This window comes from Asterias amurensis, chromosome 15, assembly GCF_032118995.1.
Source record: "Asterias amurensis chromosome 15, ASM3211899v1".
NCBI classification, from domain to species: Eukaryota; Metazoa; Echinodermata; class Asteroidea; order Forcipulatida; family Asteriidae; genus Asterias; species Asterias amurensis.
Genome location: NC_092662.1, coordinates 12,102,447 through 12,390,804, shown reverse-complemented (window position 1 = coordinate 12,390,804; position 288,358 = coordinate 12,102,447). Strand labels below are relative to the sequence as shown.

At 38.6% G+C, this 288,358-nt stretch overlaps 13 protein-coding genes across 23 annotated transcripts in view; 8 read left to right on the top strand and 5 right to left on the bottom strand.

Moving 5' to 3' along the window:
* LOC139948405 (uncharacterized) overlaps positions 1–1,858 on the top strand; it is a 2,482-nt gene extending 624 nt beyond the window's left edge. The window contains exons 2-4 of the mRNA XM_071946551.1: positions 1–76; positions 696–857; positions 1,548–1,858. The exon at positions 1–76 is cut by the window's left edge and continues 89 nt beyond it. Of these exons, the coding sequence (XP_071802652.1) occupies positions 1–76; positions 696–857; positions 1,548–1,858 (549 nt within the window). The remainder of the gene's footprint in view (positions 77–695; positions 858–1,547) is intronic.
* Positions 1,859–2,874: 1,016 nt separating this feature from the next.
* On the top strand, positions 2,875–8,484 carry LOC139948349 (uncharacterized). The gene is made up of 5 exons (XM_071946489.1): positions 2,875–3,019; positions 4,056–4,133; positions 4,948–5,028; positions 5,935–6,002; positions 6,322–8,484. The coding sequence occupies exons 2-5, from the start codon at positions 4,065–4,067 to the stop codon at positions 7,847–7,849; spliced, it is 1,746 nt and encodes a 581-aa protein (XP_071802590.1). The 5' UTR covers positions 2,875–3,019; positions 4,056–4,064; the 3' UTR covers positions 7,850–8,484.
* A 3,886-nt stretch (positions 8,485–12,370) lies between these two features.
* LOC139948404 (serine/threonine-protein kinase H1 homolog) lies at positions 12,371–13,057 on the top strand. The gene has a single exon (XM_071946550.1). It carries the CDS (start codon positions 12,371–12,373, stop codon positions 13,055–13,057), a length of 687 nt encoding a protein of 228 aa, XP_071802651.1.
* Positions 13,058–17,197: 4,140 nt separating this feature from the next.
* On the bottom strand, positions 17,198–55,893 carry LOC139948486 (plancitoxin-1-like). Of its 2 annotated transcripts, XM_071946642.1 has the most exons (7): positions 55,602–55,893; positions 47,981–48,164; positions 32,036–32,096; positions 29,897–30,058; positions 27,665–27,862; positions 22,034–22,269; positions 17,198–19,819 (listed from the first exon to the last, which is right to left on the bottom strand). In XM_071946642.1, exons 1-7 carry the CDS (start codon positions 55,706–55,708, stop codon positions 19,697–19,699), a joined length of 1,071 nt encoding a protein of 356 aa, XP_071802743.1. In that variant the 5' UTR covers positions 55,709–55,893; the 3' UTR covers positions 17,198–19,696. The 2 variants fall into 2 exon arrangements, with proteins under 2 accessions (XP_071802743.1, XP_071802744.1); XM_071946643.1 differs by lacking the exon at positions 29,897–30,058.
* A 6,764-nt stretch (positions 55,894–62,657) lies between these two features.
* Positions 62,658–72,133, top strand: LOC139948165 (uncharacterized). Its single transcript, XM_071946224.1, has 4 exons — positions 62,658–62,796; positions 69,445–69,525; positions 70,246–70,313; positions 70,616–72,133. Exons 3-4 carry the CDS (start codon positions 70,304–70,306, stop codon positions 72,109–72,111), a joined length of 1,506 nt encoding a protein of 501 aa, XP_071802325.1. The 5' UTR covers positions 62,658–62,796; positions 69,445–69,525; positions 70,246–70,303; the 3' UTR covers positions 72,112–72,133.
* Positions 72,134–72,314: 181 nt separating this feature from the next.
* On the top strand, positions 72,315–73,401 carry LOC139948166 (serine/threonine-protein kinase/endoribonuclease IRE1-like). The gene has a single exon (XM_071946225.1). It carries the CDS (start codon positions 72,322–72,324, stop codon positions 73,009–73,011), a length of 690 nt encoding a protein of 229 aa, XP_071802326.1. The 5' UTR covers positions 72,315–72,321; the 3' UTR covers positions 73,012–73,401.
* A 1,062-nt stretch (positions 73,402–74,463) lies between these two features.
* Positions 74,464–85,063, top strand: LOC139948066 (dehydrogenase/reductase SDR family member 1-like). Of its 7 annotated transcripts, none has more exons than XM_071946081.1 (9): positions 74,464–74,529; positions 78,120–78,249; positions 79,499–79,572; positions 80,005–80,148; positions 80,655–80,734; positions 81,315–81,447; positions 83,705–83,848; positions 84,203–84,272; positions 84,783–85,063. In XM_071946081.1, exons 2-9 carry the CDS (start codon positions 78,138–78,140, stop codon positions 84,995–84,997), a joined length of 972 nt encoding a protein of 323 aa, XP_071802182.1. In that variant the 5' UTR covers positions 74,464–74,529; positions 78,120–78,137; the 3' UTR covers positions 84,998–85,063. The 7 variants fall into 7 exon arrangements, with proteins under 7 accessions (XP_071802182.1, XP_071802186.1, XP_071802185.1 ...); XM_071946085.1 differs by having other exon boundaries at positions 74,500–74,529; positions 78,132–78,249; XM_071946084.1 differs by lacking the exon at positions 74,464–74,529 and adding an exon at positions 76,165–76,358 and having other exon boundaries at positions 78,132–78,249.
* Positions 85,064–105,266: 20,203 nt separating this feature from the next.
* On the bottom strand, positions 105,267–120,878 carry LOC139948139 (glycosaminoglycan xylosylkinase-like). 2 transcript variants are annotated; one of them, XM_071946182.1, is made up of 8 exons: positions 120,696–120,878; positions 119,102–119,862; positions 117,641–117,727; positions 112,108–112,217; positions 111,198–111,372; positions 109,669–109,860; positions 108,526–108,585; positions 105,267–107,905 (listed from the first exon to the last, which is right to left on the bottom strand). In XM_071946182.1, exons 2-8 carry the CDS (start codon positions 119,701–119,703, stop codon positions 107,698–107,700), a joined length of 1,434 nt encoding a protein of 477 aa, XP_071802283.1. In that variant the 5' UTR covers positions 119,704–119,862; positions 120,696–120,878; the 3' UTR covers positions 105,267–107,697. The 2 variants fall into 2 exon arrangements, with proteins under 2 accessions (XP_071802283.1, XP_071802284.1); XM_071946183.1 differs by having other exon boundaries at positions 119,102–119,857.
* A 1,021-nt stretch (positions 120,879–121,899) lies between these two features.
* On the top strand, positions 121,900–130,849 carry LOC139948134 (TAR DNA-binding protein 43-like). Its single transcript, XM_071946173.1, has 6 exons — positions 121,900–122,268; positions 123,695–123,861; positions 125,174–125,311; positions 126,808–127,005; positions 127,651–127,747; positions 128,588–130,849. The coding sequence occupies exons 1-6, from the start codon at positions 122,028–122,030 to the stop codon at positions 129,247–129,249; spliced, it is 1,503 nt and encodes a 500-aa protein (XP_071802274.1). The 5' UTR covers positions 121,900–122,027; the 3' UTR covers positions 129,250–130,849.
* Positions 130,850–143,307: 12,458 nt separating this feature from the next.
* LOC139948055 (uncharacterized) lies at positions 143,308–193,896 on the bottom strand. Of its 2 annotated transcripts, none has more exons than XM_071946060.1 (3): positions 193,620–193,896; positions 173,444–175,315; positions 143,308–172,777 (listed from the first exon to the last, which is right to left on the bottom strand). In XM_071946060.1, the coding sequence occupies exons 2-3, from the start codon at positions 175,185–175,187 to the stop codon at positions 145,905–145,907; spliced, it is 28,617 nt and encodes a 9,538-aa protein (XP_071802161.1). In that variant the 5' UTR covers positions 175,188–175,315; positions 193,620–193,896; the 3' UTR covers positions 143,308–145,904. The 2 variants fall into 2 exon arrangements, with proteins under 2 accessions (XP_071802161.1, XP_071802160.1); XM_071946059.1 differs by lacking the exon at positions 193,620–193,896 and adding an exon at positions 183,597–183,700.
* Positions 193,897–198,806: 4,910 nt separating this feature from the next.
* LOC139947862 (uncharacterized) lies at positions 198,807–270,068 on the top strand. 2 transcript variants are annotated; one of them, XM_071945682.1, is made up of 43 exons: positions 198,807–198,943; positions 206,786–206,877; positions 208,010–208,077; positions 209,378–209,476; positions 210,453–210,529; positions 211,602–211,725; positions 212,390–212,529; positions 214,226–214,385; positions 215,442–215,504; positions 216,149–216,244; positions 216,941–216,982; positions 218,510–218,629; positions 219,592–219,684; positions 220,638–220,730; positions 222,064–222,180; positions 223,062–223,136; positions 223,772–223,867; positions 226,682–226,723; positions 228,961–229,035; positions 229,298–229,435; positions 229,722–229,805; positions 230,497–230,700; positions 231,869–231,964; positions 232,608–232,703; positions 233,939–234,034; positions 234,848–235,001; positions 236,086–236,185; positions 236,954–237,014; positions 247,549–247,656; positions 249,464–249,535; positions 249,906–250,161; positions 251,306–253,666; positions 254,925–254,988; positions 255,825–255,959; positions 257,198–257,865; positions 258,817–259,168; positions 260,168–260,274; positions 260,749–261,066; positions 262,386–262,502; positions 263,259–263,482; positions 264,482–264,716; positions 265,093–265,139; positions 266,609–270,068. In XM_071945682.1, the coding sequence occupies exons 1-43, from the start codon at positions 198,891–198,893 to the stop codon at positions 266,636–266,638; spliced, it is 7,848 nt and encodes a 2,615-aa protein (XP_071801783.1). In that variant the 5' UTR covers positions 198,807–198,890; the 3' UTR covers positions 266,639–270,068. The 2 variants fall into 2 exon arrangements, with proteins under 2 accessions (XP_071801783.1, XP_071801785.1); XM_071945684.1 differs by lacking the exon at positions 226,682–226,723.
* Positions 270,069–271,890: 1,822 nt separating this feature from the next.
* Positions 271,891–276,021, bottom strand: LOC139947863 (uncharacterized). The gene is made up of 2 exons (XM_071945685.1): positions 275,957–276,021; positions 271,891–274,495 (listed from the first exon to the last, which is right to left on the bottom strand). Exon 2 carries the CDS (start codon positions 274,460–274,462, stop codon positions 273,521–273,523), a length of 942 nt encoding a protein of 313 aa, XP_071801786.1. The 5' UTR covers positions 274,463–274,495; positions 275,957–276,021; the 3' UTR covers positions 271,891–273,520.
* A 6,629-nt stretch (positions 276,022–282,650) lies between these two features.
* LOC139947864 (cholecystokinin receptor type A-like) lies at positions 282,651–283,720 on the bottom strand. The gene has a single exon (XM_071945686.1). The coding sequence runs from the start codon at positions 283,718–283,720 to the stop codon at positions 282,653–282,655; it is 1,068 nt and encodes a 355-aa protein (XP_071801787.1). The 3' UTR covers positions 282,651–282,652.
* Between the last annotated feature and the right edge of the window lie 4,638 nt (positions 283,721–288,358).

The following is a 288,358-nucleotide window of genomic DNA, read 5'->3' as shown; positions in this document are numbered from 1 at the left end:
GGAGAAACTAAGACCATTCTCCAGAAGAAAACAGTCTTGGCCTTCAGATCGAATTGTCGACAACCCGAGAAATACAGTGAGTTATGTGTTGATAAACCTCATGCGTTTATTCACAATTATTTTCTGAAGATTCTAGGCTCATGCCCTGTTGAAAAACTTGCTTTATTTGCTTGGTGTGGTTAACTTAAAAGCTATACAATTGTTTTTTTTAACCGTTCGGTGTATTATTCATAAATGTTGTTGTTAACATTAGAATCAGTCTGTGAAATTTTAATTTCGCGTTAACGCTCCTTAAATTCAAACTTGTGTGGCCTAGAAGTGGTTTTTCCATTACCGTAGTATGGAATGGTTTGCGGTACCACCATGTAATGACTATCTCTAATTGAGTTGGGGTGGCTCTGAAAAGAACCGATGGTTTCAAATCGAAGTTTCGATCAGTGTGCTCTGGGGTGGATTTCACAAAGAGTTAAGACTAGTCTTATCTCGAATTAGGACCAGTTACTCGTCCTAACTTAGGACTATCCATGCAATTGGTATATCTCCTAGGACTAGTTCTAAGTTAGGACTAGGCCCCTAACTCTTTGTGAAATCGACCACCGGACGTCTTAGAGACTATACTTTTACTACCGATCTAGTGCTTTTTCTGCAAAAAATGAAAGGAGCAATTTATTCTTAATACGTGTATTCTCTTGCAGGATGTGAATACCTGACTGAACCATCAATCCCCCAAACCTTCAGATACATCATGGGTCCCTTAAGCATGCCCTTCAAGTTGGACTTCGAAGTGAAAAGTAAGGGAGGCATAATGATAGCTCTCTTTGAGAAAAACACAAACGAGTCCATCTTTGCAGAAATAAGTAAGTAAAAGCCCCCAACTCATTTTTATACCGTAATCGATCCCGTTTTTATCTACACCTATACGGTATGTGATACCACAGCTGTAATTTATTCCTTTCTGATCTGAAATAAAGGCACTGTGGTCACTATTGGTAATTACTCAAAATAATTGTTAGCATAAACAACTTACTTTGTAACGAGCAATGGGGAGCTGTTGGTAGTATAAAACACTGTGACAAACGGCTACCTCTGAGGTATATTATAGTTTTTGAAAAAGAAGTAATTTCTCACTAAAATATTTCAATTGATCTGAGAGCTCAGCTCAGGTCAAGCGTCTGAAAGCACACAACTTGTGCGACAACTTGTGTCAACTTGTGGTCACACGAAGTTGTGTGCTTTCAGATGCTTGATTTTGAGACCTCAAATTCTAAATCTGAGTTCTCGAAATGCAGTGTACTTCGGGTAGACTGAATTCGTGGAAATTACCTCTTTCTCGAAAACGACGTCACTTCAGAGGGAGCTATTTCTCACAATGTCTTATACTGCCAGCCTCTCCCCATTACTCGTAATCAAGAAAGGATTTATGATAATAATTATTTTGAGTAATTACCAATAGTGTACACTGCCTTTAAGTACCTTGTTTGGTAGATACTTGCGCTATATAAGACTTCAATGTTATTAACATAAATTAAACATTGTTGTTTTTGCAGACATTGGCGGATGGGGTGGTGACAAGTCGGTTATCAGAGCCTGTTATTCATATATTTGCAAAGATCTGTTCGGTGAATACAATGAGCCCGCCGGTAGGTCTACCGTCGATGAGTTTGAATTCCGCCCTTTCTGGATCGAGTACACAGAGGGCGTGGTTAGTGTCGGCAAAGGAGGGCAGCAGACGGCTTTCTCTAAGTGGGATGCCGGGGCGTATTATGGGCGTGTCACTTCAGAGGTATATATTGGAATATCGGCTGCGCTTTTTTATGCCGATTCTTGGGTATTTAACACACCGTATATTTGTAAATAGATGCAAAACAACTGATTAAGCCCGGTTAATACTTCTCTGATGGTGCGAGTACGATGCGAGGTTTGACCAAGGTAAAGATGTTGTATTGTATACATTGGGATACACCAAATGTGAGAACACTGGTGGTCTTTGGGGGGTCTTGGACATCTATTACCAAACGTATCAGACCCCTTTATTTTGTCAAATGCGTATACATTCTGATCAGGCCAGTGCATTATTTGTTGTTATTCATAGCTGCCGTTTGTATGGATGTGGTACAGTTAGATAGGCCTACTCTATTTCATGAATTATTACTTTCTAAAACCTAAACAAAAACTCTTTTGTGAATCGTTTAAGTTAGATAGGCCTACTCTATTTCATGAATTATTAATTTCTAAAACCTAAACAAAAACTCTTTTGTGAATCGTTTAAGAAAACAAATAATAATTATAACCAGTTAGTTTCTCCTGGTTTCTAACTTGACGTCGCCCTGGCTGCCGGCGCTTCCCATGTTGTATCAGCAATAAAGGCTGTATGGCTACCCCCAAAAAATATATAGTATACCTTCACTTTAAATATAACAAGACATGTGAAAACAAATCTGTTGTACTCATTTAATGGCAGGAATAAAACTAGGTTGGATACTTTGTTACTTCAAGTAAGTGGATGTTGACTTTAAACCAAATACAACAATACACATTTTGTGAATATGAAGTTAAGCAATGTTAAGCAATGTGTTCATGTTTTATAAAATGAAAATGGGAAACAAAAACTAGTGCGTGAAACAAGAGTGTGCGTCTCATTGTGACGTCAGAACCTCAACTAGCGCCCTCACCGATGTCAGTGGAAGACGTCTCACTGGCTAATAGTTGCACGTGACGCGTGACGCGTGCCGCTCATATCTCAGCTTTACGGCGGGGCTTATCAACATTCCAAATGGTTTGTGACGTCACATTGGCGGGAATGTTGACTTATGTTGCTCTGGTGCACGCGGTCTTAATGTTTACGACCATCCTACAACACAGAAATACAAACACACCACTCACAGGTTTACGTGAAAACACTAGTGCTTTTTGGAGCTTTCCCAGCGATTTGAACTGAGATAAACGATTTGCGAATCAGTCATTGTGAAAATCAAGAAGCGATTTTTGAAGAACCAGACGTTTTTTGGAACATTTCCGAGTGAGTATTTTATCCAATATATCTTAACATGCTTGTTTTTTTTTTTTTTTTTTTTTTTTTTTTTGGCGATATCTTGTTTCCCTTCACGAAATCAGACCTTGTGTGGTTGGATGACTTTAGGATAAACTTTTTATAGTGCATTATTAATTTTATCAACTGTTTGTGTTTCAGTGTATACATACTGTTTCATGACTTGATTTTTGAGAGCCCTATAAGAATGCTATACTCCTTGAATGATTCTCCATGTACATTTAATACATTTGTAAGTCGTGAACATCGGGGTAGCCTACTTGATCACAACTATGAAATAACAAATTGGTATAATAACAATCAATTTCCACGGGGCTGGATAAATAATCACAAAAACAAGACAAGATTTAGGCATAGAGTGAAGCAAGAGCTTTGTTCCCGTACCTTTGGAAAGACACTACAACAAGCAAACAAACAAAAAACAAACACACCAACGGAACAACAACACTGACAACTTAAGAACAAGTAGGAACCAATTTAAGACAAGACATCATCTAGAAATATGTACTAACAGCAATGTTCATATAATATTTGTTCGTTTTAGAAATGTGCAGGCCTAAAATCATAGCATTGGTTGAACTGTTGCATTTTGGTAAAAATCCTTTAGTGTGAACACATTTATAACTAGACCATCTTGTATAAATATTGTTTTACTCTGGAAAAAAAAATTAAAACACTGAATTAAAGCAACCTAGAGAGGCCGAAACACACTCAGATTTACATAAAAATAATATGGTAAAAGGCTACTGTAGGGCCTACATAGTACATACCATAAAAACCATAACATCGAACAAACGTACAATTAAAATATCATCACCAAAAAGGCCAAAAGAAGCCAAATCAAAGAAAAAGCAAAATCGTTTCAAAATTCTGACAAGACTAGTAGTGAATAGCATATCTTCTGGTTTCTTTCTAGATCTTAGTTTGTATCTTAGTTATTCACATTCCAATAGGCCGTATAATAAACACATGTTTTGTTGGTTTCTTTTTATTCTCCTTATTGTAGTATTCGAAGATGAATGTTATGAATGTTCATTTAGACTTCCCTAGGAAAAGGGAAAGTTGTGTGGATTGCGGCGGCCAGGTTAGTTGAGTTTTAATCGATACAACTTCAGAAGCTATTGTGATGACGTTACATAAAAGCAGTGACTTTACCTGAATTTACATATCATATTTTGATTTGGCTCTTTTCAGAGCAATCACTCCATCAAAGTAGAACTATGACATGGTTTATGCGTTTAAAGAATTTTTGGGTTTGTAATTATTGTTTCTCTTAAAGGGAAGGTACACTATTGGTAATTTTCAAAGACCAGTGTTCTCCCCAGGTGCATCTCAACATAACCATAAAATAACAAGCCTGTGGAAATTTTCGCTCAATTGGTCATCGGAGTTGGGAGAAAATGATGAAAGAAAAAACACCCTTGTCGGACGAATTTATGTGCTTTCAGATAGGAAACAAAGAGCTAGAAGTCTTTTATTATTTTAGTGAGAAATTAACTCTATTTCAAAATCTATGCTTCTTCAGAGTGAGTCGTTTCCAACAATGTTTTATACTGTCAACAGCTCTCCAATGCTCATTACCAAGTCAGTGTTTAAGTTAATATTTGTTTTGAGCAACTACCAAACGTGTACCTTCCCTTCAAGATTGGCTTAATCTGACATCCTGGTACTCTCTTTATTTTGGTTTACACGTAATAACTATTTCGCCTCCATTCTCTTTGCTTATTATTTTGCTTATAATATCTTGTATGTTATATCTTTAGAAGGGTAGAGTTTGAAATAAATGTTGAATTGAATTGAATTGAATTGAATTGAAATACGCCCTTGAGACATAAGAGCATTTTGAAAGAGGAACAGACACTGAGGTATTTATAACTATCTGTACAACTTAACAACAGGTATGGAATATACGGAGAGAGATGGGTTTCTTCGGGGAAGAAACGTGCGTTGATTGTCATGAAAAAGCAGGGACATGTCCGGTAAGCTATTGTTGCAACAGTTGCATACTTCGTTGGACAATTTAATAAGGTTGACGTCGCTTTCACTGAGTCTCATTCTCAAAAATATTTAATCACCACTAAGCATTTCAAACGATGCAAGATAATGTTTAGTAAAATATATACACCGACCATTACCCGGATGGGATTTGAACACACGACCTTTGTAATTCAAAAGCAGTGTGTTACCAACTAGACCACCGAGATTGCCCGGTAGCTATAGAGGAAAAATTAAAGGAACGCGTTGCATTGGATCGGACGAGTTGGTCTATAAAAAGCGTTTGAAACCGTTTGTTATGAAATGTATATGGTTAGAAAGATGTTTTAAAAGTAGAATATAATGAGCCACACAAGTATCACTCAAAATTGCACGGTTTTCTTTTTACGTCGCGAACTATCACGGTCGGCCTTTTATGGGAGTCAAAATGTTGACTCCCATAAATGGCCGACCTCGTTAGTCGACGAGGTAAAAAGAAAACCACGCAATTTCGAGGCATATTTGTGTAGATCAAATTGTAATCAACTTTTACATCATCTTTCTAACCATATGAATTTTAACAAACGGTCACAAAACGCTTTTCAAAGACTAACTCGACCGATTCAAGGCAACGTGTTCCTTTAATAATGATTAATCCCCGATGCAAATTACTATCTACTAAAACAAAGTCATTTTGAAGAGACGCAAATCTGCTTCGGTCTTATTGGATGGAATTATTATTGTAGTGCCGTTTTTGAGATAATTTTCTTTCTTGAAAATCGAGGCATTCAAAAAAATATCTTATCTGTAAAATCATTTTAAAATCTCATCGGCTAATTGATATACTGATATATTTTTGGATCGTCATTCTTACGTAAGAACACCTGTTTCTGTCTTGTTTTTCAATACAGCACTGGCTTCATCTGTACACGTACCTCGAGCCTCATACTCCGATGCCCTTATCCAACCATGGAATACAGTAAGTACACAGATTATTAAGACAGTGCACTGTCTTAATAATCACTCGAAATTGATCAAGTACAAATTTATGAATTTCCTCGCCTTTTCTGTTTATTTGTAAATGTTAATTATTGTTGTCTTTAAATTATGCTTATACTTGTATTCTCCATATATACACATGAAGAAAAAAAGTTTCATGCTTGTCATCGTGACGATAAAATATTTTGAGAGAAAAAAAATTCATTTGAGATTTTGGGATTATGGGTGGCTAATTCTTTTTAATCAAATCAGTTGAAAATCCATCAAGAAATAATTTGTTTCTTATTTACTTTTATCAGGAGGACATCTCTCCGTTTTCACCTTAAACATCATTATCCGTCGGAGATACATTCCGACCTTATGGTTGAGACACCATGGTCTGCTGAAACACCTCAATCGCCATCAGCGACCCTGAGAAGCAAGTTTGAATACAGATGCCAATTTGCTCCGGTGTGGAGTTCAACAAGAGCATCGCTTCCTTCGAAGTCCTCTAGACTAGAAGGCAAGATCACCCCTTACCAAATCGTAATTCAACATCAGTTACAGACAACGCCCTCAGTATCCAACCTACAATCGGATAGATGTCAGCAGCAACAATATCCACACCAGCAACTGCAGCAGGAACAACATCGTGAGCAGCAGCAGCCACAACAGCAAAAACACAAACAGCAGAAACCTCAATCTCTGCAAAATAAGCTGCAACAACTTCCCGTCAACAAACCGACAACAGTTTCACTAGAAACACCACAAGAAGCAAAAGCACCCGAAGGGAATAAAACAGAAGCAAAATCTGCACCTGCAACAATAGCGTCAATTGTGCTGGCATCGAGAAGATCAGTCCACGCACAAACGCAGTCTGCTACTGCAATATTGACACAAACCAAAGGAAAGGTATCTCAAACTGGTGATGCAGCAGCAACAGCAGCACCAACATCTATTGTGCCAAAAGCAGTTGCACCAGCAGCAGCAGCAATAGAGACAGGATCAACTGGTGAAGCAGCTGCAACAGTAGCACCAACAGCATCTGCTGTGACAAATGAAGTTGCACCAGCAGCAGAAGAGACAGGATCAACTGGTAAAGCAGCTGCAACAGTAGCACCAACAGCAGCTGCTGTGCCAAAAGTAGCTGTACCAGCAGCAGCAATAGCGACAGGATCAACTGGTAAAGCAGCACCAACAGCAGCTGTCGCTCCGAAAGAAGTAGCACCATCAATCCAACACAAAATCCAGTCTGCTACTACAACATCGACAGCAACCAAAGGAAAAGTATCTCAATCACCACCAACAGCAACAGGATCAGCTGGTGAAGCAGCACCAACAGCAGCACAAGAAGTAGCTTCTGTTCCGAAAGCAGTTGCACCAGCAGCAGTAGAGAAAGCTGGTAAAATAGCAGCAACAGCAGCTTCCGTTCTGAAGGTAGTAGCATCATTAGGCCAACAACAATCGACAACCAAAGGCAAGACACCAAGAGCACAAGCGTCGGCTTTTTCATTAGCACCAACAAGTTGTACGATTGCAACAACAACGTCATTATTTTCAAGACCACCATCTAAAGTGACAAAAACTGCAGCCCCAGAGTCTAAGTCTGCAAATCCGGTACACCAACCAAAAGTAGAGACACCAAAACCACAACCATCTGCAGCAGCATTGCCAGCAGGAGCCCAAGCAGCCTCAACAACATCCTCTCAGGCAAGTTCTGCAAGTCAACAACAATCACCAAAGCAGCCCAAACAACTTCTCAGTCCTGTGACCCAAGCTTTAGATAACTACTTGCAAGGAATAAGTATTCCATCCATTGAGCTGTCTGATCTTAAAGATGGACTATAATGGTACTCCTACATTAAAATCACTATCAGAACTTGTTTATGTTGTGTTCAGCTATCAATTCATTGTTGTGGTCATGTTTTTCTCCAAATAATTTTGCTACAATTTGACCGAAAAAATTTGACCTCGATTCTTCGATTTTGAAATTTCCCGCCCTGTACTGGTTCCCGGCTATTAAACCAACACTGAAATCCAAGCGGATTTGTAAACCAGCGGACGTCATGAACGCGGTCAAAAAATGGTGATGTCATACCCATGAAGCAACGAGAGTAAACAAAGATTACGCCATGTTACTCCGTGTGTTGTGTATGCGTTTTCATCCACACTATAGGCGTGCGTGTGTGCTACGAAGCTTTTTGTTTCTAATGTATCAGCTATAAATACTGCCGACTATTTGGTTGTTTGTGGATGCACTAGAAGTTTCAAAGTTTGTGTAAGAAGCCTGGATCGATTCCGAAATTTAAACCTCTAAGCACTGAGAGAATTCAGGGGGATCTTCTACAACCAGGCCCCAGCCAGTGCTGCTTGTGCATGCTACGACGTCGGCGGGGTCCCTCTGCCGTGGCCCTGGTCGCAAGTGGCCGTGGAACAGCAAAAGAATCAAGTGGCATTACAGAAAAGAGAGGGAGAAAAGCCTGGTAAGTACTTGTTAATAATTTTTACAAATCTACTACTGAGAAACTATCTCCATTATTAATTCAGGCCCAATACATGTACATGTAATTGTAATAAGAAAAATAGTAAACAATCTCTAGTTTCTACCCTTTTCATGCAAGGAACAATCATCTTGTTGTCAAATGACACGATGTCATGCTCTGAATCTGACCCGACTACCATAAAATAGCTACATAGTGTATTGACTCTGTTGAGTGATGAATCCATGTAGCCACCCAAGAGCTTTAGGCATGTTTATGCCCTGGTTTACACTTTCTGGCATGTTCATGCTCAACCATGTGTGAACACTATATTAATCCATTTAAAAAGTTGATTGTTACAGTTAACAGTTTATTGGCCTCTGACATGTATTTTTATTGGTCTATACTGGATTGCTGGACATGTATTTATATTGGTCGATACTGGATTGCTGGACATTGTTTTTGCCAAAGCTGCCTAAGAATGGTTCGCTTTTTTTTTTTAAGGCACAGCTCAAAAATATGTTCAAACTCCCATCCATATAATTGCCCATCCATGGTCATTCAGAATTTTTCCCTCCTAATTCAAGAATTACCAATTCCAGAGAAGTTTAGTCTGAAGTTTTCCTATAGCTGTGTTAATTGGCTTGGCACGGTTAATTATGGAGTGTTTACTATATTTGCATTTGTAAAATAAGGCCAGTTCTTTTTCAGCACTAGTTTTTTTATTTATTTATTTATTTTTTGTTTTTATATTTTTTTGTACAGAAATAACTCGCAGCTCTACACTACAATGAGAATGCAGGACGAAGACAATGCAGTACGGAGACATGCTAGCCAGAACTAGAAATGGAGACCTAAGATTCTTAATAGCACTTTAGGTAAGTAGTAGGCCTATGCATGCAAATTTTCAGAGGATCAGATGATTTCTTCATTTTTAGTTTTTCAGCTGCCCCTTTGAAAACTGTTCACGGTGGAGGGGGGGGGGAGGGGATGGGGTGTTGAATCGCAAGAACAACCCCCCCCCCCCCACCCGATCTGTACCTGAACAGTTTTGTACTAGGTGTAGATCTGGGGGAGGGGGTGGTTGGAGGTCATGTTTTCTATCTGACATAAAGAAAACCTGCCCCCTTGGTTTTGTTGCATGTGGACTCCTTTTGTACTGGTTTTGCGTTAACTCCTGTAAGGTTCTTTTTAAAACTACGCCAACTCAAAGAGAGATTGTCAGTACATGGTGTTACGTCAAACCTTCCGAGATTGTATTTCTGCCTTGTAAATTTTCAAGAAATCCAACATAACGATTATTTGGTTTTGTTTTTTATTTTTCATTAAACAGATACGCATAGAATGCATGCACAATGCACTTGTTCATTGTCAGCAGGGTGACAAGACATGAAAACAACTCCATCCACAGCTGATGTGTAACCCCCGTGTCATTGACATCAACCTTCACCAACCGGAAAAGGATGCAACAGCTTTTTTTTTTTGGGGGGGGGGTGGGGGTTCAAAGGTAGTGGGTTCAACTTTGTTTGAAGAAAGAATGACCTGTGCCCAATTTCATGGATCTGTTCACCACCAAAATGTGCGCTATGATCACGGTTCTCTGCTTACGTCCAAAGGCTAAATTTCTGCGCTTAATACTTTGTAAGCGTAGAATGCCTGGTATAAACCAAGTATGCACCCATGACCCGCAAAAGGCAAAATTTGCTGGTAACCTGTGAAACACGCTTGACGCAAGCACAGAATTTCCTGCTTCCGCAAGTGTCGATTCTTTGTTTACAGTAAGCAGATCCATGAAATTGGGCCCTAGCTTGTACACATTGATGTGGGTTTTTATTTTATTTTTTATATATATATTTTTTTTTGGGGGGGGGTAACCAGGGTAGTACAATCAACTTTGTTTAAAAACAGAATGACATGGTCTGTACACAATGATTTTATTATATTCTTTTAATGTACAACCTAATTTACATATTACAAAGAGAACCACAGCTAACTAGGTACATAACATGGCTTAGGTTTTCTTTTTTTGGGGGGGAGGGGCGTTGACAGGGTTGTATAGTTAACTTTTTTTGATGATGGAATGTTCAGATGATTTCGCTATCACTAGGCAACCTTTTTTCAATTTTGATATTTTAAACTCAAAAATAAACTATTGTCGTTTGCAAATACATACAGTTTTAGTGTTGTCGTTATTATGGAGGTGTACATGGCTTCTGTTTTTTTGTTTTGTTTTTATATTTCTGCTAACCAAGTTGAATGTTGTTACCATGTTAATCATAGTGTATTGTTGACAACAGGGGACAAGTTTATTGCACATAAGTGCTAAATTAATCAATTTGAACCACACACCTAATTTTATAAGTCATAGTAATTTACATTTTGTGTCTTTCAGAGGGGTGGGTGGTTCAAATTAAATTAATCAATTTGAACCACCCACCCATCTGAAAGGAACAAAATGAAATAATATACATGTACATTTATACGTAAATTATTATGGCTTATCAAATTATTTCTCACTCCCTCTGGATCATTATAACTTGGAAAATTGTTACGACTGAAGACAAATAAACCAAAGCAAAGCTGCCTAATCCGTTGGTGGATACGAAAATCCTTCCACTGTACTGTACACGAGGGTTTGGAAACGTCCTTCGTGTTGCTGCCATCAAACATGTCAGTGGGAGCGGTTGAACGGACAAGATAGTCCTAAGCTCACCACTTGCTGATAATCATCATTGCAGTGTTTTCTGTAAAACAAAACAAAGAATTCATACAAAATTATTAACAAAAGAATTCATACAAAATTATTAACAACAGATTTGTGGGTTGCATGGTGAAGTGTTAATATTGCATGTGTGTACCTGAATTGCTTTAAAACTATACCCATGCCAGAAGGCAATCATAATCCAAAGTAGCAGTTACATACATGTACATGAGATATTTGTGTAGATGCACATGTGTCAACCACCACGCAGTTACTTGGTGGAGAAAAACAACAACATAGGTTATCTACAATATCAGTTTAAATTGATAATGTATGAATTTTGCCAACAAAGTATAAAACGCAAGACAAAAATTACCCCTCCCCTCACATTTCTACTGCCTAAGTCAGTGCATGTGTTGTTCACATACATGTATTATAACGTGAATGGAGGTAAACAATAAACCTTGTCCATCATGTTCGTTCATGTTTTAATTTAGTCAAGGATAGCCTTCAACTATTTTTGGGAGCAGAAATAAACTGATCAAACGAAGACATACCAGTCTGTCTTTAGCCGTCGATCATCAGGGTTTGGCTCATCGTCTTCGGCCTGACGATCATCGTCTCCGGGCTGGTTAACTACATGTACTCATAACACGTCTTCGGCTTCTCTCTCGTCCGGTGAGCTCCCCTTATCGCTAGAGCCCTCACTTTCCTCTGAAGTGCCTCCCTGAAATGCCTTTTCCTCATCTATACTGTGGTTTTCCCAAGACCCGCTGCCATCGGACAGTTTCGCTGTTTTTTGTGTCAAAAAAATGCAGCCTATAGTGTCCGATGTTATTCCACATTCAATGTACATGTAAAATGCACGCACACGATCGACCTGACACACTGTGTACAGAGCTTCGGTACGTGGTGTGACGTCACACACTGTGTATGAATGGTTCGTGGGTCACCGGCTTTTGCCGAAACTGAGTTTTCTGGGTCGGAGTACGCCGCGCGAATTTGTGTTTTTTTTGCATGAAGGTAAAGGTTTTATTGAATACTACTAAAATATCAGTCCTTATTTTACATTTCTTGTACAAAAATAGTAATATTGGCTATATCAATAATCTGTTATAGTCCACCTTTAAGACACCTCCGCAGGGTAAGGTTGTACTTGGGCAAGGCGCCTATGGAGGTGTGTTGATGATGTTTTATAACAACGAACCCGTAGCTGTTAAATGTGTACCAACTGGAGATAAAGACACTGTGGATAGAGAAGTTCGGATCCTATCTGTTCTCTCTGAACACGATAGTTTCCCAAACTTGCATGGAACTATAGAAGTTGGTCAGTTTAGGGCAGTAGCCATGCAGTTCATTGGCGATGAAGCATTAGCTAAGTGTCTGACATTAGGTGAGGCTCTTGAGGGGTCTAGAAGTTTGACCTTAGACCCGGCCGATTGGAGATCCATTGCCATGAACGTGGTGGATGGAATCAAACACATGCACTCCGAAGGGCTGCTACACAATGACATCAAGATGGACAATATATTGATGTCATATGACACTCAGACACATCTCTGGCGTGCATATGTTATTGATGTAGGCGTGGCTACAACAACGAATACCCCAAGAAACTATGTTCTAACAAGTGACGAGAAGAAAAAATATCGCAGGTTTCACGGCCATATTGCCCCTGAAATGGTCGATAATGCAAAGCCCCAGTCGACCCAAAGTGATATTTTTCAACTCGGATGGGTTCTCCATTTCATCGGCAAGTTGGGAGCAGTTCCCTTTCTAGAACAACTTGGTGATCAATGCAAATCACCAGATCCTTCGCAGCGACCTGAGATAACTCATATACGGTATTGCATTAAAAACAACATCTTCATTTAGTAAAACTGAAAACCAAATAAGTGTAAATGGGCTACAGTTGTACATAAGAACACTGCATCAATACTATTCTCTCAAATGTATTTTGTAGCAAGAGCTATTTACACTAAAATGGAAGATAAACCGTTCCATGGGGCAGAGAATACCCCATTGAAACACTAAAATGTAAGATAAACCGTTCCATGGGGCAGAGAATACCCCATTGAAACACTAAAATGTAAAGATGAACCGTTCCATGGGGCAGAGAATACCCCATTGAAACACTAAAATGTAAGATAAACCGTTAAATGGGGCAGAGAATACCCCATTGAAACAATAAAATGTAAGATAAACCGTTCCATGGGGCAGAGAATACCCCATTGAAACACTAAAATGTAAGATAAACCGTTCCATGGGGCAGAGAATACCCCATTGAAACAATAAAATGTAAGATAAACCGTTCCATGGGGCAGAGAATACCCCATTGAAACACTAAAATGTAAGATAAACCGTTCCATGGGGCAGAGAATACCCCATTGAAACAATAAAATGTAAGATAAACCGTTCCATGGGGCAGAGAATACCCCATTGAAACAATAAAATGTAAGATAAACCGTTCCATGGGGCAGAGAATACCCCATTGAAACAATAAAATGTAAGATAAACCGTTCCATGGGGCAGAGAATACCCCATTGAAACACTAAAATGTAAGATAAACCGTTCCATGGGGCAGAGAATACCCCATTGAAACAATAAAATGTAAGATAAACCGTTCCATGGGGCAGAGAATACCCCATTGAAACACTAAAATGTAAGATAAACCGTTCCATGGGGCAGAGAATACCCCATTGTTACACTTAAAATAGATGCTGCTTTTGTACTATTGCATTTTGGATATTAATATAAAAGGATTCAATGCAAACAATTGCAATGTTCGATTAAAAGCAAACCTTAGACAGTTCTACCGGCAATCATTTATGTTTTATTTTTCGCAGTTTTGATATCAACCATTAATGTCTCATTTCATCAACAAGTATTTCGGAACCTTCTTTGCCTGTACGGGAAAAAAATAAATAAGACGTTTTGAGAAACTTACAATCTCAAACGAGTTTGATTCATTGATATGGTATACTAAAGTATGGTTTTAATAAAAGAATGATGTTTGTTAAAGTTGTCTTTAAAACAAGGCCGATAAACAATCAAGTTCTGTACTGGTTCTTGGCCATCTTTAAATCAGGTCACGAATAAAGAAAAACAACAAATAGACGAACATGTTCCGGTTAATGTGTGCTGTTTATTTAAAGGCGCTAGGCACCACTGGTAATGACGAGTAATGGGGAGATGTTGCATGAGAAACGGCTCCCTCTGAAGTAACGTAGTTTTTGAGAAAGATATGATTTCTCACACCAGCACCTGAAAGCACACAATGCGCAACAAGGATTTTTTCTCCATTATTCTCTTTCAAATGATCAGTGAGTCCAAGTGTTCACAGATTTTTTTTTAATGCATTTATTGGGATACACCAAGTGGGAACATTGGTCTTTGACAAATACCAAAGAAGTCCAAGGCCTTTAAAGTCACCTGGAAATAGAATTTGTTTTCTTTCAAACATAAGAGTATATGCTTACGAACAATGAAACAATTTTTTTTTTCACGATTTATATGTTTAAAAAATATATAAAGTTATTTGGGGGCTGACTCCGCCTACCCCTTTTGTGACGTCAATCGAGGCAGACTTTGCCTGCAATGCGTATAGTAAACACACGTGCAAAGTACATGTACGTCCAAGTCGTTAGTTGGTACATTTCAAAAAGTGTTTTTCTGCATTCACCTGGTCGGCATTGCCGGAAAAAAACAAAAACATTTTGTTTTGAAACGTACAAACTCACGACTTGGTCCGTACATGTACTTTGCAATTGTGTTTACTCTACGCATTACAGGCAAAGTCTGCCTCGATTGATGTCACGAACAGCGCCCTCTCGGGTCGGGGTCTACTCTTAAATTTGTAAATAACATAAGAACTGATTTTTTAAAACCTTAGTTAACTGTTTATTCACATTCCACTCATCAAAACACATATATTAGTGACAAAAGCTTTATTTAAAAAAAATACCACTTCCAGGTGACTTTAAAATAATAGCTTTACCTTATAGCATCAGCTCTGAGGCTAATTAATTTCGGTGTGTGTGAATACACGACCCACATGCGAAATCAAAGAGAAGAAACCTAGGTAGGAAACAACACGAATCATATGGTTCTACCAGAACCAAAAGTATGGTGTACTTTGACAGTGATTATTGATATTGTTAAATAAATTGCTGTTTGACTCTTTTGAATTTGAATCTTATTACTATTTTTCTCAAAGTTGATAAAAACCCTGATTGATGTAGCAAAACCGAACACAGTATTTTCCCTGTGTACTAGTGTAATTTCACAATTAAAAATTGTAGGCCTACGCTTTGTTTGTTTGTTTTGAAAGTTGTATCTTCCAATCAAAATTACAAAGATCTACTTGGATGTTATATAAAACAAATAATTAATGTTTTTCATTCGTGCAATAGTGCAAATATGTTCATTCGTTGAAAGCTGGAATGTTCCATTCAACTAACTCGGCTCCGCCTCGTTGAATAGAACGATCCATCTTTCACCTCATGAACATATATTCGCACCATTGCACTCATAAACATTCATTATGTGTATAATATTTATCGTCTCCGCTCAGCTGGGAACGATGTTGAACACCTTTCCCGGTTCGATAATAAAACTGTTCTGATATAGCTGATGACAGCAACGAACTTATGAACTAGACAAGATGTGGCATGGTCTACCACTTACCCCGGGCAGCTGTTACACTGATACATTCAAAACAGCACTCAAAACATATCTGTTCAACATGCGCAACTAATCATTATTTTGATATACACATGTGAATTTGACCACAATGCACTTTTTTTAACTATTATTAATGTTGGTATTTGCAACAGGTACAATTGAAACCTTTTGACTTTGCCTGGACGAAGAAAACAGCGAGTCGCTCTGCGACCAGTAGGGAAGACAGGTCACCTGGAACATGGAAACATTCAGACCAAATAAAGAAAACCTCACATTGTATAGAGTTGTAGTAGCCTATGGAACTTCAAACAAAGCTTAAACTAAAGACAATTTGGTCCTACAAAATTGTGTCATGTTTTTTGTTTCTGTCGTCTCGCAAAAAATCTGTGCATTATATTTTCCAGGATTTAGAATTTTAAATCTCTGTAATTTAGAGTGTAGCTGACAGTGGGTACCAACCGCACCTCTGGCTGCAGCATTTGAATCTCCAATAAATTGGCCTTGAGATGAGTTTTGGAGATTCAAATTTGATGACACACTTTTTTTGGTTTCTAATCAACGGGGTTATTTCAGACAAAATAATTTTGCAGGCTGCTTATTACCATAACAATGTGTGTAACAAGGAGAGGGGATTTTGCTATGTCACAAAACCTTTTCTGGGTCCTTACCTAAGTATGACTCTACCGTTTAACCCTAGCAGTGTCCTTGGGCGATTTAATCGCTCCAACTTTCAAATTATTGTTTACAGACCCTATTTATAATAAATTTGCATTGGTGACAACAACTACGTGATATTTAAATAACCTTTGTTAAAGTTCAAAGTGTGACCGAAATGGATTTTGGGAAATCGGCATAGAACTTGTGTCTGCTTTGACTGCAGTAATTGTTTCAAGAATGTCTATTTGCAATGTCTTAAATAAATAGTAATTCACAGCTAAAATACATGGCATTAGGCCTATATGAATTTAATACAAGGCACTGCTAGGGTTAAATCTATGCAAGGCAACAGCAGTAATATGATATGAAAATCTAGTTAAAGCAGCCTCATTCAAGCAGGTTGTTGCAGGCAACATTCAAAAGCAAAAAAAAACAAAACAAACACGATTTGGCCTGTAAGCAAAAGAAGTATTACATTATACTTCACGCCTTGAGTTCGTGTTGTTTTTGTACTCTTCAAAAAAAATTTTTCATTTTCATTTTTTTTGTAGCAACCTCTGCATAATGTTTGCCAGTTATTTGTTTCTCAGTCATTCAACAAAACGAACAAAAATAAATGTAGTATCTTGAGCCTGGATTTCTCCTGGGTCCTTTTTACTGTGCGGAATGGTTATGGATAATAACGGGGGACCACCAATGAAATAACTTGAGGCAACATACAGATGATGATATCTCTACACAAGGCTTTATTAGCTGAGCTCTGCACCTTTCCAGTATCTTTCTCAAACTGACCTCTTCTTTTTACATTTGTTTTTCATCATTTTAATCAAAATATTGTTTATAAAAAGAAACCAAACACACACACGCTTTGCAAATAGCTCTCGCAAGCGATTGATTAACTTACAAATCACTACATCAGCAACCGTTTTATTTTTATTCTTTAGATTGCAAGTGGTAAAAGGCATACAAAAGGAAATAAAAGGTTTACAAAAGCAAGATTGCGATATATGAGTTAAAGCTTACAGAGAAAATAGTAGTATAGAAGACATTTAGGAATATAGTTGTGACAAGATTTTGCTTTTCTACCTTTAGATTAGCAAAGACGTGTATCTTTGGTGACACTATTCAATGTGACTGTACGAGGCTTGTTTTATCAGATATCATTAAAATCTAGACTAACGAATGGCTTAAAATTGAGAAAAATAAAGAGCCACGTTTTTCACTCTTGTTTAATTGATTAATTTCTTTGGATGACAAAAGGTCGACAAATATTCTCTTAAAAAATCATCTGTTGTTGATATTTAAATAAAACCATTCTCAAATAGTACAAAAATATATGTGAATCTTCAAAAATGTTGTCAATAAAAATTGTCAATTAACTTTCAACTTTATAAAGTCCAGCGCCAATATAACATCTGCCTAACTCCTCTTACAGAAACACCAAATAACCTGTCTCTCAGCTTGTCACCTGGGCCTAATTTGATGGCTCTGTTTATAAATAACGGCTGAATTTTGCGCTTACGATCACGATTCCCCGCTTACGTGCAAGCGCTGAATTCCTGCGCTAAACTTGTAAGTGTAGATTGCCTAGTAAGGTGGAGTACGCACGCGCAGAAGCAAAAATTCGCCGCCAACCCGTAACATACGCTTGCCGTAAGCACATAATTCCCTGCTTCGGTAAGCGCCGATTCTGTGCTTACGGTGAGCAGAGCCATGAAATTGGACCCTGGCCGCCAAAACATGAAAGAAGAAACAGGGGAAGACAGAAGCTCAGCTATACAGATGTAGTTTCTAGGGACATGGGGGTGCTTCCAGGTGGGCCCTATTTCATAGCGCTGCTTGGCGGCCGATTTTGTGCTTACTGTGCAATTTCTATTTCATAGCGTTGCTAATCGCAAGCACACGAAAAGGCATGCTAACCTTCCGGTGCTTACCACACGAAAATAAATGACGTCACAATGCAAATCCACGGTAAACACGCAATAAGGCCGCCCAATTTTTCTGCTAACCTGTGAAATACGCTAAGGCTTAAGCAAATTTTTCTGCTACAGTAAGCACGCAAATTTGCTTACCGTTAAGCAGCGCTATGAAATTGGGCCCTGATCTTCCCAACTTTAGATAGACAGAATGGGCAAGCCCCAACATGATTACGACCTCGGTCGACTAGATTCATCGACAGGTTCACAGACAAATTTCCCACTTTTCATTACAATTTCGTCGGCTCAGTGCCTGCAATTTTCACATCCGTAACGATTAAAAGGTCATTCAATTAAAAACACATATAATAAATTTGAAGAAACAAAATACATCAAAATCAACAATTAATTGTTATTTAAAAAGGTAGAAACCGATTCTGTGTTAAGAAAAAAGTTTTACAAATCGTAACATCAGGCCATTCACTATTTGTTTTCGTTTCTACCATAGTTCCTATTGGTTGGTACGCAGTTTGCAACACTAATTCTAAATTCTCAAATAAACTACAAGATATAAAAACATTGTCTGCGTAATAAGTAAAATTCATATTTGCTTGTTAAAATGTGTTGTATATCATTTATAAACCAAAGAACCTCACTGTAACCACAACACACATTTTTGGGAGTACCGACACAATGCAAGAAACAAGTTGATTTTCAGACTTATCCATTGCAGAGTTAAGGGTACTATACAGGATTGGTAAGGATAAGTCTGAAAACATAATTTTAATCAGAGGTTCATACTAGAAGTTCATACTAGAACAATTGTTTAATGTGAAATATATCTCCCTCTGAAATAAAGTCATCTTCGAGTAAACTGTATCTGAAAACCTAAAAAGAATGCAGCGGCTGATTACAGTTGTTAAAACCAAAATTAAGGAAAATGTGTTTACATGCTAAAAATTGTGCGTGGTTTTTCACAATTTTTACCTGACTCACACAACGGATTGAGCACAAATGTTCACAGGTTTGTCATTTAACATGAACACTGTATGTTACTCTTTTGTCATTGGTTTAAACCGACATTTGTGACCTGTCACCACAAAAATGAGCTATAAGTCGGAGAGCTTTCCAATGGTGACACTTGGGGTAACAATAATCTTCCAAGCCGACAGAGCTTGTGAAAACAAGTAAGTTCTCACTTATCTAATGAGAGAGATTTGACTTTGACCGGCTGCAATGGGAAATGGCACAGTGCGACTTATAGCTCATTTCGTCGTGACAGGTTACATTTTTCAATGTCTGTGATTCCGTCCAGGAAGTTCTTGTGGGCAGCTGCATTCTCAAAGCACAATGCGCCTCCACCTCGTTTCTTCTGGCTTTCCTGTCAAATAACAATAAAAGAAACGAAGATGAATTTTTAATCTTGTCTAAAAATGATGAGGTTTTTTCCACTTAGATTGTCTGGACTGGTTAATTACCTTCATACTTTCATGAGAAATAACAGTTGAACTTGTCGTAGATTATTATTCTTGTTATGTTTCGGGTTATGAAACTAAGGATGCCTCATTAGTGAACTTACTCACTGTAGCTTACAAGCCTGAGGAAACCTGTAAACAAGGGTGTTTGCGATGTGAACCAGAAACAACAGGGTTAACCCCTACTCTTCCACAACAAGTGGTCTCGATTCTTTTAGTGCACTCAATCCTAGTGCACGGGACCTAATGTCCCATCCGCAGGACAAAGCATTTGTGGTAAAGTATCTTGCTCAATTGGGATCTGTGCAATAATTGGGATGTCCAAGTGACTGCAAAATGGTACGACCATGTTCCGGAGAAAGTTACAGAGACCGACCAGGTCAAGATCCTCTGGGACTTTAACATTCAGACTGATCATGTTATCGTCCGGATGTTTTAGTCGTATATAAGGCAAAGAAGATGTTTCATCTTGTAGACTGTGCTGGGAGACTTCGAAGGAGATGGACAAGATCCAAAAGTACCAAGACCTGGCTAGGAAACTTCATAAGATTTGGCAGGTGAAAGTGAAACTGGTACATGTGGTGGTCGGGGCGCTCGGCACTATTCCGAAAGCACTGGGGAAACATCTTGACGAAATGGACAAATGTGAGAAGGCGGCGCAATTTGGAACAGCGAGAATCCTAAGAAAGACCCTCTAGATCTAAGGCTACGGGACGTAGCCCGACTCGAGGAGTTACCGGCACAAATGAAAATATGATCTTTCTTTTGCATGCTGTGATTTGATGAAATAAAAATAATAATAATAATAATAACAATAATAACTAGACATGGATTTTTTGTTTATTACAAAAAACACGGTGTTCGGTTGGACGTAACGCGATGACGTAATTGAAAAACATTGAACATACAAAGTAAGGAAAGCCCTTTCATATGATGTTTCATAATTCAGGAATGGATGACGTTATTATGACGTAATTAGGTCTGTGGTGTCTTGATATCAAGTTTCTATCTGTTGAGTTTCAAAATTCAAATCAATCTTAATCTTTAGTTATTCCACAGATAAGCTCGAAAGTTGTTTTTTGATGAAAACAAAACACGAAGGCGAACTTTGACCCAGGGTATATGACCCGGAAATTAAGGTCGTACGATTTTTGCGTTAACTTTTCAAATGTTGCCTAAAGGCCCGGTCACACAGGCCCCGATAACGAGAACGATAACGAGAACGATAAAAATGCACGCCCTCGATTGGTTGAAATGCTCCACGCATAATACGCCCATGCTCATTCAACCAATCGAGGGCGTGCATTTTTATCGTTCTCGTTATCGTTCTCGTTATCGGGGCCTGTGTGACCGGGCCTTAAGTCTTTATAAATATCTGTTCGATGCCCAAGTATGAACATCATATAGCTTATATATTCGTTGAGATACAGCAACAAGCAATTAATGGTAATTTTTTAACATTAAAAACCCTGTCATGACGTCATCAATGACGTCATCATTCCAAAAAAGTGGCGGTTTCATCTACTCACTATTGCCTGCGTACATTAGTAAGTTTTAAGTTCGTACAAGCTTAACTTTTGTTTGCAAGCTCAAACGTTGTTGTTTGATGGAAAAGTGCAAAGCCGAACGTTGACCCATGGTAACGACCCGGAAGTTAATATCATACGATTTTGGCGTTAACTTTTCAAATATAGTCCAAGTCTTTATCTATCGGATGCCCAAGTATGAACATCATAGCTTTAATATTCGTTGAGATACAGCGAAAAGCAAATGTCGTTTTTAAACTTTAAAAACCTTGCCATAACGTCATCAATGACGTCATCAATCCCAAAACAAGACGCAGAGGAAACAAGTGTCATGATCGAGACTCAAACCCACACTCTACTGATCAGAACGAAGAGTTACATGTATATAAGAACTAGAGGGCGCACTGGCCTATAATACGCGACCCGGCATGCGCGCAGGCGGCCATTTTCTAAGTTGACAAAACAGGCATCACACAGCGTTTGTTCGTTTGGCCATTTCGTAAGGTGACAGCATACATATATAACCTCTATGGATTAGAAACACCAAAGCTTGAGTTAGTATTCTTAACCATTTGCCATGACCGTTCTACCTACCATTCGATTAATATCCCCGATACAAATCCACTTTGATCCACTTGGAGCAGTTACAGCCCACTTTGAATGGTCCTTAGTTTGGCGGAAATGTTCTGACCCAAGTTTCATGGCACGAATGTTCTCGACATTATAAGGCCCACCGCAGGATGAGTTCATTTTTTTACCTTGGCCATTTTGCCAAGTCTCGACTAAAAGGTTGCTCTTGAGGAATGGGGCGAGCCAAGCAGAATAAATGTCTGCAAAGATACAAAGAGAGAGCAAGTTTTTTTGTGAGTTATTAAAAAAAAACACGTGTTGCAATAATAATCGCATGCACTAGCCTGTATTTACGGAGCCCGAGAGGGGACAGTGGAAGAAAAAAATATGCAGAGGCTAATTCGTTCGCACGGTTTAGTAATCCGTTCGAACGAATTATAATCCGTTCAAACGGTTTAGTAATCCGTTCACACGGATTAATAATCCGTTCAAACGGTTTAGTAATCCGTTCGAACGAATTAATAACCCGTTCGCACGGTTAAGTAATCCGTTCGAACGAAATAGTAATCCGTTCGCACGGATTACTAATCCGTTCAAACGAATTAGCAATCCGTTCGAACGAATTAGTAATCCGTTCTCACGGTTTAGTAATCCGTTCGAACGAAATAGTAAACCGTTCGCACTGATTAATAATCCGTTCAAACGAATTAGCAATCCGTTCGAACGAATTAGTAATCCATTTGCACGGTTTAGCCAAGGCATGAAATGGCGCTGCACGCATGCGTAAGCGATCCCTCACAACAACACTTTGCTTCAAGATGGCGGAGGGCCGCGACACAAGTTCTGACTCTGATGATGACCGTGTTGGTAAGTTTGTCAATAGATGCATTGCTAATTGAAAAGACAAGGGTGGACACTTAATAGGTCCCGTAGAGATTACATAGAGTTGTCGGTATAGGTGTGTATAATTGTTATAATTCAGGGTAACGTCATAATCACTCTGGTTTACTGGTCTCTGTATCAGACCAGCCATCGATTTCACCAAACTCTTCCTAACTTAGGATTAATCTTAGGACTTAGGACGAGTCCCAGCCTTGCACTGTAACATGTAAACCTTAAGATTAATCTTAAGTTAGGACGAGTCAATCGTCCAAATTCGAGATAGGATTAATCCTATGTTTCGTGAAATCGGCTGCAGGTAAGAATGTTATGTTACATACTGTAAGTAGGCCACTTTGCATTGACTGGCACCGGCCACAGGATAGTTACGATTATAAAAACTATGGGCCTAAAAAGGCTTGTGTGGTGTGAGTGTGTGACGGCAAAAAGGTTATGAGAGTAAGCAGATCACAACATACCCAAAATCCTCCTCAAAACTTTGGTCGGATCTGAAGATTTCTCCTTCACAAAAGTCATTTTCATTTCTGCTAATATACAATTATGTGCATAAATAATTTAGCGTGATGATAAAATAGCTAAATGTCACCCATGTTGAGGTAAACACGTGTAGTCATTGTGTAAAGGTGTTATCAAGCACTCCACAATTTATTTGTTCATATGCATGGGCCGTTCCAGGTAGTGACAAGTCTTCCCCAGTGGCTTTCAGAACATAGCATTACCATAATTATGTATTACCCATGTTGCTATACAAAAATCAGGTGAAATTGTTTCACTGTTGTATGAGGACATTCATAGTAAGGCTAGTTCTAGCCAGAACTCAATGCATTCTTTCCTCAAAAATCCCCAAAAACTTTCGATCCGTTGATTGTGGTTGCTTGAACCGTACATGAAACTCCTTTCTTTTGCAAAGGCATCACCTCCATTACGCCGTAAGAATCTCTGGAATTCCCGTACATAGCAGTTCTCTGTCCCACGGTCTGCTCTTACAATTCTAGGACAGCCTTGAAGACTTTTTACAGTTTCAACGAAGTAACCGCCGATAACTACTGGTCCTGTACGCATTGAGCCAGCATAGTTTTCTTGCAAACCCGTCAATGCATCCATTAATGCACAGACCGAAGGGACGCAACTTGTCATATAGGAGTCCATGTGCCATATATAATTTGGTCCCTTTGAGAAGTAGGATCGTCTTGATAGTCTTCTTGCACGCCGCATTTCCGTTCCAATAGGATCGACCAAAGACAAGATAACCCTGACGTGTTCTTTTCTTTCATTTAGACAATTCAATTTGCATTTTTCAAACATCCATCTGTATCCATGACAAGAACCTGACCCTTGGAGTTCTCGTCTTATGAAAGCAACCACTTCTTGAAGATTGTATAAAAAGCCCTTGTCTCTGTAAGGTCCTCTTCAAAGTTCTTTCACTTAAAATTATTTTGTGTTTTGCAATAAGAATATTTACAATATCTTTATACTCCAGGCCAAGGTGAAAATATATCTCTATCAGTTTGTTTCGGTTGGCCATGTTCGTTCTTGTGGTTGAGAATGGCACAGACTATTTGATGAATTCTGATGCTGGTACACTGTTGAAGCTGTTAGGGGGTGCCGTTAGACTTTGCTCGTAAGACCTAATAGAAACAAATAAATATTAAGATGTAAAGTGCTACTTCTTTGAGAAGGAATGGAGCATAAATCCAACTTTATGGTGGCACATAAATAAAGGGAATTGTATGTACTCTCTTTCTAAATAGCATAATCAAAAGAAGCCTTCCTTGTGAAGGTAGGGATGAGAAGTATAGATGGCTCAGTAAGTTTGGTCATCTAATGAATCTCCATTATGCAGAAAACCCCCGAAAAAACACATAAAAACCAAAAAAAACCAAAACAACAACCCAACAATCTAACAAACAAACAAACAAACAAACAAACAACAAGTAACTCGCGTATTTGGGAATAATTTCTCGTTCGCCCTATTAAGACTAATGGAGTCATTTGTTCTGTAAATCGTTACATAGACATGACACTGTTTTGTAAAACAGCGCATTCTCTCCCGCCATACCCGTCAACTACCGTATTTTCCTGCGGATAAGACGCTCGGCGGACAAGGCGCAGGACGCTAAAATGACCAAAAAAATTTCAAACGTCAGCAGACAAGGCGCACCGCCGCACAAGGCGCACGTTTAACCGCAAACAAAAGAACACCTGGCGCCACCCGGTGTCGGTACATTGACACAAAGACGTAATTTGTTGCCTTTGAGAACCTACGTATACCGACCTTTATCCAATCAGCCAACGCTGTATATTGTAAATAACATAAAGTTCGGCCCAATCAGCGGGCAGAAACCATGGTCCACGCACTGTCTGAAGTTAATTTTATTTGCAACATGAACACAATGCCTCCCTGGACACATCCGACGACCCCACAAACTACGAGGATCCTTGCTGATACAGATACATTGCAACGACAGACGGACGTAGCGTGTGGGTGTAGTAATGTATCCTCCGGCCGGGATGTCGCTGCATGCACATTAATATGCACATGTACACAGTGGATTGCGCTGCTCAATCTCGAGATTGCACAACAGATGTTAGAGACCATGTGGGCACCGTATTGAACGATGTTCGCCGACGGGTTGCGCTAAGCCGTCGCATTTGCGCTGCCTGGAAATGCGCCAAAATTCCCACGTGACTGTGCGGATCCCAAACATGCCCAGACATAGCCTGAACGTATACATACGCAGTCAAATTCCATTGCGGACTTGAGAGCAGTGACTATTGGGCATCTATATCACTGCACGTTCATTGTATCCAAAGGGAATCACTGGATCTAGCGGCAGGGACCTTCCGGATAAAGACAGGGGCGCAGTCTAGCCCAGACACGTCAAGTCTTGTCTCAATGCGTTTATTGCTGGTTCACGTAATTTTTACCAATAGAGGGCGTTTAACCTCACGCTATTACAATGTTCCAAAACGCCCTCTAGCTTTCAATGTTTTTTGTATTTATTGTCACACTCAACGACTATAGGCGTGATATCTGCTTTTGTGTTGCGTGATTAAATTTACAGACCTCGGAACGGTTGCGTTTTGGGGCTAATTTTCTGTGTCGTTTTGAGAGATTTTCGAGTCTTAACTTGGACATCGTTGATTTTACAGGCAAGTTTCATGCAAGGGCAACCATGATTTCAACAACCGTTCCTACCCGAAGTTTTGAAGCAATAAAATAAAATAAACCCTCAAAGTTTACCACACAATAGCGGTTGGGTGAATGACGTTTGTATGAAGTTATTGACTGTCAATCGTTTTCGGAACGAATACCCGGCCACACAGAAAACGTTTGTACACTGCCGACGTCTGTTGGACCGAAAGCTAGACGCATTGCGGCATTAATGGAATGAAAGCACGGTCATGGGGAATAAACACGTTGTAGCATTGTTGGAATAATTGGACCGTCTGGGGGATTGCGGCATTGTTCGAACGAAAATACGGTCACAGTGTCTGAATAGCCTCGTTCGACAGCATTATTGAGTAACGATTCTTCACACAAAGATCGTTGATTTGAACTGGACATGAAGGTATTTTTTATTTCACGTAGTGATCATAAAAAAAAAATAAATCGTCAGCAGACAAGGCGCACCGAAAGATAAGACGCATCGATGTTTTTGGGGTCTAAAAAGTCAGATAAGACGCGTCTTATCCGCAGGAAAATACGGTATGTCACCCTTTTGCCGTCAAAAGAGTCAACCACAACTTTTTTTAGACCCACATTTGTTATAATAATTATGATAGTATGATCTTGTGGCCAGTGCCAGTCAATACTAAAGGGCCTATACGTTCAAAAGTAAGTAACATTAAAATTCGTACGTGTTTTACACAGACCAGAGTGATAATTACATTACCCTGAATCAAAACAATTATACACACTACCGACAACTCTATATAGTCTCTATGTGACCTATTAAGTTTCAATTAACAATGTATCTGTATCCAATCATACTGATCAAGATTGAAAAACTTACCAACACGGTCATCATCAGATACGTCAGGTTTACTTGCGTCGCTGCCCTCCGCCATCTTGAAGCAAAGTGTTGTTGTGAGGGGATCGCTTACGCATGCGTGCAGCGCCATTTCATGCCTAAGTTAAACCGTGCGAACGGAATACTAATTCGTTCGAACGGATTGCTAAATCGTTCGAACGGATTACTAATTCGTTCGAACGGATTATTAAACCGTGCGAACGGATTACTAATTCGTTCAAACGGATTGCTAATTCGTTCGAACGGATAACTAAACCGTGCGAACGGATTATTAATTCGTTTGAACGGATTACTAATTCGTTCGAACGGATTATTAGACCGTGCAAACGGATTATTAATTCGTTCGAACGGATTACTAAACCTTGCGAACAGATTATTAATTCGTTCGAACGGATTACTAAACCGTGCGAACGGATTATTAATTCGTTTGAACGGATTACTAAACCGTGCGAACGGATTATTAATTCGTTCGAACGGATTACTAAACCGTGCGAACAGATTATTAATTCGTTCGAACGGATTACTAAACCGTGCGAACGGATTATTAATTCGTTCGAACGGATTACTAAACCGTGCGAAAGAATTAGCCCCTGCATATTTTTTCTTACCACTGTCCCTTCCCGGGCTTAGTATGTATGTATTAGTTAACCCCACGTGAAAGTGATTCAGTCAACCAGAATACATAACTAGCAAGAGGTGTGTTATAATTTAGTTTACTGACCTTGACCATAATTTGAAAATTTGGCAAAACTGTCGAATGACTGTCCACCACTAGATGTAAGGGGTACACGTCTATTCCAAGGTGCTGAAGTTACATGATTCCCATGTGCAGCCTTAACTAGGCTAGGGACATTCTTAGCAAGTTCAGGTGGAATGTTGAAGTCGTAGATCCAGGGGTAGTTGTACATCAACTGTTGACCTAAACGAGAAGTTTGTGTCAGTTTTTACGCACCAAGAGCAGCTGTCGTCCAATGATCTGCCTCCTTTGTCTAAGTGAGGGTGCTGTTTGAGAGTGTGATGTCATATGCATTGATAAAGATGTTTACTGATCATGTGACCTGTGACGTCACATGTTTACAAAAGAGCCACCCAAGCTTGGACTTCCTACAGGCACGACTTGTAACACAGCTCAATGGAAGAAAACAGAGAATCTTATATTCTATGGAGATTGCACTGTCTAATTTTTATCAACTTGTGATATGATGACACGGGGCAAATCTCTCAAAACTTGTCAAGCTTTTACTTTCATAACTCTTGGATTTATGTGGAAATTATGACACAAAATGTCAACTTTCACAAAATGACCAATGCAGTATCTTGCCTGCCAGAACAGCAAAAAAATGTACAAGGTCACACTTATTGTAAACAAAGGTCACATGGTCTATACCTCACACATATTCATGACCGCGAGAGAACAAACTTATCATGGTGCGTTATATTTCACAGTCTTCATTACCCTTGCTCCAAACAACTGAATATGTATGAAGTAAAGTATACAAATATTGACTGCTTTTACTCGAGCAATGGTTAAAACTATGAATCCCTCGGTGATCCCCGGAGCGTTCTATTTTCCGGGGATCACCTCGGGAGTCATAGTTTTTAACCATTGCACGAGTAAAAGCAGTCAATATTTGTTTTATAACACCCCAAACATTTCTAAATACTGTACTATTATTATTAAGTTACAGACCTGAATGCTTACAATCCACGGACGACGCGAATACAGATTGCAAACATTTTTACGGTGCTGCATGTATTCTGCCTGCTCATTGGTTTAGAGCGCGTCACATGACACGTCTTAGTTTTGCTAGACGACGGCCGTGTGATAGTGCGTCGGTTTGCCATGCGCTAGTCCGAAGACTAGCACATGGCGTGCAGTACCCAGACGTCCGTTGCGTGTACGAGGATGATAAATTAATAGTCTGTAACCATTTCGGATTGCACGGAACTACATGCAGCACAGTAAGTAAAAGTGTTTGCAATCTGTATTCGCGTCGTCCGTGGATTGTAGCATTCAGGTCTGTAACTTAAAGTCACCTGGAAATAGAATTTTTTTTCTTTCAAACATAATAAAACAATATTTTTTGTAATTGTTTGTCACGATTTATATGTTTACAAAATATATAAAGTTGTTTGGGGACTAACTCCGCCTACCCCTTTTGTGACGTCAATCGAGGCAGACTTTGCCTGCAATGCGTATAGTAAACACACGTGCAAAGTACATGTACGTCCAAGTCGTGTGTTGGTACATTTCAAAAAATGTTTTTCTGCATTCAGCAGCAATACACCTGGTCGGCATTGCCGGAAAAAAACAAAAACAAACATTCTGAAACGTACAAACTCACGACTTGGTCCGTACATGTACTTTGTAATTGTGTTTACTCTACGCATTACAGGCAAAGTCTGCCTCGATTGACGTCACGAACAGCGCCCTCTCGGGTCGGGGTCTACTCTTAAATTTGTAAATAACATAAGAACTGATTTTTTTAAAACCTTAGTTAACTGTTTATTCACATTCCACTCATCAAAACACATATATTAGTGACGAAAGCTTTATTTTGAAAAAATACCACTTCCAGGTGACTTTAATAATAATAGTACAGTATTTAGAAATGTTTGGGGTGTTATAAAACAAATATTGACTGCTTTTACTCGAGCAATGGTTAAAAACTATGATTTCCTCGGTGATCCCCGGAGCGTTCTAAAATAGAATGCTCCGGGGATCACCTCGGGAGTCATAGTTTTAACCATAGCACTCGAAGCAGTCAATATTTGTATACTAGTCAACCTCAAACCACGTTATATTATAACGTGCAAAACATATCCTCCAATGGGTGCTCAAAGCGGTCACATAAGGAAAAGAAAGGACTGTTTATTGATCAAGTGAGCAATTTGTTTCCACCACAAGTTTTATAAAAACGATTGACTGCTTGGTGGCGGTGTTTTTGTTTACCAATTTCCTCAAATTGATCGAAGCCGAATGTTACACACAGGAACGACTGTCCATATCTTTTTGCACTGTCTGGCCAGTTGTAACTCTGTGATGATTTTTTAGGGAAATGGGGAGTACTGTGGACGAGCCAGAAACCGCTGCTTTTATCAAATGCCAAATCACCTGATGGAAAGAATGGTAAAATAAACATGAAACATAAACAATCTCATATGAAATGCAGGAAATTAAACTTTGTATTGTTATGCTATACTAGGTTTCGGAAGATGCAAAAAGTCAGCTAATTATAGAAGAAATTAACATAGTTCCACTATGTCTTAAAAATGCAGATCTACACAGCATTTGTCAAACAGAGGATTATGAGCGAGTTTACCAAACTCACAACGGAAGTACCTTGCTCACGTAACACGTCAAACAAGTTCAAGGCAATGAACAATGCACTGTTGATGAATTTTACAAAAAATGATTTAAATGAGACTATTGAACTACAGTGGACTATTCAGGTTTTTGGCCACGTGACATCTGGCATTGTTAGACGGAGCTAAACATAATGCTGCTGATTATTTTTTGTATATGTTGGGTAAGTGTAGAGGCCTCATGCCTAAATCCCTCCCCCATAAATTTTCATTATGCCCTTCCCCTAAATTTTCAACTATTATGCCCCCTCTAATTACTCAACAGCTGCTTGACAGCCCCCCTTTGTTTCAACAGCCATAATTTTAACCAATCAGAAGCCTGGAAATAACCCCAGTGAGTAAGTATTATGGGATCACCATGTGCACACACACACAGCATGCAGCCATGCCATGCCATCCCATGTCATATTGGATGTGATGCTCAGTGAGTGCACTAGACAATTAAAACCGTGAAGCCCTACTTACTGTGTTATCCGTTTACATCCTTTTCAATACTGGTATGTAGATTTTCCTTTTCATAATTTAATAAGTTCATAAAATGTAGATTGCTATGGTAGTATTTTTTATTGTTTTTAACTAAGTGATAGGAAAGATTTATGCCCTCAAACTTTGCCATAACTTTCACTTTCACCATTCATTAATTAGTACATGTGTGTGTGTGGAATTTTACATGTGACCAAAAGTCCAGATTTTAGTCCATTTTCCTCTGTGTGATTTTATAAATTAACTTGAGTTTCTGATAGCTTACATTCCATGGAAATTATTGATACTGAGAAAAGTACAATATGACTGTTCCAAAAATGCTTATTTCTAGAGGAAAAGCAAGGGTATTTTCTAATAATATTTTTATGAGTTCAGTTTAAGCACTGTACAGATTATGATGTATGATACATGGAAATAATGTGTGCACAAGGACCAGAGTATGAGGGAACATTAAAATAACTCTTAACTCTTATTGGAGAATAGAAGATTATAAGGTCGTTAGTTTTAAACTCTTGAGGCCTTGGTCACTGGTAGAGTATTTAGCCAAGATAGTGTGGAAAGCCTTGCTGGTTTGAGACATGCTTAGTTTTACTTAGTAGAGGCAAGTTCCAAAGTTAAAAAGTGACTAATTCTTGCTGGTTTAGATAATTGTTTCGTGTATACATGTACACCAGAGTGAAGACTTTAACATGGTCTAGTAGGGTGTTAGAAGGTGTTTATTGATCCTTTTGAGCTAATGTGTTACTTGGTTTTCATCATTGGGCTAAAATACTGTGATTACTTTACGTATGGAGTAAGTTCAGAAGGGTACAGGTCTAGCCAGTGTTTAAATTATAATCAAGTTTGAGCCTAGTGATATGTGTTTATTGACACAGATGGAGTTTTGCTTAATGCAAAGAACACTAGGGTGGATATTTGAGGCAGAGATTTAGGTTATTATTGACGGAATATTGACATGTTCTATTTTAATGTTCAAGTAATTATTGTGAAGTTTAAAAGATATTGGATGTGATGCTCAGTGAGCTATAAAATTAAAACCGTGAGGCCCTACTTACAGTGTTTTGTTTCCATCCTTTTCAATACAGAATTCTTCAAATTAATGCGTTCCTCAGAGTAAACCTTCTGGCTTACGACGGGTGTAACAACTTGATTAAGCGAGAGACGTGAAAAATGGCAAGGAATTTGAGATAAGTTAATATCATGCACTGTTTACAAACATGGTTTCAAACGGAATCATGTTTACCTTTTGTGTGACCTTTTTTACTGTTTGGCAATCCATCACTGTACATCAAATATCCAACATTCTGCCAAAATAAACCACAAAGAAAATAGTATGTTAACAGGTGTGCTCAGTTGGTATTATCAATTAGGTTTTTAAAGTTTTTAAAGTTTGTCTTTTGAAGTTGTTCAACAATGAATTGCAATGCTTTGTTCTTTAAAACTTGGTCCCAAGTCTTTGATCGTGCTTTTAGTTGTAGTCATCCTGATACCGCTACAAACAACGCCCTCTTGTGATCAACCTCCTTCATTCAGCCTACGATCTAGCCTGAACATCTGACGTCATTCTTCGAGGCTCGTGAATAACGCTAGAGACCGGTGTCGCATGCAATTATGTCCTCTATGCAATACTATCCGGAGGACATTATTGCATATGCCAAACTGTCTGCCGGACGGTTTTGCAAATATGCAATCGTGTCCGCCCGGACGCTGCTGCATAATGCAATATTGTGTCCGCCCGGACACATTTGCATATGCAGTGTTGTGTCCGCCCCGTGCTAAACCGTCCTTGCAGTAAATTAAACGCCCTTGGTTGACGGAACACGTTCGCCATTTTGTTGACAAGCTAAGTGCATGTCATGAATGACATAAGAAATGTTCGGCCATTGGGTATTCGCTGCAATCATGACTTGTGGACAAGTCCATAATGGTCCCACGCGATTACGTAGAAGTAGGGCAGTGATCTCGCGAGAGCACCGCCACAACTCGACTATCTCATCGCGTGTGACCATTAATGACTTGTCCACAAGTCTACATTTATACCGTTAATCCCGAAGGTTCAGTGCGTGCACGCTCGCTTTACGCGCGCACATACATGTACATAGACCTTTTCGCAAATACCGGGGCGCGCGCGTAAAGCTTGGAATTAGGTGCATTGTGGTCTAGCTGGTAGCAAAATTTGATGCGTATCTATCCCACAATGCACCTCATTCAACAGTCTGCGCTTGCGCATTGGTATTTGCGATAAGGTCTATGTTGCGTACCCCGGACACGATTGCATATGCATCTGACACCGGTATAAAAAACTGGCGCGTGGTTTAACCATTGAAAGGCCGGTTTATAGTCGGTCGCGCGATGGTCGTGCGGTGGAAATCTTGCGCGCGATCCTAAGACTGAGGCCTAAAAATTGTGTCTTTTTATGAATGCGCGTCAAGATTTCCATCGCGCGACCATCGCGCGACCGACTATAAACCGGCCTGAACTCATGCATTTCACATAGAAATACGCAGTCAAATTCTATTGCGGACTTGACAGCAGTGACTATTTTGGCATCTTTTAGGCCTACGTCACTGCACGTTGATCATATCAGATCCAATTCAATCACTTGATCTAGCGGCAGGGACCTGTCACAGGAGCCCAGTGTATACCTACGATCAAGATTAGATTGCGAGTTTGCGAGTTATAGGGTGCGTGGTAGCTAATAATGTGGGCGTTTTTCGTGGCTGAGATGAAGAAGAATAACCGCGATCTAAGACTTGAGTCAAGTCTATTTGTTCTTAGGACCAGACGTAGCCTACATCGCATGAGGCAAATTACAGGCAGCCAGGTCCAGACAATCTCCAGGAAGAAAAGGAATTCATAGTTAAATTTTTCCTTCATTTTCTTGAGGACAGTATAGTAAGACCAAAGTGTTCCTGTTACCTGTGGGCATGTATTTCAATATCAAATTTATTAACCACGAGAGAATGTACTTATAAAACAATTATAGTTGTCTTCCTGAATTTTAATCAGTAGTTACTGCTCTTAAGAAAAATGACCTTGTTTTGAAGCCACAGAGAGAGATGTTTAATTTATCATCGCTTTTCTGTTCGTCACCAAAACTTCAACGTGTCACAAACTATTTTAATGTGTTTAATCTCAGCATGCCTGACTTGTTGACAAGCTTGTTTATACCGTTAATCCCTTGATTTTACGCTGCTAAATATTCACATGATTTCAGGACTGAATGCCGATGCATCATCACCATGATTTTTTTTTTTTAATACAGAAAGTCCTGAAAGAAGTGCATTCAAATGCTTTTGTCGACTTAATTTATCTTCTTATTAAAGTTCAATATTTGGAGTTATATACATGAATCACACACATACCATGTAGATCCTTAATTGTCATTTTGTTTGGTGAAATACGTCGTATCATACTTTATTTTGCCTTGTAATTACTGCTGCGACATTGGATGCATCGACATTTAATATAGGACTCCTACATTGTTAATTAATACCTCATATATAGAATCCTCTAATCTGATTGGTTACAAAGGGAGTCATGGAATTAGCTATGCCCGCTTTTTCTTTCAAGATGACGTCATGCCCGCCCTGGAAAATAATGGATCAGTCTCAACTCACTGTATTCCTACATGTAGGTAGACTTGATGACAAGTCGTTAGGCGCTGCCTATTTGTCTGCCGTTTATGCAACAGTCACAGTGCGATTATACACATGCAACAGTCGTAGGTAGCGCGTGGCGACTGACTCACACACACAATACTGGGATCGAGGGTGTGTGTATCGTCCCCGTAGCTACACACCGCGCTGTAACTACACAACGCGCTTAACAATTACCGTCTTGACTTCAAGACTAACATGTAGGTCGCACATGTACGAGAGATAATAGATGCCGCCGACAGCAAAAGCACACTGCAGCTGATAAAATACACCGTAAAAATCTTTGAAGACTATCTGAAGCTCAATAACAGGGATGATTTTGCAAGAGGTTGATGAACTGACCAATTCTGAGCTCGACGAAATCATCGGTAAATTCTATTGCGGAGCACAACAACAAAATGGTGAACTGTACTGCAAAAAAAAGTATGCTGTCGATCCGTTTCGGGCTCCAACGTCATTTCATCAATAAATGTAAATCTGACATCATTGGGCACACGGATTTCGCTAATTCATCAAGAGTCTTCAAACGCTTCTCAGCAACATTAAAGCAGAAGGGGAAGGGATTTGTTACGCACAAGATGGCAATAACAGAGGAAGATATGAGCACTATGCAAGATTCTGTGGACGTGACTGATCCATTGGGCCTTCAAAACAAGGTTTATTTGGATTTTATGTTGTACTTCTGCAACAGAGGAAGAGAGAATCTGCGAGAAATGAAACGTGATAGTTTTGAGATGCACGTTGAGCCAACTGGAAAGCGATACATAACTTTGAAAGATACTCTCACTAAAACCAACCGTGCGGATGACCTGGAAAAGAGCCAAGGTGAGCGATGTCCATGGCTTCTTTCTTGTCATATGTGGAAAAGCAAAACCCAGGGTGTGAATAGTTCTGGCAGAAACCCAAGTCAAAGGTGCCAATATCAGGTCCATGGTACTGTAACTCTTCACTTGGGAAAAACAAGCTAGGTGATAAGATGAAGGAAATTTCCCTGAAAGCAGGAACCCGTGTGTATACAAACCACTGTCTGCGTGCAACGAGCATCACGTATCTGAGGGGTGCAGGCTTCAAAGACAGGGACATAATGTCAGTCCAGTTTGAAGCACTACGCAAGAACCACCGACAAGAAAAAAGAAGAAATGGCCCATGCCATAAGTTCATCAATTAACTCAAACCAACAAATCCAAATCGCACCATCTGTGGGACCTTCCACTGCAAATGACATCCCTTCAACTTCATCTGCTGATAACATTCCGGGCCCTATGGTATACGTGGAACAGGAGATCTCGGATCTTGACCTAGAGGGAGGAATTTTGCGTGATATTGCTAATTCACCATGGGGCACGATGACCATCCCTGTCAATATTACCAACACCAGCAGCCAGGAGAATAAACCTACCAGTTTCAATTTCCATAACTGTGTGGTGAATAGTTACCAGAAGTAACTTCAACCACATGAAATCAACCACATGTAAGTATGTTTATGTTGACGTTGACTGTTGACGTTGACTGTTTAATTTTAACTGTTATCCCAGTTGGATTGGTATTATTATTTTGTACCCGTGTTGGATTTTAACTGTTGGTATCTTCATGCGAAATGAAAGACATGAAAACACGATTTTGGTAAGTTATTACACTTTTATACACTTCAAAATCAAGGCCCAGTTCATGAAATCTTTTAACCATTCAGATTAGAAGAATCTATATTATTTGGTATACAAAAGTAATATTGACTGCTTATTATTCGGGACACAGTTGAAATTATAGACCCTCGGTGATGTCAAAACCATCACTATGCCCTCAGCTTCGCTCCGGGCATAGTCATGGTTTTGACATCACCTTGGGCCTATAATTTCAACTGTGCCCCTCATAGCAGTCAATATTTCTATAATACAGCATGCCTGGGAAACTTTGCAGCGATTCTTCGAGTGTAGTTTACAAGCAATCATTCCCTCCCGTTTGTACGTGTGACACTCATTTAAATAATGGGTCTTGTAATAAACTTCTGAGGAATCGGCTTAGCTCTGTTTTAATAGCAATCTGAAATATGAAGACAATCAAAAATACAGTTACACGGCTGTCTGTCTTCATTGGAATTATGGAATAACTTAAACACTTACAATAAATCTTATCAAAGTTACTCAAAATAAATGACTGTACAAGAGCAAATAAATAATCAAAACTCTTCATATAAAGAAAACGACTTAAACACGTAAGCAGTACCCGCCACGGCTTTCTGAGCCGCGCCATCTTGAAATGCTATTTACATCGGCAATAATTATTTACAAAACGAAAACCAAACTAGAGCATAAATGGCAGATTCTAAATACTTCAAATTTCTTAAACTCATGTCTTATGAAAAACAAGCTTAGATAACAAACTTAAACAGCATTAGAAATATAAATATATTATACAAAAAGGGGAAATTTACCTGAAATATGAAGACAATCAAAAATACAGTTACACGGCTGTCTGTCTTCATTGGAATTATGGGAGCACCCGAATACCTGACGTTGAGGGCGCTCGATTAACAAAAGAATTAGTTAAAGGAACACGTTGCCCTGGGTCGGACGAGTTGGTCTATAAAAAGCGTTTGTAACCGTTTTTTATAAAATGCATATGGTTGGAAAGATGTTTTAAAAGTAGAATACAATGATTCACACACATTTGCCTCGAAATTGCGTGGTTTTCTTTTTACTGTGCGAACTAACACGGTCGGCCATTTATGGGAGTCAACAATTTGACTCTTGACTCCCATAAATGGCCGACCGTGTTAGTCGTTGAGGTAAAAGGAAAACCGTGCAATTTCGAGGCATGTTTGTGTGGATCATTGAATTCTACTTTTACAACATCGTACTAACCATATACATTTTATAACAAACGGTTACAAACGCTTTTCAAAGACCAACTCGACCGATCCAAGGCAACGTGTTCCTTTAAAGGAGAAAACTAAAGTTGATTAAACCAAAAAAATAAGGGGGCATGTTGTATACCTGTCACATTGCTCCCTCTGTTGGAAAAATGTCGTCCTCGACATTTCCCTTTGGCATCTTCAAAAACAAAAAAATTATTTACAACAACAGCTTTAATATAATGAAAATGTTTCTGATGCACCAAACTCTTAATGTATTCAACCAAAATACACTTACTCTTTAAATAAACATACGTGACCGGCGCCTGGCCTCGACATGTAATCAAAGAGTGGAACAGTATTAAAATGCAATGCAATCTCAGAACTGTTTAGCTTTATGCAATACAAAAAAATAAATAGCAATTCTTCTTCTGCAAAATTTCAAACAATTAACGAAAGTTTGCGTCATTGGTACAGTGAAAACAAATAATAACAACAGTCCATTAATTCAATTATTTCATCGGTTCTGTGATGAAAAATTTAAATGTGAAAAAAATAGTCATAAGTGACCTTTTTGGTACATAATTATGAATTAAAACTTAAATTATTATTACTTATAACAATGGAAGATCTTATACGGGAAATTTGAAGTGAGACGGGTTTAATTTGTACAGTTCTCCTGCAAAAGCAATCTTAAGCCAGCTCGTTTTCTTGTTTCTCTCATCTCGGGACGTTTCCATCTTTCCCAGAGTTTCTTTCCTGCTTGGAGTTTCATGGTGTAAAGATCACTTGCTATCTGTTCTCCACTGATTCTATGTAGATGTGCTCGGCCTGGGTAGTTGTAGGTCAATCTGTCTACCGGTTTTCGTAGTCGCTTCGGTCTCGGTTTGTTTGAAGAAGATAGTTCTGACTCTTCAGATGATGTGACTGCACAGATTTTCATCTTGGTTGACGGAGAAATTGTCTTCAACTTCTTTTGATGTGTGTGACACTTCAGTTGTGTCTTTTGACGGAGAACTAGTAGTTGAAAGATAATCGACGAGTGTTGTTGTTTGCTCAGTCTCCATGGTTACAGAATGGATGGAGAATCCGTTGACTTGGGATAATCGGTGACGGTTTTGTCGACTTCTTCGTCCGTAGTTGACTGATCCTGACTATCAATGGTTTCATCGGCTTGTTTAGGTTGGTCATCTTTGACGTGAGACTGTGTTGGTTCTTCTCTGCTCTCTACGATCTCTTCATCGATGGGAGGAACATGCAGGGTGTTATCGAATTGCGATGTACGTGTTCGCTCTCTGTCGTCATCAACACAACAAACTGTATAGACAGGAAGGTCTGGTCTCTTAGCAACGATTGTATACAGTTCTGCCTCCCATCTATCTGCGAGTTTTTGTGTTCCGATTATGTGTTTACGTTGGACTAGAACTCTGTCTCCAGGATGAAGTGGTGCTTCTCGCGTACCTCTATCGTATAGACGTTTCTGTTTCACTTTTGCTTTGTTGAAGTTTTCATTGGCTCGTTTGTATGCGAAGAGTAGTCTTTCACGATGCTTCTCCACAATTAACCCGCTGAGGAGACTTTCAAAATTTCGTCCTTGGTCGGCATGGATGCGCATCGGAAAACTATAGTGATGAAACATGTTCTCCCACAGGATTTTGGCGACTGTCTCTGCTTTTTGATCACGAGTTGGTTCACTGGTTTTGATGTTGACTAGTGGAACTCATGTCTATGTTACAGGGGTTTTGCGAAGGCAGCATCTTCTGCAAGTTGCTTAACCATTGCTTAACGTCGTCGGCCATTTTAGGCCAGAAGAACCGGCTTCGCACCATGTCGATCGTGCGATCGTATCCTAAGTGGCCAATATCGTCATGTAGTCCTGTCATGGCTGTGACACGGTACTGCTTTGGAAGAACAAGCTGGTGCGACTCGGTACCATCAGATGTCTTTCTTCTCCTGTAAATTAGGTCATCTCTCATATGCAACTTATCCCATTGCCTGAAGTATCATGGTAAAAACCCTGGAGGTTCTTCGAGTCTTTCGCTTCTGGTAGGTGGTCTACCCATCCGGAGATATCGCAGCACTCTAGAGATGTCTGGATCATCTAACTGTGACTTGATGAGGTCTACGTGAGATATACTTGGCAGTTCATATGTATCTGTGTCGGTAGTTTGTGGAAGTGTTGCTTGATGCTCGACATTCAGCATTGACGACGTCTGCTGAGATCGTCGTAGCATCTTTCTTGAAGGAGAACGTGGTTTTAGAAACTTCTTCTTGTGTCATTCTGGAAAGAGCAGCAGCTGCTGCATTATTTTTTCCTGGCTTGTATTTGATAGTAAAATCAAACTGGGAAAGTGCTGCAGCCCACCTCTGACCTGTAGCATCAAATTTGGCGGTTGTTGTCACATAGAGCAGAGGATTGTTGTCTGTGAGGACAGTGAACTTGTCGCCGATGAGATATTCTCGTAATTTATCCGTGGCAGCCCATTTGAGTGCTAGAAATTCAAGTATATGGGCTTAGCCTTGCTCAAGGCAGTCGAATTATTCACTCCGAAAAAAGACCGCCGCTGTATAAAATCCCAGCCGTATTCACTGTGCGTAAAACCCACCCGTATTCACTGTGCGTAACATCGCACGACACGATGCCCCCGTACACTATCCGCATGCGGAGGCCGTCAGGCCGACAGCCTTGTAGGATCTGTGTTGAAGCCACTGACCTCATTACTATAATAAGCGAAGAGTTCCCACGGTCAGCTCATTACCATAATGCCCGCGAAAGACGAGACATGTTTACCTCACACACCACCACCACGGACGCATGATAGGGTCCAAAGGTCGTGATAAGGGAAGTGCGTGATTGGACGTCAAAATGAATAATTCATTTGCCTCACATCCTGTGTTGTCTGATAGGTCTGACGAATGATATACATATTCATGAGCTGCATATCCTCGAGCCCCCCCAATTTCGTCCACTATTGGAATTTTTTCAATACAACACATTAAAACGGGAAGATACAGATCCGACAAGGCTGTCGGCCTGACGGCCTCCGCGTGCGGTTTGTGGTGTACGAGTGCGATGACTTGTGTGAACAGTATTCGTGCGATGTGACAGTGTGTATACGGGTTGGTCATTCGGTGTGATCGCACACAACATGCACAGGGTATACGGCGGGTGGGTTTACAGCTGCGTCTTTTCGGAGCGAATAATGCGACTGCCTTGAGCAAGGCTAATATGGGCTGGGAACCTTGACTCGGCTGGATTGAGTCCTCTGCTGACGTATGAGATGATTCTTTCTATGCCATTTTGGATTTGGCTTAAGATTGCTCCTAGGCCGGTACTGGATGCATCTGTTTGAAGTAGAAATGGCTGGGTGTAATCTGCATATGCTAGGATTGGAGGTGACGTCATCAGATGTTTCAAAGTATCGAAGGCTTTCTGGCATTCCTCTGTCCAAATGAATGGCTGAGAAGGAGAACTTCTTTTCTTTCCTCTTTTGCTTCTTTTAGGAGCACAAGACGTGAGTTTTAAGAGAGGGGCAACTTTGTTAGAGTAGCTTTTGATGAACCGCCTGTAGTATCCGGTGAATCCCAGGATACGCTGTAATGCTTTACGGTCGGTTGGTGTAGGCCAGTCTCTTACTTTGGACGTCTTTTCTGGGTCCGTTGAGATACCCTTGTATCCGAGGTATTTCACCTCCTCCTGAAGTAGATTGCACTTTGAGGGCTTCCGCAAACAAGAGAAGACTTTCTCGAGGCGCTCAAGATGTTCGTCAAAGGTAGATGAGAAAATGATGATGTCATCCAAGTACAAGAGACATGAGGAGTAATTCAAGTCTTCAAGGCACGTCATCATCAGGCGCTGAAAGGTAGCTGGTGCATTTTGAAGTCCAAACGGCATTCGGTTGCATTCAAATAAGCCCATAGGTGTTGTAAATGCCGTTTTCTTCTTGTCTGCTTCTTCGACTTCTACCTGCCAGTAGCCTGAAGTGAGATCTAATGTGCTGAATAGGGTGGCTTTACCAAGTGCATCGAGAGCTTTATCGATACGAGGAAGTGGGAAGGCATCTCGAACAGTTTTCTTATTTAGTTGTCTGAAGTCTATGCAGATGCGCAGTGAGCCGTCTTTCTTATGCGCGATGACTATTGGCGAGGCGTATGGACTGCAACTTCGACGAATAGCTCCAGACTCTTACATTTCCTTCAAGTGTTGTTTGACTGCTTGGTATTGAGAGGGTGGTATTCTTCTGTGAGGTAATCGGAAAGGCTGGTTGTCGATGAGTAAAATTTCGTGTTTGACTGTGGACGTACATCCATAATCAAGTGAAGAAGAGGAAAATGCATCCTTGCTTCTTTGAAGAAGATAACTCAATTTCCTTTGTTGCTCGTCGCTTTGTATCTTCGCCTTTGAAAGATCAAGGAGTGGAATGGCTTTGGCATGCAGTTCGAAGATGTTCGAAGATGTTTTTTCGTCTCTTAGGGTATGACTTTCAGATGTGACAGCTGATTCTTCGGTTTTCAGGACGGATGATAGTTGAGCAAGTCGGCAGTTGCGAGTAATTGTCACAGGCTTGGCTGATATGTTGCATAATCTGACTGGAACTCGGCGGTTTGGTCCGAGATCTGCGATGAGATTTCAAACCTACAGACAAGAGAAACTTTTGGGGAAGCTTTCTACAATCACTGTATATGGCTGGTTACCTGGGCTTCTTGGAGCTTGACACAAGACATCGTTTTCTTTTCCTGGCTCGATTGTCCGAGGGAACCTGCCAATGTACTTCGCATAACCAATGTTGCCTTGATTGTCACCCATCTCACAGCTTGGGATGTTTGTATACGCTGTATGCCAGGCGGTATTCTCATCTTGGATTTGCTGCATGAAGTTTTCTCCTTTAGTTAGGTGCTGGTCTCTCTTCAAAGTATGGGTTACATTGGTTCCTATTAGGATGGGTACTCGTTTTCTGTAGCTGTCAGCTCTAACGACGAAGGCTGGTACTTTCCGATACTCGACGCCCAAAATCTTTAAGGAGATGAGGATGACACCAAGGTAGGGTAAGTTTTGTCCACCTGCTCCTTCTATGGTAATGTCTGCAGTTTGAAATGTGGGGTGATTTTTCCAAAGATCCTCTGTATTTGATGTAATTTGTGATCCCGAATCAATCAATGCCTTTTATGTCGACATCATCTTCGTTATTTGGACCGATGAGTTGTTGATGAGCAGGTTGTTGATAGGTACTCTCGGTCACAGTAGAAGACAGAATAGGTTGTTTTCTTGTAGTTTTTTTTTTTTTTTTTTTTTTTTTTTTTAAGGAGTGCCCCCTGAAACGACAAGCATAATATCCCATAGGGATAGCTAAGAGCTTGTTTCAACATACCATTCCACGATCAAAATAAAAAAACAAGAAGAAAAGAAAGGAGATATTGGTTATTGGACTATGCCTCACTCACTAGAAAGTGATGAGAGACACAACAACTACCATCACCGGCAATCATAGTTGCCGTAAAACAGGACGTTACTTAAGGTATTTATTTACTCTACATTTGAATGACTGCATGCCCTGGGTAGTAATGTCTGAGATAACCGATGATGGTAGGCTGTTCCAGATCTTCACAGCTGCAGAAAGAAAAGCCCTGTCGAAACTTCTAAGAGTTCTTGCTGCAGTCATACCCTGAGGGACCGGGGAGTGTAGAGCATATCTGTTGAGTAGCAAAGATTGCCTGGTCAGTCGAGCTGCAGGTTGACTTACAGGTGGGACTAGCGATTTCAGCAAGGTGTGGCACTTGATTCACTGCATCCTATATAAACAGGAGGCTGCTGCAACATTTCTTCGATGGGATAAACTGCTAAGATTATGCCTCAGTTGCTCTTCCGGGCCTAATCCTATCAGGCGACATGCTTTCCTTTGGATTTTATCAAGAGCCGAAAGGTGGACTGTGCTAGCTCCCATCCAGGCTAGAGGTGCGTACTCCATCTTGCTTCTGATGTACGTCTTGTAGATGGTAACAAGACCAGCCTTATCGAAGACTGGACCCAATCTGCGCAGCATTGAAGTACGCTGACCAGCAGTGCGAGTGATGTTCTTCAGATGTGTCTTCCATTCCAGTTTACGAGAGAACGTAACTCCAAGAAGTTTCATCTCCGGCTTGTCACTGACAACCTGGCCTTGGAACATGATAGGTGGATGATTTTGGATGTCCTTCATGTTGGACACAGTGAGACACTGACTCTTGGTCGGCTCAAATTCAACTTTCCAAGTCTGACCCCATATGTTTATTCGTTCCAGGTCTTCTTGTAGTTGATTAGCAGCAGCTACTCTCATGCTTGATCTTGTTTCAGGAGGTGAGTTCTTGATGGATGTGAATATTGTAGTGTCATCAGCATAGGCAAGAAGTTCTGAATGGCGGATCACATCATGTAGATCTTCGATGTAGATCAGGAACAGAGTAGGGCCAAGAATACTGCCCTGGGGAACACCAGCATTGATCTCATAGCAGGCTGACTTCTGCCCTGCAACCACTACCTCAAGATGTCTGTTAGATAAATAACTCTTCATCCAAGTAAGCAGTTGGCCAGTGATTCCAAATGAAGTAAGTTTTTGAAACAGCCCATGATGCCATACTCTGTCAAAGGCTCCTTTTATGTCCAGGGCGACCACTCGAGCTTCACCTCTCTCGTTTAAGGTGCTGGACAATCGATGAGACATAAAGGTGAGGAGATCAGGGGCAGAGTGGAGGCTTCTGAAGGCAAATTGGTTGTCTGATATGAGGTTGTTATGAAAGAGATGTTTCCGTAGTTGATCATTTATTATGGTCTCCATCACCTTGCTAATGATAGGTAGAGAGAAATTGGCCGGTAGTTTGATGGGCAAGATCGACTATTCTTCTTGTGCACAGGAACAACTGATGCAACTTTCCACTGGGAGGGGAAATAGCCTCTGCTGAAACTGAATCGGAAAAGTTTGGCGAGGGGAGCTGCAAATTCTACAGCGCAGTTTTTCAGAACCTTGGCAGAGATACCATCTGGGCCTGATGCTTTGTTCGTGTCCAGCTTGTGCAACTTTCTTTTAATGTCCCGTGGCCTGAAATTCACATGGCTGAAGTGTTTGGCAGTACGGTCCTGGATATTGGGTGATGGATCATCTGCACAGTTGAGATTGCATTTCATCGAAAAAGCTTGAGCTAGTACCTTTGCTTTTTCTTGAGCAGTTGAGAAGGAGATTCCATTTTGTTGCAGGGATGCAATTTCTGTATGACCTCCCGTCCCAGAGAGTTGCCGAACTGTCCACCACCAATCTCTATCTTTTCCGTTTTCCACAAGTTTATCCCTCATCACCTTGAAGTGAGCAGCCTTTGCTCGCCTGATGGTTTGTTGCGCAAGACTCCTGTGATTGATAAAATCAGCATGCTTTGTGACATTGGTGGGATCTTGTCTCCATAGCTTGAATGCATTTTCCTTTTGAGTGTTAAGGGGACCAATTCAGCTACTGGGCTGTGGTGTCTCGGGCCTCTGACGGCTTGCCCTGCGGCCGCGGGCCCTGGGGGTTTGACGGCACATTTCTACATCCTCTAGCTATATGGCCTTCTTGTCCACATTTGTGGCAGATGTAGAGACCATAGGTTGACTTGGGATCTGAACTCTGCTGGTGTGATTGTCTGCGGGGTTTAGCGCACATTTGCTCCACTTTAAGTGTCAACTGCTCTACTTTAAGAAGGAGATCTTGGAGAACATCACGATCATTGTTCTGTTTGGGCTGGCTGATGTCAGGCTGAGTTTTTGGAGTCGCCGACTGATTTAGTGGTCTGGGTGGTTTTGTTGGTAGGGGCGTGGTTGTCTTGACTGTTGGTACTGCATATTAGCTGTAGACTTGAGGGAAGCTGCCATTCGACCTTCTCTCTCGAGTTGTCTTAGCTGAACTTGTAGCTCATGGAATGTCATTTCTCTTGGCTTCATTGGCGCTAGTCGCTGTATCACCCTTTCGTCTCTCACGCCTCTCATAAACTGCTGAATGAGCATTAGATTTCTGTTGTTAAGGGGACCAATTCTTTCCCTCAACAGAACGGAGCGTTGCTTCCAGCTCTACACTGTATATGGCCGGTGACTCGCAAGGCAGTCTCAATCTCTCATAGAATTCGGCTAGGGGGTCTCCCGACAGTAGGATTTCTCCAAACTGAGACTTCAGCTCGATGAAAGAATGTTTGGGAGTTTGCTGATGGAGTGGTAAGTTCAGTATCAGCTTTCGAGCTGCTCCTCCAAGGTAGCGTGCTATTGTTGAGAATTGCATGTGTTTTGGAATGGATGTCGTTCCAAGGAGGTATTTAGTGTCTCTCACCCAGTCCTCGATACAGATGGTCGATCCTTCTCGTCCTGTAAATATCGGAACATTCTTCACTTGATGAGATGGCACGAGGTGTAACTGTGGTGAAGGAGACTTTGCCTGACTTCTCACAGGCTTAAAATCTTCTACTTGAACGCCTGTGAAGCCCGCTGGGGAGTGAATGTTCGGTATTGCTGGACCGGTTGAAGTGAAAGTTGAGTGGGCGATTGATGTTGGGTTGGGTGTTGCATGTGCTGACATGGCATGCTCTGAGAGATTCTTCTTTCAATATCATTTATCTCTGAGAGGAATTGCTCGGCTAATGGCTGGTAGTTATGCATCTCTTTAGGAGCAGAGCTGACTGAGTAGAATCGGCTGTTTGGTTGTCTCTGGGGAGTGAGTACTGGAGGGGTATTCCGTCTGCGGTGAGTTGACCGCAACCGTGAGTGGTCTAGACTTGTCGGTGAATATGTTTCATCAAAGGGACTGCTGCGGTCAGAAGTGTTCATTGTCTGGTACACCTGGACTAATCTCTCTTGTGTGACGAAAGAATTTTTTGAGTTTGCACTGCTTTGTTGCACTTGCTAACAGCTGTCATCGAACAATGGGTCAGTAAGCTGTCTGGTGGGGTTTTAGTTGGGTTCGATGGGGATTAGCAGAACATCTGCTGCACAGTAGCTCTGGATTTAATCGGTCAATTACCTTTTGTGTAGCCGATCACGCACATACTTTTACAGTTCGACTAAGGTAGGTATGCAGGTTGTAGCTGGGATTAATGGAACTTCTGCCGCACAGTAGCTTTAACCGGTGGATTACCTTTTGTGTCGCGGATTAAGCAAATAGTTCAGCAGTTAGACAAAGGTAGGTATGCAGGTTGCAAAAAGCGTACCAACACAGCGAACAAATGATTACATACCAGGGCTTCGTCGTGAAGAAAGAACAACATGGCTGACCAAGGCTGGATGCTTTTCAGCCCCGCTTTTGGTAGATTTAATGCTTGGTCGTACTCATGTAATTGTTGACATTCGAGACCCGAGGGTTGGGAAGAACGCTATTGGAGATTTTTCCGTCGGTTTCCTCAAAATTGGATTATCCACCATTTGTGACATTCATTTAAATAATGGGTCTTATGAGTAATAAACTTATGAGGAATCGGCTTTCATTGGAATTATGGAATAACTTAAACACTTAAAATAAATCTTATCAAAGTTACTCAGGCTTTCTGGGCCGCGCCATCTTGAAATGCTATTTACATCGGCAATAATAATTATTTACAAAACGAAAACCAAACTAGAGCATAAATGGCAGATTCTAAAAACATCAATTTCTCAAACTCATGTCTTATGAACTCAAACTCATGTCTTATGAAAAAAAGCTTAGATAATAAACTTAAACAACTTTAGAAATAGAAATATGTAATACAAAAAGGGGAAATTTACCTTAAGTATAAAGACAATCAAAAATACAGTTACACGGCTGCATGTCTTCATTGGAATTATGGGAGCACCCGAAAACCTGACGTTGAGGGCGCTCGATTAACAAAATAATTAGTTAAAGGAGGAAACTAAAGTTGATTAAACCCCAAAATAAGGGGGCATGTTTTATACCTGTCACATACGAACGAGACAAGGTCGTGCCAAGACGGAAAATTGTTAAGAAGGAGTCAGTCGTCCACTTGTTTAGAAGTTGGATGTGTGAGGTGGATGCATTTTTGTGTCTAATTCGTGTTAATTGAAAAAGAAAATTAAAATGACAAGGATTGGCGTGTGTTGTACATTCCATTGATTTTGGCCTTATCTTTGGTGTTTTGTAAAAAAAAAAACTCATCAAATTTAAAAGACATTTTCCCTGTACATACATTTTATTTGCCATATTATATTCATGTATGTATAGCTGCAGTACAAACATTAAGGTTTCAAGGCAGGGTATATTTTTGGTAATTGACAAAGACCAGTATTCTTATCTGACTTGGTGTATCCCAACATTTGCAGAAAATAACAAACCTGAAAATTTGGGCTCAATTGATAATCGAAGTTTCAAGAAAACAATGAAAGACTGAAGCAGCCATGTTGCATACATTGCGTGTTTTTAGATGTCTGAAAAAGGCTTAATGCCTGAAACTTTTCTCAGACCCTAAAGTTTTTTGCAAAAAAATACCTCTTTCTCTAAAACTACATTCTTCAAAGGATGTTGTTTCTAGCAATGTTTTATAATAACAATTAGCAGCTCTTCAGTGCTGTTTACCAAGTAAGTTTATTGTTTTTAGGAGTAACTACCTAAAGTACACCCTTCCTTTTAGTGTATTTTAAGGTATCTTTACAACAATATGCCGATTTGAACATGAAACTTAAGAAAGATTGAATTCTTACCGAACTGCCATGATTGCTGTATATCTGTTGTAAGGTGTGCGCGATGGCATGATTGGCAGTATTCAACCCAGTTTTGGATAACTTTAGCGCAGTCTGACGGACATCCATGTACATATACCCATAGCCCTGCTGTACTTGCTTTGAGCTACTATTTCTGATGATCGGGAGTTTATACACAATAAACCTAGACAGAAAATATAAACAAAGTATGAGCAATTAATTTGGTATCTTACAGTTACTTTAAAGTACTCATGCAAGGTGGATATAACATGAGAGATGTTCAGTTTCACCCAAACCAGGTCTCGAGTTTCATCTTGGAGATGGCCAAGGCCTTTTCATTTCGCAAAGGGCACTTCCATTAAAAAATCTGGAAGGGGCACCAAGGCCAAGACCAAGGCAATAGAGGCAATGGCCCATTCGACCTTTATTTAATTCCAGGACTGCAAAAGATGGTAAGTTTCCTTGGCTCTGCAAATTACAACAGAAACATATAGCCGTGTCCATTGCTGCTTCAATCTAGTTTATGATTATGAGGTACCAGCAGACATGATCACTGTAGCTAGATTTTCAGATGTTTGTCAAACTAATTTTTTTTTTTTTACATCGACACTGAAACATAAAAACAAATCTTTTTTAGCACGTCAGTTCTTTTGAACCTGTGACTGTGAGTGAATGAGTAACAATAAACACCACTAAAGTCATCAAAGACTAGCCATCACAGTTTGTGTATCTCAACATATGCTTAAAACAACAAACATGTGAAAATTTGAGCTCAGTCGGTCGTCGAAGTTGCGAGATAATAATTAAAGAATAAACACCATTGTCACACGAAGTTGTTTGCTTTCAGATGCTTGATTTCGAGACCTCAAATTCTAAATATGAGGTCTCGAAATCAAATTCGTGGAAAATTACTTTTTTTCTCTAAAACTACGCCACTTCAGAGGGAGCCGTTTCTCACATTGTTTTATACTATCAACCTCTCCCATTACTCGTTACCAAGAAACGTTTTGTGCTAATAACTGTTTTGAGTAAATACCAATAGTGTCCACTGCCTTTAAACTATTTCAGTTTTTGTAACGCCACAAATCAAGACGTTCGTGCTGTTGGTAAATTATGTTGACTATTCTTCATGATTCAAGACTCATGCTTAATTTCAAAATTCGTAATTCTTGGCTGACGTCACAAGATTGCCCCTGCTAGGTATGATGACGTTATAAAATGAATAATTTCAAAACCTTTTGAAAGCCATTTATAATGTCTGTCCTGAATTTAGGGTAGATTTTTGATATTTCAGAGCAGGGTCTGCAAGGCTTTATTCTCGTCGTTGATGTTTTTTTTCCTGTGTCAATTTGTTTGGTAATAAGAAAACCACGATTTGAAATGGCATGCAAATAACCTAGCTTCTGATACTAACCTCCTCCTTCCTCCGCCCCTTAAAGCCATTGGAATCTTTCGGTACAGAAACAAGAAAAGTTCACAGATTTACAAATAACTAAATTACAGAAGGTAGTGGTGAAAGACTTCTCTTGAAATGTATGATTCCATGAAATGCTTTACTTTTTGAGAAAACAGTAAAACAATATCAATTCTCGATATCGAGAATTACAACAACGGATTTATTTTAAACAAATGTCATGACACGGCGAAACGTGCGGAAACAAGGTTGGGTTTTGCCGTTATTTTCTCCCGACTCCGATGACCGACTGAGCCTAAATTTTCACAGGTTTGTTATTTTATATATTAGTTGTGATACACGAAGTATGGGCCTTGAACAATACTGTTTACCGAAAGGGTCCAATGGCTTTCAACATTACACACTCACGCTTATGAATGGTGTAAGTATAATAATTTTCATTGTTTTATCTATAACTACGTTGTTGTCATACACCAACTTTTGAGAGCAAACGTCTTAAGACTGGGTTGCTGTAAAAATCAAAGATATTTTTAAAATGTTGGCAGACTTCAAAAAATGGATTTTGGCAAACTCCATGTATGAGTAGGTATGGGTACACAATACACAAAAATCGAAAAAAAAGTTATATCAGACATCGGTTGCCATGCTTACGGCTAAAATAAGTTTTTCAGCAAATTTTCCAAGTTTTTACCTTTTTTAAGAGTTAAAATATAGGTAAATTGAAAGCACTGGTACGTCTAAAGGGGAAAACGTTGAAGTTTTTCTTTCACACATGTTGAACAACCATGTTCACTCTTTTTAGAAAAGGTTTTTAAAAATTAAGTGTGCGATCAACTTTGGATCAAACCACTATTTCAAATAGGGGTGTTTTTGTCATATTTTCTTATAGCGAAAAATAGGGGTATCGAATGGGGCCATAAGTCCGAAAGTGGCACTTTGTTGATTATGACACTTTTATAGTTGGAAGATAAGGTACCAACCTACATAAAAATGCAATAATTTTTGCAGGAAAGTTAGCACTTTGTCAGGGCAAAAACGCAACAAATGGCAAAAAATTATACATTATTATTGGGTAAAAATATCAGGATTTTTTTAATTTTTTTTTAAACCTTATGGGTGGAAGGGACTTGAGGTGCATTCAAACAAACTAAACTTTTGAAATCACTATATAGCCCGTTGCCATGGTAACAGCTCATTTGTGTTTTAGCTATTTTTTGCCAATTTTGGGGTCTAAAAAACTGTATTTTAGCATACATTTGCAACTCCACCCAGCCAATGTGCATTCTTTTTTTCATAAAACCTTTCACATCAATACATTGAGTCGTCCTATGCTTAACTTGAGACAAAAAATTATTGCTTTAACTTTTACCCTTATGCTATTTTTAGAACATCATTAGCGCATGTTTTTAGAAATTTGCAAAATCACAATTTTTACCCTATTTTTGGCCCTCAAAATTACAATTTGCCAGGGGTCTCAGAATGTTTTCCTTTCGGTTGTATTTCGGGCCAACATCGGTCCTTCCATTTTGAGAAAAACGTTTGAGAAAAACTTGGGCAATTGTATCCTGTTGTAACAGTACTGCCTAAAAAAAAAATGCATTTTTAACGTGTTTTCTTTAGATTGAATAAATAACATTAATAAAATAATACTTTTAAGTCTTCCATCAATCCGGCACCTTTCATGAGCACCCTGTAGCCTTGTGGACTACCCAACATTGATCAAGAATATTTTTAATGACCTAAGTTTTGGATTTTATACTACCCCCCCCCCCTCCCCTGCATGCCCAGCCCCCAAGCATATCAAATTTTGTTGACAATGCATTACAAAGCGCCTCCTTTGTTGAAAATCCCTTTTTAAAATTTCCATTGCACATCATTAATAGTAGGAAAGTTTGTGCTGTCTTCAGTCACCTTTAGGGAATATTTGCCATTTCGGTTGTGATTGGGCGATTATTTGTGTTTTTATGTCTGGGGAGCACAAACAGGCAACTGTATCATGTAGTGACACTGCCTCAACATGGTAAAATTTGAAAAAAAAACCAGAACAAATTAATTATCTTTATTGGCATTTCTTACATGCTGAACAATGATGTCGATTGAAAAAAAGCAAAGCAGCTTACAAGTATAAAAAATATAACTGTATACAATGTATAGTTCGAAGACTCACCCCAAGCTAATTCGGCTGGTATTAGTGTTATCCGGCTATGTTCCATTAGGGAACTTGAAAATTAATTGATTTACGTACCATTAATTGTACACGCAGTCACTGATTATGTGATGCCTCTGTGCAGTGTTAAGGACGTGTTAGACATTTTTGATGTTTAAACGAAGAGCTGTGAACGTCCATTTTGTCAAGAAAATTGAACATTTTGTTTAAGATTGTATTAGCCTTGATCAAGGCGCTACAGCCAGCCGCGACCTGCAAAATCCCAGTCCCCGTCACTGAGTTCCGCCAGCGCACCCCTCACATAACACAGTGCATATAATACGTGTACAGCGTATGTACACACACATACCTACTGTATGTATGTACATTACATGTACCATCTGTATGGTACACGTACGGTACATCATGAGTACTTTCTAAGTAGCTTGAGCCACGTGTGCGAGGTTGAAAGTAGAAAGACACGACCGTACTCACGACTTCGCTATACTGTTCTCACTGTACAATCAACTGTATGTACAATGTACTGTATACATGTACATTGTTCGTGTATGCACAGCATGCAGACTGCCGAATCGCGCCGGGCCGGGGCACACTACGCCAACAGCCTTGAGTCAAGGCTAAGATTGTATAGCTGCTATAGCCAAACGTAAATGACCACAAACATACCACAGAATCTCTTTGTGATGCATGTTTACCACCTGATAAATATACACAGACACAAGGATTTGTTGTTGTAGTGAACTCTGCCAAGAATTAATTTATTCCGTACTCTGAATTCCGTGGTAAAACGCCAATTCATAATAATTTAAGGGATTTCCCTTTATTTAATTCCATCCAGTGATATCCACTCATAAAGAAGTATACCAGTTCCCATTCTAATACACTTCGCGACCAATTCGCAAAGGGTCCCAATTCCTCACTTTGCGAACGGTAAATTTCCAATCCGCAAAGGTTCCCACTTCTCGGCGATTTGCCAAAGAAGGTACCAGACTAATTACAATTATTATAATTATAAATGCACTCATTGACTGGAGAAAACTCCGGGTCAATGAGGTTCCCACTTCCAGCGAGTTGCCAAGAAGGTACCAAATTAATCTGCTTCTTTATATACAATCACATCATTTTATTACCACCATATTTATCCATATCAATTCACATAAATTAATTTACCACTTCCTCACAGGCTACAATGCCTATTAGCTTCTTGTTTATAGGAACAACCTAAACTTACCGCTTTAAGTGTAAGTTGTAAGATTATCAGTCAACTCAATCTGTACCACGTATTCCGTAATACCCTGACCCTTCCATTAACCCCAGGGAGGGAGGGAGGGAATTTTGCGAAACTATACAATCTATCTTAACTCCTAGGTGGCAGAATATTCAATGACGGTTCCCAGAAAAACAAGCACCCTTTCCCCAATTGCATTGCTTTGGTTGGTTGAAAAGAACATTGGAACCACGTCTGAATGCGCCCTGACAATCCCAATCGCTTATAGCCCCGACTGTGCAACCTGACTATAATTATGCATATTTCCTGGTGTTAAATCGGTTTACTGCGTTACGCATTAAACCCTATTATACAATTGAGAGTTATATTTTGATACGTGTAAGTTGCTTTGCTCTATTGTGTGCCTGTTTTTTTTCAATCAACATCATTGTTCAGCGTGTAAAAAGTAACTAGAGAGCATTATTTTTTCATGTGATTATGACATTTGCAAAATACACCCTTTTTTGGTAAAGGCATGAAGTTTCTGGCAACACTGCTCCACAGTTCAAAAAATACAAAAAATTTCTTTTTTAATTATGTGATGCCTGTTTATACAACTGGGAGTTACGTTGTCATTAGATGCTTTATTATATTTTGTCCTGATATTTTGTCAGTCTTCATCATTGTTAAGCATGTAGAAAGTCATAAAAAGAGCATTATTTTATAACTTTAAATCTATACAATCGCCAAAAAGCATGAAGCTTCTGACAACACTGCTCACCAGTTCAACAAATACCAAAACATTTTTTTGAAATTCCTACACACCAGTATCTTATCTTTCAAACCTGGTAGCCCAACTTTCCTAAATATGCTACTTTCGGACTTCTGACAAACTTAGCAACCCCCTCTATTTCCCAAATTGAACTTTGTTCAAAACACCCCTTTTTGGAAATAATGGATTATTCCATTCACAATTGACTGTACCTGTGTCAGGTGCACTTTTGGAAAGACCAAGGGTGTATATTTACCATATTCAGTTGAAAGGCAGGTAATATATTTGGTCTTTAACAGTGAAGCCTTCAATTTTGGGTAATTTTCAGAAAAGAGCTAAATTAGGTGAAATTAGGCTAAATTAACCGTTGTCATGGCAACCAAAGTGCAATGAAAAAACTATGCTTTCTTTTTACACTTTGGTTGAAGGAATTAACATGTGCAAAGAATAAAAAAAATCCATTAAAACAAAAATTCATATTTTTTTGTTATACAATTTGAAAATAAACACATTTTTTTCAAAAAAAGGACGAAGTTTATTGCAGCACTGCTCCCCACCACAACAAATACCAAAACTTTTTTTTTAAATTCTTACAGACCAGTATCTTATCTTTCATGCCTGGAAGCAAAACTTTCCTAAATATGCCACTTTGGGACTTCTGACAATTTTAGCAACCCCCTGTATTTCCCAAATTGACTTTTCCTCAAAACACCCCTTTTTGAAATAATGGAATCTTCCATTCACAATTAACTGTACTTTTGTCAAACGCATTTTTGGAAAGATTAAGGATGCATATTTATCATATCCAGCTGAGAGGTAGGTCCACTATTTGGTTTTTACACAGTGGAGCCCTCAACTTTGGGTAATTTTTACTCATGAAAAGAGCTAAATTATGTGAAATATGGTAATTTTCTACTTTTGACCGTTGCCATGGCAACGAAGGTGTAAATGCAAAACTTATGCTTTATTTTTACATTTTGGTTGATGGCCTTCACTTGTGCAAAGTTTAAACGAAATCCATTTTTGAAAGTCTGCCACCACTTCTTTGATTTTTAGAGCAACCCAGTCTTAACGGTTTCGTACAAATATCCAAACCGAGCACTTCCCATCGGGTGATGAGAACCTTTTAATTCTCATTTGATACAAGAATTCAAATCAAAATCACATCCTAGTTATAAAATGGCCTAGTGACCAGGGGTAATAATAATGGACGCGCTTTTAGAGATGCCCATCGGGTGTGAGAAGCGCTATTTCAACCCTGGTTATTATTATTATTAGTTATGTTGCCGAGAAGAGTTCCACGGAAGAAGATGGAGAGAAAAAAAACCGAAAAAACAACAAAAAAACCCAGAACAAAAGAGGTTTTTGTGCTTGTATTAAATTAGCACTTGATCTATCCCTCTCTTATCAGGGGAGGGGATGAAGAGCTTCAATGATTCTAACTTTCCTCTTGATGGTCATCAATGGGAAGAGCGTTACGAGCATCATAGATGCGTTTCAACAATGGGTAAAGTTGCACAGTTTGTATTTCCTCCTTTCGTGGTTTTATAAATGGGACCATACAAAAATGTTCAATATTTTCTAGGTCCAGTGAGTAACTAGCATTGAAGACCCCCTCCTTCCCCTAAAGTAGTTCTGATCCACATTTTTCTTATTGATGCATATTATTTAGATATCAACATTTTACACTCCGTTAGGAGTCATACAAGGTATCCACCCCCACCCAGTCATACTTTTGTTTGACCTTGAATATGTTGAAATCTGTTGACAGCCCCCAAATAGTTGAGACCAGGGCCCAATTTTACAGAGCTGCTTGTAAGTTGCTCAGCATAACATTATTCTTATCAGTATAAGGTTTAACCAGCCAAAGAACCATGTCACAGGTACCATGTGACTGGTTTTCTGCTGTTTTTTGTTTAGCTTAAAAATGGCAAGCAGTTCTTTCTGCTGAAGTAGATGAAATTTTGCCTTAATGTTACATTAATATAGTCAAAGCTAATACGTACAAAAATAAACCAAGTGTTTTTCCTAAAGTAAAGTTAGATGAAAAGTTGTCCTCACCAGTCGACAGGTTTTCCTCCTTCGTCAAGACATGTGATTGCAGCATCACACTGCATCACAACAGCAGCAGCCAAAACACAAAGTACTGCACCGTGTAGACTATGCATTATTAGTGGAGACTGTAGTCGTCAACGTCAAGCAGCCCAAACACCAATGTCACAATAAAACTGTATGCAAAAAGACACGCAAACTTTTGTTTAATGCCTCAATATGACAAAAAAAATAAACCGTGTGGATTTCAGTGGCACGGTTTCACCCCTTGAAACCGTGTGGATTTCAGTGGCAACTTGTGCCAAGAACTTCCAAACACTATTTCCTGGTTGGCTTTAAAAAATTAATGTGATAGTTTCTATGTATTTAACCCACACCTGTGACGTCATGCTATTGTTAAATCGCTCCATTATTTTGCACGAATGGCGCGATGGTTACATCTATTCACCCATTGTGCATAAAAGAGTTAGGGTTGAAGTCAATGACGTACGCCATGGACCATATATTATTTTGTTTTTAATGGTTTTTAACACAGGTTAATAGAGCTACACATGTATTGCAAAATGATTGTTAACACTTTCCACAAGTGAACAGCTACATTATTAAATTATTATTGAGCTGAGATGTTAAAAAATAATTATAGAACTACAACAGTAATTTAAGCAGATCTTAAAGTCAGATAAATCAATTTCATTTTAACCAGTATTTTTGTTTTTTGTTTTTATTGATTCAAAATGCTTAATTTACCATACACAAACATGGTAAGTGAGTAAAGTACCTCAAATTTAAGATTGCAAAGATACTTTTTTCAATTTCAATAACAGGAATTCAACTGAAATTGTTGATCATAAAGGTAGCTTAAAATTAAAAACAAATCTGAAACTACAGGCTTGTACGCGGGTAGGTCACTTCTGGAAAAGTTTCCGTATGGCGCCACCACTTTTTCATTCGAAATAAAATAATAATAGTATCTAATTTACCTGATTGTTATATCCCTTTTGTAAAAACAAGTGAAAAAGTGGTGGCGCCATACGAAAAGTTATCCTCACTTCTTTTATCTTCACCTTTTGGGTTTTTTGTAGACCGAGAAAGTCGGCTACAACATCATCTGATAATCTGTTTCTATCACTAACTTGTATAAATTTACTTAAAGTCAAGAAACAAAATCACTTATCTGTTGCCACTTTGCCACTTTCGCTCCCGATCTATGATGCCACTATCGAAGGAACGAGCATATTTCCTAAATGTTGGTCTTCGTCCATTGTTCACACACCACCAGTGGTGTTCACTGGAGTGAACAAGCTTACGTAATACATACAAACAATTGACGTAAAAATTAAACAATATCGCGCCATTCGTGCGAAATAATGGAGCGACTGTAACAATAGCATGACGTCACAGGTGTGGGTTAAGTCGCATAATGCCCTTGGTGAACGCGCCATTCGTGGGTACGAATGGCCCTCGGGCTTCGCCCTCGGGCCATTCTTACCCACGAATAACGCGCACCTCGGGCATTATCCTATACTTAAACCTACTTTTTATTTACACACAGATACAATAATGTGTTTGTTTTTACAATCGCGTCAGATTATCATACAAAAGGGGCATGTTGTTTAAGAATAAGAGAACAGAAAATGTGAATGAAATCTTGTTTTACCTGGCCAATATTGTCTTGTTTAGCTGTTGGTCTGTTGGTCTGTTGATCTGTTGGTCTGTCATTCTGTTTGTCTGTTGGTCTGTTGGTCTGTTGGTCAGTTGGTTTGTTGGTCTTTTGGTCTATTGGTATGTTGGTATGTTGGTTTGTTGGTCTGTTGTTCTGTTGGTCTGTTGGTCTATTGGTCTGTTGGTCTGTTGGTCTGTTGGTCTGTTGGTCTGTTGGTTTGTTGGTCTGTTGTTCTGTTGTTCTGTTGGTCTGCTGGTCAATTGGTCAGTTGGTCCGTTTGTCTGTTTGTCCGTTGGTCTGTTGGTCTGTTGTTCTGTTGGTATGTTGGTCTGTTGGTCTGTTGGTCTGTTGGTCTGTTGGTTTGTTGGTCTGTTGTTCTGTTGTTCTGCTGTTCTGTTGGTCTGTTGGTGTGTTGGTGTGTTGGTGTGTTGGTCTGTTGGTCTGTTGGTCCGTTGGTCTGTTTGTCCGTTTGTCTGTTGGTCTGGTTAGTTGGTTGGTTGGTCTGGTTGGTTGGTTGGTTGGTTAGTTGGTTGGTTGGTTGGTTGGTTGGTTGGTTGGTTGGTTGGTTGGTTGGTTGGTTGGTTGGTTGGTTGGTTGGTTGGTTGGTTGGTTGGTTGGTTGGTTGGTTGGTTGGTTGGTTGGTTGGTTGGTTGGTTGGTTGGTTGGTTGGTTGGTTGGTTGGTTGGTTGGTTGGTTGGTTGGTTGGTTGGTTGGTTGGTTGGTTGGTCGGTGGTCGGTCGGTTGGTTGGTTGGTTGGTTGGTTGGTTGTTTGGTTGGTTGGTTGGTTGGTTGGTTGGTTGGTTGGTTGGTTGGTTGGTTGGTTGGTTGGTTGGTTGGTTGTTTGGTTGGTTGGTTGGTTGGTCTGATGGTTGGTTGGTTGGTTGGTTGGTTGGTTGGTTGGTTGGTTGGTTGGTTGTTAGTTGGTTGTTAGTTGTTTTAAACCTACTTTTTATTGACACACAGATACAATAATGTGTTTGTTTTTTACAATCACGTCAGATTATCATACAAAAGGGGCATGTTGTTTAAGAATAAGAGAACAGAAAATGTGAATGGAATCTTGTTTTACCTGGCCATGATTGTTCTGTTGGTCTGTTGGTCTGTTGGTCTGTTGGTCTGTTGATATGTTGGTCTGTCATTCTGTTTGTATGTTGGTCTGTTGGTCTGTCATTCTGTTTGTATGTTGGTCTGTTGGTCTGTTGGTCTGTTGGTCTGTTGGTCTGTTGGTCTGTCATTCTGTTGGTCTGTTGGTCTGTTGGTCTGTTGGTCTGTTGGCCTGTTGGTCTGTTGGTCTGTTGGTCAGTTGGTCTGTTGGTCTTTTGGTCTGTTGGTATGTTGGTCCGTTTGTCTGTTGGTCTGTCATTCTGTTTGTATGTTAGTCTGTCATTCTATTTGTATGTTGGTCTGTTGGTCTGTTGGTCTGTTGCTCTGTCATTCTGTTTGTCTGTTGGTCTGTTGGTCTGTTGGTCAGTTGGTCTTTTGGTCTTTTGGTCTGTTGGTCTTTTGGTTTGTTGGTCTGTTGGTCTGTTGGTCTGTTGGTCTGTTGGTCTGTTGGTCTGTTGGTCTGTTGGTCAGTTGGTCTGTTGGTCTTTTGGTCTGTTGGTCTTTTGGTCTGTTGGTATGTTGGTCCGTTTGTCTGTTGGTCTGTCATTCTGTTTGTATGTTGGTCTGTCATTCTGTTTGTATGTTGGTCTGTTGGTCTGTTGGTCTGTTGGTCTGTCATACTGTTTGTCTGTTGGTCTTTTGGTCTGTTGGTCTGTTGGTCAGTTGGTCTTTTGGTCTTTTGGTCTGTTGGTCTTTTGGTCTGTTGGTCTGTTGGTCTGTTGGTCTGTTGGTCTGTTGGTCTTTTGGTCTGTTGGTCTGTTGGTCTAATGGTAGGTTGGTAGGTTGGTATGTTGGTCTGTTGGTCTGTTGTTCTGTTGTTCTGTTGTTCTGTTGGTCTGCTGGTCTATTGGTCCGGTTGTCTGTTTGTCCGTTGGTCTGATGGTCTGATGGTCTGTTGGTCTGTTGGTCTAATGGTAGGTTGGTCTGTTGGTCTGTTGGTCTAATGGTAGGTTGGTCTGTTGTTCTGTTGGTCTGCTGGTCTATTGGTCCGGTTGTCTGTTTGTCCGTTGGTCTGTTTGTCTGTTGGTCTGTTTGTCTGTTGGTCTGTCATTCTGCTGGTCTGTTGGTTTGTTGGTCTGATGTTCTGTTGTTCTGTTGTTCTGTTGTTCTGTTGGTCTGTTGGTCTGTTGGTATGTTGGTCTGTTGGTCAGTTGGTATGTTAGTCTGCTGGTCTATTGGTCTGTTGGTCCGTTGGTCTGTTGGTCCGTTGGTCTGTTGGTCTGGTTGGTCGGTCGGTCGGTCGGTCGGTCGGTCGGTCGGTCGGTCGGTCGGTCGGTCGGTCGGTCGGTCGGTCGGTCGGTCGGTCGGTCGGAAAACATAATATGTTCCATATGTGGAACTTAATATCGTAATTAAAATACGCTGTTGTTGAAATAGTGATCATTCGTTTTACACGTTCAAAGCACCGTAGCACGTCTAGATCTTGACATTGCCCAATCACCTCGAAACGTTGTCTTTGTTAAACGCTATAAGTATTCATGTTATTCAATAGAGGCAGGAGAGCTGGAGGCATGTGTAAGCCCCAGGAAAATTCTCTTATTGTCTGCTCCTTGTAAAGCATGCAGGTAGCGAACAATCACTCCCAAGGCAGTGTAGTGCTAGCATTCATTATAAAGGAAAGATTTACTAAGAATTGCTGTTGTCAACTAGTGCCCAGCCAAATATAACCAAAGGAAAAGGCGAAAAGGAGCACATTTTAACGGATTTGAATTTTATTTTTTGGAGGCACTAATGGGCCTTCGTAGAAAACAACATACAAATGTTACACACAGTGAAGATGAAGGAATTGTCGGTATAAAATGGCTCAACTTTAACCCCTTATCTACAATTTTGTAAAGGTAAGTTTGTAGACATTTAAAGAAAGGACGAGTTAAATGATTAACAGTATCAGACACTCGCTTTTCAGGTTATTTTGAACAGAAAAAGGGATTTAGATGTACAAAAACTGACGACGAAAAGACGTGTGTGGATGCGATCGAGTGGTGATACGTCGTTTACACACAGACACTCAAGGCGGGGACATGCCGTATTGTTTGTATCAAAACTCATCAGTTTTGAAACCTCGTTTTACTGTGACCTGCGCTGGATGTAACGTGCATAAACATACATATTTCTGGGATTACTGAGTAGAAGAAGTGTACAAAATAGTAACCATGGAGGTAGATGACTAAAACGGGATTCCGAACTAGTACGGTCGTTGTGTCGGTGATGCACACAAACTAGCTCAAAATGGTACATTTTTACAACTTCGGCAGCTTCGTCAACTATCCACGATGATGGTACATTGTGCACAATTTCAACCATGATAGAGGTTTTTTTGTGTGAAGACAAGATGCTATGATACTGAAAATGGGGCTTTATGAAAAAAACTCTTTAAATCCCAAGCTTTATTTGTCGACGATTATTTACTGACATCATAACCTTTTTAAAAACATTTTTTTTTTACTTCTTGTTCTTCTCATTATAGAATCATCAACGACAGGGAGTGGCCCACAAGAAACTTATTACATGTCAACAACAAGACCCAAACGTGAAGAGTGATCATGTCGTGTCTACTGTTCCTCTGTAATGTTTAAACTTAAACAACAGCAAACCCTTTCAACTAAATTAAATTAATATATTTATATATATTTTATTGACCAAACCAACAGCGGACGAGCCGCCAATTACAGGAAAGGATAAAAAACAATTAGAAATATTCATATAGCCTATATAAAAACAATCTGATATGTAAAAAGTTAACAATTAAAATAGAATCATCTTAGGAAAGATGAATTAAAACCATTCTCTCAAAATATTTTGTGCAATTCTTTTGAAATGTTTTGAAGACAAACTGTGTGAATACCATTATTTGTCATCTTCTGACAGCTAAATTTAGTTAATATCTTCATGTAGTTAAAAAAAAACTTGATCAGTTTTATAATACAATTTGTTTGTATTAGTTTTGGTGCGTAGGGTATGGGTCTTGAATTTGTTACAGTGGTTACTGAAAGATAAATAAAATAATAAGCCATGTAGTATTTTGCTGCAATAAATAAAAAATGTTTAAAAATGAAAATAAACTTCATTGAAAAATGCATTATGAACTAATTTGTTTCGACTTGTCTGTCTTGTATGAAAGTATTTGGGAGGATAAAGTTTTTAAATGGAAACAAAATCGTAATTGACAATAAAATTATAATTGACGAAAATGTTTACTGAAATTGTATTTATGGTTGCAATTCCAACCATAAGTCACTGGTTTCAAGGACCCCGAAAATCGTGGCCGATTTTACCGTATTTATTTCCTTAAAAACGTGTTTTTTTTTTTGGTTTTTTTTTCAAAGCAAAACGTACTTGAAACCATTAACTGATTAATGTGTTTTTGTCTTGTTTCTGCTTAAAGAAAGAATGAAATATATTTCGGAAAACACTGAACCGTCGTCGCTGCCCCAGGAAAAGCGCAAAATACGGTGGATGGCAGTTTTTTAACTCGCGCAATAAAATACTGACTTGCGCCATCAAAATCGAGGGCGTAAGTTGCGACATTTTTGTTGCGCAACTTTCAGGCTTGCGCCACTTTTAGACGTGGCGTAACTTTCGTGAAATCGGCAGAACTCGGACATAAATTTGTGGCGCAACTTGCGCCATAAAATGTTGCGCAATATCGGCTACTGTTGTGCCGATGGCAGTTTACTTGCGCAATAAAATACTGACTTGCGCCATCAAAATCGAGTGCGCAAGTTGCGCCATTTTTGTGGCGCAACTTTCAGACTTACGCTACTTAAAGCGTGGCGTAACTTTCGTTAAAATCGGTGGAACTCGACAATAATTTGTGGCGCAACTTACGCCATAAATGTTGCGCAAGTGGACTTACGCAGTTGCGTAAAGTTTCGTGAAATCGGCTGCTGGACGTTTGTATCAGACTGCAATCTTTTTCTTACTATGTTTTCGTTGGTTAAAGAAAGTGGATGTTGACTTCAAATCAAATGCAATAATACAAATTTCTGAATAGGAAGAATATGTTAAGCAATGCAATAGCGAGCTCTGTAAGTAAAAAAATGGAAAATGGAAATAAAAACTAGTGCGTGCAATAAGTGTGCGTCTCATTGTGACGTCAGAACCTCAACAAGCGCCCTCACCGATGTCAGTGGAAGACCTCTCTTTGGCTGATAGTTGCGCGTGACGCGTTCCGCGCACTTCAATATTCCATGTTGTTTGTGACGTCACATTGGCGGGAATGTTGACTACTGTTGCTCTGGTGCACGCGGTCTTAATGTTTACGACCATCCCACAACACAGAAATACAAACACACCACTCACAGGTTTACGTGAAAACACAAGTGCTTTTTTGAGCTTTTCCAGCGATTTGAACTGAGATAAACGATTTGCGAATCAGTTATTGTGAAAATCAAGAAGCGATTTTTGAAGAACCAGACGTTTTTGGATCATTTTCAAGTGAGTATTTTATTCAATGTCTCTTTATCATCATCATTATTATTATTATTATTATTATTATTTATTCGACCTCAACAGGCAGTACAAGTACAGTAAATACAAACAAGGCAACAATGTAAGGGAAAAATCCATAACATAAACGACAACGCTGCAAAACATCAGAGTAAACAAAAAAAAGACAAATAAGTGAAAAATAAATAAATAAGTTAATTAATTAAACAAACAATCAGTCAGTCTATAAATAATTCAAAAAATAACTAGACATTAGGTGTTTGTGATTAAACACAAAGCTGTTCCGTGTTGTTTTGCTTTGATTATGTGCTTCATCGATGACCAAGGATTTATACTCTGAAAAATGTTTTTAAAAATGTTTAGTAGTTCTTGAGATATGGTCCCACTTCCCGTCACGGTTTTTCAAAGTCACTATTATGCCCAAGGAGTCTATAACTGAAAAAAGATTGACATCGGTTGTGTAGTTCTTGAAATATGGTCCCACTTCCGGTTCACCCGGAAGTAGAGGTCAACATGGGGTCACGGGTTTTCACAGTCAATATTAAAGGAACACGTTGCCTTGGATCGGTCGAGTTGGTCTTTGAAAAGCGTTTGTAACCGTTTTTTATAAAATGCATATGGGTAGAAAGATGTTGTAAAAGTAGAATACAATGATCCACACAAACATGCCTCGAAATTGCGTGGTTTTCCTTTTACCTTGTAGACTAACACGTCGGCCATTTATGGGGGTCAAAATTTTGACTCCCATAAATGGCCGACCATGTTAGTTCGCACAGTAGAAGGAAAACCACGCAATTTCGAGGCAAACTTGTGTGGATCATTGTATTCTACTTTTAAAACATCTTTCCAACCATATGCATTTTATAAAAAACGGTTACAAACGCTTTTGTTTTGACCAACTCGTCCGATCCAAGGCAACGTGTTCCTTTAATGTCTTAGGAGTTTGTAACTGAAAAAAAATTGAAAATCTGTTGAGTAGCTCTGGAGATATGGTCCCACTTCCGGTTAACCCGGAAGTAGAGGTCAAATTAAGGTCACGGTTTTTCCAAATTTTTCTCCTATCCCTAAGGAGTCTACAAACAAGTTAAAAATCGGCCCTTTACTTCTTGAGATCTGGTGTTTCAAAGATTTCCCAATTAAATATGCAAATGAGGGTCACGTGGTTGATGAATTAAGAATTTAAAAACAAAATTTCACTAGGAACTAAGCTTAGGTTCAAAGCTTGATAAATGATTTAACTCGTTATGGTTTAGAAAAATAGGCTGAAACAAAAAAACAAATTACTGGTCAATAGAGGGCGGTATAATAATAATAATAATAATAAGACTTGTAATGCGCACATATCCACCCTGCTGGGTGTTCAAGGCGCAGTAAAACCAAAAACAAAACAAAAACAAAACACAACACAAAGAAAAACAGACACAACAAAATTAGTCATTGAAAACCTGTGACATAAGATAAGTTTTGAGAAGAGACTTGAATTTTGCAGTACAAACACAAGATCGAAGATTAAGTTGTAGAGGGTTCCAGATGCGTGGCGCAGCTGAAGAAAAAGACCTGTCACCCCATGAGTGTCGAGACTTGGGTTCAATGAGGAGAAGCATAGAACTTGATCGAAGATTCCTTGATGGAGTGTAAACGTGAAGCAGTTCAGAAATATAGTGGGGAGCTTTGCCATTAAGAGCTTTGTGGACAATGAGCATCAGCTTGAAGATGATTCGTTGAGAGATAGGCAGCCAGTGTAGTTGTTTCAGAATGGGGGTGATAGAACAGGATTTTCTAGACAGTGTCACAATGCGGGCAGCAGTATTTTGGAGCCGTTGAAGTCGGGAAATCTGGTTGTTAGGAAGACTGTAGAGAAGAGCATTGCCGTTGTCAAGACGAGAAGTAACAAATGCGTGAATGACCTTTTCAGTGGCACTTTTGTCCAAGTACTTGCGAATCTTACCTATATTCCTGATGTGATATGATGATAAACGAACAATGTTGTTGATGTGTGGCTGAAGTGTCATCGATTAATCAAAAATAACCCCTAAGTTCTGAGCTTTCAGCGAGGGAGCTATCCGAGCATCACCGATGGAGATGTATGGCACTGAAACCTTAGTTAACTGTTGACGTGACCCAAATAGAAGGAACTCTGTCTTATCATCATTTAACTTCAGGAAGTTTTGTTGTGTCCAACGTCGAATCTCTTGGATGCATTTCTCAAGTCTTGCAATAGATGCATTGGCGTTTTCTTGAGAAGATTTAAACGTGATGTATAGCTGAGTGTCGTCTGCGTACACATGGTAATTCAGATTAAATTTCAGGATGATGTCACGAATCAGTAAAGTGTATAGCGTAAACCACTGCGGGCCGAGTACCGACCCCTGTGGCACAGAGTAGTTCAAAACAACAGGGTCGGATATCACGGTGCCAATACATACATGCTGAGTTCTATTGTAGAGATACGATTTGCACCATGCTAGGGCTGTGTCCTCTATGCCAAGGTGATTCTGGAGCCGAGAGAGAAGGATGTTGTGATCGACAGTGTCAAAAGCAGCACTCAAGTCTAGCAGGACTAGTGCTGTTAGGTTACCATTGTCCATTGCAGAGAGAATATCGTTGCTCACACGGACTAGTGCAGCCTCGGTCCCATGGAAAGGCTTGTATGCTGACTGGAACACGTATGTAAGATGAGTGGTCTTTCTATATCAGTATCTCCTTTTCCTAAATAATTGTTCAGTTGAAATGTTATCTCAAAAGTTTGATTAACAAGATGAATAAATGTAAAGAAAACCTAATATTTGACACAGGATTGTTTGATTTGTTGGTTTCTTGAGTTCAATGCAGTACTTTTAGAGTCCATTGACATGTGACAAACCAATTAAGGATAAAATCCTTGTATTTTGTAGGTGGTTTGATGTTTGATCTAGAACGAGTGGATTTCACTGAACTTTTAACGGCCACCAAACTCTGTGGTTACGTTCACCATTATCTGCTTACTGTGCAAGCGCAGAATATAATGTGCGAGATTGGAAGCACAAACGAAAGAAATCCCTGCTAAGCAGTCTATTTTGCTTGACGTAAGCGCAGAATTCACTGCTTCTTTGCTTCCAGAGCCGAGCATGACATTGGGCCCATTCCCACAGGATTTTTCATTATGCAAGTTCCCATCATGATAGGCCTAGGTGACTAGTAAAATTTACTACTCCACTAGTCGCACCTCAAACCCAACTACGACACTTGTTGAGATAAATTACGGATTCTCAAGATTTGTGCCGCAATGTGCCGCAAGCGAAACATGTTGCGATTAGTAGTAAGCAGGACAACTGTTTCACCAAACAGGTAATCGGGACTTTTTTTGTAGTCAACGTGTAGGCACAATTTTAACGGAGTGGGGAAAAACAGTAGTCGCGACTCTAATACTAATTTGTAGTCGCGACTTAAACACTAAACCACACTAGTCGCCCATGCCTACATTTGCACAAGAAAAGCACGGTTATCCTGCGAAAGCAAACCAAATTTGTAAGTCACTGTTTTTGCAGTGAATGTTACGCAGAAGTTTAGCACAATAGTAATCGCAGCAGATTTTTTTGTTGCGAATTGTCACGCTCATCAAGAACACATTCCCTGTGTGCCCAGATGTTAAATACGCTTAGCGTAAGCACAATTCCCTGATTACATAAGCGCTGCGACTCTTTCCTTTTAAAGCCATTGGCCCAGGACCAGACCAAACTAAACACAAAAAGCAGCTAAACACAGCAAATACCATTCCTCATGTACAAACTGCAAGTTGTGAATCCAGGTATTCTGCTCAATTTCTGCAGTTTTATAAAGCAAAATATTTTGCCTATTTATTATAAGCAGCTCTATAACATTGAGCCACTCAACCACCAGAGCACCAGAGAAACGTCGACCAGCATAATAAAATCTCTGATTTTGTATTTCTGTCAAAGACTTTTTGTTTGTCATGGTCTAATTTCCGAAAGTAAAGCGAAATACTGGAATTAGTTTAGGCAACTGCGAACAAGGTTACTTCACCCGTAAATCATTCCAAATCCCAGGCGTTAAAATTACAAGTATACACTTAACACTACATCTTTATGATTCACCACAAGACACTTACAGTCTTTACATGCATTGATAGTAGGCCAACCATTTCGATGGTCATTTATAAAATGTGTATGCCGTGTAAACGTCCAAATCTCAGGCAGGTGTATTCGTCCATGCACGGTCCACTTTTCCTCGTACATGATGCCTTTGATCGAAGCCAAATAAGTAAAGAAACAGGTTTGTATGTTTCACATAGGTTTGTCTTCAGTGATAAGGTTTAGAAAGAAAAGGCTGGCACTTTGTGTTGATTGACAACATACATAGAGCGAAAAAAATGCAAAAATAGCGCTATTTATTAGCGACAAAGTGGTTGTACGTAAATCGAAGAACCACGTACATGTACGTAGAACTTCCCTCCATAGTGCGTACACCCATTAAAGATCTTGCTGCGCGAGGACAAAATCAGATCGTTTTATTTTCCAGGAAAGAAGCATCTCATGAGCCAAAAATTTGAAAAATAAGAACATGTTGTACTGATTGTTTAAATGTAGGTACATTATTTCTTTTTGTAAAAAAAAAAGTGAAATGTATGCAATATAATATTGATTTCGTCGAAATTCCCGGAGGGATTCGAACTCAGATCACCTGGGTAATAGCACCCGCGGTAAACCGCGGCCCCAATCGATCCATCAACACAAATTGAGTGATTTTATTTATTATATAATAAGTGTATTAATTTATGACAAATAATTTCAAGATGACGTGACATAAAAAATTACTTCATTTGGTACAACTTCAATACCCAGAGAATCAAAATCTGAAAACAATTTGAAAATCGGACGTTTATTTTGGGAGATATGGTGTTAACAAGATTGCCTAATTAAATATTCATGTCATTATAACTCAGCTAATTGATTAAGAAATTAAACAACACGAAGTTTAGTGATTAAGTCACGTACTAAGCTTCGATTCCATATATGACTCAAGTCTGTCATTTCTACCGTTTCTAAGATTACGAATAAACAAAAATCGTGCGTTAAACCTATGGCGTTTTGGCGGAAACCAAGAACAACGTTTCTAAAACATTTTGAAAAACTCGACGAAAACAATAGCTGTTCCGAATGCATCGGAACAGCTAATTAAGTGAATAAATAAACAATTAAACAAGTAAGTTAACAAACGAGCGAGAAATAAAATAAAATGAAATAAGTAAATGAATTAAAATGAATTAAAATGAAATAAATAAATAAATAAATAAATAAATAAATAAATAAACAGAAAAGAAAGTAAATAAATAAGTAGATACACAAGGAAATAAAAAAGATGGGGGTGGTTAAAACAAAATAAAAATCATGCTTGTTTGTTTGATTGTTTGTTTGTTTGTTTGTTTGTTTGTTTGTTTGTTTCTTTCTTTCTTTTCAACGTGATATAAAATTGTACAGACAGTTTCGAAGCTTTCCTGATTATGTGCGGGTCAGAGAGAACTTATAGCTATATTAACATTGGTATTATACACTATAAGAATTCATCTTACACGCTGAGCGGATGTGATGTTATAATGCAGAAGAGAAAAAAACTTGAAACGACTCCCTCTGAGATAACGTAGTTTTTGAGAAAGAAGTCATTTCTCACTAAAATATTTGAATTGAATTCGAGACCTCTAGATCTTAGTTTGTATTAATCCACTTCTTATAGGCCGTATGATTTTATTCTCCTCAATGCAGTATTCAGAGATGAATGTTATGAATGTTCACTTGAACTTCCCTAGGAAGAGGGAAAGTTGTGTCGATTGCGGCGGACATGTTAGTTGAGTAATTTCAAACAACTTGATACAAACTTCAGAAGTTATTGTGATGACTTAAGTATAAAAAGTATGATAAAAGTATATTTTCGGCTCTTTTTAGAGCCAAGTGACTACCTCAAAAGAGAACTATTACATGTTTTTTGTACCCGCAAGTTCACTATAAGTTATAGTTTATTCTTAAAAGTGCCTGTCAAAATGGTCCCTTAAACGTTTCAACAGTTAAAGGCAGTGGACACTATCGGTAATTACTCAAAATAATCATCACCATAAAACCTCACTTGGTAACGAGTAATGGGGAGCTGTTGATGGTATAAAACATTGAGAAACGGCTCCCTCTGAAGTGACGTAGTGTTCGATATAAGTAATTTACCACGAATTTGATTTCGAGACCTCAAGTTTAGACTTTGGCCACCAACGAGCTCAAATTTTCACAGGCTGGTTATTTTACGCATATGTTGAGATACACCAAGTGAGAAGACTGGTCTTTGACAATCACCAATTGTATCAAGTGTCTTTAAAGAAATTTTGGGTTTGTGAATATTGTTCTCTGTAGCTTTGGCTTAATCTGACAGCCTCGTACTCTCTTTATTTCGGTCTACATATTAACTATTTTTCCTCTATCCTCTGTAGTTATTATTTTGCCTATTTATGTAATATTTTGTATAAATTATGTGCTATATCTTGAGAGAAGTATGAAATGACTGTTTACTTGAATTTAATTGAGGGTTAGCCATTTTAGACATGGGAGCATTTTTAAAGAGGAACAAACATTGAAATAACTCTCTGTACACCAACAGGTATGGAGTATACGGAAAGAAATGGGTTTCTAGTGGGAATAAACTTGCGTTGATTGCGATGAAATAGCAGGGGCATGTCAGGTAAGCTAGCTTGTTGCATTATTTCGCTGGAAAATAAATATATAAATAAATAAATAAATAAATAAATTTGATAACGGTATCACTGAGTCTCATTCTCAAAAATATGTAATCACTACTTAACATTTCAAACGAAATAAGGTTATGTTTGGTACAATAAAGATTCAAATTGGTTGAACAAACGATGTTTTGTAATTCAAGAGCAGTGCGTTACCAACTAGACCGTCGAGACTGCCCAGTAACTATGGAGGCAAAATTTATCATCTTGATCCCTGATGCTAATTTCTACCTATTAAAACAAAGTCATTTTAAAGAGACGCAAAACACTTGTTTCGATCTCAATGGATGCAATTATTATAGTGCCGTTTTCGAAAATTTTGCACCAAAGATCATTTTTTTCTAGAAAGATCGGGCAGTTGAAAATATCTTATCTGTTGAATTATTTTGTCCCGAAATCAAGCATCTGAAAGCACACAACTTCGTGTAACAAGGGTTATTTTTCTTCTGTTATTATTTCGCAACTTCGATGAACAACTGAGTTCAAATTTTCACAGGTTGTTATTTTATGCATAATATGTCGATACTACCAAAGGTGTCCAGTGTCTTTAAAATATCTTATCTGTTGAATCATTTTATTCTCAACGGCTAGTTGATTTATTTATACATTTTTGGATCATCAGTCTTACGTAAGAACACCTGTTTCTGTCTTGTTTTTCAATACAGCACTGGCTTCATCTGTACACGTACCTCGAGCCTCATACTCCGATGCCTTTATCCAACCATGGAATACAGTAAGTACATTGTCTTAATAATCACTAAAAATTGATCAAGTAAAAACATTTATGAATTTCCTCACCTTTTTTGTAAATTTGTATTTATTCATTCTTGTTGTTTTTTAGGCTTGGATTCTTCATAAAATTATACACATGGTTAACAAGTTTCATGCTTTTTATCGTTTCGACGAAATATTCTTTGAATTTTGAAGAAAAGAATATCATAAGGGATTTTGGGGGGTATGGGTGATTTTTTTATATTTATAAAATCAGTTGAAAATCCATAAAGAAATATTTTGTTTCTTATTTACTTTTATCAGGAGGACATCTCTCCGTTTCCACCTTGAGCAACATTACCAGTCGGAAATACATTCCGACCCTTTGGTTGAGACACCTTGGTCTGACACCCCCCCTATCACAATCAGCGACTCTAAGAAGCAAGTTTGGATACAGATGCCAATTCGCTCCCGTGTGGAGTTCAACAAGAGCATCACAACCTTCGATGTACTCAAGACTAGAAGGCAAGATCACCTCCTCCCAAAATGTAACTCAAATACATCAGTTACAGACAACGCCTTCAGTATCCAACCTACACCCGGAGATTTGTCAGCAGCAACAATATCCACACCAGCAACTGCAGCAGGAGCAACATCAGGAGCAGCAGCAGCCGCAGCAGCAAAAACACAAACAGCAGAAACCTCAATCTCTGCAAAGGAAGCTGCAACAACTTCCCGCCAACAAACCGACAACAGTTTCCTTAGAAACACCACAAGAAGCAAAAACAGCCGATGAGACTAAAACTGAAGCAAAATCTGCACCTGCAACAATAGCGTCAATTGTGCTGGCATCGACAAGATCAGTCCACGCACAAACGCAGTCTGTTACTGCAATATTGACACCAACCAAAAGAAAGGTATCTCAAACTGGTGATGCAGCAGCAACAGCAGCACCAACATCTATTGTGCCAAAAGCAGTTGCACCAGCAGCAGCAGCAATAGAGACAGGATCAACTGGTAAAGTAACAGCAACAGCAGCAACAACAGCAGTTATCGTTCCGAAGGTAGTAACATCATCAATCCAACAACAAACCCATTCTGCTACAACAACATCAACACCAACCAAAAGAAAGGTAACTCAATCACCACAAGCAGTAAGAAAGACAGGTTCAACTGGTGAAGCAGCACCACCACCAGCTGCTGTGACAAATGAAGTTGCACCACCAGCAGCAGTAGAGACAGGATCAACTGGTAAAGCAGCTGCAACAGTAGCACCAACAGCAGCTGCTGTGCCAAAAGCAGTTGTACCAGCAGCAGACATAGCGACAGGATCAACTGGTAAAGGCGCACCAAAAGCAGTTGTCGCTCCGAAAGAAGTAGCACCATCAATCAAACACAAAATCCAGTCTGCTACTACAACATCGACAGCAACCAAAGGAAAGGTATCTCAATCACCACAAACAGAAACAGAGACAAGATCAACTGGTGAAGCAGCACCAACAGCAGCACAAGAAGTAGCTTCTGTTCCGAAAGCAGTTGCACCAGCAGCAGTAGAGAAAGCTGGTAAAGCATCAGCAACAGCAGCTTCCGTTCTGAAGGTAGTAACACCATGCACAGCAGACCAACAACAATCGACAACCAAAGGCAAGACACCAAGAGCACAAGCGTCGGCTTTTTCATTAGCACCAACAAGTTCTACGATTGCAACAACAACGTCATTATTTTCAAGACCACCATCTAAACTGACAAAAACTGCAGCCCCAGAATCTAAGTCTGCAGTTCCCGTACACCAACCAAAAGTAGAGACACCAAAACCATAACCATCTGCAGCAGTAGCAGCATTTCCAGCAGGAGCCCAAGCAAGTCAACAACAATCACCAAAGCAGCCCAAACATTTGCTCAGTCCTGTTACCCAAGCTTTGGATGATTACCTGCAAGGAATAAGTATTCCATCCATTGAGCTGTCTGATCTTAAGACACCTCCGCAGGGTAAGGTTGTACTTGGGCAAGGCGCCTATGGAGGTGTCTTGATGATGTTTTATAACAATGAACCCGTAGCTGTTAAATGTGTACCAACTGGAGATAAAGACACTGTGGATAGAGAAGTTCGGATCCTATCTGTTCTCTCTGAACACGATAGTTTCCCAAATTTGCATGGAACTATAGAAGTTGGTCAGTTTAGGGCAGTTGCTATGCAGTTCATTGGCGTTGAAGCATTAGCTAAGTGTCTGACATTAGGTGAGGCTCTTGAAGGGTCTAGAAGTTTGACCTTAGACCCGGCCGATTGGAGATCCATTGCCATGAACGTGGTGGATGGAATCAAACACATGCACTCTGAAGGGCTGCTACACAATGACATCAAGATGGACAATATATTGATGTCATATGACACTCAGACACATCGCTGGCGTGCATATGTTATTGATGTAGGCGTGGCTACGACAACGAATACCCCAAGAAACTATGTTCTAACAAGTGACGAGAAGAAAAAATATCGCAGGTTTCACGGCCATATCGCCCCTGAAATGGTCGATAATGCAAAGCCCCAGTCGACCCAAAGTGATATTTTTCAACTCGGCTGGGTTCTCTATTTCATCGGCAAGTTGGGAGCAGTTCCCTTGCTAGAACAACTTGGTGATCAATGCAAATCGCCAGATCCTTCGCAGCGACCTGAGATAACTCATATCCGGTATTGCATTCAAAACAACATCTTCATTTAGTAAAAATTGTTATCAAATAATTGTAAATGGGCTACAACAATTATTATCTCAAATATGTTTTTTAGCAAGAACTATTTAATACACTGAAATTGAAAAAATGGGGCAGAGAATACCCCATTGTAACATTTGTGCCATGGGGCAGAGAATACCCCATTGTAACATTTGTGCCATGGGGCAGAGAATACCCCATTGTAACACTTAAAATATATTCAATATTTTTTTATAAACTATACCATTTTGGATATAAACTACAGAAGGGGTTCAATAACAAACAATTATTGTTCGATTAAAAGCAAAACCTTAGATAGTTCTATACCGGCAATCATTTATGTTTTAATTTTCGCAGTTTGGATATCAGCCATTAATGTCATATTTCATTATCAAGTATTTCGGAACCGGGAAAAATAAATAAATATTACGTTTTTCAGAAACTTGTAGTCTCAAACGAGTTTTATTCATTGATATAATACTAAAGTATAGTTTTTATAAAATAATTATAAATTTGTTGAAGTGGTCTTCAAATTAAGGATGGTACTAAACAATTTTACTGTCTTGGTTTGTGGCCATCTTTATAAACCTGGGGTGGATTTCACAAAGGTAGTCCTAAAACTTAGGACTAGTCCTAGGCAATGCTAAGAGATATGACCAGTCCTAAATTAGGATGAGTTACTGGTCCTAACTTAGGACCAGTCCTATCTCTTAGCATTGCTTAGGACTAGTCCTAAGTTAGGACTACCTTTGTGAAATCGACCCCAGGTCACGAATAAAGAAAACAAAAATAGACGTAACTTTTTCTGGTTTATGGTGGCCGTTTATTTAAAGGCGCTGGACACTACTGGTAATTATTCAAAACAGTTGATAGCAAAACAAAAATTACTTGGTAACGAGCAATGGAGATCAGTTGATAGCATAACACTTTAACGACTTCCACTGTAGGTAACTTCTCACTGCAGGCACCTGAAAGCTCACAATGTGCAACAAGGATGCTTTTCTTCATTATTCTCTTTCAAATTATCAATTGAGTCCAAATGTTCATAGATTTTGTTTATGCATAATGTTAGAATACACCAAGTGAGAAAACTGGTCTTTGACAATACTACAAATGAACTCCAGGGCCTTTAAATAATAGAGTTACCTTTATCAGCTCTACTGCGGCTAAATTGTTTGGTGTGAATAAACATGCGAAATCAACAAGAAGAAAACGAGGTAGGAATCAAAATGAGTCAGAACCCAAAGCATGGTGTACTTTTTACAGCGATTATTAACTGCCAAATAAGTTAGTGTTTGACTCCTCTCGTCCTTTTCAAACAGCCTACAAATTCGAGCTTTCACGAATGACATGGTAAAATGTTGTACAATATTGCATAACTTTGTTTACCTTAGGAAAAAAAACCGTCGTGAACTTTGAGTTATCACGTAGACGCAAGGTCAGGAACCTCAGACGTCTGGATTTGGGTACTTCAAATAAATTATTTCTAAAACTGATACAGCTTGTTCCGCAACTATAGAGCAGAAACTGTAAGTATTGAATGGTCTGTAAGTTGGTTGAATATTGTATGGTCAAATAAATAAATAATCATAGAAAGTATGTCTTTTTCGGAACTGATAATTATGGATTTGCTGTGGTTGTTGGATTTAGAAAATCACACTGTAAAAATTACACCTTTTTTCACACATGCCCTAAAATGCATGTTTAGATTCTTGTGTGTGTTTGAATGCTGACCAGGTTGAGCAGGTGTACAAAATGCAGATGAAGAAATAAGTGATTTTATACTATCCACATCATAGCCAGGCCTATGTTTTCAGCTAGCCGTAGTTTCTATGACAGTCGTGACAATGTTGTTCACACATTATCATTTCACATCTGCTCACGTTTGATCTAACCACTTACAGACAATTACATTTTGAGGTTTTGTAGGCCTACATGTTCTATAGTCTTGTTTTCTTGTTTACGATTAAGTAGCCTGTATGCCTCTGTAGCCCCTCTGAATCTATAACCCGTGGCGTGTCATGGCCTGGCGGTAAAGAACACCAGATTCAAGCTCTGGTGTTTGATCAGCAGAGTGTGGGTTCGAGTCAAGCAACTCAACCATGATTGCTTCGTCAAGTTAGGGAGATATTGCTTTATGCTCTACAGGGTTATAATGGACGATACCCAAGCCTACATCCGTATGGACTGTAAAGGGGGTACTACCCGAAAGGGGTACCTGTTTCGGCCCCAGGAGATAGGTGGCAACGGCCCTGAAAAATAGTTTATTGTTGCTAACACCTTGTGGCATTCATGCCCATGCGTCTATGGCAACTCAAATACAAAATAGATATGTTACCACCCACTTTTTTTTATAGCATTGAATGTTGTCTTTTTCTTGTAGCCCCTTACACACAAGTGGCTTTTAGCCTTGTTCGGGGCAAACTTGATTAAAAAAAATCCCATAACCACCTCTCCCCTCAAACCACGTCAACCCTTTCAATTATGTACCCACCTCAACGGGCTGAGTTGAATGGAAATGGTTGAGGGGGTTACGTGGGTTACGATATGTGACCACCTAACCTTCTAAACATCTCTATGAAACCATCTCAACCATTTCTATATATAACCCCCATCCCTGTCCAAATGTTACCATATCAACTATGGCCCATTTCGAAACAACGGCTTCGGCTTTGGATTTGGCTTCAGGCTCCGTCCTCTCGTCTGAATCCATGAGCGCGTACGCACAGCACGCGCAAATTGTCAAAACAACTGCGGGGTCAAGCTAGCATGAGCCGAATCCAAAGCCAAAGCCGTGGTTTCGAAAAGGGCCTGTATCGTTTGAAGGCACATGCTGCTCATTTTCTTTTATAAGTGAACTTCAGTGCAATGATTTTTTGGTTTATAATCTGGCTATTTCTGCTCGGTGCAAAATTAATCTACCTGAACAAACAAATTTACTTGTTTTCAAAAGTAGACTCAGCTAGTCATACGCAAACCCAGATCTTCATTTTGAGGTCCCAAACATACATTGACAACTATCCTCATTCTTGATCAATCTTATACACATCGACACATTGAGTTATGATGGCGCTTTAACGGAACTGTCAAACAAACTCTTGCGGGCGGTATGACTGCAATACGGTCCGCGTTGCAATAAACTATTGAAGAATCATCATTTGTTACTGTATATTATAACCAGTGTTTCACGCTATATTTGTATAGCCGTTTGTGTAGCGTTTTTAGCAGTTGTATCCGTTGCCTCGGGAATCTGTATTACGGAAGATTTTCTCGCCATTCGAGCTCTAAACGTTCCGTCTACTTACGGAAGAGTTGTTCTCTATCGCTCGATCGTCTAGTTTCGTGGTCGGCAACAGTAGTAGGTATTAATCGCATTGCATAAGAAACGTACTTTAAAACGTAGGCTATGGTAGTATATATAGGTTTTCCCCCACCCCCCTCCTACATACACATATATATACACACAACAATATTATTGTCTTGACCACCACATACCGATCTCACAGGCAATGTTAACCTCAAGTTTTTGGAACTTGAGTCCGTTATAAATGTTCTTGTATACAATAAAATTAACCAGTGAAACATTTATGCCAAAAGGTGGTAGCGTTTTTTTCGTCAAAAATCTGGAGCGAATGTCCACTCGGGAAGAATAACCCCTCTAGCAACACACAATCTGAGAAACGTTACCAACCGTTCTTATATTCAATTGGGGGGATAAAAAGTTATATATTTTCCCTAGTAGTACTCGAAGTGAAATGTTTCTCAAAATGCTTTAAAGATGCTGTATATTTCCACGTGAGTTTTTATTGGCATTATTTCAGAGTCATTACCATCGTAGACAGTCCCTTAATCACACAGACCTATAAGTCCTTAGCATGAGTACTATATACAGCATATTGTTATCGCCATTTTAGAGAAAAACAATAAATTTGTATCTTGCTACTTATGTTGGAGAGTGAATCTAAATGAGACAACTCGATCGTGTTATAGGCCTACCAAATTTCCCTCCATTTTCCAAATAACAGCCTTCTTCTATGGTAGTGAATATCGAGTGAAATAAACATTGAACCTTGAATATAGCTTGTTTACCTTAGAAAATTTAACGTACGTGAACTTTGAGTTGACACGTATGTTGGGTCAGCAAGTTCAGACGTCTAGATTGCTATACAATCCACACTAATACAGTTTGCTCCTCACTAAAGCGGAAACTGTACGCATTGATAATATCAGTTGGTTGATTTAGCTTTTTGTATTGTCAGACAATGAATCACAGAAAAGTCATTTTTAGAATTGGAATCGTTTGGTTGTGGTCAGTTGAGTGTGTAATTAAAAAAAAACAAAAAAAAACGGAAATTTTAAATGAATTTACTGAAATCAAAAAAGCAATCATTATGCTTGTTGTACAGCTATACCATAACTTGTATAGTTTATAGCAGTCGTGACTTTTCACTGATCATTTCACTGCGTAGACATACCCGTATAAATGTTAGGCCTATTTTATAGATGAATAAACTGACTTTAATCATTTTATTGTTCAGGAATTTACTGCTTATGTTTGATCTTATTAATAGACAAGTATTTATGTAGAATTCATAGAAAGGAATTATATTAAAAGTTTCCCCCTTGTTGCTATTCTATTGTTTACTCAGTGGCATTGCGTCCGTAATAGTAAATTTATTGTGAAAATCGAGCCTTTTGTTGTGACGATTTAATGCCATGTCTGGGTCCAATTTCACAAAGCTGCTTCAGCTCACACTCAAATCGCCGATCACAGCAAAACTATGCACTCAAGAGGTACCAGCCAAATTGTAACCCCATAATACGGGCCTGGCTATGGCTGGCTAAGTCATGTATATGCAGCTCTATGTGTATTGTGGTCCCTGGTCGTGGACTTGAGTTTGAGGGCAGGTTGGAAGACTGTCATCATCATTTGGTCTGAGAACAAAGTTCAATTTGAACTAAGAGACCCGCTTGTCCCTGACCATTATTTAGGACCGAAGATAATTAATGGTGAACTCATTGTATTATTAAGACATTCATTTCTATAAACAGAACTGTGATTCTCCCCCACCCAAATTGTTTTGTTTAAATGACTATTTTGTGTAACCTAAAACAAAAGGCATATTGACAGGAAGGTATGGCTGCTCCACTATCGGGCAAAGTGTGTCTTGTGACTGGTGCAACGCGGGGAATCGGAAAAGGAATTGCACTGCAGCTAGGGGAAGCTGGAGCAACGGTGTATATCACAGGTAAAGAGGCAGGCTATCATTGGGTCACCGTGTTGTTTCTCTTACATTACAAATCAGTATTGACCAAAATGAGGCTAGAAGGAAAAAAGTCTGGCACCCTTTGCTGAAATGAAAGTTGTTGAACTATTGTTGCTATTGATATTCAATAAAACTATTAAAACAGGCCTATGTGAAAAAAAGGAAATCAATGTGTGGTGAAGAGGTTTGCAACTAGTGGTTTAATCCGAACGAGTTCTGGTTCTTGATATTTACCGAGACGCAGGCGAGGTAAATTATCAAGAACCAGGCCTCGGGGGGTGGTGGGGGAGGGGGGGGGGTAACCACTAGTTGAAAGCCGATTCAACACACTTTGACTCCCATTCATAAATACTTTTTGGTAAAAAAGTAAAATAAATGAACAAATTATAATTGTTCAATGATTACTTTCAACACAACACCCCTCCAGCTATGAAATGGTAAGGCCCTTCGCCGCCCTCGGGTAAACAACTCCTATAATGCTGTGCGCGTCGCGCGTATCGCGTGATGTGGCACAACTGTTTCACCCGTTGCTCTCGACCAATAGGAATGAAGAAACTGTCTTATAAGAACAGGTGCAAGCTCGCGTGTCACGCCCATGTTTCAACCCCTTTTTACTGGTCATAAACAAAGGTTTATACACACCCACGTGACGCTCTCTCCACCAATAGGAATAGCGAAACTGTCTGAGGTATTTATGAATGATGAACAATGTGCATGAGCACGCCGTAGTCATCCATACATACTTGAAGGACACAAAAATTAAACGTTTCAGAAGAACTCCACTCATAATGAAATGTTATACTTTAAAGGTTTGACACGTGGTTGGCAGTAACGAAAAATGTAAATACATTACTCCAAATAAAGCAATGTTCTTAATGACTTAATAATTTGATCAATACGTTTTTCACAAAGTCTTCACAAATTCTCTCTGTTTGTCTCAAGTTAAAATTTTATGTAAAACAAAGTAAAAAATTTGGTAACGAGTTATATTCTTTAAGTTCCTAGTCTGACACGATGGTCACATTTTCAAGATAATTATCACACTTGGGATTAAATCTTCAAAGTATTGTGATTATAAAGCTTTGCATGGAAGAAACTATAAATAAACAGTAGCAGAGTAAACTGTTTGAAACGTCGAGAGCACACCGGCTCTTTTAATAGCCAACACTAACACTAAAGAGATTTATACAAGTTTACTAAATATTTATAGTTTCTTCCTAAATCTCCAAAGGTCGAACTCTGAAAGCAAAGACTGACGCCACCGCAGGAACACCATCAGGCTCTTTAACATCCACAGCAGAGGAGGTGAGACACATGTATATAAAACAAAAATTATCTTGTAGATTTGAAACATTGCATGGTGGAAGTACGACATAAAAAGGTTCCGTTTGCGGTAGAAGACGATCAGAGTATACTGATGGAAAAGTCGAGTTGAAACGAATTGTTCTTTTCAGAACCACCCCAACCCAATTAGAGATAGTCATTAGATGGTGTTACTGAGGGCTAGAGATCAAAGTATAAAAGGCATGATTGGTAATCGTGGGGAAAGTACAAAAACTGTTTGTGTATCTGAAAGTTTACTTTATAGTTGATAACCTTATTACTGCTTATGTCGCTTAATTGTGTTTGCCCTGTCCTGACTAACACTAATATGTTGTTGATCCAATTTAAACACGAATAGTAAACCTGAAATAAAAGTTGGTGCCAAACTTGAAAACGTTTTCGTCTCCTTCATAGATTGAAGCTCGTGGTGGGAAATGCATCCCAGTCCAGTGTGATCACTCTGATGATGAACAGGTTAAGAAACTATTTGAGCAGATCTCAACGGAGCAGAACGGTAGACTTGATGTGTTGGTCAACAATGCTTTTTCCGCAGTGACGGTAAGTACAGATATAACTCTACAGTTTTATTTATTCTCGCCACAGACACTAACCAATGTATGGCGTCAGGAATCTTCGTACGTCATACCACTTCGTACTCTTGACACTTCTCACCCTTTGCAAGGTACAAGTGACTTCGGACACTTAGTACCTTCTTACAAGTTCGTACCTTGTACTGATTCTGGATTTCTGCCTCGTTTCTAGAGCGTCACGCCGCCAAACTTTAAATAATGACCCGTTGAGAATCGTGCGTTTAGAAGACGTTTACTTCGTACTCAGCTGACGGTGCGAAGTGGTCAAAATTGGTCAAAATTGTTACTGTTGAAGTGTCCCGAAGGTATCATGAAGTTGCCATGGTAAGAAGTGGTAAAGGTTCGAGCTGTCTGACGTCTCCAGGAGTACATGAGCAGGGGTGGAGATTTGACTCCTCATCCTATATGGCCCACGTATTCATATAAATTACGTCACACGTAACTGTAGGATACATATTTCAATGTTTGTTTTAGCTTATTGCAGAGACACAAGGAAAGAAGTTTTGGGAGATGCCCCCAACCGTCTGGGATACCATTAACAATGTGGGATTGAGGTATGTATCTTCAATGGCGTTTACAAATGGCAATGGTTATTATGTGCATTGGCAAGACTATTGTATACAATAATGACACGTGAATGTTTTGTAAAATGTATCGCCAAAGACAACATGGGAGAAACGAATGAGAAATAAATTCCAACTCATTTTTTATTTATTTCAAAACTTCGGACATAACTCTTTGTTGGCAGGGGCCGTCCAGGGTAAAAAAAAAAAATGACATCAAAGCGACCCGCCAACATGGCAAACATGTGTATACCTATACCAGTTTCTAAGTTGTAATTTATGGTAGTATTTTCATAGTGTTGAATTGTTCTTTGTTTTGTTGTTGTATGAGCGGGGTCTTTTCTTGACAAGCGGGTGCTTCTTGGAGACCTCCATCCTCACACAAAATCCTGATGTCTTTATGTTTACCTATTAATTACTATAATATAATGCAAATTATATCAATTTTCTTTGTGTGTATGAAAACAAAATAAACAAATGAATAAATATCAAAAATAAAGGAATTAAAAGAATGAATGTAAAAATTGGAGATGATAACAATTCACGCATCGTCTTCCTATTTCATTGTCAGAGGTCACTACATCGCTTCTTGGCACGCTGCACAGATGATGGTTCCGGCCAAACAAGGACTGATCATTAACGTGTCATCAATTGGTGGTCTCAAGTACTATTTCAATGTGGCTTACGGAGTGGGAAAGGCAGCGGTTTGTTTATTTCATTACTTTGAACAAAATGTATTGTGGGTTCGAGTCCCAGACGTGATACTTGTTTCCTTAAGCAAGACACTAAACGAGTGATTCGTTCTGCGGGTGTGACGTAAAGCGGTCGGTCCCGTGTGGTGTAACGCACGAAAAAGAACCCAGTGCACTTATTACATCACTTTGAACACAATGTATTGTGGGTTCGAGTCCCAGTCGTGACACTTGTGTCCTGAAGCAAGACACTAAACGATTGATTCGTCCTTCGGGTGCGACGTAGAGCAGTTGGTCCCATGAGTGGTGCCACGAAAAGAACCGAAAAGAGAAGGGGTTCGCCCCGGTGTTCCTAGTTGGATTGGCTTCATAGTGTGCCACAGTACCTTGTAAACTATTACATGGAGCTATTTAAAAGGACTAGGTCTCATAATTCAAAACGCAGTCCCACATACCTTGCAGGAAATACTGTATGCTATTAAGCGCCTTGAGTGTCACAGAGTGACGGATATGTGCCCTGTATATAAGAAGCCACTGTTATTGTCCCTAAAAAGATAAGGACACAAACAAACAAATACTTTCGATAATTATATTCGTTAAAAATAGTTAGAGGCATGCATGTTTCCCCACAGGAGTGTTTGTCTTTCGCCTAGCAGACCTGGAAACATACAGAAACCGCGGAGGCCATAAGCCTTTTAGAGATAATGGCGGACACAATGCCATACAACAAATTAGGTTTGGGTAAAATTGTCTATATACACCCAAACCAAACAGTGCCAACCCATGTTGCCACAGGTCTTTGCTCTTTCCAAAGTTTCTCAGATACTTACAGTAAATAATAATCTAATAATATATAATGTAATAATAAAGCAAGCATTTATATAGCGCCCAACAAAGATCGCAGCGCTTTGCAATTTACATACAAACAAACAATGCAATGACAAATATACCAAAAATCAGTACAAGCAAAAACAAAATGGCCAAATTAAACAAATACATGGGTTTTCAGTCTGTTTTTGAATAGTTCCAGTGTGTTTGCTTCCCGGATGTTACGGAGAAGTGAATTCCAGAGCCGGTGTGGCGGTTTCAACTTTCCGCTGTGTTCAGTTTTCCCAATGGCCAAATACGGTAGCATTACGTCATGCGATGCCTGCGCACAGCAAGCGAAAATAGTCAATTTTTAGTGCCGTATTGAGTTATCCGTTACCCTCCGGTAGCTGTCATGGCGGCGTCCACGAGTCGAGTGCAACTAGCGGCAAACGCGTGGATCGTATGAGTTGTTTTTTATGCAAGCAGAGTGTGACCTGCGTGAAGTTGTTCCCATGAATACATGTAAAGATAGGACAAGAGATTAAGTGACTACACAGAAAAGACTCGTAATAGAAACAATGTGGGGTCACTGCTGAGAGAACTACATTACTCGCCAGGGTACTCGCGGCGGTATCTGAGAGGTCACCCGGAAAACTGAACACGCTGGAAAGCTAAAACCGTTCGAACAACGTGCAGATATGACCGACTACGTAACCCGGAAAACTGAACACGGCGGAAGACTGAAACCGCCACACCGGGGAGCAGCGGCTTGAAAGGCATGATCTCCTGCGCGTGATTTAGTTTTGGTGATGTGAATGAAGACGTGTTTTGTCGTACGATTAGCGGGTGGCATAGGTAGACGGATCGAAGAGCCCTGTGCAATATGAAAACGGCCCTGTCATCTCAAAGATGGAATTCTTGGCAATTAACTACATATCATCGCAAAAAAAAACCATGATACTTGAACAACAATTACACACTCTGTCAATGAGCAATGGCTGACACAATAAGTACCGTTTCGATGTTTAAGATTGTTTAACGTGGCTTTGTTTTAAAGGATTTGGGTACTTTTTGTAACACAAAAAACAATGTCCACATGTTTACTTACACCGTTTGAAGATAATGATAGTAGAAAGCGAACCTTAAAATATTAGATACTGAGGTGCTGTAGTTTTTGAGAAACGAGTAAAACAATGTCATGAAAACACGTTTTTACATGCTTAAATAATTTTCGCATCATAATCACTGAGACGAAAATTATTTTCATGACATTGTTTTACTCATTTCTCAAAAACTACAGCACCTCAGCAAGTAGTATTTTCAGGGAAGCTTTCTACTATCATTGTCTTCAAACTGTGCAAGTTTAGTGTAAATCTGTGGACATTGTGTTTTTTTGTCCTAGAAAAAGTACATGGACCCTTTAAAGTCTGGTACCGTTGTTTTTTGTTGTTTTTTGTAGTGTGATCGTATGGCAGCTGACTGTGCATTTGAATTGAAAAAACACAACGTGGCTTTTGTCTCATTGTGGCCTGGTGCAGTTAAAACAGAAATCTTTGAAGAAGCAAGGACATCAGATTCGGCCAGCAAATTTCGTGATAAATTTGTAAGTGAACATTTTCACAAATATTGTTGAGTTACTTTGTTCATCTAATTGCCGTGTTCGCGTTGGACTTAAAAATGGTTACTACCACCGCAAATTGTTAACTTACCGATATTAAGACCAAGTGCGTACAACCGGTAACTTACATGTCCCAGGGAGGTAAGTTTCGTAATCATATAAATTTATTTACGAATTTTCAGTATTGACAGAAGACAACAATTTAATTTTAAAAAATATTGTGAATTCGGTGTAATTGAGTAATTCACGTAACATTGTAGTTTGGATACGTTGAGCGAATTGGTTAACCCTTTGCTCTCACAATATTATTGTTTAGTCTTAATTTGTTTCGTCTTCCAGTTGAGGTTCGTGTTTCAATACGGGGAGACAATTGAGCTTCCTGGGAAAGCAGTTGTTCATCTTGCTCAAGGTACGTGGACCTAACTTTTAAGGAATGTAAATTGGTTGGGCCCATAGGGAAAACATACCAAGGCTTGTACATGTGCGTACGGTTTTAAAATTCAAAAGAGGATGTATAATAAGAAGCACTAACCGAAAACCAGGCAGCTCGAAACATCGGCCATAATATCAATGTGATGTCATGTCTTTATTATTCAGTGTTGAGAAACACTTAGGACTACTTAACATTTGAAAGCCGTCGTTGTAAAAACATTCAAGAAAATAAATCCAGTTTTAATTGTTGGCAAGTGTTTTGGTATGTAGCTTTGCATGTTTTTATCTGCGGTGCTTATACTTTATTGGGCATGTAATAACATTGTCAAAAGAGCCCTCGAGGAAGACTCTGTTAGGGTTGAAACGAACCATTAACTACTTTTTGCGAAATAATGCAAGTTGCAGACAATCAATTACACACGTACTTTCTACCAGTGCCCATAGGTCTATCCGTATTAATACATTCGTTTGCTTACTCCCTATTTAGACAAAAAAATCATGAACAAATCTGGGCGCATTGTGTTGACAGCTGAGCTTGCCTCCGAGTATGGTTTCACCGACATCGATGGTTCTACTCCTACAAACTTCAGACAGATCAAGTCTCTTTTGAATATGTCAGGACACACCTGGCTGGCTAGCGTGACACCGAGTTTCTTGAAGATACCGTTCTGGATGTTGTGCCTCACTTCTAGCAAGTTTTAGAACCATTAGTGTGGTACAAAAATCTAAGATACTTTTCCTATAAATTGGGGGGGGGGGGGGGGGTTGGAAGTGCGGGATAGGGGGGTTGTAGGTGAAAATAAAGCCCCTTTTTGAAACCACCTCTTCGGCTTTGGATTCGGCTTCGAGCCCTATGAGTGTACGCAAAACATGCGCAATAGTAGCGAGATGTTGAGCACGGGTGACGTAGCCACTTTGAGCTTATTGCATGCTCACGTATGACGTCGGTGCGCACGTACGTACCAGACGTGAAAATGGTAACTTCATGTATGCTAAAACGTGTGATTTTAACGACACAATTTTCGGACGTTCACGTTCACGCAGAACGTGCAGTTAACCTCCCAAATAGGCTAAGCTAGCCTGAGCCGAATCTGAAGCCGAAGCCGTTGATTCAAAAAGGGCCTTGGCTCGTTCAGATGCTCATCCTCGCTCCCGGAATTCAAAGGGTGCGAAAACCGGTACACCAAGTGAGAATACGGGTCTTTGACAATTACCAAAGGTGTCCAGTGCCTTTTTATGACTTGTTGTCGTGGTGTGCTGTTTGGCAGTGCCAGCTTAAAGGCGCACCCTTCCCATCAGATAAGAAGTCTGCCCGTTCGACAAAAACAGAGCATCATACATTTTTTCTTTGGCACAATTATTGACGCCACTTTTTTGCTTTACAAAAAGGAAAAGTAACAAACTTTCCATTGAGTTATCGTTTTCATTTCCAACGAGAGCAAAGAAGCTTCGTACTTGCCAACCTCGCTCTCAAAATCATCTTCTTGTGTTTATATTTGTTAAAGAACCCTCAAAGGGAAGGTATACGTTTTGTAACCCACATTAGCTTTCGATAAAGCATTTTGTGAAACATTTCATTCCGAAGTATCGTGGTTATGCAAAAAGATATCAGTGAATTTTATTTGAAGAATTTGTTTTAAAAGGGAGTCATATTGTGGGTTTTACTGTCATCAAGTTGTTTATTTTACAGCATTTTGTTTTTAAAACAGTTAAACCTTCATACAACTGTTGATTGTTTAAATATGAGTTTCTGTTACGTTAACGACATAATTGGTGATTACCCCCATTCGAACCAGCATTCATTTTGCAATTGCAACATAGATAGACTGACAGTTAAAAGTAATTAAATAAATAAATAAGAATTCCCAAGTAGGCGATATACGGTTGAAACAATAATAATAATATATATTATATTTGACTATAATTGGGACAGATATATAAATAACATTTCCTTGACATTAGCTTTATATAATAAATAATGTAGACAAATTGCCGCACTTCTCACATAAGTAAGTTGTTCTAATTCTTTGATAGCCATTGCTATATAATTTATTTATAATGAAACTTGAATCACGAAATTTAGATAACGCTTCTTGGTATTTTCTGATAAACTTGTCATGAGATGATTAACGCTAGCGTCATCGCAAAATGTTCTATATCTGAGTTTAGTTTCTGTTGTGTGACCTTGTGACTTAACATTCTTTAAAACACCACTACCCAAAATGACTAGGATTTTAAAACCGCGCGAAAAATACTAAAGAGTCTCGCAGCTTTTTACAGTAAAAAGGGGAAATTTGTCATTGACTTTTGAAATTTCATCCTCTCAATTTATGGGGAGTCCCAGGGCTGGTCGAGTTACCTCCAAACAAAAACACCCCTAAAACCAGTGCATTTTCAAAACGTCCGAGTATCAATCTTGATAAATGTCCACACACATCCCTGCAAATAACACCAATAATTTCTCTCAGGGCATAAATATGTCGTCATCCCAAAAACCTCAAGTTTGAATTCAACAACCCCGGGTCACATTTAAGTAAACTTTTAACACTGCACCCCTTTGCCCGGGTTCTCAAAACTGAGTAATATAATACTTTGAGGGCCTCCACAATAAATAATGAGACCGGCAGCGCTCTGTTTACTCCATATAAACTCTTGGTGGCGTATTGAGAGTTCAAATTGACGGATTGGGCGCACCCAACTGACGAGTGAAACAGTCGGGTGCGCCCAATCCGTCTATTTGAACACTTGTTGGGTGCGTTCGTTTAGCTTCCCTGGGTCGACCCCGGTGTGTGGTGGTTTTTTTCCTAGAACGAACGTGGGTTATTATCTGCACACGTTCGTCCTGGAAAAAAACCGCCACACACCGGGGTCGGTCCAGAGAAGCTAAACGAACGCACCCAATAATATTACGCCACTGAGTTTCTTCATATCGGCAGTGAGACTGGTCCCTTGTCACACCCATTGATCTCCATATCTTCAGTTTAATGGAGATCAATGGTCACACCCCACAGGTCTTGCTTTTCAGAACTTGTGATTTCATTGGACACAATCGTTTCAGCGGATAAACATGCAGTGACGTAAGCTATATCGGTGTTTTGATTGGTGCAACGTGACGTCTTGCAGCGGCGCTCGTATTTTTTTTCCTAGGACGAACGTGGGCAATTAACATAAAATGTTCCAATTTAAGTAACGGCTATTCAAATTAGAACAAATTTGACAGTTACTTAAATTGGAACATTTTATGTTAATTGCCCACGTTCGTCCTAGGAAAAAAAATACGCCAGCGGCGCTTGCGTTCGTCTGTACAGACTACAGTATATGAATGTAGGTGAAGGTGCAAAAGGACGGGGATTGACCAATTTCGAGCCTAGCTCACCTTGTTGAGCTGTTATGGCTCTCGTCTAACATCTGTCCTATCACAGTCGCCATTACATACAACAAGGTGGGCTAGGCTCTAGGCCACTCTCTGGCGTTATTCCTCGAAGTAGTGTGACATCAGATAATCAGGCTTATTGGCAGTGAGTTTAAACGGATTGCCGCCGGCCATAGCCTTAGCCAAAGTCGATTCCGTCAATTTGAATATAATCATTGAGTTGCTAAATCAAAGAAAGGCGCAGCTTAATGGCTTCGGCAGTGGCTAAGACTGGAAAGAGGTTCTCGCAGCCAGCAGCCAAAGCCAAAGTCGAAACCGCAAGCACGTTACCCAGCTCGTCCACAGAGAAAAAGTAACATCATTTTTCAAAAAGTCACATTTAAAAAAATTGTGACTCAAAATATTTGACTTGACTCCCCGAAATAAATGTTCGTTCTGCCCTACTCTTATCCAAGGCTGCTAGAACTAAGCGAGCGTTTTATTAATTTTGGTTTTTACCCATATACACCGATGTGTGTTAGCACTGTATACTCAGCACTTTCCCGAGTCCAGTGAAAAAATATCACAGGCATGTTACTCGGGTGGGATTCGAACCCACGACCCTTGCAACTCTAGAGCAGTGCCTTACCAACTACCAAGCGAGCGTTATTTCATTCAAACCATATCCACAAAAAAACGCAGTCTTGATTGTAGCGCATGATATTCTGAATAACCCTTGATACTGTTATTCAGTATTTGGAAGTTTATACATCTGTACTGCAGGGAACACATTATGAGACACACAATAGGCCATAAACTATCGATAGCAACAGTTTCACAGACATTTACTTTATTATACAACACGGTTGATTTTCCTAGAAAACTTTACAGTTTTAGAAGTAAATTTAAGTTACTTAAACTATGGAAATAATATTATTTTCATCGATCGCCAAAAAATTGGCTGTGTTTTATAAAATGATTATGCTAATCAAAAGTTAAACCAGACACTTGAACACTGAGGGCGCACTTGGCCTCTGTTCACACTCACCAAAGTGTGCAAAGAAAAGAAAAGACGCATTCAAATACAATTTTGATTCAGGAAATACATCACAAGTATAAAAGTATTATATCACAAACTAATACTTATATCAAAACTATGTGGTAAAAACAACAACCGTTAAACCAACTTTTACAAAACACAATTTATATGGGTATACACACAATTTTATAGGCCAAACATTCGCAAAGTTGTTAAATTGAAACAAAGGCAACGTGTTAGTCACAATTTGTTCGCAGTGCGTTCAACTAATTCCAACATTATTTTTCCGCACAATTTGTAGGCGTGGTGCCCGATTTGGTATAGTGATGCAAATGTGTTGCGTTTCTCATACAATTTTGAAATGTAAAGATAAAGACGAGTTAGACAGGGGGGAATTACAAACAGTCATTTAGCACGATTTAACACTGCAATTATTATACACTTCTTGATACAAGATAACATTTTTTGTTTTTCATTATTGGCACATTTGCGCAAATAGGTCATTTGTAAATTGTATTACTTTGGAAAGTTATCTGAAACGGGATCAGCAAGGGTTATTGTATCCATCATTCACACTCCTGTTGTTATGACCATTATCTTTTTGAAATAACCTAATTCCGGATTTTTAAATTGATGTTGAATTAATTAGCCTGGGTACGCTTTTAAAATGGAAACCAGATTCAAGAAAATGTTGGTTCAAAGTTGAGCTCAAATTTAACTGTATCTACAAACTCAGCACAAGTTAATTTATTAGATAATTTCTAGTCCTTGATGCTGGTCTTTTATACAACTTATCAACAACACTACTCCATTCATAATTATTATAAGCACCATGATTAATGTTAAAGAATGCTGAACATCAATCTTACGTATGTAAATCATTCAACTTAAAGGCAGTGGACACTATTGGTAATAACTCAAAATATTTGTTTAGCATAAAACCTTACTTGGTGACAAGTAATTGGGAGAGGTCGATAGTATAAAACATTGCGAGAAACGTCTCCCTTCGAAGTGACATAAATTTCGAGAAAGAATCAATTTTCAACAAATTTGATTTCGAGACCTCACATTTAGAAATTGAGGTCTCAAAATCAACTATCTAAAAGCACACAACTTTGTGTGACAAGGGTGTTCCCCCCCCCATTATTATCTCGCAATTTCGACGAGCAGTTGAGCTAAAATTTTCACAGGTTTGTTATTTTATGCATATGTTGAGATACACCAAGTGATAAGACTGGCCTTTGACAATTACCAATAGTGTCTAGTGTCTTTAAAGGCACTGGACACCATCGGGAAAATTTCGATACTTGGTGTATCCTCACACGCATAAAATATCAAATCTTTGAAAATTTTGACCCAATTGGTCATCAAAGTTGTAAGAGAATAATGAAAGAAAAAAAAAACCCTTATTGTACAAATTTGTATGCTTTCAGATGCCTGATAAAAGTGTTCAGGCCTGAAGTCTTCTATGATTTAGTTTAAAGGACAAATTACATATTTCTAAAAAACTTTGTTACTTCAGAGGGAGCCGTTTCTCACAATGTTTTATACTATCTGCAGCTCTCCACAGAGCTTGTTACCAAGTAAGTTTCTATGCTGACAAATTTGTGAGTAAAAACCAATAGTGTCCAGTGCCTTTAACATTGACTGTGAGGAAGGACAGGTATTTTCCAATGATTACATAATGTTAAATTGATTTGAAGTTGATACACAGTAAATTATACAATGCTCAAATGGAAATCTGTTTTAACTGCATCACCATGCTCTGGACAAAGAAATGCAATGATTAAACAAAAATAATTCAAAAATAAAATTATTGCACCGTGGATATCTAACAAATGTATTTTTTATTCGAGGACAAAGTAACAAGCACTGTAAACTCAACACCTTTTGTGTCCTGAGAAAAAAAAAACTAATAACAGTAAACTTTTGTTTGAACATTATTTGTTGATAACGGCTAAACATGTACCAATGCTGCATTCTCAAAACAACTTCTAATGCAAAAACAAAGAACAAAAAAAATTATAAAAACTATTATTTGTTTTTACCCGTACACAGAGGTGTATTTAGCACTGTATACTCAGTAATTTCCCCCCCGAATTCTGTGAAAAAAAAATACACAGGCAAATCACTTGGGTGGGGTTCAAACCCACAACATTCCATTGCTAGAAAAGATGTCATACCACTACACCACTGAGCTAGCCTGAATGCTAGAGGCAGTTCAAATCCTTATCAGCGGGTACCGCAAAGATTTAATAGATGCTATTTTTTTTATACAAACTGAGTATGAAGGTTGTCACCAAACCATTACTAAACTTTCATGTAAACATACAACTTGCAATTTACAAGTTAAAAGAAAAACATACACAATGTTGGCCCACCAGCACCAGAAAATAATTATGTTCCATCAAGTCATGACAGTGAAGATACCAGTACAAGGTAAATCATTTGTTGAAACCATAACAAAACAGTGGTTTTACGATATAAGTACTTAACTACCAAAACTATAACCACCAAAAACTTTCACACTTGGGTCCAAACACCTTGTTTCCGCACTGAAAGAGCTGACGGACAATGCTCTATTCGATACTCTACAAGACTGTGCAGGTCAAGGCCTACCGTGATCATCAGAGGACCAAAGCCCTGCGAGTTGCCTCTCTGTACAATGTTGGCACTCACCTAGTGTAGGGGGGCAACTTGTCAGACAACGTCACAGTTTGCAGGAGACTGCTGTACCTCCTACAATGCTCAGACGAGGTTGGGGTTTGGATGAGGTTTTCGATGAGCTGCCAGCTACCACTATGCGATGGAGAGAAAACATAAAGACCGAATCAAGGCCGCTTTAAGGACCTGCTGTCTTGCAGCACTGTCCTTCCAGAGCGTCTAATCGGGGAAACATTCAACCCGAGAAGACCAAAAGAGTTGCGGTTTTTCACACTTGGGGGCAACCACCTTGTTTCCGCCTTGAAGGAGCTGACAAACGATGCTCTATTCGATACTCTGAAGACTGTGCAGGTCAAGGCCTACCGTGATCTTTAGAGGACAGAAGCCCTGCGAGTTGCCTCTCTGCACAATGTCGGCACCCACCTAGTGCATGGGGCAACTTGTCAGACAATGTCACAGTTTGCAGGAGACTGCTGTACCTCCTACAAGGCTCTGACTAGGCTATTGATGAGCCACCAGCCACTGATATGCGATGGAGAAGAAAACTGCAGGCTGGCCCTTGGGAAAAAGTTCCAAGTGTACACAAAGGTATTGATCATTTTAATCAACACGCAAGACTGTTGTGACTTTCGAACAGCAGCATTGTTGACTGTTGCATGATTTGTGATGGTTGGGTGTGACATTTTAATTTTGGGGGAATTTTTTTTTATTAATAATTAATAGGCCTACTCCAGTGTGATCATGTTTATCACAACTCTATACAAAACTATTTGTAAAATTATTAAAGACTTAAAAAAAACCAGTGTTGTCCCAATATCCAAAAACTCTTTGTATTGCTAGACCTACACGCTAAATTACTTGATTTTATTACCCAAAACCTGTTACTCCAGGAACTGAAGACACTTGAGCCAACGTTCTGATAGCTCAGCTCTCTAGAAGGTGTTTTGGAAAGTTGGTGATTATCCAGTTGTTTTTCCTTATGAGGGGGATTTGTTTGTTGCGATAGATAATGAGCAGGTTGTAGGGAAAACATGGAGAGTATATGCAAATCGTAAGGTTCCAACCAGCATTGTAACCAGTGTAATAGGAATGAGACTACCAGACTCAAGGGAGCAGGAGAAGTGGCTTGTTCCATCCTCATTTTCTGCAAAATTCAGAGAAGAGGGCTTGCATCATAACCATTCTGATGTACTTGATGAGGAATGCTCCAACACTGCCAGTCACGAACTAAGGAAATATATACGACAACGTCTAGATGTATTTGAAGAACAACAAAAACCAAACGTTCAAGGCTGGACTGATTATATTGATGAGGAACTTGAAAGTAAAATATTTCGACTGAAAACCTGTTCCAAGTGTGGAAAGCTGCAAGAGGAAGAGGAGAACTCTAGTGAGGAAAACAAAGATAGGGGTAAATGAAAAAGCTGTGGGGCCAAAAGTCTAAAGAATGTCAACCAATGGAGAACTCTTCACCTTAAGGCGAAAAAATAGCAAGCGACACCACTCATTTTGTGTTGAGCCTGAGAGGTCTAAATATAAAAAAAGTGATAGTGACCGAGAAGAAATACAAATCAATTCATCTGGACAAAATACAGAACCAGTGCTACATGTTGTTGATCCAGTTTTTGTAAATCCTAATTCTTATGAGACAGTCACACAAGTGCTACGACATGTAGGACGGTGTGCTGGCATCGTCAAATACGGATCAGGAAAAAGAAAATGGACATTTGTCACTATGGATGGTCTGCCCTTTTCTGTTGCATATAGTGTTGTTCAAGCAACGTTCACCTGCAAGGCATGTCAATTTTCAGTATATGGTGAAAACAAGAAATTAAGCCATTGCTCTGATGTTCATGACGGTGATGATAGCTTTCTTGACCGGGAGTTTCATTGGGTTGTTCTGCGCATTGGTCATGGTCATTTTGAGATGAATATGAAAAAAGCTTTCATTGATCTAAACTTTGAGTCTTTCATGGCAGACATAGCAAACGAGCTTGGATTCAGAAGTGCCAATGCACAGAAATATGTGGGCAGGGCTGTGCAAAAACCAACATCACTTGATCATGTCTGGAAAAGAGAAGTTCTCAGCACTGTGGTTCTACAGAAATCATCCAAAGTACAAGAAAACACATGTTTGTGACACTCATGATTGATACTGCTATTCTGATGATGTCGTGCGCTTGGTTGCACAAAACGAGTCTTTCACCATCATCGGAAATCCGAACAGTGGTGAGGGGTTAGACTTTGTTTTGGAGAACGTTAACAAGGAGATAAAAGCCATTTTAGCTAATGGTGTCTCAAACGCAGATGACTGGGTGTTGGCATTCCGCAACTACCATGAACTGGAAAAAATCAGAGCTGCTACAATATCGAGAATGGGAATTTCTGACCCTTCATCTGGAATACCTGCTAAACATCGCAGCTATGAACTTGAAATCAGAAAGTGCAGATGTCTCATTCGCAAATCCAAGATTCTAGTCAACCCCAAGCATACTGCCCACTCCAGTCTCTCTCTAGTAAAAAGCTGAAAGACAACCTGCTAGAAGTCACCACTGTTGGTCAGAAAAATAAGCAGAAATACACAAATTCTCTCAAGACAGACAAGTAACCACCTAAAGATCTCTTGTATGTCATTATCTCTAATGATGAGATAACTGTTCAATCCAGAACTGTAACGAAATCATCATTGGCCGCATTAATCCAGGAAAAGTTACTCCGTCTTCCCCATGGAACCATCTCAGACTATTTCAGTGACCAGTGGAATGAAGTCAAAAAAGGGAACAAGAATGTGTATATAGAATTTTTCAAACTGTTAGATGAAACAGAAATCGATCAGAGAAATGAGGAATGTGACTATGACTCAGAATAATAACTGGCCACAAACCAAAGACCATTCACATGGACCATGGCCATTTAGACTGAGAACTGCTTTAAATATTTTCATCGCCATTGTTAAGTTGTTGTTGTTGTTGTTGTTGTTGTTGTTGTTGTTGTTGTTGTTGTTGTTGTTGTTTTTTGGTTTTGTTTTTTTTTTTTGGGGGGGGGGGTTTCACTCATCTTATCTCTGGACCGTAACAAGCAATTTTTTTGGTTTGCGATAAAGTGATATTGTTGTGTCAGGTGATGATGTTAAAAGAATTGTGCAAATTCACAGTGACTGCTACATTTTTTGCCATCTTGAATTATGTATTTTCAGCCTGTAATTAGAGGGTCAAATTATATTACATTCTTATCAATGGAAATTTGTTAACATGCCTACATGTATTCCTACTTTTCAGACCAAAAATTCATTGCAACTTAGGCCCCTAAAACAGAAGGCAATGTTAATTTTCTTTTGAAAAAAAATGTAACCCTCAAAAAAAAAAATATTGTGTCATCAATTACATGTTTGTTAAAATAAATCAGATTGCCAAGTGTTATAACATTTAGGGGGGCAAAAAGAAACAACGGTAGAATACTTTTCTTTTAAGGTGAAAAATGCCCAACTTCACTTCTGTGTGTCACTCTGTAATCTTAAAAAAAAAAAATTATTGTTCATTTTTTTGGGGTCAGCTCGATGTTACATGTACATTATTTATTATTTATTTGCTTCGCTTAATGAACTGGTGTAAAGCGCTGTGGTACCATACTGTAAGAGTGCTCTATAACCGCCTGTTATTATCATACACAAACATTGTTTACTCAGTTTCAGGCTTCCTTGGACATGTATAGGTTTCCTCGGTTACCTGACCGGTCCCATCTCTAAAATCACCTGTGGATACAAAAGCTGAATCTGAACCAAAATTTTCTGGCTGAACAAAATTGTTGTCTGCAGACTGATATGTACACATGAAAAAGCTTCTTTCTAAAATAAATTTTATACGCATATTCTTTTCCAGGAAACACTCGCCACGCCTAGCAGCGAAAGCAAAATCAAACAAACGACCACCCATCCGAAGGGCCTTTCCACCAAAACGCCATGGCTAGTGGCAGTAAAGCTGCTCGTTCGTCACTATCAAAAAGGAAGCGTACTGTTTTAAAAAAGGCACATGAACTGTGGCAGATAACAGGAGCTGAGGTCCTTGTAGTTGTAAAGGTGAAAAAGAGAAATACTTCCAGCAAAACTTTCTACGGTGGTTCCAAGGAACTCGTGGAGGAATTTGAAAACTTGGGAGTTGCCCGCTGCAATGACTCCTGTGAGTGTGAGCTGTACAGAAAGTTTAGAAGAGGGCACACCAGTAGTGACGATGAGGACAGGTTGTTGCAGGGGCCACTTTCGCATAGTGTACAAAACTACATGAAGAGCTCACTGCCAAGAGCACTTCAAGTGAGATCACCTGACTCTAACAACCGAGCTAACATTTCACTTCCTGTCTCAGCCCAACTGAGGAGGGCAACTTGTCAGACAATATCACTGTATGCAGGAGACTGCTGTACCTCATACAAGGCTCTTACTAGGCTATTGATGAGCCGCCAGCCACTGATATGCGGTGGGAGAAATAAAACTGCAGTTAAAAGTTCCCAGTGTACACAAAGGTATTGACCATTTTTATCAGCACACAAGACTGTTGTGACTTTAGAACAGCAGCATTGTTGACTGTTAAATTGTTCGATGTGACATTTTAATTTTGGGGGAATGTTTTTATTAATAACTAATAGGCCTACTCCAGTGTGATCCTGTTTATCACAACTCTATACAAAATTATTTGTAAAATTATTAAAGACTAAAAAAAAAAATGATGTCCCACTATCCAAATACACTTTGTACATGTATTGCTATACCTACACGCTAAATTACTTGATTTTATTACCCAAAACCTGTTACTCCAGTGACTTAAGATACTTGAGCCAACGTTCCTGATAGCTCAGCTCTCCAGAAGGTGTTTTGAGAAGTTGGTGATTATCTTCCAGCAGGAAGAGGAAAGGAAAGGGAAGAGTACAAACCTAACTGAAAGTAAATTCCATGTTCTGATGGCAGATTCAACAAGACACAGTTTTGACATTTCTGAACAATACCATTATTTCCAGCATATAAGCCACTCGTTGTTTAAGCCATTTTGAGAAAAATATTTTGTGTTGTTGGTGGCTGCAATAGAAATCAGAGAGATGATTCCGAGTTGGGTTTTCACAGATTTCCCAAAGATAATGTTATCCGCCGTCAATGGGTGAAGGTTGTAGACCTTACAAGATCAGATTTCACACTTTCTAAATATTCACGGATTTGCAAAGCCCACTTCTTGGACGATGTATTTGATGAGTCGTGTATCATGAAAAAGAAATTGGGAATACCTGTTCGAATGGTTCTCAAGCCCACTGCCATTCCTACAGAAAAGAACCCATCTTTGCTGGCTGCCGCCAATACTGCTAGTAGTAGTATTATTCCTGCCAAACGAGGTTGACGAGGCAATACGTGGGTACGAAAGCGGGTAATTTGTTTATAATGAAATAATAATAATAATTTACGTATTCGTGATCCGATACAAACAGGTAGATGGAGGAATTCAGGTAAAAGAAAAAGACATTCTCTGCCAAGTCAACAACCAGGATTAAGTACCACAATCGAGCCAGTGTGGTGATACTTCAGCTGCAGTCAAAGTACAGTGGAATGTCCCAGCATTGTGTGACAGACATTAAACGAGCTACACCCAGACGATGACCTGTACAGCAGCCGCTAGTGTACTGTATACTTCGGCGAATTATCATCTGAGGCAACGTTATTCTTGGCAAATACACATTGGAGCCAACGGCATGATATGAGCTTCAAAGACAAGGTAATTTGTGAAATACCAGTGGCACTGATGGACAGGCTTTATCCGACTTTCCATCTGGAAGGAACATGTTGGAACGAACATGCTGAATGCAGATGGTTAGAGGTCACGGTATTTACATGGACATACTGATATAACTTATCTAACATTTTGTGTGACGATACTTCAGCTGCAGTCAAAATACAGTGGAATGTCCCAGCAGTGTGTAACAGACATGTTGCAACTGGTAAAGATTTTTTTGGGGAACATCAAACTTTTACATTCCAGGAAAAATTTCTGAAGTAAAAGCAGCCTTGTCAGACATGTTGGTTCCATCCATGAGAAGGATGTGTGCATGATTGCGTCATATTCAAAGATGAGCATACAGACTTTCTGACATGCCCATGTTGTAAAGAAAGCAGGTATAAACTTGAGACAAAACTACCTAAGTCCACAATATGTGACAGACATTAAACGAGCAACACCCGGACGATGACCTGTACAGCAGCCGCTGGTGTAGTGTACACTTCAGCGAATTATCATCCGAGGCAACGTTATTCTTGGCAAACACACACAACGTCATTGGAGCATATCGGTATGATATGAGCTTCAAAGACAAGGTATTTTGGGAAATACCAGTGGCACTAATGGACAGGCTTTAACCGACTTTCCATCTGGAAGGAACATGCTGGAAGGAACATGCAGGAAGGAACATGCTCAATGCAGACGGCGAGATTTCACGGTATTTACATGGACATACTGATATAACTTATCTAACATTTTGTGTGATGATACTTCAGCTGCAGTCGAAATACAGTGGAATGTCCCAGCAGTGTGTAACAGACATGTTGCAACTGGTTAAGAGTGTTTTTGCCACTGGTATTTCCCAAATTCAGTCCAGGAAACTTTTCCGAAGTAAAAGCAGCCTTGTCAGACATGTTGGTTCCAGTCCATGAGAAGGATGTGTGCATGATTGCGTCATATTCAAATATGAGCATACAGACTTTCCGACATGCCCATCTTGTAAAGAAAGCAGGTATAAACTTGAGACAAAACTACCAAAGTCCACAATATGTGACAGACATTAAACGGGCTACACCCGGACGATGACCTGTACAGCAGCCGCTGGTGTAGTGTATACTTCTGCGAATTATCATCCGAGGCAACGTTATTCTTGACAAACACACACAACGTCATTGGAGCATATCGGTATGATATGAGCTTCAAAGACAAGGTAATTTGGGAAATACAAGTGGCACTGAAGGACAGGCTTTATGCGACTTTCCATCTGGAAGGAACATGCTGAATGCAGATGGCGAGAGATCACGGCATTGTGTACACGGACACACAGAGTCTAAAATCCTTCACAAGTTGCAGAGGATTCAGCAACTAGCTGTGGATTTAACAGTATCCGGGTCATGGGACAACACTACTCTTAAGTTTCCAGCCCACACTACAAGGGAGGTCCCTTCCCAATTCCTCCAGGTCCCCTTAAGTGGCTCTGTAATTCAATGGTATAGATTTTTGCAGGATGCTGAATTCTCTAAACCTGCTTGGCTCCAAGGCAAAAGAGGTCACCTTACATGCTGGTCAAGATAGCTTGATCGGCTTTCAATAACATCAAGACACCACTTCAATCTTCTTCCAGGCTGTAAAGGACATATCAGATCAGGATAGCAACTGTAGCCAAACAGGCCAAGGACTTTGTGTCTGACCATGATATAGAGATGTACATAGGTTCAAATGTTCCTGCAAGAATGATAACTGCCATTCAATAAACAGAAAATGTTGGAATCATGGCTTGAACTCCGGCATTCAATGAAGGTGAGCTTTTATTTAAATGTAGTGTGTTACATGTGTGCATTTTTTAAAGGCTTACGTTTTATTTTGCAAACTCAACTTATAAAATCTATCAAGACTTGTTGTCATGTATTGTAAACCATTTAACCAGAAAGTTGTTCTGAGTGTATGATTGACGTAAATTCTATTTTTTATATTTTACGTTTGATTTACAGCATTCATCGGCCTGGCAAGATTTCTACTCTCCAGAGGGGCTGTTTCAAGGGGATAAACGCTGCTTGGCCCTGTCGTACTCCAATGATGGTTTTCAACCCTTTCATCACACAACCACCTCCCCTAACCGAAAGGCAATCAGAGCTGCACTCTCTACAACTTGCATCCACTGGTGATGGAGAAGATTTCAGGAATGCTGCAAGAACACAGCAAAGCATCTCAGGTTAAGACAGATATACAGCATTAATTGACCTGGCAAGATCTCTACTCTCCAGAGGGGCTGTTTCAAGGGGATAAATGCTGCTTGGCCCTCTCGTATTCCAATGATGGTTTCAACCCTTTCATCATACAGCCACCTCCCCTAACCGAAAGGCAATCAGAGCTGCATTCTCTACAACTTGCATCCAACATCCAAAGGAAGACAGGGATGCTGCTGTGGAATGGCTTGACACAAGGTAAGTGCCATCATCAAAGTGTTTATTACATATAATTACAAACACCAGAAACAATTCAAATTTTTCCAATCTTTGAAATTGTGTGGGGATGCTGCTTTTGAATGGCTTGACACAAGGTACAAATGTAAGTGCCATCATCAAATTGTTTACTACCTATAACCTGTATAATTACAAACACCAGAAACAATTCCAATGTTTTCAATCTTAAAAATGGGTAATTTATTTTTACTAAAAACATTCTTCACTTTTGTTCCTGTCTATCCTGCAGCAGGCGTACTCTGTCGATTCAAAACTTTAAGTGGCCATCACTGTTTTTCTCAGAAGGAGTTTAATGACAAGGTTACCAAAAGTGCTCAACTGTCAGATGCAGCCTCTGAATCTACTATGTACATGTACAGTACGTGAATGTGTACTTTTGGTAATGTGGACATGCTGTGGAGATGCTGTGGGCATGTTTTAACTTGTTAGAATCCCGAGATGGGGAACGTAGTGCCATCAACAAATGATGGCAGGGTTCATGTAATGTACAAATGTATCTTCATGTGGTCTTGAGGTTAGGGCTCAAACCCGTATGGTGCCCTGAGCCATGTATAGTGAGCATGGAACTGGTATGATCCATGCCCGGATTCCCCCTTAGACTTGCAGGAAATGTACCCAAAGCCCGCCAGTCCTGCTCCAGGACCAACCGCCGCACCAGTGAAGTTTAACAGCATGGATTATTAGAATATTGCCCCAGAGTCCCCTACCCATGTTCCTGGACCAAGAGCCCCCAACAGGGTTCCTCCGCCACACTTGCCCTAATTTTGGGAGAGCTTTGAGCGCTTACAAGAGGCGTAACTCACATAAAATCACACCTTGGACTTTCACACGCAAAATCTCAGCCCCCAGTACATCAAACTACAAATTGTTACAAAAAGTTATTGGAAAATCTTGTTTTCATAGATCTCTATATGCACATTGATTTGGCTGTTTGTCTCCACATCGACTGCCTTACCAGTATTCTGCTTGACTTTGACGAAAAGGTTGGGATTGATGCTCACCATCCAACCCAAGGTATTATAAAAATTGCATTTTTAAGTTTTGATTGATGCAGATGGATATGTTGAGGTTTGAAGTGTTACTTTATTGTGGTGTTGATGGAGTTGTTTATATGAATTAAATTTGTATTGATTGTTTATGTTTATAAATCATAGGCCTATACATGCAGAGTGTGTAAACACGTCTTGATGTATTTATTTAGTTCTTCATCAAGTTATGTTTGGATTATTCCTCTCAATAATTTGATCAATTCCCACTTAAATTGCACAATTTACAGACAACTGTCGAGTTCAATGGCTTTGTTATGCATGTACTTGAGGGTATTGGAATTGACAATGTCCAACCAATTGATATCGAACCAATCCCCCAGAATAGTATTACTCTATTTTGCCACAGTACAATTTTCTTTCTCATGTAGTTGAATCAGTACTTACATGTACATGGAAGCAGAAGAAGGAAATTATGTCAACTCAAGTCAGCAACCTTTAGAAGCGGCTGTGAAATTTGTGGCCATATTCTAGCAAACCTTAGTGGCTGAGCGGCTGTCACCACTTTTGAAGGTTGCTGAAATGACCTGGTGGTAGATTTTGTATTTCCTACATGTAATTGACTTTATTTTAATCAAGTTGTTAAACTTTAAAATTGTGTTTTGAAACCAATTTGTTTTCCTCTTATTATTCTTTATGCAATAGGATATCCAATCCCATCTCGAAGATATTTGGCCTGTGTCCGGACATCCAGGTGCCGCTATAATTGTTTCTGATCAATCTTTTGCTGTGGTCAAGATTAGTGGCAAAGGATTGAAGTGCAGCTCATGCAAAAGAGTTGAATGCAGGCACAGGAGAGAATTAAGGAGACCATTAAGCAAGTGACAGATTTACCAGGCTTTTTGACTGAGATGTCTACCCTTCTGTCATCTAATGACAAAGGGAAGTCAAGGGTGGGATCCAGCGATTCTCAAATGAAAGTATTGGGTGATTCAATCAGAAGACTCTTGCCAGAGAACTACAAAAGCAGTGACTTGTTTCTCCCTGATGTTGTTACCCAAAAAGGAGTGACAAATTCTTGGATAAAAGAAACACATCTGCTGTTTGGGCAACCATGTATGTGGTTGTTTTGCATGTGGGCACAATTGACTTGTGTTCGCAATTTCTGGATCCTTTCCTGCAACAGTATGAAGGGCTACTAAGATCAACAAAGGAAAAGTTCAAGTACAGTAAAATCATATTCAGCGGACTCTTGCCTTGTCATGATGGTTTCTTTTTACAAGACAAGGCCACCATCTTTAACGTCCATGTACATGTAGCCAAACTTTGCATGGAATTTACCGATTGCAAGTTCATCGACCATTCAGAAGTGCTAGATGGGCACCACCACTTTGCTTGAGATGGACTTCACCTTAATTTTAGAGGCAACAAACTCTTTTCTGCAAGCTTGCAATCTGCTATTCAGGTTTTGTTAAGAAGAGTAATTATTTAGTATTTTGTACATAAACATGTACATGTAACACTAAAATTAAAACACTGTCTGTGAAATGTATGCATTGTAAATATCAATCAAGCAACAGGACAACTCAAAGGCCAAAGTCTCTGAAAAAAATTGTTGACCGAGGCTCCTTAAATTTGTATATAGGTGTTTCGCAGTTACAGAACATTGCCAACTACAGCCTTCAAACGAATGCTCCAAGATCTTGTAAATCGAAAGAAAACCATTGGCGACTTCAAGAGAGAGGGAGAATAGCTGGTGAAGCTTCAAGGTATACATTGAGCGATCATGGATCTGACTCATTCAGAGTCATGGGAGCATGCACAAGAGCGTTTCCCCAAGCACACAGACCGCAAAGTATTGTTCAGGTGCTCCTCAAATACGTATATACGTGTTTAGAAGTTACAGGACCTTGTCGCAACAGCATTCAAACATTGGTTTCAAGATCTCATGGATCGCAAGACTAACCATTGGTGACTTCGAGAGAGAGAGGTAGAAGAGCTGGTGAAGCTTCAAGGGATACAACGTGCCAATATGGATCTGACTCATTCAGAGTCATGGGAGCATGCACTGGAGTGTTTCCCAGAGCATACAGACCTCAAAGTGTTGATCCAGTTTGTGAACTTCAAATTTCAATGCGGAAGGGTGTGCCCGCCTGAGTTAAGAAGGTTCTGCGAGATGTTGCTGAGAGTGGAGGCCAGGGAGGTTGAAAGCTTCAGTGACATTGTTCACAAGGGAAACAAGACCTGCCTTTCACATCTACGGGAAAGTCCACAGCTAATTCCCAGACTTTGAGAGCAGCTTTGATTTTATAGTGTGCTATTGACTTTGCCACAGAGTTTTGGGGATTTTTTTTTGTTGCGATCCTGCATTTTTGTAAATATTTGTTTGCGTGTCTCGTAAGATATTTATTAGACTTTCTAATTGTGTAGCTTATGAATTTTTTATATTAATATTTCTAAATATTGGCCATTGATGCCGCTGTTTGTCATGCTTAAATGCTTCATATAAATACTGCCATTATTTCACCAACCACGTTTTGTGTGACAGTATTCAGATTGTGTTTTAATTTTTTACTATTACTTTTGTATACATTCTATCTCTGGCGTATGTTTGAAGTACTTGCGGAAAAGGCAAGCACAGGCGCAATGGAGCAGATAATGAGCTATGTACGCACCAACTGGATAGAAACAGAACTTTGGACACCATCTGTTTAGAGTGTTTACTTCAGATCGGTAAAAGGACCGAAAATGATGTAGTGAGGTGGCACCATTGCTTGAACAAGAAGGCCAAGAAGAGTAATCTTCCCTCTACATCTTATTGGTACTTCTCCACACAGAGTCACAATTTGTGGACATTCAAGTCAGGCTTGTTTCGGAGAAACTGAAGCGGCATCAGAGGAGAGCGTACCGATCGCTTCAGGGACGACTGTTCAGTATTGGGACGAATATGCGAATGGAGAAAGAAGTGACAAAGATTTCTTGAGTGCATGCGCAGGGGCACATGGACCGAAAGCAGTGTGAACTTTTGAATGTTTTTGTTTTGGTATTTCAATATTTGAAATAAACTGCTCACAAAAAGTAAGGAAACTTTTTTCAATCCAGTATATTTGTTATTATTTAATACTCGTTTTGTATATGGTATATATCAATGCAAAGCGGAACTCTTCCTCTTTAAAATGATACCACAATTGCAATGATTACATGTTGCTGGACTTGGCTACACGAATAACAATGAGGCAACGTCACAAATCAAATGTGCCAAAATTACCGTTGTCTGTGAATGGTCCATAGGTAATGCTCAATAATCAAGCTTTTCAGAACCATTAATGGTTTACACAATGATTTGCACCAGTGAGCTCACCAGGCACAATTAACCCTCATCTCATGAAAAACACCTTGTTTGATGGGTATTTGCAAGACGATATTCTACAGCCGGATGCAGTCCCATACTTGCAGACTGTTGTACCAAATGCCATCTTTCAAGAGGACAACGCTCGCCCCCATCGAGCCCGACTGGTGACTGACTACCTGAACAATGTTGGGGTGCACCGGGTGGATTGGCCCGCTAACAGTCCAGACCTGAATCCCATGGAACATCTGTGGGACCATCCACTCGTTACTGAACTTCTTGTATCAATAAAGTGTATTAATATCAGCCAAGTTGTCTTGCTCTATACCAAACTTCTTGTCTCAATAAAGTGGATTAAAATCAGTAAGTAATGTCTTGCTTGTTTGAATTACAGTGTCAATTTGATTGTTCACCCATAACACAAATTGCAAATTTTGGCACATTTGATTTGTGACTTTGTCTCGCTCTCATTAGCATGGTCAAGTCGAGCAACATGTAATCGTTGCAAATGTGGTATCATTTTAAAGAGGAACAGTTCAGCTTTGCATTGATATATATCATATACAAAGAGAGTATTAAATAATGACAAATATACTGGATTGAAAAAAGTTTCCTTACTTTTTGTGAGCAGTTTATAAACTTTAGTACTGATATGCTTGTTTACTGTTTACAGTGTATTTCCTTATTTTTGTTTTTGCTTTACTGCATTTGACTTATTTACTTTTCATTCCACAGAGTTTATATTAGAATGTTTTGGTCGGTAAAAAATTATTTACCATATTTTTAAATGAGTAGTTGTTTATCTTTCAAATCAACTTTAGTACTGATTTATTTGCTGTTCATGACCTAAAATCCTGCATTAAAAAACTCAACCCCATTTTACCCAGTCCCCTAATTCGGCACCCCTTTGTATGTGCCCTCATGTGGAATATCTCACCACAAGATAAAAAAAACTTCCGGAAATGTTTATGTCATGGCGGCACCCATAAGTGATGAACGAGTAGAGCGGCTGCGACGGAATTGTGACAGAAGTAAGCACGTTATTGAGTATTTGCAGGTGGCAGTTACGCGGAAGGGTTTTCTGAAAACCAGAAAAGGGTGGTGCGGGCTCAGGCAAGGAAACATTCTTACGATAAGATCAGTAAGTCACACTATTCTAATAATTCTAATCTAGTGCCTTTTATGTCATTCATACTTACATACAGACATACGTACGTAAATTTACTATTGATCAAATTATTTATTATTTATTTATTTATTTATTTAGTTGTTTATGTATGTATTGATTGATTGATTGATTGATTGATTGATTGATTGATTGATTGATTGATTGATTGATTGATTGATTGATTGATTGTTCGTTTTATTTTTTAAAATTTTGTATTTTATTTTGTATTTATTTATTTATACTAACCGGGTAGTAGTTGTCGGGTTGGGTTAACAGTAAAAAACACAGACTGACAAAATACATTTTGCTCAACCACACAATATGTGATTGTAAGTTAATTTGCTCAACCACAAAATGAATTACGTCCCATCTTTATGATCATATATACGAAGAGTTTTTCCTCACGCCCCAAACAACAGCATCACGTCTCCCGGACCACGCAGCATCCCGGACCGGGGAGACTGCCATTACTGCGTGCCAAAAAGTCCTGTGACGTCACCTGGACCGCGGAGCATCCCGGACCGGGGAGACCACACCCCCCCAACTAGCTCTGGACCACTGCTCCTAGGGCATGGGCATTTGTGACCCACAGTGTAGGAATATATTTACCTTACTGAAATAAGGTTGCAACAGTAAGTACATGTAGGCCCTTTATTTATTTGTTTGTGTCATTTCAAAAAATAAAAATTGTAATATTCATTCGAGTTGTTTGTTTTTTCTCTTTTTCTCCAATCAGTGTTTGTGATTGTATAGTTTTTTTTACAATATTATTTCACAAAATGTTTAATCTACTTTTTGTTTGTGAATACTCTCAGACTCAGCATTGGCGACCCATTTAGTATTGTACATTAGATTGGTGAAACATGTTTTGTATTTTGATGTAATCACCAACGATACACATAACAATGGTATAAATGGTTACCTTTGTGAAAGTTATGGAAACAGAACATAGTGACACTGAAACCAAAGAGGAAATAGTCACCATGTCCAAGTACGAAGGTAATTTTCAAGATTCTTATTCAGCCCTTCCTACTGAGAATCTTGATTTGTTCCTTAGTAGATTTGTACTAAATGCAAAACTTCGTGAGTTCACTCCAAACAAAATGCATTTAGCCTTGAGCCTCAGACTCAAAAGAAATGCAGCGTCAAAGTAGAACTATTATTTGTCATAGATGCGGTAAACCTGAACACATACAAAACAATTGTTTCTTGAAATTTCACGCTCATGGATATTCTTTAAACTAAAGTCCCCGCCTATAGATGCCGGTATAACCAGCTCAATGTCTATGTAGAAACTATGGGTGAAGGGGATACAAATTTCTCAGTAGACATGCAAGGTAGTTGTATTAATGTTACTCTAGACTCTTTAAGTATTCCTTGTCTCGTAGACTCTGGAGCCTCAATCAATCTAATCATACTGATCTAAGTTTTTGGTTTGAAGGCAAAATAAATATCAAACTACTTTAAATACCTAATTGACAAGCTTGGTGGTATTGTGGCAAGACGTCTGCTTTAAAATGGCAAAGGTCATGGGTTCCAATCCTGCCCGAGTAATATGTCTGATTGGCCTTTCCCCCACCCCCCCCCACATGATTTGGGGAAGTTCTGATTATACAGTGCTCAACATAATCAGGGTACATGGGTTAAACAAAATAATATTCTTTATCCTCGATGCAAGTGAAACATTCCAGTGAATTGGTGCGATAATCCCTCCTAAAAAAAATATCTTTAGCAAGTTGGCAAGGTTGGCGGTCTAGTGGCAAGACATCTATCTGTTGTAGAAGGCAAAGGTTGTGGGTTCCAATCCAACAAGTAATATGCTTGTTGATTTTCTTTAAACAGCAGCGGCTTTTACAAAACGCTTGGAGTTATCCTATCTTGAGTTAGGATGAGTAACCCGTCCTACCTTAGGAAAGGTTCAGTGCATTCTAACGCAGATACGGAACTGAACTCAGTCCTCCTTCATGTAAGTCCTAAGATTAATTTTAAGTTAGGAAGAGTTTCATGAAATCGACGGCAGAGCTCGGAAAATTGTTGAGTGTACAGTGCTTAACCCTTTAGAGACCACAACATTTACCAATATGCCTATTACGGCTGCAAAAGGTCAAAGTACAGAAAGGGTTTTGTTTGTTCTTGTAAATAATTTCTAAAAATGTTTCACGGTATTTTATTTTAATTTTTTTTCTGTAAAAAAAGCACAATAGGTATAATTACCCAGAATGAGTGGTCTCTGAGTCTTTAATACACATCAGTGTATTGGTACCGCACCAATAATATTCTTCATCCCCAATGCAAATTTTACACTTAAACACACATTAGGTTTTTAAAAGCTTAGCTTTCGTGTCATATTTGTAATTTTGATAATTATGTTGTCCATAATAAACATTTTAATAATGCATTACATACATTTTATATCATACAAAATATCAAAACATTGTACAAAAATAACGCAGTAAAGCTTTTGGGCCATTCTCCTTTTCGCGTAAATTGATTTCTACAAGTCACAACGTAACCATGAGAATAAGATTCTTATTGCATAGTTGGCCAATGTACAAAAAAAAATGGCTGTGAGTTCAATAAATATATTACTTGGGAGTTGTGATACTATACCTCACTGAATCAACACAAACTCTTGGCCATGTTTCTGCAGACAGTTATGAATGACCTGAATGACAGTGATGAGTCGACGATCCATTGCCTGCAGATGGAGCGCAGTCAACACAGGAGCAAGTGGATCATGGGATAGCACTCGAGCCATCACGAGGCTTAAGCGGCCATCTTGGAGCGACAACAGCTTCGTCCATGTTGATTTCCGTATTCTAAGTGGCAAGCATAGAAATTTCAATTAATAAGGATGTCCTTCAACAAAATTAATGATATAGCCTTTAGTTCATAATCCTACATATCTGTGTTGCTTCATTTTATCTACACTATGTACTACATCATACCCTTGACACCAAGCCGGGGTGAATGGTGCGACTACATGTAGTGTCAAAGTCGCGACTATTGATTGCTTAGTCGAGAAGCAAAGTTTCTACTGTTTTTCAACTCCTCAGACTGCTACAAAAATAGTCATGACTACATGCTTGGTGAATCAATAGCCAAGTAGTAAATTACACTAGTCGCCCAGACCTACTTGTCACTTATATGATGAAAATAATATTAATAGTGGCTTATCATATGGCACTCCCAGTTGTCACTCAGTTGCGTTCACAGTGCTTCAGCATTCAGTATTTTTCCTGCAAGGTATGCAGTAATTATTTTGAGTTATTACCAATAGTGTCCACTGCCTATAAGGGCAGGATGATTTATAATAATGTTTGAGCGCCATACATGTAAGCGTCACTGGGTGATGGATTTGAACGCTACATCTATAAGAAGCCACTTCTATTCTATCCAACAACCTTACAGCATAACCTGAACAAAATGATGAACTTACTTGCAGCATTGCTCCAGAGGCGCTAGTACACTTTTCTCATCATGGTGTGGATTACCAAAACTGAAAAAATTATAGAATTTGTTTTAAGCCAGTGGACCCTTTCGGTTCAGAAAAAAACAAAAAGTTCACAGATTTACAAATAACTTACAGGGTTTGAAGACGGTAGTGGTGAAAGACTTCTCTTGAAATATTATTCCATGAAATGCTTTACTTTTTGAGAAAACAGCATAACGATATCAGTTTTCGTTAACGAGAATTATGGATTTGTTTTAAACACATGTCATGACACGGCAAAACGCGCGGAAACAAGGGTGGGTTTCCCCGTTATTTTCTCCCCACTCTGATGACCGATCAAGCCAAAATTTTCACAGGTTTGTTATTTGACATAGAAGTTGTGGTACACGAAGTGTGGGCCTTGGACAATACTGTTTACCGAAAGGGTCCAATGGCTTTAATACATTGCGTTTGTCAATGCCAAATTTTGAAATAGCCATACTCAAATTTTAATTTCTCCATCATGACTACACACTTAACTTATTAAAATTTAAGAGTTTGAAGACCCTTTTCATGCTTAACTTAATACGAAACTGGGACCAAAAGTAAGTGAATAAAGCAGGGGAGAAACAGCTATGCGCTCATTCAGTTCCAAAAGCTGTTAAGAACATTAACTTCATTACTGGCTTCATTTTTTTAAGACCTCAAGTTTAGTACCTACAATGTACATGTATAAGAGCTGAAATTGTGATTTGTTTAGCTTAATGCACTACACAAACGTATATATTTGTTGCACAGGACGTATACTCCACAGGGAGCTGAGATGGTTTAAGGAATGAATTAATAGCCCAGTGACCCTGGGTAATGATGTTGGCAGCGCTTTGAGCTACCCTTCGGGTGTGAAAAGCAAAGCAAAGGTAAAAAAACAGTCATTGTTATTATTATTATATCCAAGACAGCTCTGATCTTAGTTTCTTTTTCATGTTTTATCTACATATGAAAATCATATCAAACATGCATCTTTGTAATTGCAATACTGTGGAGATGTCCCAGCACAGAGAACATGGTATGCTGTTTCATTGATAGATATAAAAAAGGATAAGCAGTCAATCTGCTGAGACAGTTTACATGCATGTATGTTTGATTTACCTTTTAGCACTGTCCATAAGCAGCAGCATTCCCTGCTCCCCATCCTCTTCAAATGTTTCATACTGATGACGATCAGCGTTACCAATTAAGTAATCAAAGGCTGCTGTATCAAACATATCAACAACCTGTCGGTGTTCCTCAATGGGGTAGGTCTGTAAGATCTCCTGGCAGTAATTAGCGTCTAACTCCCACCTGCAACATCACAATCAAAATGTCTCGTATTAGACTGAGCCATTAAAAAGATTGAAATATTTTCACAAGTGTACCAACTTGAAGGCTCAGTTTTGGAAGATTCCACTTCATGAGGCAGAGCATTTAGCTATAGACTTGAATGGGGACGATTTTCCGAGGAGGCCCATGTCCTAAGCAGCTAACGCAACATTAACAAATAAAAAAACTGTACGCTAGGAAGAGGAGGGGGTTAAAATGCCTGCCGTATCTTTCTGAAAAATGTCACGCTACAACAAATTTACATGGTTTACAGTAGTAACATTTGCCATAGAAGCATGTCTGTTTGTCTGTGGAAGATGGCATAGGCACAAAATTTACATGCACATGTAGCTTCATGGCCCTCTTTTGCACCCTTACATAAGAAGCAGTGTTTTTGTTTTTTTTGTCTGTTTGACCTTTTGAATGTCAGGAGGTCTATTATTTCTTATAAAAGTGTGTTCATAATCAACAAGGTTTGCCTGCAATGCACATTCAAGTATCAGATATACAAAAGTTTGCGGTAACACCATGTAATAACAATCTCTAAATGAGTTGGGGTGGTTCTGAAAAGAACCGTTGGGTTAACCCAACGGTTCTTTTCAGAACCACCCCAACTCATTTAGAGATTGTTATTACATGGTGTTACCGCAAACTTTTCTATATCTTATCTCCACCATGCAAAGTTTCAAATCCTACTTATTCAAGTATCAAGTACATGTATCTTTATCTAGATAAGTGTGAACAAGTTTTTGTTTGTCTTCGTACATTTTTTGGAGGAGGGGGGGTATTGGAAAAGGGTATACATGTACATGTAGTTTGTACACTTGTGAAAATGTTGCTTGTGAACGGCCCAATACTTACTGTAGTGTTAATACATGAACAACACCTCAGAGCTTGAATTTTACACACTGGACGACTAGACAAGTCCGAAAGTCTTGTGTTTTTCAATGCAATAACAATACCTCCAAATCATAAATGCTTTCCCAAAACTATTTGTTACAAAATAAATATGGTTACAAAGATAACAATGATCCACAGAAATATCCCTCAAAGTTGCACAGTTTTCCTTTTACTTTTGTAACTGACACGGTCGGTCATTTTGTGGAGTCATACATTTACTCCCCCAAAATAAGAAAAGGCGTGCATTATTTCAAGGCATACTTCTATGGATCATTGTTTTTTTTTTACCTTTAAATCATCTTTCTAACCATGTTTATTTCAAAACAAATAGTTACAAACACTTTCTATAGATCAACTCACCCTATGCAAGGTAACGTATGCAAGGCAAAGCGGTATAACCATTCCCAGTGGGTACTTACTTTGCTTTCTTATTCTCGCGGTAGGTTCTTGCCCAAAGATGCCTCCATTTCTTTAGTTTCTTGTGCCTAGGCAACCACATGGTTAATGATCCTTCCATCATGCCGTCTTCATCTGAACACGCTGGGTCCGATGGTTTACAGTAGTAACATTTACCATAGAAGCATGTCTGTTTGTCTGTGGAAGATGGCATAGGCACAGTTAAAGGCACTGCAGCCGATTTCAAGAAACATAGATTAATCCTATCTCAAATTAGAACGAGTAACCCTGCCTAACTTAGGATGGGTTCAATGAGTCCCAACGTCTTCGGATATAGAACTCAACTCATCCTAAATCTGAAGATTTATCCTAAGTTAGGAAGAGTTTGGTGAAATCAACGGCTGGACACTTACTCAAAATAACTGTTAGCATGAAAACTTACTCAATGACGAGCAATGGAGAGCTGTTGAGAGTATAAAACTTTGTGAGAAACGACTCCCTCTAAAGAAACTTAATTTTTGAGAAGAGATAATTTCTCACTCAAATATTAAAAGACTTTCAGGCCTGAAGCCATTCTTTAGGCACCTGAAATTTGTGCAACAAGGGTATTCATTATTCTCTCGCAACTTTGATGACCAACTGAGTCCAAGTTTTCACAGGCCTGTTTCTTTGCATATAAATGTTGGGATACACCAAGTGCTGCATGTACCAAAAGTTTTCAGTGCCTTAAAGATGGTAATCTTGTGAATAAGGTATTTAACACTGATGACAGAACAAACATAATTATCATAAAACCCAAGTAGCCTTTGCTGAATTCTTTTTCTCTGAATACAATACCCACAATTGATTTTAGTCTTTGATCACCACAAGTCAATAATATATTTGATCAATTCCTGCAGCAAGAGAAGTGGAACAAACCGATAGAGTGCTTACCCTGAGTGGAAAACGTTTGCAGCAGTGACTGGGATGCCACTGGCTTAATTTCAGTACGTAAATTGACTCTTCTTCCGACAACAATCGGTGCCCTGTGAAATCCCAAAACCCTGCATAAAAAGAGAAATGTTTCTCATAACATTCAATATTGCCATCTTTAAAATACTACCTTCTCAGTCCAAACGAGACCCAACAACTCACGAGTGATAAAGCAACCTGGGACCACTTCATCAATGCTGCTTCTACTATTCCGTCCAAGGACGAAGGAATGATGAAAACACTACCTCATTTTGGGGGTCTTGAATGTTAAAAAGTTGGTTTGGAGCATAATGGTAAGGCCAAGTAAAAAAAGAACACTAGTTGATCGTCCAGGTTTTCCCTAAAAGAGGAGGATGAGGGCCTTCTTATTTGTTATTCCTTTCAAAGGTGGCCACCAAGCATTTAACTCAAACTGGCCACCAATTCTTCAGTTTAAAGTCACCACTTACTTTATTTAGTTACAAGTTCTTAAAAGATTAACAAGTTTTATGAGAATAAGACAGAATTTAAAAAAAAAAAAAACAAGAAAAAGGATGCGGCCTCAAAAAAAGATGAGGGAGGGGACCATCAACTGTTTTTATTTTTCATTTGCTGGCATTTGAGTTCATGCCACCTACATGTACATGTACATTGTTGCTCCCCAAATGTGGAACAATCTCCCAGAATCCATTAGAAATTAAAACTCCTTGCCAATTTTCAAGAAATCTCTTAAAGGGTCTGGGTACTTTTTGTAGGACACAAACCTAATGGCTACATATTTACATAAAACTTACAGCTTGAAGATAATATCAATGGTAGAAAGCTTCCCTTAAAATGTTATGCTGAGGTGCTGTAGTTTGTGAGAAATGAGTATAACAAGTCACAACAAGAGTTTTCGTCCTCGTGAGGCGTTGAGAAACAAATTATTTTAGCAAAACATTTTTGTGTGAAATTGTTTAAAGCCATTGGACACTTTCGGTAAACAGTATTTTCAAAGGCCCACACTTCGTGTATCACAACTTGTATACAAAATAACAAACCTATGCAAATTTAGGCTCAATCGGTCATCGGAGTCGGGAGAAAATAACGGGAAATCCCACCCATGTCTACGCACATTTTGCCGTGTCATGACATGTGTTTACTATAATTGTTTAATGTTTTCTCAAAAAGTAAAGAATTTCATGGAATAATTTTTCAAGAGAAGTCTTTTACCATTACCTTATTATTTATAATAAGTTATTTGTAAATCTGTGAACTTTTTTTTTTTCTGTTCCGAAATTGTATAATGGCTTTAACAGTCACATTTCTCAAAAACTACAGCACCTCAGCAAGTAGGGGAAGCCTTCTTATATCATTTAATGTAATACATTGCAGTGTAGTTCCACTGTAAAATAGTGTTGTTATGTAAAGTAAGATAAGTTCATGTCTTCTTGATAAAATTATATCACTGTTAAAAGATTGAATTTAAGTTAGTTCTCAAGACTCAAACACACTATCCCACAAACCTAGTTGCAAAAACGTAACCCTCCACCGTCGGGAGGAGGGTTACGTTATAGCAGTTACATGTACCACAAACCATACCTAGTGAGTAATGAATTTGTCAGTAAATTAAAAGCAACAAAATACTCCAGTTATTTCTTTTGCGAAAATCACAATACTAGTGATTATTTGTTTTTGACTCAGAAGAGGGAGGCAAAGTGGCATTTATTAAGCACCATGGGTTGAGCACAAACCTAATGGCTTTTCTAATCATTGACCACTCACACAATACACTACAAAAAAACACAGGCAGAAAACATGAACTACAAAGTAATGTACACAATATCTATTCATGAACATTATAAATTACCATGCAGAAAACAAAAGACAGCTACATTTACCATGTTTATCTTATTCTGACCGTTAGCCTCCACGTCCTAACCATGCTTGTTGCTCCACATAAATTGTTGCAGTGATTACAGTCGGGTAGATGTTCCATTGCCAGTATTTAAAATATTAAATTTGGGTGTAAAATCCAACACAAAGACCCCTCCACTCCAGGACTGAAACATTGCAGATTGCAGCTCTACAACTGTTCATGTGCACAGGCCAGCATGGTCTACTTTGAGCAAGTGTTAATCCAGACTACCCCCCACACCTCCATCATGCCCCCACACACAGGAAGTCTTATGCAAGGGAAAGTATCATTTTGCACTTCTGGGAAACCACAGGTGCACACTCTTGTCCTTGCTCTACATACTGTGCCCAGCTATGGTTGGGCACAGCCAGTAGTGGTTGTTTATTGCAATAAACAATAAAGTCTGGAATGTGTAATGGTGTAACTAAGATTGAAAGTGTTGGTGTTTTCCAAACCTACAGTACCTGGTACATGTACAGGACTGTGTGAGCTGGTTTCCTGCATTTATTGATACAGACCAACAGGGTTAACAAGTATGTTGCATTGCATACATGGTTACATACAATACACCATGGTGCAACTTGTACATATTTGCATAATTGCATGCATTACAAGTACATTTATCTGCTCAGAATTATAGATCCTTAAATAGTGCAACAAAATAAAATAAAATTAAGAAACGGCTTATTGCATGGTTTGTAGCTCCTCCTGGTACTAATGGCAATTGGGGTTAACCTTGATTGTCTAAAATAATTTCTACCCATTGTTTTTCTCGATCACCGTGATTAGGTCACGCTAAAATGTATATCTAAATATTTATGTCTCTTGTTCTTGTTTGTATGTTATCAATTTAATTTCTATGTATTACAGCCCATAAATTGTAGCTCATTTAATCTGTTATATAATAGCAGTACGTATTGGAGCTTGTTGTATTGATGTATGTTGTTGCAGATAATTTTTGTTGAATAAACGGAGTAGTATAACTCCACATCAAAAAAAATTAAAAAATTTTTTTAAAAATTAAGAAACGGGTTATTGCATGGTTTGTAGCTCCTCCTAGTATAATGGCAATTGGGGTTTATTAACGCCATTGGACACTTTCGGTAAACAGTATTGTCCAAGGGCCCACACTTCGTGTATCACAACTTCTATATAAAATAACAAACCTGTGAAAATTTAGGCTCAATCGGTCATCCGAGTCGGGAGAAAATAACGGGAAAACCCTACCTTGTTTCTGCACGTTTCCTTGTGTCATGACATGTGTTCAAAACAAATTTGTAATTCTCGCCATCGAGAATTGATATTGTTTTAATGTTTTCTCAAAAAGTAAAGCATTTCATGGAATAATATTTCAAGAGAAGTCTTTCACCATTACCTTCTGTAAACCCTGTAAGTTATTTGTTAATCTGTGAACTTTTTTTTCTGTACCAATGTGTATTTTTAATGGCTTTAAAGGCAGTGGACACTATTGGTAATTACTCAAAATAATTATTAGCATAAAACCTTAATTGGTAACTAGTAATAGGGAGAGGTTGATGGTATAAAACATTGTGAGAAACGGCTCCCTCTGAAGTGATGTAGTTTTCAAGAAAGAAGTAATTTTCCACGAATTTGATTTCGAGACCTCAAGTTTAGAACTTGAGGTCTCAAAATCAAGCATCTGAAAGCACACAACTTCGTGTGACAAGGGTGTTTTTTTCTTTCATAGTTATCTCGCAACTCCGACGACCAATCCTGATTTTTCAAAAAAGAGAAGGATGAGTATTTAAAATCAAATAGACCACCAATTCTTTAGTTTGAACCCACTGCAAACTTATTTTGTACATAATCTCATTGTCTAATGAGGACCCGGGTTAACCCTAACAGTGTCAGATTATTACACTTAAAAAAAAAAAAAATATTTTTATAAACTTACTAATCTTTTAAGAACCTGCAACTACATAAAGCAAATGCTTGGGAGCCACCTCGAAAAGAAATACAAAATGCTCCTTATTTAAAATAAAAAAACAGACGATCAACTGTTTTTACTTTGCTTTAAAAAAAGGCTGTGGACACCATTTGGTAAATCCTCAAAATAACTATAAGCATAAAACCTTGTCTAATAAGGGTGGTTTTTCTTTCATTATTATCTCCCAACTTTGATGGTGATTGAGCTCAAATTTTCACAGGTTTGTTATTTTATGCATATGTTGAGATACAGCAACTGTCAAGACTGGTCTTTGATAATTAATTACTAACAGTGTCCAGTGTCTTTAAACTGATGAATTGGTGGCCAGTTTTAATGAAAATGCTTGGGAGCCACCTTGAAAAGAAATACAAAATACTCCTCTTTTTTTAAAAACCCGGACGATCAACTGGTAGGTAAATTTGTTTTTACTTGGCCTTAAATTCTTAATCAACTGATCAACAGGTACTATTAAAAACAAATAACAAGATTGACCTTTTCCAAATTCATGAATACATGTAGGCCCATGTACATGTAGGCCCATGATACACATGTAGTGCAATTCAAATACTGAAAGCCTGTTAAGTTGGTGAAGGCCACATCTGTATGCAATTAGGTTCCTATTTTCTTCCTCAAATTGCTCCTAACCACTAACCAACTGTAGTACTACTACTACACATTGAGCAATGACCCCATGGCACACAATAGTTATTACACTGTAGTGTGTGGAGTCTGTTAAAGGGGGAGGGGTGGGGTGATGAGGGGAGGTTTTTCTCATGTAAAATGTATGGTAGTATTTGAGATTGAAACATTGTGGAATGATTGCTGGTTGATGCAAATTCACTGAAATGCTGATTGCCTTTGTGTTTACTGTGTGATTTCTATTTATAAGGCATGCTAACCCTCTGGCAATTACGGCTCTTTGCTGCAATGCAAGTACAATGTAACAATGCAAATCCATTTAGTGAGTGTGCAAGCAGGCTGCCCAATTTCCATGATAACCTGTAAAATTCACCGCTTCCAAAATCCGAATGAGAAAGTTGCAGCTGAATTACAGACCCAGTGTCTATTTGCTCGAAAAACAGCAAAAAAAAAATGTCTCAGTATTTTCACACGAACATCAAATCAACCACATCAGTCTGGCTGCAGCATTCACGCATGAATTATTTCTTAAAATATAATATTTTAATGATTTCTAATCAAGGGAGAAATTTCAGGTTCGTAGGATGCTTTGTAACAACGTCGTATCCTGACGATGACTACAGTAAGCTAGTCGAAACAATGAGACAAATTTTAAGAACTAACTCAGCAAGGTTGCAGTTAATAACGATCATATTAAGCTAAATAAATAGTCCCAGCTAATTTTCAATACCTTCTGCCCAAAGCAGGACAGTTCTTTTCAGAACTGAGAAGTTTCCAAAATAATCTGATAAATCTACTAAACGGTAGTAGAATATAAAGACAGTCCTCTAAAGAGCAACTCTACTTGGCAAGTAGATACACACAATGATGTTACGGCAAACCAAATACAACTATATAACAACCAAGTTTTGGGATAGAAATTGCACCTTTTTTTGCAGGGTCGCTACCCGACTTGAACTCATTAAACACTGTATGCATTTACTACAATTGATCTGTACACTATGGAGTTAAGAATGATATCATGTACAAACCTATCTAAATGGAAAGCAGCAATTTCTCCAGTATGTCTGTCATAGCCTGCATAGGGTGTGCCTTCAATTATCTCATCTCTCTTGTATCTACACAAATAAAAAAGTAAAAATATGTCAACTAAATTACTCAAATACTACACTTACAAAAATGATAAGACAGCATCAGGCCTTGAACTGCAAAGAGGTAATAAAGCACTATTTGCAAAATTAAAATGTCCTTGCCCTGTCTAAGATGAAATTCGAGGCCTGCAACAATAGCTATCCATGAATGATGGCAGGCTTTTTTAAAGATTTTGTAACAAGGATTTCAGCCTGGAGACTTTTGTCAGACTTTTAGGCATGCAGTCACATTATTTTATTATTAACCCATTAAGGGGTGGACAGGATGCAACTTATTTGGTCAATTATTAAAAACCTAGAGTTCCTTTTACATTTGGTATCCCCCCCCCATGGTGGTATTCCCCACCCCATATACTGTCTTAAGTGGAAGTTGTTTAGGGGCAGGTGGGGGGGGGGGGGGGGGGGGTATTTCGAAACAAGAGGAAAATAGCGTGTTAAAGTATGGAAACATTCTTCCACATCAGGCATGTTCCTTTTGGGTTCCAAACAAGTAGTTACAACGTATAGGCCTAGAAAACTAGTAAGAAATTCTTTTAGGAACACCAGGAAGAACATGGGAAGACTGACAAGATCATGGAAAGAGCAATGAATACAATGCATCCGGGTTCTTGTCAAATTTCAAGACCAATCCCTCAACAACCCTTACTTATTACTGTGATTACTAAACTGGTCCTAAAGTTTACTTTCTTGGAGCATTCGTGATTGTATTTTTCAAACAATATTTTGGGGTTTTATGGGCTGATGGTTGAACAAATCATATATCAATACTTCAGCCTCAAATGATTTTTACACAACCCTTTTTAAAAAAAACCATACAGGTATTGTTTAAGAATCTTATAGGCCTATGAATCAAATCTTTGTTTCAATGTGCATGTACCTTAGTACCCTTGTACTGTGGTGGTGCAATTTTATGTCTTTCATCTGGGGATGCAATTTGTATCAATATTTTAACCTCGCAATGCCATATTCATGTATGTAGTTCAGCTTTGTGCTGCCATTTTTTCAAATTTTTAATAAAAATGAATGTACGAATGAATGAGTGAAAAAAGAAGCGTCAAAAATCTAAGCATCCTATATAGGAATCTAAAACCTACAGGATTCTATCTACACAATTTACATTTTGCCTATAGATCCATTGCACAACGCTCAATGTACTTGCACGTGCTTCCATTTTGGGGGTCGAAATGTGCACAAAAGGATGTACACATGTTTACACACCAATGCGAGTGTAAACACTTGAACCATCCTTTTGTGCACGGTTGACCCCCAAAATGGAAGTGCATGCAAGTGCGCTGCGCGTTTTGCAATGGGTCTATAGGACTTTTTTGTCAGGGAATTTACCTTCCTGGTTTGAAGACAACCCACTGTCCGCCAGACAGAACTAATCGAGCCTTTAGTTGTGTCCCTTTAAAACCAACGTCTGCTTCAGCAATGCGCCTCGTTGCCATAGCATGAAGAACTGCTCCAAGATATGGATTGTGTCTTGGCGTAATAGCATCAGGTTTGACCCAGCTTGCCGTCAGGTTCCATATTGCACTTAACGTTCTCAAGCCACCGGGTAAGTCCCGAGGTATGAGGTCTCCTTCCAAATCCCACAAGTCTTTTTGTTCTTGATCTACCTCATCTACAATTCTAATTAGATGTGGAGGTCCCTCTTTGATGTCAATTGCATGGTTTTCGTCTCTCAGTTGTGCTTCCCTCTCTCTTTCTCCTTGATCATCTGACGCGTCTTCATCGATATCAACAATTCTTATTCTTGGAATGGTTGGTCTGGCTCTTGGTGCAGCCTTTGGTTTGGATAGCTCTGGATTGTTAGCACCACGCTCCTCCTGTCTACGAGGTTTATTGTCATTCAACTGGGATGGTGTTAACAAAATAATAGCAAACCAGATCAAAATAAAAAAGATTGTCAGTAAAACTAGTCTCCTTCTTTTCAGCCACATGGTTCTTTAGTTCGCACAAGAAAAGTTGGTACATGTACATGTACACACATAGGGATCTAATCTCCGTTCAACGTTTTCATCTCATACAGTTTCAGAAGCACAGCTGCCTGCTGGTGTGTAGCATCAATCTTCAGTGCATTTAAGACTCCATGACCTGTGCTATGTGTATGAAATAAGAAAAACTGCTCAATAACAACACTATGACAGAGTTATTAATGTAAGAAGGAGGCAAAAAGACCTGCTAGCTAGACTCAGTAACCCGCTGGCCCTAGACCAGTGAAAATGTCTTCGCCCACCGAAGTCACCAAAACCAGATAGCATGGTGGGACGGACACTGAAAAACAATTGTTCCTCAAAATATCACTGAATCCTTCTGGGTTGTCCATCATGGGCCCACTTTTATAGCGCTGCTTAGCGGCCGATTTGGCGCTTACTGTACAATTTCATTTCATAGCGCTGCTACAAATAAACCGTACTCACATGAAAATGCAAGCTAATGCTACAGTGCTTCTGCAAGAAAAATAAATGTGACATAATGCAAGTTCATGGTTAAGCACAATATGGCCACCTAATCTTTCTGCTAACCTGTGAAATACATGTACGCTGGTACCTCAGCAATTTTTTCTGCTACCTACAGTAAGCACAAAAATTTGCTGACAGTTAAACAGCGCAATGAATATGGGCCCAGTCAGCACTATCTTTTGGTTTTTACAATCAGTAACTGGAGCTGTATTCTTTTTTTGAAGTTTTGACCTACTCTACAAAATGACAGAAAATGTCAACATTTCGAATAAGGAATACAGCGCTCCAGTTACTAGGTCTACCCAAATACGAACAAACATTAAACATTGAACTTCAAAAATATTGAACAAAAGCAAAAGGTCGTTTTAGAAGTTAGAACAATACAATTCAATAGCACAAAACTGAAGAGATTTTTTCGCTGACACTGACACTGACACTGACAGCATGGAGGCCGTAAATGGTCTGCCTACCTTTTTTAGTTGCGATAATTTTTTTTATAACCCTCTCCTAGCTGGTCGTGGGGAGGAGGGTGAACGCTATCGTAACTATTAGTACTAGGTGGGTCTGCAAAGGTCCTTTCCTCAGAATAACTAGCTGAACTATACTAGCTAGCTCCACGTTTGGGCAAACTTAGAGTGACTTGATAACACACGTGTACCTCCATCAACATCAAGATCTCTTGTGCGCAATATATTTATTCGCAAACTAGCTAGGTCACTCGTGAGTGTGACAACAGAGGGCGCTAACACAGTGCAAAAAAACTATGCACAAAAAACACTAGCTTTTTACAGTAAAGGGAAACAAAAAATTTACTCTTGTACTTGAATCTTCTGCTTTGATTACAAATCAAAATGTCCGTTTGTTGCATATTGCTTGTTTCTGGTAATCAGCTGTTGTTTGCTTATCCTGAAAATCACGTGAAAATCAATGATTTATCTTTATCAAGAAGAATTTCATGCCTGTGTGCTTGGCAGCTCTGAAATTTGGCCACTTCATGATTCATCTGAGTTGATTATTTCCTGCAAAAAATGAAGTTGTAGAAACGACTCGGAGGTTTTTAGGAGTAGTAAACGCAACGCCCAACCATTGTGTATAATGGCCATAACAATGGAATGTTCATGATTATGTTATTAAACTTTGATGTGAAAATCAATGTTTATCATTAATGAAAGCTGTGCCAGTAATGAAATTCGGGCGATTGTTTCAGTCTTGGACTATTGAATAAAGTTGCAAGCTGTAAAAACGTCTTTTCTTGGGACATTATTGTGGGCGATACTTTGACGCACGGAGGAATTGGACGCACTTCTTCACTGGTTGGAGGAGGGAGGTGGTTGCAGAGTGGGACTGCCTCTTCTCCTGGGCATATCCGCATGCACATTGTGAGTCATGTACCGACGTCGTTTGAGACACCCCTCCCCCACCCTCCCCGCCTGTCGGTCGATGTACTTATTTTTCAGCCTATGCCGTCACGGAGTTAGCAAGTTACGTTTCCTAAACACTTCTCTCTTTCAACGGATTTGAAATCATCACATGTTTTGTGTATTAATCAATTTTATATTTTTAACATAATCATAACTATATCCACGCCCCCCCCCCCCCCCCGCCGTGATGTACAGCGCCCTCTTTAGATACTAATTAATAATGTTATGATAATTTAATGAACGGGATCGCGGGAAGACAGCTGGCTGGGTAAGTGAATGAGACGGAAAATACCTGTCTGTTCTCGCCCCACATCTCATTTGCAACTTAATGTGCATCTAATAAGTTAACATTATCCTTAGCAGTCACCATAGACAGTAAAAATGGCTGCATATATTCGTGTTGTCGAGGACGAGTCGGACCCCGAAGTGATCGAATTACCGGTTGAGCCAGATGGTACGATGTTGTTGAGCACACTGACTGCACAGTTCCCGTGTGCATCGGGGCTGAAATACCGTAACCCCGGCACGGGTAGCTTGAGGGGACTTCGTGTAGTGGAAGGCAGAATACAACCTCCAGATGATGTGTGGGGAGATCATCTTTACATTGCTGTATTTCCAAAAGGTATATTCTTTAATTTAACTAGTTAAACACTTTGTGTTGCTGTGCCCCTTAATTAATTTAAATTAAACTTTACTTTGTTTTTGTTGAATTAGTTATATTTTTTATAATATATTTTCAGCCTGCCTGAAACTAGCCCACCTGGTTAGGCTGTTAATGGCTCCGCTTTTGACATTGGTCTAATCACAGACCGATGTAAAAGCGGAGCCATTAATAGTTTAACAAGGTGGGCTAGCCTGAAACAATGAATTAATATTAACATAAATTGTTAACATTAGCTGCTGACATAATGATAATATTGCTACAATTGGTAGTTGTGAGTATCATTCATACAAGGTAGCTCTTGTCCCTCTTATAGTCTTACTTAGGGCCTTGGCTTGGTTTTACTCTGGTCTTTTTTAGATGTTATGTTGCTTCCTCTATGTGTTGTGTAATGAATGGGAAGGAAAGCACGGTATAATGTTGGTAGAAGTAGTAGTGTTTACTATCAGTATCAATGTAGCCCACTTTGTTGGGCCGAGTGTAACGTCGCCTTTACACGACTATATTAAAGACCGATGTTAAAAGAGAACCATAACGGCTCATCAAGGTGGACTATAGTGTAACTACAGGTACCCATCCCCAATCATTTGACCTCCTTTGACCTTTGGTCAGTCTAGATAAAAGTGAAATTATTATTATTGCTGATCAGTCTCACATTGTCTGTATGGTATGTAAAAGATTATTGACAAGTTCAGTCACTCAGTCTTACAATGTTGATAGATGTTGTCTTTCCTACATTGTAAATCTAAGTGTACTTTAATGAACTCATATTGTTGATAGATGTTGCCTTTCTTACTTTGCTGACCCGTCTTTGCTTGTCTTTGTTTGTTTTGTCCATTGTTTGTTGTTACAGGTAACTACTTTCATTGCTAGCAGCTTGTGCAATGAGCCTTCTTGAGTACACCTGTTCTTTCCGGGACATGTTTCCTACCTGGAGGTGTATCTTCCACAATACATCAATTTAAATAATTACTGGCTCAATGCACAAGCTTGCTCAGGGAACCATACCCTTACAAGCCTTGCTTCTGTATGAGTCCCCCACAGTTTCACGAATGTCAATGCTTATTATTCATTTAATTAATCTTATCAAACAACTATTTATTTCTCAATTTTCAACTTACATTGCCTATGATTTGATACTGATTGTGATTTTGAAACTGTGGAAAATAATCTGATTGATTGATTGAAAGTAAATCCCCATCGTTCAAACCTTTCTTTTAAAAACATCCAAACTTTTTTTATTAATAAATTTATTTCCCTTTATTTATTATACAGTTCAGCCTCGGTTGTAATGATTAGGGCCTATTTGGTTTTACTCACATAGTAAGCGAATGGTATTCTGTCTATGTTGAATTAACCTTAGTTGTTCTGATTGTTCCTTTTTCAGATAATAAACGAAAGGGCGATGATAGCAGTGAGAACAACTCTGCCAAAACACGACGTGTAGAAAACAAAACAGTGGATTTGATTGTGCTTGGCCTAGCATGGAAGACGACTGTTGGGAGCATGAGAGAATACTTTGAGAAAAACTTTGGTGAAGTTCTAATTTGTGAGGTACATCCATTGTATTGCAGTGAGAACAACTCTGCCAAAATACGACGTGTAGAAAACAAAACAGTGGATTTGATTGTGCTGTTTAGTTTTAATATACGTGTATAATAGTACGATGAGGAAGATTCATAAACAAACACTTAACATTTCACCTCTGCTCTTTTGGTGCTTGTCTTCACTACATGATTGTATTATGTTGCCATTTTAACAAAATTTTGGTTTTCAAAGTTAAGAAGACACTGTAGTTACATTTGGTTAAATACAGACATCTGCTAGCCCCAGTTTACCAGAAATGGTTATCCTTAATGCAAAATGGTTTTGGTTAGATCATGCCTTGGGAAGGGAAAGGGAGATAAATTTCTGTATTTGAAATATACTCTAACACTGTCGTTTCAAGGGCACTGTAGGGCAATGTGTTATAATAAGGGAATCAATGTGAGGTGAAGAGTTTTTCAACTAGTGGTTTAAACCCGCGCCGAGGCCTGGACTTTGTAATTTTACCGAGACAAAGTCGAGGTAAATTACCAAGAGGCAGGCCTCGGCGGGTGTAAACCACTAGTTGTAAACCAAATTAACACACTTTGATTCCCATTCATAAATACCTTTTCGGTCAAAAAACATCAACACTTCTTGGTCAAAAGGTAAAATAAATGCAACAATTATAATTTCTTAATGATTTCTTTCAACACAACACCCCTCCAGCTATAAAATAGTAATGCCCTCGGGTAAACAACTCCTTATAAGGAGATGATGTGCGCGTCGCGCGTATCACGTGATGTGGCACAACTGTTTCAGCCGTTGCTCTTGACCAATAGGAATGAAGAAACTGTCTTATAAGCGCTGGTGGTGCAAGCTCGCGTGCCACGCCCATGTTACAGCACTTTTTACTGGTGTTATATCATCCATTCAAACAACCCCTCATGATGCCCTCTCGACCAATCAGAATGGATAAACTGTCTGAGGTACTTATGAATGTTATTTGAAAATCAGACATCATCTATACATTCTTTCCAATTTCCAGCTATCTCAAGCTCTGGTGATTCTGATCAGCAGAGTGTGGGTTCGAGACGTGGGTCATGACACTTGTTTGCCTGAGTAAGAAACTTAACCCTTATTGCTTCGTCCTTCAGATGAAGCAAAAGCTGCAAGGATACTACATGTATGTCCCTTGCACTAGGATTGGTTATATGCAAGTTAATCACGGTTTTTGATGCAGTGTTGTCCCTGCGGGGTAAGTGAGTTTTCACAGGGTCAACTTTGGACCTTATCCATACAACTTTTTTAAACGTCAAAGATACTTTGTGTTTTCAAACAGATCAAGAAAAACATGGACAATCAATCCAAAGGGTTTGGCTTTGTGAGGTTCAAGGACTACAAAGTGCAATGTTTAGTTGTTTCACAGAGACACAACATAGATGGCAGATACTGTGACGTCAAAGTTCCTGATTCTAAAGTAAGTTTGTTTCAAATTGTAGGCTTGGACAGATAAGTTGGGATGGTAGTGCATTCTACGTGTACTTTTCAGCCAGGCTCCTAGAGCCATGGCCTAGCAGTTAAGAGCACCGGATTCAAGCTCTGGTGTTCGATCAGCAGAGTGTGGGTTCAAAACCTGACCGTGACACTTGCTACATAAAGCTGGGGAGGTAGTTGTTTCTACCAGCCAGGCTTCTGGTTATTGATATTCAAGCCTACATCCGTATGGACTGTAAAAGGGGGTAACCCTGTTTCAGCCCTTGGAGTAGGTGGCAACGGCCCCTGGGAGAACAACAATTGTGACCCACATCTTGAAGTGGCCTTCAGGCCTTGTGCATCTGGCCAATTGCATACAAAAAAAAAAAAAATCCTGCCTACATCATTATGGACCTTAAAGGGGGTAGTTGGCCCTGTTTCAGCTCCAGGAGTAGGTGGCTTCGGCCCGTGATGGCAAATCTGTTAAGGGTAGATCTCACCTTGAAGTAGCTTTCCTTTATAATGTTAGGCAATCTCTCATTATAACAAAATAACACACATTCTCAAATGTGCATCCCTCACCTGTGGAGACATCGTTTGTTTTATCCATTATTTCTCTGTGCATTTACTAAACATCTTCCCATAGATTACCCTGTAAAAAACATTTTCTGTCAAGCACCCCTGTTTTGGAATTCCCATATAGATATCTTTAGTTTTCCCATTTTTGTTTTGTCCTTGGCCTCCCTAAGGTTACGAATATGAGCACGTATTCTTGTAATTACATATTATACTTTGAGATATAACAGCCGTAGCCATCATATTGAAAATAGGGAATTTAAAAAAGCAATACCTTTAAAAGCTTGATTTTAATGGGTGCTGGCAAATGCGGTTTAACCCCCTTCCCTAATGCTTAGTAAGGGCCATATTGACCCAATTCACTTGACATCATCATCACAATAATCTTGTTTGTCCTTTAGGGAGTCCAAGTCCCTGTGTATTAAACAGTGTACATTCCACATTTTCGAAGTTGCAGCATTTACACACACTGCATGTACCATTTGTCCTGCTCCTGTATTCTATGTGATTCAGTCATTTGTCTAGAAAGCCATGTGTAGAGATTGGATGGTACATGTAAGCAATATGCATGCTTTTGAACTAAACTGTGATAAAATTAAACAAATTCGCAGCAGTGTCTCGATATATGTTCTGAATTAGCAGACGACACCGTTACCTTTCAGGTTGCAGTTCAATGTCCCAACTCAGATGTTTGTTTTATCAGTAAATTTCTACCTTTATAATCTGCCTCATTTACAAAATCATTGACCACGATATGTATGTCATCATAATGTTCGTGTTAATATTAATATCATCTTGGCTTGACTGCAGCAAGGCTCTTTACATACATGTGTTTTCCTGAAGTGGAAGTTTCTGCAAATAGTTTTATGCAATCAGATTGTTGAGTTGAGTTCTAACAAGAGAAGGGATGTTTGTGTTTTGCAGAATTCTCAAGATTCCAAGAAGATGTTTGTAGGTCGGATGCCCCAAGACATGACTAAAGAGGATCTTTACAACTACTTCACAAAGTTTGGTGAAGTGACAGATGTGTACATTCCTAAGCCGTATCGCTGCTTTGGTTTCGTGACCTTCTTGAGGTCAGATGTTGCTACTATAGTTGCTAATGAAGACCACATATACAAGGTACCACTACGATTTACTTCACCTAACTCCAACAAGTCTGCTGTCCATTTTCAATATTTAATAAAAGGCATACTTGTAATCAGGCACCTTTATACATTGTATTAAAGGCACTGGACACCTTTGGTTATTGTCAAAGATCGGTACTCTCACCTGGTGTATTCCAATATGCATAAGATAACAAATCTGTGGAAATTTGGGCTCAATTAATGATCAAAGTTGCAAGAGAATAATGTAGGAGAAGTTGCCTCGTTGAACCATTGTAAAAAATTCCTCTTCTAATGAGGCGTTCTGTTGCCATCTTTTAACAGTATTACGACGAAGTAGGCATATTATAAGCAGACGAACAGTGGTTGAAATAAAAAACAGTTATTCACTGTTAATATGGTACAAAGCGCTAAAAATTGACCAATGGTGGGGGTGAAGAATGTAATGTACACCGGTTAACGAAACTCATGTTACCGTCTGCTCTGTTGATAATATGTAGTGCACATCTGCGTCAATGTATCACATCACATCATTGGCTATCTACCAATGACCAATAAAATAATTTTTTACCGAGGTATATCAAGCATACTTGTTCCATGTACACGTATAGTAGGCCTTAATTGAACTAACATGATTTCTTGTTGGCATTGATGCATCTAGGGAACAAGTTTACAAGTGAACCGAGCGGAACCAAAAAATCCTAAGATGAGAATGCAGGGAGATAGCGATCACCACTCTGGATATGGATATGGAGGAGGTAAGAACAGACACCCCCCCCCTCCCCAGGTCATTTTAGCCCCTTTATTGTATGCTGACTGTGGCTGTCTTGTCTCTAGGTATGTACATGTATCCCATAGAGCTTTATATATTGACTAGAGCGCTAACACCCCGTTATACACGCACTGAGGTTTTGAAGCAGTGTGGGCGCATCCATGTTTATGTACAAACCAATAAAAAAGCTTGAAATTTTGTACGGCAATTGTACGGCTACTTGCATGACAGTGCGTTTGTTCTTTTTTATGTGTCATCGAAGCAAAAAATGCAGCAAAAGTGAACGCACAATCTGCTGATGAAGTACAAACTGCGAACGTCATGTGCGTCATATTCAAAAGACGCGTTTACTTTTTTTAGTACGTCAATCAAGTCGAAATTACGGTTTTCGTAGCGCGAACGGGCAGTCGCATATGTAAAGCGCACAGGCCGAATGTGTTCTCTTAAAATTAAAATCGTTCTGTAGTCACGCAACACATCAAACATGTGTACCCCCAGGTTGGCTTCAAAACGCAGAGCAAGTTAGCGCTCTAGTCAATTTTATATATAGCTCTATGATGTATCCCTTTGATTTAGGACACAAGAGCTATGTTTTGTGCACCCATGCGAAAAAAAGTATCAACCACAATCTGGTGTATTTTGAAGACGTTGCTAATTTGACAGTCCAGTTCTTAGAATCAATGGTTTATATTTTACCAATGTGATTATCAAATGCATTGAATTGAACCCATGCTCTGCAGCTGACTTCACCAGAGCTTGGTTTGGTTGAACAAGACCACTCGGCCATGACACGCCACAAACAGAATTTGGATGATTTTCATGGCAGGTTATTCCGATCAAGGGAGGTATTATTCTCGAGGAGATTATTCACAGAGCGGCAGAGGACGAGGAGGAGGGCGTAGCGGAGGGGGTAAGATAGGAGGACGAGGAGACGGATACAGGGACAGAGACCAAGGTAGTATTGGGGGACCACCAAACCAAGTTAATACTTCAAATGTAGGAGGTGGTATGGGTGGAGGTATGGGTGGGGGTATGGGTGGGGGTATGGTCGGGGGTATGGGTGGAGGTATAGGGGGTGGAATGGGTACCAACCCAGGGGGGCAAGGGCCTGGTCAGATGGGGAACTTCCCCTGGAACCAGGCTATGTTGGCTGCTTTGAGTCAGGCTGGATGGGGGATGATGAGCAACATGCTTGCACAGGGTATGCAGCAAGGCATGCAGCAAGGAAACCAACAACAGCAGCAGCAGCAGCAACAGCAGCAGCAACCGCAGCAGTCACAGCAGTCACAGGTTACTATGACACAGAGCAGTAATCAATCAACTCAGGTACCTAACCAACAACCAATGCAGCAGCCTCAGAATAGTGGTGGGGGCTATGGATCGGGCCAGCAATCCCTAGGCTGGGGTACCAGTCAATCCAATGTAAGTGATACAGGAAGTACTGCTTATTTAATGGGTGATACAAAGGGAGGAGGCAGTGGGTGGTAATGTGAGTAACTTATTGAAGGAATTGAACAACTTGAATAGAACTTTGGTACATGTCTGGTCTGTGTAGAACATGAGAAGGCAATGTGTTGTACATTCTGGTGAGATGTTGCCTTAGCCCGTGGATGTATTTGGGAAATTGTACTTGAAGTGTAGTAAATTACAATTTAAGGCACTTGTGACTTCATGTACGTGCTGACGATCTTGTGATAGCATTCAAATACGTAGGGAATGATTTGTGTTTGCTGTTTGCTGCATGAGAATGTACGTAATCTTAGCAACATCAAGTCTATGAAGGAATTGACCAACTCAAGTGCAACTTTGGTACATGTTTGGATTGTGTAAAACATGAGAAGGCAATTTGAATGAGGCTATTGTGCCTTTGCCTGTGGACATTTTTGGGAAATGTACATTTGTGATTGCATTCCAATGAATGATTTGTGTAGCTGTATGTACGTAATCTTAACAACATCAAAATTATGAACGAATTGACCGACTCAAGGCCTACAACTTTGGTACAAGTCTGGTTTGTGTAAAACATGAGAAGGCAATGTGTAACAAGAGTGTTGTACATTCTGGTGAGATGTTATGTTTGCCTGTGGATGTATTTGGGAAATGTACAGTTGTTCTAAAGTGGAGTAAATTACAATTTAAGGCACTTGTGATGCACGTGTTGATGATCTTGTGATTGCATTCAAATGTGTATACATAGGGATGATTTGTGTATGCTGTATGCTACATGAATGTACGTAATCTTACAAAAAACATCTACTGATTGAATTGACCAACTGAAATATAACTTTGGTACATTGTGTAAAACATGAGAAGGCAATTTGAATGAGAGTGTTGTACATTCTTGGTGAGATGTAATGCCTTCATTCACTATTGAACGTGTGTGGGGAAAGGTATTGTACTTAACGTGTAGTAAAGTACAACTTAAGGCACTTGTGAGTTCATGTATGTACATGAAATTGTACGGATTGAGTTGTGTATGTTGTGTGCTGCATTTGGATGACACGTAATCTTAACATCAATAAAAACTTAATATGAAGTTCATACCAGTACCAAAACCTCCAGAGAAATCTGTCTACATTTATATGAAAGCAGAGAAAATGTGAGGAAGGGATGAGAAATGTCAGACTTTTATCTGAATTCAGATTTTTTAAGCCAGTTTGGTAAAGAAATTCAGATGTTTTTTTTTAATTATGTACATAATCACTGTTTTTTGATCTACAACTCTAGTGCTGAGGACACTATTTTTAAAAGCTCTGTCAAGTCTAAACCCCTAAAAGTAAAAATGCTATCATTTCAACATACATTTATGAAATATAGATTCTAGTTTCAGACTTTTTTTGTCAGAAATTGTGTTCTTAAAATATTTCTTCCCTACTGGCCTGGGAAATGGTCTTCATCTCAGAAAAAGCAAAGTTTATTTAATAAAATAAAAAATAAAATAATATGATTAAGTTTTTAAATAAATCGAGATTTAACTGTAAAATAATGCCTCAGATTGCAGAGTAGGACTTTTAAAACCAAAGATAAATGTTAATATTGGGCTTCATGCTCGCAAGTTTATCTAAACACATCAACAAAAGTAAGTGTCCCCCCCCCCTCAACAATTCATCTTAACATCGAAAGGTAAAACATTTTACCTATACAACCAATTAAGAAATAATTCTATGTCATGTTTCCTAAGTATTGTTGAAAAATGAAAGCTGTCCATGAATTCATGACTGAATGAGCTCAAATTGAAGCAGAAGCCTTTTCAAAAGTCACAAAGGTTTGTCAAGTCTGCAGGCCAGTAACGCGTGTATCCACCACGCCTGTCAATGACCGCCTGGCACCGTCATGGCACGGAGGTCGTCCTCCATGGTCATGGTGTTGATCAGTCTGGTGACACGCTGCTGTGGGATGGCATTCCACTGAACCTGCGAAGATGGGACAGGTGAGCCAGGTTGCTGTTGGTGTTGATGTGGGATATGCAGATCAGCTAGTCCCACAGGGATGGTGAGTCCAGGTGAGCTTGCTGGCCACTATTCGCTCGATGCCTTCACCAGCCAGGAATGCAGTAGCTACGCTCCCTCTGTGTGGTCGAGCATTAATGTCATCCATGTACACAAATGCTCCACCATGGGCTGCAGCAAGTGGTGTTTTCCTTGTAAGGCTTATACCACCCCACACCATGACACTCCGAACACCATAGGCTGTAACTGGTTGAACACACTAGCACTCTGCATGTTGTTTTCCACACCCGTCTCCGGCCATCAATGTGACGCAGGCAACATCTCATTTCATCGGTTAACAACACAGCGCAACCTTTGTGACTTTTGAGAAAGGCAGTTTTTGTCTTTCATTTGAGCTCATTTAGCCATGAACTCATGGACCTTTTTTCATTTTTCAACAACACTTAGGAAACATGTCATAGAATTATTTCTGAATTAGTTGTATTGGTAAAATGTTTTACCGTAAGATGTGATGATGAATTGTTGAGGGGGGGGACTTACTTTTGTTGATGTGTTTATTTGAATTGATGTAGAGAGTCTGTTCACCTCTAACATGTGACATTCTGTCCATTCAGAGAGCTTCATTGCGAAACCCTAAAGAAATCATAATCAAACTTTCAGGATTTGTCCTTTTCAAACAATCCCATATTAGTGGAAATACAGTGCTTTAAACTGTATTGTGATGCACATACTTTGAAGAGATTCCAATCAAGTAATAAACCACAGCGACCTTTGGATTAACATGCCGACACTCTACCAACTGAGCTATCTAGCCCTGTGTTGGTGGTGTCCCTATTTTGTCAATATCTTTGCTCGGGGTGCCTGTACAACTGTTCGCTGCCGTGTAGCCAGGGATCACCTTAAGGGGGACGCACCTTTTTTTTTTAAATATCAAGTAATAAACCTCAAGGGGAAAGGATAAAATTTTAACTATTTGGGGTTGAGCAAAGAACAATTTACTGGAGTGGGGGATTTCAAATCAACCAATGACCCCCGGATTAACATGCTGGCGCTCTACCAACTGAGCTATCCAGCCCAATGTTGGCGGTCTTTCATTTTTTCAATATCTCTGTTTGGGCATGATAGTCAGAATTTAAGCGCAAGATTTGGTTGTACTTTTAACAAATTTATGAAAACATAAACAAATCATTTTACTTGTTGTGAGGTTGTTGATGTTATCATTTCAATACATGTGAAATACTGCTTGAGAGATAGTGAGTTATGTATGTTCATTAAGAATAATTTGTTCTCTATAGTTTAAAATGAAGAATGACTACTTGTTTCTGAGAAGATTGCAAATATACTGATAAGTTTTATCATCATTACCAAAACTGAACCTTGTCTTGACTGCGAGAGAGGAACTTGCCAGTATTATAAAAGCTGTATAGTAAGATTACAGTAGAAGTATTGCCAGCACGTCAGCATTGTACCGTATCAAGATTTTGACAGTAAGCATACAGCAGGAATGCAAATTGTCAGTCAATGGTGCAATAGGAAAAAACTGATAATAAACACATCGCCAAGTTTTGCGTGTATGTAATATTCCGCCTCTTTCATTTTCAATGTGGCTATCTGATTCAACTCCAGTTTTCCTAGTAACCACTAATAATAATAATAATAGTGACCAGTTTTTATATAGGGCTTTTCACACACGAACGGCATCTCAAAGCGCTTCCAACATTATTACCCCCTGGTCACTGGGCCTTAATTCTCTCCTTAAACCATCTCAGCTCCATTTGAGTATGTGCTACTCAGTTAAATCAATCACAAGAGCCATCTCTGCCCTCACAAGTACCCATTTACCCCTGGGTGGAGAGAAGCAATTATGGTAGTGTCTTGTTCAGGGACACAAGTGTCGCAACTGGGATACAAACCCACACTCTGCAGAGGCACTCTTATTCGCTCGGCCACGACACCCTACTTTAGCCAATTTGATTACAAAGACAGTTAATAAAGTAGAAAGAGCTGCCACAAATGGAAAATAATGTACAATACTCTTAAAGGGTCTTAGGAATAAAGGACAAGGTTTTTAGTTGGTGAATAGTGAAGCGTCAGGCTTTTTATAAAAAACTGTATGACTGTTGTTGAATCATTAAGTGTGACAATGGGTCCATATCTACTTGTGGAGAATAATGTAACCTTGGTCGTATCAAGGAGAGGAGAATGATTAAGAAGGAATGGCTTTTTGTGAGTTAGATTTGAATAATGTCTTTACATGAATAATGACTCGCCTAGTTACAATATACCGCTTACATTGAATTCCTCAGACTATAGAGACAGTTGCTATAGCAGCCTCCAGGATGAGCAAACTCTGGTACCATTGTGCCATACACATCCATTCAGAATTGTGAATGGGTGTTCACAGTCTCTTTTGTAACTACGCAAAAGCTTGCCCCTAATTACATAGTAACTGTCTCGATAGCCTGAGGAATTAAAATGTAAGCAGTGAATTGTAACTAAGCGAGTCATTGTATCAGACATGATTCAAACCTATCTCGCAAATGGCTCACTGAACTTGTAGAAATATTGATAAGGAATGGGTCGTACATTCAGATGAAATGTATGTAAAATGATGAGAGATTAAATCAATTTAATTGGTGTATGAATCTTACGAAAGATTTAGATTTAATGGTTAGGGAAAAAACCATTGATTAATAAGTGAACTTGTAGAGATATTGATCAAGAATGGGTGGTACATTCAGATGAAATGTAGGCCCCTATGTAAAATGATGAGAGATTAAACCAATTAACTCTGCAGTGTGGCATGGTGTGGTCCGAACGTGACCTCACAGTTGTAAACAAATAAGTGTAACTCATTAACGGTACGGTAAAAAATCACGAAATTTCACAAGTTCCCTAATGGAACATAGACGGATAACACCATTACCAGCAGAATTAGCATTTGGTACACTACACTCCCATCTTTGATCTTAGCCACTGCTTAGCCACCTTTTAAGGTTTTTTTTTTTTGCACGCAATTTGTCGCAACTTGTCACTGGGCGGTCGCGGACTGTAGAACAATGTGTTGCCGCATGGAATCTGGCATACTGCAGCGCAGGGGTAATTGGTATAGATTTAATGGTTAGAAAGCGATGGAAAAAACTATTGATCAATAAGTGAACTTGTAGAATTATTGATAATGGATGGATGTTACATTTACATGAAATGTATAATGATGAGATATTAAATCATTCAAATGGTAAAGGAATCCTACGACAAAATTTAGAAAGACAAGGGATGACATAATCTGCACAGGTGGTATGGATACATGATTGGATGTACATGTACAGTTTATAATGATTGTCATCAATTGACATTCAAAGTGATGGGATATATGAATATAACAAGAATTTTTATATTTCTTTGTTTATGGTGCTTTGCGCCTTGTAGAGCTCTGCTTCTAAATGTGCAGCTGTCGTTAAAACGAATATTAGATGCAGAAAACACAATAAGTGGGTCTTAATTTAAAGCCATTGGACACTTTCAGTATTACAATATTGTCCAAAGGCCTACACTTCGTGTATCACAACTGATATAAAAAATACGAACCTGTGAAAATTTAGGCTCAATCGGTCATCGGGGTCGGGAGAAAATAACTGGGAAAACCCACCATTGTTTCTGCACGTTTCGTCGTGTCATGACATGTGTTTAAAATAAATCCGTAATTCTCGACAACGAGAATTGATAATTGTTTTAATGTTTTCTCGAAAAGTAAAGCATTTCATTGGATAATATTTCAAGAGAAGTCTTTCACCATTACCTTCTGTAAACCCTGCAAGTCATTTGTAAATCTGTGAACTTTTGTTTTGTTTTCTGTGCCGAAAGGGTCCAATGGCTTTAATGGACATTCAATGGATGTACATGTAATCAAATGGCTTGACACTGCTAAACGATCGTACGAAATCTTAATGGATGTGTTTATACAATTTATATACTGAAATGGTAGTCAGTACGTTGAAAAGCTTTGTACGCATGTATATATAACAAGGTAAACTTGTGTAAAACAATGGTTGTAAATGAAATGTAAATGTTAAATTGTATGTAGAATAGATTGCAATAGGAAAGGGATGACTAATGTGCATGATGTATGTATTTACATGTACGACTCTGTATAGTGAAGAGGTTATTATTTACCATGGGGGAAGTGTGTTGTAAGGAAGGTAACAGCACTTTATGTTCCAGGCTAGTCAAGTTTTATTGAAGACGATATGAGAGTAGTGACCTACCAGTGAGCGGCCATGATAAGGTGAACATAATGGGAAGTAAACATTAGACTTGAGTCAGTCTGCTAATGGCATACTGCTACATGTGTGACAGCAAGGTGGAAAGACATGCATATCTGAATAGTGCTATACAACTTTATCTTCAAACAAACTTGAGTGCTTGATTTTGATTGGTTGATCCAAATGTGTGATAAAGTTTGTATACTGCAAGGCCCATATCAAACCCTGCTCTATAATTGCGTACTGTTCTAACTCTGTGTTTTGTGCTATTTTAAGCTATATGACAAAGATTGCTTGAACAGATTTGTTATGATATGCGCACTTATGGAATACAAAAAAAATTAGGCACGTCTGCATCTCATATCCATTGAGGCTGCAGGCCGAGCTGGAAATGTGACGTAGAAGTGCTACATTTTTGCGTATTCAACTTTGTTTGTGTGATAACCATTTAAGAGACATGTTGCCTTGGATCGGCGAGTTGCTCTATGAAAAGCGTTTGTAACCGTTTGTTATGAAATTCTCTATTGAGTGCTTCCATACTCAATACATGTATAGTGAAGAGCAATGGGAAAAGAATCATCCATGAATGTTATTGAACGGTCTGCTCTGACCAGCGAAAACTGTGAAAGAAATAGACATATGTAGTGATGCAAAGTGTAGGATGTTGTGCACAGTATACTGCATTTCTACATAATGCCGTGACATGATTGTACATGTTTGATCCCAAACTCTGAACAAAATGATTTGGCAAGTCAATGTGTGTATCTTAATTTGCAGAGTGCTCCTAGATTATGATAGCTTTTTAAACTTGTGTTGAGAAGGATTATGTAGTAGTCGCCCTGTATGAAGATCAATGTTGTGATGTCCCAATGAAGATGGTCAATAAAGTCTGTCAGTGTGAAATATACTGCAATGTGATAACAATTATAGCAGAAAGTCATGTTTGTAGTGTGTGTCGTTTCATACAACCGTCTAAGCTGGCGTTAGGGTTGACTTATGTAGAAATAATGTGAGATTTAAGGAGTACAAACACCAATAACCAGTTGACTCTTTGTTCATACAAATTTACCTAAAATTATTGTTTATGAAGTTTCTACTGGATGGGGATGATCCTTTAGTGTGAAATTTTAGTGTGTGTACACCAATATTTGATGTCCAAACAGTTTTCTGTGTGCAAATTACCAAAGATTGATTTGGGAAGACAGAGCAATTGAAAAGCACATCCCATAGGGTTTTTGGTTTAGAAGACCCCAAGTCACAAGCCCTCAACAGCGTCTTCACTGAGGTCAATGAAAACGAGAGTTGTGCTGCGCGTAGACACATGGATATTTCCAATGTTGGTCAATACAAGTGATTTATTAATAGTTATTATTAAGTCCCCTTACATGACTTAACAAGGTGAAACGAATCTCCCTCTGGCATGCCTTGAGTCAATGGAAGACCAACCCCTGGCTGAGAGTTGTGGATAGCGACTACATGCGCACATTTCCATTGTGTAACTTCAGCAAAGGTGGCACATAAGTGTCCATTATTTTTTATTTTGTCCGTCATGCTCGTTTAAGTATTTATTTTTTCAATGACTAATTGTTTTTTTTTCCAAGTACAGATGTCTCAATAATAATTTACAGGTATCGTCTGCACCCTTCTCAAATGGTTTACTGAAAACTGTTTCTGCCACTTAATTAGTCGACAGCTGTTGCATCTACATGTATGTACGTATCTCAAGCATGACTCTTGTGCATGCATTCTTCACTGGCACAATATGGAGACATTTATACCATTAGGAATGTAATCAACAGGAAGAGGTAAGTATCCTCAAGGATAATTCATTGTTGATCTAATCTACATCATCCTTTCAGAGTTTATGCATTCTGATTGGTTGGAACATGCAGTTGATTTCACCAAACTCTTCCTAACTTAGGATTTATCTTAGGACTTAGGACGTGTTGAGTTGCGTATCCATAGAAGTTAGGACGCATCAAACCCATCGTGAGTTAGGACCTAACTCGAGATAGGATTAATCCTAGGGTGTTGTGAAATCGGCTGCTGGAGTGTACTAACTTTTTGATAAAAACATTAGCTTTTAACAAGCAATTGGCGTGAACCAGCATATGTGATGCGATCAAGCAAAGTGAGTGTTTGTTGACTTGGGTCATTTTATATTTTTATATACAATTGTAATGAGCATAATTCATGCTTTATTACCGTTGCAACCCCATGTTGATACCACATTTGGTTCAACAAATGTGAAAGTAGAAACACCTGAGACTGAATGAAACTGAGAAAAAAAGGGGTTTTAAAGTCAAGATCATTGAACATGCATCAGCATTTTCTGTCAATGCAAATTTTGACCCATTTTTGATGTTACTTATCAAGAAGGAAGTTGCTAATATAAAGTAAGAAAAATTCACCCATGTTGGCCTGTTTTGGCTCGTTTCTCAATAATATTTTTAACAAACGACTCATTTAGCTTAAATGCAAATCTCGTACTGTGTGGGTACATCGAATTACCTATGTTCTGTAAGCTGTCGTTTATTTTGTTGAATTTATTTTAAACAAATGTTTTTGTTCATGTTTTGGATGCTATTATTGACCGTGGTCCAATTTCATGGCTCTGCCTACTGCGGAATCATTTTATGCTTAGCCTGTAATGCACATAATGCTTGTAAGTGCAGAATTCTGAGTTATTTGCAGTGCCAGGAAATTGGTTCCACGTTATTACCACGCATGATCAGTGCCCAATTTCCCTAGAGCTGCTTAAGCATAAAATGTGGCTAAGCATACAAGTTATGCTTACCACAAGAAGGTTACCAGCCAAAATACAATTTTACATGTATCACTTGTGACTGGTTTCCTGCTGTTTTTGCTCAGCATAGAAAAAGTTCAGCACAATTTTCTGCTTTAGGCTGCTTTGTGAAATTGGGCGTTGATATAGTATCACTAACGACCACAATCAAGGAAATAACAGTAGATTATGCATTTCTTACTTCAGTATGCATTTGGAGATCTATCCACAAAGAATTGAAGTGAAGATGTACTAATTAAGGCATTTAATTTATTCTGTGGAGTACATCATTGGGTTAAAGACACTGGACACTATTGGTAATTGTCAAAGACCAGTCTTCTCACTTGGTGTATCTCAACAAATGCAAAAAATAGCAAACCTGTGAAAATTTGAGCCCAATTGGTAGCGAAGTTGCGAGATATAAATGAAATAAAAAACACCCTTGTCACACGAAGTTGTGTGCTTTCAGAAGCTTGATGTGGAGATCTCAAATTCTAAATCTGAGGTCTTGAAATCAAACTCGTGCAAAATTACTTCCTTCTCGAAAACTACCCCACTTCAGAGGGAGCTGTTTCTCACAATGTTTTATACTACCAACCTCTCACCATTACTTGTTACCAAGTTCGGTTTGATGCTAATAATTATTTTAAGTAATTACCAATAGTGTCCACTGCCTTTAGAGGATAGTGTTAAAGTAAAATTCTATGGGAATTTTACCAAATTAAAACTTGAAGAAGAAAAAACCTTTTGCATGGATTAACTTCAACTTTTAAAAGGTTTTTATCACAAATCTGGAGTAAGAAACCATGATAGCATCTTGATTTTGTTGGATTCTAAATGCAAGTGTCATCAAATCGTTCTCTTTAAATGTGTAAACTGCATTTAAAAGTAACACTATTTAAAAGATTTCTATTTTATTAAAAGCCTTCGTTAGACTTTGCATGTTTTATGTTGATGTTTTGAAACTACCGCCCTGTTCATGCATGTTCTTAACATGTCATTGGATAACCTGTTCAAAGTTTGTGTGTATTCAGATGGCTGAGAAACGCTTCATGCCTGTGAAGCCGTTCTCAAAACTGTTTCTATAACAATGTTTTACAAGATCAACAGCTCTCCAGTGAGCTTGTGAGTTTGTGTGGAATAATTACCAAAGCACACCCTACCATTTAAATTGACATCCAACATTTGAGATAATTTACTGGTCTCGGTAGGGATTTACAGTATTATTGAGAAATGGATTTCTGGAGGTTATACCATAACCTTGTAAAATGCATGCTGTATAGACCATTGTGGTATGGAGTGGTTTGCACATAACATCATTGACCACCATCTTTGATGAAAGGTGCATGCGTGAAAGGCTATCTTTGGCTGAGAGTTAGGAACAGCACGTACATGTACCCACATGCACTTTTCAATTGTTTATCATCAAATATGGCAGTCGACCGTCGATGATGCTATGTGCAAACCATCTATATAGGGCTGTATCCGAATTGACAGTTTCAGTGTCCTGATGAATGTGGGATGACGTGGCGATCAAGCCATAATCGTCATGGCGATCAAGCCATAGTCGTCATAGCTGTAGCCGCCAATTTAGACATGGCCTTACTGCAGTTCTCACACTTGAATGATTTAAGTTTCAGCAGTATGTGTACAAGGACAAACTAAATGATTTAAGTTACAGCAAAATACAATTTTGTTTTCAAGTGCATTAACACCACTAGAAACAAAATGAACTTTGTTTCGCTCCATGGTATACTGAAGCATCATTTGGAAAAAAAATTATACTAAAAACTGTGAACATTACTCAGATTTGACCTTTACTTGTGAAATAATTAGACTTTTTAATGTGCTACTTTGTTTAACACACCAGTTATTGCCTGTTGTGTTCATGTTTATGAAATTAATGTAGTTGTTTGTTTTTTGAAGCGAAATAAAATAATTTTATTAACACAAAAATTATCATTGGTTGCATCTTCATTTGTTTGTGTCATTTGTTTATGTCCATTCCATATCAATTAACGATTGCATGATTATTTCAAAGTGCGTAGGCGTAGGCCTACTTACGCTGAATTGCCCAGAAATTAATATTGGCCCTTCTGTTTCAAATTTCAGGCATGCAACTTTTTCTCAGAACAGCTGAATTCTTCTTTTTATATTTTCATCTGTGCCATTTAAACTTGAAAAACACTGAACAAAACCATTGGAGTTTTGTAATTTCCTCATTTTTGGTGAAGCTACAGTTGCATGCCTGAAATTTATTATGACACACAGTTCATGTTTTGGTATCATTTTTATATTGAAAATAGTTCAGTGGACAGATGTGCTTGTACACTTTTAAAACAATAGTGTTCAATTCACATTTTGAAGAGTGCGATAATGACAGAACTATAAAAAGTTATATTTAACAATTTGAAAAAGTTAAAGTTAAATTGACATTGTCAAAGATAAATCCACACTGTTTCATGCTATAGTGTTGTAACTCCTTTTTGATCAGATAACTTCACAAAGATTTGTCACTTGCCAAACTCTTTAAAATGTGGAGTAAACACTTTGTTTTTAGAGTGTAGCATTACTCCTTTTTTTGACAACATGGCTATTTCATCATTACTCCTTTTTTTGACAAGATGGCTATTTCATCATATATGCATTCTTGCAAAAGATAGTCAAAGGCCCTAGCAAGAGTACTCCCTTATTAGCTCTTGAGAAAGACTTGGTAATTGCATTTATACAATAGGTCCTTAAGGTTCGAACACAGTTTGCAAATGCTAGTTTGATTTTCTTGGCATATATTCATATTACACAACCACCCATATTAAAGAGCATAATATTTACTCAATGTCACCGCAAACCTATTCCTTTTTAAACTGACAGGATCAAATGAATTTCCAAGTGTTTGTCTCAACAAACATCAGACCCAATTTTCTCAATGGCTTTAATACAATTGTGAATGACACATTTGCAGATTGTAAAAAGCATGAGAAGTTCTAACTGGCTGAGTAATGTGATTTTGGGGTCTATAAGTTGGCAAAAAAACTTGCTTCTAATATTTGATGTCATAGTTCAAGTTGACATTATTCTGCTTTTTGGCTTTCAAAACCAACATCTTTTTTAAAATTTATGTTTGAGTTAGAGTCATCTTTGCAAACATCTCAAACTATCCCCAGAACCCAAATGAAATTTCCTCATCGCCCTGATCTCTAATCTTTGATTTTAAAAGCCCTGAAAATTCATCCCGATTGGTTGCTTCAGTCTTTTTATTACATCTGGTTGTGAAGCAAAGGTATGGCATACTTGTCAAGAACTCTATGGAGGGAAGACAAAGAAGGGAATTTCATTTTAGATGTGGAAGGAAAACCACAGATAATTATTTCAGGGGAAAACCCACACCATCCGGTAGGGAATGAAAACCCAATCCATATAGTTCCTCAAGGCTGGATTTGAACTGTGGTTCTAGTGGTGGAAGGCAAGGAAAGACGCCGCTATGCCAATCTGATCGCCCATACAGCTGTTTGATGAATTGCTGCAACACCTCCCTTCTCGTGAGTAGCATGTCTCCCTGGATCCTAAGACATGCAAGGCGTCAAGGTCATCAGTAGACTGTCGTGATAGCTTCTAGACCTGTAACAACCCCTACCAAGATTGGTCAATGACATCTTAATGTAGGTAAGTTTCATGTCACTTTGTGTGTCTTTAACTATGTTAGATTCATTAACCCCTTCTCTTTAAAGGCACTGGACTCTATCGGTAATGACTCAAAATAATTTAATTGTTGCCATAAGAGAGCTGTTGATAGTGTAAAACATTGTAAATAATGGCTCTCTCTGAAGTAGCGTAGTTTTTGAGAAAGACGTAATTTCTCATTAAAATATTGGAATTTAATAAAAGACCTCGGCTGAGTTCTCATATTCAAGGATGTTTTTTCTTCCATTACTCTCTCGCAACTTTGACTATCAATTGAGTCAAATTTTTTACAGGTTAGTTATTTTATGTTGAGGTACACCAAGTGAGAATACTGGTCTTTGACAGATACCAATAGTGTCCAGTGCCTTTAAGGGATAAACTTTCTGATAAGTGCACCAGGTTCTTTTATGCACAACCAAAGGACAAAGCAATAATGTCTGCATAAGGACACAAGTGTCATGACTGGGACTCGAACCTACACTTGGCTGATCGGAAACACCATAGCTTGAGTCGGAATATTTATTGTGTTTTATCCATACACAGTTAGCACTGTTTACTAGGTATTTTCCCAAAATTCACAGACAAAATTATGTTACTTGAGTTTTTTTCCACAGAACTCGGGAGTGTGCCGTGCATAATGTATTTTTATAACACACATTAATGTATGGTACAACACAAATAAATCTATGACTTTGTATTTGGTTTCATTCACCAGTGTGTTTGAAACACATAGAATCAAACCGAGTACAAAGTCATAAGTGTCAAAATTTGATTTCAATGAGATGTTTACTAGTTTAAGTGAGGTAATTGTTGTGCTTTACTAATAGCAGAAAATGTATTTCATAAATGACGGCTTGTGTGCACAATCACAATTAGAATAATGTATGTCGCTATCTTATTTCATAACCACTGCTTACTGCTGGCAGTTATAATCAGTAAGCAGTGGTTATGAAATGATATATTAGCAGAAGGTCCAATTGTGATGTACAAAGTCTTCCCTGGGCTCAATTCCATAAAACATTTAACAGCTGTTTTATGTGTGCGGAGCGTCCCTTAGTAGAATTTCTATTTCATAAAGTTGTTCCGTAAGCAAGGGTAAATGCTGGCTGCTATCGGTAAGCACACGAGTGACATAACAATGCAAACCCATGGTGATTGGCATGCGCTCCTAGAAATTTTCTGCTTACTGGAGAAATCTTGGTGAAATATGTTTAAGCTTACGCACATTTTTCTGCTACAGCAAGCACAGAAAATTTCTTACGGGTAAACAGCTTTATGAAACTGGGCCCTGATTGCAAGATGCAACCTGGTAACTCTGCAATTGTGATACTCTGGGGAAAAGAAAGCTTAATTCACACAAAAGTTTATCTATTAACCAATAATGTATCTATAATTGTTTAATATACCTTAGTACAACTCACAGCTGAATACAATCAATACATTAGCATAACTTTCAGCAATTTAAATTCTCTTACATCAATTAATCTTTTTGCCAAATATTGTCCAATCCATGTTACGGTGCTATGCCACTTCAACAATCAGTTTTTAACAATAACTTCAATAACCATTATCATCTATGGCATCTGGAAGCTACCTCTGGCTCTTCTACATGTTTGTAACAAATTTTGCTATTTCCAGAAACCCAGCTGAATTAAAAATTTTGATTGTTTTCTTTTTATGTATCTCATGCTAACTTGCCTATATTCCATATTTTGTGATAATAATGTAGCAGTTTTACCACTCAAGATTTACATCTATAATACTCCATTAAAATTTAGCGCCTCCTTTTATGTAAAAAAAAAAACAGCAGAAGTAAACCCTACTATAAGTATTCAAAACCAAATACAAATTAAACATAATGTAGTAAGCATTACAAGTATCATGAATCTTACTGCAAATTACCATACTATTTTGCTATTATTAATTTTGTTTGTTAGTGAGCCAGTGCATACATAATATTTTCAAATTTATCTAAAGTTTGAGATATACACAATTATGATTTTGAAGTTAAGCAAATCATAAATATGTTCAATCAGATCAGATGGTCCGAATGTTGAACACTAGTGTCAAAAGCCATGCAGACAAAAGTATTCATTAACATCAATTTTCTACAAATTTTTATCTCGAAATAAGGGCTACCCCCACGATAGTGACGTTTATGTATGTACCTTGTGTCTTCATTAGTTTGCCTTTACCCTAATGTCTTAAATCAACCAGGTTCATTTTGAACACATTTTTACAAAAACATTAAAGCATAACCAAAGACAAATAATCTTCACCTAACAAATATATTATTATAATATGGAAATTAAAATGTTTTGCTTTTGCAATCACCTGATTCTACAGCTATGTATTTTTTAGCCATCTTTGATCGCTTCCTCATGCATTTAGTCATCATTATGCACAGTTACCATACATTATTGACAATTCATTACAAAAATTTAGCATTCTACTTGGTAATCCAGCGGTAACATTTAACATTTTACCCAGCCAGTCTCCCTCGTGTTTTACGACTTAAAAAAGTATTGCATTAGTACAATATGTAAGGTGTAAAAACTGCATTAAGTGAATTTCATGTACATAATGTAAGGTACCTTAAACACTAATATCTGGTTAGCCCTACAATCAAAATTAGTTACCACATTTAGCAAAATTTTTAAGTTTTAACAACTGTAACACTTTTTTTTATTAAGTAAACTCAATTATTTAGATCAACAAAATAAACTGTCTGCCCCTGAAAACAAACCCTCCACCAGTACAAAAATAAAAATATTTCTTTGTTTTTTAAATTCTTAACTTGTGAATGATAATTTCACTTTTACATCTGAAGTTCTTGCAATTTGAGTTAAACACCATTGCCATCTGAAAACAGAACAAGTACTCCCTACAAAAAGTTAATCCATTATATACAATATATCCTGTATTAAGACATTAAATGGTCGATTGTATTAAGAACTTGTTGATTTTATTAAGAAATTTGTTGAGAACTGTTTTTCACATCTTGACCCAATCAAGTTGTCATCATTTTACAAGCTTGAAAAATAAGGTATTTGTTAATGATTCTAATAATGAATAATCATCATGATGTAAAACAAACCATCACCAACAGTATTATGTATATAATTTGGGCTGAGCTATAAAATACTCTGCAGTGCTATGGAAGAAACAATTATTACAATACGGCGGTATAAAACTAAATAATTATATACATGATCTCACAATCAAGAAGTAAAAATGGCTTATGTACATGTATAGCATACATTCAAATCAGGATGACCTCTCATAACAAAACAGCTACATGTACCCACATCCATTACAACTGCTCAATCAAGGCATCTCCAAATGGTTTTCAGTTCAATTATAAAATCAAAGTAAAGGTAAAATATATATATATACTAACTTTCATTATTCAATGTTGTCCATTAACCAATCAAACCTAAATCCAGCAAATCATTTGTTTTGAAATGCTTTTTTATATACATTTTCAACTAGGTTTAAGGAGCTGGTTAATTCTATAGAACATGTGTACACAAATTGTTTAAATCTATAGCAGTGTGTTAATGCTCCAAAAAGGCTTCATTAACTAGAAACAAAGTTAGCTAATTAATTGCCCGTTACGTCTATTCACAGTTATGTACATGACATGTTTATTCAGTTCAAAATTTTGGAATAAATGTTTCATCAAAAACATCTGGATATTCCATAAAAATGACTGAAGTAACATAATTTCTTTGCCATAAACATAAAATGTACTTTCATAGTTGTCTTTTTAGATGAGGTGATTTGGTTTCATTTACAGTCAGTGCTTTCTTATGCCACATTGCTGGACAGATTTTGAACTTGGCTTCCATGTGAAAGAAATACCACGTTAATAGCAGTGCGTCTTTTTACGATAACCTTGAGTTTTCATTGACACCATTTTGCACTGTTCAAATAAATCACCTGCAATCAGTACATTTTATGTTTCTAAAAATGACCTACATCATAGAGCTCTCCATGCGCTTTTGCGAGGTCAGAATCCGATTGAGAAAGTCTTTGTTGTTGACTCCAGGGTGACTGGTTGGATCTGTCCTTCTGCATCACTGTAGCATAACGGATCTCTGTTGAGGATGTTGACATGGCGCTTGAATCGACCATTCCATGTTCACGCCCAGTCCTTGTGTATGGCAAAGAAGTGGTGTAAGAAGGACGTGAAGTCGTGGCTCTAGTTAATGCTTTGAAAAGGTCTGGCTCAGATCGAGACATTCGTCCTCCAAAGGCACCTTCCTCCATCTTGGGTTTGTAGCTGGTAAGACGAGCTGGTTCATCAGGTAACACCACCTCAGACATACGCAGTTCTTGTCTCATTTTGCGTCGATCGATTTTGACAACAGAGCGCTTCTTACGTGGTGATTGTCCTGGTTCCGTTGGTTTATCAGCTGGCTCGTCTTGAGGGGAGGGGGTGATTGGTCTTGAAGAGGGGTCATCGTATGGGTACACATCACAATCCCCATACACAGTCACTGTATCATCATCAGAGCTGGCATCAGAATTGACTGATTGTGGGGATAGATCTTTCCTCACCGCACGCCAGAAGTTTGGATCTTCATGCAAGAAAGGATCAGTGAAGTCCATAACTGCATTGAAGGACTCGGAATCAGTATCGGAATCAAGTGTGTCTACTTCAGAGTCAGGATCCCTTGACATGAATAATGGAAAATCACCAGTTGGGGGAGGCATTGGGTGTTTGGGAGGCCGGTTCAGTTCACGATGTTTCTCAATGAGTTCTGACAATCTGCTGACAGGTAGAACAGAATCATCATCACTGAAAGCTCCATCCAAAAACAGGTCTGAAAGACGGGTAACCATACCTCTTGGTATTGGATCTAGCATCTCCACATCGACTGGAGACAATCTACCTGGTGTGGGACAGGGTGACTGTGAAGGTGACTGCACAATGCGTGCTCCTGGGTGAGGAGCCCCCTTCTTTTCATACGGAACATTCAGCATATATGCAGAGGTCTCTCGCTTGAACCATTCACCCTCTTCTGTAGGTAAAACATCAGTGGGACCTTCCATCATCACATCAGGTACAACATCTGTTGGTTTATGTTCTAGATTCACAAAGTGTTGGCGACCTCTGAGAGAGCCTAAGTGATCATGTTTGAAGCTTGTGTTATACGTTTGGCTGCTGTAAGATTGGCCGGTACTGCTGTATTCAAATCTTGAGGAAGATTTGTAAGTTGAGTCTGGAGAGCTGAAAGGTGAATTAGCTGGGAGTTCAGGTGTTTTGGTGGTATCAGTCCTGCTTACTAGGTATCCAACCAAAGTTGCCTGATCTTCGGTCACAATTACCTTTGACAGACGGAGATCCTGGCGTATGCGTTCAAGTTCAGTCATGTCTGGTAAACTTTCAGAGTCTGTGTCTGAAAAGCTTGGAGAGGAAGGTTTGGCTGGAAATTCAGAATATTGCCCTTGGTGTATTATACTTGTTCGAGGAACAAATGGACTTGACAAGGGTTGAGCACCAGAAGTGTTTGGTGTGGATGTTTTGAAGGCACTGGTGTACGTATTTCCTGCTACAGTTGTTTGAAGTACTATCATTTCACAACGTGGTGGCATTGACTGCAAAATGTCTCTTTCAAAGCTAGTACTTGTTTCATGTGTAGACTCATATGAGCTACTGTATGTGGACTGGGAAACAATTGGCGGATAGTAGTTAGGCGACGTTTTTCTGGGCTCCAAGATTTTAGGTATTGGTCTTACCAATGGCTTGACATCATCTACCTCATATTTTCCGCTGGTGACTGAATCAAAACGATGAGATGAATAATCACCACGAACAACATGTGACTTATTAGTGATACCAATCGGAGACTGTCGTTTGAGTGTGGGTGGAGGAGAATCTGCTTGTGGGTGCAGTGGTACATAATCCAACCTGGCAACCAATGGCTCAATGGTTTGGTCATCAGTAAATGTGTATGAATATTTGAAGTTAGTGGAGGGTTGCGATGTAGGCACTGGTGAGGGAAATGAAGGGATGAATTCAGTGGGTTGCAATTTTTGTGCTCTAATAACTTCTGTGACATAGAGAGGCTCTTCTGGGGCATTTCTTGGTGAAAGGGAAATATAAGACGGCAGGTGGACACTATCTCTTCTTTGAGGGCTGATAGAATTCAAAAGAAGAACTGCGAACGGTGAATTTGCTTGGTCCCTGACGACAGGATTGGCCTGAATTCTTCTATCGATTACATCGTAAACTGGTTCATGTTGAGCTGCAGTGTCTTTTTGCTGAACAGTTGGCTTTTCAACAGGCTCATCCTTATCGGTTTTCTCAACCTGGGTTGAAATATCCTCCGTCTCATGTGGTAATGGTGAGGAACTCTTATCAGTTGTCACTGGTTCGACTTGCATCGTAGTGTCTGTCATAACAACAGGTTGAGATTGGCAAACTGCATCACTGTGGTCTGTTACTGTCTGCGTATTTTCTGATGCAAGGAGAGGCTTTTCTGTCTGAGCATAAGTTTGATGGAATTTGACTGTTTCCATTGATGTTCCTTGTTCATCAGTGACTGGTTGTACCTGAGACTGAACTCCAACTGTCTGTGGACGGTGATAGAATTGGGTTCCAACATCCGACTGCCTAGGTTTGGCTTCATGCTGATCCGATTTATCTTTCATTTCCACAACTGCTTGGACCCCAGATTGACAATTTGTAGTCTCACTTGGTGTTGTGCCTCGATGCACCATTTTAGGTTGGACTTGCACATGTGCATCTGTTACCCATGGCTTGTCTGGTGCTGTTCCGTGTTCCACTGTAATGACTTGCGTCTGCGTGACATTGTCGACTGGCTTATTTGGCTTGTCATACTGGGATGATCCATCTTGATGTCGTGTGCTGGCTTGAACAGGAGCATGATGGAGTTTTGTAATCTTGGGAGATGTTCCTCGGTCAAGCATTAGAGGTTTAACTGGTTCTTGCTTATATTCAGTTGGCTCATACATCTCAGGTGCTGCAAATTTATACTCATGAATAGTTTCCTTTTCAAATTCCTGAATGATCTCCCTTCGTATAATTGGCTCCAAGTCACGTCTTATTTTAGGCTCCATTTCTCTTCGTATCTGGAATTCCAAGTCATCTCTTGTTCTGTCTTCAAACTCAAAGCGAAGGCGAGATTCAAAATCTATTCTGAACTCCTCTTTAATCTCCTCCAATATTTCTTCCTTGTATTCCTCAATGAACTCCTCTCGTACCTCCTCTCGAACAGTGATCTGAAACTCTGTCTTGAGCTCATCTCTCACCTCTGCCTCAAAAACTGAAGTCATGTCATTTTTAATCTCTTCTTTGAGTTCTTCTCGAACTTCTTCTCTGATTTCCTCCCTAATGTCGTAGATCACTTCTAACCTTGTTTCTGCTTTGATGTCTTGAGTCAATTCCCATTTTGTTTCTTCTCGGATTTCTTCAATCACTTCCATCCTTGTTTCTGCTTTGATGTCTTGAGTCAATTCCCGTTTTGTTTCTTCTCGGATTTCTTCAATCACTTCTAACCTTGTTTCTTCCTTGAAGTCTTGAATCAATTCCCGTTTTGTTTCTTCTCGGATTTGTTCAATCACTTCTAACCTGGTTTCTTCCTTGAAGTCTTGAATCAATTCCCGTTTGGTTTCTTCTCGGATTTGTTCAATCACTTCTAACCTGGTTTCTTCCGTGATGTCTTGAATCAATTCCCGTTTTGTTTCTTCTCGGATAACTCCAATCACTTCCATCCTTGTTTCTTCTTTGATATCCTTGATCAAATCTTGCCTTATTTCTTTACGCATGTCCTGAATCACTTCTAGTCTGGTCTCTTCTCGAATTTCCTCTCTTATTTCATGACGAAGTTCAGCATTATCAAGGCGATCCAATGGTTGGTAGTACTGTGGAGTAGTTGAAACTTTTTCAACCACGTCTGACCTCAGTGGGGATTCTACAATGGGCTGTTGTGGTTTCGAGACTATTGGTGAGCTAGCTTGATCTACAGAAACAGGTTTCAAATTGTCAGATTGAGTTGACATGTCATGATGTTGGGATTTGAATTGCACCACAAAGTCCACATTCTTGACCTTGTCATATTGGGTTGTCTGGGTGCGCTGAGTTGCAAGGACTTGGATTGAAGAATCTTGGATGTTAGGTTTTGCTGTTGTGCCTCGCTCAAGTGATTGTGGCTGTATCTGTGCCTCTGCATCAGTCTTGGGTATTTGATCATACTGAGTTGGAGTGTGTTGCTGGTCAACCTTTGCTTGCACTGCAATTTGATTCTTTCTTATAGCTAAAGGTGATGTAGTTTTCGCTGCCACATCCGGAGCAACTTGGGATTGGTTGTCTGACGTCTGATGTACTTGTTTCTGAGTTGAAGTTCCTTGTTCTAATGTTTCAAGCCTGACCTGAGTAGAAGTAGGATTACTTTCAACCTTGTAGGTGATACCAGCATCCATCATAACTGGTTTAGCCTGAGTGGATGAGTCGTTACTGGGTGTATGATGCTGAACTGAACTCTCAGTTGTTGGGACACCTTCACTGTCAAATTTAGCTTGTGAAGACACATCATGACTGGTCACATGGGCTGTTAAGGTTGATTCATCAGATGTTATTGGCATCGCCTGTGAAGTGGTATCAGTCTGGCGAACTTCTTTGTCATACTGGCTTTGGGCTTCTCGTGTTGCTTGGTAAAGGGGGGATGTACTTCTCTCTCTCACAGGCATCATTCCAGTCTGATTAGCAGCATCAATGAAATACCTTGGCTGAGACTGGACAACATCAGCCTCGTCTTTTTCAACTGGTGCTTCAAGATAGACTGAATTTTGTTCGGTTTTGAAAAGGTTTTGAAGAATACCTGTACTGTTGTTTAATTCAGAACTGTATAAGCGATTTGAGACATCCCTTGTGTACTCCCATGCTGGTGAACTAGTTTCTTGTTGGGTGATCTCAGATGTAGTAATTATCTCCTCAACAGGATGTTCAGAATATTCTGAAACAGTGTCCTCTTTCTCCAAGAATTCCTGCAGTCTATTAGAATAATCATGCATGAAGTCACTCTCTGCGCTGGGTGTAAAGGATTGATGTAGAGCAGACTCTGCTGGCTGTTCATAAGCAACTACACCCTCAATGACGTCTGTCTGTGATGCAGCATTTGCAACCCCATTTCTCTTAAACACTGGAGAGTTAGCTTGCTCCCTTATGACTGGCATAGCTTGTACAGAATTATCTTCAACAAATGGTATGTCGTACTGAGAGGTTTTGTGCATTTGAGATGTTTTATCACATTGAGAACCTTCATTTCTACTATGGGAAACTGTTTGCGTATCAAATTCTCTAACATCTGGTTTTGTATCTGTGAATTGATCAGCAGATTCAGGCTTCACTGCAACATGTGTAACTTGCGATTTGGTATCAGGCTTGGATTGAATACCTATGTTTGATGTGTCGAGCCTGGTTTGAGTGGAAGACTGTGCTGTAACCAAATCTGGTGATGTCCCGTTCTCAGTTGTTTCAGGGGTAACTTGTGGAGATGGCTGTATTTCTTCAGCTGGAGCTGTACATTGCACAGAAGCTTCAAGTTTGCGCAATGGAATGGTAGTTGTTCCATCCTCCACAGTCAGAGGCTGAGCTTGGGTGTAGGAATCCTTTGGCTGCATCCTGTCATACTGTATGGCAACATCATGATGAACAACATTTGGATTTTCAATGTCAACCTGTACCTCTGCTTGGGAGTGGCTTGTAGTGTCAGTCAAGGTTTCTTGTTCGATGGTTAATGGTTGTGACTGATTTGAAAAGTCAATACTAGCAGAAATTGTTTCGGTGGTACTGTCATGAGTAACTGGGTTGTATTGAATCTCAGCATCTTGACACTGCTTGACTTCCTTTATTTGCATTGTCTCAGATGAATCATCAACCATGACTGGATTGAACTGAAGACCCTTATCTGCCAAATCAGGAACATCATTGTGCTGCATAGATACATCAAGAGATGTTGTCCTGTGCTGTGTAGTGCTATCCCTCGAAAATCTTGGTGTAGTGAAAGTTGACTGTACTTGTGTTTGTGGTTTAATAGCAACTTGAACTGCTGCTTGCTCCACATCGACTTGCTCAGTATTACTTGAAGAGCTAATCAGTCCAACTTTGTTTGTAAGAGTAGCCTGCTCAGTATTGGCTGGTTTGAATTGCATTCCAATTTCAACAAAGGTACTGGAGTTTGTCTGAGATGAACTATCAGTGTAATCATGACCAAATGGAGAGGATGCTCGTTCAACATTTTCACATTCTGTCTGCACGTTCTGTGATTCATGAGATGGTTGATGTTGGACAGAGCTTTCTTTCTTCGGAGTCACCATATGGACTTGAATTGGACGATCAACAAAAGTACTAGACTTTGTCTGAGATGTACCGTCAGTGTAATCACGACTAAATGGAGAGGATGCTCGCTCGACATTGTCATTCTCTGTCTGCACATTCTGTGATTCATAGAGTGTTTGGTGTTGGACAGAGTTTTCGACAGAAGTAGTGGACTTAGTCTGAGACCATCCTTCAGTAATGTCATGAACCAATGGAGAAGATGCTCGCTCAACATTGTCATGCTCGGTCTGCACATTCTGTGATTCAAACAATGGTTGGTGATGAAGAGAGAACTCACTCAGTGGAGTCACCCTTTGGACTTGAATTGGACGATCAACGGTTGTGGTGGTCTTTGTCTGAGACCATCCTTCAGTTATGTCTTGAACCAGTGGAGAAGATGCTCGCTCAACATTGTCATGCTCTGTCTGCACATTCTGTGATGCAAACAATGGGTGATGTTGAAGAGAGAATTCATTCGTTGGAGTCACCATTTGGACTTGAATTGGGCGATCAATAGAAGTAGTGGACTTAGTCTGAGACCATCCTTCAGTGATGTCATGAACCAATGGAGAAGATGCTCGCTCAACATTGTCATGCTCTGTCTGCACATTCTGTGATTCAAACAATGGTTGGTGTTGAAGAGAGAATTCATTCGTTGGAGTCACCATTTGGACTTGAATTGGGCAATCAACAGACGCGATGGACGTGGTCTGAGACCATCCTTCAGTGATGTCTCGAACCAATGGAGATGATGCTCGCTCAACATTGTCATGCTCTGTCTGCACAATCTGTGATTCCAACAATGGTTGGTGTTGGACTGAGTTTTCGACAGACGTACGGGACTTAGTCTGAGACCATCCTTCAGTAATGTCATGAACCAATGGAGAAGATGCTCGCTCAATATTATCATGCTCTGTCTGCACATTCTGTGATTCATAGAGTGGTTGGTGTTGGACAGAGTTTTCAACAAAAGTACGAGACTTTGTCTGAGATGAACTATCAGTGTAATCACGACCAAATGGAGAAGATGCTCGCTCAACATTGTCATGCTCTGTTTGCACAATCTGTGATTCCAACAATGGTTGGTGTTGGACAAAGTTGTCAACAGACGTAGTGGACTTAGTCTGAGAAGATCCTTCAGTAATGTCATGAACCAATGGAGAAGATGCTCGCTCAACATTGTCACGCTCTGTCTGCACAATCTGTGATTCGAACAATGGTTGGTGTTGGACAAAGTTTTCAACAGCCGTAGTGGACTTAGTCTGAGACCATCCTTCAGTAATGTTATGAATCAATGGAGAAGATGCTCGCTCAACATTGTCATGCTCTGTCTGCACGTTCTGTGATTCAAACAATGGTTGGTGTTGAAGAGAGAATTCATTCGTTGGAGTCACCATTTGGACTTGAATTGGGCAATCAACAGAAGCAGTGGACATTGTCTGGGACCATCCTTCAGTGATGTCATGAATCATTGGAGATGATGCTCGCTCAACATTGTCATGCTCTGTTTGCACAATCTGTGATTCCAACAATGGTTGGTGCTGGACAAAGTTTTCAACAGACGTGGTGGACTTTGTCTGAGATGACCCATCAGTGTAATTACATCCAAGTGGAGAGGATGCTCGATCCACATTGTCACACTCTGTCTGTATGTTCTGTGAATCACATGAAGGATGATGTTGGACATTAACGTCAGTCTTTGGAGTGTTCAAGTTAACCTGAGTTGGTCGATCTACATGTTTTGGAGTGTTTGTTTCAGATGAATCATCAACCATAACTGGATTAACCTGAAAGCCTTTGTCAGCCAGTTCTTGTAGGTCATGCTGAATAGAAGCATCACAAGCTGTTGTCATGACCTGAGTTGTTGTGTCTCTGGAAATCTTTGCCAAAGTAACAGTTGATCGTTCTTCCATTTTAGGTTTCATCTGCACTTGAACCACTGCTTCTCTAGTGATTACCTTGTCTGTGTTACTGAAAGAGCTACTGAATCCAACTTTCTTTGTAAGAGTGCCTTGCTCAATGTTTGTAGGTTTGAACTGCATTCCCATTTCAATCATCTGAGGCTTTTCTTCATGTACAGTAGCTGTCTGGATGCCAATTGTTGTTATTTTTACCTGTTCAGTTTCCACTTGCATCTCAGCATCTCTGTTTTCTGTTGTTGCTTGTGAACTTGCCTGTTGAACCTTACCCTGGATCTGAAGTCCAATCTCTGAGGTACTTGACTTGGTCTGAGACCAACCCTCTGTATAGTCAGGTACAACTGGTGAGGATGCTCGCTCAACATGGTCATGTTCTGTTTGTACGTTCTGTGATTCATATGAAGGTTGATGTTGAACAAACCTGTCAGTTCTTTCAGTATCAGGGATTGAGAGAGCAGCATGCTGTGTTTCTGTTTTAACTGCACAAACAATTTCTTCTTCCTGAATTGTCTCGGACTGACACGAATTGTCAGTCATATTGACAAAAGTAGATACTGAAGCCTCTGCAAAAGAAGGATGGATTTGGCAGGTCTGTTCTTTTGTGCTCTTGTCCTGGTTTTGCTGTGTGGCTACGTCATTTGTAGTTGGTACCAGCCTGTCAGCTTGAGTTGCATGATCACTACTTCTTAGTTGTTTTGTTTCAGATGAATTATCAACCAGAACAGGATTTATTTGCAGACCCTTGTGCACAAAGTCAGTAAGGTTGCCATGTTGGATCGAGGCATCACGATATATTGTCTGGACTTGGGTTGTAGTATCTTTTGATGTCCTAGGTGTAGTTAGGGTTGCTTGTGCCAGTGTTTGTGGTCTACTAGCAACTTGAACTGTTGCTTGTTTCACCTCGACTTGCTCAGTATTACTTGAAGAGCTAATCAGTCCAACTTTGTGTGTAAGAGTAGCCTGTTCAGTATTGGTTGGTTTGAATTGCATTCCAATATCCATCATCTTGGGTTTGTGTTCGTGGATAGTGCTTGTTTGGAAACCAGTTGTTGTCATTTTGACCTTTTCAGTCTCAGCTTGGATCTCAGCATCTTTGTTCTCTGTTGTTGCTTGTGAACTTGCCTGTTGGACTTTGCTTTGGATCTGAAACCCAACTTCCGTTGAACTGACCTTTGTCTGAGATGCACTGTCAGTGATGTTATGACCCAATGGAGAGGATGCTCGCTCAACATTAGCACGTTCTGTCTGCACATTCTGTGATTCATGCGATGGTTGATGTTGGACAGAGCTTTCAACGGAAATGGTTGACTTTGTCTGTGACCATCCTTCAATGTATTCATGAACCAATGGAGAAGATGCTCGCTCAACATTATCACATTCTGTCTGGACATTTTGTGATTCATAAGATGGTCGATGTTGGATAGAGCTTTCAACGGAAGTAGAGGATTTCGTCTGTGACCATCCTTCAGTGATGTCATGAACCAATGGAGAGGATGCTCGCTCAACAAAATCATGTTCTGTCTGGACATTCTGTGATTCATGAGATGGTTGATGTTGGACAGAGCTTTCAACAGATGTAGTAGATTTTGTTTGTGACCATCCTTCAGTGATGTCATGAACCAACGGAGAGGATGCGCGCTCAACATTATCATGTTCTGTCTGGACATTCTGTGATTCATGAGATGGTTGATGTTGGACAGAGCTTTCAACAGATGTAGTGGATTTCGTCTGTGACCATCCTTCAGTGATGTCATTAACCATTGGAGATGATGCTCGCTCAACAAAATCATGTTCTGTCTGGACATTCTGTGATTCATGAGATGGTTGATGTTGGACAGAGCTATCAACAGAGGTAGTAGACTTTGTCTGTGACCATCCTTCAATGCTTTCATGACCAAATGGAGAGGATGCTCGCTCAACATTGTCAAGGTCCGTCTGGACATTCTGCGATACATGAGATGGTTGATGCTGGACAGAGCGTTCAACAGAAGTTGTGAAGGCAGTGACAGTAGAGCTTTCTTCTGTTGTAGGTTTAAGCTGCACTTGAACCATTGCTGCTTTAGTGAATACCTTCTCTGTGTTACTGAAAGAGCTACTGAATCCAATTTTCTCTGTTAGAGTGCCCTGCTCAATGTTTGTAGGTTTGAACTGCATTCCCATTTCGATCATCTTGGGCCTTTCTTCATGTACAGTAGCTGTCTGGATGCCAATTGTTGTTATTTTTACATGTTCAGCTTCCACTTGCATCTCAGCATCTCTGTTTTCTGTTGTTGCTTGTGAACTTGCCTGTTGAACTTTACCCTGGATCTGAAGTCCAATCTCTGAGGTACTTGACTTGGTCTGAGACCAACCCTCTGTGTAGTCAGGTCCAACTGGTGAGGATGCTCGCTCAACGTGGTCATGTTCTGTTTGTACCTTCTGTGATTCATATGAAGGTTGATGTTGAACGGAAGAGTCAGCCTTTTCCAGATTAAATGGTGAGGATGCTCGATCGACATAATCATTAAATGTTTGAACACTATTGTCCGTCCTCTTAGTTTCGGGAACAAAGAAAGCAGCATGTTGGTTCTCAGCAGTTACTGCATGGACCACTTCTATTTCTTTGATGAATTCTGCCTGGCTTGACGTGTTACTAGTCTTTATCTCAGTGGATACTCCAGTTTCCTTGGAATTGGGATAAATCTGAGATAATTTGTCAGTTGTTTTCTTTACTGGACTATGCTGCATAGAAGCATCATTCATTAATGTCCGTAGCCCATCCATATCGACTTGAGTACGACGATCAACATTGATTAAACGCACAGTTTCTGATGAATCATCAACCATTACTGGATTTATCTGGAGACCCTTGTCTGCCAAATCAGGAACACCATCATGCTGAATAGATGCATCATAAGATAGTGTCTCCGCCTGAGTGGTTGTATCCTTCGAGTATGTGCGTGTTGTCAAAGTGGCTTGAGCATGTGTCTCAGGTTTCATTTCAACTTGTACTGTTGCTTGTTTCATTGACACCCTCTCTATGCTGTGCTGTATAGCAGCATCATTCATTTGTGGTCTTGCACTGCCTAGATCAACCTGTGTTAGCTGATTAACATTTCTTAATTGCACAGTTTCTGACGAATCATCAACCATGACTGGATTAATCTGAAGACCCTTGTCTGCCGAGTCAGGAACATCATGCTGATTAGAGGCATCATTAGAAGTTGTGTGCGCCTGAGTTGTTGTATCCTTGACTTCTTTCTTCAGTGTAGACGTTGCTTGTGCAGCAGTTTCTGGTTTCATTGAAACCTGAACCATTGCTGGTTTCATGTTCACGCGGTCAGTGTTACTGAAGGAACTTACACAGGTAACCTTGTTAGTGACAGTACCTTGATGAATATTAACAGGTCTGAACTGTACTGCCATGTCCATCATTTGAGGTTTCTCTTCATGAATAACTATTGTCTGGATGCCAGATGTCATCACACTGACCTCCCGTTCAGTTTTAACTTGTACCTGTGCATCTTTTTTGTCAGTTGTTGCTTGTGAGCTTTCCTGTCGAACCTCTATGGCGGTGAACGTACTCTGTTCTTGTATATCAAGTATTGTTTGGCTCATGACACTCTCAGCAGATCCCTCATATTGGGCACCATTGTCTTCTGTGCGGAGCTCTGTTTGAGTCCAAGCTGGAAGTGGTTCTAATGGCATCAGAGTCAACATCCCGTGCTCTCTGGTCTTTGGGCTAGCTTGTGTGCCATTGTCTAGTAAGATCGGACCTAAATCAAGGAAGGATGTCTGTACATCCAGTGGCTTGACAGTTGACATACCATGCTCACTTGTTTTCGGGTATGCCTGTGTACCACTGTCAACAAGCATTGGCCCCAAGGCCAAGTATGACATCTGCTGTTCAGGTACATGACTTACTCTGATTATTTCCTCCAATGGCTCATCTGAGAAGTCCGTCTGCATTTCAGCGTTTTTGCAAACACGTTCTTCAGTTTCCGTTGAATGATCATCTTGAATAGGCTGTACTTGGACCCGGACATGATCAACTTCAGGTTTAACTTGTGTCGGGACATCAGCAAAGTGCTTATATGTCAGTCTTTCTTCCTTTGGATATGCTGTTGTTTCCAAGTGACTGATGAAATGTGTCTTTCTTGGGGTAAAGGAAGCCTCACTAACAACTGATGGAGTTACTTCTCCCTTTATCACTCTTGTTGAGAAAATATTAAACTGTGAGTTTTCGCTGTCATGCTGAATAGACTTATCAACTGTTCGAGTTGCAGTTTGAGTTGAGAAATTTTGTAATTCAGGTTTGGTCTCTGGTTTAAATGCAGCAAATACTGGTGGATTGAAAACTGGAGCTATTACTTCTTCAACAATGCGTACATGGATCTCGTCTGTCTGTACAGATGTACTTGAAGATGTGATTCCCTTTGTAACCATTCCCTCACTTCTGGTGATTCTCTTCTGAGTTTGGGTGCTAGCAACTGTCATTTGTGTTACTTGTTTCACCTGCGATCCAGTAGTCTTCAGTCTACTCACTGGTGCATCAGTGCCATGTTCAGTGAAGGCTTTTCTATCTGTCTGCGCTACCACACTGACCATTTCATTTGTTGTTTGTGTAAATGCTTCCAGTGCTTCTGGTTGCATGTCAGCAAATTCTTCCTCAACTGTGTCTGTCTGCATTTCTTTATTTTGAAATTCGGTCATCTCTGTCTGAGAGTGTCCAGTGATGACAAGTGTGGCATGCTGTATTGACCTGTCTACTATTTCAGGTTTGCTGTCCAAGAAAGTCTGAAGACAACTGTCCAGTGAAATGACCTGGTCTGTTACAATACCTCTGTTTGCTGTGACTGTTTTGTCTGTCTGTGTCTTTATTGGGATGCCACTTGCTTCATACTGTGTGTTTGTTGTTCTACGCTCGGGATTGCTAGTCTGGGATCCAGCAACTGTATAACTGATTCCAGGTGAAGATGGCCTATCAGTAGTTTTGACTTTAGTTGTCTGACTATCTCCGTGAGTTACCTCAGCACTAGCTTGGACTGAAACATCACTTAGTTCAGGGACCAAAAAGGACATATGTGTCTCTTCAGGTTGGAAGTTGCATACTGTAATCACTTCTGATTCAATAATTGGCATATCGTCAGTTTGTGTGGTTGAAGTATCGACTTGTAGATCAAAGACATGGGTTCCTCGCTCCTTAGTCAATACAGTTGGAGTCTGTGTATTGGTATCTTCATTAGTCAGGTATGGTATTGGCTCAAACTGAAATCCTATACTGACCATCTTTGTGGGACTGGTTTGTGATGAAATCTGTTTAGCCACTGGGTTCACAGTTGAAGTGCTTGCAGAATTCACCTTCAGTTCTGTCTGTACAGTTTTAGGTAACTGGGTCTTGTGAAGAGTTTGTGAAATAGTGTCTTTCTTTTCTCTGCTCTCAACTTGAATGTCAACATCAATCATATCAACTTGGTAAGTTTGACTCTTCTCATCGATCATATCGATTTCTGACTCAACATCAGATAATATAACGACTGGTTCAGTTTGAACGTCTGTGTCAATGCCACTGTCAAGCCAAGAGTCTCTCTCATCATCTGGTACGACAGATTTAATTATGACTGGCTCTGTTTGAATGTCAATTTCTTTTGTCTCCTTGTACGTTTTCAATTGCAATCTAACCTGCCTTCTTTGTAAGGGTTTTAACAGGAGTTCTATGTCTTCTCTCAAGAGCTCTTCTGTCTGTGATAGTGAATCTTGAAGCATTGGTCTAGCCTGAATGTGAACATCTGCCATACATGCCTCTCTTTGAGTCCACTTGTCAATGTTTTCTGGTGAAATCTGTGTCTTTTTAGATACTTGAGGATTTGACTGGGTGACTGTGGAGGTTTCCTTGAACAGCTTTTGTGTTGTTGAGGACCCTTGGTCTTGAACATCAGGAGAAATTTGTGTTAGTTTGTCTTCCTTGTAGAGGGAAACATACTGCATGGCAGCATCACACAGTGTTGCCATAAATGTTTCCATCTCTTTATCTAGTACATCGGGCTGTACCTGCACGCCAAAATGTTTCAGTTCTGCTTCATAATGTGTGATGGCATCTTTCACTTCTTGAAGTATGGGAGAGGTACTCCTTTGAACTGTTTCCAAGAAAGTTTGAACTTCCATGTCTTCAGTCCATACTGGGAATTTCATCTCACTGTGAACAGGAGCAAGCTGTTGGGGAATAACCACATCCTCCATGACAAGTTCTTCCTGTTGTCTTAGACTTTCCATCATTTCTTCAAGATCTTCGATAGTAAGTTCTGTCTGACAAATAGATTCTTGCATTTCAACATCCTTAAATGAGGCCTGATTTTGTGTTGATATTACTGTTTGCGTTTCAAAGTTCTTTGATTCTAGGACGTATTGCGTTTCTGACTCGATTAACTCCTTGACGATCACTTCAGAGGAAGTGAAAGCATCATTTAACTCTGGAACTATCTGTACCGAGACATGCTTTCCAACAACATCATATTGGGAGGCTTGATCATTGATTGCTGGCTTCTCTGTGAAGGTAGACCCTTCATTGATATCTGGGTAAGCCTGCATTGATTGAGACAGCATCTCTGTATCCTTTTGAACAGCTTTTGGAACAAACTGCATCACAGTTGTCATCGTGTTAATATCCTGCATTTCAGGTGACACTTGAACATGGCTACTCTGAAGCTTTGGAAGATTCATAGCTGTGCTATGGTCAACAGAGGTAACACCTTGTGTAGTTTCTGGTGCAGTTCCTTTGTCTTTGTTTTCTATGACAATCTGGGTGGTTTTTGATGAAAATGGAATTGACATAGTCACAGTGTAGCTTTCCTTGAATATTGTTTGAGGTGTTGATGTTTCTTGCTCCGAAACTTCAGGAGAAAACTGTACTGGCTTATCCTCTCTGTAGAGGGTAGCATACTGAATTGCAGCATCCTGTAGCGTAACCATGAATGTTTCCATTTCTTTATCAAGAACGTTAGGTTTTACCTGTACACCTAACTCTTTCAGATCAGCTTCATACTGAGTGATGGCGTCTTTCACTTCTTGAAGTATGGGAGAGGTACTCCTCTGAACTGTGTCCAAGAAAGTTTGAACTTCCAAGTCTTCAGTCCATACCGGGAAATTCATATCACTGTGAACAGGAGCAAGCTGTTGGGGAATAACCACATCCTCCATGACAAGTTCTTCCTGTTGTTTTAGACTTTCGATCATTTCTTCAAGATCTTCAATGGTAAGTTCTGTCTGACAAATAGATTCTTGCATTTCAACATCCTTAAATGAGGCCTGATCTTGTGTTGGTATTACTGTTTGAGTTTCAAAGTTCTTTGATTCTAGGACGTATTGCTTTTCTGACTCGATTAACTCCTTGACGATCACTTCAGAGGAAGTGAAAGCATCATTTAACTCTGGAACTATCTGTACCGAGACATGCTTTCCAACGACATCATATTGGGAGGCTTGATCATTGATTGCTGGCTTCTCTGTGAAGGTAGACCCTTCATTGATATCTGGGTAAGCCTGCATTGATTGAGACAACATCTCAGTATCTTTTTGAACAGCTTTTGGAGCAAACTGCATCACAGTCGTCATCGTGTTAATATCTTGCATTTCAGGTGACACTTGAACATGGCTACTCTGAAGCTTTGGAAGATTCATAGCTGTGCTATGGTCAACAGAGGTAACACCTTGTGTAGTTTCTGGTGCAGTTCCTTTGTCTTTGTTTTCTATGACAATCTGGGTGGTTTTTGATGAAAATGGAATTGACATAGCCACAGTGTAGCTTTCCTTGAATATTGTTTGAGGTGTTGATGTTTCTTGCTCCGAAACTTCAGGAGAAAACTGTACTGGCTTATCCTCTCTGTAGAGGGTAGCATACTGAATTGCAGCATCCTGTAGCGTAACCATGAATGTTTCCATTTCTTTATCAAGAACATTAGGTTTTACCTGAACACCTAACTCTTTTAGATCAGCTTCATACTGTGTGATGGCGTCTTTCACTTCTTGAAGTATAGGAGAGGTACTCCTTTGAACTGTGTCCAAGAAAGTTTGAACTTCCAAGTCTTCAGTCCATACTGGGAATTTCATCTCACTGTGAACAGGAGCAAGCTGTTGGGGAATAACCACATCCTCCATGACAAGTTCTTCCTGTTGTCTTAGACTTTCCATCATTTCTTCAAGATCTTCAATAGTAAGTTCTGTCTGACATATAGATTCTTGCATTTCAACATCCTTAAATGAAGCCTGATTTTGTGTTGATATTAGTGTTTGAGTTTCAAAGTGCTTTGATTCAAGGACATATTGCGTTTCTGACTCGATTAACTCCTTGACGATCACTTCAGAGGAAGTGAAAGCATCATTTAACTCTGGAACTATCTGTACCGAGACATGCTTTCCAACGACATCATATTGGGAGGCTTGATCATTGATTGCTGGCTTCTCTGTGAAGGTAGACCCTTCATTGGTATCTGGGTAAGCCTGCATTGATTGAGACAACATCTCAGTATCTTTTTGAACAGCTTTTGGAGCAAACTGCATCACAGTCGTCATCGTGTTAATATCTTGCATTTCAGGTGACACTTGAACATGGCTACTCTGAAGCTTTGGAAGATTCATAGCTGTGCTATGGTCAACAGAGGTAACACCTTGTGTAGTTTCTGGTGCAGTTCCTTTGTCTTTGTTTTCTATGACAATCTGGGTGGTTTTTGATGAATATGGAATTGACATAGCCACAGTGTAGCTTTCCTTGAATATTGTTTGAGGTGTTGATGTTTCTTGCTCCGAAACTTCAGGAGAAAACTGTACTGGTTTATCCTCTCTGTAGAGGGTAGCATACTGAATTGCAGCATCCTGTAGCGTAACCATGAATGTTTCCATTTCTTTATCAAGAACGTTAGGTTTTACCTGTACACCTAAATCTTTCAGATCAGCTTCATACTGTGTGATAGCATCCTTTAACTCCTGCAGAATAGGCGAGGTACTCCTTTGAACTGTCTCCATGAATGCTTGAACACTCTGTGCTTCTCGAACTGGAAGTTCCATGAAAGTACCAAGTTCATTGGACTTGACAATATCTGTTTGGGACTCTGCAGACAACATTTCAGGAAGCAAAATGGGTGGCGAAAGTTGGACTGTTTGAACAAAATCGGGCACAATAAAAGGCTCCGGCTCAGGGATTGTATCTGTTTGTGAACTACTATCATACGATGGATAGGTTTGTGTTTGGCCAGAAGAATTATCAACAGTTGTCATCTCAAACTGTGAAGCCGCGTTTTTGATACTCCACCTGTCGGTCCAAGTAGAACCCACTCTGACGTTTGGAAATGTTTGCAGCATCTGTGACAAAACTGTAGGCTTTTCCTGCACAGACTTTTGTAAATACTGTTTCACAGGTGTCATAGTGTTGGTGTTCTGTGTGAGGGGACTAACCTGGACATTGCTGTGCTGTACCATTGGAAATTGAACTGATGTACTTTGGTCAGTAGATGAGATGTTATCCGTTTGTGATACTGCTACTTGTGTCTCTGGTAAAGACATTGGTGGTGCAGCATACTGAACTGATTCAATCGTTTGAGATGTTATGATAGATTCTTCAGCCATCGCATCAGTTTGGGAACTGATGTCCTCACCTCGGTAGACATCTGTTTGGCTTGATGATGGGTTAACCTTGATGATTGGTGTTGCCGTCTCTTTTGATTCGATTGGGACTACAGCATGAACATGGCGATGCATAGTGGGTATTTCAACCTGAGTTGATTCACTATAGTAATATCTTGGTTCATACTGAACAGTAGAGTCAACTAGAACTGGAACAAAGTCAATTATTGTTACAGGGTTTGTTTGTACCTCCATATCAGTTACTTCAATCAGCTCATCTGGTTGAATTTCATCTGTTTGAAGACCTCTTGCTACATTCTCAGGACCAACATACTGCGCTGTGCTGTTAACCATAGTAACTGCGGCCTGCATGTGCTTGTTTTCCATTGTAGGCGTCCCACGAGGTTTAATACCAACCAAGTCACCAGAATGATCAATAGGTTGATATGTCTTTTCTTTCAACTGGACATAGCTTGTACTTGTGACTAGATACCTTTGCGTCTGAACTGCTGCGCTCTTCTTCTTGATTTTGTCTTCTTGAGTTTGTGATGACATTGAGTTTAGCTTCACCGATGCTTGTGCATGAACAGTGGCATGGTTAACAGACATCTGAGAAGGAACCTCTCTTGTTTTAGGATGGAACATGGTTGCTTGGTCTAAGGTATCTGGATGTACCTCAGATGCAATGCTTGAGGTAACTGGTTCCACCTGAACATTTGCATCCTCAGTTGAAGTAGCATCATCAAACTCAATTTCCTCCGTCATGTTCCATTGGTCAACAGTATCAATCTCTGTCATCTGCCCAAAAGCATTCATTGAAGGTTTAACTTGTACTGGTTTGGAAGGTAATTCAAACTTTGACATAACTGTACCTGTTGAGGTTACTTTGGGCCCTTGGGAAATCATTTGTTGACCAAAAGACAATACTTTGGGAGCATGTTGCATGGATGCAGGAATAGTCCTCTTCAACAAGGTCAATGTCATCTTCTCCTGAGTCTCAGGGCATGTCATAACTGCTTGATCAGACTTCACTGGTTCAGCCTGTGTCTCAGCATTGACCATTTCTACAGGTGGTTGGCTGTAATCAGGCATTTCATTAAGAGTCTGAACTTCTTCAACTCTGATGACCTCCTCCATTACTTCCATACGAGGGATAGACTCAAGCATTTCGGTCTCCTCAACTTCAACATAATCCTCAATAACCTCTGTTTGCATCGAACCATCTTGTATGCTAGCCCTCCGGTACTGAGTAGAAGATGTTTTAACATCAAGTTTTACAGGAGAACTGCCAATGCTTTTCAAAACAACCTTTTGAGTCGAACACCCTGTGCTTTGTGTTGGAACGGTTGTCTGTATAGAAGCTGAGGATCTGAATTGATCTGGTTCATACTGAGCGAAGGACGTCTCAAATTGAGTGATGTCTGTTGACAGACCAATGGATTCATTTGTAATCAACTTTGTTTGGACTGTAGTATCTGCAACTTCCACCACGCTTTGTGAAGCACTGCTGACCAATTCAGGTAAAGGTTGAACATTTGTCATGCTCCATTGATCAACAGTATCAATCTCTGTCATCTGCCCGAAAGCATTCATTGAAGGTTTAACTTGTACTGGTTTGGAAGGTAATTCAAACTTTGACATAACTGTACCTGTTGAGGTTACTTTCGGCCCTTGGGAAATCATTTGTTGACCAAAAGACATTACTATGGGAGCATGTTGCATGGATGCAGGAGTAGTCTTTTTCAACAAGGTCAGTGTCATCTTCTCCTGAGTCTCAGGGCATGTCATAACTGCTTGATCAGACTTCACTGGTTCAGCCTGTGTCTCAACATTGACCATTTCTACAGGTGGTTGGCTGAAATCAGGCATTTCATTAAGAGTCTGAACTTCATCAAATATGATGACTTCCTCAACCAAATCGTCTATCTGTTCTTGTTCTTCGGTCTGCATGCTGCTATCTTCAGTATCAATCTTGTACTGAGTAGATGAAGCTGTCACATCAAGTTTAGCAGTTGACATACCTGTTGTTGTTAAGGGGGTCTTACTTGTTGATAATCCTGTTGAGCGCATACTAACTGTAGCTTGTGATGAAACAGTTGATTTGAACTGGTTTGGCTCGTACTGGACAAATGCTTCATTTACTCTTGGGCCATCTGTCGACATAGACGTGGAAACAAGTTTCACATGCGTAGTTTGGGCATCCGAAGTTTTAAGGCTGGTTTCATATTGTGTGGCAGTGTCATTTGTTTTCAACAAAACCTCATCAGTTTGAGATGCAGCTTCATCGATGACAATTGACTCTGATTGGGTCTCCGTCTCAACCAACTCAACTGGAGAGAAAACTTCAAGCGTTTGTTTCTCCATAAATTCCATACGAGGTAAAGACTCAAGCACTTCCGTCTCCTCAACTTCAATACGCTCATCTACAATGTTCATTTCTTCCTCAACAACATCTGTTTGCATCGAACCATCTTGTATGCCAGCCCTCTGGTACTGAGTGGAAGATGTTTTAACATCAAGTTTTACAGGAGAACTGCCAATGCTTTTCAAAACAACCTTCTGAGTCGAAAACCCTGTGCTTTGTGTTGGAACGGTTGTCTGTATAGAAGCTGAGGATCTGAATTGATCTGGTTCATACTGAGCGAAGGACGTCTTATATTGAGTGATGTCTGTTGACAGACCAATGGATTCATTTGTAATCAACTTTGTTTGGACTGTAGTATCTGCAACTTCCACTACGCTTTGTGAAGCACTGCTGACCAATTCAGGTAAAGGTTGAACATTTGTCATGCTCCATTGATCAACAGTATCAATCTCTGTCGTCTGCCCGAAAGCATTCATTGAAGGTTTAACTTGTACTGGTTTGGAAGGTAATTCAAACTTTGACATAATTGTACCTGTTGAGGTTACTTTCGGCCCTTGGGAAATCATTTGTTGACCAAAAGACATTACTATGGGAGCATGTTGCATGGATGCAGGAGTAGTCTTTTTCAACAAGGTCAGTGTCATCTTCTCCTGAGTCTCAGGGCATGTCATAACTGCTTGATCAGACTTCACTGGTTCAGCCTGTGTCTTAACATTGACCATTTCTACAGGTGGTTGGCTGAAATCAGGCATTTCATTAAGAGTCTGAACTTCATCAAATATGATGACTTCCTCAACCAAATCGTCTATCTGTTCTTGTTCTTCGGTCTGCATGCTGCTATCTTCAGTATCAATCTTGTACTGAGTAGATGAAGCTGTCACATCAAGTTTAGCAGTTGACATACCTGTTGTTGTTAAGGGGGTCTTACTTGTTGATAATCCTGTTGAGCGCATACTAACTGTAGCTTGTGATGAAACAGTTGATTTGAACTGGTTTGGCTCGTACTGGACAAATGCTTCATTTACTCTTGGGCCATCTGTCGACATAGACGTGGAAACAAGTTTCACATGCGTAGTTTGGGCATCCGAAGTTTTAAGGCTGGTTTCATATTGTGTGGCAGTGTCATTTGTTTTCAACAAAACCTCATCAGTTTGAGATGCAGCTTCATCGATGACAATTGACTCTGATTGGGTCTCCGTCTCAACCAACTCAACTGGAGAGAAAACTTCAAGCGTTTGTTTCTCCATAAATTCCATACGAGGTAAAGACTCAAGCACTTCTGTCTCCTCAACTTCAATACGCTCATCTACAATGTTCATTTCTTCCTCAACAACATCTGTTTGCATCGAACCATCTTGTATGCCAGCCCTTTGGTACTGAGTGGAAGATGTTTTAACATCAAGTTTTACAGGAGAACTGCCAATGCTTTTCAAAACAACCTTCTGAGTCGAAAACCCTGTGCTTTGTGTTGGAACGGTTGTCTGTATAGAAGCTGAGGATCTGAATTGATCTGGTTCATACTGAGCGAAGGACGTCTTAAATTGAGTGATGTCTGTTGACAGACCAATGGATTCATTTGTAATCAACTTTGTTTGGACTGTAGTATCAGCAACTTCCACCACACTTTGTGAACCACTGCTGATCAGTTCAGGTTTGGGGGGAACATCGGTTTGAATTGCTGTTTCATCCAAAGTGGTCTCATATTGAGTGCTGACCTGAATTTGCTGAGACAGATCAGTTGAAGATGAATTGTCCTTCCTACTGGGTGCTACCTGGGTCATTTTTTCAATCAGGTCTGGTTTAAAGATGGGCATGTGCGCTTCAACCACTATCTCTTTCTCAGCAATGATTGGTTCAAAGATTTCTTCAGGCTGGTCTTCAGTCATGCTCCATGCTTCCTTGACATCTGGTTTTGATGTTTGTCCTTGAGTATTTGTTGCTGGATTAACCTGTGTAGGTTTTGTTTGCACCTCCTTCCTATCTGTCACTGTTCCTTGTGTCTTTGTGTTTGATACAGGTTTGACTTGAACTACTTTATCGTGTGATGGAGGTTTTCGTTGAGCAGTGCCTCTTACTACTGTTGTCATACCACGCTCCATAGTTTGAGGTTTAACTTGATATCCGTTCTCATTTTTGTTTGTCAGAAGCACAGTACCAACAGAGGTAACAACAGGTTTCACTTGGATCCCACTATCCAGAAGGCTTTTTGATTCAACACTCTGTACGTGTACATTTACAGTCTTTGTGACATCCATCGAGGTAGCTTTCTGCTCAACTACTTCTGGTAGTGTCTGTGTTTGTGAGTCAGATGTTTGTACATTCAAATTCATCAGTGCCCTTGCCTCCTCCTGAACACTCTCTGATATAATGGCTTCTTCAACCTCAATCTCACTCTCAGCTTGTACAGCAACATTCAGTTGTATTTTAGTCTCTGTTGTAGTACCACTTTCAAGTGTTTGGGGTTCTGCACTGACACCAACATCACTGTTTTCAATTGTGCATTGCATACTAACATGAACTGTTTCTGTCGTGAACTTAACATATTCTGTTGCTTTGTCAACAGTCCGTGGTCGTGCTTGTGTCGGTTTAGCCTTGTGAACAATCTGTGGAGTTTCTGTGGAAGAGTCGATGCTGTTCTTTGAAGCTTGAAGACCGAAGTGGACCCCACTTAATTGTACTCCTGTAGACTTTTCAAGTGTTTGAGGTTCAAACTGACTTGTGAATTCTGTTGTTTGCACAATGGTCTGGGTGTTGGAGTCAATGACATCAACAGGAACTGTCAATGGTGGCATGGCAAATTGTTCACTAACTACCACTTCCTTTATAATGGCAGGTTCTGTTTCAACTTCCATAGAAACCTGAACTGATTCATCTTGCTGTGTTGGCACATCTGATGCAGTTGCAACATCTTCTTTCGGACTTTGCGCTTGGGTAAAAGCATCTGTGACTTTGAGAACAAGTGTACTTGTTTGTACAACACCGACAGCTGGCTTTGCTTGCACAGAAGAGTCAAGAGTTTCAGTCTTTTTGGTAAAAACTTCAGCTTGGCAAAATGCATCTACAACTTTCTTTGTGTCTGTTGCAGTAACCTTATTTTTTATGTCTGGTTTTACTTGTACACCATTTTCAAGCAGCTCTTTTACAGTTGTAATTCCTGTTGATTTGTCACTCGTAAGCTTAAGCTCATGCTCCATTTCTGTCCCCACCTCTTCCATTTGAGTCACTATGGATGACTGGATGTCACTCATTTCTGGCTTCACCTGCACACCCAGTTCTACCCACTTTGGAACAGACTGAAGGCCACTTTCAGACGTAGATGGTTCTACTTGAGTTGCAGCAGACAGGATGTCTGGCTGTGTATCCTGGACTTGGACTGAAGTATCGACAAGTTTTGTTCTCACAGTCAATGAAGCTCTGCTCTTCCTTTCAGGAGAAACTTGAACTCCAAATTCCATCCTTTCGGGTTCAGGAAGTTGAAAAGTAACTGCTGCTTGAACTGGTTGTATATAAGCTGGTATGATTGGAACCTCTTCAATTTGCACCAATGATACTTGCGTACTGGCTTGAAGGAGCGAAACACTTGGCTGTTCATGAGCCTGAACCAATTTTGAAGAGGTCTCTACTTGTACACTCTGAGAAGAACTGGATTTTGTTTCCGGTTGTGAGGATTGAGTGGTAGCTTCAGTGGTTGAAACTTGTAGCACAGGAGCTGTCATTTCCACTATCTGCTCTCTCTCCTGAACTATTTCAGACTCGACGTTTACAGGCTCAAAACTTTTCGTGGACAGTTTCCTTTCAATGGTTTCTTCCATCTCGCTCATCAATTTAAACCATGGCTTTGATGGATGAGTGGCTTTGTTTGCAGTTGTCTTTCTGTCTGACTGAGTGAAACTATCATGCACAATCGGTTTCTTTACTTTCATCTGTTTCGATCCTTTCAGCTTGAATATTCCTAGACGAGTTGGACCTTTAGCTGCTTCTTCCTGCGGTCTTTCTTGTAGTTGAGACTCTAGTTGTCTTATAGTAACCCTATACTCATTTTCAACAGAATTGCGAACATCTTTAACAAGGGTTCCCCATGATCTATCTGGTACAGTTCCTTGCTCTCCTGTTTCAGGTATTTCACATTGTGTGAACATACTGACTGTCTTCACTTTTGGTACTGTAGGGGCATTCAGCTTGAAAACAGCCATTGTCTTCCCTCCATCAGTTTCATCTTTGTTGCCTGTTAATTGATCTTCTAGCTCACGAATGGTACGTCTGTATTCATTCTCCAGAATTTGCCTTACATCATGTAGAATATTCTTCCAAGGTCTAACTGGATTAGTTTCTTGCTCCGTCGTTTTAGGTGCAGCTTGTATCTTCTCATCTACCATTGCTGGTTTCTTGGCCTCTGGTTTAACATCTGGACCTTTGAGTTTAAAGACAGCAACTGTTGGGACCGCTTCGACCACAGGTTCATCTTTCGGGATGGAAGTCAACTTTGTTTCAAGCTCATTGATTGTACGTCTGTACTCATTCTCTAAAATTCTGCGTACATTATGCAGCACATCAGACCATGGTCGCATTGGTTCCGTCACTTGGTCTTCTGTTGCAGGTTTGGGTTCAGACATGTCGCACTGGAAACTATTATCCACTTTCTCTGGAGCAGGCTTTGTTTTAGGACCCTTTAGCTTGATGACACTAACAGTGGGAGCAGCAACTGCTGTAACTTGCTCTTGGACAACCTCTTTGGGTTGGAATCGTCTCATTCGTTTCTTGTACTTCTCAACTGCCTCATCTTCAATTTCCTCTTTCACATCTCGCCAGAGCAGATCTGGTTGGACACCTCTGTTAACAAGTTTTGGCTTCTCTGCTTCGGGTGCTTTCTTGAGCTTGATGACACTTACGGCAGTAATGTCTTGATGTGACTCCTTTACATGTACTTCAGCTGGTTTCTCCAGTTGACTCAAGGTTCTTTTGAACCTTTTAACAGCCTCTTCCTCAATTTCTTCTTTGATCTCAGCAAAATTAAATGCTGGCCCTGTACTCTTCTCGTATGTATTTGGACCAGAACTCTGAGTGAAACTATTCCTTACTTGTTTTTCAGGTTGATGTTCTTTTTTGAGCTTAATCACACTGATTGCAGGGATTTCTTCAGGAACATCTTGAACAAGAACTGCTGTTGGTCTCTCCAATTGACTCAAGGTGCGCTTGAATTTCCTGACAGCTTCCTCTTCAATTTCTTCCTTCATGTCGTTCAAGTTAAATAAAGTTCCTGTACTTTTTTCGTATGTATCTGGGGTAGAACTCTGAGTGAAACTGTCTCTGATTATCTTTTTTGGTTGTTGTTCTTTCTTGAGCTTAATAATGCTGACAGCCTGGGTTTCTTGATGAGTGTCTCCAACATGTACTTCCACTGGCCTTTCAAGCTGACTTAAGGTTCTCTTGAACTTCATTAGAGCTTCTTCCTCTATTTCCTCTTGCATCTCACTGAAACTCCAAGCTGGCCCAGTGCTCTTCTCTTTTGTGTTAGGGCCAGAATTTTGCGTGAAACTGTCTCTAATAAGTTTATCTGGAGCTCCTTTCAACTGAATAACTCCTAGTTTCTGAACTGACTGAGACACATCAGATTCTTCTCGGGGTGCTGGTGCAGACATTCGCATGTAGCGTCTTTCAATCGTGTCTTCAATTTCACGGATGAGATCAGACCAACTATAGTTTGGCATTGTTGTTTCATCTTGCATTTTAGGTCTTTCAGTCTGAGTTTCTTGCAGCGTCTCATCTTGCCTCTTTAACTTGATAACTCCTATAGTGCGAGGAACACCATCAACCTCATTCCTTGGTTGCTGAAGCTGCCTTCTTGTCTGATGAATGATTTCAGTTTCAACCATGTTTTGCATCTCTTGCAGAAGCTGGGCCCAGCTATGTTCTGGTTGAGTTCCTCTATCCACACGAGACGCTATAGTTCTTGGGGTAGGCTCCCTTCTTGTGTTACCCTTTAATAGTTTGATGACTCCAATCGTTGGCATTTCTGACATGGGAACATCTCTTGAAGTTGTTGAGGACGTTTCCTCAAAGATATTAGTTCGTTCTTGGTGGACAGGCCTGCTTCTTGTGTCTTGAGTTGAGGGTTTGGGCCGCACCAATCTAACAACACCGATAGTTGGGATTTCATCCATTTTTTTATCAGTGTGATATTTGGATTGTCTTGAAGAAACACTTTCTTGAAGCATCTGCTGTGCCATGCGCATAATAGGCCTGTCTCTGGGCCCTGATTCTTCACTGCTCGGCACCTCACTTTCAACACCTGAAGAGTCTGATGCACTATCTGGGCGTACCAAACGAATAACTCCAATTGTTGGAACACTTTCAAAAGGGTAATCACTGGTCACCTCTGTCCTGGTTGTCGTGGTCATCCGCTCACTTCTTGCTGGAGCTGATCTTGCTCGGCGTTGCCTTGGAGAGCCTTGTCTTTCAAAAGATCTTTGTGTGGATCTGTAGTTGAGGTCTTCAAGTGATGTTGTAATCTCATCATCTTCAGAGAAGGAGATGGTTGCGAAGTCTTTGTCAAGGTGGTCTTCTTTAATTGTTACGCGCTTAGAAGATTTGGGACCCATTAATCTGATAAGACCTGTAAGAAAAAAAAGAAAAAAAAAGAAAAAAAAAGAAAAACATAAACAAAAACATTAGCATTTTGACATTTCATTTACAAATAGGGCTGAGAGCAGGGTTGCATAAGGGATGCAGAAGCATGCTTTATGTTGTGTCTGTACTTCACAAACACACGGGACAACAAATTTATCCTCTAACAAAGTTGAATGTTTTTGAAGATTCACACAAGTAGCAACATATGAAAACAGTATGAATTTCTGACTGTTTTAGTCTCTAGGGTTGCTCTGCTGATAAACAACAAGTTCTTAGATTTACAACCGTGAAATGCTTGCACTGCAGTTATGTACATATTTATATTGTGTTCAATAGGCATGATGCCTTGAACACCCAGCAGGGTGGATATGTGCGCATTACAAGTCTTATTATTATTAGTATTATTATTAACATGACTTTGCAGTGGGATATACATGTAGGAAAACATACATCCCATGTCTGTTGAGAATACCATTACCGTATGCTGGATGAGATCAATCCTGACTTTGAAGTTTGTCTATTTTCCTTGATTAAAACAACTATAGGTTGATCAGTTCATTGACAATTTCAATGAAAACACACAAGTATTGGAATTGCTATCGAATAAAAAAAAAAGTTAAGTTCCTGTCTTTTTATATTTTAACAAACTTACCAATGGTAGGAATATCATCCATGGAGTCCGTGTCCTGACTAAAGGCAACCGTTTCACGCCGAAGAATGCTGGCCCTCTCCTGACTCAAGCTGGATGGAGTAGTATTGTCTGATTGGAAGCTACTTGGGCTGATCTCACACTGCACTCCAGCATCTCCAACTTCAACAAATGTTTTACTTCGATGTCTTATGTAAGAGTTTCTGGCAAATCCTCTGCGCTCTGTATCTTGTATGATAATTGGTCTTCTGTTTGTTCCAACAGGGAACAACCTGTACATCTCTTGGTTCTCTGAACTGGTCGATTGAACACTTTGGTATTGCTGTTTATCTTCGCTTTGATCTGCTCCGGACTCGGGTCTAACAAGTTTAATGTACCCAAAGACTGGTGGTGTGCCATCTGGTGGTGTGCCATCTTGCTCATCTGAAGAAGTGTCTTCTTCGGTGACAATATCTTCTCGTGCATGTGCTGCAGCTGATGCTCGCATTGCGACTAACTTGGCTTTGTTAAGTCCAGTGCTGTACCTGTATCTACTGTTGAATAGTTCAGTTGGTGTTTCCTCTGAGGATCGCCTATCTAGTGGAATACCACCAACAGTTGCTCGATACGTGCCATGTCCAATCTTTCCTGGAACAGAGTGCCTCTGCATGTTTACCACATGATGTTGTCTCTCAGAGCTCTCTCCAAAGTCATACAGGTCCTGATCATCACTGCTCTCTGATCGTGATGTTGATGGTGAGGAACGAAGGATGAAGTTACCAGTGGGATCGACATGAGATACGGATGGCTCACTGTGGATTGAAGCTTCAGTGAATCCTTGAAGTTTTGTAGAGGTCCGTTTACCAATTGTAAAATTGTCATCAATGGCAATACGTGTTTCAGGCTCAGCCTCTTCCATATTCAAGACCATAGCATCAACTGATTTTGATCTTCTACTGACCTTTTTCACCTTAGGTTTAATGTCATCTGAATCTGTCGTAACTGTAGTAACCTCCTGTCGTGCTTTTCCACCAAAGCCTGTTGTGTATGTGTAGGTAGTTACTTCACCATTATCGTCGTGGACATCAATGCTCTGGTGACCAAAACCGTCTTTGTATTTTGAAGCAGCAAAGTTAACAGATCCAACCCCATCATGTGGTGTTCTCAGGATTGGAAACTCTTCTGCATCATGATACAAATCATCGAGACTGTCCGACATGTCTTTGCCACTAAGGATGTTAGGCACACGAGAACCCCAACCAGCATTGTATGTGTAGATGTTGTCCATGTCAAAGTCTTGGTCGTAATAACCACTCATGATTGCAGAGTTATCATCACGATCTTTGGAGATGGGGTTACGGTACAGTGCTGGAACATACATCATGTTGTCCTTCGTTTCACTAATGCTAAAGACTGAAGCACTCTTCTTCTCCCCCTTTCCACTTCTCGGGTCATGCTCGGAGTCGCTCTCATAGGCTAGATTTTCTTTGACCACCATATCCTCATCAGGACCCATCATGAAACGACGAGAAACTTTTGGTTGTGTATCTCTGCAGTATTTTCTATAGCAGAGAATAGCTAAAGCTTCAATGATCAAAACCCCAACTAAAACAGCTATACAAGAACCAACCAGCACACCCACACTGACAGTGTTTTGTGGACATGGTGGGCAATTGTCGCCTGCCTGTTGTGCAGCTGGTGGGATCAACAACGCAATGATGAGAACCACCACACAGACCAAAGGTGTAAAATTGGTTGATTTAGCCATCTTGGTGGTTGGTTAAGAACTTTTGGATATATTGGTCCACTAATCTGCAGTACTTGCGTCCTTGTTTATGTCATGGTAGAATGTTGGGCGTTGTAGCATCGGTCTCCCTTGGTGTTGTCAACAACAACCTGCATTAAGACAAATAAATAAATCAAGTTTTAGAATGGATACATTTTATGTTTCAATGTAATGTACATTCAAATGAACCAGGATCAAACAACTAAAGATGGGATCAGTCTTCATCTATTTCCTGCAGATCCCAAGTATAGGCGGTTGTGGGCTGCGAAAGTTAGATTAACTAGAGCAAAGTGGTCCGGTCCGACGTCTTTTTCAGCGCTATGCAGCGAACACTTCGAGCCGTCGTGCTTCGAATCCGGGATACACCACTCATTTGACATGACGAGAAGAGCCATTCTTAAACACGACGCCGTCCCAACAATTTTTCCAGCTAGTGGGAAATCGAAGAAGGTATCTGAAAGACGTGACGAACCCAGAGGAGCATTTGCTAAACGTGAAAAAATTCGAGTAAGTTGGACTTTGAGGGTATGTTTTTTTCTAGCTTTTGCCAAGTGACACGATTTTTTGGGGGGGTACGGCATGCGATTCACCGTGCGTGCAGGTCCTATGTGACCGTCCGCACATTATACAGCAGCCATATAGTGCGTGCGTGCAGTCTGCTCCGTGGCCGTATTTCTATAATAATACGTAGGCAGACCCACATCTTACAACCCATTTGGTCACTAAAAAGTCGCATAGTTAAATAAAAACAGCAGCAATAGCTTTTGTAAAAACCACTAGGTGTTCAACATGTTCAAGTTTCAAAATCGTGTCTAAATTTGTTTTGATGTGCCATGTTCCCAGACGTAATGTACGGGGGCCTGACTACAAATTTTCTCTTCAAATATCGCGCCTTGAATTACGTCACGAACAGCGCCCTCTCGGGTCGGGGCCTACTCGTAAATTTGTATATACAATCAAAACTAATATTTTTAAACCTTAGTTAACTTTTACTTCACATTCCTCTCGTAAAAACACATATTTTATTGACAAAAGCTTTATTTAAAAAAAATACCACTTCCAGGTGACTTTAAGTGAAATTATGTAGTTCCCTATGAATAAAACACTTAATGAAATACCAATCACAAACTACTTGGTCTTCGAGTACAACATTCTAAACTTTTTCGAAAATTTTACTTTTTTGAGGTTTTGGCACTGGTCAAACTGTCCATTGCAAAATGTGATTAAACACCGACTGTAAGCTCTTTGATTTGGGGAAAAAACAGTAGGGCCTACACGCATTGAAGAACATAAACACAAATTATACATGCATTTTCGATGACCAAAATGTACTTGTCTGTTATTTTATGCGAAAAGTTCGGATACACACAGTGAGGATATTGGTCTTTGATAATTGTTATGTTTGCTCTGCCTTTAAAGGCAGTGGACACTATTGGTAATTGTCGAAGACTGGCCTTCACAGTTGGTGTATATCAACATATGAATAAAATAACATACCTGTGAAAAATTGAGCTCAATCGGACATCGAACTTGCGAGATAATAGTGAAAGAAAAAAACACCATTGTCACACAAAGTTGTGTGCGTTTAGATGGTTGATTTTGAGACCTCAAGTTCAAAATCTGAGGTATCGAAATCAAATTCATGGAAAATTACTTATTTCTCGAAAACTATGGCACTTCAGAGGGAGCCGTTTCTCACAGTGTTTTATACCATTAACCTCTCCCCATTACTCGTCACCAAGAAAGGTATTATGATAATAATTATTTTGAATAATTACCAATAGTGTCCACTGCCTTTAAGGCACTGGACAACTTTGGTAATTGACAGCGACCAGTATTCTTTTATACACTTGGTGTATCCTTACATATGCATATTCAAATCTGTGAACATTTGGACTCAAATTATCGTTCATCGCAATCGCAAGAGAATAATTAAAGAAAAAAATATATTACTTTGTGTGCTTTCAGATTCCATAATAATATAAAAGGCTTCAGGCCTGAAGTCGCTTCAGGCCTGAAATTTTTTGGCCTGATACTTCACGGAGGCAATAAATGCGATTGCCTCTATGCCCCCTAGTCATTGCCTTGGTGCCCTTAATGCTCCAGTAGAAGTTTACAAATTGCCTTCATCATATGCTCACAGGATGCCCTTTACCAAGAAGAAAATGCATTGAGGTTTGAGTGAAAAAAACGCTCCTGCCGAGGAACTTTTTTTCTCACAACTCGTTATACAATGTACTATAAACAGCTCTCCATTGCTCGTTACCAGTTGTTACCAATTAGTTTTGATGTCAACAATTACTTTTATGTGACCAAATACCAATATTGTCCAGTGCCTTCAACACGAACGTATTTTCCTTGTAAGTATAGTAAGTGTTACTTCATGTGTAAAGGGCAGCGGACTATAACTGTCTATGGGGTCATCGGCTCAAAATGCTACCCTTTTCAGGCCCCGAAAGGATCAGCACCTACATGTATAATGCTCTCTTGTTGTAGCCGCTCCCAAAAGGTAATGTACCGTGAAAAATAAATTCCTTAATGACCCAACAAAGAAATGAGATCTTGCCTTTGTCACGAGGGAATGCATAACGATTCATCATCATCATCATCATAACAAAGTCGATACCTTCATGATAAGAGGCACATCGACAGATGCCTATTATTGTAAAACTCATATTATTTATCTGACAGCCTTTGAAGAAATCGTAAAAGTTCCAGATGCCTTAGGCAACAGGTACTGAATAGAGAAAAGTTTGGTATTCAACTACTGGAAGGTTGTTTATACTTATTTTCCACAGAACTTTTTCGTGCCAGCACGGTCATGTAGAAATATAGGGCGAATAATTGAGAACCTTTATGTGGAAAAGGGTCCAATGTTGTTTAAGAATATTATTGGTAGAACCATGGAGGTAGAACACAACTGTTTTCGGACAGTACGGCCCTATGGGTCAAAAGTGCTTGTTGAGCTGTAGAGGTACTGCTTATTGGAATTGGGCAACATTTTAACTTTCATTACAAGACATTTGCCAAGGGCGTCGATCACAACTGAATTAAGAGTAAGGTGAAGGGCAGGCCAAATTTGAAAGATAGACATCTAACAATATTTGCACCAACATAGGCCCCCTATACCACTACTTTTACATTTAATTTCTATGTTACACTTGTTTCCTATAATTTTGTTTTACCAGAGTTCTCACTTCTGTATTATATAAATTTGTGTAGTCCCAAAATACCATTCTGCGCGTGGTCCATCAAGGGGGGAGGGGGCATGGCGGCGAAAACGAAGTAAAAAAATCACCGTTTGTTCGCTATTCTTTTTTTTTAGTTTTGAAACAAAACTTGTAATAAAAGTATTAAATCAGGAAAATGGTAGGCCCTGTGTAATTGTATACTATGTTATTGGTCGGTTAATAATCTTGTTTTGTGTGTTTTATTTCAAAAGCGATATCTACTGCGCATTTATGTAAGTATTTGCATAATTATATTTCCACTTTGAAAACTTGAGAAGGAATAAGGGGTTGGAATCAAAAGGTTTGTGTTTTTGTGTTTTTTTTTTTTTTTTTTTTGGGGGGGGGTTAAAGCCATTGGACACTTTTGGTAAACAGTATTGTCCAAGGCCCACACATCGTGTATCACATTTTATATATAAAATAACAAACCTGTGAAAATTTGGGCTCAATTGGTCATCGGAGTCAGGAAAAAATAACGGGGAAAACCCACCCTTGTTTCCGCATGTTTCGTCGTGTCATGACATGTAATTCTGGATATCGAGAATTGATATTGTTTTATTTTTTTCTCAAAAAGTAAAGCAGTTCATGGAATAATATTTCAAGAGAAGTCTCTCACCATTACCTTCTGTAAACCCTGTAAGTTATTTGTAAATCTGTGAACCTTTTTTTTTTCTGTTCCGAATATGTCCAATTAAGGGGCCGGGTGTTTTAATGCCAAAATGTTTACATGACATGTAAATGTATAGTATTTTGCTTTATTACGAAAGTTCAGAATTAAGATAAAAGGTACATGTATGTCTTGCACTTGATGTACGAAAGGTTTGAGGAAAAACTCTTAGAAGCGTCTCAGTGAATATGGCATCAAAGAAAAAACAGTCAATAAAAGCTGATAATGTCCTAATATATAATCGGGCAAGGCTTAAAAAATAATGTCAATATGATGATAAAGGACCGACTACGTTATCATTTACTGTAGACCAACTTCTAAATGAAGGCCTAGAACTTTCCCATTTAAACGATAAAACTCAAACAGCTCCCGCTAGTGGCAACTGCATAGTTGTCTGATAAACAATAATTATAACGTCCATTTCAGGAAAAAATAACTTTCCTTATTAAACTATTCGAAATTTGTTTTACAAAGGGGGCCATGGCGATCCGGACTTGACTTGTACTGCTAGCCTAACGAGTAAAAAGGAACTGGACAATTTTGGTATTTACTCAAAATATAAATCATACAAACTTACATGTACGAGCAAGAAAAAGATGTTGACGGCAGTTTTTGAGAAAAGGGTCATTTTACATTAACATGTTTGAATCTGAGAATTACTTCCTAAAGCATCTGAAAGCATAACAATTTTCAAACAGTTGTTATTTTGTCTATTTGTTAGGGCCTTTAGGATCTTTTTAATTACCAAACGTGTCCGCTTTCAGTGATAAATAATTTCGCTGACGGAGACCTCTAGGTGTGGGGAGACAATTTTCCGGTGGTATATAACGATCTCATGTGAGAATTAAAAGATGAAAACATATATGACAATATAACCAGTTTGATTTGGTTATATTTAAACGTTTGATTTTTTTTTTTGCAAAATGAAGGACACCGAGTGTTATTAGATCAAGAAAATCCCCAAATGTAGTCATGAATACAAGAGACTTTCAAAACAAATTTTCAGAAAGAGATTCATGAAACGTTAATTTTATATTATGATTTCCCCAAGACTCGTTGATAGTCAATGGGAAAAGTCAATTAAATTCAGTTTATTTAAAGGTAGTGGACACTATTGGTAATTACTCAAAATAATTATTAGCATAAAACCTTTCTTGGTGACGAGTAATGGGGAGAGGTTGGTGGTATAAAACATTGTGAGAAACGGCTCCCTCTGAAGTGCCATAATTTTCGAGAAAGAAGTAATTTTCCACGAATTTGATTTCGAGACCTCAGATTTAGAATTTGAGGTCTCGAAATCAACCATCTAAACGCACACAACTTGTGTGACAAGGGTGTTGTTTTCTTTCATTATTATCTCGCAACTTCGATGACCGATTGAGCTCAAATTTTCACAAGTTAGTTATTTTATGCATATGTTGAGATACACCAACTGTGAAGGCTAGTCTTTGACAATTACCAAAAGTGTACACTGCCTTTAATAGTCAGACAAACGTATATTTAAAGACACTGGACATTAATTGGTAATTGTCAAAGGCAGGCCAGTCTTCTCACTTGGTGCATCGATCAACATATGCACAAAATTAAAAACCTGTAAAAGTTTGAACTCAATTGGTCGTCGAAGTTGCGATATATTATTAGAAGAAAAAACACCCTGGTCGCACAAATTATGTGCTTTCAGATGCTTGATTTCGATACCTCAAAATCTAATTCTGTCTCGTAAAGTTGTGAAAAATTACTTTTTTCTCAAAAACTACATTACTTCAGAGGGAGTTGTTTCTCACTTTACTTTCACTATCAACAGCTCTCCGTTGATCGTTAACAAGCAAGTTTTTATGGTAATAATTATTTTGAGAAAATACCAATAGTGTCCAATGCCTTTAAAGAAATTAAAAACCCAAACAAACTTCTAAAATGTCTTTTTGGGGGGTTCACTGAGTTTTCCTCTCGCAAAGAAAGACATAAATTTCCCTAAAGAGAAGAAAGTGTGCATGTGCACACAATCGATGAATTATTTAGGTAGGACATACAAAGGCAATTGGAAGTAAACTCCGGTTTGTGGATCCGTTCGACTGTTTTAATTATATGACAATTTAGTTTGGGGAATGTGTAAAATAAAATAAACCTGCGAAAATTTTAATTCAGTAGGTGGTCACGTTACTGAGAATTGGCCGAAATCCGGAACGACGTCCACACAAAAAGATAAATGCCTATAGGAGTACACAATCTGAGAAGCGTTACCGCGGTGACGATCCTTGTATTGAGGTGAGGTGATAAACCGCAGTAATTGGAAGTGAAATATTTCTCAAAATGCAATATCCAGACCTCCTGTGCTTCTTGCCACGTATGTTTTTATTGCCATTAATTTGTATGCATAATCAAACGTCTGACCCTTTTAAGACACTGGACACCTTTGGTAATTGGTCAAAGACCAGTCGTTTCACTGAGTGTATCTCAACAATGCATAAAATAACAGACCTGTGAAAATTACTTCTTTCATCGAAAACTACGTCACTTCAGAGGGAGCCGTTTCTCACAATGTTTTATATACTATCAACAGCTCCCCACTGTCGTTACTTAGATAAGTTTCTGCTAATAATTGTTTTGAGTAATTACAAATAGTGTCCACTGCCTTTAAAGACGCTGGGCACAATTGCTAATTGTCAAAGACCAGTATTCTCACTTGGATGTATAACAACACTTTAAGAATGTGACGTCAATCGGTCGTAGAAATGGCAAGGGAATACCAAAGAAAAAAACACAGTTGTCACATTCAAAAACCTAATATAAGGCTTCAGGCCTGAAGTCATATTTGAGTGAGAAATTACCTCTTTCTCAAAAGTTTCTGTCAATACTATCGACAGCTCTCTATCGCTCGTTGCTAACAATAATTTTGAGTAATTACCAATACTGTCCATTGCCTTCTAAGACCTACTTCAGTTACGAATTAGTTGATGTGACCAGAGCGCATCAATTGATTACGTTACGAAGTCATAAGTGTTTCCGCTTATACCTTCCTTGTTTCCATCTATCAAACTACGACTTTCTCTATAATCACTTTATATAGATACATGTACATATATATACAGCAAAACCACAAGATTATCTCAAAGGGTGCTATCATTTGTGAGATATCTCCGGAAATCTGAAGCAGTAACAACATGTATGTCTATGCATGGAGAATATTCTTTCTTAAAATCGCTAAATTTTAGAAGGGAATCATTCCTCAAAATGTAATACATTTATCAACAGCAGCATTACTTCAAGGTAACATTTTATGGCCCTTAGTATTTTTTAGCAAATGTGTACCCTCTATTTAATGGACTATAAGTCGACTAATAAGTCAACTATGCAGTTGACCTCGGTACGAGTTGACTTCAAGGCAGCATTGGACATTATTGGTAATTACTCAAAATAATTATCAGTATAAAACCTTACTTGGCGATGAGTAATGGGGAGAGGTTGATGGTGTAAAACATTCTGAGAAACGGCCCCCTCTGAAGTGCCATACTTTTCGAGCTCCCTCTGAAGTAAAGTAGTTTTCGAGAAAGAAGTAACTTTCCACGAATTTGATTTCGAGACCTCATATTTAAATTTTGAGGTCTCGAAATCAACCATCTAAACGCACACAACTTCGTGTGACAAGGGTATTTTTTCCCTCATTATTATCTCGCAAATTCGACGACCAATTGAGCTCAAATGTTCACAGGTTTGTTATTGTATGCACATGTTGAGATACACCAAGTGAGAAGACTGGTCTTTGACAATTACCAATATTATCCAGTGTCTTTAATTGTGTATCCAAATACGAGACCTAAACTCTTCGAGTATGAGAAGTTCAACCACCCCATCCTGCCCAAGATTTGCCTTTCTCGTCATCTTATTTTCTTGAAGTACACAGTATATGCTGGACCGTTTGGAAAAGTTTCCGTATGGCGCCACCACTTTTTCATTCGATATGAAATAATATAGTATCTAATTTACCTCAATGATACCTCAATGAGATATCCCTTTTTGTAAAAATGAATGAAAAAGTGGTGGCGCCATAAAACGGAACGTATCCATTGGGCATGTCGAAAGAAAAGTTATACGTTAGGGTCTGTTTTGTTTTTAAACACGTAGGCCATCCTATATACAGCGGTACATGTACAGCGTACACGCCCACACAGAATGATGGCTTCAAAAAGCTCTGATTCGAAACGGGTCAACTCGTACCCAAGTCTGATTGAGTCTTTCTTTACCATGTTTACTTCAATACCCTACATACATCGCCTTATTCTCGCATAAAAATAATTTTCGAGCAAACCATTTTTCAACCTGTATAATTCAACAAGTATAAATGTAACCTATATCAACTACGCTGCTCCGTCGTAATTGGCACTATTTTATGAGTCTATGTATGGTGTGCTGTGGTGCACGTAGTCTACCCATTCCATCAAATAAAGCAAGTTAAGTTTACGAAAGTAATGGTTATAGCATGGTTATAGTACTCACTTGAAGGGTTATAATTAACGATCCAACCAGTCATATGAGATCCAGCATTGTCACAGTAAAACCAATCATCTGTGGTGTTACTAATTAGCGTAAGAAGTTATTCCTTGTTTTATAGTCTTCGAATACCATTGCAAAGCAACCATCAGACTAGAAATCTAACTGTATTGGTCTACTCTATTGGACCACTGCATTTCTTTGAAATCGTTACCTACACTGCACAGGTTTGCCCACCTGTCTTGACTCGATGCACAGACACAATGCCGTTTTGGATGGCAACGTCGAAAGCCCTCAAATTCCTTTCAAATTAAAATTCAGCGAGAGGTGCACAGTGAAAGGCATTTAAACCAGTATAAACAGCAGCCTTCGTGGCTGAATCGTTCTCACAGCCATGTCAATGTCCTCGGATTGTTGTGTATGGGATTTGCATAGGTTGCTTAATCCAGTGTTATTATACTCACAGACTCCCAGATTAATTAAGTCGCTAGTTTTTTGAAAGAGTGGACCTGTGGGCCCGAACTGAGTCACGGTTAACGTTTAGTAAGAGGTCTGATGACCGAATACACCATGGAGGTAGGCTGTTGTAGTATTTTAGGCGTAACGACCTAACTAATGGGGGTAAACTTTCCCTGCCACCACTTTTTCATTTTATTTTTTTCAAAAAGGAATATCTCATTAACTTGAGTAAATTATGGATGTTATTTTATTTCAAAACTAATGAAAAAGTGGTGACAGGATACGGACACTTTTCCAAGATTGGAACTGCTGTCCCGACTGATTCACAGTGGGAAATGAGAGTTTTAAGTGCGCCGAAATAATGGTTTGGGGTATGTGGGTTCCTCTTAAAATGCTTTAACGAACAATTTTGGGAACTTTTATCTTTAGAAAAACGTTAAAGAGATGTTGAACTAAACAAGTTTATATAAAAAAGAAGTTAAAAGCCTAAAGTGACTTTACTTTTGTTTGTTAAAAAAATCATTAGTGCGTAGCCTATTCTGGTGTCATGTGTTTTCGGTTGGATAACAGGAACATTGTTCACAATAAAAAACTAAACGATTTTTGTTAAATCATCAATCCAACTTTTTTTACAATGACAGTTACACTTCACCGTGTGTTGAAATCTATAAAAAAAATCGTTTTCTGTTGCGAGAGATAATCCACTATTTACAGTGCCAATGCATGTACAACATGGAACGACGTCACACGCTTTCAAACCTTTCAATGATTGGTATTTTATTGAATATTCAGAAGCTAGTATGGCGTGCAAAATAAATAAAAAATCTCATTCAATTACTAATAAACAAATTTAATTACATTTTGGTTAGAATCCGCAGATATCGCAAGGCATGACAGTAAAACACCCCACTCCCCTTGAAGCACAAACACTTCAAAACAATATGTTTTCCCCCATTTCAGACCAGCAATGTTTGGTTTCAGGAGTAAGAAACCAATCTGTTATATTTTCTCTCTAATGTAGACATATTGTTTATTACGTTTATCTGAAGTTATTATCTGTTTGCAGTTAATAAACATAAATTGTTTTCATTTTCACTTAAAATGTTTTAATTTTGTCCCCATATTGGCACACCATAGAATCCCAAATAGCAACCACATCACGTGATCTATCTAGTGACTAAAGGAGAATGGAATTCAATCTAGCAAATGATAATTTTGTTTTGAAATTTAGAAGTTGGATGATGTTTCTTCGACTCATTTAATTGTTGGCATAATAATGCATTAGTGATTTATACCGAAAACTCATCATTTTATAAATGTTGAGCATAACCTACGACAGGAAACTTTATTCTCAGCATGATTAAGCCTGACGAAAACACAGACCGTGAGTAAACAGCAGAGCTTCTGTCACCGGTGGAGCTTGCAGTCTCGCGGTAAACGGGAATCAAAGTTTGGGTTTGAAAACACTATGAGGGTTGATAACGTATGACGCTACGATACATCAAACAAAATAACTTACTTAAAAGCAGTTTGTATGTCGGCTTGTCTCCCGTACATTAACGACTTTAACAATGGTGCATGGGCTTCCAAAACTGCAAATAGAAATTGACCCCTTGGACGGTAGAAATAATTATTGTCAGCAACTATTATAAAAACTGTCGTTATTTTTAAAATAGGGGAATCGTTTAAGATTTTTGTTCACGCCATGACTAATTTTCAAGTTGGTACCAGAATTTGATTGGCTGCCGTGTCAACCTGTATTCAGATTATAAGTCTGTTTTTGGAGCACCGGATCATTTTGTATTATTCGCCGAGATTATGCGTATCTTTTATCTTCAGAAGAGTTTAGTGTAAACCGCCATGTTGTTCAAAACTACAGTTTGTTTTCGTCCCAACATAAATATCAGACAATGCAAATTCGTCATACCAATAAGTATTAGAAGTTTTACATCCTGACAAGTTTTACAACACTGAGTTGTTGGTTCTGGGGTGTTCCAGTTGTTGAATACAGAACATCATCTTGCCTTGAAATGCCTTGTAATTTGGTTGTTATTTTGATGACCTCTAAAATCAGATGATCAGCGATAGTCAAACAGCTGCGTAACTAAGGCCCCCCCCCCCACCCCACACCACTGTTGTCCGTTTACGTTGATGTAGGCTGCTGGGGAAACAGTCGGCAGTTCCCCAAAAAACAAATTAAAGAATCCTTTCAAAACAATGAATATATATATTTTATTACAGCTATTTCTGCATCGGAAATGAATATATATATTCAGTTATACAGTTATTTCTGCATCGCATTTAATGTAAAAAAAAAATGTACGGCATACTCGGGGATAAACTAACTAATATTGGCTACTTCGCACAATCATATCAACAGATTGCTGTTTTCCATCCTTTTCATAGCAATTCACATGCGGGTACACTTTAAAAGGAGGAAATTATGAGCCACTATTGTTACCACGATGGAACTGTATAGCCCACTCGGTCGGCAATACTGTGATTATGGTTTCCCTATTGTGCGAGACCTTTGGCTCTCATACAAATGTACATAATCATATTGGGCGTCAAAACTTTGGTAATTTAAATAACAGCAATGCGTGCAGCGTATTGTGGGAACAGACGTGGGTGTTTTTGTGACGATAGAGTGAAAGGGAAAAGGATATGTAACTTTAAATGGACATTTGACTTTCTTGTTATTAATAAGAACGAGGCCGCTGCACACAATTCTTAATATAAATAACTCATAGATGAGGAAAGTGATAGACAAACATCATCTGTGTTTTTGAAACTATCCACCCGCGAGTGAAATATTTCTTGACATCCCTTTGTTTCCTCTCCCTCTAACCTTGACCAGTGTCATCACCTCCATTGTGTCATCAAAGAAAAAACAAATACATAAGTCACTAGTGAATCATCTCATGCAGCAACCGATCAACCAATTGGTTCTGTTAAAATAAATTTTGTATTAGCAAAATTAGCTGGTATATTTCGGTTTTACGCTGACACTTTGCCAACGGCACTCAAAAGAAACACCAAACAAGGCACACTCGAAGTCTGAAACATTTTACATCCAATATTAAAGATGCACTTTAAAAAAACAATGCGGTTCTTTCAGGTAGCCATGGCAAAGGTGCAAATAGTACAGAGCATTTCCAGATCTTTGTTTCAAATGTTCCACCCACGGAACAACGGCAGGTTGACGGTCATGGGATCGGCCATGTAACCATAGAGAGGTAGACCTGGATGGGTTCTGGAATTTTTAAGATACAAGGTTAATGAACAATACGAAGACAAGACTCGAGGTGTCATGGAGTCAGAGGGTCTCGACAGGTACGAAGGGCACGGGCAACGAGTATAATGAACAAACCTCTTCAATACTGTGGGAAAGTTTTTGGTGGTCGGGACGCAAATTAGTTTTTGAATAATGGTTTATTGACTAAACGCTTGCGAGTCATCTTGGAATGTTTTGTATGTCAACAAAATGAAATAAGCAAAATAAATAGTGTAGAATTGCAAGAAATTTTCCATGGGAACGGACGGAGGTGTGGCCGGACGAACCCAATCTAGATAATGTGCCTTCTACTATATTTAGACAGTCTGACCACATGTTTCAAGCCACATTTTTGGATCATTCAACGAAATTGTGGAATAGATTAAAGTAGGCTAATGAAACAGCGGCCGTTTTGCCCTAATTAATTTTCACAAAGAGAGCGGTGAATAAAAAGAAGTTTAGGCAGGTGTAGTTAAAGGCGCTGAACACCTTTGCTAACTGTAAAAAAAAAAGGTATTCTTGGGGTATCCCAACATATGAACTATAGGCTAAATCTATGAAAACTAGATTCCTTTCTTTAAGGGCAGTGGACACTATTGGTAATTATTTAAAATAATTATCATCATAAAACCTTACTTGGTAACGAGTATTGGGGAGAGGTTGATAGTATAAAACATTGTGAGAAACGGCTCCCTCTGAAGTGACGTAGTTTTCGAGAAAGAAGTAATTTTCCACGAATTTGATTTCGAGACCTCAAGTTTAGAATTTGAGGTCCCGAAATCAAGCATCTGAAAGCACACAACTTCGTGTGACCAAATGTGTTTTTTACTTCATTCATATATCGCAACTTCGACGACCAATTGAGCTCAATTTTTCGCAGGTTTGTTATTTTATGCATATGTTCAGATACAGCAAGTGAGAAGACTGGTCTTTGACAATTACCAATAGTGTCTACTGTCTTAAAATGATTAATTTAAGCAAAAATACCCGTTTTGCACAAATTTCTGTGCTTTCAGATGCCTAATATTTTTATATTAGGCATCTGAAAGGCTTCATAGGCGTGAATTTTTTTTATATTTTGAGTGAATATTAGATTATTACCTCTTTCTCAAAAACTTTGTGAGCCGTTTCTCACAATGTTTTATCCTTTAGCTATCAACCGCTCTTCTTTAGTGGTTGTTATTACACAAATAGTGTCAAGTCCTTAAAAAAACATGCATTCATAATATATTCACTTTTTGGGAGACACAATATTATATAGCAGTGTCAACGGGAATTAATTTTTGTGACGTCCCTTTTTACACTCGTCCTTTGCTAATTAACTTGTCATTTGCTGGATCCGGTAAAATTGTAATCGAAGTGTATCACAATGTAATCAAGAAACCAATAAACACATTAAGTTAAGAACGTGTCAACCTGGAAAACCAACTCGGGTACACAAACTCCTCATAATGTAAAGAAATGAAAGAAGAAGGCAGTGAAAAACCGTGTTGTTTTTACTACCATGCAATCATTTTTCAAACACTGACCAGTTTTCAGAGAGTGTTTCTAATTGGGTTGACATTCTGTGTAAAGCTGACAACATTTGCAGAAAGTTTGATATTACCCTAAGTGACAGTACAATGTCGGTGTGCCATTTTGGAATGTTAAAGGCACTGGTACTCTTGGTAATTACTCAAAATAATTGTTAGCAGAATTTGTTTTTTACTTGGAACGAGCATTGGAGAGATGATGATAACATACAACATTGTGAGAAACGTCTTCCTCTGAGTGGCGACCATACTTTTGAGAATCAGGTAGTTTCTCACAACAAAAGACTTCAGGCCTGAAGACTTCTTAGGCATCTAAAATGACACAAATTAATGTGCGACAAGGGTGTTTTTTTTTTATTTATCATTCTCTTGCAACTTCGATGACCAATTGAGTCCAAGTTTTCCCAACTTTTTTTATATGTGCATATGTTGGGAAACACCACCAAGTTGGCAACAATTACCCAAGGTATCCGGTGCCTTAAATGAGTAGCTATATGTAACCTTGTTGGGAATTATTGCACGAAACCAGGTTTTTACACAGCCAGGAAAGATAAAGTCAGTGCAACATAGAAACCCTTTAAAGGCCTCATGCATTACAATTCACTATTACCCTTTCCGAATTCCACAAATATTGAAATTCTTTGTTCATTATTGCCTTTAACACGCCCGGAAAACTTTAATCTCTTGAGTTTGTTGGTTTTTTTTAGAAGTGGTCTACTTCACTTGTTATCCAAAGTAACACAAAACAAGCTCCCGAAAAAAAGTTAATACCAGAGAGCCGATCCAGCCATGCGTCCTTTTAATAGGATCATAAGAAAAAAGTTCTTTGAAAATCACCAAGTGTCATAGATACTGAAAATTCTGTTCAATTGTCAAACAAAATCAGTGACTGCATGCTCGTTGCACGATTCGAGCCACGGATACTATAATGCAATGCATCAGAAACTTTCCCTTCCAACTTTGACTCTGTCACAATGAATTACAGAAAAACAGGATGGCCTCGCCATGATCAAAAATGACGGTCTATTATGGGAACTGTTGGTGCATGTCCTTTTGAAACCACGGGCTGGAGTTCAAGCATTTAATCTGTCTTTATTGCTTCACGATTTTCAAATGATGAGGTATAACAAAACACACTGGCAAGCCACATCGGAGTTAAGGCCGTGGCTGGAAGCCATTAACTGAAAACACACGAGCCTCTGCTGGAGCGTAAGCCAGAGCCTCGGCCGGAGCCTAAGCCAGAGCCTCAGTCGGAGCCTATAAATAGGAAGCCTCAGGTCGACCTTGCGTCCACAAAAAACAGTCGGCGACTGACTTTTCAGGATGAGCTAAGGCGAACATTTCAGTCGGCGATTATTTACGACTTGAGCGTAACTGCCATGATTTTAAGACAATCTGGAACAGTCGCCGATCGAAAAAAATTAATAATCGCAAGAGTAGAACAATTTGAACTTAATTTGTACGACGTGATCCCAACGGTCAGGAACTAATCGCAGGAGCACGATTTCTCAGTTGTGACCTGAGCACATTTTTGTCTACCCGTTGCCGACGGTTTGTTGCAAGCGCAAGAAAAACGTAGTTTGACATAAGGCCGGCTTAAGACTACGGAGCCTAAATGTGAACCTAATCAGTAGCCGGAGCCTAAGACCTACGACATGGCCTAAGTCTAGTCTAGATCTAGAAATGATCATACTTTTAGATAACTAAAAGACGATAGTTCAAAAAGGGAAATACCACTCATGAAAAGGAACCGAGTCAAAGAGTAAGCCATTTGTTTTGGTCTCAAAAGAGAGAATGGCCGGACTGTAATTCAACCGTCACACTCTGACTTGGTTTGATCACTTCTGCTTCTTCAAATATTTACATTACATCAAGTCCTATTTGTACTTACATGAGGTAACATTATCAACTACTTAGTTCAAAACCACTGCGTATCATGGCTATTTTATTAAAGTCACCTGGAAATAAAAATTTTTTTCTTTCAAACATAAGAGTATATGCTTACGAACAATAAAACAATTTGTTTAGTAATTGTTTGTCACGATTTATATGTTTAAAAAAATATATAAAGTTGTTCGGGGGCTGACTCCGCCTACCCCTTTTGTGACGTCAATCGAGGCAGACTTTGCCTGCAATGCGTATAGTAAACACACGTGCAAAGTACTTGTACGTCCAAGTCGTGAGTCGCTTAAGAGAATTGATATTGTTGTTTACTGTTTTCTCAAAAAGTAAAGCATTTCATGGAATAATATTTCAAGGGAAGTCTTTCACCACTACCTTCTGTAAACCCTGTAAGTTATTTGTAAATCTGTGAACTCTTTTTTTCTGAACCGAAAGGATCCAATGGCTTTAATCATCATAAAAACTAGTACTTGGTGAGAAGAACTGCGATTGTACTATAAACTATTTAGATAAAGGAGATCCCTTCGAAGAAATAGTTTGGATAATGTTTCACCTTAAAAAAAAATCTTAGAAACGATTCATTAATCGTTTCATTGGTGTCCGTTCGCGAATGCTTTGGTCAGAGATGCGGTTGGTAAATACACAATGTCACCTCGCTAAAAATAATGTGGATAGATTAGACATTCTTGTGCTTGAGTTTTATTTACTGCAGTGTGCTGTTTCCAAAGCAAGTTGACTTTGGAATTCAGCTGAAACGTTTGCACGTGACTTTCATTGTATTAAATTTACCTTATTAAAGCAGTATATTACATTGACAAAAGCTACTGTGAGCCTTTCTGCAGTGCGGGTAAAAATAATTAACCTGAATTTTCTTTACAACAAAGCCACGCACTTTTTACGATAAAGCCGGCCCATGGGCACTTTTTACACCAGAAATTAGGATTTGGTGATGATAAGTGATCCTATGCAACCCCCACCCCGGCCCCAAATCGGGATATAAAATCAATAGTCATTCGTCAATAGACCAACCGGGAGGAACAATCGTAGGGTTTTAATTAGAGTTTACAGGGCTTCAACATTTTTTTTTTTTAATTGTGGGTGGGTAGTTCAAAATAAATGCCTAGATAGCGAGCTCCAGTTTGCATTTCAAAAAAATGACAGTAGAGTTAGTTGATATTGGATATTAGACGTTGTACAGCGAATATCAATGTTGCCTTTTTCGGTAGTGGATATTGAACATTAATAAATACCTTGGACGGTTTCAAGTCTCTGATTGGTCAAAACCCGGTCACGTGTGAGAGTGTTAACGGTGGTATAAAGACCGGCTTTGGAAAAATAGCGAAAAAGTGGCCACTAACAGCGCCAGCCACCAACCCGGTCATTACCACGCAGTGAAGACCGGGTACTCACACTGTTATTCTCTAATTCACACTATAGTACAGTAAATGTCGTGTCGAGGTAGGGGTAATAATGTCTTTGGCAGTTCCAAAATGTTGCCAACAAAAGAATAACATTTATTTCCTATGCACAAAGGGCATATCGTAATATAAATAATGTACAGTTTATCGTCATATCGGCCCCCTTATTTTTTCTATGGACAAAACGGAATATTTAGAGCAACTTTGTACAAACTTGGATAAGTGAATCGTGTACACGAGGGATAGGATTCAATGCTTTCTAAAAGGTTTTAAGTACATCATTACAGCCTACTAATTTTCATGAAAAAGACATAAAGATAGTGGACACTATTGGTAGATGTCAAAGACCCGTCTTCTCACTTGGTGTATCTCAACATATGCATAAAATAACAAACCTGTGAAAATTTGAGCTCAATCTTGTGGGATAGTTGCGAGATATTATATAATGAAAGAAAAAAAACACCCTGGTCACACAAAGTTGTGTGCTTTCAGATGCTTGATTTCGAGACCTCAAATTCTAAACTTGAGGTCTCAAAATCAAAGTCGTTGAAAATGACTTCTTTCTCGAAAACTACGTCACTTCAGAGGGAGCTGTTTCTAACAATGTTTTATACTATCAACCTCTCCCTATTGCTCGTAATCAAGAAAGGTTTTGTGAAAATAATTATTTTGAGTAATTACCAATAGTGTCCACTGCCTTTAACAGTGTGACTAATTTGCAGAACAAGTAAACAAAACAAAAATCAATCAGTGATTTGGGGCACAAAATGGTTGTTACTTCAATAGAAAGGAGTCGTGAAGGCAATTCTTCCTGCGCGTGGAAGCATTTTGAAATTACGAATCCGAGAGCCACGTTTTCTTTTACGAGTAAAAGTTGTGATAACAGTGAATGTAGAGTTGTAACTCTCGGTCAAACTTTACACGCATTTACAGAAGCACAAGTCTAGGTTTCTCTACATATAGTACAAAAGATACTTTGAGAACAACTGTTGTTTACAAGACGTTATCATCGATATACAATGTCATGCTACTGTATTATAACACAGAACAACACTTCAAAAAGTGTTAAAACCAATCACAACTATTGACGTGTAATTTTTCAATAAACACTTTCCTTAAAAAAATAATTACACGATAAAATAACATACACTCTAAATCGGTGGGATTTAAAAGTTAATCCAAATAGTTGTAATTAGGGACCAATCCATTTTTAGATCTAAAATAGATTCAAGCATTTAAAATTCAAATCCAGAAGAGAAAAATGGGCTGGTCCCTATACAAAATAATCACAATCCTTTGGATTAACTTTAAAATCCCTCCCATTTAGAGCCTACATCTGTCTAGTGGTATTAATTTAATGAACCTCGTATGTTTCTATCCGTACATGTTTGTAATGATAAAGAGCAATAATTTTTCATTGTAAAATACTTGTAATGGTACTTACTGTGTTATTGTTGTCCAGAGAAACTAACAAGGTGTAATCGTCCCAAATTCCTCGTCACCCGATCGGTCGACTGTAACGAGTGTCTGGTACCGTGCACTCAGTCGTGAACTACAGGTGCAAAAATGGCTGTTTGTTGTACATTAATGTCGGCGGTTGTTTGCTAATAGAACAGCTTGAATCAAGACCATCACTGGACTTGTTAATGACTGTCCCTAATTAGTCGTTGTTCTAGCTTGAGGTTGGTTTGGTAGCGTCCCAAGGAGAAAACCATTGGGAGATGTTCCTTCGCTTCCGTCCAGCCGCTTAGCTTGCTTGCGAAACACTGGCCCAGTTTCGTTTCTGTTGGAAAACTTTGACAGTCTGGTATAAACATGAGGACAATGGCTTGGTATGCCGAGATTGAGGTGTGTGAAGCTGTTGTGATCGTGTAGCAGTAATTGATATTGCTCACGGGCACACGTCATTTGTGAGTGTTCTTTATGTTGATGGCTCTTTTGAGTCCATGATCTACCCACGCCAAGTACTTTAAAATGTTATGATTTGTCGGCATAATTACTTTAAAAATAAATTTGCGTCTGCGAGAAATACGTTTGGTTGACTAAACCACGCGAAAACTATGAGTTAAACCTACCTGTTTCCCTTTTCTCCTTTCTTCTTGTTTTTTTTGTTTTTTTTTTTTGGGCCGGCTATAATTATGTTATTCGTGAAAAACAGTGTCATACTCCCATAGAAGATTGACATGGAATTATTGGCATTACCCTTTCTATAGAAACTCGTGGGATTCTTTGTTTAAAATACAAAAAAGTTAAGTGTTTTAAAGCCCCTCACAGTACGTAATGGTGTGTCTCGGGAACTTTAACTATGATTTTATTTCTGTTATCAATTTCATAATTATTGATAAGTGAGTTATACCCATCGTATTTGCACTTTTGTCAACATTGAGTTATTACACCTATTTAGGTAGTCATTGTGACTGTATAGGCTGGCCTTGTTATATGGTGCACTGTAGGCGGTGTTTTCAGTGTTTAACAATAGATCGAGGAGTGGAAATAGTGTCGGTGATGCATAACGCATAAAACGCCAAAGGAATGTTTTTCAATTTTTTCCGTCATGTTGTTGGCAGCACTCCCAAAGTTGGGGTTTTGTGCATGTTATTTTTCATCACAAGTCACAATTGTTATCGTTGTGTAGTGTGAAAAAAAAATAGTTTAGAAACGTGCAGTCTGGCTAGTACTGGTACGGACTATGGTAGAAGCAGCTGTCTGTCCATTGCATGAGATCAACGAGCAGTACGGGCCTGTGTCAAAAATTTACAACTATAAAATTAACGACAACCATCGAATCACTGAAGTTTATTTTTAAAGTTATTTTAAAGAAACTAATATTGTTCAATTTAGTTCGCTTTGCAATATTGATTGTAGGCCTACACACTGTTTCATTTAAAAATCATTATGAAAGGCCCCCCCCCCCCCAATTATAGTGCAATGTAATTAGCTTAAATTAATTAGTTTACCAAGTTAAATATTGAAACCACAATCTCACGAAATATACGTCCGATTGTCATGTTTTGTTTCACAATTTGTTACATTACTGAAGATTGTGTTTGTTTGCCTAAAACATCATGATATTACATCACTAATGCACTAAGGATCATGGAGAGTTTTGTCATGCCCCTTTAAAGGTTCCGTTTACGTTTGGTAACGACTTTGAAACTGATGGAAACAACAACTTACTGGGTGAGAAATACAACAGCTTTGAATAAAATACATTTTGAGAAACATTTTACTCCGAAGTAACGCGACTCAGTGGACATCACTTAGTTATAACCAAAATTTAAATAAGAAGTGTCACGCGTGAACATAATGATTCGCTCCGGAGTCGGTGATATCTCAAAAACGTGCACACACATTACATGTACATGTTCATTATTGTATGTACAACATCATTTAAAGGCAGTGGACACTATTGGTAATTGTCAAAGACTAGCCTTCACAGTTTGTGTATCTCAACATATGCATAAAAATAACAAACCTGTGAAAATTTGAGCTCAATCGGTCATCGAAGTTGCGAGATAATAATGACAGAAAAAAAACACCCGTGTCACACGAAGTTGTGTGCGTTTAGATGGTTGATTTCGAGATCTCAAAATTCTAAATCTGAGGTCTCGAAATCAAATTTGTGGAAAGTTACTTCATTCTCGAAAACTATGGCACTTCAGAGAGAGCCGTTTCTCACAATGTTTTATACCATCAACCTCTCCCCATTACTCGCCACCAAGAAAGGTTTTATGCTGATGATTATTTTGAGTAATTACCAATAGTGTCCACTGCCTTTAATAGGATTTAAACAATCGAGCGGTTCAAAACAAAATACAAATGATTACATTTACCTGTAAACAAAAATGTACGCAGTGTGGAGTCAAAACAAAATTATAAAAGGGGTCCTGCTATGTCCTCCCAAAACAAACCCAGGGCTAATGAAATTATTATAATGCATTGAAAATGGTGCAATTTTTGATAAAAGCCACCACTCAAAATAACTCAAGAAACACCGTTTGCTCCGGGTCCGAGCCTCGACCCAGAAATTCAAGGTAGGGTTCTTTTGAGTCAGTATAGGCCTATATAATGTTTGCAGTAAAATGGAAGTGCCTCGTTAGAACTGTGCAAAGTGTCTCTCAAGAAGTGCTGGGTATACAGGTAGACTCTGAAGACGTGACCTGCATGTAAGACAGATCCACAAACTATGGAGCACCTCCTGAGATGCCCCCTATTGGAGCAAGAATGCAAAACGGAGGACCTTGCAGAGTACAATCATAATTATTGCTAGAAACTGTGTCCATGCATGCAGTCACAATATCCAGTGTGTGTGTGCGGACACGATAAGAACAAGAAGTAGAGCCTAAACTACTTTAAAAATAACCTATCCATTGTATTAATTATTTCATAAATTAATTTCCACAGGTTTGCCTGCTGAGTTTTACTGCGATCGACTCAGTATAGCGTAAAGTGTGTTTTGTTGCCTCAGTAATTGGTGATTTGAATAAAAGCTCTTACTACCACTTTCTGTAATTCTGCCCTTTTTGGTTTTGAAATTTATTTTCAAGACATGACTCTACTTTCTTGGTATTTTCAAACCCTTCTAAAAAGAACAGAGAGGAACAAAACAATAAGTTTTGCATGGTGTGGAGAAAAAGGCATAAATAAATACAAATAAATAAATAGTGAACTTGCGCGCGTAAAACCATGTGTAATCTCTTTTATGGGTTATAAATGATATAGCTCTGAAAAGAGCTGGTGTGGCCTCGCCCTTTCGAACAGTACTCTGCTCGTCTTCAGGAGAAATATATACTGTTCGAAATGTCGAGACCAAACCGGCTCTTTTCAGAGCCAACACTCCCACAACTTGAAAACATATTCACATGGTTGACCCGCAATTTTACTCATTTATCGTTTCTTCCTAACAAAACAACAATTTTCTAAAAGTTATGCCGTGTTGAATTGTTGTCTGATCCATAGCAGTAATTATAGTGAAGAATTATGAAGAATTATAGTCACCTGGAAATATGATTTTTTTTTCTTTCAAACATAAGAGAATATGCTTACGAACAATAAAACAATTTTTTTAGTAATTGTTTGTCACGATTTATATGTTTAAACAATATATAAAGTTGTTTGGGGGGTTGACTCCGCCTACCCCTTTTGTGACGTCAATCGAGGCAGACTTTGCCTGCAATGCGTATAGTAAACACACGTGCAAAGTACATGTACGTCCAAGTCGTGAGTTGGTATTTCAAAGAGTGTTTTTCTGCACTCAGCAGCAATACACCTGGTTGGCATTTTTTTTTTTTTTTTTAAACGTACAAACTCACGACTTGGTCCATACATGTACTTTGCAATTGTGTTTACTCTACGCATTACAGGCAAAGTCTGCCTCGATTGACGTCACGAACAGCGCCCTCTCGGGTCGGGGTCTACTCTTAAATTTGTAAATAACATAAGAACTAATTTTTTAAAACCTTAGTTAACTGTTTATTCACATTCCACTCATCAAAACACATATATTAGTGACAAAAGCTTTATTTTGAAAAAATACCACTTCCAGTTGACTTTAATTGATGAGAATCTCAGATATTGGAAGTCGGAGGTTGACGACGAGTATTATCAATGGGTAGGCTATTTTTTTTTTTTTTTCTTTTTTTTTGGGGGGGGGGGGGGGGGTCTTTCCGTGCTCGGTTCAGGAGAACGTTTCCAGTGCCGAACTCGGTCACAGTCTATCTGCGCTGCCATGGTCAATACTTTTTTCCATGAACTCCCTTGGAAATAGAATTCAAAAGAGAACAAGTGATCATTAAAAAATACTTTTTGTTTGTCGATTGATGAACGGAGTCAAAAACGGGTCCGGTGCGGTTTTTAAAAGTTTGTTTTCACCCTACACCGATATGCGACACTCGGTGCTTTCCCGAGTCCTTTGTGGACAATCCACAGACACTGAACTGCCAATTAACCTATAACTATACTAACCAGACCTGAGTCACGGAGGCAGGCGATTGCCTACCATGCACCCTGGTCATTGACTTGATGCCCACGAAATGCTCCTCATACATGGTGTCTTTTCCCAAGGAGAAAATGCCTTGGTGCCCTTTTGCCCTTTCAAAACAAAGCATATAGGCAGGCCTTAATGGGTGCGTTCGTTTAGCTCCCCTGGGTCGACCCCGGTGTGTGGCGGTTATTTTTTTCTAGGACAAATGTGGGTAATTATCTGCACACGTTCGTCTTGGGAAAAATAATTTGCCACACACCGGGGTCGACCCGGGGGAGCTAAACGAACGCACCCAATATAACACTAATGTAGGCCTTTAAGCCATTGTCTAAAAACGGCTTTTGTGTGTCGTCATCCAACGATCGATCCCGCTCGCAATTTTTTTCTGTACATCAAAATTGCAACCATCAACAAATTTCCTGATGTTTTTGAAGGATTCCTTCTTTGAATAGATTTGGAGAAAAAAATCTCAATTGAAAAGCATTACGACAGTGGCACTTTTGGTGTACGAGAAAAAAATGCATCCCGCTTGCTCGCCCAGCGCACGCGCGCCCGACAGTAAAAGTACAGAGTACGCCCTCTATTGTCTGTGAAAACGTAAACAGCCGTCGGCGAATAATTCCCATGATCCTTAGCTATTTGCCAACATGGCGGGTTTACAAACCGACAGCACAAAATGACAGGAAATTGAATACTTTTGGCTGGAACAGTTTTCTCCTATAAACATTCAACATGGATTCTATGATGGCGGATGATCCTACACTGCCAGTCAACTTTGAGGAAAGGTAAATCTCAAACATGACACTTGTTCTTTCTTGTTGGTGACTGACTTGACGTCATCAAAATATCAAATCAATTTCTTGATTGATCGTTGATGATTGTTTGATCATCTGAATCTATTCCTAGCTGATTTGAGCTAATTGATCCCTTCACGGTCCCTCCTCTTTCATGTCCAACATTTACAAAATTTGGTGGATAACTTTCCGTACGGTGCCACCACTTTTTCACTAATTTTTTACAAAAGGGGATATACAGTGTTACGATGTATCTCATTGGCCCAAAATTGGGGTAAATAATTAGAATTAGATAGTAATATTAGTATATTATTTCATATCGAATGAAAAAGTGGTGGCGCCATACGGAAACTTTTCCAATTTGATGGGATTTTTGTTAGCTCCCATTTGCCACTAACAGCGTATGGAAAACTTTCTGACCAATAACTAGTTGCGATAACTTACTTAGACCCAGTAACTGGGGCGCTGTACTCCTATTTTGACATTTTCGGTCGAAAATGTCAAAATTTTGAAAAAAGGAGTACCTCAGTCCGCGCAAAGTGCAGATAAGGCAACGTTGCCTTATTGTGCAATGTTGAGTAGCAGAATTGAGAAACGTTGACGAATTGCACTACTTCAAAGTTGCACTATTTGGCAACTCTTGCATTCAAACACAAAAAGGGAATCGAAAAAGGCTTTGTTGGAATAGTTAAAATCATATAATAGTATTGTACAGTTCCTTACCCAACTTTCTATCTTTGCAAATCAAAAAGTTATCTGTGCGTTTTCGCGCAAATGGCTTTTGAAAATCATCACTCCACACTTGCCGTTCAGGAAAACTGCGACGCCATTTTACTGTGTCAGATTGTATCCTCGTCCAGCGGTGTTAATTTATCAAGTTTAAAAACCACTCTTATTTTATAAATAACATTGATTATAGTCAATAAAAAAATGATATTACAGTTTTAAATTAAACTTAATATTTTTAAAATTTAATAAAATAAAAACTTTGTTGATGTTAAGTTTTTAAATGTATTGACGTTCCTGACCATTCATGAATTGCGCGAAACATAAACAGATGGTGGGAAACTTGGAAGAGCCTTGTAATAGTAATAACTATTTTAGTAACTTTGCTCCTTGCCTTGGCTGAAGTAGTTTGGATGACAAATTTTGTATGTAGACGAGAATTTCATATTAAAGCAGGGAACCTAAGTAAATATAGTGACAAGTTTGGCAAGAGTAGGCCTATCTATGTCCAAGGGACCGTGGTTTGAAACTTGAGATCGGCCCGATGCCGGAATTGTTCATTTACGCCAGACAAGTTCGTTGTGGTGGACCCAAAATATTTTGGAGGTTGAGGGGGGGGGGGGGGGGGAGGGAGATGGGGGGGGGGGGGAGATGTGCAGGCGGTTCTCTAACTTAGCCATCCCGGCCCGTCCCATTGACATAATTGATTTAAAACAGTAGATTGCAACCAAATGTAAACAAGTAAAAAGGAAGGTACAGTAATTATTTCGAAAATAAATAATTATTAATTAGTAATTATTTTAATTGTGCAATCTTTGTTAAGTATGACTACAAATTAAACATCAGTGATATAAAATAATTAATTTTGGTTTGTGCAATCTTTATTAATTAGGGCAGAACTAAACTTGGTATATCCACTTTTCAACAAAAACTATTGGGCACGCCAATCAGCAGGAAGTTATGTACTAATTAGATGTCCCATTCAACATTCTGAACACACATGGTGGCAACATTTTATTAACTTGGTAAAAGTGTAACATTGTTGTACTTGCTGACTTCCATTTGATTTGAAAATCACATTTTTTGTTAATTTTCAAAGATTTATAAAATGTTTATTTAAGAAGTGTTTTTCACTTTGATGTTTACTAAAGTTGTGCATTGCTGTGGCAACCGAAAGTGAGAAATATCCCCCAATTTCAAAATGTTGGCAAACCATGAAGAGGATAGGTCTCCAAAACGAATTTTGGTCAAGAGATAGACTGGACTTGTTTTTACAAATGGTGTTAGTTTAATGTTGGTTGGTAACTGTTGCCAAGGTCAAAGGTTACAAAGAATATGGGTGTTTTTTATATTTTCTGTCAAGAGCCAACTTCAGAGCCTTTTCAAGATTTTATTTAATGAACAAGGGCTCTTTCCTTTATGTTGGGGAAAACCCCTTATAATATCTAGGCACATGTGATTGTCCCAAATTAATTATAGAGCCCTTGTTCATTTGATAAAATGATGACATGGCTTTGAAGTTGGCTCTCCACAGAAAATATTGGTGTTTTGTAATACATTTTCTGTCAAGAACCAACTTCAAAGCCCTGTCAACATTTTATCAAATAAGGAAGGGCTCTATAATTAATTTGGGACAACCATATGTGCCTAGATATTATAAGTGGCTGTCCCAAACTGAAATGATAGAGCCCTTGTTCTTTAAATAAAATCTTGAAAAGGCTCTGAAGTTGGCTCTTGACGGAAATATAAAAAACACCCATATTCTTTGTAACCTTTGACCTTGGCAACAGTTACCAACCAACATTAAACTAACACCATTTGTAAAAACAAGTCAAGTCTATATCTTGACCAAAATTCATTTTGGAGACCTATCCCCTTCATGGTTTGCCAACGTTTTGAAATTGGGGGATATTTCTCACTTTCGATTGCCACAGCAATGCATTAAGTACAATGTGTATAGGCATGTATTGTGAACTTTTGATCTGTAATATTTGTTAGCGCCACTCAAATCCCATTTGGTTTTTGCTTTTTATGCGTTGCTGAGAATCTATATAATCATAAAACGCAGACAACTTAATGGGATCATATTGGCGCGTGGATTTCTAGATGACGCAAAATCGCCCGAAATAGGCAGTAGTGTAGTTTCATATGACCTTTGACCTTTGTTATATTGGTGAGCCAACATGATCCCAATTATTTTTCAATTGAAATCTGTTTAGGAACACTCAACTTAACCAAATACAAGAAAACATTGATGGGATCTTGTTGGCACAGATACTTAGACAGTGATGAAAAAAGTGAATGTTGTGCCAATTTAGGCCAAAATGTGTGGAATGACAATACTTTACAAAATTTTCAAAAAATCTTTTGACATGCAAGTTGCAGAGATCCCAAGATTCTTTTTTCATTTGTCATTAGATGAAAACTGTTCCAATACCCAGTTGCCATAAAAACAATTTTTTGTTGTTGGCGCGCGAAGTTACGGAGGTACGAAAACGCAATATATTGGTAAAATTTGAACTTTGACCTCTATTATCTCTCTGCGCCAACGAGATCCCACGCACTTTGCACTTAAATTTGTTTTAGGGATGCAAGCTCTTTCATTTGAACTTGTTTTATTCATGGGATCTTATAGGCGCGCTGAGTTATGAGACGTTGAAAATGGCACGAGGGCACTGTTCGTCAAAGGTTCAGGTGCGCGTAACATGATGCGCCAACGAGATCCCAATTTTTTTCTTTTACTTTTGTTATGAGCCCAACAGGAGGTTTCAAAAAATGTTTTACTTTTGTTGGGATGACCTTGGCGCACATTTTTGTGTGAACAGGGAATGTACTATTCGTTTCTCGAGGGCTTTTAGGCCGAAACTTTGATAACTGGTAACTCTAAAACCGAAAGCGTCAGCAAACTAAAATTTTGGATTTATTCGTTTGGTATGATGATGTATCACTCTAATTTTTTAGAAGAAGATCTGAGAACCCATGAATCACCACTTGGTACACTCTTACAGGCAGGGACTCTTAAATGTTAAAAATAAAACCTAAGAAATGTACACTTTTGAAATACGAGACTTAGAAAAAAGTAAAACATTTGAGAGTTGATAATAATAATATAGGTATTTATAAGCGCCTGAACTAAACAAGAACCAAGCAAAGAAGCAAGAAAAACAAAACAACAAAATATTAATGTCGAGGCTGACTGAAAAAGTAGGTTTTGAGGTTTTTCTTGAAAATGGCAGTAGAAGATGATTCCCTGACGAGTTTTGGTAACTTGTTCCATTCCTCCAGCCCAGCCAGAGAAAAAGATTTGGAGCCGGCAGATCGAGAAAGCCTGTGCTCACAGAGAAAGAATTAAATCGTCATTATAAATATAAATACAAAAAAGAACTAATCAACGTTCAGAAATAATTTTATTAAAGAAATGTATTACAATTAAAAACTCAATGTAAATACAGAATATAATTATGAAGCTTAAAAAAAATGAATAAATAAACCTTTAATCATGACGCTATTCTCACGTGTAGTATTAGCTCCGCCCCCATACCCCACCCCTCCTCCATGCTCCACCCCAACCCATCCCCAACCAGCCCAACTATCCTAAAACAACAGTAAAGATGTTTTATTTTACCCTCAGACCACATAAGCTGATAAGCATTGACAGTATTTCACCTTGTTTTCAACGTAGCTTACATTTTTCTACTTTTACACCGGAAGTTGCATTATTGCGCTACTGGTTGCACAATAAGGCAACGTTGCCTTATCTGCACTTTGCGCGGACTGACCTCGCTCCAGTTACTGGGTCTACGATAACAAAACCCTCCTCGTGACGGCCACCAGGCCGGAGGGTTACGAAGCATCCGCAATCTGTGCAGGGCAAAATGGTTAAAAACGTACAATTTTGACAGCTACGCTAGTCAGCAGATTTGTTCCATTTTTACCACTTTGGAAAATCATGACACAAATTCTAGGATTAGGAATACGTACTTGATCCTTAATGTCTAATGAATCCTACTTCTACATCTACTTCTACTTGTATACTCAGTAGGGTCCATAAGACAGGACGTAAAGCCGAGGGACTACTTGTCTATGAGCGGTGCAGGGGTGCGTTTGTACAAGGTGCACCACTCAAAACAACATTGAGGAAATAATTTGAAGAAAATGGACAAAAACTTACCAGATCCCTGAGCGAAAGAGTAAAAAATTTCCCAGTTTGAAAATTCGAATCTGAGGGGGAGCGGAGCTTCGGCTGTGTGTGCATGTCACGGGAGGAGGGTTACATTATCACAACTAACCAGTAACCAGGTCCATACTGCCACCACTTTTTCATTGTAATTTTTACAAAAACCTGAATCTCATTTTGTTTGTTGTTTCTCAAAATAAAACTTTAAAAAATTAAGTTAAACATTGATAAACTGTAGAAATTGAATGAAAGTGGAAACCACATTTCAAATTTAAATTTCTGATTTCTTATACTAGGCTATTATTTTGTTTTTTAGGTACGCCTAAAATTGGATTGGATACTTTATTCATAATATGTGTATAACGAATAACGAAAAAGTGATGGCAGGATACGGCAACTTTTCTGGATACAATTTACAAATGATTAGTTTAAAATATCCCACAAGTTTAAGTACGCGCTAAATTTTCCTTTTCGAGTTTACTTTTGTAGGCCTATGTAAACTTGTTAAACACGATGCATACAGTTTGTTGAGTTGAGTCAACACATTTGGTTGGTTCTAAATGTCGGGCAATGTTATTAATTTTTATTGTAATATTGGAGGGTTACAAAACACTCTTGAAATCATCTGCAACTTTGTCTATTTTTTTTACCAGATTGCACATGTTTTACCACTTCATGTCACAGTCCACACATTCTAAGAACACGAATTTGATCTTCAATGTACATGTACAATAATCAAATAAGAATGTCTCTAAAAACATTGATCAAGAAAACATTTTGATGAAAAAAACAAGCTATTTTTAAAATGTTTTCTACTTGATGTTTTTAAACTTGATTTTAAAACTCCAACTGTGCAATCTGGAGTATGATGGTTTTGCTTGTGCATTGAAAGAACCTAGAAACTCCCCCGTGAGTCTTACATATGTAGTTTCTAGAAGTAGAAAGAACCCTGGTCCATGGTACATTTTTTATGTACAGAAGTCTGAGTAATTACTAGGAAAACAATTCTTCTATCATCTGAGCATGGTAGAAGATCCTTCATGGTCAGACAGAGTACATGTAACTTGGAGGAAGAAATCCCCCCCCCCCAAAAAAAAAGGAATAATAGACAATGAAGTCTTAAAACTTGTAGTCTGCTTTTGACTGATTGAGGAAGGAAATGTACTAAATGGTTACTCTCACTATCATAAACATAGTATGTACACCACCACAAGTCATGCACAAAATTGTAACGACAGTTTACAAGCCAAAACTGATGATAAATTATTAGATCTTGTAGGTTATTTTTTATTATGCTACATGTACATTGTAGAAAGTAATAGGGCATAGGCCTAATTGCACCTCCTAAAAAGGAAACAAAGAGTTATTCATCCTTTGCATACAAGTAGTTTGTGTGCAGTGCGTTGCATACATGTATACGTAGGCGACAGACAGTATTTTATGGTGTTTTTTATGACGCAATTTTCATCTGTAGAACTCATTCAAAGAAAACCCCTTTGGTTTGTTGGTGATAAAGGCAATGCTATTTTGGTGTAAACAGTTTCAGCCAGGTTAAGATGATGAAAATACACTGAGACTACAGACTAGCAATTAAAGAACAAAATGACAATTTAAAAGAAGTTGCTTTCGATGAATATTCACAAAGTGTAAGAACTACTCTGGTACCCATACATTTACCCCATTAATTACTTTTGGTATAAACTGATGAATACAGGGGCCTACAATTTACAATGTGTGAAAACCTAGGTTGGAAACCATTTTACATGAAACTTGTTTATTTTTATGGTATACATGTACATTGTGTACATGTACACGTACATGTATTGCTTTTAGATTAGACCTTAATGGAGTAAGTAGTATTGCATTTTGTTTTAAAAACTGTATTTTAAACACATTGTTTCTGCATGGAGCAAGGAACAGAAGGAGTTACAACTAGTTGGTTCAAAGATTCCACGTGTGTTACCGCGGTCACAAACGACCAGCACTGATCGGCAGAAACATCTGCGGGCGCATTTCCAAGTATAAAGAACTAGATATTATATGTATGTGGTTATGTCACAAAAATTGCATTGCGTTCAAGTGTCCTTCTCAACCAAACGGCATACGGCAAGGATGATTTTAGCTAAGAATAACAACATTTCAATGATTTTAGCAAAAGAAAATGCCACAGGATTTACCTCTTTGTAATATTCTTTCAAAACAAACACAAAGTCAGTTGAATAATTACGGCTCTCTCAATTTTCTTAACCAAAAATATCCCACCCCAAATTGTCTAAAAGTAAAATAATAAAAAACATTTTATATTCCCTTTTTTTCAGTTTGTGTCTAATTGTGTCTACTGTTCAAATGCATATCCCCCGATAGGAAAAACGTTTGCGAACAATCTCAATTCGTTTTCATAGCCGGACACCACTGACATTCTTTTCATGATAAACAAATCAATATTACATATTTCATAATTTTTCCGATCAGCAAAACCTAACAAGTGTCACTCATCACAGGAAAGGCCGATTTGTTTGCTTCAAAATTCAGTAGAAAGCTCAAAATCGACAGTTTCTAATGTAGCACTGTGTGCATGCAACGTGGCTAACATCGTCTACTGCGCACGCGTTGAACTTGTGTGTTGCTACACTGTACTTTACTACTTCAATAATTATAAATGGAAAACGATGTGATACCAGCGACGGCAGCAGAAGACGGTAGACACATGGCGTACAAAGAGCTCGCTGGGGTCGGAATGTGTACAGCCTTTTACAGGCGCTGTGGTTCACATCCATAGTGTATCCACTGGAGGTGGGCGCAGCGCTAATCAGATTAATTTGAGCTTCGGGGATTAAGACTGGAGTTGCAACTCCTTCTGTTCCTTGCTCCATGGTTTGTGATTGTAATATTTTAGTGCTAACTAATTTTGATTTCTTTATTTGATTTAGTGCCAATATGGCTGGCCTACCTGATGTGACTACAGGACCTGACATTACTGCAGCTAATTTCAGTGACCATTTCCCTGATGGCAATATGCCAGGTAAGTACATGTGTACATGTACATTGAGCAGATGGTCTGTGTACAGTGTACTTAAAAATAGAAATTAAATGATATTCAGCAAAATGAAAGCTTTTTTTCAGGAGAGAGAAGTATTCTCATGTTAACATGGTCAATTGTGTGTAGTATCACATTAAATACTGTCGTTGTACAATGTATGTTCACAATTTTTGCCCAAGCAGACTCCTTTAGCTTAGCCATTCCCAGTCCATCAAAATCCAAAGCATGTTTTTGTTTGATTCTGTTGGGTTGAGGAATTATCTGGACAGAGGAGTGCAGTAGTAAACTGATGGAACAATACATGGTATCTGTCAAGCAAACAAACCCCTAATCAGAGTCAAGCAGCTCCTGTGTTGAGCTACATGTACATGTACATGTATATAACATGTACTGGTGTTGGATTTTGAGTGAGTTGGGAACTCAGTAAATAACTTAAAGGCACTGGACACTACTAGTAACCACTCAAAATAATTATAGCATAAAAACTTCCTTGGTAACGTTCGAGCAATGGAGAGCTGTTGATAATATAAAACGTTGTGAGAAACGGCTCCCTCTGAAGTAACATAGTTTTTGAGAAATAATTATTTTCTCACTAAATTAATACTTGATTTGAATAAGAAAAGTCAGCTGAGGTCTCAAATTCAAGGCATACAGCACACAACCTGTGCAACAATGGTGTTTTTTCTTTCATTATTCTCTTGCAACTTCGACGACCAATTGAGTCCAAATATTCACAGGTTTGTTACTTTATGCATTGTTGAGATACACCAAGTGAGAATACGTGTACTGATCTTTGACAATTACCAAAGGTGTCCAGTGCTTTTAAGGGAGACAGTGTCAAGACCTTCTGGTATTTGAGGGTGTCCTCATGGACCGTTACATTCAATTGGAACGTTTAAAAATTAATGCGCATATTTGTAGGCTTGCTCCCGTACCATGTTCTTTGGCACAATGATGCAGTCCAGAGGAATATTCTAGCTGTCCATCGGATTGCGGCTGGTACCCACATGCACATTCTTTCCCACCGAGAACGTGCCTGATTTTCGAGATGCTCTCCTTACTCTGATGCAAGATTGACACCACAACTAAACATTACTATTTGTACTCTTTTCAGCCATCCAGAAGATAAGTAGTGGGAGAATGTCTCCAATCAGAGCACATACCATGAAGGACTATGAGCAGGTATAGTATACAGTTGTTGCATGCTGTGACGAGGGTCCATGGCATTTTGTTACACACAAGGGGGAAAATGGCACCGAGGCAAAGACCAGAGTGCCATTTGCCCCGCGAGGGTGAATAAAGGCCATGGACCCCCGTCACAGCATGCAACAATTGATTTGTTATACCGTTGGTAGCATTGTTATAATTACTCTTCTCAAAGTTATTTTGTCATCTTGAATATGACAGAGTACAATGTATGCATAGCAGACGAACAGTTGTTCAAATAAGAAACAATTTTTCCATGTTCCCTCAAACCCGCTGAAAATAGGCCAATGGTGGAAACGATCAAGGTGATGTACACCGGTTAACATTACTCATGTTACCCTCTGCGCTGTGCAGCCATGGTACATGCGTATTTGTTGCACGTCACATAATTGGTTCTCGACCAATGAATCTTATTATTCCAGGAGCTAGATCAATTCACATCTAGGTATCAGCCATAGAGTTATTAAGAACCAAAGGGAGCACTCGCTGTGTCACGTACAGTACTTAACTCCATTGAATCATCATGGGCAATAAATCTCAATGGGTAAATTACATACAAATGTCCACTTGGAAGATGTTTGATGAGTGACCTGTGTAATATGAAGGGTCAGAACCATTGTCTCAATGGTTTTGTACGCCCTCTAGTTCTGATACATAACTCTATGGTATGAGCTGAAGTGAAACTATCCAGTCCTACAGTTTTTTATAGATGATAGTTACATGTAGTTTTTATATAGCTCTTTGTCTTCAGGTGTCTCAAAGCACTTACATGTATCTTTGTTTTTGAAGTTTACGGATTATGAGACCCATTTACGTAACACCTTGCAAGGGTTTACAAGGTGCTTTCGCGTAGTCATCAGCCACTGCCATAATTACCGGGGTAAACCCCTTGTCTCAGCAAAAAGTGTGCTATTTTATGCGCATTTCACGACACACGGGACCTGCAGCTTTACATCCCATCCCATCAGACCGATAAAGACCAGTGTACTCACTAGAACAACAGATTTAGACATGGCTTATGTGAAATGGCTCTGATAAGTTTAGTCTTACACAGATCAGACAGGTTTGAACCGGGTCAATCCAGTTCAGACCAGATGTGTCTACATACATTATTAAAAACCACACTAATCTACATTTTCAATGTATCCACAACATTTATAAATTCATTATTGTAAATGCAACTTAAAAATCGTATTTACCAAAATGACCATGGTTTTTTGTAATATTGTTTATAGTTTTGATATTTTACAATTTTTGATATTCTACACTTTTGCAGCAAATATCTGAGCTGAAGAAAGAGAATTTTAGTTTGAAGCTGAGGATCTACTTCATGGAGGAGAGGATAGAGCAGAACTTTGACGATGACATTAAGACAGTAAGAAACAGTGTACAATCTTAATGGGATAATATTCAATGGGACACTTTTGATCGCTAGGTGGCAGCAGACTTGCCAGGTAAATATCCATTGTTTACGTAGTTCTAATAATCTGTACATTACCGAAAACAATGGGTTAACCTGACAAGTCTGCTGCCACCCAGCATCCCAAAAGTTCCATGTTAGAAAGAAAAGCTATATTGTATAAGGGCACAATGTAAGCATCAATCAGTTAAGAGTATAAACAGGTTCAAGATAACAAGTCTGTCTCAAGTTTACCTCCAGTATTCATTCAACGCTGTTAAATAACATACAAGATGCATCAGCTACATACATGTACTTACAGTGGGCAGTTTGAAATCGTCGGGCACATTTACAGTACCAAGAGAGCTTGTAAAGAGTTTGGACTTCAGAGTGGGACATGACTCTTAACTCTTCTTTTTGGAGCCCGTGTTGGAAAATCAGAAACAATGAAAGTTGGTTTTTTGAATGCTGTACATGCTATAATAAATTAAACTAAGCTAGGGCAATATCGATTTATTTTATTCACGATATATCGCCGACAATATATCGTGATATTCGATATAATCGCAATTAATGAAATTTGACATCATCAGTCTTAAAACTCCAAGTGAAAGTTGTAAAAGAGACAGTCCTAGCATAAGAGAGATGTTCTGATGACTTATTCTTCTGGTTTTACTCCAAACGTATGGGGTGCAAGATGTTTCAGCTTGCAAATACATCGCGATATTCAATCGATATATTGCGATATATTGATATTTTGATTAAACCAAATCCATCCGATATCGAAATCGTGTCCAAATTAATATCGCGATATTCGATGCAACTGCAGTATGTGTTCCTAATCTGGGTTCCCACCAGAACTGCCCAAGCAGGAGGATTATCACAAGTTTGTAATGAATGCCAACTATCTTTCTGTTTTTAACTGTGCTGTTTGTGTATGCTGTATTTCCAGAATATCGAACTGAAGGTTGAAGTAGAGAGTTTAAAGAAGGATCTAATGGAGAAGCAACAGCTTCTAGTCAAAGCATCGTAAGTCACATTAGTAAACCTCGGGTCTCAAAGAAAGCTGCTGCAAATAGTAGATTACCCAATGACGTCACGTTTCAAATCTCTCAGTCTACAAAATTGTAGTAATTTCTTGCATTTCCATAATATTTAATCAAAATGACATCGAATTTGACCATTTGACTAAAAACATTCCTGTGTGGACATGGTGAAACGGCAGACCCATTTAATATTGACTAGGCCTGGGCGAATTATTCGAATATCCGGTTAATGGCGAATAGGTTTTCCTATCCGTAACCGCGAATGCCTTTTTTTTCTTAACCGGATATCCGCATAGGGCGCGAATACCTATTTACAAACCGGATAATTCTGTAATTACAACCGAGTAACCGGATATTCTTTAATATCCGAATATCCGCGGACGTCGGGCGACAACTGATATGAATGTTTTGTCTGAATCCTTATGAAACTTCTATTAAGACAGCATAAAACAGCATATATTAAGTATTTAACTATGCTCACCTCCGTGAAGAGTTAAAACAATGACATTTCTGACGTAATTTGTTCAAAGATTACAAAAGTTTTCCTTCACGTAGAGTCAATCACGATCAAAAGAAAAAGCAAATCGCCATCTTTAAATTAGATCCGGTCATTTTTATGAATGAACCGAGTGACACTGTCTAAAACTAATATCAATCCGCCCATAAGATCTCATTCACAAACGAACAGCGCCCTCTAGCGGCAAAAAAAAAATATTTTTATTTTTTTTAATTTTTTTTTTTTTAAATAGCGCCCTCTAGTGGCAAAAAAAACCTATTCGAATATCCGGTTAATTTCGGATAGTTGGCCAGCGGTATCCGAATAACAAAAATTCACTATTCGCCCAGCACTAATATTGACATCCAACAATGGCATAATTTCATATTTGCTTTGAAGTAGTGTATTTGTAGGTGAAGACGATTAGGAAATTATAACCCCCCCCACCCCCAAGTTATTATGTATTCTAGCAATTATTTTGAGTAATTATCAATAGTGTCCAGTGCCTCTAATGCTTTACCATTATTTCTCTGATATGACTTGTATGGATTTGATGTAGAAATGCTGTGGAGAGTCTGGCTAATGAGAAAGAAACACTGACTGATAGACTGAGACAAGAAAACAACCGCGCCTTAACGGATCAAAGAGAACGTCTTGAAGTAGCATTGCAACAATCCAGACAAGTGAGTCTTCAAATATCAAGCTCTACCATGACACACAATAGGCATTCATTCATAAATACATGGGATAGTTCATACATTCTGATTGGTCAAAAAGAGATCACATGGTCATGTTTAAACATGCGATATATATAAACACGGTGAGGAGTGTTGAAACATAGCCTCTGGAATCTGAGTCAAAACAGGCAAAACAGGGCCCACTTTCGGCTCTGCTTACCGCCGAATTCTGTGCTTTAGCCACGATTCCCCTCTTAAGTGCAAGCGCCTAATTTCTGCGCTAGCCTTGTAAGCAGAGAATGCCTAGAAACGTGGAGTTCGCACGCGCAGAAGCTAAAATTTGCCCCTAACCAGTGAAATATGCTTGCCGTAAGCACAGAATTCCCTGCTTCCGTAAAGGCCGATTCTGTGCTTACATGTATGGTAATCAGAGCCATGAAAATGGGCCCTGATGATTGCTATCAGATTACCTCCATGCCCACTGGTCATTGCCTTGGTGCCCTTGAATTGCTACCCCCAGCAGAAAATTACAATTGTCTCATAGAGTGCCCTTTACCAAGGAGAAAATGTCTTGGTGCTCTTGCCCCGTCAAAATCGAAGCATACAGTCCTGGGTTTTGCGCAGACACTAAGAATGAAACTGATGATGGTTGATTGTTTTGTTTTGGAAGGAATGTGATTCGTTAAAACGAGGTAATGAGATACTTCAGAAGCGCCTGACTGAAGCTTCTAATCAAGCAACTAGTCCTCAGGTAGATCATACAGCACAACTTGAAGAAGATCATAGACTGGCAATGCAAGACAAAGACAGGTATGAAGGGAGCAAATTATGTACATTTCTTACACTCTTTGATGTGCCAGCAAGCAATTGACTTTGGACGTCACAAGTTCTATTTAAAGGATTTGGGTACTTTTTGTAACACAAAACACAATGTCAACAGATTGACATTAAACTTACACGGTTTGAAGATAAAGATAATCGAAAGCTTACCTAAAAAAAATATTTTCTGAGGTGCTGTAGTTTCTGAGAAATGAGTCAAATCATGTCATGATAATAACTGGTATATGTTTTACATGCTAAAACAATTTTCGTCTCACGAAATGAACATTATTGTTGTGACTTTTCTCAAAAAACAACAGCACCTCAGCTATTATTAATTAAAGGGACGCTTTCTACCATCATTATCTTCAAACTGTGTAAGTTTAATGTAAATCTGTGGAAATTGTGTTTTGCGTCATACAGGTATGAGATTCTCTATCTTTCCAACTTTGAAAATTTGTTTTTTCTTTTCAGTTCCGAATTTGTAAGATCTCCGACTGTGGCAAATTTGCTTTTTAAGCGGAGGGGAGTCCAAAAATTGTTCCTTGTCGCAATAAATGAGTAATACGGTGATAAATTCCCAAAGAGAGATTGTTTTAAAGTTCGTAAAATAGTTTGCTGCGTCTTTCGGATGGTACCTAAATCCGTACATGTAGGTCCCGTGTGTTGTGTATGCATGTAAAAGAACCCAGTGCTTTCATCATAAAGAGAAGGGGTTCACCTCAGTGTTCCTGGTTTGATTTGCACTGTTGGCCTTGGCGAATAATTTGAATATCCGGTTAATGGCGAATAGTTTTTCCTAACCGTAACTGTGAATACTGTTTTTTGACCTAACCGGATATCCGCAAGGGGCGCAGATACCTTTTAACAAACCGGACAGTCCTCTAATTACAACCAAGAAACCGGATTCCTATTATCCGTGATCGTCGGGCGACGACCGATAGGAGTGTTGTCTGAATCCTTATGAAACTTCTATTAAGACAGCATAAAACAGCATAAAATAAGTATTTACATGTAAGTATGCTCACCTCCGTGAAGAGTTAAAACAATGACATTTCCGACATTTTGTTGAAAGATTTCAAAAGTTTTCCTTCTACATGACGTAGAGTCAATCACGATATCAAAAGAAAAAGCGAATCGCCATCTTTAAATTAGATCCGGTTATTTTTATGAATGAACCAAGTGACACTGTCTACAACTAATATCAATCCGCCCACACAACACACGATTGCCTTACACATGGTCACAAAATTTCACTCACAAACGAACGACCACAAACGAACAACGGCCTCTCCCAAAACAGCGCCCTCTAGCGGTCGTGGCGCTCACAATTAAGCATGAAGTACTGGGGAAAAAATATCTGAATATCCGGTTAATTTCGGATAGTTGGCCAGCCGCGGTTAACCGAATACCAACTTTCACTATTTGCCCAGCACTAACTCACAGCATATTGCACCACTGCACCTTAAACCTTTACATGGTGCTATGTAAAAAAAAACATGTACATGTAGGTTTCATACGTCAAAGTGTAGCTCTGGATACTGTGTACTGTGTGCCCATTGGGTGTGATAAAAGGCTGTATCAGAACTCGGTATACTCATTATTTACTGAACAGGTATACTTTCTCTTTTACTTTTGAATCCTAAAAAAAGGCTTTTTTCATACATCCATTTTGATATCTCTGCAGACAAATTGAAGATTTAAATGTTGCTGTTCGATTGAAAGACGACATGATAATCCAGCTAGAAGCAGAGAAGCAATATGGCATTGAAGAGAAGATGGAACCACTTCAACAAGAACTACAACAACTAGCTAGGACACTAGAGAATAAGAATGCTCAGCTACAGGTAATGTAGGAAATGTGGCAAGGATTGACCAATTCAGTAACAGTGTTTTACCTACATGTATTATATCGATGTGTGTTAAAGCCAGTGGACACTATTGGTAATCGTCAAAGACCAGTCTTCTCACTCGCTGTATCTCAACATATGCATAAAATAACAAACCTGTGAAAATTTGAGCTCGATTGGTCGTCGGAGTTGCGAGATAACTATGAAAGAAAAAAACACCCTTGTCACACGAAGTTGTGTGCTTTCATATGCTTGATTTCGAGACCTCAAATTCTAAACTTGAGGTCTCGAAATCAAATTCGTGGAAAATTACTTCTTTCTTGAAAACTACTCCAATTCAGAGGGAGCCGTTTCTCACAATGTTTTATACTACCAACCTCTCCCTATTACTCGTTACCAAGTAAGGTTTTATGCTAATAATTATTTTGAGTAATTACCAATAGTGTCCACTGCCTTTAAGCACTGTTTACTCAGTACTTTCACAAGTTGTTATGAGTTTCAACCTCAATCACTTTGCACGACCCAATTTCATAGAGCTGCTTCAGCAGAAAACATTGCTTAGAAAATTTCTGCTGAGCAAAAAGAGGCAGGATACCAGTCTTAAATGAAATGCTATTTGGCTGGTAACCTTATTCTGGTTGTTAGTGTCTGCTTGTTGTGTTTTTTAAGCAGCTCTATGACATTGGGCCCAGATCCTCAAACCTTACATTGATCTGCTTTGTTTGTTGTTTGAATGATCTTCCCATTAAGGGAACTCGGCAAACTCCCACAAAGGGATATAAACACTAAGCTGGCAACAGCCAATCTCTCACATACAAACATTGGTTTCACGTCTATAATGAATTACGCAAATTAAGAAAGTGTGATTCAGTAACCAGACGACAATATTTATTCTAGTCATTGTGAAATCAGCGGTTAGCTGGGGGATTCGAACCCACAACCTTGTGATTGCAAGCCCTGCAGTCTAACCACTTGACCACGGTGATGGGAACTCTTCTCTGTGTTTTCAATGAGTGGCTTGTACATGTATTCACTCTAGAATATTATTTACAGGGAATCAAAGATGACTTGGACAGAGAGAAGGTTGATGGCAGGGAGAGAGACAGACAATATGAGGTAAGTACAGCATGGGGAGCATATCAATCAAGTAATTCACATTCAGTAATTGTTACTCACTTCTTTGGTAGAAGTTATAAAATAGAATTAGCTGTTGCAAACTGCTTGCCAACCAAAAGAACCTATGCATAGCTATGGTATAAATGCAAAAAAAATTGTAAATGGCCTGACAGTTAGAACCTAGCAGAGTCTTATTGAAGGCTTACTGACAACACAACAGACATGTAACTAAGGATATGGTTACCAGCTAAAAAACACACAAATGTAAACTGATATCCTGCTTAGTTTCGCTTAGCAGAATTTGTTAAAACAAAATGTTCTGCTTTAGCCGTTCTATGACATAAGGTTTATCGCGAATAGCAAAATATCAAGAGAGGGCGCTGTTGAACCCACACAAAGGTATATGCGTTGCGTGCGCGAGTCGTAGAAACTGCATAGAAACCGCCCCATATTCCTTCCCACAATGCATTGCGTTTCTGAATCGCGATAAACCTTTTTGGGCTCTGTAGGTTGCTTTTATTGTTTGGGCCAGGGTCAGCTGCTTTTCATGATATTTTACAACTTTCCCTAAACAGAGAGAAAGTTTTTTCCAGAAATTGCATATTTCAACTGATGTACATTTTGGTTTTTGTGCCCTCTGTCAGGAAGCTTACAAGGAACAGGAAAGACGACTGAAAGATCTTGAGACTTCTTCAGAACATATGCAGCAAGAGTTGAAGAATAAAGACAAGGATATCAAGGTATGATGATGGGTATTGCAGTGTGTTGCGTATCAATGACATAAACAAATAATGATAATAGTGGCTTCTTATACAGTGCGCATATCCGTCACTCGGGGCGCTTCAACATACAGTATTTTCCTGCATGGTATGTGGAACTACGTTTCGAGCTATGAGACCTACATGTATTCCTTTATAGCACCATGTAATAGTTTACAAGGTGCTGTTGCTCAATATGCTGCCAATCAAACCAGGAACACCGGGGCGAACTCCTACTCTTTTCGATAAGTTCACTGGGTTCTTTTACATGCATTTATACACAACAAACGGTACCAGTGGCTTTACATCGCATCCGAATTCAATTCAATTTAAAAATGGTTTATTAAAACATGTATCGCAGTTAAAAACTGAATTGCACATGCCAACAAAAGATAGGAGGACGAAGCATCATAAATAAGTGTCTTACTTAGGACACAGGTGTCAAGACTGGGACTCGAACTGCACTCTGCTGATCAGAAACATCAGACCGTTGCTCTTAAACTGCTCGGCCATAACACGTCACAATTTTCAGATGCCTTCTATTGATTCCTTTCTTAGACTCCCTTTCATGTTTGACTGTTTGTAAATGATCGCAGTAAGGTTTTGCATGTTGCATTATTGCATGCTTTCCCATTTAGTCAAAATGATTTTGAATACTTTCTATTTTTTTCTGATCAGGATGTTCAAAACTCTCTCAGGAAAGCAGATCATCAAAAAAAGGTACAAAACTACATTATTTATTTTGTATCTTTGGTTTCTAATATATTTCACTAGGTGTTATTAGTGCCTGTGTACGCTTGTGCGCCAACACAAGTATGGCTAGATGAGTGCTGAATGCGTATCAGCACATCGGATTTAAACAAGTATTACTATATCATTATTATTGATTCATAGATATCCGGGACAGTTTATCCATTCTGATTGGTCGAGAAGAGATTACGTGGCTATGTTTTAAGTGTGGTATAAACAGGTGTACAACACAAACTGGTAATCAATGTGTTATCTAATAGTGCAGTCACGTCTGCACAGTTGTTCAGTGCCATATGCATTTTTACTCTTTGCAAAATGGATCCTGGGGAAGAATTAAAAATGTACAGAAAAGTTTTACAGATTTCCCAACATTTTTAGCTTTTTCTCAAAAGGGCATTTATGAATGGGAATAAAACTATGGTGACTCTGTCTTGCTGCGATAAAGTCCTTTATCGCATGGCCATAACCCTGTCAGTTCTAAACGAACATTCGAGACCCAATCTTTAAGACTGGTGAACCTTTACCATGTGATCTTGTTTTGACCAATCGTAAGGCCCTCCAAAAAAAATATGTTGGGTTGCCCTTTCACCCGATTTTTTGCTTGGGTCGGTCGGTCGGGATATTTTGTTTTTTTGTTTTGAGATGTCAAAGAATGCTTTACCAAAATTGCATAAATATTTCATGAAAGATCTGTTTGTCAAGCAAGGTATTTCATCTTATATCTCGCTTTAAGCGCTCTTTTTGCATCTTTATTTTGGCAAAATCCTTCCAAAACTATTTCCGAGAGTCATTTCATTCACCATGTTTTTTCGTCCATTCAATAAACGAGCGATACCATATAAGGGCATTACTGGCAACAGCGCCCTCTGTTGTTCAACGTGAAATAGTGACGTCGGATAAACGGGCGTGCGGTTTGAAATGTGTGAGAGGGAAATCGATCTCCGTTGCGCTTTTGTGAACGTTGAATACCACGACTGTGTTGCACCATGGTTGCACTGGATAATTATTGTTGTCGACAGTATTAAGTAGTCGGCCAAAAATAAATATTTGTGTCAAATCTACCAGTTTTTGAGCATAAAATATTCATGAAATCACAATTCTGAAGTTAAAAAAAAAGGGAAAACCCAAACTAAAAAAAAAAATTAAAAACAAAATGCGACCAAGATTTTCCTCATTTTACGGTCGCTCGGGATAGGGCAATCCAACATTTTTTTTTTTTTAGGCCTAATGCATGAACTCTAAACTCGCCAAGGTATATAAGCATACCAGAGAAGAGTGAGAGATTGAATGTACAACTTCAATACTATCATTTATTTATTTAGTTTATTACACATCCAACAGCACAATTAGCACCATTAACAGGATGAATAGGAAACAAGAAGAAATGTCTACATATAATTTTAGATGTGGGACGAAAATGGTAATGGGGAAAAACCCACACAATCAGGTATGTACTGTAATCCCAAATGAGACTTGCTTTTTATTTCCAACATGTAGAACTTAGAAGATGAGGTCGTGGACAAGGAAAGGGAATTGAAGAACTTGGAGAGTAACACCATGAAGAGAGACAAAGCCATACAAGGTTTGACTGAAGCCATTCGAGCTAAAGATAAAGAGGTTAGTCAATGGGACATACAAAGTTAGACTGAAGCCATTCAAGCTAAAGATAAAGAGGTTAGTCAATGGGACATACAAGGTTTGACTGAAGCCATTCGAGCTAAAGATAAAGAGGTTAGTCAATGGGACATACAAGGTTTGACTGAAGCCATTGGAGCTAAAGATAAAGAGGTTAGTCAATGGGACATACAAGGTTTGACTGAAGCCATTCGAGCTAAAGATAAAGAGGTTAGTCAATGGGACATACAGGGTTTGACTGAAGCCATTCGAGCTAAAGATAAAGAGGTTAGTCAATGGGACATACAAGGTTTGACTGAAGCCATTCGAGCTAAAGATGAAGAGGTTAGTCAATGGGACTATTGGAGCTGTGTCAATGCTCTGACTACAAGCCTGATACTTCATGCGATTGCCTCCATGCCCCCTGGTCATTGCCTTGGTGCCCTAAAATGCTTCAGTAGAAATTTACAATTTCCTCATAGGGTGCCCTTTACCAAGGAGAAAACGCCATGGTGCCCTTGCCCTTTCAAAAACAAAGCATACAAACCTTTGACAAGTAGCTGGTGATTGTTAGAATCTGAGCTCAGTTTGCAGAAAGTTGTTAAGCATAGAAAGTCACTTAGCATAGACAAATGTTGAAAGGCTAAAGCGAGTTACCAGTCAAAACGTCATGTAAAGTACTGTTGCCACTGGCTCATTTCAAAATTTTACTTGTTAAATAATTTTATCAAGCATGCTTTGTTTTTAAGGAAGTGAATATGATCACTGACTGGTTAATCTGTGACAATGCTCAAACAGAATGCATTTATTATTTGTTTTTTACAACTCGCATGTAGATCCTTGTCATTTGATATATTTTGTACTCAATAAACACAAAAAATAGACATTGGAAAACCTTGTTTTCGTCATATAGTTGTACTAACAATTATGAAGGCTTACTGGAAGGCATGTGTTGTTGTCTTCAGATTCGACTGCTGTGTGATCAAGCTGATGACCGTGAGGGCGCCCTCGTGCAGGCAAGAGAAGCCATGCATAAAGCACAGAAAAACAAATTTGAGGTATGTATAAAAGGCTGTTTACATTCAGGAGATTTGGATTGGATTTGTTATTGTTTTTTCTTTTGCAAGTCGCCAGACACACAAAGCCTGGAAGCCACTTCAAGGTGTGAGCTGCAATCACCCAGATGGGGGTATCCTCCATCAGAAGCATTCATGGTTAAAGACATTGGACACTATTGTTAATTGTCAAAGACCAGTCTTCTTACTTGGTATATCTCAACATATGCATAAAATACCAAACCTGTGAAAATTTGAGCTCGATTGGTCATTGAAGTTGCGAGATAATAATGAAAGAAAAAACACCCTTCCCACACGAAGTTATGTGCGTTAAGATGGTTGATTTGGAGACCTCAAATTCTAAACCTGAGGTCTCGAAATCAAATTCTTTGAAAATTACTTCTTTCTCAAAAACTACGTAATTTCAGAGGGGGCTGTTTCTCACAATGTTTTATACTATCAACCTCTCCCCATTACTTGTTACCAAGAAAGGTTTTATGCTAATTATTATTTTGAGTAATTACCAATAGTGTCCACTGCCTTTAAGTGTCTTGCTTGAGGACACAACAGTCCCGACCAGGACTCAAACCCATTCTCAGCTGATCAAACACCTGGAGCTTGAATCCAGTGCTCTTACCAAGACACGCTACTGGGTTTGGTTTGTAGTTTCAGTTATATTTCAAATAGATTTTCAGTGTAAACTCTACACAGCTTTGCATGCTTGGTGGTGTGGGTTTGCGGAAGTGCCCTTGTGGGGTCTTCTACACAATAGACCCCACAAAGTTTGTCTTCCTACAACTTGGACCCAACAGAGGAATTCTTTAGAAAATTGAATTGTAAAACAATAGTAGGACCCCACAAGCCCAATCCTTAAGGTACAGATTGTGCATATAACACTAGTTAACAAGACGGAATTGCGTTATGTTAGACTGATGTTGTTTTGTTTTGGATAACAGGGTATGGAACAATACCAAGCAGCAATGTCAGATATGGAAGGCAAGGTGTCAGAGTTGAAATCAACTGTACATGGTAAACAACTAGAGAATGAGGTAAATACGATATTCATAGTGAACAACTACAGAATGAGGTAAATAAGATATTCATAGTGAACAACTACAGAATGAGGTAAATAAGATATTCATAGTGAATAACTAGAGAATGAGGTAAATAAGATACTCATAATGAACAACTAGAGAATGAGGTAAATAAGATATTCATAGTGAATAACTAGAGAATGAGGTAAATAAGATACTCATAATGAACAACTAGAGAATGAGGTAAATAAGATATTCATAGTGAACAACTAGAGAATGAGGTAAATAAGATATTCATAGTGAACAACTACAGAATGAGGTAAATAAGATATTCATAGTGAACAACTACAGAATGAGGTAAATAAGATATTCATAGTGAATAACTAGAGAATGAGGTAAATAAGATACTCATAATGAACAACTAGAGAATGAGGTAAATAAGATATTCATAGTGAATAACTAGAGAATGAGGTAAATAAGATACTCATAATGAACAACTAGAGAATGAGGTAAATAAGATATTCATAGTGAACAACTAGAGAATGAGGTAAATAAGATACTCATAATGAACAACTAGAGAATGAGGTAAATAAGATATTCATAGTGAACAACTAGAGAATGAGGTAAATAAGATACTCATAATGAACAACTAGAGAATGAGGTAAATAAGATATTCATAGTGAATAACTAGAGAATGAGGTAAATAAGATACTCATAATGAACAACTAGAGAATGAGGTAAATAAGATATTCATAGTGAACAACTAGAGAATGAGGTAAATAAGATACTCATAATGAACAACTAGAGAATGGGGTAAATAAGATATTGATAGTAAACAACTAGAGAATGAGGTAAATAAGATACTCCTAATGAACAACTAGAGAATGAGGTAAAAAAGATACTCCTAATGAACAACTAGAGAATGGGGTAAAAAAGATACTCATAATGAACAACTAGAGAATGAGGTAAATAAGATATTCATAGTGAACAACTACAGAATGAGGTAAATGAGATATTAATAGTGAAGAGTTGAATAATACCTGCGTAGGTGCTGTAGTTTCTGAGAAACAAGTAAAACAATTTACATGAATATTATTTGAGCATGTACATTTGATTTACGTGACTCTCCTGAAAACATAGCTATGTGATTTTTACATTGTTTTTCTCAAAAGTCTGAAAAACTTATATAGGTAAATTATACTTGTACGTATTACATACATCTTCATTCACAGTGAATAGGGATTCATGTCATGGCAAAAAACTTGATCTACAAAGGTATCCAAACCCTTTGAGTCGAAACCTATTTTGATAGAAATGTAAAATAATTTTTTTCGTTCCTTGACATTAGCGACTTCAAAAGAGTTTGATTAGGAAGCAGGATGAGCTGGGCAGACTGAGGCTAGATGGGAATGAAGCTGAGCAACACCTTAATGATCTTCTAGAACAGAGAGAATTGACTATCAAGGTCTGATTACAAGTATTTATTTATAGAAATGTCTAACATGCTAACTGCTGAGTCAACACAATAAGGAATACATTGCAAATTTTCTTTTACATGTAGCATCACACATCTGTTTCCCAGTTCTTGGCCTTAGTGCAACTCCTAAGCAAAATGAAAAATGGCCTTGCCTTCTTAAAAATGAAATTCCAGGCCTGAGTTGTTTGCAATAGCAGATTTCAAATGTTAAAATGTAGTGAATGTTTATTTAAAAGCAGTGGACACTATTGGTAATTACTCAAAATAATTATTAGCATAAAACCTTACTTGGTAACGAGTAATGGGGAGAGGTTGATAGTATAAAACATTGTGAGAAACGGCTCCCTCTGAAGTAACTTTGTTTTCGAGAAAGAAGTAATTTTCCATGAATTTGATTTCGAGACCTCAGAATTAGATTTTGAGGTCTCGAAATCAAGCATCTGAAAGCACACAACTTTGTGTGACAAGGGTGTTTTTTCTTTTGTTATTATCTCGCAACTTCGACGACCAATTGAGCTTATATTTTCACAGGTTTGTTATTTTATGCATATGTTGAGATACACCAAGTAAGAAGACTGGTCTTTTGACAATTACCAATAGTGTCAAGAGTCTTTAACACAGGCATGATATTCTTCCTACTTTACATGTAGTCAATTTTCCGATTTTGTTTACGCTGGGTAAATCAGATTTATTGTAGTTTATTAATAAGGCCTGAAAAGTCTATTAACACCTACATTGTACACCATGTGTACAGGCCTTGTATTCAATAAAATGGTCTTACTTTTTTCCAAGGTCCAAATATCAATGCTGTTAGCACTTGTTTTAAAGATTAATTATGAAGACATTGTTTGACCCTTGACCCTTGACAGGAGTTGAAAGGTCAGTTACAGGATGCCAAGTTACAGACTGATGAGAAGATTGATGGAGTAGAGCAACATTACCAGGTACATGTACATTGAATTACATAGTATCTTTATCTAACACACACTGACATGGCTTCAATTTTGAGTACACTGCTGGCTTCTGACTGGCACCCACAAATAAAAACTTTGACAAAATAGGTAGACTTCCAAAATATTATTTTATTATTATTATTATTATTATTTATTCGGCATTCAGACAACAATTCAATCTAACAATACCGAGCAAGACAATAATGAAAATGACACACTAGAACATACAAAAAGCCAGCAACACATGCCAGGAAATAAAAAAGTTAACCTAATAACTGTGGCCTGAGGGCCTTTGTTTCCCATGTTACTGGCTATAAAAGATAGAGACATACATGTACATGTACCATGCTGTTATGTAGTAAATAGTTCATTTGGTAGACTTCTGACTCGTTAATCTGGAGATTACAGGTTCAAGTCCTGTGGCTAGAAGATTTCTTTTTTTTTTCAACCCCAAATCTTTTTAAAAATAATTATACCCAGTCAGTTTTCCTTGGCTAAAATCTTGAATATTCAAAGCACTTATAAACTTGGAAGTTGTGCATGCACCTTTGCTGGTACTACATTAAGTTTTGGGTGTACATGTACGATACAATTTGCTGATCATATTTTTGATTGTTAACTGACAGGGTTTGCTTGAAGATTCTCAGCAGCAGCTTCAGAATAAAGATAAGATCATCCAGAGATTAACCAAAGGATTACAAGACAAGGATCGCTTGGTACAGGTAGGTACAAAGTCAATAAATACATCAATCAGATGCAATCAGAGCCCAGTTTCATTAAGATAAGCAGAAAATTCTGCTTAGCAAATTTCTATGCTAAGCAAAAATAGGGTTGGGCACCAGTCGCAACAATGTTAATGTTATAGACTTTTGGCTGGTAACCAGTTTCTGCTAAGTAAATTTCTTCTGTGCTGAGCAAGATATGACTGAGGTACCAGTCGCAGCAATGGTAACTGTTTGGTGTTCTGGCTGGAAACCTATTTTTGCTTAGCAAAATGTGCTTACAGGCTTTATGAAGTTGGGCCAGGTTCGAGTAGGATGTAGTCAAGGAGTTGGTGGTGTTGACTGATCAATTGGTACTCTTTAAAAAGAAATTGCACCTTGCCTCACACGAAATACACAATGCAGCAGTCAAAATGGTGGCAGCTTATGTACATTTTTTAAAGGTGTTTGGCAATTGGGCTTGGGTTTGCAGTTGTGGTAATTTGCTTTAGGGGTCTGAGCTTAAAGGGTATTGTATAATGGCTGGTTGGTTACCTCATACATCAGTACCAATGGTATTAAATCCCAGAATGTCTAAAACTATACCTGGCCAATGTGTACATTGGAAAGCTTACTGTAGTTTCCAGTGTATACCCAAAGGATTTGTGAACAAAGGCATTGGGGTGAAGTTTCTCAGACAACTAATATTTTACCTGTTTATTAGCGTTGATATGGGGATGGATTATACAAATGAAATATTTGAGCACAAAATTAATATGTTCAAGTGAACTGCTGTAGGACTGTTGTGCAGGGTTTAGAGCTATGGCATCAGTGTATTGTTCAAGTGCAAATTCTTTTTTGCAATGAAGTTGGAAATGAATTTGTTGGAGATGTCTTGACCTATTCCTGAGTGTAGAATGGTCTGTTATAGAATCATAACATACATGTATGATCAACGTGATGATTGTTTTGACTGAAAAACCTTATCTGATGCATGATTTAATGTATGTATACGCTGTTGAAGGGGAGCAAGCAGGTCATACACAAAATGTAGGCATTAATGTAGACTTCTCTTAAACATGAAGAGATGACACTCCTAAAATTGTTGATAGAAAATATTTAATCCAGCAAGTAAAATCACCAACAAATTTAATTCACCTGCAACAAATGGCTTAGCTAATCTTTTAACCCATTACTAACTCTCCGTTACGATGAATGCGATATAATTTGTCCAATATGATTTTTACACTCCATGCTTGCTGTCTAATATAACCAGCTCCCATAAGAAGTAAAGTTTCTATGATTTGACTTTTCTTCAACCTCTCCTGTTCACATTGAGTATATGAAGCTGTGCCTGAAAAACCAGATTATTAATCATAACAATTTTTACCAATGCAGTTGTTAGAGCTAACTTTAGATTTGGTTGGATACATACTTATGATTTTAAATAAGATTCTCCTTCAAATCGCCATATTGTTCTACCATTTTAAAAATCATATTCATAAAAACCTCGGACAGTTTCGCTATTCCTATTGGTAGAGAGCGCGTCACGTGGGTGTGTATAAACCTTTGTTTATGACCAGTAAAAAGTGTTGAAACATGGGCGTGATACGCGAGCTTGCACCTGTTCTTACAAGACAGTTTCTTCTTTCCTATTGGTCGAGAGCAACGGCTGAAACAGTTGTGCCACATCACGCGATATGCACGACGCACACAGCATTCCCTTATAAGGAGTTGATAACCCGAGGGCGGCAGAGGGCTTTCAAATTTCTTAGCTGGAAGGGTGTTGTGTTGAAAGAAATCATCAAACAATTATAATTTTTGCATTTATTTTACTTTTTTACCAAAAAGTTTTGATGTTTTTGACCGAAAAGGTATTTATGAAAGGGAATCAAAGTGTGTTCAACTAGTGGTTTAAACCCGCCGAGGCCTGGTTCTTGATAATTTACCTCGACTTCGTCTCGGTAAAATTATCAAGAACCAGGCCTCGTTGGGATTTAACCACTAGTTGAAAACCTCTTCACCACACATTGATTCCCTAATTTATTGAATCGTGATCAAGCAGAAAGGCTACGCAAATCAAAGCATCTCTGCAAATGATTTTCTCTGCAATACCTTCAGGGCTGCCAACTCTCCCTGATTCTGAAAATTAACCAATCTTACCATGTGCCGATGAACAAACGGGTCATTCCGTGTCAATTCATAATAATAACCAATTTTACCATGTGCCGATGGACAAACTTGAAAATCTTCCTGATTATGGAAACTGTCTCCCTATTATGTTAAAGACCCTGGACACTATTGGTAATTGTCAAAGACTAGCCTTCACAGTTGGTGTATCCCAACATATGCATAAAATAACAAACCTGTGAAAATTTGAGCTCAATCGGTCATCGAACTTGTGAGATAATAATGAAAGAAAAAATACCCTTGTCACGCGAAGTTGTGTGCGTTTAGATGGTTGATATCGAGACCTCAAGTTCTAAACTTGAGGTCTCTAAATCAAATTTGTGGAAAATTACTTCTTTCTCGAAAACTATGGCACTTCAGAGGGAGCCGTTTCTCACAATGTTTTATTCCTTCAACCTCTCCCCATTACTCGCCACCAAGAAAGGGTTTACGCTAATAATTATTTTGAGTAATTACCAATAGTGTCCACTGCCTTTAAATGTAATTCTAAATATCTCTGTGATTTCGTACAAAATCTCACTGATTGCAAGATGCAAATGTTGGCAGCTCTGTATCTTGCTGACTTGAATACTTAGCTGGAGCAATTCTTGCTAAGCATGTTTGCATGATGCTAACTATTAACCTAATGATATCTGCATTTGGCAGGAGTACATGGAACTTGCCCGTGATGCTAACAAACCAACACATGTAAGTGCATTTATCTGTAACTTCAATGTACATTCATGTGTGTGTTTACATTTATTTTAGCTTTGTGAGTTTGTGCAACTTTTTTCAACATTGTATTATAGAGTAACCTTTATGCTGTGACTAACCACTCCCATACATGTACATGTAGGTAGATACAGTAAGATCTTGTGCAAATCGTTGACTACATGTATATGTAATATGTAGATGGATTGCACTTAACATCATTGACCACCATCTTTGATGAAAGGTGCACGCATGAAAGGCTATCATTGGCTGAGAGTTGTGCTCAGCGCGTACACGCATGCACTTTTCTATCGTTTATCATCAAACATGGCGGTCAAGGACGCTATGTGCAATCCATAGTTTAAGTGATCATTTTGTGCTGTCAATGTAAAAACAAATCTTGATTTTGCAAAAAAATATTGTATCTCACACAAAAAAGCTCCAGGCAAAAAGTTTTATCTCGATTTTGTAAAAACGTAATCTCACTCAAAATTCTTCGGGGAAAAATGTTGGTGTCTTGGTTTTGCAAAAACACTGTATCTCGCAGGAAAATACTCCATTGTACATGTATCTCAACTTTGTTGTTTGTCATACTGATACTATAAACACTGAGTAATGAATAAAGCATTGATATCTATTAGCTGAGTATAAATTGTGGATTAGTCCACATGGCTTCAATACACAAGGCAAGTTGAATAAAACATATGATGGACCAGATCCAATAGACTAAGCATGGTGGACTAGATCTGATAGACTAGATCTGATAAACTAGATCTGATAGACTAGGTCAATAGACTAGATCAATAGACTAGATCTAATAGATAAGATCTAATAGACTAGATCTAATAGACTAGATCTATTATAGACTAAATCTAATAGACTAGATCTAATAGACTAGATCTAATAGACTAGATCTAATCGACTAGATCAATAGACTAGATCTAATAGACTAGATCTAATAGACAAGATCTGATAGACTAGATCTAATAGATAAGATCTAATAGACTAGATCTAATAGACTAGATCTAATAGACTAGATCTGATATACTAGATCTTATAGACTAGATCTGATATACTAGATCTAATAGACTAGACCTAATAGACTAGATCTAATAGACTAGATCTAATAGACTAGATCTAATAGACTAGATCTAATAGACTAGATCTGATATACTAGATCTAATAGACTAGATCTAATAGACTAGATCTAATAGACTATATCTGATAGACTAGATCTCATAGACTAGATCTAATAGACTAGATCTAATAGACTAGATCTAATAGATAAGATCTAATAGACTAGATCTAATAGACTAGATCTGATACAAGAGATCTGATAGATTTCATCTGATAGACTAGATCTGATACAAGAGATCTGATAGATTTCATCTGATAGACTAGATCTGATACAAGAGATCTGATAGATTTCATCTGATAGACTAGATCTAATAGACTAGATCTAATAGACTAGATCTGATACAAGAGATCTGATAGATTTCATCTGATAGACTAGATCTAATAGACTAGATCTAATAGACTAGATCTAATAGACTTGATCTGATACAAGAGATCTGATAGATTTCATCTGATAGACTAGATCTAATAGACTAGATCTGATACAAGAGATCTGATAGATTTCATCTGATAGACTAGATCTGATACAAGAGATCTGATAGATTTCATCTGATAGACTAGATCTGATACAAGAGATCTGATAGATTTCATCTGATAGACTAGATCTAATAGACTAGATCTAATAGACTAGATCTGATACAAGAGATCTGATAGATTTCATCTGATAGACTAGATCTAATAGACTAGATCTAATAGACTAGATCTGATACAAGAGATCTGATAGATTTCATCTGATAGACTAAATCTAATAGACTAGATCTAATAGACTAGATCTAATAGACTAGATCTGATACAAGAGATCTGATAGATTTCATCTGATAGACTAGATCTAATAGACTAGATCTGATACAAGAGATCTGATAGATTTCATCTGATAGACTAGATCTGATACAAGAGATCTGATAGATTTCATCTGATAGACTAGATCTGATTCTAGCAGTCAATAACATTTATGTCCTACTTTGTTCACAATGGAAAACAAATGTTGAACACAATTTAAAAATGCTCCCAAACATCATAAACATGAAGATTTTCACCCAAAATGGTATGAAGCAATACATTGTGCAGTGAACTAATGATTTGTTTTGTTTTATTTGTAGGATGATAATGGAGGTAACAGTGCATTGATTCAGACATTGAGAGAACGACTCAAACAGAGAGATAAAGCTGTGGAGGTAATTTTACTTACAATCTTTATAAATAATCTTGACCCAATCTCTTATTGATGTTAACTTTAAATTCCTGACTGCTTGATGACGTTTACTTGTGCTGGAAAGTGAAACTATCTTTCAAATGAGCTTATTTGAGTTGTTTACTGTTTCAAATAGAAATCTTTAACATTATTGAAAACAGATTGATCATATTTGATTGTTAATTAGGGCAATTGGCCTGATATTGATTGACTACAGTAGTTTCCTGCTTTTAATGATCCTACAGGAAGCACTTGAAGATAAGCTGAGAGCAGTAGATGTCAAAGAGGCTGAAGTACGGCAGTTAAGAACAGCCTTACGAGATCGTGACAGAGATCTAGAACGAGCTCAGAGCACCGTCCTGAATAATGAAGATAAGATCAATGTAATGAATCACTATGTTGTCATCTTATAATAATAATGATAATAATAATAATAATATGGCTCTGTCGTTTATTACATGACCCCAACCCTTCAGGTTTTAAACCGCCACTTAAGACCACTCTTTTATTCCCATAGTAACTATAAGAAGAAAAAAAAACACAGGATGTAGACAATACAATGGTGTGTATCTTTTGCATATTATGTCTTTCCAACTTCTTCTTGCATTAAGCGTGATGTATATGTGTTTGCTTTGTTCATTGATTTCTTTGTTGTCTTACTGTTTGTAGCAACTACAGAGTGATTTGAAGGAGCGTGAAGCTAAGACAAGGCAATTAGATGAGTCGCTGTCTTCACAGACTCAGTCCAATAAGGTAAGCAATCATACATGTATGACAATCCAATCGTGCCTGTAAGCACAAAAACTTGCTTAGCACAAAAAACTTTTGCTTAGCAAAAATAGATAACCAGCTAGGACACCATACAGTTACCATTGCTGCGACTGGTACCTCGTTCATTTCTTGCTTAACCAAGAAATTTGCTGAGCAGAATTGTCTGCTTAACCGCTTCATGAAAGTTAGCCCCGACCTCTGACACTGACAATTACTGTCACAGACTCAATCCAATAAGGTGTGCCTGGCTGTGTCTGCTGAATGCGCCGTAGGACCTTGTATACCCTTATAAGGTGCTACATAATTGGGTCTCAGAATTCATAACTTTAATAAGCTATATTTCTGTAATATACGTCTTGAGTACCTTGCTGGTAGCTCGTGAATGATGGTGTGGAGTGAGCTTTCAGATCTTTGGAGTGTCGTGGCCGAGCGAATAAGAGTATCTTACTCAAGTTCTGGTGGTTAAGTCATCGGTGTGTGGGCTCGAATCCCGGTGTGACTCTTGTGTCCTTGAGCAAGACACTTAACCATAAGCTTCTCTCAGAATTCATCATTGCAACGCTATCTTTCTGAAGGTTTGTCTATACTCGGTGCCTTGAATACCTTGTTTGGTAGATACATGCGCTTTAGAAGACTTAAATATTATTATTATTGTTATTATTATTATTATTAGGATTCTGATGAGAATCAGCGTCGTTCTTTGGCTGAGAAAGATAGCATTATAAAGAAGCTGCAGAGATCTTTGGAGAGTAAGGAGAAGACATTAAATGATCTACAAGATACCAAGAGACAAGCAGATGGAGACGCTACTAAAGAAAGAGATGAATTCATCCATCAACTTAAGACGAGGCTTAAGGATAAAGATCATATATTAGAGGTAAGTAATGGTAACAGTTTATAAGTAGCGTTTCATCACACATGATACATGTACATGTAGGTGACTCTAAGGCACTGGAAACACTTTGGTAATTGTCAAAGGCCAGTGTTCTCACGTGATGTATCCTAACATATGCATAAAATAACAAACCTGTGGAACATTTGGACCCAATTGGTCATCGAAGATGCAAGAGAATAATGAAATCTGGAAAAAACACCCTTGCTGCTTAACTTTGTGTGCTACAGCCCTGAAGTCTTTTAGTATTTGATTGAGAAATTGCCTCTTTCTCAAAAAAGAGGGAGCCGTTTATCACAAAGTTTTTACTATCAACAGCTCTCCATTGCTCGTTACCAAGTAAGTTTTCATATTAATTATTTTGAGTAATTACGAATATTGTCCCGCTCATTTTACATGTACCTTCTGTTTGGACAGCATTTATTTCTGTGTGATTATCACCACGTGCCCAGACATGGTTTTGTTGTTACTTTGTTGAAACAATTCTGTTCTGTAAAAGTGTCTGATTTCAAACAATACGAAGCAGAACTGTTGTTTTGTTTTAGAAACATTGATACTATGTTAAGAAGGGAAATATTAGAAAATGTCAATTCAAGTCATGACCTTTACTTTGACCTTTTTTATTGAATGGAAGTAGGTCAAATGTGCATTTTTGGTCTCTTCTCTATGTTTAATTATGAGACCAATTAGTATATTTACATTGTAGCACCTTGTAAGATTCTGGTCTTTGACAATTACCAATGTTGTGCATGTGTTTCAAACTTAAGTAGGATTTGGTGGAAATACGATAAGTAAAGGTTTGCGGTTACACCATGTAATGATACATTAATCTCTACATGAGTAGGAGTGGTTCTGAAAAGAACCGTTGGTTTCAACTCGATCAGTATGCTCTGATCGTCTTCTGGAGGAAAACAACATTTTCTTTTTTAACCTCAGTTACAACTTTGTAAATATAGATTAATTATTGGTTTTAAAGTTTATGTGATGCAATTTGTAACTTTTAATACTTTATAACAAATCCAACCCGTTTATGGTTGCAAATAAAATGATCCTTACCTTCCTAGAACCACCCCGACTCATTTAGAGATTATCATTACATGGTGTATACCGCAAACCTTTACTATATTATTGCTTCAAACTTGTTACTTTTTAGGAGGTGTTAGCAGAACGGTCTGAGGCAGCAGCAGCCAATGAGAAGGCGACTCAGGATCTGCTTGATACAATCAAAGATAAGGATAACCAAATCAAGGTAATTAGCTCATTTGCATATTGTTAAATATTCATGGCAGGTGTTTTAGGTAATTAGCTCATTTGCATATTGTTAAATATTAATGGCAGTTGTTTTGTCTTTGTTTATCAACAAAACTGAGTAGGGGCCTAATTGCATAGAGTTGTGTCAGCATAAAAAATTGCTTAACAACTTTCTGCTCAGCAAACATAAGCAGGAAACAAGTCACGTGACATGGTACTTTGGCTGGTAACCTTTACTTTGGTTTGCTAAAATGTTTTGTGCTGAGCTAGTTGTGCTTATAAGTAGCTCTATGAAACAGGACCAAGTTAATAGGCACGTTGGTATATTGTACCTAGTAATGTAGCATTGTTAGACATGTTAGATATGAATAAAGTGTCTGCATGTTGCAGAGTGGTCAATGGTACAAAATACATGTATGGAGTGTCTGCCTAAATAGGTACATGTAAACCTACATGTACATGAAGGTATAGCAGATATTAGTGATTTCTAGTCTGGTCAACAACTTGTCTGTGCAAAATCTAGGCCTATTGCAATACGTATTCTATTGTTGGTGTAGCATCCGTGCTTGATCTGTACATTGGGCCCTGTTCTATGCATCAGTGCCTGTTTTGTTGACGTTTATTCATTTTATTTTTGATAGGAGCTTCATGACAGACAGAATCGACTGACAGCCAATAAGAATAATGTAATTAAGGAGTTACAGAGAGAGCTGAATGACAAGGAGTACAGCATACAGGCAAGTAGCTTAGATATCAAACTAAATCTCAATCAATGGGAGACTTTGGAGATGCTGGCGGCAGCAGACATAAGTCCTTTTTTTCCAGCTCTGAGCATGTGTGTACATGGTCAGTATTGTGCACGTAGGTCCTGCATGGGCACTACTGGCGAGAACTGTGAAAAAGGACCGTCCAAAAGTATCCCATTGTTTAAAGACATTGGACACTATTGGTAATTCTCAAATACCAGTCTTCTCACTTGGTGTATCTCAACATTATGCATAAAATAGCAAACCTGTGAAAATTTGAACTCAATTGGTGGTTGAAGTTGCGAGATAATAATGGGGAAAAAAACACCCTTGTCACACGAAGTTATGTACAATCAGATGCTTGATTTCAGGACCTCAAAATCTAATTCTGAGGTCTCAAAATCAAATTCAAATATTTTAGTGGAAAAATACTTCTTTCTCACAAACTACGTTACTTCAGAAGGAAACGTTTCTCACAATGTTTTATACTATCAACACCTCTCCATTGCTTGTTACCAAGTAAGTTTTTATGCTAATAGTTACTAGCCAGTAATAACCAATAGTGTCCAGTGCCTTTAAGGTTTACATGCGTTGGTCAGAGTCTTGAAGGCATAATAGTCTAGATCTTGCCCCTGCAGAGGGTACATGACAAGTGTAAAATGCACCGTGCCAATTTAGGGTGTGTTTGAACATTTCTAACACCCACTTCAGACAGGCGTTCCAGAGCGCCCGGAAAACCAAATTATGAATTAATTACATAGCAACTTTGACGTCTGAAACAGTTTTGAGCAACTGGACGCGCTAGAAGTTAAAAGATGGACTTATGGAGCGCCTTGGTTTCATATGTCGATCTTGTCACAAGCCAAAACCTAATGTAAATGTTATGTTACATTCGCCTGTCTGAAATCAAAATTTATTTGTTTGGTGGAAATATCAATAACCCAATAATCTGACGGTAGTGCTATTCGAACACTGAATTGTTTTTGTTTTTTTGTTAAGTGCAAGCACTTTAAAAAGAATAAAAAACACGATCAACAAACAACAAACTACAAAACATATCAAGAAACAATTAAGCCGTAAACATTCCACTTTGTAATAAACTTGACTTACTGCACTGTACTTGAGCTACAATGTACATGTAGTCACAATTTTTTATTCTTTCTAATTCATAATTGTATACTGAATAGTTTCCAATTATTGATTGTTATTATAATGTTCTCCTCCAGGCTGCCGAAGATACTTTGTGTAGAGCTGAACAAGAACAAGCTATCTTACTGAATAAGATGAGAACTGCAATGGCTGACAAAGACAAGACAATTGAGGTACTTCTACCACATTTGAGCAATTGTAAAAGCAATCTTTCTACATTGCATATGACATTAATATACCCAGAGCTATTTAAAGTCACTGCGCAGTTTGGTCATTGTCAAAGACCAGTATTTAAGCTTTTATGCAAAAACATTTTGTGAGTTATTACCAATAGTGTTCACTGCCTTTAATATACATCGACCTGAGTGCTGACTCCTAATTCTAGATGCACGTCATTTTAAAAAGCTTTCTATGCACAGACTTATTTATGGCATGTGTATGACCGGGGAACTTTTTTCTCAAACAAAACTTTTAAGTAATTATTGCACAGAGTAAGTTCAAACTTAGATCATGATTTGTTCTGCTGGCGTGTAAATAATGGTTGTTTTCCTCTACCTCCATTTTGATTTCAAGTCACTTTGGAAGAATTTGACCATAGGGCGTGTCATGGCCGATCAGTTAAGAGGCTTGTGTTTCTGATCAGCGGAATGTGGGTTCGAGTCCCGGTGATAGCACTTGTGTCCTTGAGCAAGATACTTCTATCATAATTGCTTTGCCCTTTAGAGGGCACATTAAGCTGTAGGTCCTGTGTTCTAGCATTGGTAGTGCATGTAGAACCCAAAGTAGGGGTTAACCCCAGTATTTCTGGTTCATTGCAAGCACCATTTTTTAAAGCTTTCCTCGGGTTTGCAAGCTACAGTGACTAAGTTCACTTTTTGAGGCATACATTGTACATGTACTTGGTTTCATTACCAGAAATAACATGTATGTGCACAGAAACAATCTTTTTTGTAGCTTAAAATATTTGTTTCTTATTGACATTCTAGAAACTGATAGAGAGTGGACGAGAAAAGGATCGCTTATTCCGAGAGGTTCAGCAATCCAGCAATCATCAGTCACCAAGTCCTACAATCATGGCTGAGTTAGCCAATCTTAAAGACAAGAATAGCACTCTCAAGAAAGCACTGCATGATAAAGAAGGTCAGACAAAAAGGGTGATAAATTTGTTGTCTGTTTCAAGTTTACACTCCATCCAGGAATCTTTTATTAAGTTCCATGCTTCTCTTCATTGAAACCAAGTCTCGACACTCATGGGGTGAACAGGTCTTTTGCTTCAGCTGTGCCACTCATCTGGAACTGTCTACCAGTTAATCTTAGATCTTGTCTCTGTACCACAAAATTCAAATCTCCTCTCAAAAAGGACCAATTTTGTTGTGTCTGGTTTTCTTTTTTGTTTGTTTTTGGTTTTACTGCGCCTTGAACACCCAGCAGGGTGGATATGTATTATTATTATTATTATTATTATGTACATATACAATGTAAATGTTTGCAAAAAAGAATCGTCAGATGATGTGTTCAAGAATTTTCTCAGAGGTTTCTCAGCACTGTATTAACCACTTTGGATCAATGTTAAAAAATATTTTACATTCCTCTGCGAGATATTATTTTTTGGAAGTATTTTGAGCTAATGAAGTGATCATTTTCCTTCCAGTATATCATTGTCAAAGTCCTTACGGGAATCACCCATTAAAAGCAGACCCGTGTTCACCTATGATGAACTTGGGTTGTTACTCACGGTTTGGGAGTGAGCAGTTTTCTAAACCATCTTTTTTTATCTGATCAAAAGTTCATGAGGCTTAAACATGCAATGAGGGTATCGCTGCATGTGAGTTTGCTGACATAAACATTGTAAAACATTTGGGAAATTTGTTCTACCTATTGTGCATGGAACACTGAATAATGTAGTGCATTCGCCTGTACTCGTTTAACAATGGTATGTCTGGTCTGGGTGAATATACATTTTAGCTGATAAGCTGACTACAAAAACTAGAGGGCGCTCCAAAGTTGTTTTGGGGCATTAAAAAACGTCTGCTGCAAACTATTGTGGACAAATTTGTTGTGTATTCATGTCATCCAACGTGAAGTAGTTAAGATTCCCTGATTATTGATACATTTGTAGTTCTTGAATACGTTAATGGTATCACTTTGTTGTTAGTGTCTTTCTGCTTTGTAATGAATGAAACAAAGAGTTTTTATTTTCTGTTATTGTTGGTTTTCTTTGTAGCCGCCTTGAGAGAGTTGGAAAGTGATCAGCCTGATTCTGGTTTCATGCAATCCCTCAGAGATGAATTAGAGAATAAGAATAAACTCTTAACAAAAGCCAAGTAAGTACTAACAATCATAATGCCAAATCAATGCATTGTTAAAGAACATTCATAAATACCCAAGACAGTTTCGCTATTCCTATTGGTGGAGAGCACGTCACGCGAGGGTGTTTAAACCTGTGATATAAACACGTCTAGAAGTCTTTAAACATTTGTGTGGCATGCAAGCTTTACGCTGCCCGATAATCACTGTACAACCATTAGTGCGCGTATGCACAATGGTTGAGAATTGCATATATTTTGATGCTTTGAGAAACGGAGCATGAGATTGTGACAAGAACTGAACATTTTACAACAAGTTTATGATAGCTTTTCCAAAACATTTTTACATTTTTTTGTTGAAAAAAGGGCATTGATGAATTGGAATGAAAGAGTGGTACAAGGTTTTGATTGTTTTTTTAAAACCGGCAAGGTTGTGGCTGTGCGATAAAAGACCGACCACGACCCTGCAAACAGAAATAAGGCAAACAGATGATAGGCTACAACTACTGATTAATATTAGTATGAGTCTCCGCTCACTCTTCTCCTGTTCCAAACATGGTTTAATGAAATAATGGACCAGTGCCAAGGGGTAATAATATTGGAAGCGCTTTGAGATGCCCTTCGGTGTATAAAGTGCTATATATTATTATTTGTATTATATATATGTTAAGATGGGTTGGTGTGCGGCACCTCCTCTTTAGTGGATGGCAAGATGGAAGGAACGTCTGAGTGAAGAATCTGGAGTTTGGTGAATGTCATTAACGTTTTGAAATATTTCTTTTTCAGAAACACCATTGATATTCTCCAAAGAGAACAGCAATTGGAAAAACAAAACAAACTGGAAATGGTAGGTGTTGTTGTTGTTGTTGTTGTTGTTGTTGTTGTTGTTGTTGTTGTTGTTGTTGTTGTTGTTGTTGTTGTTGTTGTTGTTGTTGTTGTTGTTGTTGTTGTTGTTGTTGTTGTTGTTGTTGTTGTTGTTGTTGTTGTTGTTGTTGTTGTTGTTGTTTTTGTTGCGCTGCCTGTGGGGTCTGATCTCAACCTCATTCTGGTTATATCCTATGCTATATAACAACCTTGTACACATTGCTCCCGCGGCATATTTTTTCCCAAATGTACACTGACCGATCATTAAATCTTGAACCTTTCATTGCAAAAGTTCTTTATACAACTGATCCTCAAATCACGAACCAATACAAATGGTTGTTGATGAAAAACTGATTATCAAGGGTAGAAATTAGGAAATAAGATCGTCCAAAAAGGACGCAACAAACACTTTTCAGTCTTTTTCAGCTGCAGAGCAGTGCTAGCCTATGTAATACCAATTTCCATCCGGCACCCGTCCGTCCGTCCATCCGCATTCAGTGGAAATGTTAAAGTTTTTGGTTTAAGTTTAAGTCTTTGAGTTGATTTTTTTTTTTTTGTATGTTCAAGCCCAAGTGAGATTGTTTTATATAATTGCCAGTAATTTTTGGTAGTTTTCAGCTTCGTTTTCAAATTATGTTGGAGTTTTTGGGAATAAAAGAAATTGGGTTTTTTCAGGCTCGATCATTGACATCTTGTTTTAAAAGAAAAACCTCAAACTGAAATCTTAAATTGAAAAAGTTTTGAATTAATTTGTTTAAACAAAAACCAAACCCTCTGTCTCTGGTTGCAGTTGAACGAGCTAAAACAATGAAAACCTTAAATGGACATAACTCCTGATTGCAATGATGTACTGACTTGAAACTTTAATCAAACATTTCATTTGACAAAGAGATGCATATAAAATAATAAACTTAAGAATTAATCACTGGTTTCAGTTTAAAGACAGTGGACACTATTGGTAATTGTCAAAGACTAGTCTTCACACTTGGTGTATCTCAACATATGCATAAAATAACAAACCTGTGAAAATTTGAGCTCAACCCTTGTCACACGAAGTTGTGTGGGTTCAGATGCTTGATTTCGAGACCTCAAGTTCTAAACTTGAGGTCTCGAAATCAAATTCGTGGAAAATTACTTCTTTCTCGAAAACTATGTCACTTTAGAGGGAGCCGTTTCTCACAATGTTTTATACCATCAACCTCTCTCCATTACTCGTCACCAATTAAGGTTTTTTGATGATAATTATTTTGAGTAATTAACCAATAGTGTCTGCTGCCTTTAATGAAAAACATTAAATGGTCATAACTCCTGAGTTCAATGATGTACTGACTTGAAACTTTAATCAAATAATGCTTCTTACATATAGATATAAATCTAAAGATACATGTAAAACTCAAAGAGTGAATCACTGGTTCCAGTTGAATGAGCTGAAACAATGAAAACATTAAATAGTCATAACTCCTTATTGCAATGATGTACTTACTTGAAACTTAAGTCAAACATTGCTTCTTACATGTAGGTTCATACGGAAAGATAAAACTCAAAGAATTAATCACTGGTTCCAGTTGAATGAGCTGAAACAATGAAAACATTAAATAGTCATAACTCCTTATTGCAATGATGTACTGACTTGAAACTTAAGTCAAACATTGCTTCTTACATGTAGGTTCGTACGAAAAGATAAAACTCAAAGAATTAATCACTGGTTTCAGTTGAATGAGCTAAAACAATGAAAACATTAAATGGTCATAACTCCTTATTGCAATGATGTACTGACTTGAAACTTAAGTCAAACATTGCTTCTTACATGTAGGTTCATACGGAAAGATAAAACTCAAAGCATTAATCACTGGTTTCAGTTGAATGAGCTAAAACAATGAAAACATTAAATGGTCATAACTCCTTATTGCAATGATGTACTGACTTGAAACTTAAGTCAAACATTGCTTCTTACATGTAGGTTCATACGGAAAGATAAAACTCAAAGCATTAATCACTGGTTTCAGTTGAATGAGCTAAAACAATGAAAACATTAAATGGTCATAACTCCTTATTGCAATGATGTACTGACTTGAAACTTAAGTCAAACATTGCTTCTTACATGTAGGTTCATACGGAAAGATAAAACTCAAAGCATTAATCACTGGTTTCAGTTGAATGAGCTAAAACAATGAAAAACTTGAATAGGCATTACTCCTTATTCAAGCTTTGACAAGACAGGATATATAGACGATGTGACCTGTGACATCACATGTTTACAAAGAGCCACAGAGCCTGGACTTCCTGCAGGCAGGATTTGTACACAGCCTAATGGAAGAAATCATAAACTCTTACATTTTATGAAGATTGCACTGTCTAATTCCTATCAACTTTTGATATGATGAAAGTGGGCACATCTCAAAACTTGTCCAGCTTTTACTTTCATAACTCTTGGTTTTGTGTGGAAATTATGACACAAAATGTCAACTTTCACATAGGACATGTGTAGTATTGTGCCTGCCAGAATACTGAAAGAATATAAACAAGGTCACATTTGTTGTAAACAATGTTCACATGGTCTATACCTGAATAAAAACATCTGCACAATCATTAAGTTATAGAGATCCATACATGTAAGTCAATACACATACACACACACACGTATTATTCAAAACTTTCAATGGCATGTTATACAGTAGTACTACAAAATACAACAGGCAACAATCTCCTCAACCAAATACGAATGACAACAAGTTACAACATTATATCCAAATATTTTAAAAATTCAAAAATGAAAGTTGAATTTTATACAATGAAAATGATCCTATTCACAATGCGCAGTGCACATACACTCACGTCTCCTGTCCACCACTTTGTGTGTCAAAATGTGTACAAAAGGAATGGACTCCCCAAAAACGCAGAAATGGTAGACGCGCATTGTTCGGAGGTGCGTTAATACGTGTACGATCCTTTTGTGTGTATTTTTGACACTCAAAATGGTGGACAGGATGTGCACCAATGGTCACCACAACGCCCTAGACAGGTACATTTACAAATTACCATTCCTGAATACAAAGGAGAACTACCTAGTTTTTTCTCTGGCTTTTTTATCAATCAAACCAAAAGAGTGGCTATAAATATAGAGTCCCTCAAAAAACTGCTGTAAAGCAACAATGAACCAAATTTTTGTACATGAGATACATACAAAGGCTTTTAACAGCTAAGTGATAATTGTATTGTATTGTATTATGTTTTATTCCAAACTGGAACACACCCCATAACCCTGGGGAGGGTAACAATATAAAATAATAAAAATACATTGAATGAATAAGTCATACGTAAAAGAATTTAACTTAGAACAAAAACAAATAATCACACAGTTTGATTTTCTTTTAAAGCAGTAAAAATCTGGATTTAAAAGAAACAAACTCAAATTAAAATCTTAAAGTTTGAAATAATTTGAAATAACAAGTAGATTCATATGAAAAGATAAAACTCAAAGAATTAATCACAGGTTTCAGTTGAATGAGCTAAAACAATGAAAACATTAAATGGTCATAACTCCTTATTGCAATGATGTACTGACTTGAAACTTAAGTCAAACATTGCTCCTTATATGTAGATTAATATGAAAAGATAAAACTCAAAGAATTAATCACAGGTTTCAGTTGAATGAGCTAAAACAATGAAAAACATTAAATGGTCATTACTCCTTATTGCAATGATGTACTGACTTGAAACTTAAGTCAAACATTGCTTCTTACTTGTAGTTTCATATGAAAAGATAAAACTCAAATAATTAATCACAGGTTTAAGTTGAAGGAGCTAAAACAATGAAAAACATTAAATGGTCATAACTCCTTATTGCAATGATGTACTGACTTGAAACTTAAGTCAAACATTGCTTCTTACATGTAGATTAATATGAACAGATAAAACTCAAAGAATTAATCACAGGTTTCAGTTGAATGAGCTAAAACAATGAAAAACATTAAATGGTCATTACTCCTTATTGCAATGATGTACTGACTTGAAACTTAAGTCAAACATTGCTTCTTACTTGTAGTTTCATATGAAAAGATAAAACTCAAATAATTAATCACAGGTTTAAGTTGAAGGAGCTAAAACAATGAAAAACATTAAATGGTCATAACTCCTTATTGCAATGATGTACTGACTTGAAACTTAATTTAAACATTGCTTCTTACATGTAGATTAATATGAAGAGATAAAACTTAAAGAAATAATCACCGGTTTCCGTTGAATGAGCTAAAACAATGAAAAACATTAAATGGTCATAACTCCTTATTGCAATGATGTACTGACTTGAAACTTGAGTCAAACATTGCTTCTTAGATGTAGATTAATATGAAGAGATAAAACTTTGAGAAATAATCACTGGTTTTATTTGAATGAGCTAAAACAATAAACACATTGAATAGGCATAACAGATGCATATGAAAGGCTAAAACTCAACGAGACCGAGTGCATCACTGAAGAGTGCAAAGTTTTAATCAAATAATTATTGCTGCTTAGATGCATAAAATATGAACAGATAACACTCAAAGATCACTGGTTCCAGTTGAATGAGCTAAATCAATGAAAACCTTAAATGTCATAACCTCATACTTGTCAACATCCCCACCCCTTTGACCTTCAGTTGATCAAATGATTGGTTTTTCTGTCAGTCATTGGTTCTATCTGGTGATCAGCAGCTCGCCATGGCAGCTTCGCTGTTCTAGTATATTCTTGTTAAGGCATTTTTTGCTATGTCGATATCATGATGAAAGGCTAGAGATGAAATCATTTGATGAATATTAAATGAGCATAGGGAACAAAAATAACCCCATTAACCTTCAACAGGTTTTACCGCTCAACAATATTTTAGCGCTGGCGAGTTTTTTGTGACAGGAGAACATTATGAATAATTTCCATCCTCATCGTCTGCACCAAATGCAAATCTGTGTACCGACAATATAATGCTTATAGTAATAGTAATAAAGTCTAATGCGCACATATCCACCCTGTTGGGTGTTCAAGGCACAGAATGTCGTCATAAAGGTCAACTATCTTTTAAAAGTGCTGGCTGTTTCGGAGACTGATTTATTGGTTGTTTCTTTTAGTTTTACAACCAAATTTAGACTGACAAATATGAAAATACTTTGTTGTTGAATCTTGCAACTATTTTGATAAGTTAAGAATTCATCAACACATTTTGTATCTTAAAAAGTTTACAAAAGAAACGTGCACGCAGAGTGCGGTGCACAAACCAATGCTTTTTAAGAATCTCTGGTTTGTGAAAACAATAATTTTATACTAGCCAAACATTGTGTCGATTCTGCTTAACATTGTCTGTTCATTCTCAGCTTCGATTTGTAGCTAGTGTTGAAACAATATTTGCTCCATTTTCCTGCTATAAAAATACTTTAGTAACCTTTATAGACTAATAAACAACCAGCTTAGATAAATGTGAGTAAATGTTTTAGAATTGTTATGGTGCATGGTTTGATGTGATTGAAGGCTCCTGTTGTTCATTTTACATGTTTTGTTCATTCATAGCAATCTGATCACCGATCCGATTTGGCCTTAGGGGTCGACCAATGCAACAACACAGCATGTCTTTAAGACCTTTCCGAAACTTCTTGTATTTGAAGACGTAAATGATGGGATTGATCACTGAGTTCATTTTGTACATGAAAGTGAACACAGAAGAGAATGAAAGGCTGTAGCACCATTCTGTCATTGCACCTGGCAAGCAGATAATGAACAAAAAAGACTGTGGTGTCCACAGAACAAACAGAGCACCCATGACTATCCTTAGCATGCTGATCACATTCTGTCTGGCCTGTAAAAGCTCAAGGGCTGCTCCTTGTACATTCTGTTGTTTGAGTTGTTGAGCACTTCTCTTGAGAGTGGCTTGGATCTTGTAGTAAGCCCAAGCCATAAAAAGGATGGGCAGCAGGTAGGCAAATAGAAAGAAGAGCACAGTTGTTACACTCATCATGGTGTAAAATGAGTCGGACAATCTACAACCAAGCCAGTAGGTATCATTGCTAGCATTCGTTGTGAACAAACGAGGGCTTGAAAATAGAAATGACATCCCTAATGATAACAAAATGATCATGATAACTTTTTTAGGAGACATCTTTCTGGGATAGTGCAGTGGATGCACTATTCCTATATATCGTTCATAGGTCACCAGACACAGGGCATAACTTGATGAGTAGACTGTTAACATTTCCACAAATCCACTGCTGAATAATCTGCAACAGATATCTCTACCAATGAAACTCTCTATTTGAAAGCACGCAATTTGGGGAATGATAAAAAGGAAGTGACAGCAAAAAATGCTGTCAACAACAGCAAGATATGCCAGCAAGTAGTTTGTTGTGTTGTGGAGGCTTTTGGTGCGAAAGACGACCAACCAAGCTAGAGTGTTGAGAACCAAGCCAACAAATCCCTGTACAGGTGCAATGTTAAGAGCCCAATGCACCAACACTATTGTTTGCCCAGTGCCATCCATTTTCTGTATTTTGAACACCTATCACTTGCCCGATGCTATGGTCAATATTTTGAACACTATCACTTGCCCGGTGCTATGGTCAATATTTTGAATACTATCACTTGCCCGGTGCTTTGGTCAATATTTTGAACACTATCACTTGCCCGATGCTATGGTCAATATTTTGAACACTATCACTTGCCCGGTGCTATGGTCAATATTTTGAATACTATCACTTGCCCGATGCTATGGTCAATATTTTGAATACTATCACTTGCCCGGTGCTATGGTCAATATTTTGAATACTATCACTTGCCCGGTGCTATGGTCAATATTTTGAATACTATCACTTGCCCGGTGCTATGGTCAATATTTTGAACACTATCACTTGCCCGGTGCTTTGGTCAATATTTTGAATACTATCACTTGCCCGGTGCTATGGTCAATATTTTGAACACTATCACTTGCCCGGTGCTATGGTCAATATTTTGAACACTATCACTTGCCCGGTGCTTTGGTCAATATTTTGAATACTATCACTTGCCCGGTGCTATGGTCAATATTTTGAACACTATCACTTGCCCGGTGCTATGGTCAATATTTTGAACACTATCACTTGCCCGGTGCTTTGGTCAATATTTTGAATACTATCACTTGCCCGATGCTATGGTCAATATTTTAAACACTATCGTTTGCCCGGTGCTATAGTCTTAAACTGATGCTGGTAATGTTCGATCGTAGTTATCACCTTTCATCAATGAAGAACTGTACTTGTGGATATACATGTAACAAGATCATTTCTCACTTTTCACGTTGATGACACACACACAGAAGCTTTTTTTAAAGTTATTTTTCACTGTAGAGTCTGATGGGTGTAAGCATACAGTCTTTGTATGTTCTACACCAAGTGATGTTGCAATACATGTAAGAATCTTCAATACTACTGTTTGCTGCTGGAATGTTTGATGTAGTTTGTAAATGCCAGGGAACTTCAGTCGTTTTACACACTAAAATGAGAACAAGTTCAAAGTTGACAGAAATAATAAATAAGTGATGAAGTCTAAGATGGTCAGCCAAAAATCTTCCAGTCTGCTCTCTGCTGTTGTTCCTTGAAACTGTGCTTTCTTAATGACAGCGTTCATTGGATTACAAATAGTCAATGTATGTGAGTGCAATGGTGAGAAAATGTTCACAAGTTGAAGTCTGAAGTTGAAGTCTGATGGAACATCATGACATAAACCTTGTAAATGCATGCAGCTTGCCCAACAATCATCCAGTCAAATGACAAGCATCTACTTTGGTGGTATATCATATTCAATAAACACGCCTCTCACAATCCTGCGAAATTGCTAAATTAATTTTGGAATAAAGCTTCTTTTGAAGTAATGTACATGTAATAACTCATTTGTAACAGAACAATAGCTGTCATTTGCTAATAGCTGCAATCACTTCATGTAGGTCAGTTTTTTATAACGTTATAATTGCACCTTTACCTGGAATTAAAAGCTTTTTTTTTTGTAGCTATCATCATGATGAAAGAGATTAATCATTTTTAATGAATACTGATGAAAATCCTTTACACAAATGTTTCGAAATGTAATGTGGGTGAGGGTGTTATATACACGCCTCTCTTAATATTTATGCATGACGTCATAATTCTAACCCAAAATGAAGCTATGGCGCACGTCCGCCACTACTTGCAGTGGCTGCGCCCACCTCGTTTTGGGTTATAGACGACGTACCTTATGCATGCACTGTAAGAGAGGCATATTTGGAAGGACATGTCAATGTATCCTGGATGAAGACAAAGTAAATGCATTATCCGCATAAATTGTCCGCGACTTTTGAGCATAGTATTAATTCAATGGGCTATGTCATTGTATCAATTGTATTATCTCAACTGCACTGAGTGTTTCTAGGTAAGGGTAATTACCTAGTTGACTAAAAAATATAACACATTGCTATAACACACTTATTTTCTTGTACTGAGCGCATTGGGTATAATTCACGTACACGCGGATAATAGTCGAGTGTTGTCACATTGGCGACCAATTGGGAGTTCTTTGTGGAAGATCCAACCAATCAGACAAAAACATTTTTCTAACCTGATAAATTCGGCATCAGCTTTTTATAGACCAACTCGTCCGATCCAAGGCAACATGTTCCTTGGTTTGATGTGATGGAGGGCTCCTATTGTTCATCTAACCAGTTCGTTCCTTCATAGGAATCTGAACAACAATCTGGTCTGGTCTTAGAGGTTGCTTAATGCAACAACACAGCATGTCTTTAAGACCTTTCCGAAACTTCTTGTATTTGAAGATGTAAATGATGGGATTGATCGCAGAGTTCATTTTGTACATGATTTCGAATGCAAAGTTTAGAGTGACTGAATAATGAATGTAGCACCATTCTTGCATTGCATCTGGTAGGCAGATTGCCACATACAAAGACGCTGGTGTCCACAGAACAACCAATGCACCCATGACAATCTTTTAAAAGCCATTATACACTTTCGGTAAACAGTATTGTCCAAGTCCCACACTTCGTGCATCACAACTTATATATAAAATAACAAACCTGTGAAAATTTAGGCTCAATCGGTCATCGGAGTCAGGAGAAAATAACGGGAAAACCCACTCTTGTTTCGCCGTGTCATGACATGTGTTTAAAATAAATCCGTAATTCTCGCTATCGAGAATTGATATTGTTTTAATGTTTTCTCAAAAAGTAAAGCATTTCATGGAATAATATTTCAAGAGAAGTCTTTCACCATTACCTTCTGTAACCCCTGTAAATTATTTGTAAATCTGTGAATTTTTTTTAAATTTTTTTTCCCGTACCGAAAGTGTACAGTATAATGGCTTTAAGCATGCTGATCACATTCTGTCTGGCCTGTAAAATCCTGCGAAATTGCTAAATTAATTTTGGATTAAAGCTTCTTTTGAAGTGATGTACATGTACATGTAATGACTCATTTGTAACAGAACAATAACTGTCATTTGCTAATAGCTGCAATTACTTCATGTAGCTCAGTTTTTTATAACGTTATAATTGCACCTTTACCTGGAATTAAAAGCTTTTTTTTATAGCTATCATCATGATGAAAGAGATTAATATTTGTTAATGAATATTAAATGGGCGCATGGTACAAAAGTCAACAGGTTGTTGTTGATGGGAACTAATATCGCATCAAAAGCTCTTTTTGGCTAGCTGCAGAGCAGTGCGAGCATATGTAATACCAGTTTCCGTCTGGCGTCTGTCTGGTTGTCCTTCCGGCCGTTAAATTTTTGGTTTAAGTTTAAGTCTTTGAGATGGAATTTCTTTTGTATGTTCACACCCAAGTGAGAGTATTATATACAATTGCCAGTAATTTTCAGCTATGTCTTCAAATAATGTTGAAGTTTTTGGAATAACAGAAATGTTTTTTCAGGCTCAATCATTGACATCTGGACTTCAAACTAAAACTAAAAAAATCAAACTAAAATCTTTACTTGAAAAAGTTTTGAATTAATTTGTTAAAAAAAATAAAAACTCTCTGTCACTGGTTCCTGTGGAATGAACTAAAACAGTGAAAACCTTAAATTTTTAAACACCTCATTAATATTGCAATGATGAATTAGTTTAACTTTTATCAAATATCACTGCTTACATATAATATGAAAAGATAAAACTCAAAGATCACTGGTTCCAGTTGAATGAGCTTAAGCAATGAAAACTCTAAATTGTTATTGCTTCATACTTGTCAATGTCCCCACCCCTTTGACCATCAGTTGATCAAATGATTGGTTTTTCTGTCAATCATTGGTTCTACCTGGTCATTGGCAGCTAGCCATGGCAGCTTCGCTGTTCTACAAATGTTCTAGTTTAATCTCATAATCTCGTTCAATCTCATTTGAATTACCATTCAAAATTGAAAAATACTTTACAAAATCATTAAAAATCATGAAAGCTACAGTTGCATGGTGCCCTGATTGATTGTACTGACTATTTGATTTGATTGATTTGATTGATTTGATTGATTGTATTGATTATTCAGGGTAAACTGAGACGTGAGATTATTGAGTTACAAAGTGAGGTTCAAGCTAAACAGGATCACATTGATGCTTTAATACATGCTGGGAAAGTCAAAGATAATATCATAAAGGTAAGTCATATACCACCCCCCCCCCCCACCCAAGTATTATCTAGATACAGAAATTGTTAGAGTGGATAATGCAAAATGTGGGAGTAGACTCCAGAGTAGGTTTCTGCACAGTACAGGATCATGATGAAGATGAAAACTAATTACCCAACAACGCTGGGTTGAATGTTGTGTAACCACAATGAACCGAGCATTGTAGATGCAAAATTCAACCCTGACCTACTGATTTCCTTAGTTATTTCTGTACTTTTTTTTGAAAAGGGCTACATCCAGTACTGAACCACAAACCACCCAAACCATCATGTTTTCTGGATCTTAAAGGCACTGGACACCTTTGGTAATTATCAAAGACCAGTCTTCTCACTGGGTGTATCTCAACATATGCATAAAATAACAAACCTGTGAAAATTTGAACTCAATTGGTTGTCATAGTTGCAAGATAATAATGGAAGAAAAACCACCCTTGTCACACAAAGTTGTGTGCTTTCAGATGCTTGATTTTGGGACCTCAAAATCTAATTCTGAGGTCTCAAAATCAAATTCAAATATTTGAGTGGAAAATAACTTCTTTCGCGAAAACTGCATTACTTCAGAGGGAGCTGTTTCTCACAATGTTTTATACTATCAACAGCTCTCCATTGCTTGTAACCATGTTAGTTTTTATGCTAACAATTATTTTGAAAAATTACCACTGGTGTCCACTGCCTTTAATAAATAATTTAAACATAGCGAATGTATTCATGTTGGATGGTTTCAATCTCACCGTTCTACAAATCATTTTTTTAGGACTGATTTACGAGAACATCAGAATGAAGAAAGATGCACTTTGATACAAACAATGTACAAAAAACAAATTTTGTAAGAAATTATATCTCCCACAAGAGAAGTTACAGCAAATTTGTGTGGTGTAAAGACTATTTATTCATTGAAACAATGCTTTCAACTGGCGAGAAGATTTTAAATGATGATAAGGTTAAAATAAGGAAATGCAGAGGAAAAAAAACTGTTAATTGACGTGTTTTTATTTTTGTTTTTTCCATTTACTGTGACTATTGAATATTTTACTGTATGTCAAGCTTGGTTGAAGATTCAAGGCACTGGACACTGTTTTCATAAAAACTTGCTTGTTAACGATCAGTGGAGAGCTGTTGATAGTATAAAACATTGTGACAAACGGTTCCCTCTGGAGTAACATAACGAGAAAGAATTAATTTTCCACTAAAATATTTGAATTCAATTTTCGAGACCTCAGAATTTGATTTTGAGATCTCCAAATCAAGCATCTGAAAGCACACAACATGGGTGTTTTTATCTTTCCATTATTATCTCGCAACTTCGACGACCAACTGAGCTCAAATTTTCACAGGTTTGTTATTTTGTGCATAATGTTGTAATACACAAAGTGAGAAGACTGATCTTTGTCAATTACCAAAGGTGTCCAGGGGTGGGTTTCACAAAGAGTTAGGACTAGTCTTATCTCGAGTTAGGACCAGTTACTCGTCCTAACTTAGGACTATCCATGCAATTTGTATATCTCCTAGGACTAGTCCTAAGTTAGGACTAGTCTTAACTCTTTGTGAAATCGACCCCAGTCCCTTTAATTTCTGCCTCTAGTGGCACAGACCCACTGCATTATTCCATGTTCCACTTGCACTGGTAGCTACTTTTAAACATGCAAGAACAAGGAAACTTATCGTCAATAATTTTATATTTTGATACTTTAGCTCTTTGGCGATTTAACAAATAAAATGCGATAATAGCGCTTTATAACCATTCTATTTGTTGATTGCTGTTTGTTTTAAATTGACAGGAGATTCGCTTAGAGCAAACTAACCTACCAGTCCGGACAGCAGTGATGGGTGGTGAGGTTGAAGGAAATCAGGTACATGTTAAGACCAATTAGATTCTACATGTAACCTATTTTTATTTGTTTTATGTGTGCCTTTAACTACATTGTATCTTGATGGTCAGTTCTTTTCCTTTTTTAAAAATTCTGTAAATAATTTTACACATTTCTTTGGCTTCAAGTGGAAGTGTAGTTAATTTTTGTCTGTGCTAGTTTAAATTTATTTTTATAACAATAATAGTACCAAGCATTTCAATACACTCTACTTTGAAAACAAAACCAAAGCACTAATACCAGACCCATGGAACACCAGTAGATTTAGGAGCCTCGCTGAAAAACAAATTACCGGCAACTTTAAGGGTATTCAAACATTAATCTGTTGCCAATAATGTTTTGATGTTGACAGCTTCAGCAGATCTTACAGGATCAGATGAGGGAGTTGGGTAGATTAAGTGATGCTCTGCGTGCAGAGAGACAGCTGTATGTTAACATTACACAGAGTGGCAGTGGAGATAGGGAGAGTAGTCCACGTTCTAATGATGGTCTGTCTATAGAGCTAGCTGCAGTACAGACACTCAGGAGACAACTAGAAGATGGGATAAGACGTAATGATGCAATGAGGGAGCAGTTAGAGAGACAAGTCAATCAAGACGATCATAGAGGTAGCTATACACTCCTGTTCAGTATAATGATGATTAGAATAAGGGCATAGGTCAATATGATGTTAATCATAGAGTTGTATAACAGAACTAGAGGTAGCGTTCTCCCGTAACACTACTGAAAATCTGGGCCCAATTTCATAGAGCTGCTGAGCACAAAAGTTTGCTAAGCATTACATTTCTTCCTTGATAAAAACAGGATTACCAACCAAATTCCCATTTATTGCATATTGCTTGTTACTGGTATTTAGCTGTTGTTTGCTTATCCTGAAAATCAAGTGGAAATTTTGTTTTTAATCCTTTTTTAGTGAGGAAGAAATTTCAATCTAATCGAATTTTTGTGCGTAGCAGCTCTATCAAATTGGACCCTGGCCTGACCATTTTACATTGTACCAATTATTGAGTCCGTAACTCTGCCCAGTTGCACATCCATGCAACACCAAGATAAAAATGTGGTTCTATTTTTGACTATTTGATTTTTCTCTCATCCCAAGTTTGGTCTTTTCACACTATGACATTTTAACATGGTTTTGACCAGTGAAGAGCCCTCAATCCGTGTCGAAACCAACCCTGCTGGGGAGTTGGGTTGAGAGCTCTCAATACTTGTCGAAAATTTCAGCCGGTGTCATAAGCCATTGTGTGAACACTTCTGGGTCTATTTTTTTATTTGTGTTGAGGTTTGCTTGCCAGTCCGCACACAGTAGCATGGGCTTGGATCTGTAAGGGGCCCTGGCAAAGTTATACGGGTATACAAGCTGATTTTGTGCACTAGTCTGAAAGCAGAGCGGACTTGAACCGTGTTGAATTTTTTTTTCGAGCAAACATGGAGTTGACTCATGTAGATTTTGACAAGAATGATACTTGGATACCTAAAGATTACTCATACCATGTGTCATTAACAGCTGCTTGCCTTCCATTTAGTCTAATGTCGAACATATCCACAATTCATACACAGCATTGTTGCATTCATAGATCAATCATTCAAGCTTATCTTTTAGTGAATTGTTTGTGAGTAGATAAACGATAAGGTGATATAACAAGCAAAATCTGTAAAACAAGGTAATTTTCATTGTTCCATCAAGTGTAGACATACATGTAGGGTATCATCTGATGTTTTGTTGTTGTCCCATTTGATTTGTTTTCTTAGATTCATCTCCCAGATCAGCAGCAGCGATGCAATCTAAAGAGATGCAGACATTACGTAACCAGCTGGAAGACAGTAGTCGCTGGAATGCTTCTTTACAATCAAGACTTGATGAAATGAGACAAAGAGTGGGTGGAGTGGGTAGAGATGTCGACCCAGAGCAAACTACAGGCAATGATCAACACATTCCTTTCAGCACAGAGATCAGTGATTCTAGGCAACAACCACTTCAAACCATTCCTGAATTACAGCAAGAAGTTGCATCGCTCAAGACCCAGCTTCAAGATGCTGAGCATAGGAGGAGATCTCTTGAGGATGCCCTGGATCGCCAGGAGGTTGAGAGCCTTCGCAGTATTCCTGGCCAAGAGGAAGACTCTCCAAGTGTAGCTCTGACTAATGCGTATCAAAAGAGGATTCAAGAGTTAGAGAGGAGGTTAGGGGACAGTGAGCAGCAGAAGCAGTCAGCAAAGCAACAATTAGAAGCAGCTTTGTTGAATCAATCCAGGGGAGATGAAGAAGAAGGCCCAGTTGTAGCAATCTTGAAACAGCAACTTGACCAAGCCAAGACGCTACTCAGAGAGAAAGATCATCAGCTTCAACAGAAGGAGCAACAGAATCAGTCACTGAGGCATCATCTTGGTATTGGACCAGACTCGCCCATTCATCCTGGACGGAGTATGCTTGCCAATCTACACCAGGAGAATGCTAGATTGCAACAGGATGGTCAGGAGTTGGTTGATAAGAACCAAGCCATGGCCAGACAGCTGCAGACGTTTCAAACTCAAATCAACAAACTCCATCAGGTCAACAATGCCTTACAGCAACGGCTAGAAAACCCTCCTACTGGTGAACCATCACAGCAGGATCATCTGGTTCCTATTCTCAAAAACCAATTGGATCAAGCCAAAGCGTTGATCCAAGAAAAGGATCGACAGAATCAGATTCTGAGAGAGCTCCTTAGAATGAGTCCGGACGCTCCTCTCGAAGAAGGCAAGGAATTCATTGATAAACTGCAAAAACGGAACCAACATTTGAAGTCCAAGTTTAATCAAGCCCTCCAAGGAGCAGAAGATTTGAAAGCAGAACTTGAAGCGATAACTAGTGAGCTTGAAAGTTTGAAGCAAGCAACCCCAAGGAGTATCAATCCTGAGATCAATCGACTTCAGAAGCAGCTGAGAAATGCACATAATCTGAATGAGCTTCTAAAGAGACATATAGACCTGAATAGCTCCCAGGATACAGACCAACCGAGCTTCAATCCAGAATTGATTGTAGATTTGGCAAAGGAGATAGAACGACTTCAAGATCAACTCAGTCAATCACAGGAGAAAAAGAAGACTTCATCTTCAAAAGAAATAGAAAGAAGTGCCTTGAAGGTGTCACCTCCTGATGCTAATGCATTTGGAGCCTTACGACAAGAGCTTAAGAAATCTCAGTCTGAGCTCGAAGACTTGAAACGTAAATATAGAGGACTCCAAGTAAAACTTCAAGCGACTGAAGGTACAGTCCATCACCAGGCAGAGCGCATCAATCGCTTCCGTAGAGAGATGCATAATGCAGGTCTAGCACCTCCATCAACTCCAAAGAGATTTCACAGTGACTCAAATCTGCTACATCTCAGTAATTCTGGAGTCAGTCCACGTAGGCTTTCAGGAATTAATCTCAGCATGTTCGCCCCAGGAGGAGGTGACAGTTCAACATCTACAAGTCCTTGTCCATCTGAACGAGGGGGACTTGATGATGTGTCAGTCAGTGAATTTGGACTGACTGATAATGTAGAGGATCTCAGACAACAGATCTCAATGCTGAAAAGTCAAGTTGATCGTTACAAGCGCATCATCAGACACCTACAGCGCCGACTCCGTAATGAAGAACATTCACGCAGTCCAAATAGAGCCCCAAGCCCCATGAGCGATAGCAGCTCTAGTGGCTGGTTTGAACTCACAGCAAATCAAGATGCCTTTGAGAGATTAAAACAAGAGGTAGATAACTTAAGAGCACAGGTACATGAAACCAATGAAGCTAATGCTACTCTCAAACACATAAACACTGACCTACAAGATCAACTGCAGGTAGTCGATGCAGCTACGGCCTCTAGAGGGCGCTGTTTAAGTGATGAGATGCTCAAATCACAAGAGGGAGAAATTGCTGTGCTGAAAAAGCAGTTACAAGAATCTCAGAATCTGTGTGGATTATTGAAGTCGATGATGAATGAGGCTTTACATGCTATGGAGGAAGTCGTGGAGAAACATGGAGGTGATAAAGAGAAGGAACGCAACATCTCACCCAGTAAGATCAGTCATGTCCAGTATAAGATGCAGAAGAGCAGGGACTTGGCTGATAAACTCAATCAAGTACTTCAAGGTAAGATAAATGTCTCATTAACTTCATCCACTTTGAAGTACAAAATACTAAAATGTGAATGTTTTTTAAGTGGCGCGCAATAATTCAAAACAGTTTGTTCAACAAAAATTGCAGCCATGTGACGTCAAAATCTGCATGGCATTCGCATATGAACCGAGCTTTAGGTGTTCTTATTGCAATAAAAAAAATGAATGGAAAATTTAATTTATCAACCTCCCTCTGTACCCCTATTCTCTAACACTGAAATTGAAACAAATTGTTTTTATGAAATGGTTGATAGAGGAGAAGTTTTATGTAACTCATATGATGGAATCATACATGTGCCATATTTTTCAAATTACACAAAACTGAAAAAGCAAGCATGAAGTTATAGCTCACCATGCGTCATGCTTTAGTGTATCGAACTCAAGTTCTGGTGGGTTATTCATCGCACTGTGGGTACAAATCCTGGTCATAATACTTTTGTCCTAAAGAAACGTGCTTTACTCAACTTGCTTCTCTTCACAAAGGGGTAGTTGATATTGTGTTTGAAAAAGTCTTGGAGCGCCACGTCAGCCCTGGATTACAGGAATATTAGAGTTGAAACCAACGGTTCTTTTCAGAACCATCGCAACTCATTAGAGATAGTCATTACATGGTGTTACCGCAAACCTTTCCATATCGTATTTCCACCATGCAAAGTTTCAAATCCTACTTAGGAATGTTATTGGCCCAATGACCTAGGGTGGATTTCACAAAGAGTTAGGACTAGTCTTATCTCGAGTTAGGACCAGTTAATCGTCCTAACTTAGGACTATCCATGCAATTTCTATATCTCCTAGGATGAGTCCTAAGTTAGGACTAGTCCTAACTCTTTGTGAAATCGACCCCAGGGCACTAATGTAAACTCATTGACACACCACGTCCTATAAACTAGTTTTAACTGTTATTCCAGATAACCTTTTCAAAAATAATTGAGACTGATTACTGATTATGTTGTGGTTTTTGACTTGAAGCTTTCTGTCCATCCCATTCTTACTGTATACCTTGCTTGTTACATATTACACCATACATTTCATTCTTCTTCCTCCATGATTACATGTAGTTGTTTCATCTCAGGCCTTGCTCTTTAGCTTTTTGTTAAGTAGCTTTTTGATAAGTTAACACCTGGGTGGAGAGAAGCAATTTGCTCAAGTGTCATGACCGGGACTCAAACCCTTATTTCATGTTGTGTGAGATCTGATTCACTTGATGAGATATCTTTATTGTTTCTTTGCAGAGCCATCTCATGCTTCCAAGGTGTCCTTTGTTGATCTGAATACAAGACCACTGTATTTAGAAAGGTAATGTAGGAAAGAAAGGTCTTTATGACATGCATGAGAATACAGTGAGTCTGCTTCTCAACTGATTTCATCCGTTTTCTGTCATTATTAGTGTCATTAAAGACATCGGACACTATTGGTAATTGTCAAAGACCAGTCTTCTCACTTGGTGTATCTCAACTTATGCATAACATAACAAACCTGTGAAAATTTGAGCTCAATTGGTCGTCGAAGTTGCGGAATAACAATGAAAGAAAAAGCACCCTTGTCAAACGAAGTTGTGTGCTTTCAGATGCTTGATTTTGAGACCTCAAATTCTAAATCTGAGGTCTCGAAATCAAATACGTGGAAAATTACTTCTTTCTCGAAAACTAGGTTACTTCAGGGGGAGCCGTTTCTCACAATATCAACCTCTCCCCATTACTCATTACCATGTAAGGTTTTATGCTATTTTGAGTAATTACCAATAGTGTCCACTGCCTTTAAAAACTTTAAAGCACTGAAGAATTGTTTGTGTGGTTGACCAAATTCTCTAACCCACACTCTGTTGATCAGAAACACCAGACCTTGAGCCTATGTGTTCTTATCCACTCTATCCACTCTAATAGACAGATACACAACCTATGCAGTTCAATGGCTCCTAGTTGGTCAACTTGTTGGCCAAATAATGTGGAAAGTAAAATGCCTTGGTTTTTCGATGTATTGTCTCATATAATAAAAACAATAATAGTAATGAACATTTATCAACCGCCCATGAAACATGCTCCTCGGCACTGGACAATTTAAAAAAAAAAAAAAAAAAAAACTCATACAGTTTTGAAAACCTTCAATATGTATTGATTGTTTCTATTTACCAGTTTGGAAGCAAAGGATAAGGACATATCTCGTCTGAAGCGAGAAATGAAAGAACGAAAGCAATTGAACCATAAACTACGAGAGCTTATTACCGAGAATCAAAGAGTAGCTGATGAGACCAGACAAGATCTGGAAAGGTTAGTGAAAGGCATTGATACTTCATATATTCAAGCTACATGTACTATGCTGTTTGTTGAAGAAGCCCGGTTCATACTTCCTGCGATTGCAAATACATTGTATGAAGTGAATTCTGACGAATGTTTTGCAGGAGTTGAACACAGTTCAACTGTCGCCAATTTTTCTTTGTGAGTCTGTGATGTCAAAATTCATATCGCATTCGCAGGAAGTATGAACCAAGCTTTAGGGTTTTAGACATATTAGATAATCTTAGGACAACAACAGGCTACATGTACGACTTCATGAGTTCAAACTCAATTTGTCTATTGCTATTGTATTTGGGTTTTTTATGTGGTTATAGAGTTTCATTACACTAGGGGTTTCTTTTTACTTTATTGAGAACATGGGGCATTAGAAGTAACTATTTTTAATTATTTTTGTATGAATGAAAATAAAAACGGACAAACTTTATAATTTTTAATTTATTTTCAGGAGCTCTGAGCTCCTTACCTCACAGCACTGATCACTGCTTACCAGCCTAATCACTTACTCTGTTCCAGGATTCTCACAAAAACATAAACCAGATACTCTTCATGTTCCAAAGGTTATTATGCAGCTGCTCCAAACCTTTTTGGGGCAATCTTACTTATCAAAAAGTCATGCCATTTTTCTTCACCTACTGACATCACTTTTTCCAGATTAATTGTGCTTAGACTATTTATTTCATTCTCATTCCTTTTGCATTGTTGATGGTTGTATTATTAATTTGTTGTAAAGCGTTGTGACAACCTTTTGTCTCTCTGTAAGAATGCTATGTAAGTGCTTGGATTATTATCTTTAGTAGTATTAATTATTTTGTTTTACTAAACTAATGGATATACAAAGAACTGGAACTGACATATTATTACAACTACATTTACATTTGATAGATGGAAATAAAGGATACGGGGATAAAGGATACTAATTTTGGTTTTACCCATATACACCGATGTGTGATAGCACTCTTTACTCAATACTTGCCCAAGCTCTGTGAACAAAAATCACAGGCATATTACTCGGGTTGGATTCAAACCCACAACCTTTGCAATTCTAGAGCAGTGTCATACCAACTAATGTAGCTAGAGGCAGTTTGAATCCTATATTTTAGCAGCAGGTACCGGCCGAGTAATAATGCCTGTAATTTGTTTCACAGAGCTCGGGAAAGTACATAAATATTGCCAAATTTTACAAAATAATCTGAATTGTTTGACTTGGACAGAATGTCTGGAGAGGTTGAAGAGAAGAATCAGAAGATTGCTGAGCTTCACGGCCAGTTACGTGAATCCATCAAGACTTCTAAGAGGAGAGCGCCATCTACTGACAGCCATGTTCAACCCAATGCACCCAATGCTAGCAGGGATCAGCAACTAGGGCTGTTTGAGGATGATGAGGAAGACTTCCCTGACTCTGGATTAACCACTAATCCCAGAGAGTCCCAGATGAGACAATCTGATTGGATGAATGATAGAGGATCTGCGGTTGGTCAATCAGGACCTATGACTTCCACCATGAAACCTTCCTCAGTGACGCATCCCATCACAGCGTCTACACAAACCTACCCTCTCACGTCAAGCCGTCCGAATGGTGGTAGTGGCCAGGAGAATACTGCAGCGGAACTTACTCATGTTCGATCCAAGCTAAGAGACACTGACAGACTCAACTCGGCACTCCGAGCTGAACTAGATATCTACAAATCAGTATTGGGCGATGGGGGTATACCAAGCAGCAAGGCACAAGGAGATGGTAAACAAGACCCTAATGATGTACTTAAAGAGTATTTGGAGGAGCTGCGAGAATTACGGAAGAGATTGGAGGAATCGATCCGAGTGAATGATAGATTGAGACAGAAGCTGGAAGAAAAGCTTGCAAGTATGGGACAGGAGTCAGGTAAAGCTTACCTTGGCTGATAGCCATCATTTAGCAATTATAAGGCATTGAAAATTTAGTTTGGTTTTACTCTTACACCGATGTGTGTTAGCTTTGTATACTCAGTACTTTTCTGAGTTCTGTGGAAAAAAAATCAAAAAGCATATACATGGGTGGGATTCAAACCCACAATCTTTGCAATTCTAGAGCAGTGTCTTACCAACTAGACCACCAAAATTGCCCGGTAGCTAGAGGTGGTTTGAATCCTATGTTACGGCAGCGGGTACCACAACAACAACAAATGACACAAATTAAAATGTTGTTGTTCTGTACCATGCATGTTGTCATCAAAGGTTGAGTACATAGTGTTTGTGACTACACTATTACTTAAGCACAAAAGCTAAAGACCATTTGAAGTGTTTCCCTTCATTTTATTGTACAGTTTGGAAATACAAAAATATTATGTTCAATGAGGGTTGAATCTTGTAGGAGTGTGTGCTGATAGTGAGTAATCCTTATAGGAACAAGGACTGTCCCAATTGCTGAGGAACACAGAAAAACAGGAACCCCAATTTTCAGAGGAGAAATGTACTTAAAAAATAGTTAATGGACTGACGTTTCTACCCCAGCAGAGTCTTTCTCAAAGGCTAAAAATTAAGAGCATAATTACAACCAATAGTCCCTAAAAAAACCCACAAAAATCAACAGCGGTCTGAATCAGACACCATCTAATATAAAAGCTGATGTAACGTGAGGGTGCTATTTTAAGTCTGAAGTCCGTGGTCAGCTTTTGCAGGTCTAAGTCAACCCAAATCCTGGATCCTGCTGGTAGCCTGTGCAGCTCGACCATCTCCACTTGCACCTCTTACCATGTATTCCTTTAATCAAATTTTAAGTTTTGAGGGTTACATGTTTGTATCTACTTTAAATAATATTTCCAAGCCTTTTATATTGTTCTTGATTAAATTGCAGAAGGTGTAACATTCATCCATCTTCAAGAGACCAATATAGAATTGACTGAAGTAAACAACTCCATGAAAACAACACTATCTGAGAAGGAGCGTACCATCAAGGACTTGAGGGGTGAACTACAGCACTCTAAGTTATTAAAGTCTGAGCTCAACCAGAAGGACTGTACCATTCAAGATTTGAGGGATAAACTACAGAAGTATTATTCTTCACAATCTGACAAGGATCATACCATTAAGGGTTTAAGGGATGAACTACAGCAAATTCATTCCTCAAAAGTGGAATTTATTGAAATGGAACGCACCATTTCCAATCTTAAGGATGATCTTAAAGTGGCAAGAAAAGATGTACAAAGGTAAGTAGAAAACCTCATGCTATTTATCTGACATTCTAGTAACTAAGAGTGGTTTGCGGTAACATCATGTGAATGCAACGTTGAGTCGTTAACCACCGGTTCTTTTCAGAACCAACACTACTGAAAAAGAGAGATTCACATGGTGTTATACCGCAAACCTTTCTTCCACCATGCAAGTATCAAATCCTACAGACATTCTAGTACTTTAATAGCAGGGTGTTCCACACTTGACCAAGCATTGTGTGTTTTATAACCAAAAACATCAACTCAGTACCCAGTCCTCCCTCTATTTTTTCACCAAAGTGCCAACATCGTCATAAACTAGGGCTCAAGCGTGTGTGAAACGGTTTTGTTCATGTCTGACTTGTCTAGTGGTAGTTCTTTTCAGGCTTGTGTCATACAAATACGACATTGGTTAGAAGTTTCAGAATTTGCTTCAAATTTACTTCCAAAATCATATAATATCACTAAAGATAAGAAGGATCAGAACCTTTACCGTGCAGTTCACTACCTCCATGGTTAACTTAACAGCACAGATTGTTCCTTGTCACAGAAGATGTGGTACACTAGACCATACATGTCTCGCGTCTGTTCAAACATTTTTGGGAGCACTTTGGTCCCCCGCACATTGCTTTAACACATGTAGGAAACAAACTAATGACAATGTTCTGTGAAAACTCTTTAGCTTTAATGGTTCAAAGAATACAAAGACATACTTGGGTTTTTTTTTGTCTCTGCTTTTGTTCCTGGTGGTTGTTTTTTGGGGGTTTGTTCTTTCATGTTTGTATCTCCCTTGTTCTGTGTATTTATTTTTCTACAGGGCCTCAACGGAGAACAACATTTTTTTACACTGATGGGTCTACCATTTTAAATAATAATTAATAATAATAATATTCAAAACCTATTAAGACAATCATTTGATCAGACAGACCATCATTTATATGAAATGAATTTTGAAGTTGATACTAACTATAGCAACTACATGTATGTGTTAAACAGGTACAAAGCTGAAAGCCATCGTCTGAGAGATCAGATTGAAGAAAACACACACCTAGCTGAATCACTTCGATTTGAACTAAGTGTTTATGAGCACATCCATACCAAAGGTAGGTACAACCTTCAGCCAGGAGTGTAGGACACAGCATTAACCCTTTCAATACCACATTGTTTATTGCACATGCTAGGCAGTGAACACTATTGGTAATTGTCAAAGACCAGTTTTCCCACTTGGTGTATTTCAACATGTGCATAAAATAACAACCTGTGAAAATTTGAACTCAATTGGTCGTCAACGTTTTGAGATAATAATGGAAGAAAAAAACACCCTTGTCACACAAGTCGTGTGCTTTCAGATTTTGAGACCACATAATCTAATTCAGAGGTCTCAAAATCAAATTCAAATGTTTTAGTGAGAAATTACTTCTTTCTCAAAAACTACGCTACTTCAGAGGGAGCTGTTTCTCACAATGTTTTACACTATCAACAGCTCTCCATTACTCGTTACCAAGTAAGTTTTTATGCTAATAATTATTTTGAGTAATTACTGATAGTGTCCACTGCCTTTAATTGAATTGTTTCAGATTCTCAGGTGAGTCCACGTGGTTCAGGAGGAGCCAGTCCACGTCTCCCCTCAGTCAGAGATCCCGGTACCGGACTTGACTTATCTGAGCTCCTCAAAGAAATGAGACATCTTCGTATCCAGCTTGAGCGCAGCATCGACACTAACAATGCACTGAGACTCAAACTAGAGGAGATGATGAAGACTACTGGTCAAGGAGTCAAGTCACCACAAGAGAGCCACAGGACTTCCGTGACTACTGTCACCATGACAACAGCTTCAGAGAGGGATAGAGTTGGTAAGGCTGCCAGGAGTTTTACCCCTCGTCAACTGTTTGAAGGTAATACCTTGTTGCTTGTTTTTATTCTACATTTTATAGTGCTTTTTGCATTGTATTTAACCGGAATCTCTCTTTTACTGAATTTGTATTTTTTAATGCACATTAATTTTGTGCTTTTATAGTTTTAACTGCTTGTCTATATTTTTATACTGTATGCCCTGTTATAATAATGTCCATCTGTAATATCTCTTCTTAAATTGTGGCATCAGGAGATTAACCTCGATAGTAATTTAGTTTACTTTTTAAAAATCCATCAGGGGTGCTTTTTGTTTTTCTGCTTTTATATTGTAGGGCCTATGTACATGTATTTGTTTTCTTTACCGTTCTTATTGTCTGTACTTGCATTTTTACCTGTCAAATTAATAAATAAATGAATGAATGAACAATAAATTAAAAGTGCTAATTTCTGAGTGGTTGGACCAAAATATTTAGATTTAGATTTTAAAGGGAAGGTTTACGTTTGGTAATCACTCTTCAAATTAATGACAATACAAACTTACTTGACTAGAAGTACAGCAGCTATCTATATTATAAAGCATTTTGAGAATCAATACACTTTGAAGGAATGTGGTTATGGAAAAAGATATCCGTTTTTATGCCCCAAAATTTGAATTCGAGAAAAGTTATATGTTTCTCAGATTTTGTATTCCAATTACAAATTAGTCTTCCTGTGTGGAAATTAAATGTTGTCCATGTTAGTTCTATTGTACATGTATCTACATTAAAACAATTGAATGGTTCCAAAAACCAATGTTAAGCTTCTATAAGAATGTTACAAGCTTTCAATCATTTAAGGTATTGCACAAAACAATCTGCCAATGATAGGCCTAAGTGGTAGTTATTTAAAAGCTGGAAATGAATTATTGTCAGAATCCCCGGACATTAAATCACATCGATCCGCCATGTACATAAATTTTACATATTTGTTGTGCGTTGTCTGTAGCATATACATGTATACAAGTTTTTGTATGTTTTAGTTTGTCAAAATTCGTTCAGAAAACAAAAAGTAGATTTTGTTGCAGCTTTTGTTTCATGAGCTACCACAGTACATATAATTCTCCAATAATTTGTACTTTTCCAGGCCTGTATGCTTTGTTTTTGAAGACCTGATAAAGGGCACCCTACAATGTATGAGGAAATTGTAAATTTCTACTTTCACTTTTCCAGGGTACCAGGGGAGATGAAGGCAATTGCCTTCCTTGCCTCCGTGAAGTATCAAGCCTGCACTTCATTATTTGATATTACATGTACATGTATTAAGGTCACAGTCTGGTTTTCTTCTGAATGCTAAATGGTAATAATTCTGGTTTGCATTTCAGATGGTGTTCTCAGACATGATGTAGCCTGTCAAACAACCCTGTCTGGTCGTCAGGCTACATCCTACATGTGTACGGTTGATGGTATGCTGCAAGATGAAGAGTACTATGATATACCAGGTATGGAGTTGCTATGGCAGTGCATATGATGACAAATGGGGTGCAAAATTAGAGAAATTGACTTTCTCCTGAAAACAAGCAGAGTGTACTGTTCGAAACATTGGGACCATTCCGGCTCTTTTTACAGCCAATACTCCCATAAAAGGGATTTAATACACGGTTTTACCCGCAAGTTTACTATTTATTAATGGTTCATTCAAATTTTAATTTGTTTTTCTTTTCCACTCCACTGCACTATGTATTTATATTTCCATATTCTTATTGTTCACACTCTTGTTTGGACTTGGAAATAAAGCTCAATTAAAAAAAACTATTGGTATAATAACTATTGGTATAACTATCACGCAACCATCCCGCTACTCCCTTCGCTCCTCTCAAGGCATCATGCTGAACCACTCATCTCCCAAGATGCTACCCACCCTTGGTGATAGAGCCTTCACTACTGCCGCTCCCAAACTGTGGAATAAACTACCAATATCTCCTTGTAATCAACAATCTGTCAATATGTTCAAAACACTGCTCAAAACTCACCTGTTCTGTTAACAATTTCTCTGTCAAGCGCATTTGAACATGTATATGGAAAATGCGCTATATAAATACATTATTATTATTAACCACAACCCCAATGTGTACTTTGTGGTTTTCAAATGCATTTCTCCTTGACTCTATTATTACTTGTATGACAAATCAACGCTAAATTGTCTTGGATGAGAATGAGACTAGTTATTGTATGTGTATTTCATGTATTTGCTGCAGGAGTGACACCTCTTAGAAACGCTGCTGGGATGTCTTCAGTAACCAAGACAACCTATGAATCAAGAAGCAGTAATCCAGATCTACATGATGGATGTGAAGGAGATAAACATGCTATTGCTGATGTAGCTACTTATGAAACATTGAAACATAATCTACATGAAGCAAGGATTCACATGAATGTCATTGATACCAAGTTGTCTGAGATGATCCGATTACACCCAGAGGTAAGGGCATGGTGGAATAAATTTTGTTCGATTAGCTTCCCCGGGTTGACCCCGATCTGCCCCGGATATGTTTGAATAGCTTTGACGTCATTCCAGGGGCTCACCCTGGTCAGCCCCAGGTGCCCTGCTTGTGGAATGGGTCTCTTGGGGCTGGCCCCAAGTGCTTGATGTCACCACGATAGGGCGAGTGATCGTTTGTCATGGTTAGTTGACAGGGAGAGCACCGCGGGGTCGACACAGGGAAGCTATTCCATAATTATACTATTGCTAAAGACTTTTAATGCGTGCATATCCACCCTGCTGGATGTTCAAGGCACAGTAAAACCAAAAACAAAACGAAAGGAAAAAGACACAATTAGTCCTTGAAAACCTGTGACATAAGATAAGTTTTGAGTAGAGATTTGAATTTTGTGGTACAGAGACAAGATCTAAGTTTAAGTGGTAGAGAGTTCCAGATGCGTGGCACAGCTGAAGAAAAGAATTTGTAATTCTGTAATTTTGTTAAGTATTTTTAATGTTATGAGCGTGCTAGACAAAGCAAATTTCAGTATTTCTTTGTATGGACAATAATCAAAAACAAAACAGAATTGAATTGAAATTGAGTACTAATAATTACAAATTCTTATATAGTGCATTTCACAATAACCGTCTCAATGCCCTTTACATTAGTTCCTCAGCCTGGTTATTGGGCCAATAACAATCCTTTAATCTTTCTCAGCTCACTGGTGAGTATACAGCCGGTGCTGCGAGTTACCGCCCTCCAAGCAAATCATTCACAGTATCAACCTCTACCCTCACAAGAACTCACTTATACCCCTGGGTGAAGAGAAGCAATTATAGTAAAGTTTCTTGCTCAAGGACACAAGTGTCATGACCGGGATTCGAACCCGCACTCCGGTGACTTAACCACCAGAACTTGAATCTGATGCTCTTAATAACCACTCGGCCATGACACTCTACTTCGGTTTGATATAGCAACTTTCCCCTTTGATCTTTCAGTCATCCAAGGATGTACTTAATCTGTCTGATGAAGTACATAAGCTAAAGACTCATCTAGATGAGTGTAATCATCAGCTAGCACGCTTCTGGAAAGGTCGATTACCTCAGGGGGATCAGGTAGCAAGATTGAGGAGACGGCTGAAGGAACAGGATACTCTAATGAAGGAGGCCCTCCAGAGACTGACTTCGACCAATCGGCTGAAAGAAGACATGGAGCTGGCTCTGATACAGCAATGTAAGTAACTGGGTCCAATTGCATAGAGATACTTAAGCAGCAAATAATGCTTAACAAATGTCTGCTTAGCATAAATGAGCAGGATACCAGTCACAAATTGTACATGTGGAATTTTAATTTTGCTGGTATCCTTATTCTGCTCTTTGCTGCTTTTTATGCTTCACGTCTCTATCTTTTGGGCTTTGGTTTGGTGTGACCCCATTTGTATATTATTTGTATCATATTTACATATTTCTTTTTTAGTTCCCTGGGTCTGCCAATGTTTGACATGGTGTAGTTTGATGATCTGTCTTCTTGTGTAGACATTTGTGAAAAAGGCTGTTTGTTTAATTAAAACTTTAAACTGTCTTAATAGAATTGTTCTTGTCCTTTACAGTGTCCCAGACACATCAGGTTTTGAGGCAGGCAAGAGGCAACCTGGAGGTAAGATAGTAAAAGTCTTGTTATATTGACTGTTCAACTAGTTGTGTAATGGCTGGGATAAGGACTGCCCACTCAAATTCAGCTTCGTGCTGAAAGATTTGTCCCAATATGTACTAAGTTTTTTGGGGGCTTTTTTACCGATAAAACATCACCCATTATTTACTATTTCCCCCAAAACATGAGCACCTTTAAATGTTCACATATAGGTTAATGGGTGTGTTTGTTGAAAACTGCATGATCAGAAATGCTATTCCCTTCCCAAAATCAATGCTACATGTACATCACTAAGTATATCATAAGGAGTTGCCAAAGAGGGGATTGGAAACTACTAAATCCGCAGTCAATTGCTTGCTGTAATGTGAGCTTCTCCAGCATTGAACGAAGGCATTGGACAATATTGGTAATTACTCAAAATAATTGTTAGCATAAAAACTTCCTTGGTAACAAGCAATGGAGAGCTGTTGATAGCATTTATAAACATTGTGAGAAACGGCTCCCTCTGAAGTAACATAGTTTTTGAGAAGAGGTAATTTCCCACTCAAATAATAAAATACTTCGGGCCTGGAGAAAGCCTTTTTAAGGCATCTGAAACAAGGGTGTTTTTTCTTTCATTATTCTCTTGCAGCTTCGATGGCCAATCGAGTCAAAATTTGCACAGATTTGTTAAATCATGCAAATATGTTGAGTACACCAAGTAAGAATACTGGTCTTTGACAATTACCAAAGGTGTCCAGCTGTCGATTTGACCAAACTCTTCCTTACTTCGGATTAAAGGCAGTGGACACTATTGGTAATTGTCAAAGACTAGCCTTCACAGTTGGTGTATCTCAACATATACATAAAATAACGAACCTGTGAAAATTTGAGCTCAATCACTCGTCGAATTTGTGAGATAATAATGAGATAATAAAAAACACCCTTGTCACACGAAGTTGTGTGCGTTTAGATGGTCGATTTCAAGACCTCAAGTTCAAAATCTGAGGTCTCGAAATCAAATTCGTGGAAAATTACTTCTTTCTCGAAAACTATGGCACTTCAGAGGGAGCTGTTTCTCACAATGTTTTATACCATCAACCTCTCCCCATTACATGTCACCAAGTGCGGTTTTATGCCAATAAATTTTTTGAGTAATTACCAATAGTGTCCACTGCCTTTAATCCCAGGACCCTTAGGACGAGTTCAGTTCCGTATCCAAAGACGATAGGATGGGTTACTCGTCCTAACTCGAGATAGAAGTAATCCTATCGTTTCGTGAAATCGGCTGCAGTGCCTTTACAGCTAAACTAGGTCCACTTTAGATTATAAAATTGTGAGATTGACTTATACCTGAGATTCCACTGATAGTTGAGGTGCTAAGTTGAGGTGCTAAGTTGAGGTGCTAAGTTGAGGTGCTAAGTTGAGGTGCTAAGTTGAGGTGCTAACATGAGGTGCTAACATGAGATGGATTGTTTGTTACCTTGTTCATACAGGCTCAGACTGGTAGTGCATCAATCCCATGAAGATGGAGTTGAAGAATGTTGCTTGACAGCTGGTCATTTATGAGTGGACGTCAATGAGTTAACATCAACATGTATATATTAATAGCAGACAATCTATAGTGTTTGGACATGAACATATCAACACTAAAAAGTGAACATCAATGAGTGGATTATTGGGGCTGAATTCTTTGTACATCCTTTATTTCTCTAATACAAAAGCGCTTCCATTGTAAATGACCGTCTGTGTGGGTTGATTTCTGCTACAGCTTAGACAGAGATTTTGCTTAGACTTAGAGATTCTAACATGTGATTATTCTACATGTCTTGAAATGCTGAGATTAATGTGTGAGTGTTGATATAGGGCCTAACAACTTGGCTGTGGTCAATAACTGGCATCCAAGCTGGCTGTGTGTGTGTGTCAAAACAGTGACGTACAATCTTCGCTCCTGAATTGCTTGCCTCTGTATACAAAAGTTTATTTTAAAGTTTTTAATGAATTATTTCAAGTTTATGGTTGGATGTATTTTTTTAACGTGATGTGGACTAACATGTACATGTATACCACTGGTCTTGTCACATAATGATGCATTGTATAAATACACATGTACAATGTCGGTTGGCTTTCACAATAACAGTACTTGAATAGCATTGACCAGTATTTGATTCTGTTCTTAGATGGCTGGGTAAACATACATTTACATGGGTAAACGGCTACATGAAAGTTACTGCAAATCAAAATTCCAAATAATTGTATCAATAGTTTTGGTTGACTGTGTAAACGTCGTAATGAACCCAAGCATTCAAACACTGATTGTAACAATTGTACATTCCATTCAATATGAAAGTATGAAAATACAAAAGGTAGTAGTATTGAAATAAACTACATGTAGTGCGTGGTCCAACGATATGTAGGCCCATGGAATCGCTATGCGTTTTTTAAATTTTTTAATATAATTATAGGGTCCAATAAAAGCAGAATTCATTGATGAGTAGCGAATAAAATTGGGCTCTGATGTATTTCCAAACATTAATAGTAGATTGACCATAGTAATCACTCAGTTATATCTATTTTATGGAAATTAATATATATTACAGAACTGTTAAGATAGTGTGCTGTTCTAATGTCAAATTCACCACTTAGAAATATTGAATATAAATTAATTTGTGCCAAATTCAAATGCTAGAGAATGAAACGTAGGGTTAAAAGTTGATTTTTGTAGTATTAAATCATTGTGCAATAGTGATGTAAACATGAGTTCCCATGACAACATGAATCTAAACATGCCATTTCCTGCTGTGAGTGTGATTGTTTGGGTTTTTAGAAATTTTACTTTTTAATTTATTTTTATTTTGGGGAAGCTAAGGGTCCAAGTATTCTGACCAAATCTTTGTGTAAATTAGGGACGATTCAGTCCTAGATGTTATGGATATTATGTCAAACTTCATTGACACTTATGTGTAAAACACATTATCTGTAAGTTGTATCAGGGTTTAAGAAGGAACTTTGGGCACCAGGCAAAATAGTTTTAAAAATAATGAAGTCAGACTAAGAATTTAAGCATGTACATTTTGACTAAAGTCTAAGATATAAAATGTAAGATGTTATAAAAATGTTTAGGAAATAATGTGATAGCTTTGAAACTTTTGACATTCCAGAGACACTTGTTACTTTTTTTCAGATAATCAGTAATTGTCAAGACACTATACGTTTAGTATTGTTGCTTTAACACAATGTAGCAGTCACAGCTTAAAAAGAAATGCTTACTTAAGTTCAGGTTTTGTTGATTTATTGTTTGTTTGAGGTGGACTTGTTAATTTGTAAATATTTTGTGCTTTGTTTGAGAGATTGTCCCAGAGACATATCCAATTCTCTGGAGAACATTCAATGTTTAAAGGCAGTGGACACTTTTGGTAAATACTCAAAATAATTATTAGCATAAAACCTTACTTGGTAACGAGTAATGGGGAGAGGTTGATAGTATAAAACCTTGTGAGAAACGGCTCCCTCTGAAGTAACGTAATTTTCGAGAAAGAAGTAATTTTCCTCGAATTTGATTTTGAGACCTCAGATTTAGAATTTGAGGTCTCGAAATCAAGCATCTGAAAGCACACAAATTCGTCCAACAAGGGTGTTTTTTTCTTTCATTATTATCTCGCAACTTCGATGGCCGATTGAGCTCAAATTTTCACAGGTTTGTTATTTTACGCATATGTTGAGATACACCAAGTGAGAGGACTGGTCTTTGATAATTACCAATAGCGTCCAGTGTCTTTAAGTACAGGTTTTGTTGATCTATTGTTTGTTTGAGGTGGATTTGTTAATTTGTATATATTTTGAGCTTGGTTTGAGAGATTAACTCAGAGACATATCCAATTCTCTAGAGAACATTCAATGTTTAAGCCCTTGTGTACATTACATGCATTGTATAGCGCTATCACCAAAGTGCCTAAAAGCTTCACTCGGTTTTAATTGTAGACCTTTACCATGCTGCTACCATCTTGGTCATGTTCCCTGGTAATGAATGCTAGTATTCATTGCACAACATAGGATCCAGACTATTTTGTGTCTTCCAGCCTCGGTTTGGTTACCTTGATTTGGATTGGAGTAAAACCAAGATGGCCGCACCATGATGAATTGTGTTAAAGGAGATCACTATAATTATAGTAGGAGTGAAATGTTTGCACATGTACTTAATTGATTGCTGAATTAAAAGTAATTAACACCCATGCCAGGTTTATTACACATAGGAATATCAAGCGACTGTACATTCCATACTTCCTGGTGCTTCAATTTTTTACAATTTGTTTTTTATTCAATTTTTTTTTAGATAGTTTACTTTATCTTGTTTTTAAGGTACCCACATAGGTTACTATGAAATAATTTTTAGTCAAGTATTCACTTAGTATTTGCAGCTGTAATTCATGATAATTGTAAAGTTAAATGTGGATAAACTAAGATTGGATTTCTTATGAATGCACTGTTTTAGTTGAATGAAGGAAATGATTGTTCTTGCCATTAGTAATTTAGCGGATTGTGATCAGACACTCTTGACTGGCATGCCATTTTATGTTGAACTATATAGAATGACAAATATTCTGTTAGTTTTAATGTTTTATAACACCCCCCTCCCCCCCAAAAAAAATACAAAATGTTTCTTTTTGTATTTTTTTTTCCCCAGTGTATACAACGTTAGTTTATTACGTGTATTAACTTAATTTTGTTTAGGTTTAACAAAGAAAAAAAGAACAGAGATTGGCAAAATAGGGAGACCATCAACATTGGGGCTAGATGGCATCAGTTGGTAGAGCGCACGCCTGTTAATCAGGAGGCTGTAGGTTCAAATCCCGCTCTTGTCTACTTTCTTTGTTCAACCTCCCCAAAATTTAAAATTTACCCGGTCAGTTTCCCTTTGTGGTTTAGTACCTGAAACTTAATTTTGTAAGTATTACTTTCCTTGTAGTACTTTATTCAGACCAATTAGTTAAATAATTGCAATTTATCCTCTTTCAAGTGGCATGATAGAAGCTGTCAATCAAAACTATGTTCACATTTATAGATCAGGGGTTCATTGTACAATGTAAACATTATGTACACATTTGTTTATGGAATGGCTTGTCCCGAGGGAATAAAGCTGCAAACAATTAGCTGAATTGAACTAAGACTAGCCGCATCCACAGTGAAGATAGATTGAGGAACTCACTCAATTCATGTATTTCCAGATAAAGACCGGTTCATACTTCCTTGAATGCGATACGAATTTTGAAGTCACAAATTTGCAACAAATAATTTGCAGCAGTTGAAATGTGCTCTACTCCTGCGAAACAGGAAGTATGAACCGGGCTAAACTCTCATGTTGACCAACAGTCTTGTAAAAAATGTTGCTTTAACAGGTTTCATCTTCATGTATTAGTAAGTAATTAACATGTACCATTCTATACTGTAAGCAAAAAAAACAACTATGTGCATCATTGTTCTCCAACATGTGAAACAAGTTTGGTGCACCATCATGCTTTCTGTGGCACACACAACCCTAAAGAAGTCGCCGACTCACTGGCAAGCTTTACAATTTTCCCCCCTTTTGTTCAAGTTCATGCATTTCAAAGTTCAAATGCAAACTCTCAAACCTTTGCTCAAAGAAGCGAGGAGGAAGTGGGCATGAGGAACTACCTCAGAGTGCATCATTATGATCACAGAGCATGTACAATCAAATATTCCAGGGCCCTTAAGCCCCCTTGCCATGAAGGCTTTGCACTTGCATAGCCCCACCCCCATGAAACTTTACTTTTCAAAGTTTGAGAACACTAGTAGGTCCAATGCTGACCATTTGTACTTATTGATAACAAGTTTGGTCTATGGGTAAAGAGATTGATTGTTCAGGTCTGATTTCCTGTTGTACTTACAATGTAGCTTGGCAGATAATTTATACTAAATCAAACATTTATAGTTATCAAGCATTTTCTTTGTGCTTGGTGTCACTGGAACATAACATGTGGGTCCTAGCCACTCTTAATTTACCTGAAGAACATGTACATGTAAATGTAACATCTGAAAATAAACAGCCTAAATTGACTATTTCGTTTGTGTTTCAATGTTTATTATAGTGTCGAACCATACATATTTGTCTGTGCCAAGATCCATTAGGTAGGTAGGTATTAGTCTTGGTGAAAGAACTTCTTTGATTTGTCATAATTTTCCCCAGAAGAGGGCCATTATCTACGAACTGCTCTCACAACACGAGACCATTTGCGTTGTGAGAGCGGTTTGTGGGGAAAAATTGACAAGTCAAATAGAGGTCTTCAACCAAGACTAGGTACATTGTACATTTAGGTAGGTAGGTAGGTAGTCGTGCCTTTCAGATAACTTCACTGCACCTGAATCCATGAAATTTTTCTGAAAACTCAAGAACAAGATTTTTTATTCATTTCCCAACAATAAGAATTCGATGATAATCAGTCCTCTTTGTATGAACTTCACTTTGCTATGCAGTGATGGGATAATAATATTTTTAATAATAAATTTTTAAATAGCGCTTTAATCATAGCGCTTTAATCATTCCTTAAACAATCTCAGCTCCCTGGGGAGTATACAGCTGGGGCTGCGACTGCGACTTACCGCGCTCCAAGCTTATCATTCATAAACCACCTCTGGCCTCACAGGTACCCATTTTACCCCTGGGTGGAGAGAAGCTTATGGTTAAATGTCACAACCAGGATTGGAACCCACATCCCGATTTAACCATCAGAACTTGAGTCTATGCTCTTATCCGCTCAGCCATGACACCCCACAGATATACACAAACTAGAAACTAACTTCAAAGACAAAGTACAGTATTAGTGATGATCAATAGTACACAGAATGGACTTGCAATGAGGTCAATAGTGCATGTCTATTTCCCCAAGGGGATGGGATTTTGAGTGACAAAAAGAGGGAAATGGGTCCCTCTTCTGGTCACCCACAGGCCCGAGGGGGGATAGACGTGCACTAGTGACCAAACTATGCAGTCCATATGTGTTTTACAACACACATTGGTCTAAATATGAAATACGAAAATAAACTTTTCAGGGTTTTACTACTGTTTTAATTCAACAATTTACCCAACCATGAGCAAATAAAGACACTGGACACTATTGGTAATTGTCAAAGACCAGTCTTCCCACTTGGTGTATCTTAACATTTGCATAAAATAACGAACCTGTATTGGTCGTCGAAGTTGTGGGATATGAATGAAATAAAATAAAAACCTTTGTCACACGATCAGTGTTCTTTTAGATGCTTGATTTCGAGACCTCAATAATTCTGAGGTCTCAAAATCAAATTCGTGGAAAATTACTTCTTTCTCGAAAACTACGTTACTTCAGAGGGAGCTGTTTCTCACAATGTTTTATACTATCAACAGCTTCCCATTACTTGTTACCTAGTAAATTTTTATGCTAAACATTATTTTGAGTAATTACCAATAGTGTCCACTGCTTTTAAATCAAAATCGATTTAACAATGAAATAAACGCATTAGTTTCCCTGGCTTCAGTTTTAAGTTGCTGTTCATGGTTCACATCATGAGAGGACGTTGTACTGGGTCAAAAATTGTATTTGTGATCGTGTTTCAGCCAACCAGAGTACAGAACTAGCAAATTATTACATGTATTTCAATCTTTCTATAATACATCAATCCACCTGGTAAATATTTCCACCAGAAATAATATGGGTTTGTTTCACCTTCATCTTGGTTAATTTGCCTAGACATCAAGTAATCCTTGAAGGAAAGTAAGATTTACCCGATACCGAATCCAATATGAACACGGCTTTAAAAGGTTCACATGTACACGTTAACACCACAAAAATGATGCTTTTGGCATGTGCACATGTAGTTGGCACTATCCATCTGTCCACTATCTTTACCATAAGACTTTGGTTTTCACCCAAACCAGTTTTCTTCTGTCTATGTTGTCAACATTTTTGCAACTGCTATAAAATACATTATTAAGTTTTTAAAGGCTTGTATAATTATATATGATTGGCTATGAGATTTAACATTTACAGATCTGGTTTTGGGAATATGTACATATAGGAGTGCAATCAATCAATGCATACAAAACATAGAAATTTTAATGATTCAGAATTGCCAATTAATCTGGGCCCAATTTCTTCGCTGACCATTCTCCGCTAATCCGCTTACTGTGCAAGCGCTGATTTTCTGCGCTAGCAGTGTCCATGAAGAATGCCTAGTAGTTAAAAATGAGGCCTAGCAGAAGAGCACCTGAATACCCTGCTAACCCGTGAAATACACTTGAAGTAAGCACAGAATTCCTGCTTTGCTTAATATGCTAAGCAGAGCCATGAAATTTGATAATATTTAGGATAATATTTGTTCTGTATTGCCTCAATACTTTATACCACAATGATTCACTGTCCGCCAAACATCTTGCTCATAGCTTTGGCATATTTTGCATCTAGTTTTTTCATTCTCTCTTGTAGTAGCTGCCTCTGCACTTTAACTGGTTTGCTCGTTGGTTGTAAATGCAATGCATGGTCCAAATCTTGTTGAGATTGTTCATATTCTTGTAGTTCCATGTAGGCCATCCCTCGTCGAAACAGACCTTTCACATTATTGCTGTCTAGTGCCAAGGCCTTTGTACAGTGAATAACAGCGTGTTCATAGCATTTCATTTTGAGTTTACAAGCTGCAATATTCAAGAGACATGCACATTTCAAGGTATTGATTAAGACTGTGGATTCATCAGTTGTTTCCTCCATGTCCAATGGATCGATAGTTATCAAGTATCTCAAAGCACGAAGGTAGAACTTCTCAGCTTTTCCAAATATGCCGCAAGTAAAACAATTACTTCCTCTGGTTTTGAAATTGATGGCCCTGTCAACCTTGTCTTCAGTACTCATTTCAAAGATTTCTTTATCCCGTGTGAAGGAATTCAATGCTATTTCATATACTATAGGTTGCTTGATACTTGCAAAGTTGTCGTGTTTATTAGATTCTTGACTGTTTATTTTTGGCAGCGATGATTTGGTTTGCTGTGCAATCTTTATCTGGCATGTCTCACCAGGTAGCATCATCTCAACACATGTATCTATAAAATGAGACATTACTCCCTCGCCATCACCAAGCTTGATTGTTATTTCATCTCCCACTGGGTAACCAAGTAGTGCCTCATCGTCTGTAACTTCACCATCTGGCTTAGTGATGCAGACTACACACATAGCTCCTTCATTGGGTCGTACCAAGCCAGTACCAGGATGGAGGACTGTCTTAATGAAGGACTTATCTCTTGATACTTGAACATCTCCAGTAGCTCTTGGGTTTACTGATGTCATCTTGGTTGCTATACCCATTGCTACACATGAGGTTTACCCATAACTTCAACTCTGAGTTTCAAAGATACAAATAAAACAATAGTCATTGTTGGATGAGAAACTTTGTCAGTTTGTCAACAGAAACATGAGAAGCACTGAGCAGTTATTCTACTAAGTTTGAAGCCAAGTCTAAACGAAGACAAGTCTAGATGAAGGCAATCAAAGAGACAGAGACCTAAAGAGCGAACAAGTTGCTGTCATTGCACGCCTTCCTTGAAGGGTTTTGATACCTATTATAGAAAAATATCAAGTTTTTGGCCATGACATGAATCCCTACTCACTGTACATTAAAGGGACACTTGGATTGGACGAGTTGGTCTTTGAAAAGTGTTTGAAACCCGCTTGTTATGAAATTATGCATTGATTATATCGACAATTTATAAGTAGAATGTAATGACAACAGTTTTAAATGTCTTTCAAAGACCAACTCAACCGATCCAAGGCAGTATGTTCCTTTAAGATGTATGTAAAACTATCCTGTAGAGGTTTCAGTTTATTAGTCGTTATGTTGGTGAAAAAAACAAGTGAAAATCACCGAGCAAGTTTTCCAGGAGAATATTGTTCATGCTAATAAATAGTTGTGCGGCCGTCGGGAGGAGGGTTACGTTATCGCAACTAGCTAAGAAAAAACAAGTACTATTGCAAGGGAAGCTTTCTACTACATATATCATCTTGGCTCTTTTTGGCTGTATTCTGGTGGGTCAATGTATGTATTGACAATTCAAAAGAGTCAATACACATACCATGTATGTATTGACAATTCAAAAGAGGGCTATCGGAATATTCAAACATATGACGTTGCTCCAATGTAGAACATGCACTAGCACAGTGTAAATAGCGGACCGAGACTATCTCTCGCAACGAAAAACCAAAACTTTTAATTGTAAGAATAAGATTTCAACACACGATGAAGTGCAAGTGTCATTATTTCGTAAAAAGGTTTGGATAGATGATTTTTTGTTTTTTCCCATTTTTTTTTTTATTGTGAACAATTTTCCCGTTATCCTACTGAAAACCCATGAAACTAGCCCACCTTGTGACCTTGTGACCTTGTGTGGCCAAGGCTAGCTGAATCCTTGGAAAAGTTTCCGTATGGCGCCACCACCTTTTCATTCAAAATTAAATAATACAGTATCTAATTTACCTGATTGATATATCCCTTTTTGTAAAAAATACTAAAAAAGTGGTGGCGCCATGCGGAAAGTTATCCGAATCCTTAGCCTTAGCCTCACAAGTGGGGCTACTGTACCTCCATTCATGACAACATGATACGCGGCGTACAGCAGTACACACACCATGCATGACCACACTGTGCATTTTTAGAACTAAGCTGAGTAAAACAAGGTCACGAAAATGCCCTGCAAAGCAATAGTTTCATCTACAATAACTGAAATAATTTCAATGATAATGTGAACAATATCACCATTAACAAAATGTGATATTAAAATTCCCAGCAATAACAAAACGTTTTACCTTTTTATTCGGTGTTTTTACGGGGCCTAATTCTTTGGATCTCACCTTCCCTTCCCGACTTTATTGGCGGATTTGCACATATTGAGGGCGCACTTTAACTCACCCTGGCTCTGTGTCCGTTCCAAATTGCCACTGTCGTCCCCGCCAGTGCTTTTTAATCGGGAAATTTGTTTCTTCCAATTCAAGAAACCGGAGTCCTTTAAAAGAAATCAGGAAAACTGTTGCGGATGGCAAAAAAAAAACATGTAAACACATTGCGGGCATGCAGGGTACATAACATGGGTAAATAATTTGCTAATAAAAACCCTAGAAAAATGAAAACCCAAGAAAAATGTTTTTGGGCGCTATAGGGACGGTTTGGGTTCGATTTGGGGCTAGGGTTTGAGCTATTTCGGGTTTGAAGGCTCATGGGCTAGGGCTTGGGTGGATGGAGGCTATGCGTTCTTAGCTAAATTAGATAACTAATAATGGTTTGGGGTTGGGCTAGGGTTTGACTGACGGCTAGGGTCTTACAATTTTATTTTTACAAGGGATGAAAGAGGTTCACTGATAAAATTTGGCCGGCGTGGAAATTAGATAAATCATGTTTGTGAGTATCAAAACAGCGGTAATGCTGGAGGGGGGGGGGAGGGGGGGGAGGGGTGCAAGTGACCTACACCCTGTGGGCGCTTCCACGTGTGGGAGTGGGGGAGGCAAATTAAGGGGGTACTAAAAACACTTGTCTTTCTGCTCTTAACTGTCATAGGACTAACCGTTAAAACATACGGTGTTTTAGTTCAGTTCTTGTCAAAGACGGTCTTCTCACTTGGTGTATCTCAACTTATGCATAAAATAACAAACCTGTGAAAATTTGAACTCAATATTGGTCTTCGAAGTTGCGAGATAACTATGAAAGAAAAAACACACTTGTCACACCATAGAGCAAAGGAATGCTTAATTTCGAGAAGTCTAATTCTGAAGTCTTGAAATCAAACTCGTAGAAAATTACTTCTTTCTCGAAAACTACCTCACTTCAGAGGGAGCCGTTTCTCACAATGTTTTATCATAGAGCAAGGACCTTGTTTTTATATACTATCAACCCCTCCCCATCACTCGTTACCAAATAAGGTGTTATGCTATGTGTTTTCAGTAATTACCAAGGTGTCCATCTGCCTTGAAAATGTCAATTTTGTGTTCGTGTGGATGAATCTCACAGCCAGTTGGTTGGGGATGCAAACCTCAGTGCACCTACATCAATTTAGACCTAAGGGATCAAGTGGAGACGGCCAAACATATTGATATGTCTACACTGCAGGGTCCCTATTTTTATAGCAAGATGTGGAATGTTTGGTGATGCCGGTGCCTAGTGTACTTGCGAATCGTTCAAGTGATGTCAAGTTGAAGCCTACCCCCCCCCCCCCCCCGCTCATAGACCCAATGGAATCACTCACACAAATATTATTGAGTGAAGAGTGAGCAATCACCATCCTGCTGCTACTCTATACACATACCGGAGAGCGAGAATGTGCACCAGCCGCTGAGTCACACGTACACCCAAGTCAAGAAGTTGAAGATGGCACTGCGGATCATCACCCTTTTCCGTCCCCCTCCTCTTTCAGAAAGTACAAGACACCCGGAAGATAGAGATGGAATCGAGAGCTGCGTGTTCTGAATGGAGGAGCTTACAACGGCACTAAACGGGGTGGGTGGGATGACTAGGAGGGGGAATGCACCAAATACTTTCGTCCCCCCCCCTTTTCGCATCTGAAAGCACACAAGTTATTGTGCTACGAGGGTGTTTTTTTTCCCTTTCATTATTCTTGCAACTTTGATGATCAATTGAGTCATTGTTACAGATTTGTTATTTTATGCATGTTGGGACACACCAAGTGAGATTCTGGTCTTTGACAATTCTTTTTACCAAAAAGGTGTCAAGTGCCTTCAACTTTAATGCTGAATGTTGTTCAAAGCCCCGCCTTTTAGAATTTTAGTCGGGCTTGTCTCCACGTCTGTTATTGTGTGTGTGTGGGGGGGGGGGGGGGGGGGGGTTAGTGAGATATAATGTGTGAGTTATTTATTATAAAACAAACATTGGATGAATTTCTTTCGTCAATCATCGCAGAACAATCACTCGCCTCGTAAAAATGGAATACGATCCACGATTCTGCGATATTGCACTCAATGCTTCCAATTATTTTTGTATTGTTTTTCCCAACCAAGTCGTAAAATTTGCTACACACCATTAGAGTGCAATTTATTTTACAGGTTAAGTGTTTCTGTCTTTTGCAGCCACCCACGACCATCTGCTCCGCTGGTTTATATTATACACAGTTGAAGCACAAAGACAGTTGATCTTGCACTTGCAGACGCTATGCCAATGAAGTTTACTAGCTGTAAACCGGATGTTACATTCCTCGTAAAAGTAACCGCTTGGCTATCGTGTGAAATATTAATTGTGTTTATACGAAGTGTAATACACTTTCTGTCTCAATAAATCCACCATTGACAGTATAACGCCAAAAGGCTGGAGATGCGTCTATAAATTGCAAAGTTCTCAAGCGAACATGATAATATCATTGTACACATTTGAAAAATGTATGACAAAATAATTAATTTGTAGGGTATCATTGCCGAGAGGATAAGAGCATCGAATTCAAGTTCTTGTATGGCTTGGTCATCAGGATGTGGGTGAATCCCGGTCATGACACTTGCGTCCTTGAGTAAGACACTTAAAGGCAGTGGACACTATTGGTAATTACTCAAAATAATTATTGGCATACAACCTTACTTGGTAACGAGTAATGGGGAGAGGTTGATAGTATAAAACATTGTGAGAAACAGCTCCCTCTGAAGTGACCTAGTTTAGGAGTAAGAAGCAATTTTCCACGATTTTGATTTTGAGACCTCAAGTTTAGAACTTGAGGTCTCGAAATCAAGCATCTGAAAGCACACAACTTCGTGTGACAAGGGTGTTTTTTTCTTTCATAGTTATCTTGCAACTCCGACGACCGATCGAGCTCAAATTTTCACAGGTTTGTTATCTAATGCATATGTTGAGATACACCAAGTGAGAAGACTGGTCTTTGACAATTACCAAAAGTGTACACTGTCTCTAACAAAAATGGCTTCGAGTTACAGGGGTAACCCGTGAGTGCAGAGATGGTTCTTTTGATTGTTTTGGCAGCACAGGCTGTATACCCCAGTGAGCTGAGATGGTTTAAATCCAGGAATGAAATCAAATGGTCCAGTGACCAGGGGTAATAATGTTGAAGCGCCATGAGCGTCGGTCACTCTGAGTGACGGACCTGAGGGCTATAAGAATCTTATAAGAAGCTTATTCAGTACTTGCACTATCGTCTTGGGCCAAGGCTATGCTTGCACCAAATGGTCGCTACATCAATGAGTCAACGATCCGAGTAGGTAATTGTGCCAAATTGATAATTGAATGTATGTAAAATTATTATTAAATAAACGTCCCATTAAAGCCATTGGACCCTTTCGGTAAACAGTATTGTCCAAGGCCCACACTTCGTGTATCACAACTTCTATATCAATTAACAAACCTGTGAAAATTTAGGCTCAATCGGTCATCGGAGTCTGGAGAAAAAAACGGGAAACCCCACCCGTGTATCCGCGCGTTTCGCCGTGTCATGACATGTGTTTAAAATAAATCCGTAATTCTCGCTAACGAGAATTGATATTGTTTTACTGTTTTCTCAAAAAGTAAAGCATTTCATGGAATAATATTTCAAGGGAAGTCTTTCACCACTACCTTCTATAAACCCTGTAAGTTATTTGTAAATCTGTGAACTTTTTGTTTTTTTTCTGTACCGAAAGGGTCCAATGGCTTTATTTTTATGACCTCATATTTATTTTACCGTGTATTAACTAAAAAGAAACTTGTATTTTGTTTGTTTCATAAGATGTTTCACATAGGTTACTAGGAGATAAGGAACCCCTAACGGTACAACTGTCACTTCGTCTCGAATTGTTATTTCATTCTCTCGAAATATAATTTAATTCACTATTCACCTGTTCATGTTACTTTTATTAGCTTTACTTCATTAGCAAGAAAGTTCTGCTGTCTTGCTTTTAATATACATTATTTGTGTTGTTTATTTCATATTTTACGAGGAAATGGTTTTCATGCTGGCATGACGAAAATTGAATTGAAAACAATTGCCGATTGTTCCCCCTTACAAATTGCTCGCCGGAGTCACCGAAGTGACGACCGTTCCATTAATTTCATACTGCATATTCAGGGAATGCGTACTTCAAAAAAAAAAGTCGAGTTCATCATTTGTAAATAACTGTAATGTGTTTTAATCTCCATGCATCTCTTTTGCAGTTATTCATAAACACATAATACGAAGAAAATTGAGACGTGCCCGCAGCCTCGAGCTCTTCGTTTTTATGGTGAATATTCAATAAATCAACATCTGTTCATAAGTTGTGTTGATTTATAGGCCACACGTGATTATATCACGCTAAGACAAAGGCCTATCCCTCACGTCAAATGAGTCCATGCAAAAGACAATCCGACGAGAGTATTATACAAGTATTAAATCCACTGGACACATTCAATTGGTAACTACTCAAATTAATTGTTAACAAAAAACTTACTTGGTGAGCCTATAACGAGCAATGGAGAGCTGTTGATAGTATAAAATCGTGTGAGAAATGGCTCCATCTGAAGTTACGTGGTTTTTGAGAAAGAGGTAATTTATCACTCAAACAGACTTTAGCTGAAGTATTTTATTATGTATCTGAAAGCACACAAAGTAATGAAGCAAGGGTGTTTTTATTTCATTATTCTCTTGCAAATTCGATGACCAATTGAGCCCAAATTCTCACAGGTTTGTTATGTTATGCATGTTGGTTTCAGATGTTTGATTTCGAGACCTAAAAATCTTATTTCTGATGTCTCGAAATCCAATTCGGGGAATCTTACTTCTTTCAAAAACTACGTTACTTCAGGGAAAGCCATTTATCACAATGTTTTATACTATCAACAGCTCTCCATTGCTTTTTACCATTTTTTTAACGCTAATAATTATGTTAAGTTCCACTGCCTTTAAAGGCAGTGGACACTATTGGTAATTACTCAAAATAATTATTAGCATTAAACCTCACTTGGTAAAGAGTAATGGGGAGAGGTTGGCAGTATAAAACATTGTGAGAAACGGCTCCCTCTGAAGTGGAGTAGTTTTCGAGGTAGAAGTAATTTTCCACGAATTTGATTTCGAGACCTCAAGTTTAGAACTTGAGGTCTCGAAATCAACCATCTAAACGCACACAACTTCGTGTGACTAGGGTGTTTTCTTCTTTCATTATTATCTCGCAACTTCAATGACCGATTGAGCTCAAAATTTTCACATGTTTGTTGTTTTATGCATATGTTGAGATACACCAACTGTGAAGGCTAGTCTTTGACAATTACCAATAGTGTCCACTGCCTTTAATCTCACTGGGAACTCAATTTCCTGACTGATTGAATTTATTCTAATGAACCGTTTTCATAAAATATTACTCGATGCCGTTTTTGTTCAAGAGGCAGTGGACTCTGTTGGTAATTACCCAAAATAAGTCAGCATACAAACTTACTTGGTAACGAGTAATGGAGAGCTGTTGAATGATAGTATAATTAAAGACATGGACACTATTGGTAACTGTCAAAGACCAGTCTTCCCACTTGGTGTATCTCAACATATACATACAAAAAAAATTGTGAAAATTTGAGCTCAATCGGTCATCGAAGTTGCGAGACATTAATGAAAGAAAAAACACCCTTGTCACACGAAGTTGTGTGCTTTGAAATGCTTGATTTCGGGACATTCTAAATCTGAGGTCTTGAAATCAAGTTCGTAGAAAATTGGTTCTTTCTCGAAAACTAAGTCACTTCTGAGGGAGCCGTTTCTCACAATGTTTTATACCATCAACCTCTCCCTATTACCCGTTACCAAGCAAGGTTTTATGCTAATAATTATTTTGAGTAGTTACCAATAGTGTCCACTGCCTTTAAAACATGATGAGAAACGGCTCCTGAAGTAATGTAGTTCTTTTGAGAAAGAGATATTCTCACTCAGATAATGGAAGACTACGGCAGCTGAAGCTCTTTATTTGATGACCAATTGAGCCTAAATGTTTACATGTTTGTTATTTTGTGCATTTATGTTGGGACACATAAAGTGATAATATTGGTATTTTACCAACGTTGTTCATGCTTTTAAAGGCAGTGGGTACTGATGGTAATTACTCAAAAATAATTATTTACATAAAAACTTACTTGGTGACAAGTATTGGGAGAGGTTTGTAGTATAAAACATTGTGAGAAACGGCTCCATCTAAAGGAAACGTAGTTTTCGAGAAAGAAGTCATTTTCCACGAATTTGATTTAGAGACCTCAGATTTAGAATTTGAGGTTTCGAAATCCACCATATGAAAGCACACAACTTCGTGTGACAAGGGCGTTTTTTCTTTCTTTCATTATTATCTCGCAACTTCGACGACCAATTGAGCTCAAATTTTCACAGATTTGTTATTTTATGCATATTGTTGAGATACACCAAGTGAGAAGACTGATCTTTGACAATTACCAATAGTGTCCATAGTATTTAAGGCATGAAACCAATAACGTACTCACAGTGAAATTTAACAACATGTATCTGTTTATTAAGAGACACCATAAGCCTACCATAAAACTGAAATGGGCAATTTTTATACTCGACAGAATGTTGCACGGAGAGACACAAGAAGAGCAGACGGTTTAGGTATATCCTTCAGTCTGCATCTTAAGATGCATAGAATAACTACCTTGAATCTGGAATGGTTGACAGTGTATAATATAGGATTGACACAGCTGTTAAATGTAAACAACACAGAGAGAAACAGCAGGATTCTTGCGTTCGAAGTTGTTAGTAGAGCAACTGAATACGGGGCACCACACACAACGAATACGCAGGAAACAATGAACAGATTTTTGGTGATCTGCAGTTGTTGTCGGTTTGTGCGCTTCTTAAAACGCGCTTTAAGTTTGTCTTGCATCGTGTCATCGTCTGTTCGAAAGTCAGACATCTCTTGATGGGTTAGTTTGAATGATTCCCGACGATGCTTGAAACTATAATGTACGTGAAAAAATAACAAAGAGTAGCTGATTATAAGGATCATAAGTGGTAGGGGATAAAAACAGAACACCTGGATCAAATGATACTCAATGGACCGAGGGTGGGTGTCAATGTCACTGCATGTGTTATCTTGCTTATCAAGTCCCAAAGCACCGATCCCAAAGGGTAGTGGAACCAATATGGCTGCCAGAGGGATGGCCCACGTACCAGCCACCATAATGGCAATCTTCTTCGTTGTGAATAACCATTTGCGAGCCTTCGCTGGTCCTCTAATTACCAATAGGCGGTTGAGAGCGATGCAGGCAAGATTGTACAGGCTTGCCCCGACGCTGGTGTACGCCATCAGTGCTGAGAGGAAGCAAAGAGTCTCGGAGCGCCATGGGACCCTAGAAAGTAAAGGTATCACCGAACTTGAAGGAAGTAGAAGACAATAACAGAGATCTGCAATAGCAAGACTCACTACAAACACGTTAGGAATAGTGTGTAAATCCTTAGATAGGGCAACAGCCAAGATGACGATACTATTGCCCAGTGTACCAAGAACGAAGATAATCAGAAGCACGATTGCAACCCCTACTCTTTCTCCGTAAGTGAATAGCGATGTTTTATTAACGTCCACGGGTAATAACTCCACGATGACCTGGATGCTAGCATTCTCCATATCCCAAGTCAATTTGCAAAATATGAATCGTTGATTCACTTGCAGGCACACAGGTTCTCACAGCTGATGCTGTTTCTATATTATACTGAAAAGAAGAGACAGAATGTTCAGTTGCTGATGCTCAACCGTTTAAAATGTTCCAAATACTCTGGAGGCAAATACTACACAACGACCTGGTGCAAGCATTCTCCATATCCCAAGTCAAAATATGAATCGTTGATTCACTTGCAGACAACACAGATTCTCACAGCTGATGTTGTTTTTATATTATAATGAAAGAGACCGAATTATCAGCTGCTGATGCTCAACTATTTCATTTCGGAAGGAGACATCCTGTGGCGATGAAAGGTTTTTGTGAGATTGAATCATGAATGCACGTGCACGATCCTCCGTATCAAGTCATACAATTAGTTAAGAATAATGTGTTGTAAGAAGAGTATAACTGTTTACGTGACGATTTAGAAGTGGCCGACTTCATTCAGAGTCCTGTATCTATCTAAAGCATCTGTCTATGCCAATGCCACGAGTAAAGCAGCATTCTTCAAATGGTGGCTATTAGTCAAACAACCGCTGCGAACAGCTGTAAATTATACCTCCACCGCCACTGGATTACTATTTTATCCATAAATTTCGAGGCGTCATTATACAAAAAAACTGAAGGAGTTCCAGTTCATGCGCTACTGGATTGTTCCAATGGGATGTCAGCTGGCTGTCACTGCCGGGGGACATAGTGGAACGGCCTGCCTTTCATCGCTGGGCCAAGCTGCGTGAACTCATTTTGATGGAACTGGTTGAATTACATTAGCAGGACTTTCCCGGAATAAACTAAAGCTATACGATGTCAAGTTGTCTATGATTGACAGTGTACTAATACCATGGAGGATACAAATAATATGTAAAACAAATATCGTAATAACAATTTTATATTGTCATTTCACAGAAAAGAAATAAATGAAAAAAGCGGGTATAGCTGAAAGCCCCAAGCTTATAATAATATACCGTTGTGTTGACGAAGTTTGTTATTTTAAAAAGATTATCAGTATTTCCATTATGACTAGCCCTTTATAAGATAAAATATATTGCTGCAAAATTTCGAATGTATGTTCGCGATATTCTTCTACTTCCGCATTGAAGTGTACTCCCCTGCCCACAATTTTAGTATCACCATTATTATTATTATTATTATTTATTCGGCATAAAAACACATAAAAAAATACAAACATAACCAAAACAAAAGCAGGGACACACGCCTGAAATTTAAAGAAATTACCAAAAAACTGTAGCCTATTCAATTCCAATTTCCCTGTCCATATTATTAAAACTCTATAATTATTTACAATAAGTCTATAAAGACATTAAAAACATTAGTCAACAATAGAAAAATGCTAAAAGAAATAATGCAGAATGAGTTAATATGAAAAGTACCCCCTGAAATGAATTAATTAATCTTACACATCAATAATTTTACACAAAAAAAATATTTATAATTTTCGAACCAGGACAAAAGAATAATATACAATGTCCTCATATGAGCCATGCGTGCATGCAGCGCCAGTCACCATGTCTTGAATCATGCAGCGCCAGTTACAGTGTCTTGAATAATGAACTCTGTCTATTCTTGATGTCTGTCCGGCCCAATTACTGGGTCATCTCATTCGGTTTATTGGATACCAAGGGGTCTGTCTCAATTGATAATCCATCTTAGTTAGAAATATTCTTAATTTCGACATTGAAGGGGGTGCTTTCAATTTAGACGTGGTCTTCTAACCAAAATTACCGAAACAACCCAAAAAAAAGTATTTCCTGACATTCTTGTGTTAAAAATTAAGAACGTCCGAGAATTTATAACGATTTCTTCAGATAAGTGGATTCTCATTAACTAGCAGTCATAGTTAATCACATCATAAGTACAGTTTCTAGATTAATATTCGTGTCCCTGCATGGAGCGATCTTTAGCTATCCAAGGTCAAAGATGTAAAATAAAATACAGGTATTAAAGGAACATGTTGCCTTGGATCGGGCGAGTTGGTCAAAACAGAAGCGTTTGTAACCGTTTTTTGTATAATGCACATGGTTGGAAAGATGTTTTAAAAGTAGAATACAATGACACACACAAGTTTGCCTCGAAATTGCGTGGTTTTCCTTCTACTGTTCGAACTAACATGGTCGGTCATTTATGGGAGTCAAAATTTTGACCCCCCATAACGGGCCGACGTGTTAGTCGACGAGGTAAAAGGAAAACCACGCAATTTCGAGGCATGTTTGTGTGGATCATTGTATTCTACTTTTACAATATCTTTCTAACCATATGCATTTTATAAAAAAACGGTTACAAACGCTTTTCAAAGACCAACTATACCGATCCAAGGCAACGTGTTCCTTTAACCTATGGATACAGCATCAGCATAATTTTACGTTATACAGTCAATGTATGCTGAAAGCCAAAACGAATTTAATATCAAACATGTTTAGTATCTGTTGTTGATAACATCAATGCCCCAAAAATTTCAATGCCCAAAAAGCAAAAAAACAACAACACCTTTTTGACAAAGAAATAAATTTCTTTTGACGCGGTGTTCCGTTCCCTAAACACCGTCTTCAGTTTTGATATAAACGCACACAAAAGGTAATTGCGTTGTGATTCGTCACACAGTGGGCGTATTGTCTGTTGATGTATAAACGCACAATTTGACAGAGAATTAATTACGATTAGTCAGTTACATGCTTAGGTGATCTCGGATTATTATTTTTTAATTAACTATTCACCGGGCTGATGAACAATTAATTGAAAACAACAGGCTGATGAGCAGTTAGTTGAAAATAGTTAACTGAGATAATAATTGGTTTTTTTTCCTTTAATTATTCTATCACAATTAACAATATTCGTGTTTTATATCGCGCTTTGCTTATCGAATGGCTTGTCATGGCGCTCCAGCCTCATTACACCCGGTCACTGTGCCATTCATTTTAAACCATGCATCTCAGCTCCCTGTAAAGTTTACAGCGCAGCCTGCGCTACAAATAATAATAATGCGCTACTCGGAAAAAACAATCACAAGAACCATCTCAGCCCACACAGGTACCATAGAGCATGCAGTACAGGTAGGCCTTCCCCTGCCTACCCATTAAACCCCTGGGTGGAGAGAAGCAATTATAGTTAAGTGTACATGGCTCAGGGACACTAGTGTAACGACTCCCGAACCCACACTGCTGAACAGCGTCACCAAAGAGCTTGAGAAGGTCTTTATCGGCTCGGCCACGACACTTGCAACTTCGATTACCAATTGAGTCCACATTTTCCCAGGTTTGTTATTTAATGCATAATGTTGGGATACACAAAGTGAGAATACTGGTCTTTGACAATTATTACCAACAGTGTTCACGGCCTATTACCTTTGGTAGTTACCAAAAAAATGTATGCATATAAAAAGTTACTTATATAAGGCGCATTGGAGAGCTGCATAATTATTACCCAAGCTAGGTAATAGTTTTAGAGAGAAGAAGGTATAGGCATATTTTTCACTTTGAATCTGAGAGGAGGCTTCAACCATGAAGCTCATTTTCTGGCATCTCACTTTAATTCCATGATTTTAGTTTTGCAACTTAGATTTCAGTGCCACTGGCTTGTATATATACGTGCGCCGAATGAGGAAACATGTCTTTAGATCAAAAAGTATACCCTGCCTAAACAGTGGATGCTAATGGTAATTGTAAAAAAGAAAGGGTTCCCACTTGGTGTACCTCATGTACATAATAACATACCTGTGAGAATTTGAGCTCAGGTCATCAAAGTTGCGAAATAACAATGAAAGAAAAAATACCCTTGTCACACGAAGTTTTGTGCTTTCAGACGCTTGATTTCGAGACGTCAAATTCTAAACTTAAGGTCTCGAAATCAAACTCGTGGAAAATGACTTCTTTTTTGAAAACGACGTTACTTCATCCAGAGGGAGTGGTTCATCACAATATTTTATACTATCAACCTCTCCCCATTACTCGTCACCAAGTAAGGTTTTATGCTAATAATCATTTTGAGTAATTAAAAATAGTGTCCACTGCATTTAATGAGATGAATCGTCTCGAATGAACTTATCAAGGTAAAACAACACACAGCTATTGCATTTTCATTGAAAATTACCGTGAATGCTAGGAAGGCACACATGGTCTCCACTCTGAATTAACTCTAAATATAGAAACATTAACCCGGCTGGGATCACCTGTCCCTCGTGGATACAGAGGGGAAGAGAACTGTGCAAATTAATGAACATTTTAAATACGACTGTTGTCGATTGAGTTATAGCTTAATTTAATAAGACTATGCATTGGTAATTTAATAATAGATTAGCAATTACATCATCTACGATACACAATAACAGCACAATTGGAAATAAACCTTTTCATATTCGTTGAAGTGAATAAGTAAAAAGACATGTCCATTTACGTCACTTTTTTGCTAACGTGCCACAGCCAGCCTTAATGGAGGGTATTCATTGAATCTGGTCAATCTAACAAAAAGGGTCTCCTGACGATGACTATGAGCAAGCTAGTCGAAACGTTGAGACCAATTCAGAACTGACTCCACGGCAGTACAGTTAACTACGGTCCTATAATAAGTAGTCCAGGGGTCGATTTCACAAA

Excerpts from the sequence above, each read along its gene's own strand:
- LOC139948055 (XM_071946060.1), bottom strand. The coding sequence starts at position 175,187 with ATGGCTAAATCAACCAATTTTACACCTTTGGTCTGTGTGGTGGTTCTC. Across the intron at positions 172,778-173,443 it reads GGATGATATTCCTACCATTG|GTCTTATCAGATTAATGGGT; the intron begins GTAAGTTTGTTA and ends TTTTTCTTACAG.
- LOC139948066 (XM_071946081.1), top strand. The coding sequence starts at position 78,138 with ATGGCTGCTCCACTATCGGGCAAAGTGTGTCTTGTGACTGGTGCAACG. Across the intron at positions 79,573-80,004 it reads TAACATCCACAGCAGAGGAG|ATTGAAGCTCGTGGTGGGAA; the intron begins GTGAGACACATG and ends TCTCCTTCATAG. Across the intron at positions 80,149-80,654 it reads ATGCTTTTTCCGCAGTGACG|CTTATTGCAGAGACACAAGG; the intron begins GTAAGTACAGAT and ends TGTTTGTTTTAG.
- LOC139947863 (XM_071945685.1), bottom strand. The coding sequence starts at position 274,462 with ATGGGTATAGCAACCAAGATGACATCAGTAAACCCAAGAGCTACTGGA.
- LOC139947862 (XM_071945682.1), top strand. The coding sequence starts at position 198,891 with ATGGATTCTATGATGGCGGATGATCCTACACTGCCAGTCAACTTTGAG. Across the intron at positions 253,667-254,924 it reads ACTCAATCAAGTACTTCAAG|AGCCATCTCATGCTTCCAAG; the intron begins GTAAGATAAATG and ends GTTTCTTTGCAG. Across the intron at positions 263,483-264,481 it reads TGATCCGATTACACCCAGAG|TCATCCAAGGATGTACTTAA; the intron begins GTAAGGGCATGG and ends TTGATCTTTCAG.
- LOC139948139 (XM_071946182.1), bottom strand. The coding sequence starts at position 119,703 with ATGTGGCTGAAAAGAAGGAGACTAGTTTTACTGACAATCTTTTTTATT. Across the intron at positions 112,218-117,640 it reads GCTGCTTTCCATTTAGATAG|GGTTTTGGGATTTCACAGGG; the intron begins GTTTGTACATGA and ends CTTTTTATGCAG. Across the intron at positions 111,373-112,107 it reads GCAAACGTTTTCCACTCAGG|ACAAACAGACATGCTTCTAT; the intron begins GTAAGCACTCTA and ends CATCTTCCACAG.
- LOC139948166 (XM_071946225.1), top strand. The coding sequence starts at position 72,322 with ATGATGTTTTATAACAATGAACCCGTAGCTGTTAAATGTGTACCAACT.
- LOC139947864 (XM_071945686.1), bottom strand. The coding sequence starts at position 283,720 with ATGGAGAATGCTAGCATCCAGGTCATCGTGGAGTTATTACCCGTGGAC.
- LOC139948134 (XM_071946173.1), top strand. The coding sequence starts at position 122,028 with ATGGCTGCATATATTCGTGTTGTCGAGGACGAGTCGGACCCCGAAGTG. Across the intron at positions 123,862-125,173 it reads GTGAAGTTCTAATTTGTGAG|ATCAAGAAAAACATGGACAA; the intron begins GTACATCCATTG and ends GTTTTCAAACAG. Across the intron at positions 125,312-126,807 it reads TCAAAGTTCCTGATTCTAAA|AATTCTCAAGATTCCAAGAA; the intron begins GTAAGTTTGTTT and ends TGTGTTTTGCAG.
- LOC139948404 (XM_071946550.1), top strand. The coding sequence starts at position 12,371 with ATGTTTTATAACAACGAACCCGTAGCTGTTAAATGTGTACCAACTGGA.
- LOC139948349 (XM_071946489.1), top strand. The coding sequence starts at position 4,065 with ATGAATGTTATGAATGTTCATTTAGACTTCCCTAGGAAAAGGGAAAGT. Across the intron at positions 4,134-4,947 it reads GTGTGGATTGCGGCGGCCAG|GTATGGAATATACGGAGAGA; the intron begins GTTAGTTGAGTT and ends ACTTAACAACAG. Across the intron at positions 6,003-6,321 it reads TTATCCAACCATGGAATACA|GAGGACATCTCTCCGTTTTC; the intron begins GTAAGTACACAG and ends TACTTTTATCAG.
- LOC139948486 (XM_071946642.1), bottom strand. The coding sequence starts at position 55,708 with ATGCATAGTCTACACGGTGCAGTACTTTGTGTTTTGGCTGCTGCTGTT. Across the intron at positions 48,165-55,601 it reads GGAGGAAAACCTGTCGACTG|GTTTATTGTGTATAAACTCC; the intron begins GTGAGGACAACT and ends TTTTCTGTCTAG. Across the intron at positions 30,059-32,035 it reads TAAAAAAGGTCACACAAAAG|GTGATTTGGCATTTGATAAA; the intron begins GTAAACATGATT and ends TCTTTCCATCAG.